Raw genomic sequence first — 279518 nt, 5'->3', positions numbered from 1 at the left:
CAATCACCTGTCAATTCTCCTTGACTTTTTCTGAGAGCAGTACTCTAACTATCCCCGACTCTGCAACTCTGCCCCAATCACTCTGCCTCAGAGGGGGAACAATTTTTCTTTTTTTTATTTTCCATAAAAATTACATGATGGAAGCAGACTGTGGGAAGAAAGTTCTAGGAGGTCAGGCCCAGTGAGTCAGATCCCCTTGGGGATCACAGGCAGCACCCAAATAGCCCTGGGAAGTCTGAGGGGAGAGGCTAGCCAGAGGTACAGGGCACCACCCACCTGCAGTACTCAGCAAAGGTCAGCACGTAGCACTTCTCTTCAATGCAGGCCACACTATTCTGGTCCTGATGTCTCGATGCAAAGACTTCATTCTGCAAAGGCTCAAGGGGAGGGAGGAGGAGGTTGGCTACCAGGGTGGGAAGCACCTAGCTCCAGGAGCAAGGCAGACATTAACCACTCTGCTGGGACTCCTGACCTGAGACAGACAACTCCAGCTAGTGCCCAGGAAGCTAGGGAGCTTCCCTGGAATTTCAGCCTAACTGCTCCTCATCAAGCAGCCCAAGGCATTCCTCCCAGGTCCTGTCCTACTCAGGAGCAGCCAAGTACCCGCTCCAGCCTCTGACTGACATCAGCCTCCCGACCCCCACCCCAGCCCAGGGGAGGAGAGGGGAATTGGTGTGCATTCTCCCATTTAGATGAAAAGTCCCAGAGAGGGGAAAAAAAGTAAAAGGGAGCCCAGACCGGGGGTGGAGCAACCCACACACGGCTTGGTAGATAGCAAGGGGTGTCAGTAGAGACTTTTCTCCCCTCCCTCTCCTGCTGCAGACAGTAAAGGTGTGCAGCTCCACCTCCCCTTTCCTGTCGCCAGGAAGACACAACTACTTGCTCCCATTCTGGCACCCTGCTCTTGGGGGCTCCCTTTCTGCCCCACCTTTCAAGACAAAGGTTACTATTCCCTTCAAAACATGAATTGGGGCAGTGTTGGGAAAAGAGGCTAAAACTCAGGCCTTTCCCCAGGTTCTCTGGTGTCCAAGGTAATGAGTCCAGGGACTTGAATGCCCAGGCTGCCCCACCCCCCCATACCACGTTCTCAGTGCCCCAGCCTCTCCCCCGCCAGGCAGCTCACCTCGTGCATGCTGGGACTGCGGCCTCCCTGTAAGTGCTCTGGTCTGTAATACCACAAGAGGCTCATCATCAGCTCTCCTAGGGGGGAAAGAGAAGCAATCAGGGCTTGAGCTGGCAGCTCCAGAGTTACTTAGATAGGCAGGCGGGCTGGCCACCTGCCCTGGAGGCTCATCCAACTTCAAAGCCTAGGCCAATTCTGCAGGCTCTGGCCACCCCTATCCCCTGCCTTGGGCCAAGTCTGGCAATTCAGTGGCCTAGAATGCTGTTAGGCATGGAGGAAGGAGGAGGAAAAGGCACTGACAGGTGAGGCAGGGTGACAGGCGCTCAGGCCCTGATGGCTGGAAAGGTTAATGAGCTGATCCAACCCAAGCACAAGGCCGTCTGCAGCCCTGAGCACCAGACAGACGCTGGCTTAGTGGAAGGCAGACTCTGCCAAGGACGCAGGACACTAGTGCCAGGTCCAATCAGGTACAAGGGGTACCTGATTCCGGGTTCTCCCAGAGGGCAGAGATCTTGGCCACATAAGGTGTGGACGTCTTTCGAGGGCCTGACTTGAGCAGGACAGTGTCCCGGACTCGGATCGTCTCTCCATGCCGCTCCACCGCCTGGTAGCTCTTTCGGATGGCTGGTTCCGGTTCATCCTGAGCAACAAACCAATGACACAAACAAGGCTTGTGGGGCCGCATTCAGCATGCGGAGGGAGTGACATCCTCTCTGTGCTCTCCTCAGGGCAGTCAAACCGCTGAGGATGGGAGACTGCCAAAGTGGTTTGCACTCTGGCCCCTCCTCCCTGAGCCTGGCTTTCAGGGGCAGGAAAGGGAATCCTCACCGTTGGAGAAAGGAAGAGAAATGGGAACAGGGGTAAGAAAGTGGCTCGAAACTTCTGGGCCTGCACTCCGACCACCACACCCACGACAGCCGGCTCTCGTGCTCCAAGCCCCCAGCACCGGGCAGGTCCTCAAGATTCCTAATGGGCAGTCTGGGCTTGACTCTTAAACCACCATGGTATAAGCAGCAAAGCCTTATCACAGGCAAATGACTTAATCTACTGCTAAGCCTGTTTCCTCGTCTGTGAAATGAGGGTAGTTCTAGGACCACGGGGTGTGTGCGTACCTCACGGGGCGGTGGTGATGATGAAAGCGGATAATGCATGTAAAGTGCTTAGTTCGGTTCTGGCACCTAAGACGTGCTAGATACATTTCAGTCTACATTCTTTTCATCATCCCAGATGTTCCTGTATCACCAATTTTCTCTGCCTATCCCAATTTCCCCTATACATACTTATCCAAAAAGCCTCCAGGGAAGTCCTCCACTTTATAATCCGGGATGAGATGTGAAGACACTTCAGGAGGCTTCCCTAAGAGTCGGTGACAGAGATGGCAGCCACCAGCTGTGACTGACTGTGCATTCCGTGACTCCCCAAGGCACAGGGCACAGGATCAGTACGGGTTGGGGGAGCAGGCCGGGCCAGTGTGATCAGTTCCTGGGGTACAACTGAGCTTGAACCCCTTGTCACTTCTCAGAGTGGCTAGAGCCAGGGGTTCCTGGGACCCAACTCACTGCAGGTCCTATGTCCCTAACCGCCACCCTCCCTTCTCCCCATCAGCTGAGAGCTGGCACTCACCAAGACATAGACGGCTTTCTCACAGGCAGCCCCAACGGGCACCCAGCCGTTAGTGCGGCGGCGGCGGCGGCGGCGTGGGCGTGGGCGCTGGACGCGAGGCTGCTTGGGGTGGCTGGGCCTGCGGGCAGCCTTGCTCCGCGCAGTGTGCCTACAGCTAGAGCCCGTGCGCAGACCTGACTTGGAGCCGCTAGGAGGCTTGGCGCTCTGAGGGCACGCGCGAGCTACCGTCTGGGGCTCCGAGGTGGGTGTCTGAAGATGGGGGACAGGCTCTGCTGCAGGTGGCACGCTGGGCACAGGGCATCCCAAGAGGGGGTGGGCAGGTGAGGCAGGGTGGCCGGCTTCTGGGAGAGGAAATTCCAGCTGGCCCAGGGACCTGCAGCCTTCTGGGAAAAGGAGAGAGGGAGGTCAGGGCAGGTAAGGATAAGCAGGGAACCCCCAGTCCCTCTGCTTTCAGGGCCTTCTTCTTTTAATTCTAAGCGTGAACCCAAAGGCCACTGAGGTGGCAGGTGGCGTCAGAGGCTGTTAAGGGAGATGATCAGTGACTGGCCAAGGGTTTTTCTTGACCTTGGAGACTGGCCCACAGACATCTCCATCTCCTCTTCTAGCCTGAAAGAAGGGGAAGTAATGGGAATGGCATCTCTAAGCTCTGACTTAATCTTCCTTCTCTAAGGTTTCCACCGTACTTAGGAGCAGGGGATCTGGAGTGAGACCAGGATATGAGTCCCAGATCTGCCACTTACCAGCTGTGTGACTTCAGGCAAGTCACTTTACCTTTCCGTGCCTTGCAACAGAAGTAGTAGTTGTGAGTATCATATAGTGTGTCCTAGGTGTTTTCCTATCAACATATTAATTCTTCACATCCTTACAACAACCCTATGAGGTAGGTACCATTTACCCCCATTTTACAATTAAGGAAACTGAGACACAGGGTGGTTACTGGTTTGTCCCACAGTCACGTGGCTGAAGAAGTGGGGAGAACATTTCAGTCTGGCTCCAGAGTCTGTGCTCAATTAACATGCCACATGGCCTCCCATATATAAAGCACTAAGAACAAGCGCCTGGCACATGGTGCTTACTGGTGTCCCAGGGCAAGGGGCTAGGGGTCTTGGGTCCCACAGTTTAAGTGACTAGACTTAGAGAGTGGTACGGAAGAAAAAGAAGAGCCTAGAAAGAAGCTTGTTCTCATTTCTTAGAGCTCCAACTCATGCGAGAACCTGAAACAACCAGTCTGGCCAGAGTCAACCAGTTTATAAAGTTGTTTTATGGACCCCTTCAAGAAGGGCTGTGCAGGGGAGGGGAGAGCCCTGAGAAGGCCTGGCCCCTCACTTCACCAGCAGCAGGGCAGACCTGCTGGCTAGCATGGCTCTGGTCACCTCACTTCCACCCAGGAGCCAGGAAGGGAGCCTGGAGAGGCATGTGAGGACACTCCTGCCAGTTTGGGGAAAGAGAGATCACTTAGGGATGTCTCAACAACTACAGCACGAGACTCTCAGGTGTCTGGATCTTGCCAAGAAGGTAGACACCAAAGCCCAGGCCCTGATGGCAGTCTGTCTGTTCTCAGAGTGTGCCCACCCGGTCTGTACCTAGCAAGGTGATTCTAAGTCTGAGCATTACTTCTCTTTCAAGGCCTGTATGGCCAGGACGAAGCTGTCCTATTGCAGCTGGTACCACCTACGGGGCCTGGTACCCACCACCCCTCCCGTGAATGCTGAACTCGGTTGGCATGCAGATGGTCTGGGTTCCCGGGAAGTAAGGAATTCTAGTTTTCCTCGAGGAAGGCAGAAGGACATGGGAAGAACTTGGCAAAAGTGCTAATTTCAGCATCTAACTTGCTACTCAGAGTCTAAGAATGGGCATCCTAGTGGAGAGGGAGGAGAGACACACCCTGCCCACTTCACCACCACAAAGCTACCTAACTGCCATGCCGAGAAACCTCCATAGACAGTGGGGACGGAGCAGGGCTGCTAAGAGCTAAACACGGGCCTCTTTCCTGGGAATCTCCTAGGCTGGGGGCACAAAACTAGAGGAATCCTCCCTTCTCAAAACCCCCGACTCTCCCACGCGGTAGACAGACGCCAGTGCGCCCCACCCTCCTGGGACACTGCTTCTCAGAGACTCCCTGGTGTACCCCACCTCCAGGAAGGCATACCTGCTGCAAAAGGCATTTTGTAGGGGCAGCCGCCACAGGTAGTGCCGATGTGGGTAAGAGACGGGGGCAACATTTCACAGATGCTGTAGCCATTCACTCCAGTATCCTCACTGGAGCAGTAGCGAGAACCCCATGGAGGGTGCTGGAAGTGGGTGCCCGTGGCGGGCACTGAGCTCGGGGCCAAGAGGAGCCCCGCGTTAGCTGCAGCCACTGGGGACAGCTTGTCCTCGGGGAGCACGGAGCAGGAGGGGTAGCCCCCACACCGCAGCCCGGCCTGGCTGCAGTACAGGTAGAAGCTGCCTAGCGCGGTGAGCTCAGGCCCACCACACAGGCCACTGTAGTCGGCGGGGTTGCCAGGCATCGGTAGCGGGGAGAGCTGGGGTGCGGGGAAAGAGGGCTGGTGCAGTTCCTGCTTGGGGGCAGGTGACTCCTCGCCTGGGCGCCCGGGCTCCGGCTTCAAGGCTGCTTGCCCACCCATCAGCAGGGGCAGGTGAGGGCGCAGCCCCAAGGGGCTCTCTAGAGCCTCGCTCAGGGGCTGGTAAGGTGGCTGGCTGGACGGCCCACGAGGGGTGGCAGATGGCCATGGCTCCTCGGGGTGTCCTTGCCAGCCGGGTGGGCCTGCAGCCTCCCCAGAGCCAGCCCCCTGCCGGGCCTTGGGATAGTTCTTGCCATTGACCTTGGCCCACTTTGGCCTCGGGGCCCTCAGTGCTGGTGGCTCAGTGGAGTGCCCATCTGCTTCTGGATGGGCACGAGGCGGCCGCAGGGGTAGCTCCCGCTCCTGGCTCAGCTTTAGGAAGGCAGCTGCATTCAGGCTGGCCAGTCTCTTGGGAGTTGGATCGCCATCTCGGCGGGCCCCTTCATCCGGTGCTGGCTCTGGGGACAGGTCCCGACTTCCTCCGAGGTCCCCCAGCCGGGGCCGCTTCTTGGAGGAGGCCCAGCCTCCAGTGGCCCGGTCACGGTCCCGGCTGCGGTGGGGGTCTCCCCCTCGGCTGCGGCGGGTGCCCATCAGGCTGCTGGTCTCTTCCCGCTCCAGCAGCAGGTTATTGAGGGCCTCAGCGTTGAGGGAGGCCAGGCGCCGCTTGCGGGGCTGGGGGAGGCCAGTGTCCTCACTGGATGGGGCCGGGCTAGGGGGCTTGGGCAGGTCGGGGGGCAGCTCATCAGCCTCATCTGCGCTCCGTGGACCAGCCACATTCTCCAGGCGGGTCAGCAGCACTTTGCAGGCCTTGGGCTTCTCGGGAATTAACGGGCGCTTCCGCAGTGGGTAGTTCTTGCGGCGCCCCATGAGGTGCCCTGGGCTCTCAGGAGGACCTGGCTCCACACCCTCTGCCCCCTGCTCCATACTGCTGCCTTCCATCTGCAGGGGCTCCTGGCGGCCCGTGGGGCCCGAACTCAGCATGGAAAGAGACTTCCTCCGAGTGTGTGTCATGGAGTACCTCCAAGCTGCAGGACATAAGGCAGGCAATGAGAGAAGCCTGCCCTGGCCTGCTTTCTCCCCCACTGCAGCCCATCCCGCATCCCCTGCAGTAACTCTGGCCTGCATCCCCTGCAGTAACTCTGGCCACTCACTCCATCTCCAGCTTGGATGTTCCCGGGACACCCCCGTCCAGAGTGCAAAGGTCTAGCGGGGTCAGGCTACCAGCAGCTGTGCAAGGACTGGCTGCCCCACTCTCCTCTGAACCAAGCCCCTGGGGACCCTATGGAGCAATGCAAACCCCAGAGCTGGAAGACAGAAGAAGCTGGGGGCAAAGCTCTCGGTTGTCTCCACCTGTTCTTCTCCCACTAGATACTCATCGTAGGACAGGAGGAGACTGTCCTGAGGACATGGATCCAGGATAGGGGCTTGGGTGGTGGGAGCCCACCAATTCCTTCAAAGACATTATCAGTCCCCTCCCCCTTCTCGAGGCTTCTGAGATTGGCCACAGGAGGATAAGGAGATGGACAGCGAGGAGCTGAGATGAGGAACCTGCCTGCTGGGCCGTGGAGGAGGCAAAGTCCACCTGTGAGGACACCTGCCTGGCACATACAGTAGGACAGCCATAACCTGGGTATTGCTGGAAAGCCCCCTCAAGAGTGAAGGCCTGGCTGTGAGGAGCCTGTGGGGGGAGGTCTCTGCCAGCCCGTGGAGCCAGCCCCACCTTAGTTCAGATTCCAAACGGCCCAGTGCCCGTGCCTGGGGGAGGGATGTCAGTAAGGCTGGGGCCAGCATTCCCAGGTAGGAAACCCAGGGACCACACTCTAGACCTGTGGTACAGCTTTAAAGGCCCACCAGCCACTAAGAGCTGGGAAAAGAAAGTACCAAATAGAAGAACTAACTCAGGCGACAAACCCAGGCAGCCCTGTTAGTCCTGCCTTATTCCTCAGGACTCCCTCCTTGTAGGCAAGATGCCAGGCAGGGGGCAGGATGGGGGTGAGTCACAGGAAACCCAGAGCTCCAGACAGAAAATGCCTGCGACCAGGCATCATCCCTTAACTTTGCTTAGCAGACACCCTCCCTACCTCCAACATACCTGGGCCCCCCGGGCACCCCCGTAAATGAAAAAGGCAGCAGGCTGTGTGCAGGAAGCTGGCACAGCCCAGGCAATGGAGAGCTGAGGGGCAGGGTCGGGGGGATGCACACTGCCGGCATCGGTGGTCAGAGACTACTATGCTGTTCACTCCCTACCTACACCCCAACAAAGCAAGATGCTGCTGAGTAAGGTGTCAGACGGAGCTCTGCCCTCCCCAGCACTCTGGGACCCCTCCTGCCCAGCAAGCTTTTCAGCTAGATTTCTCCGCTGCTATTGTTATTCACTCTCGCTCCACCAGAGGAGCTGGGAGCAGTCCCTGCAGGGCCAGGATTTAACCCTGAAAGTCCCAAGCCTGAGGACTCCCAGGGAATCCAGAGCCCTTCCAGTAGCTCCTGTGGCCTTGGGCCAGTGGCTGGGGTCACTGGGTACCCTCTACCCTCTCTCCAGAGACATGCCACTAGTTGAGAAAGAGTGCTCCAAAAACCAGGCTGAGGGCAGCAGGGGTGTCCCTCACCCCTGAGAAAGAACTTGGAAAACTGGAAAAGGGAGGCGGGGTGCCAGGCATTGCTCTGGCCACATGCGGGGACCTGCATACCCAGAGACTAGGCCCCAGGCAGGACAGAGAGTCACAGAGGCAAATCCATTCATTCCTGAAGCACAGACTGGAGTGCTCCTGAAAAACCTCAGGCATCTGCTAGGCTACCTAAGATGCTTTCTTTCTTCTAATCAGGGTGTCCACCCATCCCTGATTGCTCAGCACGCTTATTAGCCCTCAAAAGAATCCCAGTTGCTTATAACCCCAGGCCCTTCCCTCAAGGGCAGGGCACCCCTGTGCCAGAGGTGAAGGAGCAGGAACAAGGAGAAGCACATCTGTATTTCCTAGGGAAGCCTGCGCCCAGCCCTCCCCCACCCCCAAAGGGCCTGGAGAAGGAGGACAGTGAATAGACCACACAGTTGAGCAGGGGCCAAAGCCCCTCAACAGGCCCCAAGTTACCAGAGGAGTCGGGCCTGGGAATGGCCGGTGGCCAAGGCTGAGGTCACCTGGGCTTATGGCCTTTAAGGACATGGACACCAAGCAGAGTAAGGAGGAGTGGATGGGAAAGAGAAAGCGAACACAGGGAGGTGTTTCCAAGCCTGGCCAATGAAGAGCTCTTAGCAGACCATGGTCGTCCTTGGTCTGCCCTCGCTTTCCCCCACCCTCAATTTGCTGGTAGACTTGCTACATGGATGGATGGCCCAGGGATTCTGGGATACTTGGTCCCACTCAGTCTTTCCCTTGCAATATGAAAAAGATTCGGAGAAAAGCCTTCCACTTTCGGGAGTCTGTCCCCAGAACCTGGGAATTTGTTTCTGGCAGAGTATCTCACTCCTTCACCTCCCTCTTCGTCCCTCAGGGACACCCACTGTCCCTGAGGCTGATGATCCCAGGAAGCTTCTAAATCAAAGGGTGCAAGTCACATTTTCAAATCAAGCATATTGGGCCTCCTGCTAGCCTCCCTTGAATTTGCCAAATCCCATCACCCGCAGAACTCCTTGCTTTCACGTGGTGCCTAAGGCAGCAATGTCACTCACGCTCCTGAGGAGAGGCTGGGGACTCTGCTGCCTAGCGCACTGCACTCCAGGCTGAAGAGAGTCAGTGAGTCATGCTTTGAAGCCAGATGGACGTGTGAGAACTTCGGCAGCAGCTTTTCCCTGGGGTGGGGCTGGGTGGAGGGGCGCCCAGCCTGCCAGGGCCCCTCCAACCTGCAGGGGTGGCCCAGCTCAATGGGGGAAGAAGATCCCGGGAAAGCAGGAGGCTTGGTTCCCATTCCAGCTCTGCCAACCATCCTGCTGTCCTGTCCCTCCCACTTACACACCAGCTCAACCAGGAACTTTCTGCCACTACCAACAGACAAGAGTGCCCTGCTTCTCTCAGACTACCCTCCTCTTCTCTGGGAAGCCCTGTCCTCCCAGGGGCAGGTAGTTCAGGCACCCTCGGGAGAAGGTTCCTAGGAGGGACTCCCCAGGGCGTCTTAGAGCTCGCCTAGACCATGTCAAGCAAGCCCTCACTGAAGAAAACCAGTCTGAAGCACAGTGGCCGGCTGGTGGTCCTCCGAGCCAAAGACCCAATGAATCAAAAGTTGAATCCAAAATCACAAGCCTGACCAGGGCTGGGAGAAGTCATCTCCACAGAAATAGAAAAGGAGGGAGGCCTTGTCTTTTGCCCTCAAGCTGCAGCAGCACCTTATACGTAGCCCCCACGGCCCACCAGGGCAGGTGGAGGACACCCAAGGTACTGTGTGCCAGAGCAGGTCAAAGGCCTGGAGGAGATGGGCTGTGGGCACCAGAGGAGAAACGAGGGCAAGGGTGGGGGCCTGGATGAGCAGGTCGAAACCAGATCACTCCCCCAAGCAGAGGCTGCCCTGGGGCAGAAAGAGGCCCTCAGCCTTGGCCATGGCTCTCCCTAACTTACCCAGCTCTAGGCCACACCCACACCCCCATCATTAGGGGTTCAGGACCCAGGGCTCTGCCCCACTGCTCTTCCTGAAACCTCTCTTACCCACTGCACTTGAAATTATGCTTTTCAGGCTTTTTGGTTTATCTGTAATGGGAGGGAGTACTTGGGGTTGGGGGGGCGGTCTTAGGTAAGAGCAGACCAGGTGGTCCCCTGGGTGAGGGTCAGGAAGGGCCCTGACCCAAGCCACCTCCCTCCAATTACCCCTAAAGCCACACAGTAGGCACCGAGTTAAGTAAGCACTGCCCACTTCTGCAATCTCTCTTGGAATAAAATAACCCCCTCCGCCATCCCTCAACGGAATAATACTTTTTCACGAACACTGAGTTTCTTGACTCTGCTATCAGAGAAGAAAAGCAGGAAGAGCACAAAGGCAAGCTCCTGTTCTTTTAAATTTAGTTGATGTTACTTCATGGAAAAACAGAGAGGTGAAGCTCCTGAAATTCTTGTGATAAAGCCAGATAAAGATGCGGCTGGTATCTCTTGAACCCCCTAGAGCCGGTAAAATGGCAACAGCCAAAGCTTTAAGTCAGCCAGACCTGGATCCAGCTCTGGCCCTCATGAGCAACTTACCTAACTTTGCTGAACTTCAGATGCCTCATCTCAAAGAGACACATCAGAAAGAACTTTACTTAAGAGTGGTGGTGAGAATGACACTAGGGACCATGCAGGAGCCTAGCAGAGTAGGAACCGGGCAGGCCAACATCCTGGGGATCCCCCTCTTTCAGACCCACAGACAGTGGAGGGTGGCCTGCCCTCAGCCCTCGAATCCCCACATTAGGAGGAGTCCAGAGCCACCGGGAGTGGTGAGAAATCTGAAAACGCAGCCTGTACCTGACCCCTGCTCTGCTACCGTTCCATTGAAAACACCCGAGTGTCCACCCCGGGAAACGCAGCCGTGCCACCCTTATCCCACTCGGGACTCAGTCTGGGGTGAACTCTGGGGGGCTCGGTTTACAATGCAGCGAAGAGGGCAGGGGCAGAAACTGTATCCCACAGACCCTGAATAACAGCTCCACGCCTCCAAGAAACAAGAAAGGCGAGATCTTCAGATGCTAAAGGCCCAGGGGATGGGGTCAGAGGGCACTCGCTCTGCCTGCTGCTGCCATCTGACTGCAGCTTCAGTGCAGGCTCCCAGAGAGAGCAGAAGCCTTGGCTCCAGCAGCTCAGAGCTCAAGCCCCAGGGTACTGCCCCGAAGAGAGGGCCTCCCTGGTGCCCATTCAGCCTCACTTGCTGTGGGTACTCAATTTACTCTGCAGTCAGGCTGGGACCCTACAAACACCTGGGCAGGAAGCACGGCGCCTGACCAAAGGGAACTGGCCTGACCCGTCTGGATGCGGCTTGTTTTATAGACTGCCCTCGGGTCGTGGCCATCTGAGGAGCTGGGCCCGCCTGCCCCGGAGGCACCAAGCCTATCTCTGGCCTGTCGACCACCTGCTCCTCACACTTCACACTGGGGGCTCCCAGGAGCCCAGAGAGGCAGGAGCAGCAGTGCAGGGGAAGGCCCACCCCCACCCCACACAGGGTCCGGTGCAGCCACCGGCCCAGCCCCACAGCCAGGCCCCACCTTTGGCTACTCCTGTCCACGCTGAGCATCCCAGCGGGAGCGCCCAGACACACGCGCCCAGAGCTACACCTGAGCATCCAGAACCTCCACGTACTGCTGGCTCTGGACCCAAAGCCAGATATCACACCTCTTGTTAACATCTCTGTGGGGAGGGAGGGGACTCAGACTATGAAATGGACCTCTCCATTTTACATTAGAATTGCAATTAAGTACAGGAATATAGTAACAGTAGAGTTGGTGGAATCTCCTTCACCTTCTCACTGGAAACAGCCAGTCCCTAGTCTCAGGGCAAGGCCCTTCCTTGCAGGTAGGGGGGCTGAGAGTGAGGGAGACAAGACTTACCCCTGGGACCTGTAAGTCAATATATACACACAGACCCCTGAGTGAGGACAGTGGGCAGAGAACACTGTATTTTAGTCATACCACAGTGCTCTGCTCTAAGAAACTCAGCCCTGACAAATTAGAAGGTAATCACATGCAATACAAAACTAGTCTGTAGAGACTTCCTCTAAGGCACATGTCCCTACTGAAGGCAACCTACCTTCCCCCAGCTTCTTCCCAGTGCCCAGCTCCTGTGTGCACCAGGCAGACCTCTATGTGCAGGTGTCGGTCCAGCTAAGCCAGAGCACCCGTCGCTCACTCCCAGGCACACGGCACCTCCTGTGACCTTTGCTCATTCAGCCAACGTTTGCTGGCCCCTCGCCACAGCTCAGCAAGGCAAGACCCACACGGGGCTGGAAGCCACTTCGTGCCACTGCTAATCCGAAGTGGGTTTGGTCAATGGCTTGAACTGCTCTGAGCCTTGGTTTCCTTACCTACACAGCAGGGTTGTTACGAGGATCAAGTTAAATAGGAGTGTGTGTCAACTGCCTAGCAGAGTGCCTGGTATACAGCAGGCGCTCAACACAAGCTCATTCTTTCCCCATACATGTCAAGTATCACGCCAAGTGCTGAAGAAAAATGCAAAGCAGACTGAGGAACTGGAGCTTGGGCTGGTAGGAAGACAGAGGGCAAGACAGCGTGACAGGGCTGTGACTGAGGGCTCGGAGCTCGGTACAGAGAGCTTGGCTCCATGGCAGCTTCCCAGAGGGCACATTTGAGCCAGGACTTTCAGACTCTTACTGAGGGTCTACGATCTACTTCTTGCCAGGTGTACCAAGCCCAATGGGAAATGGGCAGCACTTTGAGAAATGTGCTTCCTAAACATTTGGAAAGGGCGGGAGACAAATGCAGCTTTCCCGACTCACCACCATTGGCTCCATACAGGATTACTCCAGGCTGGGGGACAGGGAGCGCCAGGCTAAGGCTCCCTCAGACCCTCCCACCCAGACTCCACAGTGCACAGACCAGGCCAGAAGCAAATCTCCTCCTGGAGCAGGACCCATTTGCTCCCGGCAGTTAAAGTGTGGAAAAAATAAAGCAGGAACAGGGACAGGGAACCTCAAGGCTCAGCAACAGGTCAACCAGGAGGAAACCTCGTGTACTGATGCACCGTTCTTCAAAAAACGCAACAGCTCACCAGCCTGCTCCGGGCACCTGCCCAGGAGTGGCAAAGGATATGTGCTGGTTCAACCACCAGGACACTCCAGGAACCAGTAACTTGGATTTCTAAGATGGCGTGCCAAGACTGGAGGTGCAATCTCTTGTCCTGAACACAAGAAACTGGCCAGCCAGGCCAACATGGGAGCTCTGCCCTTAGCCTCCCCAGCAAAGTGCTGATGTCCTGAATGAAACAGCCATGAGGAACAAGACCCAAGACCAGGGCTTCCCAATACTCCCACAGCACGAACAGAAACACAGGCAGCCAACCTGAATATCTCACGCCTAACCAATTAACTGTTTAGTAACACCCTCATTATGCAAGCTCTGCAGGGACAGGCAGGCTCTGCCTTCCTTACCAATAAATCTTATCCACAGGGCTTAGTAAGAGCTTACTGAACAAATGAAGATCTGGGTGCCCACCTGCTCCATCCCATATAACATTTCCACCCTAGACTGATGGCCCAACTTACAGCCCAGAGAAACTCTGACCTCCAAACTATCCCTCATCCCCAGGAGTCCACCTTGCCTCTTCAATATAATCTACAGTTCCACAGGCTACTTTAGGAATTCTCATATTACACAGCACAACCTTCTTCCACGACTGTCCTCTTTCTTCTCTCTCCCAACCTGCCTAGCTATCTCAGGAGACTATTCCTCTCGTTCCACTTACTTCTTACAGTCACCGTCACTCTCATTCATCCTTGCCACCCCCCACTCCCGGTGGCTGATACCATCTCACTCTAACGTGGAGAAAACAGAGAGGCAGAAGAACTTGCCCACACTCCCACACCATCGAGGGCAGAGGCGGGGTGGCTGGTGTCAGTCCCCAAGCCCACGCCCCAAACCGCAACACAGGACGGCTGCTGAGTCACAGACCAACATTCGAGATCAACTTGCATGTGCAATTCTGCTTCTCTGTGCTGTTTTAATTATTGGCATTAACACATTATTAGTTTTTCCTGATTTTTCACGACAAAAGAATTGAAAATGTACTACGATTAAGAGCCATCTATATACTGGCCAGGGAACATAAACATAATTTTACAAACTGTTTCTACAGAAAAGTCTCTCAAAGTTCCCAATATGCTCTTAGATGCACTTCTGAAACAAACCCATTTTATATCCTCGAAAGGGGTAAGGGCTGCAAAGACATGTTTTCTTGATTTTAACAGTCAATCCAGGAAAGGAGTCTACAGACTGCCCCCCCACCCCATGCATCTAACCACGTCTCGAATCAGATGAAATCTCCATCACGGACTGCAATGAAGACAGAAATTTGGTCATCACACTCCAAACAGCCATCTTAATATTTGAAGATGTATTACCTGACCTCTACGGCTACCTCTTTGGGCCAAATAAGTCCAAGTCCTTCCAATTTTCTCTGACGATTATCTCTTACAGTCATTTCATCTGTTTTACAATTCTTTTCTACACTTTGTCCCAACTGTGTGAACGCCTCCAGGGACACCCCTCACTACTGAGGAGGGCCTGCTGACCCTGACTATAGTGGAATCGTGACTCCATCTTCCATTCTGGCATACACATCAGGATATCCTGGCATCAAGCAACACCCTAATACCTTTGCTGTGGTATCTGCAAAGATGCTCTAAAAACTAATAATTCACCTCTAGGGAATTCCCTGGCAGTCCAGTGGTTAGGACTTGGCGCTTTCACTGCTGAGGCCCGGGTTCAATCCCTGGTAGGGCAACTAAGATCCCACAAGCTACAAGACACAGCCAAAAAAACAGTAATAATAATAATTCACCTCTAAACCACCTGGCCGGATGAGAATGTGATTAACAAACTGAATTTTCCCCAAACATTTAGACAGGCAGCTGCCGTTGAAGAAGGGCTACCCCTCTCCTCTGCAGGTAGGAAACTGAAAGAGCTGCATGTAAGGAGGGCTGGGGCCCAAACAGGCACTGAAGATGGAAGGGAAGTATGGGGTGGTAAGTACCACTCCAGGTGAGACCCTGGGGTCACAAGAGGCAGAGACACACCAGGTGTCTTAACACACCAGGTGTGTTAAAGCCCCCACCCCCATCCCGCAAACCTATTGGAACAGAAACATAAGAAAAAAGATGCAGACCTCAAGTTTCTGCCTGGCATTGATCCTGTTAACTAAGACCAGTCACTTGTCATTTTTTCATTCAGGTAACTTGGTTATGGTGCCTCAGAAATAAGCTCCTATTTCAAACCTCAGAGAGGCTGAGAGACAAACCCATTCTCTTATTCGTGGTGCCTGCAGAAGATCTCAAGGGCAATGTTATTATTATTGTTATTATTACTGGTGGGATGCTGAGACAGGTTAATAACAAACCATCTTTGCAGGTGTTTCCCACTGGGAAAAATGGAATCTGGATGAAAATGCTTCCCGGGACATCACACAAAGTCCTGGATGTGACTTTGCCCTGAGGCCTGCTCACCAAACCCACCACAGTTAGATCCCCAGCCGCTAGACCAAGTCACCTAGGGCAGGACACCAATACCTCCACTGCACCCCAGGGCCAGGCTAGTACTCAGCCACTCTGCAAAGCCAGCTCATTGGAGCCAAGGGCACTTGTCTGGCCCTGAGCAGAGCGCCTGCAGCCTCAGCCTCACGGCCACTGCTGCTGTTACTTCTCCCTATTAGCCGGTTTACTGCTCATTAGTGGCAGTACCAGGAGGTGAGCAGGGGAAACATAAAGGAGCTGAAATTCAAACCAGTCTATTTTACTACAGTTAGGTGTCTCCCCTAAAAACAGGCAGGATTTCATCATCCAGGACCTCCCTGTCCCCTTCTCCGGGGAGGTAGAAGCAGCCTGAAGGGTGAGGCGCTGCAGAATCTCAGAACCCAGGTGCCAGGAGCCTATGCTTCTAATCATCACAGGCTCTTGACTAAATGCTGTATTGTCCACCTTTTCAGGGTTAGCAGGCACTTCCAGCCATGAGGTGGCCCATCACGTCAAGGCCGGGGACCTGCAGAGCAGGAGCACTGGGGCTGCCCTCCGTGTCAAAGCACACTCTTCTTGTCCCTCCAAAGTCCCCAACACAATGGCAAGTTCACAAAGGAAGTGAGTTCTGCCAGACTATGCTAGCAAATTCCCATAAATACTGGGGCTGGGGTAGTATTGCTTATGTAAAATGCTTCCCCATTGAAAGATGCTGCTTTATTTACATTCTTCACAACCCATTCATAAAAAGGAGGCCCTTTAATGTTGGGGCTGTTCGTATAATGCTCCATAAACCCGGCAGCTTCAACTGGCGGCCTTAGTTCAACACAGGCAACTTCTCAACTCCAGAGACATTTTCCCCTTAAGCTTTTTTTTTTCTCTTTAATGACACCTTGCGACAGGGCGCTGAGGCCAGATGTTGCCGGAGCAAGGCCAAGAGGAGTAAGAACAGATAAAATGAAAACACACAAGTCCTCCTGAATGCTGGGACAGAGGTGGGGAGGAATGAAAATAAAGAAATCGAAAATCTCCACAGAACTCCAATGTGAACTCTGTATGCTGCGAGGCTTAATTCCTTCCAGGTTTACTGAAACTTCCTTTATGGATGTCAAAACGCTCCCCAACTTACACCTCTATGTACCAGAGACAGTGTGGAGGGGATTTTTTTTTTTTAACCCCAAAGGAAAAGATAGAAAAAGGCTCTTTTTGGTTTTTAATCTGCATTGTGGGTGAATTAAAAAAGCAGAAATTTTCTCTGCTTCTTTGTAAAAGTGTTCCAGGAGCTGCTAGATCCAAGAGGGGCACAATTTGCTTAGAGTGGAGCAACTCAGACCATCCTCAGAACGAGAGGAAGGGCCGTGTTCTAGGACACACAGCACAAACAGCCCAAGCAGCTGAGAAGAGAGGCCAGGAGATGCATTATGAGGTAACCTGTCTCCTACTACTGTAGAAGCAAGGAGGAGAGAAGTAGTGCGGATTTTTTTTTTTTAATTGACGGGGGAGCGGTCTGCATTGCCATGGCAACTGTGAGGGGTGGCATTCCTGCTTGGAAGGGAAATGCTGGTCCATTAATCATCAAACTGGGGCACAAAAGGGAGGTTTGGGGGAAAGGGGATGGATGCGGAATTTATTTTTTCAATGTCTAGACTCAAACCAGTCACCAGTCCTCTCTCCCATTTCTCCCATGGCCCAGGGTTGGTGGTAAACAAAAACGGAAGTTCCAAGAGAGCTGGGATCATAAGCTCTCCTTTCTGATGGGTCCAGTGTGGGACTGATGGTGCCTCCCATATCAGCGATGCCTCTATAAACAACTCCTCCAACATCAGTCCCCAAAGCCCTGTCCACACGCCAGACCCAGGAATCTTCCTTTTCTGTTCTCAGAACCGTGTTTTCTCCCCCATTTACACCCAGGATTGAGAAGGGATAAAACATATGGATTCATTTAGCACGGACAACAAGGAAAATTGCATAAGAGCAGCAAAGCCGGGTAGCGAGAATGGCCTGGTAAGGTAGGAGGAAAACAGGATTACAGTCCTTTTCCAATTCATGTCTATATGGTATCATGTGAGCAATCCACAGGACAGACACTTCACCAGCTGGAATATCAGAAGCAATCATTTGCTCCCCACGCTAAAGCACCCCAAATACACCCTATGTATATGCCTTAAAAAGGTCAGAAACCACTAAGAACTCCTATACTAGCATTTCTAGGGAAACAGAAGGGAACGTTTCCCTTCCGCTCCCACTCAACTAAGCAGCCAACTGCATTTATTCATTCAATAAAAACGATGTGCACAGCACTATACCAGAAATCCTAGAATACTCACACACACACAAAGGTTTAATACTCACACTGTCCTTGTCCTTAAGAAACTTCCAACTGACAAAAACACTCAAGAAGACACCATGTTATAAAATCCAGGGTCACAATCTCAGAGGCAAGCAACGCTGGCCTGGAGTGGTCTGAGATGAAGGATGAGAGTAGGGTTCAGGCAGGAGAAGAAGAAGGCAAGGGGCTCCTAACTGGGGACAACTGGCGAAATCAGCAGGAGCAAAGATGCAGGGAGATAAACATGCACAGCGCAGCATGGCTAGGGGAGAGCCTTAAGGGAGACTGTCTAGGATGAGACTGCAGGAAGAGGGGAGTCACTGCAAGTTTGTGGGTAGGGGAGTGACATGGGGAAAGGAGTGCTTTACAAAGAATGATCTACCAGCTGTGTACAGACTGGATCAGAAGGGCCAGAGGAAGCAGGAGGGACAGGGAGGTCATGATAACAACATAGGCCTGACATGGGAACAGCAGGGCAACAGAAAGGAAGAAAGGGAGGGAGATATAAAAAAGAGAGAAACTCTTCATTGGCTAAACTCTCCAGAGCAAACCCTCTTAAACACTTGATCTGACTGACATGAGTCTCCTGCCAGGTAAGAGCCTGTCAAAGAGGGAATTATTGTTTTGGCCATTCTCCTTTAGGTTCTGGTGGCCAGACAGGTCACCCCCTTCTGACTGCCACCAAAAGAAATCACATACATACTGGAGAGCCCCTCAGGAGACATAAAGACCTTGAGATGCTGCATCATCCTCTGGATCTTAGACATACAATTAAATTCTCTCAGAAAAACTTTAGTCTCCTGCATGAGGTAATACCTCCCTTTCCCACAAGCCTCAACTCCACCCAGGCTGGGGTCTAGACCCTCTTGGGGAGGGGGATGGAGGGTGGCTATGAATTAACTCCATGCTCAGACTAAGCAAGGGTGACAGGCGGTTTTCCCAAGGAGGGATTACAGTCAACCACAGCTGGGAGCAGCTCATAACCAAAACCTTCCTGGGGTGGGACCCAGATTTTATCAAATATATACATTCTAAACACCCTAAGTCTCCCTGTTTTTATGGTCCCAACTCTTCCATTAAGTATGGGATCACAGGAGAGGGCACAGGAGCTCTGAGTGGGTTTTTACATATGCAAAAACAGCATCCAGCTTAGAGCTGGTAACTGGTGGGGTCAGAAGCACTCATGGCTTAAGCCACTGGTTCCCAAATGTCCTCTACTTGGCCAAGGACAGTGGTGTTCCTCCAGGACATGTGGTCTCTCTGGGGTCCTTTTCTCCTTTTTGCAGAAGGCATGGGGGTGGAAAAGGTGGGAGGAAAGTCTCTCAGGTGATAGAAAGGAAACCTTTTTTATTTAATAATTAAATTCCTGCCTGGGTTTATAAACTCAGCTTCTTATTTCTCTATGTGAGTACCTTCTTTCACTAGTGCTGAAGGCAGTTGTCCATGGATTGCTGGAGCACTTCTGGGAGGTATTTCCTAGTCCCCAGTCCAACTGGTCTTCTGCCCTCTTAAGACTAATGACAATGGGCGACTGGGAGATGTCCCAGGTGGGATTAACCCTCTGCCTGTGGACAGAGTCTTCTTGCTGAAACCCCTCAGTCCTGGCAGGCTCTAGAGCTGCTCACCGGACTCTCTCCTGGTGAGTCCAGCAACCCGGTCGCCACCGGCCAGGCCCACCATGTGCACACCCCCACCTCTGTCCCTCTGCCCCACTGGGTCGACCCCACTCTTCCCAGAACAGCGAGGTGATCCGAGGCTGGAGCCGTGAGCCAGTGCCGCAGCTCCTCCCGGCGGTCGTCCCGGCCCCCGCAATCCCCAGGGCAGAGTCCGGCCCGGTCGCCCTCCCCTTGGGGTGGGTGGCTCGGACCCGCTCCCCTCCCCGACGCCACCACCTGCGCCCGCTCCGGCGCCGCCTTTGTCCGGCGCTTCGCCGCCAAGCGGGCCCCTCGGGCCCGACCTGACCCGGCCCCCGGCCCTGGAGGAGAGGCGGCGAGGCAGGCAGGGCCAGGCCCGGCCGCGAGCACTGGGTCCCGCTGTCACTTAGAGGCGGTCTGACAACTTCGATCCCCCGCCCCACCTCGGACTCGGCCGCTGCTCCGCACGGTCCCCGCCGGGCCTCCCGCGGCCCACACTCGCTTCTCGAACCGGTTCCCTTCCCTCTTCGGCGCCTCCCTTCCTTCCAGTCCGATCGGGTCTGGTCTACACTACCCCCCGCCCCGGTGTGGCCCCCATCCCCTGCCCCCCATCCAGCAATAACCGGTCAGCTCCCTGCGCGGGAGGGCGCCCCCCACCCTGTGCTGGCGATCCCGCGGCGCCGCCCCCAGCCGCGGCCCCTTGCCTCGGGGACCTCGATGGGGGGAGGGGGCACGGGGGGGCGGGGGCCTCGCCGCCCGCGCACTCGGAGGCGAGCCGGCTCTGCCTCGGCGGAGAAACGACCGGCGTCCTCCCGCCCTCCGCCGCCCGGGACGCCCGCGCCGCCGCCGCCCGGCCAAGCTGCCACACTGCGGCCCCCACCCACCCCGCCCCCGGCCTGCGAAGCGGGCGGCCCCCAGGGGCTGTCACCTCGAGGCGCTCCGCACTCCCCGATGGCGGGACCGTGGCGCCGGACCCGGGGGAGAGAGGCGGCACGAGCGAGCGGGCGGCCGCACCTGCTTCGCGTCGTCCGTCCGTTCGTCCGTCCCTTCCCGGGCTGGCGGGGGCGGCGGCGCGGCGCGCTCGGTGGGGCGCGCTGACGGGCGACCGGTCCTCTCCCCTTCACTCGTCTGCCTCCCTCGCTCGCTCCCTCCCGCTCGCTCGCCCCTTCCCCCATCCTCGACCGCGGCCCCTAGCTCACCGGGACGGCGGCGCGGACGGCGCGGCTCTGGGCTCCCGCAGGCCCCGGCCGGGCTGGAATCCGGCGGCTGGAACCCCCCGGGGGCGCTCAATTCCCGGGCTCCACGCTGCTGCGTCAGCGCCTCCTCCTGGGGGCCGGGGCCGGGCGGGCGGAGCGGGGGCCGCGGCCGGGCGGGGCCGTCGGGGGGGCGGGCGCGCCTGGCCGGGGCGGGCGGACGGCGGGGGCCGGACGGGCGGGGCAGGCAGCCGGACGGGCGGGCGGCGGGGGCCGGGCTCCGGGATCCGCTACGCCGCTCGCGGTTCCCCCACAAACTCCCCGAGAGCGGAGCCTCCGCCGCCCTCCTTCCTGCTTCCTCGTCCCCAGCCAATCAGCAGCGCGCCCCTCGGCCAGCTCCGCCAATCAGCCGCCCCGCCCTGCGCTGGCCCCGCCAGCCAATCCGGCCCTCGGCTCCCCCTCCCGGTCTCCAACCAATCAGAACCGTGGGTCGGTCGTCCCAACGCAGGGGGCAGCACGAGGCGGCCGCGGGAGGCGGTGCGGGGAGTGGTGGGGCCTGGGGGGAGGGGTACGATGCCAAGGGTGGTGGAGGGGGCGGTTTTCTTTGCCGGCTTCTTGGATTTTCTCCTCGTCTCCAGAACATGAGCCCGTATCCCATGGTGACCCGACCCTGGAGCCCCAATCCCCTAGCTGCTACCCGCGCCCCCCCCGAGAAATCTAATCTCACCCCCGCCCTGGCCGTCACCTCTCTACATCCCTCGTCCCCCTTCTCTCCAGCACCCAGTGCAGAGAACTGCGAGCCAAGGAACACCCCCACGCTCGCCAGCGGCTGCTGCCCCCAGGGCAAGGCTTCGGGAAGACCAGCCGAAAATCAAGCGAGGACAACCCCCCTTTCCTGCAGAAAGGGCCCCAGACTCCAACGAAAGGGCCCCGACTGCTGAGAAGCCCCTCCCGCCCTTGCCTCATCTTTCCGACTTCCCTGCCTGCCACGTCTCCTTTCCTTTCAAGCAAGGTCGGTCCTGGCTTGGTAACCCCTCACCCGCATCTCTTTTTCCTCTTTCTCCCCTTCACCTACCGCCCCCCACTCCAGCTCCTAATTCACCCTTCTCAGAAGCAGAGTGTGGAACCCTCATCCATTTCCAGCCGACAGCAGAGCCTGGTCTGTGAGTCCTTGACACCCACACACCCTCTTCCACCACCGCGGGGACCATCAGAGCTCTCCGGGGGAGGGAGGAGGGGGTGGGCAGCCTGACAGCCCAGGCTGGACTCCCTCTCTCGCGTCCCCAAGCCAGGATGGGACCAAGTGTGGACACTTACCTGGCTTCCCCCTAGTCACCGAATGCTGTGGCTCCGTCTCACACCCACAGACGTGCCTTTCCAAGCCCGAGCACGCTCGCGGGGTCAGCGGGGTGGGTGGGCACAGCAGGCTGAGGTCACCCGGAGGTGTGGGAGGTCCCTGTGAGGTGCGGGAAGGGGCTGCGTCTTCGGCACCTTGTATCGCCAGAGCCGGCAAAGGGCTTCACTTCAACATGCACTGGATGCGCACATAGTAGGTTCTTGAGAAATGCTGAGTCCAGCCTAGAACAAAGCCTCATTCCCAATTCAGGCGGGGGAGGGGAGCTTTGGGAAGTAAAAGGAGGAGCGGCAAAAAGGGTAGTGTCAAGTCACCAGAGCCTGGGAGCAGCCCAGGGAGGGGCTGAGTGGAGGAACACCTCTGGCAGAGAGAAGCACCCCCAGTGCTGGGGCTGCCTAGGCAAGAGGAGAAACCCAGCCTTGGAGTGTGGCTGAGGGACTCCTCCTGCACCACACATAATGCCTAGCCTTTCCTAGACCTTGAGACTCAGTACTTTAAGAAAATCAGGGCTGTGAGCCCCTATGGCTGGGAAATAGAACCCTAAAAGACGTTTTGCCATCTGCCTCTGGAGCTGTCAGTGGGGCCCAGACAGTCTTAGCTGTGTTGGGGGACATGTTTAAAGGAGAGGGTCACCCAGGAGGGTGTGAATGGAAGCTGAACACTAAGACTGTGGCACAGCAACTTCTCAAAGGGCCAGGGTCTCCTAAGACAACTGCCCCTACTTCTCCCACCTCCCACTCTTAGGGAAAGCAAAATCCCCAAACCTATAAAAGAACACTAAAGGATTTCTCCCCTCCCTGAGCCTCCCAGGACAAAGATTCCTAGCAGTACCCCACCACCATCAGGCCAGCCCTACCCCCACCTCACAAAATACCCCCTCCACCTGTCTGTCCCGTGAGCTGATGTCCCCCACCCCTCATCAAGAGACTGGTGGTAGAGGGTAACAGCAGAGGTGGCTGCTGGTGCTGAGCCATGCCGTCTGGCAGACTAGAGCCAAGGCAGAAGAGGGGAAGGGGCCCCTGTCAGCAGCCCAGCCTATGGTGACCTTGGCTTCATGCCCACTAATGGGCAGGGATTGAGGCCAAGAGGGTCAAAAAAGAAATGTACCTAGTCACAGGAAAAGGAGACCCAAAGGGCAGGAAGCCCGTGCTCGGCCTAGGAAGTGGTTGCAGGGTGAGGTTGGAGGACTGGACTTCTCCCCAACATCCAGGAGTGAAGATCCAATGGCCCTAGGCTGGGGGAGTGGGGAAAGAGTTGTCTTTATTTGGGGCCCTGGTGGGAGGAAAAAAAGGGAACATTGATTGGCGAGGAGGCAGAGTGGTCATGAGAGCTCATTCCAGCCTGCCCAGCAGCTGGAGGAATTCTACTCTCAGAGCATCCCCCATGTGGGTGGCTGTCTCCTTTGCCCCAAGAAGCTCTCACTATGGTTTGGAGAAGAGGCTGGCTGAAGGCACTTGATGTTCCTCCTATTCCAGCCCACTGATCTACCTCTGTTCCCCATCCATTTTGTTAGTGCCGGTCAATGAGCCAACAAAGAGACCAGAGGCTGCACACCCTGCCTGTTCCCCAAGGGACCTTTTGGTCTCTCTTCTTCACCCCACTTCCAGGGACCTCTTCACCTGGGCTTCCTTCCTTTCCAGTCCAGAGCCGATTCCAGGTGTGGAAGGGCTCCACCTCTTCCTCTAAACCTTTCCTGAATGAATGCTGCCCCCACCCCACTCCACCAAGGCAGCTGTGCCAACGCCTGGGGCCCTCACCTTTCCTCACCCTGGCACACCCAGTAGCCCAGAGGTCCCCCACTGAAAAGGATCTGCTGCTTCATCTGGAGAGAGGAATGGATTCATCAGGTCTCCAGAGCCACCCCTTCTCTGCCTCCAGGCAGGGGACTCTCTCTACCCAGTCGCCACCAGACCCATCAGGAAGGGTTAACTGCCTCAGAACGGGAGAGCAGAGAGAGAGAGAGAGATGCGGCTGAGAGAAAACACGCTGCACACCCCTCCCCCACCACGTACGACCAGACTGACAGCCGGGACAGACTGGCTGCTCCGTCATCTCCAGTCCAGCCGCCAGGCACCTCCCCCACTGCCCGCCGCAGTCCCTGCAGACCGCCTGCCCTCGGGTCCAGCCACCTGGCACAGGGCAGGGCACCACAGCGGGGAAGCGCAGTCCTTGCGGTGGTGGCGGTAACCACTTTCCCCTTCCTCCATTCCACGCCCTGGTCCTGTCTTTCCTGGGAGTGGGGCAGCTGTTCTCTTGCCCCCCCCCCCAAGAGTGCGTGAACTCTAGGTGTCAAGATCACTGACTGAGCTACCTGGTCCCTCATCCCCACTGGACAAACTGGAGGTCACGGTGCCTTGGGGCAGGGATACCAGGACACCAATTGAATGCGGCTGCAGCACTTGCCCCCCTCCCCCGTCGCAGGAAGGGGGGTGTTGGGGAATAAAGAAAGCTGGACTTTTATAGTCCTTTTATCTGACCCACTCCCTCTTAAAGGGATCGAAACCCCCTGCTTAAAGGGATCTCCAGAAATTATTTGCCCCCAGGCAAATCCAAGTGCAGCCGTCTGTTTGGTCTTTACCTGCTGGGGCCCCTTTCCCTAGGGATGGGGGAAGCAGAAGTGCTCTCCCTGTGACTCTGAGCTGGCGGGGCAAAGCCCCCTCCTGCCGCCAAGGAGCCAGCTGTTGAGCGCCCAGCACGGAACAGGACCTCTCTTTCCTCTAATGGCACCCACTGCCACAGGATGAGGGGGAGGTCAAGTTGAGGCAGGAGCCTGTGTGGGCCCAGTCTCTGCATAAGAGGGAACAAGGGGGGCTACGTGTACTCAGACCTTGGGGAACACATGTCCATGGCGCGGTGTCCAAAACCCCCATCTGTCCAGTGCTAGCCTCCAGATTGCTGGCCAGGGGAAGTCTTTGCAGGCTGCCTGCCTCCCCCCGACCCCCGAAAAAGCTGTTTCTGCGTTCTCCTTCCTTCTCACAACTCCCAATTCCCACCCTTCTTAGGGCCTCAGGCCTTCCCCTTGGGGTGCCCTCTCTGCCCCTTACCCAAGTTGCCTCCACCGAGGCCCCAACAACTGCAGACTAAACCCCATTTCAGGCTCTTTCCTGTCCTTGTCGTTGAGTCCCCGGAGTTCGCCTCACCCTCGTGGGCCCTCCAACCCCCCTCCCAGCCAAGAGGGTGGGGGATGGGCACACCTCGGCTCCCGGGAGCCCGGCGGAGCTGCATCCTCGCCCTCCTGCTAACGCGGCACCTCAGTCCTACCCGGCCCTTGCGGCCGCAGGGTTCGAGGAGGGTGGGTGTGAAGGGGGGAGGTGGTTACGAGGGCACTCCAGACCGAGAAGGAGAGTCGGAAGCAGGCTTCCAATGAAGCCACCCCTTCTGCCCCTCCTCCCTTCGCCCGTGGAGGGTCGAGGCTGCCGCCGGAGGGCTTCCCGGGCGCTTGGGAACCCGCCAAGGCCCCCACCCGTGCCACTCCCTGGAGGAGAGGCTCCCCCAAGGACCGGAGCTACGAGCCCTCCCCCCGCACCTCCCGCAGCTGCTGCAGCCTCCGGCTGAGGTCAGGCTCCACCTCCTTTCTCCGGAGGGAGAGCGCGAGGGTTGTTTGTTGTTGGGGTGTGAGAGGGAGAAGGTTCGAGATCACCTGGCCCAGTGGGCACCGGCCCCGGGAGCGGGAGCGGGGCCGGGTGGGCTGGGTTCGGCGGGAGCCGGCTGCAGAAGGTCGAGGACTCACCTCACCCACCCCCACCCGCTCCGGTTCTGCAAAAGCGGCCCCATCCGCCTCTCTAGTTCTTCCATCCAGCCGCCCACTCGCCCTTGCCCCCGCCCAGCTGTCCATCCTCGGAAGGATTCTGGAGGGGTCAGAATGCCCCCGGCCAAAGGGCCAGCCCTTGGGTTACCACGAGGAACCAGACTGGGGTTTTTTTGTTGTGGGTTTTTTGTTTTGTTTTTTTTTTTGCTCTCAAGAAGCTTCCAGTCGGGGGCTGGGATGTGTTCGGGGTAGAAGGACAAGTAGACAGAAAACAGCTTGACAAACATAACTTCTTGACAGGAACACGCAGTGGCTGCTGAGGAAGCCAAAGGAGGGGTGCCAAGGTCTGCCTCTGGTGTGGAGCTGGGGTGAGGTGCGAGAACGTTCGAGAAAGGGCTAAGCAGTGAGCAAAGTCTTTATGAAGGCGCAGGCATTCTCCACGCAGACCTGCCATCGGTAGGGGCAAAGTTAAGGACGCCCCGGGCAGGGGTCTTCGCTTGAGTAAAGGCGCAGAGCTGTGAAGTAGGCGGTGAGTCGGGAGTTGAGGCTGGAGCGGGACTGGAGCCACCCGGGTTTGTAAGCCCTGCCATGGGGCTTCATCCCAAGGTATCGCTCACGGAAGGCTCTTAAGGGGAAGGAAGGTCCTGGTCAGATCTGGGCGTGACAGAGATCTGGGGAGGCGAGTTGGGGGAGCAGAGGGGTATAGCTCATGCAGGGGGCCTGTTGCCCCTTGGTTTCCACCCAACGCTGGCTTCTCGGAGGGACGGTTTACCTCGGGTCTCCGCCCTTCCTTCCAGGTGGGTTGGGCAAAAAGGGTCTATCCTTAGGGAAGAGTCCCCTCTCAGCGCGGCTCCCACCGCCAAGTACGGGTTCTACCTTCTCTCTCCCCGGGGAAGGGATGAGGAGGGTCCAATTCCTCCGTCTCCTCCCTCGCCCCTTCTAAGCCGTCCTACCATTTCCTGGAGCAGTGGCAAGAAAGAAGTCGGCAAGCAGGGGGACCAGCTTTGCCCTCCAGGTGCTCTTTCTCTGCTCCACTTGGGACTGGAATTCTCAGGCAGTGAACATTGATGATTAAAAACCATATAGAGCTGGTTTCGTCTTCATCCCAATCCCAGGAGGCAGGCATGATCACTGTTGCCATTTCACAGGTTAGGAAACTGAGGCTTAGAACGGTTAATGCCTGTCCCAAGTCACACAGGTGAGACTTATATCCCAGCTTGCCTGACTCTCAGGTCAGGGTTGGATCCCCTGGACCCAGCCCACAGCCCTGATTTCTATGAGCCTGGACAGCCATGCCCCACTGTCTGCCCCTTTGGACCACGACCACTGTTGGTATTGCCAGGTCGAGTAGGACAGGGTGGGAACGTATCAGTGAAGCCTCATACGATCGCCCTGCACTTTCTAGCCTTTTCCCAGACACCTGGAAGCAAACTTTCCAGGGCTTTTCTTTGGGGTCTCCAGCACAGGTCATACCCATTCCTGTTTGTTCCTGGAGCTCCCTGGGCTCTCTGTCTCCGGAATCCTCATCCTCAGAGACTCAAGCCTGACTTCCTGGGAAGGTCTTCTGAAGCTCAGGTGAAGGTCTCCCAAAGCTTAGGTCCACCTCACTCCCTGATGTTCTGGACTCCCAGGGGTCCCACACTGCCTCCTGCTATGCCTTCCTGACCATCTCCTGCTTTGCCTGGGTCTCTGTGATGAGTCTATAAACCCTGGAAGACAGGACTGTGGCTTCAACTTCCTCTTTATGGTTTCCTGTGTGTCTCGCATATCCTTGGATCCAAGGAAGGATGGCATTATAGGTCCCTCAGAACCTAGCTCCAGGATAGCCCTCTACCTCTCCCCTTGAACAGATCCACTCAGGGGTCCCAATTTGGCAACCTCTGAGCAGAATTCAGCAGGCAGACAAGTTCTGTTTGACAAGCTTTTTTTCTCACAGGGCTTTCAAAAAAGATTAAAATTAGGAGTCAATGCTGAAATGTTTGGAAATTTAAAAGAAAAATCCAGATTTACAGTTTCTCTTGAAAAATCAGAAGATCTGGCTACCTTTGGCCCATGTTTCCACGTGCAACAGTTAGGCTGGTGCCAAGTAGCAAATGCCATCTTTACATGGCAGGCATGCTCCAGTGTGCCGTGGTTCCACCTTGCCCTCTTCCACCATTTATGTGTGTCTGACCCCTGAAGGTCTTCAGGTTTGTGATCCTTGCACTCTGGCCTCAGAGACACAGATGGGTGTCATGGTCCAGGCCTTTGGAGTGTCTGCCTCCCTGGGCCTTACTTGGAGATCCTCATTACATTCTCATAGCCTATTTCTCATAATACCTTTATTATTGTTTACTGAGCATGCTCCAAGATTCACGGGCCCAGGCTGCAGATGAAAAGGGAAATGAAATGTGGTCCAGAGTGTGTGGGCTCTTCTGGGTGACATGGTGTAATGCTTGGCAAATAGTAGGTGCCTAATAATGTTTGATGAGCTGAATAGTAAATGGTAAATGGCAACTGAATAAATAAATTAATGGAGTGGGGAGGATGGTTCCAAGAAACGCGAAACGTCTGTGATGATCTGGGTGTGGGTCGCTTGGGACCTCAGCTTCCTTGGGGTCACTGCTATCAAGACACTTGTCCACTCAGATATCAAAATAGGAGTATGTTAAGGGGATCCCTCCTTTGAGGAACCCAGGGGGCTATGGACTGGAAATCCAGGAGTGTACCCACTGTGATTCCTTGAACCCAGACCCGCAGACTCCTGGGACCATGAGGAAACCCAGATCTGGAATGGGCCATGTCTTCCAAAGCCAGGGGTCTTACAGAAGGCCTGGGCAGGCACTCAACACGCATTTCTTTCTTTAATCTTCAACAGCCCTTTTAGGTTAATATTATTCTTAAATTTACAAATGAATAAGGACACTGAGACCTGAAGAGTCTAAGTAACTGCTCAAGATCACACAGGCTTGGAGTGGTTCCTACCTTTGCTTTTTAAAATATGGCACTTAGGGCTTCCCTGGTGGCGCAATGCAGGGGACACGGGTTCAAGCCCTGGTCCGGGAAGATCCCACATGCCAGGAACAACTAAGCCCGTGTGCCACGCGCTCTTGAGACCGCGTGCCACAACTACTGAAACCCGTGTGCCTAGAGCCGGTGCTCCACAACAAGAGAAGCCGCTGCAATGAGAAGCCCACGCACCACAATGAGGAGTAGCCCCCACTCACCGCAACTAGAGAAAGCCCGCGTGCAGCAACGAAGACCCAACGCAGCCAATAAATAAATAAATAAAATGTAAAAACATAAATATGGCACTTAGCGTAAAGGGTTAACAGAGGTCTCACCCTTTGTAGGTCTAAAACCTTTGCTCTTTTCACATGTCATGTAGTGTAGTGGTTAAAGAATACAAGCTTTAGCCAGACTCCCCGAGTTGGAGTCCTGGCTCTATAGCTTCTTAAAACATGCAAAGTACTTAGAACAGTGTCTGACCCACAGCAAATGCCCTCAGAGCATTAGCAGTTATTAGTCTACTTCATCATGCCCCCATTCTGCCATGCCTGCAGTCTGCCCTGTTTCTGTATTGGTATTGGAATCCAGTCCTGCAAGCCCTGTTTACACCCCTGTCTCACACTGGAAGCCCCTACTACGTGGTGCCCGTGGCTGTATTCTGTCCACCCAGCTGCAGTGTGTCCCCCTCTGGCCTCAGTCAGGCTGGATGCCTCTCTTTGCTACGTCTGGGGGAGGAGCCAGCCTCTCTCCCCATGGCTTTCCCACTTCACCCTCCCAACACCGGGGCAGTCTCCATGACCCCAGCCATCTTCGTCTGAATTTGGAAAGATTTTCGGTGGCATCGCTAATCACATTCCCCAAGCCTCCATCTCCTACAGGCTTCTAGCCATAGCCACTGATCTCCCCAGTCTTCTGAAACCAAGAGCAGAGGCAGAGAGTCACTGGTGGCTCTTTGGCCGTCTTCCTTCAACCTCAATGAATGCACAGGAGCCCAAGATCAGCTTTTCCCAGCAGAGACACCCCCTGGAGAGGCCCCCAAACTAAAGTCTGGGCCACAAGTGCCATGCTAACCAACCACAGCGCCACTGACACCTGGCACTGTTCAGGCACCAGTGGACCTGAAAGGTGATGCTGATTACATTGCGTCTGACCTGGACAGCCACCCCTCCACCCATCAGAGGAGAGCCCCTCTGAAACTCAAGAACCCCCAGCCAAGAGTATATGACCCAGGCAAGACTGAGTCAGAGAATAAATAGCTGGTCAGGTGACACCAGGAGTCAGGCATGAGGTCTGACAAATCATTTCCCCTGATTTGGGAATATTATCCTAATTTTTAAAAATCTTACAAGGGGATTTGCAAAAATCATGATTGGTTATATGGGCAATGCTGCTTCTTTACTGAAATGCATATGGGGAAGTCAGCAATTTTGTTTTTCATTTGTTTCTCTCTGTCAGAGTGTGTTCTGTGGTGATAGATAACATTCCCGGAGAGATTCCATGAGCTCAGAACTGGGTTTATACACTTATACAAGAGTCCTTTATACACTCTCTTCTAATCTTCAGCCAGTCTTATGAAACAGGTAGCTATTATTCCCATTTTACTGACGAAGAAACTGAGGCAGAGAAGGGTTCGATCGCTTACCCAGAGTCACACAGCTAATAAGTAGAGGAGCCAGGATTCAGATCCCAGCCTTGTCACTTTTTTTTAACATAAATTTATTTATTTATTGGTTGAGTTTGGTCTTTGTTGCTGCGCGTGGGCTTTCTCTAGTTGCGGGGAGTGGGGGCTACTCTTCCTTGCGGTGCATGGGCTTCTCATTGTGGTGGCTTCTCTTGTTGCGGAGCACGGGCTCTAGGCACGCGGGCTTCAGTAGTTGTGGCTCACGGGCTCTAGAGCACAGGCTCAGTAGTTGTGGCGCGCGGGGTTAGTTGCTCTGCGGCATGTGGGATCTTCCCGGACCAGGGCTCGAACCCGTGTCCCCTGCGTTGGCAGGCAGATTCTCAACCACTGCCACCGGGGAAGCCCTCAGCCTTGTCACTTTTAGTTGTTCCTTCATCTCTTGTTCCTAAATGAGCTTCCCCAAACCTCCATTTCTGTGTTTTCCAAATGTCTGTTAGCAAGTAGTTTGGATTTTACACATGAAGTTGCTGTGAGCAACATTCATCTCACTATTAGATAGGGAAGCAAAATGTTTTGAGTGTATTTTCATATTTCTTTATAAAAAGAATATTCCTTTTGCAAACCCTCATCAAAAGTACCCTTTGCTTACCCTCTGCACTCATGTTGACACTGAAATAATGTGGTCTTTCAGGGACATCACATACACTTCAACCAACTTCCAACTACAGGCAAACCCAGCGCTCTCCCAGTGTTTCGATTTGGGGGTAAAGGCACCAGCCCTCACCCACTTTCCAAAGCCAGGAAACTGCGAGTCATCCTTGGCACCTCGCTCTCCCTCCTCAGCCACCACCCATATCTAATCCATCACCATAGCCTGACTGTCATTTACCTCCACTCCTCACACCTCCTCCCAACCCCAGCACAGCAGCCCCAGCACCTGCATCCGCCCTGTCCCACCCCATCCCCTCATCCCCACTCTGCAGCCTGTTCTCCACGCAGCAGCCAGAGGGATCTTCCCAAAACCCGATCACATTGCAACCTTCTCCTGCTTAAATCCTTCTATGGCTCCTGCTGGCTGTCAGGATAAAAATCCGAATATGGGACAGACCAGTGAGGCTGCCCTAGCTGGGAGGCTCCCTGATCCCTACCCAGCGCCACCGCCCCCCCCCCCCAATTGCACTCCCGAACCGGCAATACTCCCTCCCTCCCAAGCCAAGCCAGGCCAGCAAGGGTAAGGCCTGACACCCCAGGCTGGGGTGAAGACCCATGCCTGCACTGGGTCCTGCCGTTTCCCCACAGCTTGGCAGGGCGCCTGCGCACGGTAGTTCTCAGTAGCAATTACTGAATGATGAATGAATAAATGAATGACTGGCAAAGAAAGCAAGCCTTTGCCTGTGCTGCAGCGGCTCTGCAGTCTGCCTGCTTTGCCAGGTGGGCACAGCACTGGACCTTCCATATCCGCTTAGAAAACTACCTCCTGCTGCCACACCGCCTACCAGGCCCTGCTGCTATTTTTACTATAAAATTTTCTGACTTTAATTCAGTGACTAGATTACAACAGTTGTGGGTTCGACAGGGCAGACTTTGAAATCTGAAGACATAAAAGTTACGGTGCTGGCTTTGACAGTCCAGATGGCTTCTCCAAGAAGCTAGAATCTGTGGCCCCAGAACCCTGCTCTTTTAGCTGCTGCTAAAAAGATCGGAGAATTTAGTTCAAGGAGAAGCCTTGGGATTTCCCCTGTCCTCTTATACCCCTCCCCCTGCAAGTCCGCCCTGGATGTTTTAGTTAAATGTGATTTCATTTAAATAAGCTTGGTGAAGGGTGACAGGAGGACAGGTGGTCCCCTCTTGTAGCCCCCCAGGGAAGGCATTCATTATGCAAGTATTTAATGGTGGGTACCTCCGTTAAGCCAGGCTTAATGCTGGGGATTCAGCAGCAAACCAGACAGAGAATGTTTGGATGAGCGGTGCTCATGCTGGGTCTTAAAGAATGGATAACATTAGAACTGACTGGCGTGATTAAATGTCTATCAGTGTTTCACATCTATTTCCCCAACTAAACTGTAAGCTCCTTTGGCCCCATAACTGTTCCTCGCCTTTGAATCCTGGCGCCCCTCAATGCCGGTCATTCTTCACCAAGCTGGGGATTGGGGGCGGGGTGGAGAGGTGGGTCACTCAAGTGGGCTGTGTCTGGGGTACTCTAGCTGAGGGGCAGGAGGCTGGATAAGCTGGTCCATCCATTGACTGGCGGTGTGACTGGGTGGTGGACCCCAGGAAACCCTTGCATACTCTCTAGGTGCAGAGTGATGAAGTTTCTATGAGGCTGCAGGGAAATGAGTTGGGTGGCTTTTTCCTGGAGAGTGGGGCAGGCTGGGGTGGCAGGGAGTGGAGGGAAGGGACAGCTCAGAGAACCTTGTGGGGAAGAAAGAAGTCTGAGCCCACAGGAGTGGCCACGTGGGGTTCCCACCCTCAAGGCAGAGGGGAATGTGGAAGTTTAAGGAATGCAGAATATGGGATAGGGAAGTAGGGAAGGGTACACTACCTCAGAGCTAACACCGGGGAGCCTGTGTTTCTCTGACCCTTCTTTGGGGAAGGCTCACAGCCTTACTTACAGATTGTCCTGTTGCCTATTGACAGAAGGCTCCACGTACTCTGAGGCACCTCCGGGGCCTCTCCCAGGCTGAGGAGTCCAGGACATGAGTCTCTAGGCCACTTGGAAGTTTGGGTGATCAGGTGGGGAGAGCAGAAAAACTGCAGCATGAAACTTCGAAAGGCCCCTAGGGGGTCGGTGAATGGGGCTTAGGGGTGTGTGGGGCAGGGTTCCGGGCATCCTGCACAGGAGAAGACAAGGCAGGGCCCCACTCGCTTTCCAGTGTGGACTTCACCTTCCTTCACTCTGGAGCCAGGCAGCCTCCCAGGAAAGGAGGGGTACCCAGGACAGATGAAGATCCCAAAGGCCAACCTGCTTCCCATCTGCCCTCTTCTCAGCCTTGCGGGACCTACCGCAAGGTGTACTCTGTCCAGAGGCACCCAGGAGGCGGGGGCAGGGAGAGAGGTAGTGAGAGGGGCCGGGTCTGCATATCTGGGTGGTGATTCTTTTTTTATTTTATTTTGAAATTTTTTAATTTTTAACTTTTTATTATAAGAATTTTCGAACACAGAGGAGAATAATGCAATACACATCCATGTGCCCATTACAGAACTTCATCAATTGTCATCATTTTGCTAATCTTGCAGAAACAAGTTTTAATTATAATCAGAGATAAAACAGGATTCAAACTTCGTGGAAAAGAGTAAAATAGACTTTTTTTAGGTGGTGATTCTTTAGCTTGAACTGTTGCCAGCTCTGGACTTTGGAAGTAGTCTCAACATTGGAGAGCAGGTCCCTGCTCTCCCAGGTAACTGAAGTCATACAAAATTCCCATCCCTCCAGTCTTAATGAACAACTTTGCAATGGCCGCAACCCCACCCTTGCACTCTGGGCCAACAGCAGGAGTCTGGAAAGAAAGAAAGGGCTGGGTAGGCTGCAGGCCAGTTATGAAGGACATCGGGTCTCACCTCCCCAGCCTCTTCTCACTTCAGATTCCTCCTCCTCCGATTTTAGATCTTAATTCATCTCATAATAAATTTAAGTAAATAATTTTATTTCAGCAAGTAAAGGGACCTACTGTATACCCAACCTTGCCCAACCTGGCAGCATCAGGCAAGGTACTCAGGTATGGACTGAGACTCTGCTACTCCGTTCCCATAAATAGAACAAGCATTTGGGCTGGGCCCTGCGTTGCCCTGAAAATACTCAGCTTTGCAGAGGCTGCCTCTTGGAGCCCAGGCGGATGCGCCGGGGGGGACTCTCAAGGTGGGCCAGGCAGGCGGCCCCCAGTGCTGGGCTTATCTCCCTCTGGCAGCTGCGAGCTCACGCTCCTTGCCTCCGCTCCTGCGGCATGTCTAACAACCTGTCTCTTGGTGCGTGCAGCCGTGTACGTGTCTGTATGTGTGCACCCGTGTTTGCCCAGTGGGCACAGGGCACAGGTGTGTTTGGATGGAGATGTGCCTATCTCTGTGGTTCCCTGCGTAGCCCTAGTTTTCTCTTCTTTCTTCCCTCCGTCTATTGCTGGCAAAAGCAGCCCTCTGTACTTCTTCCACTGATCCCCTGTCCTCTGTGGGGGGAGGATACTGCCTGTGCTGAGATATCCCTGGGCTCGGAATATCGTTCCTCTCTCCAAGAAAACTCCCACTTACCTGTCTAGCCCATACTCTTCCATGTCTTCCAGGGCAAAGCTGTGTTGGGCTGCCTGGAAGAGTAAGTGGAAACAAAACTGTCCTTCTCTGAGGCTGGTCTATACTAACTCAGTGCTGGCCCAGCGCATGGTTCTCAGCTTGTCCATAATGGTTTTGTTGACTGTGGCTTATAGGCCTGGGCAGGGAAGCAGTGATGCACACTCTTTTTTTTTTTTTTTTTTTTTTTTTGCGGTACGTGGGCCTCTCACTGTTGTGGCCTCTCCCATTGCGGAGCAGAGGCTCCGGACGCACAGGCTCAGCGGCCATGGCTCACGGGCCCAGCCGCTCTGCGGCATATGGGATCTTCCCGGACCAGGGCACGAACCCGTGTCCCCTGCAACGGCAGGCGGACTCTCGACCACTGCGCCACCAGGGAAGCCCCACTTGCACACTCTTTTGTTGTCTGATTTTTCCCCCTTGCTGAAAAGAAGCTCGTGGGGCTGGCCCTGAGGCTGGCGTGCCACCTCTGCCCTGGGTCACTTCTGGTGGCATCATTCTAAAAAATATAGGCCACGCAACAACTTTGGAAAACAGTCTGGAATTACCTAGTAAACTTGATCATGTATACCCTACAACACAGAAATCCCATTTCTGGGAGTGTACCTGGAGACTTGCACACATAAACTGGGAGACACATATGGAATGTTTTAGAGTAGCCCCAAACTGGAACCAACCCAAATGTCCATCAACACGAAAATGGATACTTAAATTGTAGTATTTTCACAGAATGGAATACTATACAAGAAAAAAAGTAGGCAAATTAAAGCTCCACTCATTGACGTGAATGAATCTTTAAAAACTACGCAAAGATGAGCCAGAGAAGCAAGACACAGAAGAATATATTTAGTATGAGTACCATTGCACAAAGCTTAAACAGGTGATCGAAATAATAGTGTTTAGGGAGACACACAGAGGTAGGAAACTATAAAGAAATGCGGGGAGAGGATTATCACTAAATTCAGGGTCATGGTTCCTCTGGGGGGAACGTGTCAGTGAGGGGCACACAGGCTTCTAAGGTACTTGGAATGTTCTCTTCGTTGGCCTGGGTGCTGGGTACACAGGAGTTTGTGTTATTGTTTTTCACACTGCATACATGCATGTTATATACTTTTCTAAATATACTCTACGTTTTATACAAGAAAAAAAAGGATGGTGTGTGCCCCGACTCTGCCCTCTTTTTGTATCCAATCCCTGCACTTGTCCTCAGCTGGCAGAGAGGGGGCCAGGGTCCCTCATCACAGTTCCTTTCTGTTTCTGAGGGGGGCCAGAGGACTATGGGAGGTGAGGGCCTCCCCTCTGCAGCTGGGCCCCGCTACTCCAGAGTGGGAAGGCCTGGGGGAAGCAGGGCCAGGCAAGGCCGGCTGGCTCTGCTGTCTCTGCCAACTCTGAGGATTAGGCCAGGGCTCTGGCCCACCTGTTGTTTCACTCATTCAGCATGAACTTAGGCACTGAGCACTTACTGTGAGCACTGGGTGCTGTTGGGAGTGTTCAGATAAGTGAGAAATGGTCTTTGACCTCAAAGATCTGTACTGTATACAGAGGTAATCACGTATACAAGTAACTATGGTACCTGGAAAATGTGAGCTAAATATCACATGACCTCCCATCTGCACTTTCAATAAACATTTGTTGAACAGCTATTATGTGCCAGAAACTGTGCTGGATGGTGAGCATATAAAGGCAGTTCAGTCACAATCCTGACCCTTATGTTCTTAGCCTGGTGCATGGGAAACAGACACAGATGAGATAAAAACAACAGCGGGGGGCTTCCCTGGTGGTGCAGTGGTTGAGAGTCCGCCTGCTGATGCAGGGGACACGGGTTCATGCCCTGGTCCGGGAAGATCCCACATGCCGCGGAGCGGCTGGGCCCGTGAGCCATGGCCGCTGAGCCTGCACGTCCGGAGCCTGTGCTCCGCAATGGGAGAGGCCAAAACAGTGAGAGGCCCGCATACCACAAAAAAAATAAATAAATAAATAAACGACAGCGGAGAAAGCCCACTGATGCAAATATGCCCAGGGAGAAGCAAGAAGGGGCTCCACTCAGGATGGGTGAGATGGGGACAGACGAGTGGGAAAGGTTGGAGAAGGGAGGCCTTCCTGAAGGAAGCAGCCCCTGAACTGAGGCTTTAGGGATGAGGAAGCAAGAACAAGGTGAAGGGCTAAGACATCCTCCACAGAGGGATCAGCTGGGGCAAAGGCGCAGGGTAAGAAACAATGTCACGAGGACTGTTTGCAACCAGAACACAAGTACTCAGCAGGGATGCGGAGAGGAGCAGCCGGAGGGGAAGGCCAACGCAGATCAGGGTCATATTTGCCTTGCAAAACCTTAGATCTTATAGGTGTTGGGAGCCACCAAAGTATTTAGGGGCTTGATAGTTCACTCTGGCTCAGTATAGAGGAAGGGTTGAGGTGCGTGGATTGGAAGGAGGCAGGCAAGTTGTCAGGTTGTTGTGGATCCGAGAACTATTTTGACAGGCTAGCTGTGTCTGAGAGTCGGTGGGTGGGTGGGTGGAGGAGAGGCCAGCTTCACAAACAGCTCCCTGCCGAGTGACCAGGTGTGTCCCACAGGGCGCTGGAACTAGTGTGGCTCTGGGTTCTGGATATGAGGAGTGTGGGCAAAGGCAGCAACAGCCAGGAATGTGGAGGGGGCTCTGAACTCTCTGATTCCAGGACCCCCAGATGCTGGCCTGTGGACATGAGGCATGTAGTGGGCTTCTTATAAATTAAATGTGTGCACTTGAAAGATCCATCTGCAGTTAAATCAGTAAGTCGGCATATCACTTAAAGGCATGAAGTGAATTACCAAACGAAATCTCTTAAAGATTCAAAAGGAGTTTCATCCTGGAACTGGGCGTAGGGGAGGGTTTGCAGATTTGTTTTTTTTGTTGCTGTTGTTGATTTTAAACAAGCCTTTAAACTATCCTAGTTTAAAACCCATGCACATAAAACAAACACACACCCCTACCAGCAAAAAAAAATCCTGGCCTTTGTTCTGAATTTCTGTCCTTTCTACTTTTTAAATTGCTAAAAGTGGCCTTTCTTGTATGAAACGATACAGATGGAGAGTAGCCGGCTTTTCCCCCCGTTAATGTCCTCATTTGGCAGAAGAAAACGTCGCTGAGCCCTGTGCATCCTGAAATACAAGACTGCGAGCCTCCAGTCCAGAGCACCCTGCCTTTGCGGCGGGCGGCCGGCAGGGGTCAGGCGAGCTCCACGCAGGACCCACGGAACCGCGCCCGAGCCCGAGCTGGGGTCCGCCGCGAGTGCGGCGCCTCGGGGGAGGGGGACAGAGGGAGGACCCTGGACCCTGGACCTGTCCTAGGCTGGGGGTCGCGGCTAACGGTCCTGGGTTAGCCGGGCGGGGCGTGGACTGGGCGTCCGCCCCCAAATAAAAAAGAGGCGCCCTTTCTCAGCCCCAACGCCTAGCTGACGCCAGGGCTGGCTCCACGTCTGGGCGTTGCCGGTTCACCTAGCGTTTTTTCGGGTACCGTGGGCAACTCACCGGTCTTCAGGAAGCGGGCCCTGCGCAACCTTGTCTCCTGCACCGGGTTGTCGGGATAAAGGAGCTAATATGTCAGTATGAGACTTGAGAGGTCTATATAGGTGAGCGATTGTCATTACCAGGTTATATGGGTTTAGAATTAGGACTCAGGCCTCTGGAGGTGTGTCCTCTAGGCCCCAGATCAGCTGTTCTAAAAGGTTGCCTGTGCTTTATAATTACCCCTGGGGATGTGATTAGGTCTGGGGCCCATCCAGGAATCTGGGTTTTTTACAGGTTGCTAAATTCTGATAAAGGGTGTGCCCAGACCACACTTGGAAAACCATTCTCTTAGCTTCTGTTGCCATCCGACGGGGCAAACAGTAGGAGAACAAAGAATGGCATGGTAGTCAACAGGGGAGCTGGGCTGATAATGACCTGCCTAAAACTGGAGTGGAATGAGGCAGCCCCAGGAAGGAGTGGTGCTGGGAGCTGGTACTGCAGAGTTGCGCAATGCACATAACAACCCCAAATACCAAGAACCAGTGCCCCCTGCTCTCCCATCATTCATGACTCAGGCTACACTTTTGTGGCTTTATTTTATAACATTTCTGTTTCACATATAGCATTGGGAGAATAATCATCCTCCCCAAGTTGGTGGCAGAGCTCTGTTACCCACACCGACTGGATGAAGCATCCCATTCTGAACGTCTTCGGGCTGTTCGTTCCAGCTACACTTTATAACCAACAAGACCACCATTTTAGCCACATTCATCTCCAACGTAGTAGGGAGCAGGGTGGGGAAGTGAAGGGACAGGGCCACAAGCCCCTCAGGATAGGACTGGGCTGGGGCTGGTAAGGAGCTAGCTCCACCTGTCACAAGCATCAGGCTGGGAACAGCTCTTGGCTATAGGCCAGGACCGAAAGTCAGAACAGGCGCTGCTGGGCTGAGGGCCAAGAAAACCAGTTCTCTTTTAGGGAATTAGATGGGGTGGGACAACCCAAAACTGTCCCACTCTCGCTGTGCTCCATCCAGGCGGCCATGTAGTAGGGCCCCAGCCTGGCATTCCCAGAACCCCTATTTCTGCTGATCTGGATTCTAGCTCCAGTTCTGACCTTGGGAAAATCAAATTGTCTTGATCTTAAACATGGGGATGGTTTCCAGAAACTTACGAGCTTCCTTCTAGCTCCAAGACTCTTACCGCTCCCTCCTTTCTTTAAAAAATCACTGGGAGATCTGGAAAAGGGAGGTTGAGAACTCCTCTATCCTAAGGGCTGATTCCACCCCTGTGTCCCCTATCACCAATGAGCAGGCTGAAGGGCCAGAAGCAGGACCCGGACCAGCCACTCTCCAAGGACATAGGGCTGGAGCCAGACAGAAGGCAGTAGCAAGTAGACTGCTTCTCCCCCAAAACACCAGTTTAGAAGCAGATGGGTTTGCTTCACGAAATGTTTAATACAAAATGGCAGCAGCCACTGTGCAGTTGTAACAAAATTAGCCATAGGGTGTCCAGAGAAATGTATGCAGGCAGCCTTGGCTGGAGTTAAGCCAGCCAACCCAGGCCTGCTGCCCAGTCAGCTGTGGGCTGTCACATGGCCAGGACTGGACGGTGGCGGTGGCAGCGTTGTGCTGGAGGCATTGAGCCCCGTCCTTCACGAGCACGCTGACCTCTGCCCCACCGTGGACTCTGGGTGGCACAGGTGTTCTGAGATGCCTATTTCCAGACCTCTACCCCAGTGGTAGGATTTCAGCTTAAAGAATGAGGGATGGAGGGGTTGCTGCAGAGGGGGTGCCCACTCACAAGCTGCTGAGAGCTGATGCCTCTAGAAATTGGCAGAAACAGAGGCTAGGTTTGGGGGGTATTTTTCCCCAGAAAGAAAAGACGCTACCAAGTTCAAATGAAGGAGAGGGGCAACGCTTCTTGTGTACTTGAGCAGAGTTCCCTGGCAGAGGCTCACCAGGAAAAAAGGTGCCCACCCTGGGAGCGGGGGTGGGGCATCAGGCTTGAAGTTAGAGAGCAAGGGCGCAGAGTCACCAAAGCCCTCCCACTGAGCCCCAGAAAAGCCAGCATGCTTCCTGAGGAGTCCATGTTAAGCTGCTGCACACTTTCCCTGGGCCAGTGGGCAGGGCCTGCCTGGAGAAGAGCTGCCGCGTCTCTCCTTCCAGAGAAAGGCCTCTAGGTGCTGGGAAAGGGGATGAAGTGTCTTGGAGTTAGTGGAATTCTGCGTTGAAGGCTCTGCCGATGACTAGCCGCCTCACCTCACTGGTCCCAGCCCCGATCTCATACAGCTTGGCATCTCTCAGAAAGCGGCCCATGGGGAAGTCATTGATGTAGCCATTGCCACCTGCAGCCATGGTTTGGGCACAGAAGAAAGGACAACAGGAAAAGTGATGGGCAGTGGGCAAAGCGAGGAAAGCAAACAGAAGATCAAATACATAGAAATGGGCTAGGAGGAGAGACTGATTGAAGAGAAGCAGCAAAAGGTGATGAGAGGTTTCCCTGGTGGCGCAGTGGTTAAGAATCCGCCTGCCAATGCAGGGGACACGGGTTCGAGCCCTGGTCTGGGAAGATCCACATGCCACAGAGCAGCTAAGCCCATGCGCCACAACTACTGAGCCTGCGCTCTAGAGCCCATGAGCCACAACTACTGAGCCCGTGTGCTGCAACTAGTGAAGCCCATGCGCCTAGAGCCCGTGTTCTGCAACAAGAGAAGCCACCGCAATGAGAAACCTGCGCACTGCAACGAAGAGTAGCCCCCGCTCACCGCAACTAGAGAAAGCCCGCGCACAGCAACGAAGATCCAACACAGCCAAAAATAAATTAAAAAAAAAAAAAAAAGGTGGTGAGAGGGATGGGGTGGGGATTACCTAATTGTGGGGAGGGTGGACAGGAGGCCGGAAGTCCACTCAGAGTGCTGAGGATGCCAGGCAAAGGTAGGGGAGAACCACTGGCAAACATGGAGAAGGGGGACAAGAAACTACTGCATAGCACTTACTGGGGGCCAGGCCCAGAGAGGTGAAGTAATTTGCACAAGTCACAAAGCTGGTCAGTGGTAGAGCCAGGATTTGAACCTAGGCCGTCTGGCTCAAGCCTGTGCTCTCAACCACTATGCGGCATTGAAGTGAGGCTGTTCCACCTCTGAGGCGTCTCCTCTTCCCCACACCCCAGTGCCCATAGGACGAGGCTGGGAGGGTAAGAGGGGGGCACTACTGGAGACAGTAGCAACCTGTGGCCTCTGGCAGTTTTCTTCTTTGCTTTTCCATGTCCTCCCAGTAACTGGGGCAGGAGGAACCTAAGGGTGCAGCTCAGCTGAAGCACAGGGTGAGGAGTGGGGGCCGCTCACCCAAACACTGGATGCCGTCCAGGGCTACCTGTGTGGCGCACTCGGCTGAGTAAAGAATCACCCCAGCGCAGTCCTGTGGGAGGAGGTTCCGTGTCAGCAGGGCCCCCGCCGGGGCCACATGGAGGGGAGGGGGCCCAGCAGCCACCCCTGCCCCGGCGCGCTCTCCTCTGGGCCCAGCCCTTACCTTGGCAGTGCAGTAGCCCTCATCACAGGCCTTGGCGACATTGTAGACGTACTGCCGACAGGCCATGAGGCGGGTGTACATGTCTGCCATCTTCCCCTGCATCAACTGCACACAAAGGGAGCCCACAGGTCAGTGTGGTGGAGACACGCTCTTCTCAGAATCATTCCCTAGTTACCAAAAGTAGGTCAGCAGTAGCAACCTGACAGCCAGGAATGGGGACCCGGGGCACAGAGAGGAGGTGGTGGGACTTGCTTAGGATGACAGACATGGTAGCAGGTCTGGAGTTAAGGCCAGAGAGCAGCTGCTGCATCGTGGACCTGGCCCTCCACTCACACGACCCTCATTACCGACCGTCCCGCAGCCCAGAAAGTGTGACTCAACATGCTACTCCCTCCCCACAATCTGCTCCCTTCACCCTCCAATCCTACAATGCCTCATTCATTCATCTCAAACAGGAAGGGGGGTGACAGGAGATGAACTGCCTGACAGCTTTCAAAGCCAGGTAGCATGCTGAGGAAGCCTGCGCCCCAAGCATTCGCTCATTTTTTTGTTTTTTTGGCCACGCCACGAGGCTTGAGGCTTGCGGGATCTTAGTTCCCCCACCAGGGATCAAGCCTGGGCCCCCTGCAGTGGAAGCACGGAGTCCCAACCACTGGACCGCCAGGGCATTCCCTCAAACTCATTTTTTTTAAAAAATTTATTTATTATTTATTTTTGGCTGTGTCGGGTCTTTGTTGCTGCACATGGGCTTTCTCTAGTTGGGGCGAGCGGGTGCTACTCTACATTGTGGTGTGCGGGCTCCTCATTGCTGTGGCTTCTCTCGTTGCAGAGCACGGGCTCCAGGCACTGGGGTTTCAGTAGTTGTGGCACGCGGGCTTCAGCAGCTGTGGCTCATTGGCCCTAGAGCACAGGCTCAGCAGTTGTGGCGCACGGGCTTAGTTGCTCCACGGCATGTGGGATCTTCCCAGACCAGGGCTCGAACCCATGTCCCCTGCACTGGCAGGCGGATTCCCAACCACTGTGCCACCAGGGAAGTCCCTCAAACTCATTTTTTTGACGAAGGATAGTAAATGCCCACAGCAAGTGCCCTATTTGTTCATTTGTTAAAGAAAACCTGAACCCAACGAAAGAGTACATCTTAACAAAACCATTCCACTCACCTGGAAGTGGCCGATCTTCTGGCCAAAGGCTTCCCTCACGTGTAGGTAGGGAATAGCGTGGTCGAGGATGGCCTGCATGATCCTGCGGGAAGGAGAGAACGCTGGCGAGGGGCCTCGCTGTTACCCCATTGCTGGTTGGGGGGCAAATGCTAGTGTGGAAAGGCCTGGGGGGCAGCCCAGCAAGACAAGGAGCTGGCGTCCCAGGGAGGAGAAAAGGAGCGTGAGGACCCTTGTCAGCCCTGCTCAGTCACCGCGCTGACTGCCCGGCAGTCAGTGCCCCTTCCCCTGAGACCAGGCGGAGTGGCGGGACCCTTCGTAGATGGTTAGAGCTCAGGCGTCTTGCTTCACATCTGAGTAACTAAGCAGGGTGGCTCCTCAGGCCTTGTGTCTGTCACCCAGTGATACTTGCCTTCAGTGCAAAGAAAGTAAACGTGAGAGGAAAGGTAATTTTTTGTGTCCAGGAGATAAGGTACAGGCTCCCATCGGCCCCAAGGGGAGGGCTGCGGCCCCACCTGCTGAGGAGGCTACAAGAGCCCAGCTCCCCCCCCCCCCACCCCGAGCCTCACACTCACCCGAGGGGCCCACCGGCCAGCACCAGCCGCTCCAGGTCCAGCCCACTCATCAGCACGTAGACGCCCTTACTTCGATGGCCCAGGACGTTGGCAGCTGCAGGGAAAAGTGCTGGTCAGGGGCAAGGGGGCTGTCCACAGCCTCCTCGCTTTTAGAAAAGTTGCTGGGTTTAGTAACGTGGCTCTCTCACAAGGCATTAAAATATGTTACCTGACCTTCAACTAGGGCTCCAGGTGAGGAAAAGGATGGAGTTTACCACTTCCAGTCAGAAGTGGAGTTTGCTAGTGGGGACATGCTCCCCTCACCCTGCCCCCAACACACGCACCATCCCCAAGACCAGACACACAGGCCCAATCCTTAGATCCTCCCCTTCTCTTCTTGAGCTGCCTTGGGTGGGAAAGAAGAAAAGCTAGTTTGGTCTAGAAGTCATCCAACCTCTCCCAATTTTTCTTTTTAACACACTTGTGCCCATAAAGGAACCAGAGAATTACTCTTTCCCCCAGGTTGAGTCTGCTCTGGTTAATACTACCCTCCACCCTCCCCTGGGTGGTCCATGGAAGAGCCTGTCCAGGAGATGGGCCATTCGGTGCTGGTGACAGAAACTGCTGAGCACCTCCCCACCCAGGAAGCAAGGACACTGGATGGCCTGGGGAGGTGTGGGCAGGAAGCTGAGTGCAAAGAGTTGACACCACTGACCTGTCTTTAATGCTAGTGGAGTTTTTTCCTTGCCGACAAAGAAGGCTGTGCACTGATCGTCCCTCCCTAGATGCTCCTTATGACTAAAGCACACTTTTCTCAGGTGGCGGATCGTGGGGCAGAGGGATGATTTATGGCTGAGACACAGAACCATCCTAACTGGTGATCCAATCTGTGCCTTCCGTCTCATCAGCGCGTGACAGGCGTGCTGGTTCTCTCATGATGTGGCACACTTGCACTTACACTTCAGGGGAGAAATACCTATAAACTGAACTGCCTTCCCTTCACCGAGTCCAGCTTCCATCAGTTTATTTAGATGTTTTTTCTAGCATTGTTAATGAATACCTCACACAGGCTGTACAGGCAATTGTACATACAAGGACGTCTGAAGGACGTGAGTGGGTAAGGGCAGATCTTACCTTTCTACTCCAGATACTGGAATACCAGCCCCAGGCACAGTGTGTGGTCCACATAGGGAACACCACCCTTCCCTGAAGCCACAGTAGGGCATACAGCTGCAGGAGCTCTGGCCGGGAAGGACAGCTGTCCAGATTGAAACCAACACCTATGGGCCAGTGGGCAAGGGCACAGTGGCAGGCCCACTGTCTGGCCACGTACCATTGGTGAGCTAACAATGGTGAGGCTCTCCAAGCCCGAGATGGGCTTTCTCAGCGTGTGATGGGGTCAGGACAGGGGCTCCCTCGTTCTCAGAGACTCACCAGGAACCTCGCAGTCCTCAAAGATTAGCTCGCAGGTGTTAGAGCCCCTCATCCCCAGCTTGTCCAGCTTCTTGGAGGTGCTGAAGCCTGGCATACCCTTTATGGGAATAAAAGGTGGCCCTGATTACAGAGCAGTCCCCAAGGGGGCCAAGAAAAGGGAAACCCCTGGGAAGTAACCATCTTTCCATCCAGTCCCTGTATTTGCCTGATACACCAGCGTCTACTCACTCTGTATGCAACCACCCCATTTCTGGAGGCGCTGCCCTGACACTCCACCCCAGCCTCCCCTGCTGCTGGCTGCATTCTCCCCAGTTCTCGGGAGACCGGTTCTTTCCCAGTGAAATGCCAGATCCCCGGCGCCCTTCTGACCCTTCCTGGCTTTGGTTCCCTTCCTTGGGGGAAATCACTTCTTTTTTTTTTTTAAAGAATTTTTAAAATTTTAATTTATTTTTATTGGCTGTGTTGGGTCTTTGTTGCTGCGCACAGGCTTTCTCTAGTTGCGGCGAGGGGGGCTACTCTTTGTTGCGGTGCGTGGGCTTCTCATTGCTGTGGCTTCTCTTGTTGCAGAACACGGGCTCTAGGCGCGTGGGCTTCAGTAGTTGCAGCACGTGGGCTCAGTAGTTGTGGCTTGCGGGCTCTAGAGCGCAGGCTCAGTAGCTGTGGCACATGGGCTTAGTTGCTCTGCGGCATGTGGGATCTTCCCGGACCAGGGCTCAAGCCCGTGTCCCCTGCGTCGGCAGGCGGATTCTCAACCACTGTGCCACGAGGGAAGCCCCAGGAAATCACTTCTAAGACACTCTCCCCAGCCCACTCAATTCCTTTGCCACCTTGTTCCTCTGCCACCTGTACCTAATGGAGTCCCACCCAGGGTTCAACTCAACCACCTGTGTGCTCTGACCTGGACTAATCAGATGCAGAACGCGTTGGCATATGCCCATCAGAGCACTGCCAGGTGTTGCTTCCCTCTCCTCTAGGAGATGAGAGCAGCGTGACTCAACCTGGAGAGTTCCCATCTCAGCCACGCCCTTTGGGCTACTCACTTTTCTTGTCCTCCAGTCCCATTCCGAAACACTCTCTCCCTCTCCTTATGGAGGGTACTGCAAATCTTTAAAACACTCATTCACGAAACTCTCTACCAACTCCCCTGCCCCCATGGTCCCCCTGCCCTCCCAGGGGCCCTGGCCTCCTACTTCATGACCATTAGGCAGATGGTTCCTCCACCATCACCATCACCATCCCCCACCCGTGCCTCTTCTCCCTCAACTCACCATTGTGCTTTGCTCACTCTCTCTCATGCATCTCACTTTCTCCTTCTCCTATTTTCTTTTCTCTTTACCAAAAAATTTGCTCAGTTCTCTCCCATTCCTAAAAGCAAACTGAAACTCCCAACTTTTCATTCTAACTCCTGCTGTCTCCCTTGTGTTTTTACTGACAAGACTTGGAAGGTGCAGTCTCCGGTCTCCACCTGCATCCTCACTCATACCTTGGGCTCCCATGGCTGCTCTCTCCAAGTCCACCAGTGACACCCTGATTGTCAAAGCTGGTGGCCTCCCTTCAGTCCTCATCTTCCTGGACCTCCGGACAGCCCGGCTCTGTGGATGGCTCCACCGTCCTCAGACTTGACCCCTCCTCCCTGAATTCCACTTTTTGGCCACCCTCCTTTCAGTCTCCATTCCCGCCTCAGCCCCATCCCAGGAGGGAGCCTTGGCAGAGCACACAACCCTGATGGTCTTTGCAATCACCCGAAGGAGGTCATCTCTGGTGCCACTTTCAGGAGATAAAAGCCTCCCGCCATACACTCCCCTACACTCACCTTCTCCACAATGAAGGCTGTGATGCCCCGAGAAGCTGGCACAGCAGCCAGATCTGTCTTGGCATAGACAATAAGGACATCAGCATCAGGGCCATTGGTGATCCAGAATTTGTTGCCATTCAGGACATAGTGGTCTCCTAAGGATAGGAAGTTGGCTACTTGCATAAGCTGTATGGGCCTGTCTCAGCCAGTCAGTTCTCCAGACCTTCTGTTGACCAAAAAGCTGTCCAGCTGGCAAGTGCTTCTAGAAACCCAGCAGAGGCCACCTCCAGTCACTGCTCCCTCACCTCGAAGGTCTGTCCCTCTGCCCACTCCAGCTCTCAAATCAAGGGGATCCTCACCTTTCTTTTCTGCTTTCAGCTTCATGGAGACAACATCGGAGCCAGCATTTGTCTCACTCATGGCCAGGGCTCCGACGTATTCACCGCTGATCAGCTGCAAGGAAAACCCCAAAGGGCCTTGTTATGACTTCAGAAATACCCTACAGGGGCTCACTGATACCATGTCTTGCCTGGTCACATGACACCCCTTCCAACTTCTTTCAGATCCGGGCATAGGTAAAGTCCTAGAAGAGAAGCCCCATAGCCACAAGCCTGAAGCTTTCTCTTCTATGCCCATTCCCTTTGCAAGGGAAGCTAGTCCTAGGCTTTCATTTCTTAAAATGCCCAGTAAATGTTGTCCAGTGACTGACTCAGGGGTTCTGGCCCTATTTTTAATTTGTTTTTTGTCTGTGCCATGCGGCTTGAGAGTCCCCGACCAGGAATGGAACCCACGCCCCCTGCATTGGAAGCACGGAATCTTAACCACTGGACCACCAGGGAAGTTCCTATTTTTAATTTTTTTGATTGAAGTATTTTATTCTTTTTTTAGTGTCATATTTTAGTTTTTTATTTTCTTAATTTATTTTTGGCTGAGTTGGGCCTTCTTTGCTGCCCGGGATTTCTCTAGTTGCGGAGAACAGGGGCTACTCTTCGTTGCAGTGTGCGGGCTTCTCATTGCGGTGGCTTCTCTTGTTGTGGAGCACGGGCTCTAGGCACGCAGGCTTCAGTAGCTGTGGCTCGCGGGCTCTAGAGCGCAGGCTCAGTAGTTGTGGCGCACGGGCTTAGCTGCTCCACGGCACGTGGGAGCTTCTCGGACCAGGGCTCTAACCCGTGTCCCCTGCATTGACAGGCATATTCTTAACCACTGCACCACCAGGGAAGCCCTGACTGAAGTATTTTAAAACAAATCCCTGACCCCTTCCTACCCCTATCAGTTTCAGGGCAGCAGCATGCTACAGAAAGCAAGGCTGACCAGCCCTCCCCAATGGGGGAGAAGCCTCATGGCTGGTGGTTGCACCATGCGATCAGCGTGTTTCTCCATCCCCATTTCCTCACCTTGGGGAGGTACTTCTCCTTCTGGGCCTCGTTTCCATTACGAACAATTTGGTTGAGGCAGAGGTTGGAGTGGGCACCATAACTGAGACCCACTGCTCCAGAGACTCGGGATATCTCCTCCATCACCAGCACGTGTTCCAGGTAGCCCAGGCCAGAGCCACCATACTGAACTAGGGGTCGGGGTGGGGGGCGCAGGGGAGTGGAAAAGGCAGCCCGGTTAAATGAGGACACTGAGAGGAATCTTACATTTATTTGCAGTAGAGGAACACTCTTATAGCACCTATTCCAAGTTCCCTCTAGCAAGGTCAACAGGCGGATGCTGTGGACCCTGCTCGCAAGCTCACAGAATTGGTTTTGCCTGCTGCTGCCTCTGGTCAGCTGAGGCATGGTTCAGAAAACAGTCATTGCAACTCCTGCTTTATCCCAAACATCAAAATCAAAGAGGCTGGGTCACCTGGTGCCAGCCTCCCCTCCCTCCGCCCTGCTGTCTGGGTAAACCCTGGCAAGGCCCTCTGTGTATGTTCACTCTGACCAAGAAGTCAGGCTGGTCCTTGGCTCTAGGGAAGGGTTAGCCCCACCTGCACGACTCCAGGAAGGAAAGCCCACGGGCGGGTAACGTTAGAAACTGCTACCAGGACACCATGTGGAAACCAGAACTCATATCTGGCTTTTTTTTCAAGGTTGTCCCTGGATAGGGTTTTCATCTGATTCCTAACTGCCTCTTTCTTCCATTAACTAGCATCTGATTCAGAAGAATATTCTTTATGGGGGCTCATAAACCCCCAAGACACAATGGGAGAAAGAGTCTTGTTTGAGAGTTCCCAGCAACCTTCCCCCTACTATTGTACGTTAAGATAGTCTAAATTAATTTTTAAGTGGTTACCTCATTACTCATGATGTAACTTTGTACGATCAGCTTAAATCCCAGGAACTGTCTCCAAGTGGTGAGGGGAGGACGTAAGGAGAGAATACTGTGGTCCACCGCTACTCTAATGCCCACTGAACACAGGCCAAAGTAGGGTGGGCTGTCCAGGCTTTGGCTGGCGAGGCCATAGGCTCACCTCTTTACAAGGTACCGCAAGCCAGGACTGGCCTTTGCTCTAGAGGCCAACATCTGAGACAAAGCCCACCAGCTCCCTGCCCTCTCCCCCTGGAAACAAGTAGCAAGACCCACAGGGGACTCTGGACAGGCCCAGGGACAACCTGTTAAATACATCATCTGGCCACCTCACTGTGGAGGCTCAGACAGGCATCCCTCTCCCCTCTACCTCCGTCTGCTTCCAGATGAGCTCTAGGGCCCAGCTGTGGGCAGAGAACACAGGCGTCCCCCATAGGAACACACTGTCCTGAGTGGTACTGCCTCGATGCTACTGGTAGGGCAGAGCCTAGGGATTATGCGAGGCAGTAAGACTGAGGTACTCAGACCACTGCTTGATCTGGAGTTTTCTAAACTCCCCAGATCACCTGGGGGAACTTGTTAAGCATGCACTGGGTGACCCAAGTGAACCACACAGACCTAAATTCTTTGCCTTGTTAACATCACTGCCTAAAGACACAGAAGAGTTTACTCTTCTCTGGGTTGACAGTCACTGGGCACTTTCTCAGCTCCAAGTGGGAAGAGACTCTGGTTTCTCCGAGTATGATCTTTCTTCTCCTTTCCTGTTTCTTTTGGGAATGGTTTTAAAGGGCATGCAAGACAAGTTCTCTGTAGGGAAAGAAACCATACTCACCAGGGGCTGTGACACCCAAGACCCCCAGGTTCCCCAGCTGCTTCCAAAACTCCTGCCAACAGAATGGAGTGAGTATAGTGGGTTGTGAGAAAGCAGACAGTCACAGGGGCCTGGCATATCTGGAACAACAAGACCCAAGGGCTTCACAGAAAGGGGCTGCATTCTTAGGGGGCTTTCATTTACCAGAAGACTATGAGAGCTCTGCCAGGCAGCAGTACAATTCCCAAGCCATCCCCGCCCAGCTCCCAGTCTGCCCCCCGTGCCCCTCAGAGTGGGCCCCACTACTCACTCGCAGGTTCTTGAACTCATTGCTCCGATCAATCTCCTGGGCATGGGGTGCTAGATGCTCCTGAAGGAATTTAGCCATGGTCTGACGAAGCTAGAGGGAGAGATGTGGACAGATGCTGCTGAAACGGTACATAATTGCCCCTGAGGACAGCGTCTCCACTACTGAGGACACCTTCAGGGAAACGGGACACAAGTAGCCTCACCAAAGAGCATCAAACTGAAACCTAGAGGCCCCACCAGTTTATGCTTCCTCAGAGATGATCTTCCCCTCTCTTTCTGAAGATTATTTCTTTTTATTTATTTATTTATTTGGCTTTTATTTATTTATTAGGCTTTTATTTATTTAGATTATTTCTTTTATTTATTTATTTTTTTTATTTGGATTATTTCTTATTTATTTATTTGGCTGCGGCATAGGGGATTTTTTAGTTGTAGCCTGTGGGATCTAGTTCCCTGACCAGGGATCAAACCCGGGTCCCCTGCATTGGGAGTGCAGAGTCTTAACCACTGGACCACCAGGGAAGTCCCTGAAGATTATTTCTTAAATGTCACTCCCCTACATAAATCATTCCATGGCTTTCCACTGTCCTTAAAAGACAAACTCCTGGGCTTCCTTGGTGGCGCAATGGTTGAGAGTCCGCCTGCCGATTCAGGGGACACGGGTTCGTGCCCCGGTCCGGGAAGATCCCACATGCCATGGAGCGGCTACTGTGCGCCATGGCCGCTGAGTCTGCGCGTCCGGAGCCTGTGCTCTGCAATGGGAGAGGCCACAACAGTGAGAGGCCCGCGTTCCGCAAGAAAAAAAAAAAAGACAAACTCCTTATATATGTATATGTATAACTGAATCACTTTGTTGTACACCTGAAACTAACACATTGTAAATTAACTATGCTTTTTTTATTAACCATTTAAAAAAAATTAAGACAAACTCCTTACCCAGGACTGGAAGGCCCCGTGTGAGGTGACCCCTGCAGCCTATCCAACCTTCCCCAGTACCTTTCTCATCCCCCACTCACTGTGCTCCAGCCACGCCCCCTTCAGTTCCTGGCACGTGTCAGGCTCCTTTTTGTCCCTGAGCCTTTGGGTAAAAGGGATTATTCAAAAGAGATTAGAAACTCCTTTTGGCAGGAAAGTTTGAGAACTAGGATTGAACACTTTCTGCCTGAGGTGATTCAAAGCTCTGTCTGCTGACTGTAAATACAAGTGGACTTTGGGGTTCTGGGCAAGCTCAGGCACTTGCTTAGAGCCACAGGAGAATCACATTCCCCGGGAACTCCAAGCCAGTGTCCAAGTGAACAGTCTCCTTCCTCCAGGAATGGCTCTGGTTCAGCCCCATTCGTAACAACATCTTTCAAGTTTTTTTTCAACTTTGTGGTTTGACCCGATAGGTTGAAGAATTATATACACTGTGAATTTCAACTCCACCCCCAAGGTGTTTATTTGAAAGATTCCGTGGTGATGATTAACCAGGTTTGAGAACCACAGCCGTAGACAGTATTGAGGTGTAAGAAGACTTCAGACAGGTTGAGGGCCCTTTTGCCGCACGCGGGTAGTCCTGCCAATCCTCCACCAAAACACCCCCCGCCCCACCATCCCCGGTCTCCCAGGAGCGTTCCTATCCTCGACTCCTCGTCTAACTCCGGCAACCGGGCCTTGCTTCCGCCACAGAGGGGAGACTAGGGCCCGCGGCCGCCCCCGCGCTGGCGCTCCTACAGCCCCCGGATCACACGCCGCGGCTGGGTGGGCGCTGGGTAGAAGAGCGCCAGGGAGACCACCGAGCACGGAAAATGGGCCGGGAGGGGGGTCAGGCTCCCTACCTGCTTCTGCTCCTCGCTTAGCCCATTGATTGCATCGTCCACGGGCAACAGCGAGTTGGCCCGCTGGGTAATCAGGCCGGCGAGCGGCTGCAGTGGCGGCCGCGGCCTCCAGCTCGCCACGCGTCGACCCAGTATCCAAGCTACAGTCGCCATCTCGGCCTTGTCCTGGGAACCTGAGCCCCAGCAGCTGTGAGCGAGTCCTACGGCGCTCCACCAATCCCCGGCTTCGCTTCCGCCACCCAATCGGCGAGGGGGTGGGTCTCCAGCAGCCAATCACCCTCCACTGTCCGAGGAAGGCCGCGCTTCCCCCGGCCACGGCACCAGCCAATCAGCGGTGACCGCCTGCGGACCGACGCCCCGCGAGGCTGGTGTGCTTGCTGGGGGAGCTGGACCTGCAGGGGTCATGTCAAGTTTGGGTCTTTTTAAAGTGGACGAGTAGGAAGAGTGTCTTCTTTTTTGAGTTGAGGATAAGTATTCCCCCTGCGTTGAAAATAGCAGTCCCTACCTGCAAACATCTGTGGGAAAGCAAGTGTTAAAAAAGCAAAAGGAAAAGCCCCTAATGCCCCTTGCTTAGCAATACATTGTTAAAGCAAATCGGGGAAAAGAGCGCTTGCTCTAGGGTACACGTTGGTTATAACTCAGTGAATTTGCTTTATTATGTAACAAGGTTTGTTGAGTTTGATTGAGTTTTATGGGAAAGGGGTTGTTAAGGAGTTGCTGTCTTCCAAATTATTTAATGTACCTAAGAACAAGAGTCAGGACTTATTTTTAACAGGGGTGGGGTGATGGTGGACCGAACTCAGCTGCTCGGGTTCAGCTGCTTCCTGCTGGAAAGACAAGTGTTGGCTGGAAAGGACGGGTTGCTTTATTCAGAAGGCAACCTGGGGGGAAGGCAGAGTCGCGTCAAAGAACCAACTCTGAAGAGTCTGCTCCACCATGAAAGTTTTTAAAGGGAGAAAGGGGGGAAGCCATTCGCAGTTAATCATTTGGGGAGGGGGGATCAGAGTCTTCCTTATCTTCCACTAAGTGCAGACTTTCCTCTGATTGGTTGGTGGCGGGGTAACAAGGTGCTGTTTCAGGAATCTGGTGCTCAGCCTAAAGTTACCATCTTCCACCTAGGTGGGGCCTTAGTTCTAGCAGAAGAACTCAAAGATATTGTTAGGTATATTCCTGGTTTCTGGAGGAACCAGGACCCTGCTTTATTGTTGTACTATAGTTTCTTGACAGCTCCTCCTTTGTTTCTGCATTCCCTCTTTTTTCTATTTAGCAACTGTTTGAATCTGCCCTTTGGCACTCAGGGAAGGTCTAGGAGGCTGATGCCTCTTTCCTACAAACAATAAACGGGGACACAGAAAGGATTTGTACACAGGAGGGCCTCACAGGGTCCTGCTCCATTTCAGGGAGACAGGAAAGGAAGAATGGTATATGAGGGGAAAGAGGAGAGCTGATAGAATTCGGCTTCTATCCCCTTCCTTGCTTTGCTAATTTCCCTTTCTGTGGGGTGGTCAATGCCCTTGAAGAACTCATCTCAGGTAGTTTAGTGCCCTGAATCCAGGGACACCATTGCAATCCTGCTACTTAGATGTGGAACTTCGGGCAAGTTTCTTGGATCTTTTCAGACTCTGTTTCATCCTTTTATTTTTTTGGCCAAGCCGCCAGGGATTGAATCGGGCGCTCTGCAGTAAGAGTACACAGTCCTAACCACTGGACCACCAGGGAATTCCCGTTCATCATCTTTATTTATTTATTTTTAAATATTTATTTATTTAATTTTATTTTTGGCTGCATCGAGTCTTAGTTGTGGCACGCGGGATCTTTCGTTGTGGCCTTCGGGCTTCTCCCTGGTTGCAGCACTCGGGCTCCAGGGCGCGTGGGCTCTGTAGTTTGCAGCACGTGGGCTCTCTAGTTGAGGCACAAGCGGGCTTAGTTGCCCTGTGGGATGTGGGATCTTAGTTCCCCGACCAGGGATCAAACCGGAGTCCCCTACGTTGGAAGGAAGATTCTTAACCACTGGACCACAAGGGGAAGTCCCCCCTTTCATCATCTTTAAATGAAAACAATACTACCCATTGCAAGGAGGAATAAAGGAGATTACATATTTAATGACAACACTTGGTGTTCCTTCTTACAGTGCCCCATTCATTAGTCCAGGGTCTCAAACACAGCTAAGACAAAAGCCAGGCTCTGTCAGCTTGTCCAGACCAAAATGTTTTCTTCTTCAGCTCACTGCCTTTCATATCAAAGGTTCCCCCACCCCCAGGTGGAGATGATTTTCGGAATAACCTGATATAGATTGTGGGCAAGTTCTCTACATTTCTGACGACCTGCAGCCTTATGTTTGCGAAAATCTTCCATAGGCACCTTCCAATTTATCTCTTGGAGCCATTCCTTTGTTTTACTTTCAGGGACTAGTAAATGTACGAGCTGGTACAAGTTTGAATATCCAGGCTCATAAGTTCTTACTGTAAGATGAAATTGTTTAGCAAACCCCAAGGGATCCTGTGAACAATCTGGAAATTTCTTAGTTAAGGCCTTAAGTTCTGTCCTAGTCCAAGGGTGTATAGGTAAGAGCAGGTTTCTCCTTAAAGGGGGTGGCTATTACCTTAGGGCTGTCTTTATCCTTTCCCTTAGACTCAACAAGTTCTTCCTTTGAGATTAGAGGTGGAAGAGCAGAGAGGTCAGCATAGGGGAGCTCAGAAAGAAGAGGATACGAAGGAGCCAAAGGAGGAGAGAGAGGAGGAGAAGCAGTGATGACTTCTGAGGTCTTTTCTAATCTAGTCACCATTTCTGATAATTTCTGATTTGTCTCTCACAATGAAGCCATTTTATCATTCTCTCGTTTTGAGGCTTCCAGGTACCAATTAAAATGTCTCCATTCTAGCTGTTTGATCTTAAGCCGGCTTTTTCTAATTTAGTGTGCAAATAAAATTTACCAACTTAGGTAAGTTGAAAGTGCCCCATTTTGGCCATCTCAGGGACAAATGATTTTTGGTCAGACCTTCCCATGAAGTTAAACGCTTGCAAGTGTCAGTTTCATGGGTGTTATACATAAACCCAGCTGGGGTTCCCATAGGTGGCTATTCATCCGGGAGCTGTTTGGCCCGTGAGGCATGATTTCCCATTATTAATTTGGTAGTCTGGTTCAGGTATGAGATATGATCTGAACAATTTTCTGAGGACAGTGTGGTGGACTGGATGTGCACTGCTTCTGAGTCTAGCAGTCGGTTTGACTCTTATGTGTCTCGGTTTCTCCCTGTGACAATCTAAGACTGTCATGGGTGCGGGGAGTGCTAAGTTATCAGCTTCTGTTGCGCCCCACAGATAAGCAGCATTTACTTAATGGTCGTAGTGGGGTTCCCTTGTAGGACCACTGCACATAGTAAGGATTGATCCTCAGACACTTCTGCAAGGTCCTCAGTCACCTGAGGATGCCTTGTGGCCAGGAGCAAAATGTCCCTTTATTCTTCAGAGCTGAATAACTCAGTCTCTCATTTCACTAACAAAAAAGTTCTGTTAAGACCTGATATCAATTTACCCCTTTTTTTCCCTTGATTTAAGCCGAACTTAACAAAAACCAGCTACCTATGTTTCCCTGGACTTCCTGTCCAGATCCCCCTAGGACCCTGCCTAGGAAATTCCTACGTGCCCCTTAAGACAAGTAAAAACCAGCCCAAATAAAATTTTCAGGATCATCACCAAAACAACAAGATCTCAGGGGCTTCCCTGGTGGCGCAGTGGTTGAGAGTCCGCCTGCCGATGCGGGGGACACGGGTTCGTGCCCCGGTCCGGGAGGGTCCCACATGCCGCGGAGCGGCTGGGCCCGTGAGCCATGGCCGCTGAGCCTGCGCGTCCGGAGCCTGTGCTCCGCAGCGGGAGAGGCCACAACAGTGAGAGGCCCGCGTACCGCAAAATAAATAAATAAATACTAGCATATCATAACAAAAATTAAAAAAAAAAAAAAAAACCAAGATCTGGGTATTAGGAGAACTCACCAGAACACCTGAGAGATGCTGAGAAGCTGGTGAGGCTCAAAGTACCCATGCTGGTACTGAGTGCCGGTTTGAGGCATCTTCCAGGTGTCCTCTGGTGGCTGTCTCTGGTATCCTGCTGACTACACCAAGCATATTTCGATGAAAAATTAATCAATAGCCAATCTATGAAAGAAATGGAAAATTTTATTTGAGCCAAATCTGAGTACTGTAACCCTCAAATTTGTGTTCCAAGAACTGTTCTGCCTGTTAGAAGTCAAAACACAGTTACATAAGTTTTGTGAGACAGAGCCGTACATTAGATGACGTATCACTGACAGTTTACACAATCCAGATCGGCAAGTGCAAACTGATGGGTCGCTGTGACCCCTTTACAAGATCAGGAAGAAATGTCTTTTAAGGCGTTGCCTTGTTCCTGCTAGGAGGATGTTGCTGTTTATGGATGAGCAGGTACTTCTGCCAGCGGGGAAGGTTTTGTTGAGGCAAAATGCAGATACACAATGCACAGTAGAGGGGAGACAGGAGGCTAAAGGGCAGAGGAAATTTTTTTATATTTAAATTTTTCTTGTCTTGCCATAAAATGTGAATTTCATTTCACACACCTTATCAAAAATTGTTTGGGGAGAGTCATGAGGCAGGAAGCCAGATTATCCACAGATGAAAGAAGAAATCACAATGGAAATTAGAACATATTTTGAACAGAAAGACAATCAGAATAGGACATAGCAAAATTTGGGATGCTGCTACCTGGCCCTTAGAGGGACAATTTATAGTTGTAAATGCATATACTGGAAAAGATAAAAATTGAAATGGAATTACCTTATCTTCTATTTTAAGAACCTAGAAAAAGAACAGTAAATTAATGGGAATTCCCTGTGGTTAGGACTTTGCATTTCCACTGCTGGGGGCCCAGGTTTGATCCCCGGTCGGGGAACTAAGATTCTGCAAACCACGTTGCATGGCCAAAAACAAAATAACAAACTTGTTGTGATAATCATTTCATGATGTATGTAAGTCAAATCATTATGCTGTAAACCTTAAACTTATACACTGCTATGTCAGTTGTATCTCAATAAAACTGAAAGAAAAAAAGGTGCCCCATGACCTCCCGCCTGCCCAAGGAGTGGCTCAGGAACTAAGATCCTGCAAGCCATCTATCTTTCACACATCTTTCATTTTTTCTAAATCATTCATTATGGTGATTATCTGCTCAAAATGTATCAGTGATTCCTTATTGCCTAGATTCACGGTTCTCAGACTGTGAAAGGCATCCCTAGACAGCAAGCTCACTGGGATGCCACGGGATAAACTTCTGGGGGAATCACAGTGATACATGACATGTTAGACAACATGTGAAGTACTAGCCCAAAGTAGGTCAGTTTCAACATTAGGTCATGCTGTGTTCCTCTCAGTGTCAAACAGGATAGGAAGGTGGTAGTGTCCAATTTGATTCCAAGGCTTGAGAAATTAAACTGTGCCCCACATCCCATTAGTAAATAATTGTAGTTATTTAAAAATAAAAATATTTTCTTTAGATTTATTTGTATTATTTTTTCAAATACCTACTAAAAATAGAACTTCTAGGTATTTAGAACTTTTAGGTATTTCTTTTGGTGTGTCATAAAATATTGAGACACCAGGAGCATCATGAACTGAGAGAGTTTGTAAACTTCTGGCCCGGATGATAAAAATCCACACCTCCTAGCTTGCATTTAAGTTTCTTCAAAACGTCTAGTAGCACCATGTACTTTCCACTCCCATTATTCCCTGGCTCAAATCTTTCTCCAGTACTTGCCTGTTGTTTGACCTTGGGCAAATCCACTTCATTTCATTAACTAATTGCATTAATTAATTATATGGATTAATTTCGTATAATTTCTCTGAGCCTTTTTCTTTAGCTATAAAAAGGGTTAATAGTGCTTACCTTGTGTGACTGTAATGAGGATTACATGAGAATGAACATAAGGAGGAACACACATAAACATCACATGTGGCATATTGCAAGTGCTCGGTTAAGTGTCAGATATAATCCCCTCTCATCTTTTTTTTTTTAAAAATATCTTGGCCGGGCTTCCCTGGTGGCGCAGTGGTTGAGAGTCCGCCCGCCGATGCAGGGGACACGGGTTCGTGCCCCGGTCCGGGAAGATCCCACATGCCGCGGAGCAGCTGGGCCCGTGAACCATGGCCGCTGAGCCTGCACGTCCGGAGCCTGTGCTCCGCAAAAAAAAAAAAAAAAAAAAAATATCTTGGCCGTGCCACATGACCTGCGGGATCTTAGTTCCCTGACCAGGGATCGAACCCATGTCCCCTGCAGTGGAAGCACAGAGTCCTAACCACTGGACCACCAGGGAATTCCTCCCCTCTCATCTTGAACCTTCTGAAGAAGCCCAGTGTTCTTACTGAGTTCCTCAAGACTCATCTGGATAGCCCCTCAACTTTTTTTTTTTTCTTTAGTCTCTCATAATTTTATTTTCTCCTCGGAAGTTCTAACGATCCCCTCCTTGGGTTTGACTGATTTGCTAGAATGGCTCACGGACTCAGAGAAATATTTTATTTGCTAGATCTGGTTTATTAGAAAAGGATATAACTCAGGAACAGCCAGATGGAAGAGATGCATGGGGAAAGGGCGTGAAGCTTCCATGCCCTCTCTGAGTGCGCTACTGTCCCCAAATTCCATGTGTTCACCAACCTGGAAAGTTCTCAATCCTCTAGCTAGCCTCCCTAAATATTACTCTTCCTTCAACCCCAGTTTACCGCTTCGATCAAGCCTCCCCCAACCGAACTAGCTCAGAGTTAACTACTATAGCACACAACTATATCACACAACCCACTGTTTAGTAAACTATTGCCTTTGTTATTCAACTTGTATATCACCTGTGCAATGTTTCACCACATGTACTGTAAGCATTTCTGAGGTTAAGAATGTCATGCTACATTAAAGTTTCCTATAGCGTCTAGCAAAGTGGAGGGTGCAGATCACATTGGTTCATGTAATGCAGGAATTTACTGAGGCTGTAGATCAGAATAAGCACCACAACACCTCCACACGTACAAAAGGCAGATGGAGCAGCAGAGGTCAGAGGGAAGACAAGAAAAGGCAAGACTGCACAAACGCTGGCTGGTGGTGCAAAGCAGCACCGTGAGGTGAAGGCCCCTGTGAGGCCAGACCTTGAGCAAACAGGATCTCAACACTGGGCAAGATGAGTAATGGAGGAGTTGGGAGAGTTCCATTCTTAGGAGTTAACTAGGGAGGCATGACAGGGAGGAAAGGATCTCACAGCTGAGTTTCCCACCCTTTCCTTCCAAGAAGGAAGTAGAACTTTTGGGGGGACCAGAAATGCCAATTACAAATTCACTTGGGTAAAAATCTTTTAAACGATAAACATCCTGAAAATGGGTAGAAGAAAATATTCAGCCCTTGTCACCAGTGAGAATTATTTAACTGGGTTTCCCTATCAAAATATTTGGGACATAACCAACTGTGTGAATGTTGCATGTGTATGAAGGAAAAGAATTTTAGCCCTATAAGTTAGGGTGGGACGTTACCTGACTTGATTGGGTGGCTCTGGGCAGCCCCAATAATGCTGAAGAGTAGGGGGAGTTGCTGAAGAAATTGGGAGAGGTGCAGAAAAAAATGGGACATGGCCAAAGCCAAAGTGTGCCTAGTTTGACTATGAAATATGGCGGTGCCTTTGGTGGACTGGCGGTTGCAGGGCTGGGGTGTGGCTGCTGTGGACTTCAGTTGACTAAGGATCCAGGGGGCCAGGTCCAGGATTGGCCGTGCAAAGCAAGAGCAGAGATACACGCATACTTAGGAGTGCAGGCAGCTAGTGACACAAACCTGGTGGACGGAGTGTGGCACCCACTGCTACAAACAGGGACCACCACAGAAGACTAGTTAATGTTCCTGGAAGATGGGGTTGGGGGGTGTGGGGGGGGGCACTAGCTACAGAGCACCTAATGAGTGGAAGAAAAATATTCTGGGTGAAACTGGAGGCTTGAACTTGTTACCTAGATTAGTTCAATAGTATTCAGTGGATGTATTTAGGTTAAAAGGCTCTTTTCATTTGCCAGTGTTGCAGTCTGAATAGTTACAGAAATATTTATTTTAAAAGTAACACTTTATAAAAACAAAAACAGAACTGATTTAGATTAAAAGCTCCAAGGTGTATTGTTTCATAGGTGTTATTGCTATCTATATCTTCACCCCATTTATTAAACCATTTCAGGTAACTTCCAGTTCGTAAATTTACAGTGAGGTTATAGAGCCCAACCAGGATGGGACAGAATGCGTTCCAAGTTACGAGGGGACCGCAGGGCTCCTCACTGATGTCTCCCGTGAAGCACCTGTGCACCACTGTTTCTTCCCACACGTCTGAATGTGACCTTTTGGCTTCTCTGGCTGTGGCTGCTTTAGTCTCCTGATACTAATTCTGTGCTGCTCTGTTGCCTAGGAGGTTGATCCAAGCTTTCAGGCCCCCTCTGTTGTAGGCCTCAATTATGTATTGTGAGGTTCAGGAGAGCTGGCCAATCTGAAGGCTGGGAATGCTTGCTTAAAGGAGGAATTGCCATTCCAGCATAAACTGCAGAAACTGTTTTCATTCTGGGGATGGTGAGTCCTAGAAGGTCATGGCCAAGAAGCAGATGTCCTAAGGGGCTTCCTCTGAGAGTTCATCCCCAAGAGGGAGCCATGTGGCCACATGCTTTTTATCACATTTCTAATAGCTGCTCCATTTCCTCAAGGGCTGTTGTAAAATCATTTACTTGACTGTTACATAAGGTCTGTTGTTCTAGGAACTGGGCCCTCTCTTCTTCTTTTATCTTCAACGTTACCTTTAAGGCCTGCATGGAAAGACATTAAAAAAGACAAAAAACAAAAAACCACCAAACTCTGACTCACAGGAAAGACAATACCATAACCAGAACATTATGCTTCTGTTTGGGATACTGACAGACATTGTCTTTTCTATCTTAGGTTTGTTTATCTGTGTTGGTTTTAGGAATTGTCTCTCTCTACTACAGAGTCTGTTATCTCAACTGGAGCAATGAAATCCTCTAGGATTCCGTGTAGTATCCCATGGTTCATCCAAGCAATCCAAAGTGGTCCAGACCCAAGAATCGGGGTTTCCTATTACAGGTTTCCCTGAGATATCAAGTTTCTACAGCATGGATTTCACACAGGTGTCAACTGTCAACCTGGAGCCACCTAGCGTGTTGCACACTGCCTCATGCCCTGCAGATGTGAACATTTCTAAGAGTCTTTAGAACAGAAAATTAGTTGAAAAAAATGGTGAAATCAAATAAAGTCTTGGAATTTAGTTAATAGTAAGGCATCAATATTGGTTTCTTAGTATTGACAAATACAGCATGATAATGTAAGATGTTAATATTAGGGGAGTTGAATTCTCCATTATCTTTACAACTTTTCTGCAATCTAAAATTATTACAAAATAGTTTATTAAAAATGAATAAAGAGGGCTTCCCTGGTGGCGCAGTGGTTGGAAGTCCGCCTGCCGATGCAGGGGACACGGGTTCGTGCCCCGGTCTGGGAAGATCCCACATGCCGTGGAGCGGCTGGGCCCGTGAGCCATGGCCACTGAGCCTGCGCGTCCGGAGCCTGTGCTCCACAACGGGAGAGGCCACAACAGTGAGAGGCCCCCGTACCACAAAAAAAAAAAAAATGAATAAAGAGATAAATAAGAAAGAGCCCTCCACAGATCCACCTATTGTGGTAGGAAATGGTAATTTTGCCTTGCGGAGATGTCTGCCTCTCACCTGTAACTCCTCCATCTGCTTTTTGGCTGTTTCGTTAAAAAGCTTCAGTTCATCTTGCAAAGTTTCTAACAGCAGCTAAGAGAAAAGTACAAGGTAGTAACAAATCTTTATTGAAATGTGAGAACTTTCTTCATATAAACTAATCTCTTCATGGGAGTTGAATTAGATGATTGCTAATATCCCATCTGTTCAGTCACTGACTGAGTGTCCGCAAACGTGCTGGGCTCTCTCGTGGGCCTGGAAGAACTGAGTCCACAGCATGGACAGAGAACCCCACCTCCACGTGCTCTGTGCTACACAGGTAATATGAACGAAAGGCAGTAGCCACTAAAGGGGTGACAAATCGCCTGGCGGAGCTGAGGAAGGCTTCCATACCTAGGATTCTAGGATTCTAAGATGACAACTGATCTTCCTGGGGAATAGATCACAGAAGCTCAAAAGGCTTTAATTGCAAACGATTGCCCTCTACTTCAGGGAGGGAACCAAAGAGAAGACAGATTTAATTCAGGCTGGACCTTTGTAAGACACAGTTCTCAGCAAAGGAATAAGGGGAGAAATTTGGTAAAGCAAAGAATAGAGAAACCAGAAAGCTGTCTCTACGGTCCACCCTACTACGGGTTTTAAACTAGTACATTCTCAACTTAGACTCCCTCATATTTGTAAGCACAAAGTCACCTTCCAAGTAAAATATGCTACTTTGAGTACACATCCACCACCCTCTTCCACTACCCTGGATAACCGAAGGCTGCTTCGTGGGCTTTGCCGAGCACACGGCAGAGACCTGCTTAGATCTGCAGGGCCTCACGCTCACGGGGCCTTCGCCCACTCACACCCACACCCTCACCATCGAGTCCATGTGATCCGTGGTGGAGTCTTGCCGTGCCGCCAGGGTCTCACTGCCTAAAACCAGTAAATACAACAAAGTCAGCCTTGCCTAGGGAACTGCAACTTAAAAGAAAATTAAAATCCCTCCACAGGAGTATTCACGAGGGAAACTTCTCTAAGCATCTGAAAACACTCTCCCCTGAGTTTTCACCTTGGCAAGGTCACCCACGCCTGCCCTCCAGAGCTGAATTTTATCTCCCCTTCCTCTCTAGGTATGGATATGGCCAAAACTTCATCCTGATTTCTCCTCAGCTCAGCGGAAAATTTGTTCAAAAGAAATGTATAGGCTGTATTTTTTGGTTTCGTTAACAATACACAAAACTATTTTTAAAAGCTTTTCAGGCCTTAAAAAATTTTATTATTTTTGGTAAAAACAGTGCATACACGTAGGAAATTAAAATCATCCAAAAACGTATATGGTGACTATCAAGAATGTATCCTAAAATGCACAGGTTAATGGCAGCATTCAAAGTCAGCACTCCTTCATTCAAACAAGCCTGGGCTCCTTCCCGGGGCATTCTCAGGCTCCTCAATTCAGGCTCTCTTACAGTCCTGGGGTAACCCCTTCTTCCGCTTCCTCTCTGCGACAGACTCTGCCCTCTAGGGACAGGCTCAGAACAGGAATCACATTTTAAACACCGTGATTCTGCTAACTAGCCAGCTTTAGGAACCCTTTCAACAGTATTATCTCTCTCTCCACCTGTGAAGGTTACCTGTATGCTATATCCCTTGAAAGAAAGAAAATATTTCTGATGTATTTGCAAGATCATACCTGTCAGCACCAAACTAATGGTATAAAGTGTTCAGATAAGAAAGAGAGAATCCTCTCTGCACAACCATCTGAAACTCCACTGGGCAGGCAAAGTCAACATCACAACAGAACAGAGTGGAGCTCCCCCAAATCTTCAGGGCTTTGCTAGGCAACCCCTGCACTGACTGGGTCAGCTGACACCATGCCAGACCCCTGATGCACAGTCCAGAATCACCCAGGAAGGGGCACATGCACTGACTCCTTTGAAGGCAGTTGTGTGCCATCTCTTACCTGGGTTGAGGCCCTTGCTCTCCAAAATTGCCAGACAGCTGTCCTGAAACTTCTCCAGCAGCTCCACTTTTTGGGTCAAGTCCTTCAGCTCTCCCTGTAGGGGTGCCATACAGACAGGTAAGGCCTGCCCCATTCCTCAGGGGCAGCCACAGCGCAAGCCTGGCATCTTCTCCTGCGCTCAGGCACCTGGCGTGGTCCCTCAGGATTCCACATGCATCACCCAGTGCAGCTGATGGCAGGTCTGGTGGATCGCTTACCTGAGTTTCAATCAACTTCTGGTGCAACTGCTTGTTGACGGCCTCTAAGAGCTGGTTCTTATCCTTGAGCTCTTCCTCTGATTTCTCTTTACTCAGTGGCTTATAGCTGTAATGATAATCGTACTTAGATGAAGTGGTGGAGGGATTAAGAGTATGGGCTGGGCTTCCCTGGTGGCGCAGTGCTTGAGAGTCCGCCTGCCGATGCAGGGGACATGGGTTCGTGCCCTGGTCCCGAAGATCCCACATGCCACGGAGCGGCTGGGCCCATGAGCCATGGCCGCTGAGCCTGCGCGTCTGGAGCCTGTGCTCCGCAACGGGAGAGGCCTCAACAGTGAGAGGCCCGCGTACCACAAAAAAAAAAAAAAAAAGAGTATGGGCTATGGAGTCCGGTTGGTTTGAATCCTGGCATCATCACATAGTGGTATATGACTTTCAGGGAGTTGTGTAACCTCTCTGAGGCTGTTTCCTCATTTCTAGAATTAATACACACATTTCATAATATTACCATGAAGGATAAGAGAGAATACATGTACAATTCTTAGCACAGCTACTGACACAAAACTTTTAATAAGTAATAGCCATAGCCCAAGCAGTCTTGAGGGAAAAAAACTGAGCTGGAGGAATCAGACTCCCTGACTTCAGACTATAATACAAAGCTACAGTAATCAAGACAATACGGTACTGGCACAAAAACAGAAATATAGATCAATGGAACAGGATAGAAAGCCCAGAGATAAACCCACACACCTATGGTCAACTAATCTACGACAAAGGAGGCAAGGACATATAATGGAGAAAAGACAGTCTCTTCAGAAAGTGGTGCTGGGAAAACTGCACAGCTACATGTAAAAGAATGAAATTAGAACACTCCATAACACCATACACAAAAATCGACTCAAAATGTATTAGAGACCTAAATGTAAGACCGGACACTATAAAACTCTTAGAGGAAAACATAGGAAGAACACTCTTTGACATAAATCACAGCAAGATCTTTTTTGATCCACCTCCTAGAGTAATGGAAATAAAAACAAAAATAAACAAATGGGACCTAATGAAACTTAAAAGCTTTTGCAAAGCAAAGGAAACTACAAACAAGACGAAAAGACAACCTCAGAATGGGAGAAAATATGTGCAAACAAATCAACGGACAAAGGATTAATCTCCAAAATATATAAACAGCTCATGCAGCTCAATATCAAAAAAACAAACAACTCAATCAAAAAATGGGCAGAAGACCTAAATAGACATGTCTCCAAAGAAGACATACAGATGGCCAAGAAGCACATGAAAAGCTGCTCAACATCACTAATTATTAGAGAAATGCAAATCAAAACTACAATGAGGTATCACTTCACACCAGTCAGAATGGGCATCATCAGAAAATCTACAAACAACAAATGCTGGAGAGGGTGTGGAGAAAAGGGGACCCTCTTGCACTGTTGGTGGGAATGTAAATTGATACAGCCACTATGGAGAACAGTATGGAGGTTCCTTACAAAACTAAAAATAGAATTACCATATGACCCAGCAATCCCACTACTGGGTATATACCCAGAGAAAACCATAATTCAAAAAGACACATGCACCCCAGTGTTCAATGCAGCACTGTTTACAATAGCCAGGTCATGGAAGCAACCTAAATGCTCATCAACAGACGAATGGATAAAGAAGATGTGGTACATATATACAATGGAATATTACTCAGCCATAAAAAGGAACGAACTTGGGTCATTTGTAGAGACGTGGGTGGATCTAGAGACTGTCATACAGAGTGAATTAAGTCAAAAAGAGAGAAACAAATATTGTATATTAATGCATATATGTGGAACCTAGAAAAATGGTACCAGTTTGCAGGGCAGAAATAGAGACACAGATGTAGAGAACAAACGTATGGACACCAAGGGGGAAAAGTGGTGGTGGTGGTGGTGCTGTGATGAATTGGGAGATTGGGTTTGACATACATACACTAATATATATAAAATAGATAACTAATAAGAATCTGCTGTATAAAAAAATAAATAAAATGCAAAAAATCAAAAAAAGTAATAGCCATTATCATCATCAATATTAAGCCTTTTCAAAGTTCTGAGTCCTTGATAGTATTTTGTCTTCAGAACTTTTAAGTCATGCCCAAATAACAGATGTGGAATTAAAACCTATGTCTACAAACTTTTCAGGTCATGTTATTTCTGTCTGCAGGATTGCAAAATGTCCAAGCAAGTCTCAAGCAGAGAAAGATGGATCCTTCTCCAGAATTTCAACAGCAGCAGCAGCGGCAGCAGAACACTCATCTCGAACTCACTAACCACACGCAGGCTCTCCCATCCTGAGGGCTTCCCGCTCCTGCCGATGGGCCATAGCTAGGTTCGGGCAGTGGTCCTGGCATGGAGCCCCCAAACTCTTGTCTGGTACTCAAGATGGTAGCATCACTGATTCTTGCCCTGACAATGGTTCTCAAAATCGGCTGTGCCTCAGCCCTGAAAATCCCATCTAGATTTCTGGGGTGGCATCAGACTCCAACACAGTAAAACAAGTCCTGTGAGTGATTCTGATGTACAACCAGGATTGAGCTCCACTACCCTAAAACGGTGGCCAGGTTTCATCTACCCTGACGCTCACCTCTTCCTGATGTTCCTCCTGGTGGCAGTGTCTGTAGCTCTCAGCTGCCTAGAGAAGCAAAAACAAATCAGGATGTTAACTAGACTTACTGCGGTGATCATTTTGCAATATATACAAATATCAAATCATTATGTTGTACACCTGAAACTAACACAATGTTGTATGTCAACTATACCTCAATTAAAACAATAACAACAACAAAGAAATCAATCAGAGAATCACGGTACTGTTATTACTTTTTTTTTTTTTTTTGTATTTTTGGCCAGGCCGTGTGCAGCATGTGGGAGTTTAGTTCCCTGACCAGGGATTGAACCCCGTGCCCCCTGCAGTGGAAGCACAGAGTCTTAACCACTGGACTGCCAGGCAAATCCCAGACAGCACAAGCTTGAGAAGCTCTGAGGGCCCATGCACTTGTGTGTCAGCCCAGACGATTGAAAAGAGCTTATGAATAGGGCACAGGCTCCCCTCCTGACCACCTCAACAACCTGACAGACCTGCTTCGGCTCAAGACAGTGTGGCTACTTCATGTCAGCCTCACTCACACGGGAGCTGAACACCGGGTGGAGGGACACACATGCACACTACACTGGGCTGGACTGCTCAGAGCAGCAACCTAGGCTAACAACTAGGCCCCACCCGCCACGACTACCGCTTAAGGCTGGTTTGACTGCACTGCTGCTATTTGTACACTCAGAGCAAATGCTGAGAGAGGAAAGAATATCTCTTATTGTAACCCTGGCTGTGCCTCTTCTGACCTGATCAACACAGAGGGTTCTGACAAACAGGTCAGCAACGCTGCACTGCTATAGGCCACTGACTACAGGCCAATCCTTCAGATACCCTGTGCCCTCAAAAGCCCTAATTCTTGGTACTGAGCAATTTCTAGCCCAATGTTCTAATTGGATACCGATGCTCTGACTCTCACCCATTGTCTCGTCTTGGTTTGATGATTTTTGTAACATCATTTTCTGAATCTCCTAAGTGAGGTCGGGAAACATCGACTTCTTTGGACCTAACAGGTAATAGGCTCTTAGAAGTGGCTCGAGCTTGTGCATCTGCAAAGGAAAACAAGAGGGTGGAATCGCACGCATCATGACCCAACAGTGCAACTCTATAAATTCGGAAGAATAAGACCTCTAGACCAATTGGGAATAGAAACCAAAATTCTTTAAATGTGACAGTACAGTGTGTTTGAGGGTAGCCAAAAGCTTGCTGATACAGCAAACTGAATGGCCAGAGGGTATAGATGTGAAAGTGGAGATTCATACAGCAAAGAGGATGAGAGGCAGTGTGGCCGTCAGCAAGGCAGAACACAGCTGAGTCCTTCGTCACACAGCAGTTGAAAGGAACTATGTCGTTCAGCTCCTAAGCACTCTGCCCGCTCTCCTAAGGCTACACTCAAGCTGCTTCGAGTTTCGGCAGTTGCTTAGTTGTTTTGACGAGACTGGCTCCCTAACTAGTACTCTAAGAGACATCTTTGTGCCCCAGAATCTAGGAGAGTATCTGGCATATTAACAGAGGTTCAAAACCTACTTATTGAATAAATGAAACACGTCACAGTTTCATGAGTTATTTCACAGACCATCTCTAAACTAGCTCCTCTATTCTTCTTTCCCTCTTCCATGCTGACTGCCTTTACCACCAGCCCTTTTTTTTTTTTTTTTTTTGTGGTATGCGGGCCTCTCACTGTTGTGGCCTCTCCCGTTGCAGAGCAGAGGCTCCGGACGCGCAGGCTCAGTGGCCATGGCTTACGGGCCTAGCCACTCCTCGGCATGTGAGATCTTCCCGGACCGGGGCATAAACCCGTGTCCCCTGCATCGGCAGGCGGACTCTCAACCACTGCGCCACCAGGGAAGCCCCTACCACCAGCCCTTTTAAACTGTTTATCCATCGTTAAGTTTAGAGGCTCGTTAGGTTCCCTGTTTGGTATTCTGTTCCGATCCTGCTAGGCTACTGCCAGATAACCAGAGAAATGGCCCTGACATGACATTCTTCTTCACCAGAGGAGAGCATTTCCCCCCTAGCCCTTATGCCAGACCTCTACCACACAGCCTCTATCGAATCTTTCTACCACTTACATTCGATAGCAAATTCAAGTAACTTGTTCTGGAGTTAAGCACGCACCCCCAGCACATGCACAGGATTCTTCTAGTTTATACTAACTTTCACTTTGTTCATTGTAAAACGGCTCCTTTAAGCTTGACCTAAATTAAGAGCCATAACAATTAAATCAAGCTGAAGAAATGAGGTACAAAGCACTGGATCACAGGGATTAGGAAACTTTGTGTTTGATAAAGATTTATTTTGATGACTCTAGCTGCACAACAGTTTGGAATAAATATGATTTCTCAGGCTAACAAATTACTTCATTTATAGGTACACTCAATCGGCACTTACATCCTATTTTCCCCTCTTACCCACAAAACAAGTATTAAAAAGGTTCTTTCTGAGGTCTCTGTTGGAAGTAAAAGGTAACTTTGAGTGCATGAATTTACCTTCTCCTCTCTCAAGTATTAATAAGTTACACACAATAAGAAATCTATCTCATGCAAAAAGGTGTCCATAGCAAATTGATCAAAATTAACACTCTTCATTGACTGGAATTGGTTTCAATAACCCATATTTGTTAGATCCTAAGGACTGCATCATAGGAAAAATTTAGCAGGATTTAACAAAGACTATCTCCTTAAAATGAGAGACGCGAAGGAGGGAATTGGATGGCTGGTGTCAAGGAAGGGAAGACTTGTTTTTCACCGTATATCGTTTCCCCACTTTGGATATTTATTTATTTTGAATGTTACCTATTCAAAAAACTAAAAAACAACCAACCCATGCCTAAAATCTAAAATCCTGAGAGGCAGCCTAAAAATGTTAAACTATTGAAGTTACATATGATCATAAAGCTGGGACAAGGAAAAAAGCAAAGAGATGAAAACTTCCAACTTGGCTGGGGAGATGCCAGTCGCTCCCCACTGAACGAGAGACTGCTTTCTAAGGGAAAGGCAGCTAAGACCGGCTCCATTTCCTCCATCAACTCCTAGGTGTTGCTGATGCCAGAATTGCCACTCAGGTGTTCTGAAGCAACATAGGACAAACAGAACCCTTTGAAGCCTTTGAAGTAAAGCCTATTTACTTCAAAGGTCAATCCTGCTACTGCCCATCAGTCAACTGCATGGAGTCATCTGGGAAGGGATCTTAAATAGCTGCTTCAAAATCTCCTACCACAGGTTCTGATGTTTGAAGCCTATTCTGTGCTATAATCTCTAGATTAGGCAGCTCAGCAACTGCAGACATTAGGGGATGACTTTCAGCCGCAAGCCCAGTAACACAAAGCAAATGGCAAAGCAATCAAACACTGCTTTTATTTTATTTATTTATTTATTTATTTATTTAATTTTTTAGTTTTTGACCACGCAGGGCATCTTGTGGGATCTTAGTTCCCCGACCAGGGATGGAACCCAGGCCCTTGGCAGTGAAGGTGCGGAGTCCTAACCACTGAACCGCCAGGGAAGTCCCAATCATTACTTTTAACCATCTCTCTTCTCCCAAGATTCTCGAATACTAGTTAGGCCTGACCCTTCTCTCTCACTTCACTCAACAAATGTTTACTGAGAATGTACTATATAAGAGACACTGTGCCGTTACAAATGTGAACCAGACACAGTGTGAACCCTAGTGCTCCCTAAGTATCCTGCTTTTCATATGACTCTCTCCTCTTCTCCCTGACAATAAACCCAGTCCTTCCAGATAGCTCGTCTGGAAATAAAACAGGTAAATGTTTAAAAAGGGATTCCTACCTTAATGGGAATAATATTGTAGAATAATCAACAACTTAAATCTACTTGGTGAATGCAGCAGAGTTCGGTTTGGGGGAGCAGGGGTATGGGTCAAGTCTAAATTCCCACCACGTGGCCCTTCCCCTAACTCCCATCACAAGCCTAGACAGCCCGGTTCTAGGGGAGTTAGAGCAGGATGTCAGAGCCGATAGAACCCCCTCCCTTGCCGGAGCCCTCCACTCCCAGCCACCGATTTGATCCCCCATACTCCTGGCTTGACCACCCGGGGCCAGTTCGCAATGCCCGGGGGCAGGGGGGGCGTGGACACCCACCTGCGGACAGGCCGCTGCTCAGCACAGAGGGGGGCTGCAGGGTGTACACTGTCTTGACCACGCTGGTCATCGTAACGAGGCGGCACGGCTGGGGCCTGGAAGGTACAAGGCGAATGTTACCCAGGAGTGAGCCAGGGTGCCCGAGCCAGGCGGAGGGCCCCAGAAGAGCGCGACTCGGGAGAGAGAAAATTCTCCATTCTCAGCCCATCCCATCGGCCTCCCACATCCAGCCCAGTCTCCCGCCCCGGGAGAGCCGAACCCAGACGCCTGCTGCTCCTGCCCGCAGGCCTCGTCGCTCTGGTTCGAAAGATGCTCGGCAATAACTGCCGTACCGCAGACCGGGTCTGCCGCCCGGGTTTCAAACGGAAACTTCCGGTGGCCGGGCGGGAGGGCTGCGATGCGCTCTCTGTAGGCGGCCATGTTGTACGGAATGCACGGCCGTGGGCGACGCCTTCGGGGGCTGCCATGCTGTACGGAAGATCCGAATCGAGGCAAGAGCGCGAGCTTCCTGGCGGTGGATGTGGAATCCCCCAGGTCTGGGCGGGGGAGGGGAGTGATGCGCTTTGCCGGCCTAAACGGAGCTATGAGTCATTGGCGTCTTATTCCGGCCTTGGGACGCAAACGCGGTCACGTTTAGAGTCCATGTCACAATCTTTCTCTTTATTTGGTCTATGATTGTTAGGGATGGTGCATGATACCGGATAGCCAGGAACACAGAGAGGGATGGGCAGGAAACTACACGTTACAGGGTGGAGAGTGGCAGGTGAGGTTTGGAGAGGGTCTGTGAGCTGAAATACCTGCAACACCTACCCTCAGTCCTAACTTTAATAACACTTATCCAGAATTTAAGCGGAGATTCAAAGCTACTCCTAGGGAACAGGGCAGGGTTCTTAAGCAGTGCACTAATTCATTTCGCTCAACAAATATTTATTGAGCACCTGCTATGTGCCAGACCACAATTCTAAGTGGGCAGATGGGATGAGGGCAGCAAGTATCAACACTAACCTGGGTTCTGCCCTCTTGGAGTTTACAATCCAGGAAACAGCAAACAAATAGTCACACAAACTTGTCAACTGTATCTCAGTTAAGCTGGAAAAAACCCAAATAAATATATATTCATCAACTATAGTAAAACTATGAAGGGAAAGTACAATGTGCTATGAGAGAAAAGCAGGGAAACCTAGTTTAAATTGCAGAGTCATTTTTTTTTGGCTGCGTTGGGTCTTCGCTGCTGCACGTGGGCTTTCTCTAGTTGTAGCGAGTAGGGGCTACTCTTCCTTGAGGTGTGTGGGCTTCTCATTGCGGGGGCTTCTCTTGTTGTGGAGCACGGGCTCTAGGTGCGCGGGCTTCAGTAGTCATGGCATGCGGGCTCAGTAGTTGTAGCACACAGGCTTAGTTGCTCCGAGACATGTGGACCAGGGATCAAACCCGTGTCCCCTGCATTGGCAGGCAGATTCTTAACCACTGTGCCACCAGGGAAGTACCAGGGAAGACATCTTAAGTGATGTTTGACTGACAAAAATGAGTAGGAGTTAATCAGATGAGCAATGGGGAAGAGGAGAGCAATGCAAAATCCCAAGGTAGGAATGGGCTTTTCCTAGAGGGACTGAAAGATGGGAGGCGAATGGTACTGATAAAGCTGGAGAAATAAGTCAAATGGCATTCTTTGTAGGCCAAAGGTAAAGAGATTTGTAGTCCAAACGTAATGAGATTTTTTCTCTTTTTTTTAGATTTTTATTCTTAAGGGTAATTAGAAATCACTGAAGTATTAGAGCAGGAGAGTGTCATTCAATTTATATATATATATATATATATATATATATATATTGGCCACACTGCACAGCTTGTGTGATCTTAGTTCCCAACCAGGGATCGAACCCGAGGCCCTGGCAGTGGGAGCGCCAAGTCCTAACCACTGGACTGCCAGGAATTCCCCAATTTATATTTTAAAATGTTCACTCTGGCTACTCCAAGGAGAATGGATTGAAGGAGAGCAAGAGCAGAATTAGAGAGACAGTTGGGAGGCTACTCTCATCGTTCAAGTGAGAGATGATGGGGGCTTGGCCAGGATGGTGGTGGTGGTAGTGGAGATGGAAAGAGGCGGACACATTTAAGACAGCTTTTGAGGGCAGAATCTCAGGACTTAGTGCTAGACTGTATGTGGAGGAAGGAGGAATAAGGGGGAGGGAGATCTTAAGGATGACTCCCAGGCTTGAATAATTGTGTGGATAGAGTCATTATTTTGTGTTGGGGAGAGATTTAGATTTCAGTTCTGAACACGGCAAACCTGAAATGCCTTTGAGACATTCAAGTGGAGCTGTCAAGTAGGCAGTTGGAAATACAAGCCTTGAGCCCAGAGGAGAGTCTGGGTTGGAGATATACTCTTGGGAGTCATGGGTATACATATGTATTTAAAGCTATGATATTGGATGAGATCACCAGGGAAGAAGTGTACAGAGAGCCTTAGGACCAAGGACAGGGATGGCAGTACTTAGAAGCTGCAGTGATTAGAAGGTGCCAGCCAAGACATCTGATAAAGAGGTGTCAGAGAGGTGAGAAGAAAATAAAGAGGGGCTTCCCTGGTGGCGCAGTGGTTGAGAATCTGCCTGCTAATGCAGGGGACACGGGTTTGAGCCCTGGTCTGGGAGGATTCCACATGCCCCGGAGCGACTAGGCCCGTGAGCCACAACTACTGAGCCTGCGCGTCTGGAGCCTGTGCTCCGCAACGGGAGAGGCTGCGATAGTGAGAGGTCCGCGCACCACGATGAAGAGTGGCCCTCGCTTGCCACAACTAGAGAAAGCCCTCGCACAGAAACGAAGGCCCAACACAGCAAAAATAAATTAATTAGTTAATAAACTCCTACCCCCAACATCTTAAAAAAAATAATAAATAAATAAATAAAGGGTGGTGTCTTAGAAGCTAGGAAGAAGGAAGTGGTAAACTGCTGAAAAAGGGAGTGATAAACCATTGAAAATAACTGAAAGGGCAAGCAAGATGAGAATTTAAAAGAACCCATTTAATTTAGCAACAGAGAAGTCATTGGTGTGTACAAAATCCTGCAGTGAATAAACTCATGCATGTTTTCTCATACACACACAAAAGTCACTGTTGAGTATCAGAAGAGGAATTCTGGTGGAGAGGCTGGAGTGGAAGCCACACTGGAACAAATTGAAGAGTAAATGAGAGACGAGGAAGCAGAGATGGCAGATGCAGAAGAGTTTGTCTGTGAATGGAGTTAGAACAATTGGGCAATAACTGAAGGTGGGTTGTGGGGGTCAAGGAAGGGTTTTCTTGAAGATGTAGATAATAGTGGGTACATGTGCCTATGGGAGTGAGCCAGCTGAGAGGAAGAAAAGGACGCTTCAGAAGGGAGATGGGATGATCAAAAGAGCAAAGTCATAGAGAAAGAGGCAAGGGAGATGGTACCTAGGTAGCATTTTCAAACTCCTTTGTGCATGTACCCTCACAAAGAATATATTTTTAAAATGCACCCTCTTCATTTTTAGTTGATGCCTAAATTATTTCATAATTTTAAATAGTTGTAAAGGACCTATTTTCTGCTTGTTGTATATTGTGTATGCTCTTTATTCATTTCTAAACTTTTTTTTTTTCTCTTGGTGTTTCATTTTGGATAATATCTATTGCTATGTCTTCAAGTCCACTAATCCTTTTTTTTTTTCTAAAACGTCTAAACCGTTGATTCCATCCAGGGATTTTTCTTTTTTTTAATCAGACATTTTAGTTTTCATCTCTACAAATTCAATTTGGGTATTTAAAATATATATATATATATTTTTTCTAAGTCTCTACTTAGCTATGTGAACATATGGAATACAGTTATAATAATGTTTGTATGTTCTTGGCTTTGCTCTCTCAAGGACTTCCTCAAGCAGAGCATTCTCAAGTAGTCCTTTTATTTGTTTTTCAGAAAATACTGCAGAGGGAGATGCCAGAGTAGGAGTCAGAATGAAGGAAGGGTCAACTGGGAAAGCGGAGGTTGGGGAGGCGAACTTGCAGACCTAAGGCTCCTTCTTAGGCTGATGAATATGAGGAGAGGAAAATTATGAAGAAGGAAGCCTTGAAACTAATTCCCTTAAAACTATCTGTGCCCACCTACCTTCTAGAAAGTGTTCATGTCTCTGTGGGAATGCAAGCCCTAGTTGAAGGCCTCTCATGCAAAGTGTGTGAAGCCATTGCTGGGGCCATTACTGCTTCTTTCTTTGTAACAGAAGGGATGGGTTGAGAAGCCAGTAGGAGCACGGTAGGTGAGTTGGGGACTTGGTGCCTTGAAGGTGAGCACATTTCACTCTGATGCCTCCAGGTTTCCTCATGAATAATGAGTTTTTTGTCTACTGAAAGTCGGGGTGCAGGGAGGTGAAGGGCATCTGATGTCTGAAGCAGGTAGAGAAAGTATGAAATGATCATTGCAAAGAATGGAAACTAGTAACTGGAATGGAAGTAGCTAGGCAGGGCGGAGACTGCAGGTGAGGTTGGAGGTCATGGATTCAAATCTACGTCAGTCTGCCCAGCTGAGTGATATTCGTTAGCAATCCTGAAGCTCTTGTTTGATGTCTGTGAACTTGGTAAAATGTTGATCTTTTCCCTATGTTAAGGTCTAACATGAATAACCACACAGAGGCCTCATGATAACAAGTTTATCAAGGTCCTTCCCGGGCTCTTCAGTGCAAGGTGGCTTGGGACAGCCAGCCATTTACACAGCACACAGTGGCTTTCTTTTGTTTCTCATCTTCCCAGTGAATTGAGTTACAGCTTCTTCTCTTAAGCATAAACACCACTACACCTTGAGTTACTGTTGTCCCTGTGAACAAGGGTGAGGTTAGAAAGTGTAAGGAATGTCTGTTTTTCCCACCCCCAAGCAAATCTTTTTTTTTTTTTCAAGCAAATCTTGATGCATGGCATGGGTGCCAGAGAGCTTGTCATTGCCCACGTGTATTATCAAAGGCCAAGATAAGGCCACCATGGAAGAAAAGATCAGAAACTCTCCAATATGTCCTCTTTCCTGGTACCCCTCCCCCACCTCCCTGTCTTGTCATGCACTGGGAGAAGAAGGAGTTAGTTGGAGGAGCTGAGGGCATTTGGCTTATAAATCTCCTGTGAGATGTCTCTTTCAGAATCAGGCTCAAGCTGAGATATTGCCTAAATATCATGGTATGGGATGTGCCTGTAAAATCTAAGATTCTGCCGGTCAATTCAATCTCTAACATTGTCACCAGAGTGCCTCAGCCATGGAAAGATGGGTTTCCCCATAGTGACAAACTATTCCAAGTTACATTCTTAAAATATACGGTACACATACTCATGCTCTGGGTGTGAGTTCAAGGACCTGTGGCACAAATAGGAGAAATGACCTCAAGTCCCAAATGAGTGTTCATGCAGTGTCTCAGTGTTAAGAAAGCATTTCTTGAATGTTCCAGAGCCATCGTGAATGCTTTGACTGGTTTTCCCTTGCCTCACAGCATGCATCTAAGCCTCTCCCCACATGTGTCCAGGACCATACACTCACTGTAACCACCCATAATGATAATAATAGATCTGCTGAAACTCAAAGGAAATAGAAAGTGCTTCAAATCCCGCTTTCCGAAGTTGGGGCTAGAGAGGCGGGCGGGATTACCCACTGCTGTGGGAAGCCTGCTCTTCGTTCGGGCCACTCTGGGTGTGAGATGATGTTTTGGATTACCACTGGGTTCTTCCAGTCCTTTGGGCCCGCTGGTGTAAAGAACAAATCCAGTGGGTGTCTCGGCTGCTCTGACTCATCTGCCTTCCTGAAGGGTTGTGTGGCCACAGCCTGCCAGAAGGGGACCCTGCGGAGGGCCCTCAGTTGTGCCCAGATCCCTGATGCCCACCCCAGCCACCACTTCATGCTCTCTCGAACGTTTCACTGGTTGTGTTCAGGCCAGATTCCTGAAGCTCCAGTCCCAGACATCAACGTCTCCCCCTGCAAGACAAGAAAGAGGGCGCAGAGGAGCAGGTCCTTTTCGTCCAGGGCCCTGCTGCCTTCCTACAACACAGGGCAGAAGAGCCGCGGTGCGTCATTGAGAGACCACTAAGACGCTGGACTCGCTGTTGAGTCAAGGCCAGACTTCTGCTTGTGCTCAGTAAGTAGGGCTCACCTTGCCCTCCCTCTGGCTGATGGTCCCAGACGAGACCAGAGCTCTCTCAGCCTGGCTGTGTGATAACAGAAGGATATAGTCCATGGTGCAGAGAAGCCAGGCCAGAGAGGCTGAATTCTACTCGGACATGAAGAGAGAGAGGTCTCAGCGGACCTCCAGGGAGATGGTCCAAGTTAGTCCTAGTCACTGTCTCTCCTTCCTGGTGTCGGGAGTCAAATGGGTATCATTATCTTGCAAAGGAGCCGACATAACCGGTCATTTCTGCCCACGGTCTTCTGTCTCTTCCACAACGCCCATATTTTCATTGGGGTTCTGGCCTCACTTCTTATGGGTTACTCGGAGTGGGAGGTAGGGCTCAACAATATAGGAAAAAAAACCCAAACACCCCCTGATTTGCCTCCAGCTCTGCCACAGACTGTCTCTTTGGCCCTAGAAAAGTCCTTCCTCTCTGTGCTACTCATCCATAAAATGACCTGCATCAGTGGTTTCGCATCACATTCTTCAGAGCCACCAGGAGCTTGAGGGGTTCCCCAGGGTCCCCTGAGAGGCCCAGTAGAAAGGGAGGCTGACCTGGCTCTGTACTCCCCCACCCCCAGCACCCACCAGAGTGGCTGCTTTTCATCTGCTTTATATACTGTTTCCACACAAGGATTCTTTGAAGAAAGGATCCTGAGGCTCCAAAGTTTGAAAACTGCTGGAATAAATGATTGTTAAGGTCCCTTCCAGTTTGAGATACTTGGACTTCTAAAGCCCAGCTCAAGTCGTTCCTCCTCCAGGAAGCCTTCCTGGTTACCATTCCTGGGTACTTGAGCTCCAGCAATAGTCATGGTGACAGGCCTATGGCCCTCAGCATGTGCTGCATGCTACTATCAGTGACCCATCGATGCCCGCATGTGTGTGTGAGCTGTTTCCCCAGCTAGAGAGTGAGCTCCTTAGGGCAGATGTCTGATTTTCCCTCCTTGCCTCTGTCCCCATGTAGTGCCATAGGCAGAGTTGGTGTTCAGTAAACTTGCTGAAGCTCCAGGTGTCGTGAGCTCTCATGTGGGATAATACCTTCCAGAGAGACCTTTGCTTTGGGGAGGGGGCAGTCAGCCTTTGGTCTGCTGAGTGCCCCTAGAGAGACCTGTCCTTAGGAAGCTGGGACCTTGACCTGCAAAACAGCTTCAGACTTACACACTCCTAAAGAGGGCAGCCCTGAGTTCCTGCCTTAATTGAACTCTTCTCAGCCTCTACTGCCCTCAGTGCGTCTCCTGGCAGGGACTCTCCACACATTGTGGCCACTGAAGAGGCCTCCTCCTCTTGACCCTGAACCTGGGAATCAGAACAGCCAGGATGCCTTATGGATGGTAGGCTTCTCAGCTGGAGCTGGAGGGAAGCACGAGGGAGATGGGGAGGAACTCCAGGCTTGCTCAGAACGTAGCTCTTTCTGGAGATGGAGGCCTAAAGCGAGGAAGGAGGGGAGTTTACCGAGAGGCATCTGCGAAGGCAGGTTGTTAGAGATTGTCAGAGACCAAAGATCAAGACAGCCACAGGCCAACGTCCCTGGGGCAGGTAGACAGGAGGAGAGTGGCAGTTGTGGTGGAATGAGTCAGGAAGCCTGTTCTGCCATTTACTATCTACGCGACTTTGTGTAAATCACTTAATCTTACCTAGTCTCGATGTCTTTACCTGTAAACTGGCGGCAAAAGGACCTGACCAACTGTAGGCTAACCCATACAGAAGTGGTGAGATTCCCAGGACACGATGGGTGTAGAAGTGTTCTGCAAACTAAAAGATGCAGGACGTAAAGGATTCTTATTGTTGTCAACAGGGGAGAGGACCCTTCCATGTCAATGCAGCTCCCCATGAGGGACCGTCAGCAATTTAGGGGTGCTCAGAGGCCGACCATTCCTCCTCCTCCACTTCACTGCCAGCAGCCATCTCTGCCTGGTCTTGACAAATTCCTGGTCAGACTGAGGACTGTGAGGGACACAGGTAGTTAAGGACAGAGGGCCCAGCCCAATTCTGGCCCAGAGAGGATCCCCAAAGAGAAGGAAGTGTCCTGATAAAAAGCCTCTGAAAGGTGTGAGGTCCAGGAGGCTGCTGAGGCTTCCCAGGGCTCTTTTGGTTGGTGAGGTGCCCTGGCTGGGTCCCTTAGTCCCACTGACCTTCTTGTCACTTGGCATGGGGGCCAGGTCAGCCTCCCCTGATATACGGAGCTACGACTGTGGCCTTCCCCGTTCCAGAGGGTGGGTCCTGGTTGGCACTGTGGGGCAGACGAGCCCTGAGCAGGTCACTAGGAGAGCTTGGCGTTTCACTCCAAAGACCACCCCCCCGCACCCCCCACTGAATCCTCTAGATGTGGGGAGGAAGCAGAAGCCCCTACCAAGGCTGGATCATCTGGCAGGGTTCAAAATCCACAGCTGGAGAGTGAGACCCCTCCCCGCTGATGTGAGGAAACACCAACAGGCTCTAGCCTGCTGCTGCCCCTGCCTTGTCACCCCCGACAGGCTCTGGGCCCCAGTCCGGCCTCTCGGGGCCCCCCTCAGCTGCTGTAGCCTGAAGTGTGGGTGCTGGGCCTGCGCACCCAAACGTCTGGCAGATCCGGCTGGCTGTTGGGCAGCACCACAGGGCTGCCATCCCCTGGCCCGCCACGGCCCTTCCAGGATGAGCTGCTCTGGTGGGAGGCGGGCAGTGATGGGTCGTACACGGTCTCCCTCAGCGCCAGCCACAGCGTGTCCCGCTTCCCATTCAGCTGGCCCCGCTCAGGTACTGTTTGCTCAGTTTCATCCAGGTCCTCTGGAGAGGCACCCACGGAATCTGGCACACGGGCACTGGGCTCAGAGGTGCTTAGGCAGGTCTCGTCAGAGACACTGAGCCCCTCCAGGGTGCTGGCTGAGGAGCAGAGGCACTCAGGAGGCTCTGCGACCTGGGGCTTGGGCTTGGGGGAGTGGGCTGGGGCTTCTGGTGATGCCTGCACAGGCTCAGGCTTCTGCCCTTGGGAGTCCTGCCTGGCCCGGGTTTTGGGGCTGGGGCCAGCCTGCTTATAGGGGGAGGAGGTCTGCAGGGCTGGGCACTGGCTGAAGAGCGCCTGGTGGTCCAGGAACACCTCCCTTGGGGAGGTAGGGGCTGGTGGGAGCCGGGAGCAGCAGGGGCCATCATGCAGCTGTAGATCCTCAGAGAGCACTGAGGGCCGGTGGGACAGCTTGCTGGTGGCTGTACTAGTGTCAAAGCTGGGACTCCGGCGTCGTGCCAGGGGCTGTAACTCGTACTGCTCTGGACAGGACCCAGGCGCCCCTCCCACTGGCCCTGGTCGTTGGCGGCCTGCCTTCTCCCCTCCAGGCTCCCCAGTTCCGGCGTCCCATGGCAGGTGGGCACAAGGCCAGAGGATTTGTCCACAGTTCTTCTCTGGTCCAAAGAAACAGCAGAGAGATTGGAAGAAGAAGCTGGCGAAGCCGCAGCTGACGCACTTCACCATCATGAGGACGATGCCCAGCTTGCGATAGAGCAACACCGAGGCAGGCAGCATGAGCACACCGGCTGCAAACAGGGCTGCAGCCCCCACCGCCGTGGCGCAGCTGGTCTGGCGCAGCGAGAAGGCCACGCGGCTCAGGCGGTCAGGGTGTGGGCACAGGTGATAGGAGATGCAGTAGTTGACGGTGAAGTCGACCGAGAGGCCCACAGAGGCAGAGAGAAAGAGGGCCTCAGCAGTGTTGAGCTGCCACTCGAGCAGAACCAGGAGCCCCACCGTGAGCAGCACGGTGCCTGCCACGGCTGCCACAGAGAACAGGCTAAGTGGAACATTCCAGGTGCCCAGCAGCAGTGTGGCAAAGGCCAGCGCCAGGGCCAGGCCCAGCACCACAGCAGGCTCGGTGCTCAGGCTGTGCTGCAGGCTGTACAGCTCCAGACGGCTGGTGAACCAACCCCGGCGCAGGCCGGGGGGTGCCCTGCCCAGCTCTGCTGCCAGCCAGTAGCTGACCTCAGTGTAGAAGTGGTGGGCCTGGCTGTAGTCTGGACTATACTGGAAGTTGGTCTGGAACTGCAGGACCAGGGCAGCCAGGCCGCCCTGGGTATTGAAGCGGGCTCCCAGGTCCCGGGTGCTCTCGGGGCCTTGCTCCAGAGCCATCATCTTGAGGCAGTGCAGGAAAAGCTGGGGGGCCCAGGGGAAGCCCGAGTGGCCACAGCAGAGGCCAGGCCCCAGGCGGGCGCAACCGGGGCTCTCCATCCAGCGCCGGAGGGCCTCCACGAAGCACAGCGTGGGCCAGCCCTCTGGCTGGGCCCCAAAGAAGCTCTGATTCCGAGCTCCCTGGCAGAGTGCCAGCAGCCAGCGCTGCGCCTCAGGACCGCTGGCCGAGAAGGCAGGGTCACTCACCAGAGAGCTGTTGCTGCGAGGGTCCAGGGGATCGCCAGTGTCCACCGGCAGGATGCCCCACACCAAAACCACAGGCATGTGGCCGCCCTCACCCTGAGGCAGCCGCTCGAACAGAAACTGCTGACGGTACTCAGCGTCGAAGCGTTCGAAGGGGTGGCTGGGCCGGAAGACCTGGCCGCGGGGCGGCGGCAGCGTGGGCAGCCGCAGGCGGGGGCTGACGCCGGCGATGTAGGCGCCCCCCGCCGCCAGCGCGGCGAACCAGCAGATCCAGATGTAGCGGAACTTGATGACGCCGCAGGGCAGAAGGCGCTGGAAGAGCAGGCGCGAGGTGCTGGCGGCCGCCCTCCTTAGCCCACGGAGCCGCCGGTGCAGCGCCAGCGCCAGTCGCCGGGGCGCGCTGCCGCCCCACGGGCCGCGCGCCCGGGCCGCACAGCCGCGCGCTAGGTAGCGCTCGTGGAGCACCGCGGAGGAGGGCAGCCAGGCCAGCGTGAGCGCCAGGTGCGCCAGCACAGCCGTGCCCATGTAGAGCGCGAAGCAGCGGACGGCGGGGAGGCGGCTCAGGTAGCTGGCGTAGAAAGCCGCGCCCGTGGTGAGGCCCGAGACTAGCAGCAGGTAGCCGAAGTGGTGCATGGTGCGGCCCACGCGCTGCGCCAGCCCCCCGGAGGGCAGCTGGCTCTTGCTGAGGCGCCAGAGGTCGAAGAAGATGAGGGTGTGGTTGGCGCAGACGCTGCTCAGCAGGACAAGGGCCGCCAGATTGACGAAGGGGAAGTAGGCCATCCGGAAGGCCACTCGGTAAAGAAAAAAGGCAAGCAGCAGGGAGCCCAGCACCCCCAGTAGCACCATGAGTGTGAGGAAGAGGGAGCGCAGGTAGAGGGCGATGCTGAGGAAGATGGCGGCCAGGGCCAGCAAGGGGTACACCGTATCCTGGGCCAGGTAGTGCCTCAGCAGCTCCTGCTTGAGGCCCAGGTCCATGCCAGTGATGGATGTGTAGTTGTCGGAGAGCCCCCAGGGCACGGCTAGGCGGTCCAGGTAGATGCCCATCATGGAGGCACCCTTCGGGGTGGGCAGGAAGAGCAGGCTGTACTTGAGGGAGGGCACCTGGTAGTCAGCCGTCTGGGGACTCAGAAAGTCCCTGTCCAGCAGGAAGTGCAGGAGTTGGTAGACAGCACTGCTCCGGGAGCACTTGGTGGGAACCTGGGCACAGCGCGGGGGCTTGTCCTTACCGGGTCCCAGACAAGAGGGCACCAGGGCACCACGGTGATAGTAGAGGGCACAGGCCCGCAGCAGGGCCAGCGTGCGGGCTGTGTCGGCTTGAGTAGTGTCCAGGCAGGAGGAACGATTGGAGAGCACGGCCACATAGTTGCCCAGGGACCAACTGGGGCAGCACTCGTTGGCTGCTGTACGCTGGCACAGAGCCCCAAAGCTGGTATGGGAGCGGACCTATAGGACACACACAGCACGAGAGAGCTCAGGGGCAGTGCAGGGGCCCAGGTTTCCCCAGCGCTGTCCGAGGCCCTCTCACCTCCTTTCAGGCTGCAGGGCAGAGGCAGAGAGGTATCTTGACTGCCCAGCAAAACCTGACTGGTCAGGCCCAGGTTCCAGCAGCTACGTCTTGACTCTGTCAAAGAGGAGCCTCAGGAATGCGGCCCCAGGCCTCTGCCTGAGAGGTCTTGCCCTAAGGGCCCCAGCAGGTCACACACCCCAACTCTGCACTGCCTGAGACAGAAGTAGGAGTGGAAGTGGCAGCCACAGATGGAATGGGGCCAAGTGTCCAGGGAACTGGACAGGTGGGAAAAGTGGAGGCCAAAACATTCCAGGATCAGGGTCACTGCCAAACCCTAGCCCCCTATCTCTGTCCAGTGGTCTGCTTAAACCTTGTGAGGGATAGGGCTGTTTCTTTTTCAGACCTCATGCCTGTTTTTCTCTCCCACCCTGATGCTGACATTACAATAGCTGGTGTAGTTACAGAGAATGCTAGCCTGGGAATCAGAGGCCCTGTACTGCCATCAACTGGATGTATGGCGTTGGGCCTGAGATCATGGTGACAATAGTAACATTTATTGAGAGATCACTATTGTCAGTCATTATGCTATATTTTTTACAAATTCTACCTTGTTTCATTGTCACAACACCCCTATGAGGAAACTACCATTATTCCCATTTTATATATACAAAGACCGAGGCACCGAGAGGTTGAGAAATGTGTCTGAGGTCACACAGCCAAGGAGTATTAGAGCTGGCCTTGAATTCAGGCATCTGACTCCAGAGCACATGTTCTTTAAGCCTAGTGGTGTTCACACTGTTTTTAGTAGCGAAACTTTCTGCAGATGTTATAGCACATGGTTCTCCAGTTAGCATGACTGGATCTGCAGCGCTTGGGTTGATGGGGGCTGGGGGCCTTGGGCCGGGGCCTCCTCAACAGCTCTTGAGGCTCCTTTTCAGGACCTTTCGAAAATCCCCAGGCTCTGCAGGGTCTGTCTTCCAGCACCTGTGTCTTGGCTCTTCTGGAAACAGCTGACTCTTCTCTCCCTGCCAACCCAGAACCTCTCAGCAGGGTTGCAGTAATTTTCTAAGCAGGGAATGCTCTCTCCTAGTCCAGGCTGGGAGTCCTGGCTCAGCTGTATTTCCTTATGCTCAGGTCCCTGGTGTCCCTGGTTCCCCCACCCAGCCCCTGGCACCTCCCTAGCCAGCTCACCTGATCCTGTTCCATGCGACACATGGAATGGATGGCGTGCAGGTTCCACAGGCTGCCCGCTGAGGTGGACATGAACACCAGCTGTGCATAGCTCTTCTCTGCAACACACCGCCCACAGCTCACCCTTTGGCCCCAGGTCCTGGGCCCACCAAAGGGAAGATGCTTACCCAGGGCCATATGAGGTTTAGATTCCCAGGAGCCTGAAACCTGTGCCTGCCTGCCTGATCCTGGGCCTGCATCCCTCCCCTGTGGCACATCCCCATCCAGCTTGCCCCTACCTGGCTGGAGCACCTGAGACCTGCCTCATCCTCCCAGCTCTAACTCAAATTTCTTGGCTTGAAGGCTCCTTCCCCTTCTGTTTGCCCAAATTTGTTCTCCTGGGCCCTCCTGTTCTCGTAGGTGGGGAGGGGGTAACCACCATTAAAGCCAGGAACTGGCCAGGCTGCAGCTTACCAGGGGGGCCACAGAAGAAGCTCTCCTGCCCTCTGGCCTCCAGGGGCTCCACCATCCTCCGAGGCCGGACCATGCCCTCCTGGGCACTGCTCCAGGGTGTGGGGCTCAGAGTGGTATGGGGGTTTGAGCTGAGGCAGAGAGAAAATCTATGCCAGGCCCTCTGACTTGCCTTCGGCCGCTCTCTGGAGGCCTCGTTCTTTCCCCGGTTCCCCCCAGCAGTGGAAAGATGGGAACCCATTACCTGTTCAGCTCAAGGTCTGGAGAAAGGGAAAGCAGCTTCTTGGGGCCTGTGAGGGACTGCAGTGCTCTCCAGACCACTAGCTTGCGCCCAATGTCCGTGTCCCGAGGCTCAAAGCCCTGCAGGGAGGAGGGCAGAGAAGATCAGGCCGGCAGGAGGGGGAGTTCTCCTTCTCCCTTCTCGGCTCTGCCCCTTTGGGTCCCTGGAGCAGGGAAGGCTGGCCCGCCTGCCTGGATTGTTGGACACGAGGATCACCTCTATACCATCTCCCAGCTCTCTCTGGAGAGCCCATTGCTGCCTCCCCACTCCCAGCTGCGCCACTCCCATTTTCTGCCTCAGACTGAGCTGAGGTGGCCAGGCCTGGGGGCCCATCCCTCCCCTTGGTCCCTCACCAGTAAGGGCTTGGAGAAATCGGGTAGCTGGCCTCCCAGCAGTCCAGCCAGGGTGCAGAGGAGGATGACAGCCAGACACAGCAGCAGCACGGCCACTGGCCACTCAGCAATCAGCTGGGAATAGCTGGGAAAGAGGAAGAGATCCCACATGAATTAGCATTGGGTGTGATAGCAGGGAATGCGGGGGCTTAGAAGCTACCAACAAGGGATGGTGGGGCTAAACTGGGGACTGGCCTGGTGACCCCTAGGGCTCCAGAGAAGGGCCAGGCCTACCTCTTTGGCATCTGGAAGGCCCGTACCTGCCTGTGGAAGAGAAGGAAAGACACTTGCTTGCTAGAGTCCTCTTGTAGGGTGGGAGGTTGGGATGGGGGTGGAGGATAGAGGAAGATGGCATCAACCCTTTTAGGCTTTCCCACTCCCAAGCTCCAACGCTTCCTTCATCTTCCATCCAGGCTGCCTCCTCCATCAGACGCAGGGGACATCCTGGGCTGCCTCCTAGTGATGGAGTCCAGAGTCCGGGGGGGGGGGGTGTCGACCCCACTTTTAAGCCCTGCCCCACCTTCCAGGGCAGCTGGCAGGCTGCTGGACCCCTCCTTACCTGACGCTGACCACATGGTGCTGCACAGATGCCGGCTTCCAGGCCCCATCATGCTGTGAGGGGGCTGGGGAAGGGCTGAGGCTGGAGCCATGGGAGCACAGCGCTGCCCGGTCCCCAAGCCCTGGAAGGGAGCTGCCCCCCCGGTATTCCTGTGGTGCCCGGGGATAGGTAAAGTGGGCAGGGGCCAAGGGGCTGGATGGGCCCACAGGATGAAGGGTGGAAGTTCCTGGTGGGGGTCCCGAAGAACTGGAAGGGTCCTCAAGGGGGCAGCTGTGGAGGGCGCCGCTTCTCTCTGGGCTTGCCTCAGGGGCCACAGCCTTGCTCTGGGACCTGGGGAGAGAGGAGACAGGGAAAAAGGGGGTGGGAGACAGCGGTGGTCCACACCGTGCAGCAGCCTTGCTCAGTGAGCTGAGACGGACGGAGCTCAGGCTGTTCTATTCCTAGGCCTGGGGAGAGGCAAGGAGGGTGGAGGCTCTGGGTCTACACCCCCAGCCTACTTCTTGGGGTTCACTGTCTCATTCACTCATCTGCTAATGTACCTCAAAACACATATGATCTTATTTACTCCTTTAAAAACCATACCGGGGAAGTACTTTCTTTCTTTTATAGATTTGAAAACAGGTTCAGTGAGCCCTGAAGAGCTGGACCTTGAACCCAGTTCTGACTTGCAGACCTGTGCTCTTTCTGCTGTAGTTGTCTCTTCATCCTCTTGTCAGACGTTTATTGAGCACCTGCTGCACTTTTGTTCCCACCTTAGAGCCTTTGAGCTTTCTTTGCCCTCTGCTTGGGGTGTTCTTCCCCAGATAATTGCACGGCTCACACCATTACCTTCTTAGAGAAGCCCTCCCTGACTACCCTCTCTAAATAATCATCCACCAACTCCTATCCCCCTACCTACTCTATATTTCTTCCTAGCATTTTCCACAACTGGACGTTGTATTATATATTGTCATGTTTACTGCCTGTCTCTCCTATGGAACGTGAGCTCCGGGAGAGCAGGGCCTCGTGCATTTGTTCATCTGTGTCCCCAGTGCCTTGAGCAGCACCTTGCACACCGAAGGTGCCCCAGGGATGTTTGCTGAGTGAAGGCTGAGTGCTGGACGGGCTGCTAATAGTGATGCCAGGATGAATAAAGCCCAGTCCTTGTCCTCCAGGCACTCATGGTAGGTGGGCGATGTGCAGGGGCCACCATGTTGAGTGTTGTGAGAGGGGAAGTCACACAGGACTGAAGGCGCCCAGAGGAGGGCCCAACTTTGACAGGGGTGGGGGGGTCAGGGAAAGCTTTGCAGAGGCAACCACTTCCTTTTCACCAAGCCTGGGCCTTGGGGCAGGAGGTTTGCTCTGCAACAGTGTACACAGTTGGGAGAGGGAGTTGGGACCCCCAAGGAGCTTGCCAGGGAGGAGTCAGCAATAGATTCCTCTTTCCAAATTATGCATGAGGGCAGCACTCTGTGCATGGACCCAGCCCCACTCCTTGGGTGCAGGCAGAGGTGGAGTCCCACCCCAGGGGCAGGATTGCCAGACCTGGGGTAGGAGAAGATGGCCACAGAACAGAGTGCCTGAGGGCCATGGCGGGTTCCCAAGGGGTTCTGGGCCCTCCAGCGAGTCTCCTTTCTTCCATCCGCCTGCTACAACTTGCATAGCTCCCATGGGAGAGCCAGGTCTATGCCGAGCAAACCCTGGCTTCCAGTCTTGCCTGCTGCACTGCTGAAGGGGCCGTGGGCCAGAGTCCTGGCTGTGGTGGCACATGGACATTGCCCACAGAGGCTGGGTTCTGCCCAGAGACCAAGTAGAGGACCTGGAAAGAATAGGCAAGCTCCTCCTCTTCCTCCCAGAAGGCTGGATGGCAGACAGTCAGGGGGTGGGGTATAATTCTCATGCTTGGACTAAAATAGGGGAGCAGTGGAGGTGGGGTCCTGGCTCCATCATCCTTTAACTCTGGGGTCTTGGGAAAGACACACAATTCTTGGAGCATTGGCGTCCTTGTCTGCTGAGTGAGGGTACGATGATAACGCCTCCCTCTCAGGTTTAGTATGGGCATTAACTGAGGTAACACATGTGAGGTGCCTGGCGTGGAGCCTGGCATGTGGAAGACATTTACTTTCCTGCCTCTTCCCACACTCAGTGCTGCAGGGAGTGTGCAGTTTAAGAAGTATATTTATATTTACAATTCGACCTCTTTAGGCACCTCAGATAATATATCTCCATTTGAGAACTTCTCACACCTTGAGAATCTCACTACACATATAATTATAAGTACTTTTCTTTTTGTTATCCAGAAGCAGCATCAGAATTTGTTTCATGATTTAAACCACTGATTTTTTTTTCTTACTAACTCAACACTTAGAAAAATAGGAATTTGACTAAACTTGTTCTCAAGCAAGACCTCAGAATACCCCATAAAGTTAATGACACAGCAACCAGTGTCCTTGCAGATAAAATAGCTTATGGGCCCATCACCATGGGCCAAAGGGAAGCTGGAAAAATGACCGGGGTTCATGTGTATAAGTGTGGACATCTACTTCTTTAAGATTTTTATTCTGCAGGTCTTTTTTGAGCACCTGCCACATGCTGGGCACTGTGCTTGGCCTGGGTTGGATCCTGAAGGCATGAAGGTGACCCATTAGTCTTGGTCTCCCTCTTTAGAGCAGGGCCTGCTTTCCGCAGTCAGGAGGGTGGGGCAGCCAGGGTGCCTATTTCAGCTGCGCATGGTCTTAGAGCACTCACTGAGCTTTGGGCTTATCCTAGGAGCCAGGCCCCCACTTGGAGTGTCAGTTTCTTTTTCATTAAGGGAAGCCAGCACTCCAGGCCGTGCTGGCAGAGAACAGGAACTCCAGTTGTCCTTAACCAGTCTACCAAATCTCATAAGCCACCCCCTTCCTTAGCAGGCTCCTGTTCAAGGGGGATTCCAGCATCCACCATTGGTTTGCTTCTACTGGGGTGTCCCTTGCCCCAGCCCCTTCCTCTCAATCCCTTCTATCCCTCTCCAGGGACCTAGGATCAGCTGCTCCCAAATCTCACCCTTCATGACCGTGCCCATCATTGTGAATGTGGCAGAATTTGAAACTTTCCACATTCCGACTGCTGTAGAACCGGGAGTTTGTCTTGACCCTCCCAAGGAGAAGAGGCAAACTGTTCTCAGAATAAAAGCTTTCTCCTGCCAGCCGCTGCTGCCCTCTATTTTCGGAAGACCTAGTAATAGTTAAGCACCCCTCGCCTTGCCTCCCCGGGGGGCTTTCATTCTCACCCTCTCAGTTCCATGGCTCTGACTAGGATGAGCGATTTCCTGGGCCACCTGCCTGGGCCCACTGGTCTGTAAACTAAGTGATTGAGGCAGGCAGGTAGGTTAATGGAAAGTGATGACACAGGCCTCACTCATGGCCAAAGTCACAGCAGTCAGGGCCTGGCTAATAGTGCCCCAGACACCTCTCTTGGGAGCCCCGTGAGCGGAAAATGTACATGTGTATTAACCATGCCCCCAAGTCCACAGACACGTAGCCATATGGACATCCATGTGACCCTGCGGAGTGGCCAGGACAGATGAGGGAGCAATTCACGCCACTAGGAAAATAAAAAGGTAATTTTAAAAACACAAAGAATGGGGCTTCCCTGGTGGCGCAGTGGTTGAGAGTCCTCCTGCCGATGCAGGGGACATGGGTTCGTGCCCCGGCCTGGGAGGATCCCACATGCTGCGGAGCGCCTGGGCCCGTGAGCCATGGCCGCTGAGCCTGTGCGTCCAGAGCCTGTGCTCTGCAAGGGGAGAGGCCACAACAGTGAGAGGCCCGCGTATCCCAAAAATAAAAACAAAAATAAAACACCACAAAGAATGAACTATTTCAAATTGCCCTGTTGTCAATGCATTAGTAAAGGGGTGTGTGTGTGTGTGTGTGTGTATGTGTGTGTGCGCGCGCGCGCGCGCACGTGCTATCTTATTCACTCCCCAGAGTGCTACTTAGTTCAGCCGGAATGTATTTTTGTTTCTTGGATTGAAATGAATCCCTTTGCCTGATTTGTCCAGGGTCTCTGGGGAAGTGCAGAGAGGGGCCAGAGGTCTCAGGGAGTTGCTAGAAGAGAGCAAGTGATTCCTGTGCCCAAGTATGACCCACACGTGCAGGGGAAGTGAGCAGACCAGATAGGGCTGATCCTTGGCAAAATATCCAAGGTAGCAAATGACTCTCCAGTCCCTTCTAGGGATGCTCCTGGCCCCTGCCCTGTCCTGTCACTGTCTCTGCCTTGTCCATACTTGGCTTTTTGGTCAAGCCATAGTTCCAGGCAGCCCCCTGGTCCAGGGAACACATTAATCCTGTGTACCATCCTGTTGAAGAAAGTTCTGTGGCTTTCAGACTGAAACGTGGCTAAATCTACCCAGGCTGATGTGTCAACATAGTGGGAAGAAAACATTTCCCTCCACTTGTGGGGTCTCCTCTTCACTCAGGTACAGAATGCACATTTTAACTGGGGCAGTCTGAAGACAATGTGTCCACCTCTGCTTTTGCCCCCAAAGAATGCTTCCTATTTCAGTCCAGGCAGGAGAGAGAGGCGGTGTCATGTCAGGTGAGGGATTCTGGGGGCGGCAGACCAGGCAGGGCACAGAAATTGCACCATATTGCTACCTGGCTGGGCTGTTCCCTCACACATATGGTGGAGGAAGGGAAAGGAGAGGCACCAAGATCTGGGCCCGCAGCGGGAAGATGTTCCTTCCGTCCCGCCAGCCTGGTGCTCCTTCAGGGACGGTACTGACCGCAGCCTGAGCCTCAGAGCCTGCCCACGCAGCGCCTCAGAAGAGTGCAGGTGGCTGCCACACGTGGGGACTCGAGCCTACACGTGCGCAGCTGGCCATGTGGGGCAGACTGGAGACAGACGGTGATGGACAAAGACAGATCCTACCTAGCTTGGAGACCGGGTGTCTGCCCTCCCCCCAGGACACACCTTGGCGAGTCTCCCGTCTACAGTACACGCGCACCCTCGACCACATTGACTCGCTGGAACCCGGACTGAGGCTGCTGCAGGCTTGGGGCTTACAGAGAAGACGCGGGGGCAGGGCCTACAGGGAGGGGCTCTGGAGGCCGGAGGGGCTGGGGATACCGGGGCCTTAGAGGAAAGGTAGGAACAGTGGGTGGGGCAGGTCCTGGGGGCGGTGAGGGCTAAGCGGGCTGACAGTAGGGGGTATCGGGAGAGAGAAAATTGACCCGGCAGAATGAGGGCGTGGCCAGGGGGCAGGGAGTCTGGAGGCCCCAGAGGGGCTCTAGATGGGGCTGGGGACTGAATGGGACGACATATGGCGGCTACTGGGGATACCTGGGCCGGGGATTCTGGGAAGGTCTGCGAGCTGGGTCTGCGGAGCAGTCCGCCCCTACCTGTCCGGGGACCTGCCGTCTGGAGCCAAAGGCTCCCCCTCGGGCCGCTGCTCCCCTTCCAGACCCGGGCCGGGAGCCGGATCGTTGCTGCCGCTGCCGCTACCGCCGTCCATGCCCGTGGGCGGCGCCGCTGTCCGGGCGCTGGTGCTGAAGTAGTGGCGGCGGCGGCGGCGGCGGCGGCGGCGGCGGCGGCGGCGGCGGCGGCGGCGGCGGCGGCGGCGGCGGCGGCGGCGGCGGCGGCGGCGGCGGCGGCGGCGGCGGCGGCGGCGGCAGGGGGCGGCTCCTGCGCACGCGTCGACGCCAAGCGGGTCGATCGCTGGGCGGGGCCGATGAGGAGCCCAGCCAATGGGCGCGGCACCGGGGGGCGGGGACAGGGGCTTCCCGCCGCGCCGCTGCCCGAAGGCTCGCTGTCTTTAAGACCCCCGGGCTGGAGTTGTGGGCCCTTCTACTCAGGCCAGGTCTGAGAGCTGCTGTTAGGAGTCTGTGCAGTAGTTCGCACATCGGCCTTTCCTGGGGGGCATCCGTCTTCCCGTGAGGGACCAGGAAACGCGACCCCAGGCACCGTGTAAAGAGCCTCATAACTTGTAACACAGACTCTTCCAGCCCCAAAGAGGGAGCAGCTCCATGCCGGCACTTCACTGCTCCGGACGCTGAGGGGTTGAGAGGTTGGGCTACTTTTAGACTCACATTTGTCTCGGCTCCGCTCAGCGTCCCCCCTTTCCTTCCCAGTAAGGCTAGGCACCTGCTCAAGTTGGGTCTTCACGTTGGTCTGGACCTGGTTCTGTGCCCCTCAGTTGTGGAGCCTGGATTCTGTTATTGAAGTGCAGAGTATGGCCGGGGAGAGGGACAAGAGAGACACTCAGAGAAGCCCCAACTCTCTCTTATAACCACCCCACTTTAGCCTGGAAGGTACCCAGTAGCCACTCATTCCAGGGCGCTTGCTGCTTCCCCTGTTAGGGAATGGCTGTGAGAGAGGGGCGGTGTGATGGGCGGTGGAGAGGCCGGGCTAGAGGGCTGTTACCATAGCTCTAGAACAGATACGGGCCCTGTGAGAAGCCTGGGAGATGGGGAGCGGAGAGGATCCCAGACGTGGAACTTGGATGGGCAGAAGAGGTTTTACAGTAAGCAGACTCTCTGTGTGTGTGGTAGGTGCCTTGGCTGAAGCATGCGGCTGGGGGGAGAGTCAGAACCCAGGAGTGATTGGACTATGGGTATCCCTAAATTGTGTGCAAACCGTGTGCAAGGCATAGACCAGTAGGCATGAGGGTGGGAGAGTCTAGAGGTGTAGAAGTGGTGGCCCTGCCCTGAGTAGCTTAGTTTGGTGAGAGAGATAAAAAGCCAGCCCGTTAATTGATGCCAACTGGGTAGGGTGTGGTTGGGCCCATGTGATGGTCGATAGGAGCTGCAGAGGAGGGGGCAGTGTGCAAAGACAGAGAGGACCTCACTCATCCTAATGGGCTTTAGGGAAGCCTTCATGTTGATGGTGGAGCTTCAGCTGGCTTGGAAGGAAGGCATTCCTGACCTGGGGGTGAGGTGGAGGTGGTGGTGGGGAAACTGTGCAAAGTTTAAGAGGCTGGAAATTTCTATGTGTTTTCAGGGGATAGTGAGAAATAACATCTGGAGAGTTAGGGATCCATTGAAGGCTTCTGACCTGTAGGGTGAGGCATGTAAGATGGAACCTTGGAAGGCCCACCAGGTCTGGGTATATATGATGGGATGGATGTGATGAGACCATACTTGAGATTGAGACCCTTTGATGGGGGGTGGGGCAGAAGTGAAAACAAAAGGAGGGGTGACCTTATTCAACCGTATGCTATGGACACTACTGAGAATGCCTGACTGGGTGCCGATTTTCACAACTAGGGAACTCAGAGACCACTGGGCCCCCTGAGTGCCAGTTTGGATGTGAAGGAAGATAGGCTCTTTTAAGGTAGAACATGGCCTCCAGGAGGCTGTTTATTAGATCCAGAAGATTCTGGTTCAGGCCCCACGCCAGGTCATGCTCTCCATTCTTATGTCCTGTTTCTTCTGCTTCCTCAGTGATGTGGGCCAGTGGGGTGCCCACAGGGCCCTGGGGGGTGGCCCCGCATAGGACAGTGCCCTGGTTCAGGGTGGGAACCTGGAGGATGGTTGCCATGCCAGGGGGTGCCCACCACCATGGCAGTGCCCAGGGCCAGGGCCGTGACCATGCCCGCCACCATGGCAGGGCCCCTGTGGAAAGCCGGATGAACAATATTAGAGTCAGAGGTCAGTGCCAATCTTACCTGCAGTCAACTATCCCTCTCCCTTCCCCTTCCCCCTCTCCAGCCCCTACTCTAGGGGACTCAGGATTCCTGGGCACTAGCAGGGGCTCATTGTGGAGGTCGGGAGACAGGGATAGCAAATGACTGCTCCTAGCCCTGGGCCTTTTGCCTTGATGAAACCAGAGCACAGAGCAGACACAAGGGGAGGAACCTAGATCCATTGGGTTACATTCCTTTAGCTGAGATATGACTCCCAGTCTCTGGACCTCAGTTTATTTTATCTGCAATGAAGAAGCAGAATTATCTCATCTTCTCTCTTCCCTCACCCAGGAACCCATGCAGAGTGATTAGAGGTTTTGCCATGCTGACTACTTAGAAGTGAACGTGGGGCTGGGGGAGGCTACAGAGGAACACGGTGAGGGCCAGGGGCAAGGAGGAGACAGGAGGCAGGGTGAGGGGAGATGCGGGAGCCAAGGAGAAGGAGAGGCAGCTGGAGGGTGGGAGGAGACAAAGGTAGGAGGTGACAAGGTAAGGATGTGCGTGTCCTCTCTGTAGGTAGTGTGTGCAGGTACAAGGCTATGTGCTGCGTTTACATACACATAGCTATGTCTGTATACATGTGCATGGGTGGGCGCCTATACATGCCTGCTGTGTGCACAGATACATGTGTATGGGTGCATGTGCCTGGTTGAGTGTATGTGACAGTGGGAGTACATGTGAGCCCATGCCTGTCCCTGAGGAGGTGGCAGACTCAAGAAACCAGGAAGAATAGAAAGTAAAATCAAGGCTTTATCGCCTAAGCCAGAAGAGTCCTGGGAAAAGTGGTTTAACCTTCTGTCATGGCTGGAACCACTCCTGAGGCCCCAAGGCCAGAGAAGTCTCTTTGCCTCTTGCCACAGGCCTAGGGAAGAGTGGAGACGCTACCTTGCTTTTCTGGTGCTGGGCACAGGGGACCTGGGGCCCCGGGGGAGCAGGGCTGGGGCCCTACTCTGGGGGGTGGATAACTCCCCAGTCTGCTCCTGCCGCCTAGGGCCTGAAAACGGCTTATAACCAGTGGGGAAGAGGCAGGCTCCATGGTTAGGGGACTTTCCTGTGACCAAGTTAGGGCTGCCGCTGCCCCATCCAGGCTCAGTGATGCCTGGAAACTGCCACTTCCCACCCTGCTTGCCTCTTCTGTGACTCTTTTTGTGGTGGGGCCAGTTCCAGGCCTAGGAGCTGGGTCTGCTGGTGGTAGCCAGTGGGGGCTGGGGGAGGGGGAAGCAGGGAGGAGGGCAGGCAGCCTCCCTTCTCTGGCAGAGGCAGGTCACTGGGGCCCTGCAGTGTGGTTGGGATTTGGGAGCAAGCCAGCTATCCAGGGAGGCTGTGAATAGCCAGGAATGCAGAGAAGCATGGAACAGGAGGGGAAGCAGCAGGAGAGAGGATGGGCTGCCGGGGCAGGGAGGGGATGTGAGAAAAGGAGAGAGACAGATGGGAAAACAGGAAAGGAGCAGAGGAGAAGGCTGACGCCTGTAGGGGGTGAACTTGCGCTGTGATGCCCTGCCCCACCCCACCCATGGGGGCTGAGGCCTCCCTATTCTGCATCTGGGGGACATTGTGGTCGCTCCCTGAGGGTCTAGGAAGGGGCTGGAGGTCTGGGGGACGTGGCAGCGGGGAGGAAAAGGGGGAGACGGCTGGGGAACTTTCTATCCTTTGGACCTGTGGGAAAGGAAGGGAAAAGAAAGAAATAGCTTTGGTTATTTGGTTCTGCAGTAAGAATCCTGTCTTCCTCCTGGTGCTGATTTTGTGCCCACCTTCCACCCCCCTCCTCCAACAAGGCTCAAGAGCCAGCTGAGTTCTCCTGGGTGGGATGGGGCTAGTTAGGAAGTGTGGGTTCTTGTTCTCACTCTGTCAGCTGTCTGCCCTCCCAACCTCGGCCAAACTCCCTAACGCTAAGGGAGGCGTCTGCAGTGGAAACCCTGTTTCTTCTACTTCCACCTTCAGGCGGGCCCCACCCCGTCTCCCCCTCTGCCTCCTCCCCCCAGATCCCACTTTTCTCAGCCCAATCTCTGCTCAGATCCTCAGCTGTTTCTTGGCTCCTGCTTAATGACCTTCTGGTCCCAGCTCTTAGCCTTTGCTCATGTCTCCTGCCACTTGGCACTATCTCTTGCTTGACTCTGTGTCGCATTCCTGCAGGAAGTCTGCTTAGATTGGGCCGTCCTGCCTGCCCTCACTGCCCAGCTGCTGGCCCAGAGGGCTCATTCTTGCAGTAACCAATTTGAGTGGTCCTGGGTGTTCTGAAGTGCTCCCTCGGTGAGAATCGCCTCCTTGATGAGATGTATATTTCTTTTCTCTTTTTCTTTTGGCCGCATCACACAGCATGTGGAACTTCCCTGACCAGGGATGAAACCTGCACCGCCTGCAGGGGTAGTGCGAAATCTTAACCACTGGACCACCAGGGAACAGGAGGGGAAGCAGCCTGGTCTTTTGTTCCTTTTGAGGGGAGCCAATGGCACAGCTGCCAAGAGCTGTGTTCAAGGTTCCAGCCCCAGCCCCACCTCCAGGGCCTCACCCTGAGCATGACCCCTAATTCCCCAGAGCGCATGTGGACGCAGGAGGAGCCCCTCCCTGTTTTACTCCTGAGGTTGAAGATCTAGTGAGATGAAGGATGTGTGGGCATGCTTCTTAAACTGTAGAGTGTATTACAAAATTCAAGGGCTTGTTTTCATTTTGGAACCCTACCACCACACACACTCTCTCTCTCTCTCTCTCTCTCTCTCTCTCTCTCTCGGCTTGTGGTAGATGTGACTGACTGATTGCCCCTGCCTTCACCACCCTCCCCTTCCTTCTCTCTTCCTTCTTCCACCCTACAGCCTCCCGCTGCAGTACTTACCTGGCTCCATCTTTATGAGGCAAGCACAGGGGGTGACAAAAAGAACACCTGTGAGTCAACAGGTAAAGTTTAGTTTACTGTGATCTAAATCTCGGTCTCTCCTTCTTCTTCCCAAGGATGTACACACGTAGACCCTTCAAGGGATGAAAGGGATAAAATTGCTCCCTGTGGCTTAGCTTGGGACTCACTGTGGAGCTGGACACTGAGTAGGCGCCAGGCAAGGGTGTTGAGCGGATGCACTGGCTTCATTCATATGGTAGGTAGACAGAGACATGAGAGCATTATGCACCCCTGAACCCTACACCCTCACACGTGACCCACCAGATCCACCCCCAAACTCACAATCATGTATTAATTCATTTTTTAAAAAATAAATTTATTTGTTTTTGGCAGTGTTGGGCCTTCGTTGCTGCGCGCGGGCTTTCTCTAGTTGCGGCGAGCGGGGGCTACTCTTTGTTGCAGTGTGTGGGCTTCTCATTGCAGTGGCTTCTCTTGTTGCGGAGCACGGGCTCTAGGCGCGCGGGCTTCAGTAGTTGTGGTACGCGGGCTCTAGGGCACAGGCTCAGTAGTTGTGGCGTGTGGGCTTAGTTGCTCCGCGTCATGTGGGAGCTTCCTGGAATAGGGCTCGAACCCATGTCCCCTGCATTGGCAGACGGATTCTTAACCACTGTGCCACCAGGGAAGCTCCCTATTAATTCATTTCTACTAGGGTCAATTTCAATCATGTTAATTATTCATGTAGCATGCCTACCATGTGTCAGGTCACAGTACTCAGTCCCTAGAGACTCTTGTCCCTGTGTAGACGCCTGGCATAAAGGTGGGGAGGGAGACTTGGAGAGATCGGTGCACCCAGAGCAGGGAGGATGGGGTTGGTGGGTAGGGGCCTCTGGGGGATCCAGGGGATCCTAAGACCTTTACCCCCATGGCACAAGTGAATGGAAAACCTTCCTTGATCCAAGCTGCTTGTTCCTGTCTCCTCCCACCAGGACTGGAAGAGGACTTGGGGGCTGAGCCCATCTGTCGTTTGCCAATAAGTGTGCTCTCATAGGATGGAGCTTCTGAGGTGCCCTGGTGCCAAGGCTGGCCTTGTCTTGCTTGGGGCTGGTGCATAGGTCATAATGGACAACTCCAGAATGGACCCAGTGCAAATGTGGTGTATTAATTAATTTTTTTTCTGACCCGCAAATCAGAATATAATATGTGACATACAGACCAACTACGTGACATCTGGGCACTCTGGTACTCATATGGTTGCCGAACATAGAGGCACAAATGTTCACACACACACTTCTGTACTACAACAGCCGCAGCCCCTTGCAAGACAGGCCCCTAGCACTGTTTTTTTGTTTTTTTTAAAAAAATTATTTATTTATATCTTTGTTGCAGCATGTGGGATCTACTTCCCTGACCAGGGATCGAACCCAGGCCCCCTGCACTGGGAGCGTGGAGTCTTAACCACTGGACCACCAGGGAAGTCCCCCTGGCACCTTTTGAGCCACCCATTTTTGCTGGCTTTTACTTATGAAAGAAATGTTCAGCTGAGGTCAGCCTCTGAGCTATGCCATGGTCCTTCCTGTTACCTCCTTCTTCCCCTTAGTGAGTGATGAGTATGGAAGAGATCCATGGGACTAGGCTTGGGGAGGGAGTGGTAAAGACAACCTTAGGGCCAGCCAGGATCTGGCTTGGTAGAAAGAGAAAAGACAGGCCTTGGAAAGAAAACAATTCCATTAAAAAATGGGCAGAGGGGCTTCCCTGGTGGCATAGTGGTTAAGAATCTCCCTGCCCATGCAGGGGACACAGATTCGAGCCCTGATCCGGGAAGATCCCACATGCCGCGGAGCAACTAAGCCGGTTCACCACAACTACTGAGCCTGTGCTCTAGAGCCCGGGAGCCACAACTACTGAGCCCATGTGCCACCACTACTGAAGCCCGCGCACCTAAAGCCCATGCTCCACGACAAGAGAAGACGCCGCAATGAGAAGTCCACGCATGGCAACAAAGAGTACCCCCTGCTCGCCACAACTAGAGAAAGCCCTCGCGCAGCATTGAAGACCCAACGCAGCCAAAAATAAAGAAATTAATTAATTAATTTAAAAAAATGGGCAGAGAACCTGACATTTTTCCAAAGAAGACATACAGATGGCCAGCAGGTACGTGAAAAGGTGCTCAACATCAGTAATCATCATGGAAATGAAAACCAAAACCACAACGAGATATCACCTCACACCTGTTAGAATGGCTATCATCCAAAAGACAAGAAATAAGTGTTGGCGAGGATGTGGAGAAGAGGGAATGTGAATTGGTGCAGCCACTATGAAAAACAGTATGTTGGTTCCTCAAAAAATTAAAAATAGAACTGCCATATGATCCAGTAATTCCACTTCTGGGTATTTATCCAAAGAAAACAAAAACACTAATTTGAAAAGATATATGCACCCCCATGTTCATTGCAGCATTATTTACAATAGTCAAGACACGAAAACAGCCTAAGTGTCCATCAACAGATGAATGGATAAATAAAATGAGTATTATAAACAATGAATATTGTTTAGCCATATTGTTTGGCAACATTGTTTCAGCCTTAAGAATGAAATCTTGCTGTTTGTGACAACATGGGTGGACCTTGAGGGCATTATGTTGAGTGAAATAAGTCAGACAGAGAAAGACAAGTATCACATAATCTCACTTATATGTGGAACCTAAAAAAATTCCCCAAACAAAAAACCCCTCAAGCACACAGATACTGAGAACAGATGGGTGGTTGCCAGAGGCAGGGGGTGGGGCCTGGGTGAAATGGGCGGAGGGGGTTGGAAGGTATAAGCTGCTATACACCTGACACTAATCTAACCTTATCGTTAATTATACCTCAGTTAAAAAAAAAAAGACAGGCCTTGGACTGTCTCTCCCCAGTTCAGGCCAAGGTGCTTGAGGGGTAGGAGTTGGTGGCTCTGGAAGGGAACTAACACAATCTCCTGGACCCTCAGCTAAACCCCTGTGTCTGGCGCATCAGAGGCTGTAAATTCAATTCTAACTCAAGAAGAGAGCGCAGACCCAGGAGTGGGGTCAGGCACCTAGACACATAGCACACAGACCCACATTGCGTTTATGAAGAGACACGCACATGCGCGCGCGCGCACACGAATGACACCCACACAAAGAGACACAGAGGCACAGATACCAATTCAGTACACACACACACATACCCAGGGAGACCATGACCACACAGGCCCACAGCACTCACAGAGCCCACAGCCAGCGGAGCCAGACCCTGACCTGGGAGCGCAGAGCAGGGGGCAGGAGGCAGTCTGAGGCTCTGTTTGTCCTCAGGTGTATTTGTAAAGGATGGGGAGGGGCTGGGGTGGGCCAGGTGCACTGGGAGGTTCATGGGCTGAAGGTGTGGAGGACTGAGGGGGGCTGGGCTAATCTTTAACTGGGCAAAGAGCAGCTGGAAACAGGGTGTGTGTGGGGAGTGTGTGTGTGTGTAAGGGTGGAGTGGGTGGGAAGGAGCAGGGAAGAACCTGTTACCCCATCAGCCTGGTAACAAGGTGCCACAGAACCAAGGCAGGGGGCCTATACCCTGGCGAGGCTGTTTAGCACCCAGAGGGCCGTCTCTAAACACTCATGGAGCTCCTACTAAATGCCAGGCCCCAGGTGCTTCACACACTTAGTGAACCCACTGACGCATACAAAACAGTGAGATTATCACCTGCTTCCATGGGTGAAGGAGGAAACAGGGAGCCTAGTGGAGGGGCCTCTGGAATCTGTGCCCTGGGAACCAAGCCCCAGGCCTGAGTTCTCACATGTGCTGCCCCAGCTCAGGGAGCTCGCCTGGGAGTGGAAATTGAGTGATTCAGAAAAAAAACAAACTTGTGGTTACCAAAGTGGGGAGGGACAAATTAGGGGTATGGGGTTAACAGATTAAAAACTACTATATATAAAATAGATAAGGGGGCTTCCTGGTGGCGCAGTGGTTGAGAGTCCATCTGCCGATGCAGGGGACGCGGGTTCGTGCCCCGGTCCGGGAAGATCCCACATGCCGCGGAGCGGCTGGGCCCGTGAGCCATGGCCGCTGAGCCTGCGTGCCCGGAGCCTGTGCAACGGAAGAGGCTACAACAGTGAGAGGCCCGCGTACCACAAAAGAAAAAAAAAAAAGATAAGGAGCAAGGGTATACTGTATAGCGCGGGAATTATACTTATTATCTTGTGATAACCTATAATGGAATATAATCTGCAAAATACTGAAGCACTATGCTGTACACCTGAAACTAACATAATGTTGTAAATCAACTATACTTCAGTAAAAAAAATTTTTTTAAATAGAAGTGGGGATAAGATTAATAAATTTCCAGGACACTGAAAAAAGAAAAAAAAGAAAAGAAGAGGGAACTTTACGGTTGGAATGTCGACAAGCGGGAAGCAAGCCTGGGGTTTTGCAGTCCAGACCACCAGCTTGCTCTGTGCTCTGCAAGCGCCTGTGGCCCAGCCCAGCTGAATCCTCTGGCCTCTTGTTTGTGCCACACCCCTTGGCTTCCCTTAGGCCCCTGCAGACAGACCAGATGCCCCTGTTACAAGGCATCCCCTCTCTCCCTGCATCTTTCTTCTCCTGTATCCTGCTCCGTGGGACTATCTGTTCACCTTTGTATCCCCAGGGACTGGCCCTTAGCAGCTCTCCTGGCCCTCAGCAGGTGCCCAATAAAAATCTGGTGAATGAACGCAAGGTTGGAGTGTAGTTACTGTTGGGTAGTAACTGGTCTCCATTTCTGTGGTTTATATTTTGTTTATTTTTCTCTCTTTTTTACATGTTAAAAAAAATTATTTTCTGGAAGAAGGAGGAGGATTTTTCCCATGATGGCAGTCCCCTGGCTGACGTGAGCTCGTGATGCCCACCCCTGGGCTTACCGTGATGGGTGAAACCGAGGCCAGCTGACACTCCCACCCTCAACTAGGCGAAGGGGCTCGGAGGGGTCCTGTTTCGATCAAGGAGAACAAGCACCATGTGAAATCGAGAACATGCAGGAGGAGGAAGAGAAGTTAAAGCAGTTGCTCTCTCTAGGTTCTCCTATAAAAAGCCTGGTTGACCTCGATGTACCTGAACTGCTTTAAATTCATTTTTAAACAGTGACTTGCCGGAGAGAAGGGAAAACCTGGGTCTCACTAAGGTTTATACTTGAATGTAGTAACTTTGTTTGGAATAGCTAAAAACTGGGGAACTTCTCAAATGTCCATCAATATGTGAATGAATAAACAGATCATGGTGCATGCACTCCGTTGGATACGACAGTAAAAAGGAATGAACTATTGATATGCACAGAAACATAAGTGAACCTCAAAATAACTGCTGGTGAAGGAAGCAAGACATGAAGAATCCATACTACATAAGTGTCTATAAAATTCTAGAATGGTGTAAAATTCTAGAAAATGTGAACCAATTGATAATGACAGCAGATCAGTGGTTGCCCGGGGAAAGCATGGTGGGGGGGGCGCTGGAGGGAGACGTTAGAAAGGGACATGAGGAAAGTTTTGGGTTTCATGGATGTGTTCATTATCTTGATCGTGAGGATGTTTTCATGGGGTAAAAACACGGCAAAACTTATCAAATTGTACATTTTGTGCCATTTCTGGTATATCATTTTGGCCTCAATCAGAGCTGTAAAAACAGAAGCAACATAACTGCATCAGAAAACAATTTGGAAAATGGAGAGGAGGAAAATAGTGATTCTCCTTTATTTCCCTGGTGAGCAAGAAAGGAAAGTATTTGTGTGTCAGTTTCTTTTAAAATACCAATTATCTCACATAAGCTCTTGGGGATAGGTGTTATTATCTTCCTCTTTTTTATAGATTAGGAAAAGCCAGGATTCAGAGAAGTTAAGACACTTGCCTGAGGTCACCCAGCCAGCGTGTAATTAGTCCCAGTCGAGGACCATCTGAGTCTAGAGCCTGGACCCCTTCTCCACATTACGTTGTCTCTCTTTTCAGGAATGCATTTCTGAAAAATTCCCGCCTGCTTTGGTAACACTGTGGGCAAAGGACTTTGGTTTATGACTAGATGGGGAGTTATTAATCCATCATGTACATATTTGCTGTGAGCCTTAGGGGAGCTAGTGCACGGAGGGCAGGCGGAGGTTTACAAAGGCGCGGTGTCTGCAGAGCTCACACCTTTCAGCCCACGCTGCCTGAATGGTACTACCTGTGACCACCACGCCCTGCCCTCCCCAGCCCTCCCAGCCCCCCTCTTCCAGGAATCCTCCTTTTCCCTTTCCGGGACCCTGATGTCATGACCTGTTCACTCCCAGCCCCAGCCTTCGGCAGGAAGCTAAAAGGAGAGGCCTGTGGCTTCATGGACCCCCAAGGGGGAGAGGGGACTGCAGGGCTGAGGAGGGCAGTGGGGCCTCATGCTCTGGGCTCAAGGCTCAGTACCCTGGTTCTCTGCATCTCTGGAGTCAGGGTCTAGGCTCAGGATCTGCATCACTGCAGGCAGGCAGTAGGAGGTACGGAGGCCTTGGGCCGAGGAGGTAGACCCATCATTTTTCTTTTTTTAATTTTTATCGAAGTGTAGTTGATTTACAATGTTGTGTTAGTTTCAGGTGTACAGCAAAGTGAGTCAGTTATACATATACATATATCCACTCTTTTTAAGCTTCTTTTCCCATATAGGTCATTACAGAGTATTGAGTAGAGTTCCCTGTGCTATACAATAGGTCCTTATTAGTTATCTATTTTATATACAGTAGTGTGTATATGTCAATCCCAATCTCCCAATTTAGAGGTAGACCCATCTTGATGGGGTGGACAGAGAAGCGAGGACAGTCTGAGTGGTCTGGGTGGGGTGCAGCCTCCGGGAGGTGAGGAGGATGTCCACAGCAGTGGGTGGGCACACTGGAGTCAATTTGTTTTTTTTTTTAATGGATTAGTCTTGCTTAATAATGTCTTATTTATTTATTTATTTTTGGCTGGTTGGGTCTTCGTTGCTGCGCGCGGGCTTTCTCTAGTTGCAGCGAGCGGGGGCTACTCTTTGTTGGGTGCGTGGGCTTCTCACTGTGGTGGCTTCTCTTGTTGTGGAGCACAGGCTCTAGGTGCACAGGCTTCAGTAGTTGTGGCACGCGAGCTCAGTAGTTGTGGCTCACGGACTCTAGAGCTCAGGCTCAGTAGTTGTGGCACACGGGCTTAGTTGCTCCACGGCATGTGGGATCCTCCCGGACCAGGGCTCGAACCCGTGTCCCCTGCGTTGGCAGGAGGATTTGTAACTACTGTGCCACCAGGGAAGTCCTGGAATCAATTTATAGCAGAGCACGATGTTCCGTGGGATCCCTCTACCCAATCCTAAGATGTTGGGGGTGAGCAGAGCCTCGACCACGTGTGGGTCCCCTCTACCCTCTGGCACTGTGCCTTACAGATAGTAAGTGCTTACCGAGTGCTTTTGTTTATTGCCTGGCAGAGAGAGGTGGCCCTTCCCTGCCAGAAAGGCACACCAAGTGGAGAAGAAAGGCACTCTGGGAGGAAGGAGAGACATTTCTGGGCTCAGGGAGAGGAGAGGCTGAGGGCATCTCCAGAAGCGGTAGAGGCCATGGGTAGGGGGGGGCCTCAGGGAGCGTGTGGACTGATGGTGAAGGCCAAAAGGCAGGATGTCGGCCCTCTCTGTGACCCCCAATCCCTGTCAGTAGAGCCAGCAAGGCCCTTGCTCCTGGGCTGTCCTGGGGGGTGGGGTGGGGAAGGAGGTGGGACAGCCAGGCACTTTTGCAGGGTTTGGGGGGACAGGTTTCTCCTGGCAGAAGGGTAAAGGTGGGCGGCCTTGACCTGGGCTGGAGAGGGTGCTGCAGGGATGGGGCCGGTGCAGCGGGAGGCCCCCACCCGACCACGAGACTCTCGGGCAAGTCACTGACCCTGATCTCCAAAGAGAATCTAGTAACACTAGCCCTGGCTAATCCACAGATTTCAAAGCTTGATGAGATCAAATGACATCACATGTGTGAGGGCTTTGGCAGTGTTAGATGTAAGTGCAAGGTGTTATTATGATTATCAGTATTAGCACTGACGACCTATTTGTCTTCCTGGCCTCATCGTTCATCCCCTTACTCACAGTGGGATCTTCCTGAGGGACACATCTACATCTTTAGCCACTGGCATCACTCAGAGTATTTCACTCACAGGTGAAGATTCCCTCCCTGCCCCAGCCTCCTTTGCCATAAAGTGACCAGACATCCAGGTTTGCCTAGGAATGCGGGGACTTCTGGACACAGGACTTTCAGTGCTAAGATGGGCTCAGTTTCAGGCAAACCTGGACAACTGGTCACCCTACTTCCCTTCCACACCCTCAGGCTGCTTCCTCTTCCCTGTGATGACTGTGGTGTCCCAGGCATTTCAGCATGCTCTCTCTCACCCTGGTTGCCCTCTTCTGCCTTGAAGCCTCTAGGCTGGGTGATACTACCTCCAGAGACGGGACATCCACCCCCTGCCATTCCAAAGGCCAGCTCTCAGCAATCCCTCGGCCTTCTGTTGGGCTTCTGTCCTCTCCGCCCCTGAAAACTGTGCCAGACCTTTTCCCTATCCCTGGAGGGTGTGACCCCACCCACACCTCATCCCCATGAGAGGCCCCTGTGATGAGCTTCAAGATGGGGAGAGCCTGTCTGTCCCAAGCCAGCCTTCCAGCCTCTCTGCCTGCCTAGAGGAAGGAGCACCCTGGGCACCTGTAGGCAAGCCCGGCCTGCTCCCCACATCCATGAGGACCCCAGGCCTGAGTCCTAGATGCTGTCTTGGCTGCCCTGCCCCTCTCCCCCCACCCCCCATGCTGATGCTCTGAGGCCTCCTGAGGCTCTCCTGCTCACCCTTTCCTGGAAACTCCTCTTCCCTCTCTGGTACAGACCCCTCCCTCCACGATCTGGACTCAGCCTCCTCCCTGGCTTCCTAAACCACTGCATGGCCTTCTTAGCCCCTGCTATAAAACCTTCAGTGAGCCCCTCTGGACGGCTTTGTCCCCTCAGTCTGCCCTTCAGTGACCTACCTGGTCTGGTCTGCACTTTCCTAACTTAAGGGTCTCCTCTCTCTCTCTTTTTTAAAAAATTTATTTGGCTGCGTCGGGTCTTGGTTGTACTGCACGCGGGATCTTTGTTGTGGCATGTGGACTCTTAGTTGCGGCATGCAGGATCTAGTTCTCCGACCAGGGATCAAACCCAGGCCCCCTGCATTGGGAGCACGGAGTCTTACCCACAGTACCAGCAGGGAAGTCCCCTAACGTTTTCTTACTAGTAAGATGCCACTCCCGCTTCATGCAACACTCTCACTGCCATCCCCTTGCTGAGTCTTGCTCATCCCCCGCAAGGTTATCTCCTGGAAAATTGTAACAGGGAAGAGCCAAATGACTACATGTAGAATCTGCTTCTTTTACTTTAACCTTTGCTTTCCGCTGCTTTTGTTCAGTAAAAGGATATTGTGTAGGGCTTCCCTGGTGGCGCAGTGGTTGAGAGTCCGCCTGCCGATGCAGGGGACACGGGTTCGTGCCCCGGTCCGGGAGGATCCCACATGCCGCGGAGCGGCTGGGCCCGTGAGCCATGGCAGCTGAGCCTGTGCGTGCTCCGCAAAGGGAGAGGCCACAACAGTGAGAGGCCCGGGTACCGCAAAAAAAAAAAAAAAAAAAAAAAGGATATTGTGTATACATAATGGCCTGCCTCAGGGAACTCTGCCCCTCTGCCAGAATGTTAAACCAAGTGCCTTTTGTTCAGGCAAACATCCGGACCCGGTCCACCTGTGGATGGCTAAGAGAAAGAAGAAATTAACACTTAACACATCCCTTCCCGGAGGCTGGCCATTCCAGGGGATATTTGCAAAACGTCTGGCCTTTTTACTTTACTGCCTCTCTCCTCCCCCTCTGTGCTATAAAAGAAACTGGCATCCAAACCCCGATAAGATGGTTATTTTGAGACTTTAGTCTGCCATCTTCTCCGTCTGCTGGCTACACCTCGTCTCCGATTTATTGGCCTGTCCTGCGGCAAGCAGAACTCCTCAATTGATGAGTCTTTTGTCACCCTGGCCTCAGGCTTATGTGGCCTGGTATCGTCAGGTGCCTCTGAGGTGGAGCCTGGGTCTTCACTTTTTGTTCCCTCATTGACTGGACCGGGTGAAGTAGCTCAGGGGTTCGGTTCCACGTCAGGGTTCTCCTCCCACTGCCGGCCCGGAGCTGGAAAGCTTAGGATGCCCCAGCCCAGGGTGTGCCCTGTAGAACAGAACGGAGGAGGGGTTCCCCGAACCATCCTTCTGCCACCTGATGCTTCAAAGGACTTCGGCCCCACCCTGCTCTGGTATGTGTGTTCTTGGGAGCGGTAGGGCCCAGAACGTCCCTGGCATCTGGAGCCTGCCAAGAGCTTGTCCCTCTGGCCCTACCTCATGCACTCTGAGTCCTCCCTACCCAGGGCCAGGCCTGGCCTGACCTGAGAGGCCTGCACTAAACCTCTGGTCAGTAGGAATCATGACAGCAGTTTCTTGATCCAGGGAGGTGCTGAGAGTGAGGTGGCAGTGCTATGGGCCCAGCCGGCAGGCTGCCTGAGAGGGTGGGGGACCAGCCAGGGAAGAGACACGACCCGACCTGCGGCCCGGGACAACAGGCCCATCCCTGCGTAGAGAAAGGGAGGGCACACGGTGAAGTATCAGGAGAAACAGCGTTGTTGGGACAGCCAGGAAAAGAGCTGGTCAGGAGGCAGGTGCCCGGCTGCTAGGTTCATCTGAGCCACAAACAGGCTGAGCAGCCTAGGCAGAGGGGCGCTACCTCTCTGGTCTCATCACCAGTAAAATGAGGCTCTTACAACGCATGTGGCTTCTCCGGTCTGGCGGAGTTGGGAGGTGGGGGTTATGGAGACTTGTGGGCGGGGCGCTGGGAAGGGGAGGGGAGCAGAAGGGAGGGGAAGAGGGCCCCCCAACCAGGCTTTTGTAACCTTGCTGCCCCCTAGTGGTGACACAGAGTAACAGAGACATGGTCTCCCCGGGGGAACACAATGCTGGTCACACCCCGCCTTCCCTAGACAGGGAAAGGAAATTCACGGTTAGGGACTTTAGCGGACACCGCCTCCCTCAAGGCTGCGTGTGCTCTGGGTGGAGGGAAAGGCAGCCCCAGCCAATGCACAAGTACCCACAGCCATGCACAGGATGGCGTGGCTACCTCACTCCTGTATTCATTCTGCAAGCGCCGAGGGAGGCTCTGTAGTTTGCAGGGGCACTGGGCCAGGCCCTGGGGATTTAGAGCCCCTTGGCACACCATTCCTGCCCTCAGAGAGCCTCTGTCCAGGGGGGAGCAGACAGGCACATTAGAGACTCTGGGGAAAATAGGAGACTGCTCTGAGGCGTGACTGTTGTGTGAATAACACTTGGGAAGCACATGGCCGGCAACCGTGGGGCTGTCTGACTATTGGTTTCTCCTGGGCACGTGGCTCCAGCCTGCTGGGTCCGGAGGCCTTTGCCACTAGTTTAGGGGAGTCTTTCCCTGCAGGGCCTTCCAGCGATCTGGGTCGCCCTCCCTGCAGGAGAGCTGGATTTCTACATGTGCCTGCTGCTCCCCGCTGCTGTCCTGCCCCCACCCTGGCTGGGAACAGGCACAAGGGGGACAGCAGACCTTGCCTCGCTCCTACAGCCTCCTCTATCTACACCTGCCCTCCCCAAACCTGGTCTGGGGACCTGGGTTCCAAAGACAACAGAGAACATTAGGTCTCAGCTGCATCTCCCCCTCCCAGGCTGGTACTCTGCGGGCCTTCCAGCTCCAACCACACGGCATGGGACAGGTGACAGGGGGCCCAACTGCCACCCCACCAGGGCCCTGCCCTGACCTTCAGAGACTAGGCTGGAGCTCAGTAGGCAGCACGTGGAGAGGGTGGGAGAAGAAGCAAGTGTGTGTGTGTGTGTGTGTGTGTGTGTGTGTGTGTGTGTAGCCTGGGTGCGTCACCGTCACTGGGAATGTAGACGAGTCTGACTCAGTGGGAACATCCGGCATGAAAGGAAGAGAGAGCACAGTGGCATTTCCAAGCAGGATGGGAACTATGGGTGGTGGAGACTGGCCGTGGGGTCAGGGTTGCTGCTCCAAGGCCTGGAAAGAGGCTAAGCGTGGTGGGGAGGGGGGAGGGGAGGGGAGACAGGAAGGGGTAGTTCAAGGGGAGCAGAGGTTGGACCTCTGACTGCCTGGGCTGGTCTGGGTAGGAGAGAGGGCAGCAGGGCTTTCTGCTCTGGAGACAGAAGGGGACAAGTCATGCATGGAATTAGAGAAAGAGGCCTGGTCAATCAGGGATGAGGGGAAATGCAGGGACTTCCGACCTGCCCTTCAGGGCCTGGAGGTTGGGCATCTGTTACTACTGAACCAGACCCCAGGTGCTCCTGATACGGAGAGACCACCCCTGCTCCCAGAGGCACTAAGGGTGGGATTGCCAGGCAAGCTGCTACCCTGGGCAGAGACAGCGGCCTCAGATGCACCGGGAAGATCTGGGGAGAGACTTTCCCAGGAAACGTTGCTTCCTTTCTCGGGATCAGAGAGGCTGAAAGGGCCATCCCTGGAGAGCAAGGCCAGGAAAGGCCCAAGTTAGGAGCCAAGGAGGAAGGCTGTTGGCCAGCCCTGAGCTGTGGCAGCGCAGACCCTGAGGGATGCTCCCCACACCAAGGGGTGACCTGGACAGCTGAGCGTCCCAGGAGTAACTGTACTTGAAAATACAGGGAAGGGCTTCCCCGGTGGTGCAGTGGTTAAGAATCTGCCTGCTAATGCAGGGGACACGGGTTCGAGCCTTGGTCCGGCAAGATCCCCCATGCTGCGGAGCAACTAAGCCTGTGCGCCACAACTACTGAGCCTGAGCTCTAGAGCCCGCGAGCCACGACTACTGAAGCCCGTGTACCTAGAGCCCGTGTTCCGCGACAAAAGAAGCCACCGCAATGAGAAGTCTGTGCACCACAAAGAAGAGTAGCCCCCGCTCACCACCAACTAGAGAAAGCCGCGCGCAGCAACAAAGAGCCAACACAGCCAAAAATAAAAAATAGATGAAATAAATAAATATTTAAAAAAAAAATATATATATATATATAAAGAAAATACAGGGAAGACAATGTTGAACCTAAAGGAATGAATGACAAATGGTGTTATTTTAGGTATGTGGTAGTACTTGGTGGCCTAGGGGAGGGGAGCTTCTTAATCCCTTCGAATTACTTAAACCAGAATTGATGGGGAGAGTGAGAGGACAGGGGATGCTCATTTGAGTTGGGCCCCTTGGACCAGGGAGCACAATGGGCTGGGCTATAGGTCTTTCTCTACTAATGAGAGGGCCAGAGGGCTACTTGGCTGCCCATCTGTCTGCAGGCAGGCCCAGGCTAGGGTCCCACTGGAGCATAGGGCCCCCTGTGTAGACTCAACCCTCCAGGGAGAAGTCCCTGCCAGTCCGTCTGGGGATGCCGGGGCAGGGCAGGGAGAGGTGCTGGGCAGGGCCAGCTGGCTGCCGGGGCCCTGATCCTCGCCCTCTGAGGGTGGATGGTGAGGGCGGTGGCCACTGCGTTCCTGGCCGGGAGCCCAGAGGAGTCTTTTGTAATCACAACATGATCTCGTGTGCTGGGCGGTGAAGCCGGCAGGGAGAGGCCAGCAGAGGCCCGGCTCCGGTGGCTCCAGCTTCCCTCCTGCTCTGGCTCCCCCAGGGCTGCTCTGGAAATCTCTCGGTGCCTGCTGTTGCCATGCGCTCGGCTGTGAGTGGCACCTTGCCTTTGGCGGGGGGCTTCTTGGGGCTGGGACATCAGGCGGCCACACTCTGGGGGCAGCTGGGGGCAGCTGGGCCTGGGAGGAAGAGGGCCGTGCCTATGCCGGTGGGGGGCTGGGCAGGGGCATCAGCCACGACGGGGTCCCTGCAGCCGGAGAAGGAGGGACTCGGGGATCTCGGTGCTGAGGCAGTGTGCCCCGGGGGGGCTCCCCGGCTGGGCCTGCCCTCGGAGCTGGCTCTTTCCTGCCCCGACTGACCGTCGGCAGCTCAGGGCCTGGAGAGGCCGGGCCCGTGGGAGTGGCTCTTTCCCACAGGCTGGGCACAGTTTTGGGGTGTGGGGTCCAGGGCCTGGGAGCTGAGGACAGAGCAGGGGCCTCTCTTTTCACCATGGTTCTTGGCCTGGGAGCCAAACAGCACCCCCCTCGACCTCCTGAATACCCTGGCAACTTCCCAGTCACGGCAGGTTCCGCTGCCAGAGCCATTTATAACTCCCATTCCAGGCTCTGCTCTGCAGTGGAGCTCCCAGGAGAGCTGGGGGGAGGGGCAGCCACTGCTGGGAGCTGCAGGCCTGGGTATGAGGCCCCGGCCTGAGCCTCAGAGGTGGCAGGAAGATGGGCACAGAGGCCAGCGGGGTGGGGCTGGGGGGCCTTCCATGGGCCATCTCCCCACGTGACCCTCGCTCTGGGTCTGGAGTCTGCTCCTTGGGTGGTAAGAGTATGGTAGAGTGGGCGAATGTGAAAGTCGAGGAGCTGGTAAGGGATGGGCCCAGCAGTCAGGAGCTTGGGCCCCCTGGCCTCTGCAGGGGCCTCATGGGGCCGAGTCCCCAATGAGCAGGCAGGAGGAGAAGGATGCAGAGCTGGACAGGAGGATCGTTGCCCTTCGCAAGAAGAACCAGGCCTTACTGCGCAGGTACCAGGTGAGTGGGCTGTGATGGGCCGGGAGGACTGACTGGGTTGGCACTCCCTGTCCGATCTGCAGACCCTGAATAGTTGTCTCTCCCTGCAGGTTCTGGGCCTGGGACCAGGGTTAGGTTGGGTGCGTTCCATCTCAGGGGCTCTGTGAGGGTCCTGGGGACTCTGTGATGTAGTGCCTCTGCCCCCTGGTGTCCCACTGGTGTCTCTCTGTGTAGGCCTGTCGACATCTGTGTCTCTGTGCACTTGGGGGGCCATGGCCTGTGCTGACCCCGGGCCCTCCCACAGGAGATCCAGGAAGACCGTCGGCAGGCGGAGCAGGCGGGCATGGCTGGGACCACGCCGGAGCTCCTCCGTCCTGACGGCCTCACTGTCACCATCAGCCAGGTTCCTGGAGTAAGACCCACCCGGCAGACAGGGTGGGGTGGCAAGGAGGTGGAGGCCCAGCCCGTGCCAGGGGAGCACAGCTGCCCCCGCTCCTCTGCTTCTCCCGCTTACATTCTGGGGCATACCTACCAGCTCCCAACCTCATGCAGCCCAGGCCACTGCTGGCCCCCATACCCAAAGAGCCACAGCTGAAAGGTGACCAGATAGAAGCCTCTTCATGCCCTTTTCCAGCCCCAGAGCTCTGCACCCGTACCTCCAAGCACAGGCCGCTCGTAAACCCCAAACCCCAGGGGCACAGAGACGTGGGGCTGAATGCCAGGAACAGCGTCTGGGGGACAGAGCCTCATTGTCTGAGTGCTTTGGATTTCCCAGCTCAGAGATGATGGGCCACTGTGGAGTCTTGGGCCCCTGGGTGGCCCCAGGCCCGGATAACCTAATGCCACTGGTATGTGAACGCCTCGCAGCGTCAGCTCCTCTGTGGGCATTCCAGGGAGGGCCAGGGCTGGAACCCAGCCTGGGGAACCACCCAAAGGGCCCAAGCCCCAGCTTCTGTCCAGTGCTGTCTATGTGGCGTAACGGCACGGCCCCTCATTCTGCAGGGGAAGCGGGTGGTCAGCCGGAACTGGGCAAGGAGCGCCCTTGGACCTGGAGCAGCCAATGAGATGCTTGAGGATGAGGAGGCAGAGGCCCACGCGGGCGCCTTCCGCTTGGGGGAGCGGGTGGAGCTGGCTGTGATCATGGAAAACAAAGCCGAGGTGAGCAGTGCTGGTGGGGGGAGCCGGGCGCCAGGGAGGCAGCCTCTTCTTCTCTGGCTCTGCCACACTGCCCATCCGCACCTTCCCCAGGCCAAGCGGATCGTAAGTGAGAAGCCCACCAGAGCAAGGAGCCAGGGGGCAGAAGGGTCACCTGGAGGGGGCTTGGGCCGGAGCTCCTCCCTGCAGATGGCCATCGGCTCAGATCCTGCCTGGAAGGTAGCTCTTCAAGAGGGGCTGGGGACATGAATGTGGTGGTTCCCTTTCGGGGGAGGCATAGAAGCTGAGTCACATATGTCCCCCTTTGCGAGGACGTGGCCCAGGCAGGACCTGCAAGAATTTCCCACTCCTTCCTTTCTCTGGCCAGTCTCCACGTTGGGTGGGTCTTGCAGTGAGAGACAGTGTAAGCCAGAGGTGTGACCTAGCCCCTTACCCTACCTGGACATCTGGTAGCAAGCTGGGGGGGGGGTCTGGAGGTCTGTCGGGAGGGTGTAAGAGACTGGCCATGTGCCAGGTGTGACCTCTAGGTGGCAGCAGCCCCTAGTCTCGGCTCTCGCTCACAGCCGCTGGGTGCCTCTCCACCCTGCCTGCACCTGACCACACACCCCAGCGACAACTCTGTGGATAGATGCTGTTATTATCCCCATTTTACAGATGAGGAAATGACACACAGCTCTCTTAAGTAACTTGCCCCAAAGACACCGCTAACGCGTGGACGGAAACCGTGCCTATAGCAAACAACATGTTAGAGATGGAATGGATCTAATTTTTTTGGTGGGGCGACCTCAAGGCCTTGAGACAGGAAGGGGTTAGTAGATTCTGGATCCCCTTTCCAAGCTCAGGGCTCTTTCTGTTTCGACCCCATGGTGCTTTGTGTCTTCTCCCTGCAGGGTGTCCGGGAGCCCCAGAGTCCAGGCCTGGTCCCAGGCCCAGCTCCCCGCCGGCCAGTGGGGGGGCCCCTGGAGGTGGGCTGGGACTATGCCCAGTGGAAGCAGGAGCGAGAGCAGATCGACCTGGCCCGCCTGGCGCGGCACAGAGACGCACAGGGTGACTGGCGCCGCCCGTGGGACCTGGACAAGGCCAAGCCCACGTGGGTGGCAGGGCTGGGCCTCCTGCTGGGTCGACATGCTTGTGGGGCTGAGTTGGGCTAACTGTGGGTATCTCTTGGAGGGCTGCTGGGACCCTCCCCAGGGTGGTGAGGCTCTGCCTGCCCCTCTGTTCGGACCCTGGGCTCAGGGCTGTGTGTGGGCACTGCATTTCCCACCTTTCTCGGGCCCACCCTCTCCATGCTGTCCTTGGTTCCGTGGCTGGGCTTGGGGCTGGGACTGGGGCAGGAGGTGTCAGCCCACCGGCAGCCTTGTAGCCTCTGTGCTCCCTGCCAGCAGCCCACCTGACTCCCTCTCTCTGCAACGCAGGCCACAGGACTCCAGCAAGCCTTGGGAAGAGGGCCCGGCCAGGGTGGGCAGCACGAGGGGTGAGCCAACACCCACCCTTCCTGGATTTTTTCACCCCTTGCCCCCGCTTCCTCTCTGTTCCCTGTCTCTTGGTTTGCCACTTATTTTCAGAGCTGGAAGGAAGCATGGAAGGACATCTTCCTTCCTCTCCCTCCCTATCAGAGGAGGGCACCACTCCCCATCCTCCGAACCCACAGCCCCTGTCCTGGATTCTGACCCCAGAAGGTCTGGGGAGAAGGGCTTACCAGGAAGTCAGCGCTGGAGTCCTTTTGAGGTGTTGGTCCCTTGTGGGCGGCAGCTGCCCCTCGCCTGTTATTGGAACAGAACTCTGCGTCGCTGGCCCCTCATTTTACACACAAGGGAGCTCGAGGCTGGAGAGGCTCTGCCGGTCACCTAGTCAGGAGTGACACAGCGAGCGCAGGGACGCAGCTCCCCTGACCCCCAGGCCAGGGCTCTTTTTTGGGAGCCAGAACACTCACAGCTGGCGGCTTCCTGGTCCCGAAAGAACTGATGTTCCTGCTTTGGGTATTTTGTGACGCCCACCCTTTCCCCACTTCCTTTTTCCACTTAGGCCCCAGGGGCCACCGAAAGCTACAGCCCCCACCGTTTCCCCCTGATGGCAAAGGTGAGTTGGGACAGGAGGAGGAGCAGGTCCCATGGGCTGGTGGAGGAGCTGGGCTGCTATGGACCTCTTCTCTCTTGATTTGTGGACCATCTCTTGCAGGCGGTACTACTCGGGGTGGGCAAGCCAGCAGACCTTTGGTGGCGCTGGCCACGCACAGCAAAGCTCGGGGGACAGAGAGGCTGACTGGCAGGGCCCGCAGGTAACATGTGGCAGGGAGCAAAATCGAGGGAGGCATCAGGGCTCCCTGATTTCCTGGCCCTCCCCTGCCCCTGGGAGGTCAGGCCCAGCACTGGCCCAGGTGCCTGCTCCAGCCCCCGGGGCCTCTGCCTCTTGGCTGACTGCTGCCTTGTGGCAGGTTAATGAGATGCGGGGAGAGGCCATCAGCAAAGGCAGCAGCAGCAGCGAGAGCCTGGTGTCCAGGGAGGCTGGTGGTAATTACAGCAGTTACCTCCCCTGGGAAGTCAGGCGCGCCTTTCCCAGGCAGCGCAGGCCAGGACACGCATGGAGTCCCCACAGAACTCAAGGTGCTGCAGGCTTGGCCATAAACAGCAGTTGGGGACTTGCAACGGGGCTACGGTGGGCGGTGTTCAGAGGAAGTGGCTGGGTTTGGGGAGGAAGGTTGGGCTGGAAGGGAAGCATCCTGGAGCCTCGTTCTGGCTCTGAGGTTCCTCTGAGACCCTTGGGCTCTCGCTCCTCCCTGGAGGACATGGGCTGCTGGCTATGGAGCAGGTGACGTGAAGTGGGATGGGTAGTAGTGGGGCCTGCCATGTTCTGTGTTTCTGCAGGTGGGAAATGAAGGGAGGCAAGGAGGAGCTGGAGAGCCAGGAGGTGGGTACTTGGGCCTAGGATGGGGCGGGCTAGGGGCATGAGCCCTGAATTCACCAACCAGCAGAGCCGACCTCTTGTTGTCAGGGAAGCCCAAGCACCAGAAGGACTCCAGATGAGAAGGAACATGCACAAACTCCGAGCAGGATGGAGCCGGGCGGACCCATGAGTGTCCCAGCAACCAGCCCAGCTCCAGCATCAGCATCACCAGAGGAGCCAAAAGGGGAGTCAGGAGCTTCGACAGCCAGTCCTGAGCCTGGCTCTCCACGAAACACGGACTTGCTTCCCCTTGACCTCTCTCTAGGATGTGCCAGTAGCCCTGGGCCTGGGGAGAGCACGTGTGCACTCAGTCCAAGGCCTGGGACCCAGGAGAGCCCTGTGTCCTGGCTGGAGGGTCACGAGCAGCCCCTGGGGTGGACCGAGCCCCAGGCTGAGCCAGAAGCCCAGACTTGTTCTGGGCCCCCAAAAGAGGCAGGGCCCCTGGAACCCAGAGAAGACAGGCCTGGCAAGGCTGGGGCCCAGCAGGTCCTGGCACCTCGAAGCAGACCCCCCAGAGGAGGCAGCCAAAGGGCAAGGGGCGCAGGAGGTATGAGGCGCAGGACAGGGGGTCCTGCCCCTGCAAGAAGATGCTGAGCAAAGCTCTCGGGGGCAGGGGGCCGGGCTGGGGAGGGGAGGAGGGAAGACACCGTCAAAAATCTTTGAGCTCTGGGCACGCGCTGGCTGGCGGCTGTGGCAGCCTGGCCGAGCGGTTTGGCAGACTCTCCAGTGGGGTGACACTGTGAAGGCAACGAACCAACCCCTGCACCTCACGGGCACCCCCCCCCCCCCGTGCACGTGTGTGCTCTCACCTGCAGGTAGAGCCCCTGGCGTATCCCCACGCCACACCTGGTCTGTGAGGCTGGCAAGCCCTGCCCCAAGCCTACTGCTGCCCAGGCCACAAGCTCCCTGACCGTGGCGAGATGACAAGGCTTGGAAGCACTCAGCACCTGGCTCTCCTGGCTCCCATCACCCCCAGGGCCTGGCCTGCCTCTCCGGCTGCCGGCTCCTGGCTCCTCAGGTACAGACAGCCTCAGCAGCTGGCATGGCCAGCCCAGGCTCGGGCCCTTTCCTACACCCCTGCCTCGCACCCAGGTGAATCACAGTCCAACACTCACAGGATGGCCAACCTGGGGATCTCACAATCAGCTGGCGGCCTCCTGCCTTTCTCTGGGCCTCAGCCTCCTGGAAGAGGAGGCTGAGGCCCAGAGAAAGGGAGGCCACAGCCAGCAGGGACAGAGCTGGGGACAGAAGAGTAGAGCTCAGGTCTCTGTGAAAGGAAGGGTCTCTGGAGAGTCTCTGAAATGGGGCGGTGCGGGGGGAGGAAGGAGGGGCCAGCTTCCTCTCCCCACAGCAGGCGCAGAAGCCCGCCGTCAGGGACCTCGTCCCCCACCCCCAGGTCAGACATGGAGTGCGCCCTGAACGGGGGCAGAGGGAGCCTGCCACCCAGGGCCGTTTCCTGCCATCTCCAGCTTCCTCCTCCCACCGCCTCCCTGCCCAGTGTCATGCCAGAGCAAGGTCTCAGGCAGTGACCCAAGAGGCAGAGAAACAGCGACTCCAGCTAAGTATGACATCAGGACTTGTCTTTCCTACTTAGTCTCCTTTCCCGTCCCTCCCCTGAGGCCCACGTCTCCGCACAAGCTGTGGCTTCCTCTCAATTCAACAAACATTTCCTGAGCACCCACTACCAGCAATGCAGCTGGTGGGCGACGGTGACTTTGCCAGCAAGAGGGAGGGAAGAAACCCCTGCATCTGGCAGACCCAGGCTGCGCAGCAGGAGCCGTCCTTGGCTGTAGGTGCCCGACAGGGGCTGGGGATGGTAGTAGGAGCCCAGAGGGAACCATCCCGCCGCTGCTCGCAAAGGCAGGCACGTCTCCCTTTCTCATCGTGTGTACCCTTTGCTCCCAGTCCCCTGCTAGGATCTCCCCACGTGGCTCGGCCACGGCTGTTCCTCTCTGCTGAGGGTCCTGGGCCTCACCAGCCTCTCTGGGCTCTCTAGGGAGTGCCCGGATCATCCCCAGCATCTCTCCACTGTCAGTGAGGCCTAAACTGTGGCTCAACTGTGTGAAGGCTGGGCTTCCTCACTGGCTCTTGCTCCGCTCTCCACCCCCTCTATTGAGGAAGCATGAGGAGGGGGTGTCTTTTTGGCAGATCAGATTGTTTAGAGCAGTGCCTCTCCTACATTAAGGTGCAGAGTAATGCAGATTCTAACTCGGGAGGTCTGGGCTGGGCCCGGGAACTTGCATTTCTACTAGGCTCCGAGTGCCGCCTCTGCTGCTGCTTCCTGGACCACAGTGTGAGAGTAAGGGTTTGGACTAGAGTGTATGGAGGGCTAGGGGCAAGGACAGACTCTAGACTCTAAGGGCTGGCCGCTGGCTCTGTAGGGGATGGAGGCAGGCTGCCCCTGCCCGGTGGGGGCTTCCTGGCCTCAGAGTTGGGTGGGACACTGGCGCACTGGGTAGATGCTTGAGAGTGGGTGGTGTCAACTTCCTGTAGTGGGGAGTGAGAAAGCTGGTTGGGAACGGGATGAGGTGAAGGGGGTTGGAAGAGGTGAGGACTGATCAGAGGAATTTTGGAAAGGCTTGGGAACATTCTGTGCCTGAGGGAAGAAGACCCCTGTGAGATATGAAAAGGCAAGGGTGAAAGAGTCCAAGCTCAAGCTTTCCTTTTGCCTTCCAGTCACATGTGCGTGGCTTTGGAACATGGCACTGGCTCTGCAACTCACGACTCCCAAAGGATGGAGCTGGGGTAGAGCAGGTTCGGGCAGCCTCGAATTCAGATGTCTCCCAAATAATTGTGATCCAGAATTTGAATTCTAAGATTCACAAACTTCCCCCAGCCCCCAGTGCCCCCAAGTGTACAGATGTGCCTTCATTAAAGGGTCCGTGCCAAGGCATGTTTGACTATGGGATGGGGATGTAGAACTTGGGCAGAGCTCTGGTTGAGGCCTCACAGCAAGACCTAAGCAGGAGAGGAAGCCGGACAAAAGGGCTATGGAGAAATAGGGCTTCTCTCCCTTCTGGATGTTAGGAGAAAGGGATGTCATGGGAATGAGTCACTAGGGCTTGGAGAGAATGGAGTCTGGCACAGGACGTCTTCACTGCAGGAGGACTGTAGTGCAAGGCAAGCGTCACCGAACTTTTCTCAAAAAAGGGGAGCCCTTCTTCAGGAGCAATGAACCAGCAGCTCTGGGGGCCACCCCTCCTGCTCTAGGATGGAACCAGCTAAGGAACAGGAGGGAAGCGTAGACATCCCTCCACAAAGCTCGGGACCATGGAAGGCTGCTCTGTTTCCTTCTGGCTCCTTTGGTTAAAGGCCTGGCTGAGAGCCGTCTTCTTGGATTCCCTGCTCCTCTCCAACCAACAGACAAGACTGCTCCTCAAAGGTGGGAAGTTCTTCATGGGACGCGGCTTCAGGAGCCCAGGCACAGAGCTGGAGGAACTGACAAGGGAGAGTGCAGTGGGTAGTAGGGAGCCAGCAGGGAGATGACAGCTTTACCTAAGGCCTCAAAACAAGGAGGGCAGAAGAGGTGGAAAGCATCTCTGTCCTGGCCCATATCCCCTTACAGGGGGGAGCAGCAGACCACATTGTGTAACCACATTGTGTGATAGGCAGCATGGTTGAGGGGAACAAACATGGGCCTTGGAATCTGAGAGACTGAATCCGAATCCTAGGTCTGCCACCTGCTAGCTGGATGACTCTGGTCAATTTTAACATCTAAAAGCCTCAGTTTTCTTGCCTGCAAAATGGAGCTAGTAATACCTATGATGAAGGGTTGTTAAGAAGAAGATGAGAATATGCAAAATATACCTGGCACACCATAGGCACTCTATTCACAGGAGCACACAGAAGGCACTCAGTAAATATCTGTCAAATAAATAAAGTAGCTATTTGTTGTGATCTCTGTCTACTTGGTTTTCCATTTTTTCCATCGTCTTCTCTTTTAGTCTCATGGTCACTGGAGTCAATACACTCTCAGGGAAACAGGGATGGATTGTCCTAGCCTTCTAGGACAGTGAGCTGCTTTTAATCCCCCGGGGTAGTCTGGTTGAGTTAAAAGCATCATGAAGTGACTCTGCTCTTACAGGGAATGTTCTCTGCCCTCATCCACCCACTGGATCACAAGGATATCCTAAGCATTTCCCCCTGACTTTGCACACTGCCTCTTGCAGCTCAGAGTGTTTCCTCTTTTCTTCTGTTTACATCACAGCAATCTCAGGAACTCACTCCCCAGAAACAAACTCCTTTGTGGAGTTTGCTCCATGCCTCCCAAAGTTTTATCAGCCAAAGGAGCAGCATGCCGGTATTTTCTTATAATCAAGAGATGGGTAATTGGGGATCCCTGGAAGCAGGGGATCCCCAGCTATCTAACAAGTCCCAAGTTTGGAAGGTTTGACCACCAGTCAGCTCCACCCCAAACCCTAGCCTCAGGGACAGGAATAACAGGGAAAGATGGCACTGGACCCTGAAAAGAAAAAAGGAAATGGCAAAAATCCCACTTTGGACATGTCTTTTTATTTGGGGGACTAAATCAGGGGGGGTCAAGGGAGTAGGAGAAACTAAAGGCACCGCTTCACTTCTGCCTCTTAAGTCATTTATCAGTGTCCACAGACCCCGCAAGCGTCTCTTCCTGAGTGAGGGATATCAGGGCTTACGAGGAAGAGCTGACACAGGGTGACCACAGCCCCACCGAGGGGGAGAAGGCGAGGCTGGGGAAGGCAATGAGAGAAGCCACGTAAGGCACAGACCAAGGCTGCTTTCTCTCAGCAAGTCTGCCGGCCTACGTCACGGCCTTCCGTTAAGCATCCACTTGACGCCGGGGAAGTGAAATAGCACAGACCTGGCACCAGAAAGGACAAATGTGACACCCACTGCTCCTTTTAAGGACTGGCTGGAGGAGCTGCAGGCCCCAAGCCAGGAGGTGATGCAAACACATCAGTACCTTTGTGGGAGGGGGAGGGAGGACTCTTTCAGGCCTGCCTCCTTCTTTTTTTTTTTTTTTTTTTTTTTGCGGGCCTCTCACCGCTGTGGCCTCTCCCGTTGCGGAGCACAGGCTCCGGACGCGCAGGCCCAACGGCCATGGCTCACGGGCCCAGCCGCTCCGTGGCATTCGGGATCCTCCCAGACCGGGGCACGAACCCGTGTCCCCTGCATCGGCAGGCGGACTCTCAACCACTGCGCCACCAGGGAAGCCCCATTGTTGGCTATTCTTGAAGGTTGCAGGAGAGCTTGCCCAGGAGAGCTTGTTAAGAAGGAGGCAGGGGATTCCCTGGTGGCGCAGTGGTTGAGAGTCCGCCTGCCGAGGCAGGGGACATGGGTTCGTGCCCCGGTCCGGGAGGATCCCACATGCCGCAGAGCGGCTGGGCCCGTGAGCCATGGCTGCTGAGCCTGCGCGTCCGGAGCCTCCGCAACGGGAGAGGCCACAACAGTGAGAGGCCCGCGTACCGGAAAAAAAAAAAAAGGAATAACCAACAATGAAGGCTTTTTAAACTCTAGGGACACAGTGTTTCCTCTTCCCTCAGCAGGGCAGCTGGCTTCAACCAAGAAAGAGGGTCAAAAGTCACCTTTGGATAACCATCTGTTCAAACCGTAATACCCTAACCCCAAGTTACTGAATCAGAGGGAAAGGCTGGGCCAGTGCTTTTCACATTCCAGCGTGCATCCGACACCCGCAAGGCTGGTTAACACAGTGCAGAGCTCCTCCTCCTGAATTTCTCATTCGGTCGGTATGGGATGGGGCCTCAGACATGGCGTTTCTAACAAGTTCCCAGGTCATGCTGATGCTGATGGTCTGGGCACTGGTGTAATGTTTACTCCCTGCCCCTTCACATTCCTTTCCATGCATCATTTTTGCCCAAAGGGACAGTCCCTCCCTTGAAAATATATTAATTACCTCATGTGAATATACTGTTCTTTTATTCCCAAGATCTCGAAGCCCTGTCACACCTATTAGCTCCATTTGCTCTCATGAATTCCCATTTGGTTAGGAGGAAAGAGAGAGGTCACGGGCGATAACCCATGCCATCGTTGAGTCCGTAGGCTGCCTGGCTTCCAGTTCAGGGGTCCCTCCGAAGAGCACACTGCCTCCCCAACCCAGATCCTCGTGGTATGTGAGCTGCCTACAGCTCAGAGACTGGCTGCCGTGACTCAGCACTGCCCAGACTACTAGCAGGGAGCTGAAGGGACAGGTGGCCTCCAGGGCAAGGTGGGAGGAGACCTCAACTCATCCTCTGAACATGGAGGTAGCAGAGAGAGGTAGAGGTAAAAGGAAATCCTTGGTAACCAGCAACTGCTTTTTTGGACAAGTTGGTTTGGGGACTTTTGAGGCTCACTTCATATACTGTAGGCAATAAATAAATAGTTCTTGAAATAATGGTAGTGGTTTACAGAAAATGTTCTAAGGAAGGTTAGAATCTTACTGCTGATTAACTGATGAGCTATTGTAAAAACAGATTACTGAAGTTAAGGAAACAGGAAAGTAACAAGGGTAGATTCTTGTTAGCATGACTGTAAATTCCTTGAGGGCAAGAACTGTATGGTAATTTTCTGGTCCCATAGGAGCAGCTTAACAAATGTTTATAGAATGGAATGCGGCACAGGGAAGCTGGTTTGGCTCTGGTGCTCCTTACTGACCAGGTGGCTCAAGGACACTGTGTGCCACTGGGAGCCATGGCTGTTTCTGCGCTTAGGACAGACAGCCTGGTAGAGCCTGGGAGTGTGGTTAAAAAAAAGATTTCGTCTTTGTATTTTTAAATTAGCTACTGGAGGGAACAAAGAGCATAACACAGGTTTTCTGGCAGCAGAAACCTACATGTTATGTCAGCAAGTAAAACAGATGCGACCCAAAAACTGTTGATAGAGCAGATATTTTTATAGCTCAAATTGGCCACAGGGCCAGGACAAAGGGGACAATGAATGGGTTACATATTCTCTGTTGCCTCCTTGAAGCACCACATGGAATACAGCTGTGGACTCCTGGCGCCTGGCAAGAACAGGCAGGCCAAGCCCAAGCCCCGCAACCTGGCAGTGAAGAAACCGCAGCCAGAACGGCCAGTGCAGCTGTGATCTAGCAATTCACCTCCCTGAACCAAGATTCTCGCCTGTGGCTACACAAGTGGATCATGACAGTGACACCACGATGACTCTAGGGCCAATGCTATCCAACGCAGTGATGAACCAGGTGATCAACAGTGCCAGGCACTGAGCTTTGTGCTGGTCCTCTGAAACGACCAAGGCCACTGTGGTCCCTCCCTCCATCCAGGGAGAACAACAAAATGTACAGCTGTGGCCCTTTTGTTACTGCATTGCAATTCCAGAAATACCACCATTCTCTGCAGACAGGAAGGGGAGGGCAATTATTATCCCTTTTAAATAGCTGTGGTAGCCCTAAAGCTCGGGACGTGACCTTTCAGTTCCCCTTAAAGAAACATGTAGAAACAAGTAGATGCTCTCCACTCAGCATTTCAAAACAGGATATAAATACTCAACGAAAGAACACACTATCTTAGGATTCCCTAGTGAAAACCAAAAAACAAGGTAGACAGAAAAAATTCCAAAGCTGTGGTATCATATGTGTAGAAATCTCGAGCTGTTAGGAAGAAAAATATTTCTTATGCCGGAAACTTCACAGAAACACTTCCTCAGCACAGTGGGGGAAAGAAATGATACCCACACAAGCCCAGTCTAAATGGCTTAGCAAACTCCTCACCCCTCACCCTCCAGAACTACGCTTTCAAAAGAGGATTATTTCATCAAATGCAGGCTGTCGAGAAATAAACGCACACAGTCACTTCTAACATAAACACCTAGAAATGATCCAGGTAGTCCCAGTGCAAAGCAGTTAAAGGAAAATAATCCCCCTTTACCCAGACCTCTCCTTCCCAGCTCAAAACCTGATGGACAATTTTGCAGCTAATTTCTAACCCTTGAAAATAAGGCTATTCCAACCGCTGCTCCCTGCCACCAGGCCCTGTTCCGGTGGAACAGTGACCTTCGCACTGGCCAGCAGGCTCCTGCTGCACACACACACTGCTGTATGTGCCCAACGTGTGAAGCCGTGTGCAACTGCAGAAGCCACATGTCCCCGTCTACAGAAAGGAGGGGCTGGCTTGAAGAACTTTGGAAACTCACTCCCCTCCTGCTCTGCCTTACCAAGCCCTCTCACAGAAAGCCATTGTGTAGGCTCAAGAGGGAAATAAAAGAAGGGTGGACTTTTTCCATGCTCCCCTGCGGACCACAAGGTGATGGAAAAGCACAGCAGCCACCCCCCAACAGCTCCTGAGAAGTACAGGCCTCAGGGGGCCCCACCGACACTGGCTTCTCACTCGGGTTCGCACTGGGCAACGTTGTCTAATAATGAGCTGAGCTCAATTGCTTGCTGTGTATTTTGCAGCACAACTAATCCCTTATATTTGTGCTTTCCACCCACATGTCTTTTATTGTTTGCTCTAGGGAAGAAAAAGCCTCACCTTTGAAGCAACCTACACCTTCTCTCTGCCCCGCGGCTCTCTCACCTCCTCCACTGTAGACAAAGCTCTGTCCAACCACTGCAGACACATCCACTTGTCTCCCCCAGTATTAGCACTTCTTGGGCTTTCTGGGGGCCAGTGGTTTAAAGGCGAGAACAGCGATGCTATATGGCGGCTGACCCTCACCTCAGCTCAGCTCTCAGCCAGCTCAATGTTTATAATAATTCTCAATCTGTGTGCTTACTGGTCCCTCAGCTCCCTCAGCTGGGCAGCTGCTCAGAGTCCTTTAAAGGCAGAACTTTTCCCAACCGTTTTAAGGTTGGCAAAAGGTAGCTGAGCTAGATATCACTGTTCTTCCAACCCCGTGATTGCTTCCCGAATAAGATGGATTCCTGCCACCCTTCAATTTGGTCAAACCATCAGGCACAGAGAACGTTAGAGCAATTGCTTTTTCCTCTTACACCTTATTCATTACCACCCGTCCACCACACCTTAGACTATTACCTCTACTCCTTCCCCAAGAAGCATGAAAAGAGAAATGATCGACTTACACAGGCTGACGTAGAGTTCTTAGAATGTATTTTTGTTCACCTGAAAAATAAAACTTTTAAAAAATATACAGGACTTTTTGAGTACAGGTATATCTTAAATGGCTGGATTATAAATAATGTCTCTGGTCACACTCACAGCTAGAGCTGGAGCTAATGTCCCAATTCCAGTGAAGGCGTTAGAGAGTCAGGAGACCGACCAGCAGCTGGACCCACGAGTGGTTTCTCTAGACTCTGATCCATCCCAACGTGGATTAAACAGTCCAGAATGCAGGGGTCAGGATGGGGACAGGGGATTGGACTCCCAGATGTTCTCTTGCAAGTTCAAAGGATTCTTGGAATAAGAGATCGATTTACAAATTATTAAAATATAGGACTAAAAATTCACACAGTAAATATAAATTACAGGCTATTATTTAAGTTATAAAGTGGCATTTTATGTTTCTTCCCCCAGGCCCTCACCAAAAATTTAAAAAGGCCTCAGGGCTTCCTAATGACTGAAGTGCTCAGAAATCTCCTTCAACCAAGACACCTTGGGGGTGCAACCAGCCTGCCCCTATAGGCTATGATAGCTTAGCTGCTATTACCTTGCCCACACCAGGACATGGCTTAAAGCAAGACTGCTGTCCTGTAAACTTGGATCAGAGCTAACTGGAGTGTAAGCCAGAAAACAGGAGAGACAAATTGTTTCAGGACTCAGGTGGATAAGTTGTTGTTGTTGTCATTGTTTTAAAGTGCCTCATTTCCCAAAAAGGAAACACGAAAGGGTTTGATATCTTGTCACTACCCACACTCAACTGCCTAAAAGCAAGTGGCGGAAGGAAACGGAATCCAAATTGAGGATGTATAATTCTTGCTGCCCCAGAGCTAGCTCTACATATGTCATTTCACTCGATGTTTCTCATCTCAATAAAAGTACAGGCTGCATATAAGTAGAGCTTATCAGGAGAGGTAAAGACAAGCCAATTTAACCTTCCTATGGCTGGTCTATTATCTGGCTATCCAAACACAATCCTGAGGTTGAAGCCCACCTTTCGGCCTTTTGCGTTCCACAGTACAACTCATAACCAGAGGGTGTGCTCAAAGCTCTGGTTTCACAACGGATTTCGTCCTAATCACAGGGCTACACTGTCACTACAGGCTCAGGGAAGAGGGAAGGTGAAGGTGATTACTGGAACAAGACCAGATCTTATAGAGCAGGGAAAAAAAAAAAACACTCGTGAGCCACTCTACTTACAAAAGCTTGCTCTTCCTAAAAGAACTCTGTGAGAAGGCCAAGGGGTGAAGCACAGAGGCATTGCTTTTTCCCTTCCTTCTTCCCTGGCCCATATCCAGATACTTAGGGCTGCAACAGAAAGCCTCTTAGGTGGGGTGACTAAGGTGGGAAGAGGAGAGCAGGGGAGCAGTACATTCCCCACCCTCCCTGAACTCCTTCTACTTCTCCAAAGGTCTTCCATTGTCCTTTCAACAAGTTTAAGAATGATTATACTTTCGTCTTGTCTAACCCTAATGTGTCATAAATCTATCTTTCTGAAACAGGAGGGGGAAAAGGGGAAAGAGTGGGTAATGAAAAAAGTGTTTGTGCCCTTCTGGCTAGCTGCACTTTGGGGGCCAGCAAATAGCCCTTGCTTAGCCCCATCCATCAGTCAGTAGCTACCCAGGGTGTAGGAGGATACATGTAGTTATATGTAATTATAGCTTCTAGTGCATATGTCAACAACTATATACAGGGATCTATAAATTAAATGCATCTGTGGCCACTGCAACTAGGTTGACGTACCTGAGCTCCACTACTTTTGGTGCCCTCCTCCTTGCGAGAGCTTCGGCTTATTAAAGAAGAGCCCCTACAGCTCCCTCCTTCCCCTGAGTCTTGGGGGAAAGCCCGAGTCACCCCTCCACGTAAGATACCGAAGAGCTAGCGGCGCAGAAGGGTTCGGTGCTGGGATCTCCCCACCGCTCCCCCCATCCCCCTTATGGCTCAGGGCCCTGGCGCAGCACGGTCCTAGGAAGACAAAACACCGAACCCCCGGAGAATCGTGGTCCCTTGGCTGAAGATCCGACTTCAGGCCCCTCGCCCCTGCGGCGAGCGCGCGATCGTCGGGGGAAGGGAGGCGTTCACTCCCGCGGGGGTCACTCCCGCGGGCTCCCCGCCCGGTCCTGCTGCAAAGTCCTGCCTCCGGGCTTGGGGAGGATGGTTTCCGGCCACCCCTGGCACGGAGGGGTTCAACGACTCCCGGGCGCCGCCACCGCTTCCTTCTCGTCCTCCTCGGCCCCCTGGGGCTGCTCCAGCGGCCCGGCCAGGGGTCTGTCGGCAGAAGGCTCAGGAGACACGGGCCGCGCCGCCTGCAGCGGGGGCGCGTCGCGCGGCGCCTCGCGGCGGGACGACCCCGTGGTGTTGGGCCCCGCCGCAGCCGCCGCCCCTGAAGTCCCGGACGGGCCGGTGGCGTTGGAGCCGCCGGGGGGCGGGCCGGCGGCTCCTCCCGAGGTCCCGGCGCCCACCGGCTGCCAGATGAGGCTGTAGTAGACGGCGAGCACGATGGCGGCCAGCGACACCGAGAGCACGTAAGCGAACACGGTGGCGAGTCGAACCCACTTCTTGTTGGTCTTGGCCGCCATCTTCGCCTTCTTGTCCCCGGTGTAGGTGGCCGGCTTGCCCCGCTCGGCCGGGGCCGCGTCGCGCTCCTTCATGGGAGGGCCCCGGCCTTTGCCCCGGTGCTCCACGGCCCCGGCTGGAGGGGGCCTGGCGGCCTGCAAGGACTGGGCAAGGGGCGGCCCGGTGCCCTCGGTTCCCGGCCACTCGGCTCTCCGCCGCCGCTCCTCACGCCGCCAGCCCGCAGCCCGCCACCGTGTCGCTGCAGCCGCCGCCGGGGCCTGGACCAGTCACCGCCGCCAGCGCCGCCGCCGCCGCCGGCCCGTCAGCTGCTTCCCCGCCGCCGCCACAGCCACAGCCGCCACAGTCGCCCGGCTCCGAGTCCCCATCCGCCGCTGCCGCCGCCTGCCCGGCCGCCGGCCGCCCGGTCTCCAGTGGCCGCGCGGACAGCGCTCTCTTCTCCTGCCCGGCTCCCCCGCCTCTCGCGCCGGCAACAAGGGGCGGGAGAGGGCGCTGCTGGGGGCTGCCTCTTAAAAGGGCGACGGCGGGGTCCGGAAGTACCGCACGGGGAGGCGGTCTGCAGGCGGGCGCCGCGAGCCCCGCCGGGACGCCCCGTTAAGAGAGAGTTAACGGAGGCTGGCTCTTAAAAGGGCAACGTCGCCGCAGCCCCTTACGGGCTGGCGCGGCGACGGTGGGAGCCCGGGGCGCTTCTTTAAAAGGGGAACGGCACCGTTTGGGGCGGAGTGGTGAACTGGAATGGGGGCGGGGAGGGGCGGTCGGAGCGCAGAGCTGTCAACTCTGGCGCCTCCCCTCTGTGTCCAGACTGTCCGAAGTGACAGGTGGTATAGCAGCAACGGCTTCCGCTCCCAGGCCCCAGGCCTCAGTTTACCCCCAGAAGTGGGAGTGATTTCACGTTGGTGCTCTCGACTCGCGCCCCGTTCCACGTACCCGCCGGGCGGGGCTTTCAGACCCCTTTACACCTAGCGAGTCTGGACCATGTCGTCTGGCGTAGGCAGCCAAGGAAGCTGGAGCGTGCACTGTGGTTACAGCTGGTCGCGCCCTTTCCCAGCCCTCACCCCCCACCCGCCGCCAGATCCCGCCTGTGCTTCAGGCTCTCCCGATTCTCTGTCCTCGGAGATCCCCGAGTCGGCTGCCCAGACCTTCCAGAGCTTTCGGGACAGTACAAGTGCTGAGCTGTTTCTCCTCCCACCTTAGTCCTGAAGTTTGCAACAGGTCCCAGGTCCCGCTTTGGGGGGATTCCGACTCCCGGGTTTGGGCTTGATTCATGGACTCAAGAGGCTGCCCTTGAACCGGTGGAGCGGCTTACAGTACAGGGCTTTTGCCTTCTCTGATCCTCTCCGGGTCTCAGAGCCTGGGCGGCTGTTGCCCTGCCATCCTTCCCAAGTGAGGCTTGTCATCCCTCGTTTAGGTGCTGACGAACTCCTCCAAGCTCGGACTCTCAGTAGCCGCTTACCCTGTGCCTTCCCCCTCCTTCAGCCCTCCTCTCTTTTGGCTTCTCTCCTCCCCATTCCCTGTCTATGAGGTTTTCTAGAATTTCTGGTTCTCTCCTCCTTGAGTTCTACTTCCTGTGTTCCCACAGCTGGGTGTGTGGACCTCCTGGGTATCTCAGTGGGTGTGGGAGACTGCCTTGGTGGGGGGGAGAGAGCCCAATTAGGTCGATCCTAATTGGGTTCTGTGGGCGAACCACCCCTCCTGACTCCTGGCTTCAGACTCTGTGGGGCTGGACCATCTCTGCCTTTTCCATTTCCCCTCCTCCACAGGAACTCTTAGCTTCCAGACACCATGCCCCCTGATGAAGAAGCCCCACCCCATCACTGCTGCCCTGCCTCCCCCACTGCACAGAAGTCAAGTGGCTACCAGAGCTGAGTGTGTTGATCAGGGCTGGAACTCCAGGCCCATAGCCCAGCCCCTGACTCCTGAAGCTCAGGTGCGAGTCTGCCACTAGCAATGGCCAACTGGATGCTTATTTCCAAGAACAGGCTGCCTTTTTACTTTCTGAGAGATTTTAAGGACATTGAAAGTTTGGAGTGCTTATTGCCTTCTGGAGTCTGATGGGGAAAAGACAACCACTCCTTCCCCAACCTGCTGCCAGGGTGGCCAGAGCCTGTCTAGCAGGGCGACCTGTTAAGTCAAAATCCCTGAATTGCCTCTGGATGTTGAACTCTCTCTCCACCTTACTCTCTGGCCTTCCTGGCAGGACCGATCATACCAGCTGTACCAAGGTGAATTATTCTTAAAAGATTACAGGTGAGGCCAACCCAAAGCCTCCTTCCACCTGCTTCCTTGAATGCACTCTGAATTTCTTCTGTTGCAAATTAAACTTCTTTCTTCTTGCTTGGCTCCCAGCGGAGTAGGAAAACAGCCTGTCACTTTTTTCAATACTGAAGAATAGATATACTTGAAGCCCCTATTCAATTCCTCTCACCCTATTCTTCTCCACACTTAACAGTGCCAGATTCTTTAACCTGTCATCAATAAGCCGTATTTATTATCTGGATTTACATAGTGTCTTTTACCCTAGGAACTCAAAATGCTTTCAGATATAATTGAGGCTGTTCTCCCTGGTGCCTGAGCCATTAAGAAACCATTAGTGTATTCCTGTTGCAGGCAACTAAACGGCCCCCTGGTGGCCTGAAAGTGAATGTGCTTCTCTAAGTGCCTCTCCGGGACTAAGGGTAGGCAGAGTCAGAGCAGAGAATCAAGGCAGCTTGGGGATAGAATGGGCCCAAAAGGTCCTCTTTTGTAAATACCCTCATGGACCCTAGAACCTTCCCCACAGCATCCCTATGGAGCACTCTCCAGCGTTAGCTAAAAGACCCTCCATGTTGGTGTACGTTATTGTCTGCTCCCTAAGGCAGCCCTTTCAGGCTTCGGAAAGTTCTGACCAATTGTAACAGCAGCAGTTCTGACCAATTGTAACAGCATCCACACCTTTATTATGTGCTAGGCACCATGCTAAGCACTTACATTCCTTGTCTCATTTGTCTTACAACAATCTATAAGGTAGTTACTATTTATCTTCATTTTAGAGATGAAGAAATTGCCTCAAAAAAGTTCAGTAGGGCTTCCCTGGTGGCGCAGTGGTTGAGAGTCCGCCTGCCGATGCAGGGGACGCGGGTTCGTGCCTTGGTCCGTGCCCACATGCCGCGGAGCGGCTAGGCCCGTGAGCCATGGCCGCTGAGGCTGTGCGTCCGGAGCCTGTGCTCCGCAACGGGAGAGACCACACAGTGAGAGGCCCGCGTACCGCAAAAAAAAAAAAAAAAAAAAAAAAGTTCAGTAACTTGCCCAAGGTCACATAGCTAGATAGAATTCAAACCTGAGTCTTTATGACTCTAGAGCATTAGATACCGATCCCTGTTCTACTCTGCCTCACTGGCAGAGCTGAACTTTGTCTCTGTAGTGGATATTGGGAATACCACGCACATCACCCTCAGGATGGAGGTTCTCATTCCTCCAGCTGCTAGGAATGTTGGCTACTAATGGCTCACAGCTTGCCACTGTCCCTGAGAATTGCCCTCAGGCACCAAAGGAAGCTGTAACTCTCTCTTGGCCTACAAGACCAATAAATAGGGCCAAGTTGCAACACAACCCAGCCAGAGATGTGCAGGGTTCCTGCTAGGGAAGGAGGAGGGCTCTATCCCCAAGGAGCTGCGGAAGTAGCCAGTATGTACTGGCAGGAGCAGGAGAGGATGTATTGGCTGGATCGAGGGGGAGGTGAATACTAAGTTGAATGAGGGGGAGTTTATTGATATGGGAACACTCTCCCATGAAACAGGATTTAACATCCTGACAAGGATCCTGGGAGACAGGCTCACCAAGTGAAATGGAAATGCCAGAAGTACCATGGCAGAAGATGGAAGAAGGGTTCAAAACGCTCAGAGAAGTGGGCATGCTCTAGTGGGTATTCTATGTAAGATCAGAAACCCACTTAAGTTCTGCAGGAAGTCCCAGAGGATACTCTGGTTATCAAAGCCAAGAGGAGTGCATTGGTGAGAAGCTGAGTTTTGGCTATCCTACGCAGGCCAGGGCTGACAGCAAGAGGCCAAAACAGAACTGGCTCCCTAATAGCAATGGGGATGTTAGGACTGCAAAATGATAGAAGCCAGAGACTGGCATACTATTGTAATAAGCAGCAAGTCGCAGTGTCAGTGGGAGGGTCCTGACAGTAGAGCTATGCAGATGGTTAAAAGGTCATAGCACCTCTGGGGCAAATTAGTGGGAAGAGTGCCTTTTTTTTCACATTTTCGCAAGTCACTTAAATGTGGCTTTATAGACAACAGCTGGATCCTCATATCTGCTTTGGGTGGCAATATGTTGTTTTGGTTAAAATATGTGAAGAAAATCCAGCCTCATGAATATATGTATTAACAGTTGGAAAAGAGAGGAGCATTTTAATAGACTTTTCAGCTAACTGTGGGCATTTTCCTTTGATACTACACCAAAATTCAACAAGGAGTATTTTCTTAAATGGTAGTTGTAATGTAGAATATGAAACTATGTCAGTGAACTTTTTGTACTCAATCATATTAAAATCTATTGATCTACCTTGCATTCTGAACAGCTCTTCTACCTATGCATGATTTTGTAACATCCTTTGGTCATTTGGAAAATACTGGTTCATTGAATTATACAGATCTTTCAAATATTGATACAATTCATTATACAATACTAAAAATCGTATTTGTTAGTATCATCAGGAAAAGTTTTAAGTATTGGGAATCTGTCAAGTTCATGATAGTGCATACAAGTTTCCTAAAATTCTAATTTTCATTTGAAAGCTCAAATTGTATCATTGGCAAAAAATACTATCAGTTGCTTTCCTCAAAGTCACAGGCCTACTTGGTTTGAATCTGAGAAAATACCTGCCAGATAACCAAGTCTGAATGACCATAGTTTACCTGTCAGTTATTTTGTCGAGTGAAAAAAAATGGCTAGTTTAGCTCATACTCAATTGCACAATTGCTTTTTCTTGAGAGAACCATTATATTTCTGGGTGCAGTACGGTACTTTCTAATTAATTACAGAGAGTATTAAAAAGACATGTTTTTAAGGGTTATGATTTAATAAAATTTAACAAATTTTAAATTTTGTTAAATTCATTAAGGACATTCTTAAGTGAAACTGACTCCTCCCTTTCTTCCTCCCTCCCTTCCTCCCTTTGTTCCTTCCTTCCTTCCTACCTTCCTGCCTTCCTGCCTTCCTGCCTTCCCGCCTTCCCCTTTCCTCCCTCTCTCTGTCCTGTCTTTCTTTTTTCTTTTTCCTTCCTTCTTTTTTTACAATGAACTACCAGAACAGTTTAGTGCCATGGCCTTGGTTTGATAAGGTGCCAGAAATTTTATCCAACATTGTGTTTGCACCATCAGTGCAAATGTCAACACAGTTTAAAAGGCATATAATGTCTTAGTATTACTATGCAAAGATTTGACATTGTGAAATACCTGAAATGGTCTCAGGGCCCCCCAGCGATCTGCAGACCACACACAGAATTGCTGAGCTGTACAATGAAAAGAAATCAGGAATGAAAGATCAGGAGGTTGGTGACAGTTGCTCAAATAAAAAGTCACGATACCTTGTCTGGTTTCCAGACCTGACTCAATTTTCAGATCTAGAACACTTTTTTTTTTTAATTTACTTACTTTATTTTTATGTATTTTTGGCTGCGTTGGGTCTTTATTGCTGTGCATGAGCTTTCTCTAGTTGCAGCGAGTGGGGGCTACTCTTTTTTTTTTGCGGTACGCGGGCCTCTCACTGTTGTGGCCTCTCCCGTTGCGGAGCACAGGCTCAGGACGCGCAGGCTCAGCAGCCATGGCTCACGGGCCCAGCCGCTCCGCGGCATGTGGGATCTTCCCGGACCGGGGCACGAACCTGTGTCCCCTGCATCAGCAGGCGGACTCTCAACCACTGCGCCACCAGGGAAGCCCCGGGGGCTACTCTTCATTGCGGTGTGCTGGCTTCTCATTATGGTGGCTTCTCTTGCTGTGGAGCACGGGCTCTAGGCACATGGGCTTCAGCAGTTGTGGCACGCAGGCTCAGTAGTTGTGGCTCATGGGCTGTAGAGCACAGGCTCAGTAGTTGTGGTGCACGGGCTTAGTTGCTCCGCGGCATGTGGAATCTTCCCGGACCAGGGCTCAAACCCGTGTCCCCTGCACTGGCAAGTGGCAGATCCAGAACCCTTTGACTGAAGGAGAGGTTGGGTCTCCAGGAGGAAGGCTTCCGTAATACTATGGCAATACAGTAATGATTTTCTACTCCTTCCCCAAAGGGACCTATGGCCATTTACTTGGGTAACTGTACATTGGGGAAAGTGGAATAGCCAAACATTTTAAGGTCATGCCGTGTCTGAGTTGACACTGATATCTGGAGACCTGACTCATCATCATGGCTGCCTGGTCGAGTGGCCCTACATAAAAATATGTACAGGCTCATGGGCTGTAGAAAACGGCTTGATGAGTTGGTTAGAGGCCTAGAAAGGGAAACAGTGGGAAATTGGGAAGAAGAAGAGGCATGTGGATGTATCTACGGGAGTGGATACAAAGTGTGAAGATCTATACATTGCATGTTAATGTCCACCCGAGAGCGTCCACCATGGAGGAGAGGCTAAATAGCCACGTAGATAGAATGACTTGGCCAGTTGACATTAGCCAGCCTCTGTCATCTACCACTTGTGCTGGCCCAACTGGCACATGGAAAAGTGGTCATGTTGCCACAGATGGAGGCTACACATAGGCATATAGTGTATGGCGGCAGGGGTGCACCCAGCAGAATGGGCTCCCGCTCACCAAGGCTGCCAAATCTCCAACCTACCAACATCTGATGGTACTTGGTAACAAGGTGACTACATTGCACCTGTTCTAATCGGGAAGGCTCGATGATTCATCTTGACTTGAATCAGCATGTATTCTGGACGGCTTTTTCTTTCCTGCTAAAGGCCTCAACCAGCACCACTCTCTGAGAGCTTAAAGAGTGTTTGATTCACAGATATGGGATCTCACATAACATTACGTCAGACCAAAAGTCCCACTTTACAGCAAAAGAATGGGCACACGGTCGTAGAATCTTCTGGGCCTATCACATTCATCGCTATCCACTGGTGAATAGAGCTGATAGAGTGAAAGAAAAGCCTTTCAAAGGTGCAGCTGAAGCACTGTTTTAGAGATGATGGGACACCGTGCTCCAGGATGAAGTATGTACCCTATTCAATAACTATAATATGGTGCTATGGACCAACAGGTAGAATATAAAAGCCTAATAAACAAGGGGTTGAAGTAGGAATAACCCCACTCACCATCTCTCCCAGTGATCCTCTGGGGGGAACTCATGGTTCCTATTCCTACAGTTCTAGGATCTCTGGGTTTAGAGAATCTAGTTCCCAGAGGTGGAACACTTCCACGAGGGCACAGAAAAAGGATCCCATCAACTTTAAGTGTGGCTGCTTCCTGCCTTTTAGATTCCTTGTACCAAGACACCAGCAGGCAAAAAAAAAAAAAAAAAAAAAAAGAGTCGCTTCCTGCCAGGGGTACTTGACCCTGATCCTTGGGAAGAGATAGGGCTGCTGCTATATAATGGGGTCAGGGAAGATGTTTGGCACCCAGGCGATCCTCTAGGGTGTCTCTTGGTACTCCCTTGCCCAATTTTGATAGTAAGTGGACAAATTCAGCAGCATGGCTTGAAAAGGGCATGGTGGTTAGGAGCTCAGACTCCTTGGGGAATGAGGATCTGAGTCACCCCACCAGGTGAGCCACCTAGACCAGGAGAGGTATAAACTGAAGGTAAAGAGAATCTAGAATGGGTAATGGAGGGATGCTGAATATCAGTGTGACACCAAGACAAGCTTCAGTAGTGAGGGCTAAGTTCAACCTACTTACCTTCCTATAAGTTTCTCAGAGGAAACAATCACTAGAATTCTGGAGGGGCTATTCCCAGGCAGAGGGTGCTTACCATATGATGCAAAGAGTTCCAGGCTGTGCAAAGGGGGTACTGTCATGGTTGCTATGGTGCACCACCCAGATCCTGCCTCTGGGACCAAGCAGCTTATCCCCAAGTTGCTAGGAGTATTGGCTGCTGAACGCTCACAGCTGAGTCTCTCCCTGGGCATTTCCGTCAGCTTTCAAAGGGAGCTGCCTTGCCTGACTTCATGAGGGATAATCTGCCTAGTCAATGTTGCTGGGTGGGGGTGGGGCGTTCAACTTCAGTTGGGGCAGCTCTGAAGTGTCATCCCAACCCCCGAGCTCCCTGTGGAGGCGTCCTTTGTTGTGACTGCATCCTTGATCAATTTCTTCCTCTGCTCAGTCTTGATTCCTTCACTCCCTCAGATGTGTTGTTTCTGAGAGCACTTCCCAATAAACTTCCCACAAGAAGCAAATCTCTGTTTCATAACGTTTCATGAGAAACCTGACCTAAGACAGTCACCTCAGTCACCTAAGATTCCAACCTTTAGGACCCACGTGAACAAGTCTCATCCATTTGAAGGTGGACCGCCGGACCACCTTTATGTCCATGCTGTGGTTCCCTCCACCAGCCCTCACAGAATGTCAGGTGCATCCTACATCCTGGCCACCTTCCACCAAATGCCCTCCAGCTTGTGCGTTTCCCCATGATAAAGCCACCGAGACCGAAGTCCCCGAGTGCATTAGATGTGGTCTGACACGCCAAGAATGAGAATGCGACTGACTCCTCCTTGGTTCTAGAGCCCTGGCTGCACACTGGAACCAAGACTGAAGCTCTTTGGAAATCCAAACACCTCACTTCCTTCCCCTCTCCCCACCCACCCATCCCAGGTCCTGAATCACAGGGTCTGGGAACAGCAAGGAGCATCCAGTGTTACCAGAGCTTCCCAGGCGATTCTGATTGATATCAAGATGGACAGTCACTGGGCTCAGTACTCCGCTTTAATTCAGCAGCCTAAGAGTCTGTCCGTTTCTTTGGCAGCCTTCTCGTTTGACTCACATGAAGCTGGCTGTCGGTGAAAACCCTCAGTTTTATTCACACATGCTTCTGCTAAGCCGCTACTTCCCCACCCTGTCCTTGTACAGTCGGTGCCTTGGAGCCAAGCCCGGATCTCTCAGTTAAGCCCTGTTCATTTTACCTTGTGAAGTTCAGGCTGTTGCTCCAGCAGGTTAGGATGTTTTGGGATCCTGAGTCTGTCTCTCAACACCTCCCCTATCCTCACTGGCTTCCTGCTATTCACAAAGTTGAGGGGCCGGTTCACTGTGGCTTTGCCCTGGTCCTGATAAACAGATGGACCAGGACGGGAGTAAGGAGGGAAGCGATCAATCAATTCTGAGGGCACTCCTTATGTGCAATGCACCATGCCCACCTGGAGAAGGATGTTGTCTAACTTATTTCCATCACACTTATGAAAATGGGTCCATTTCACAGACAGATAAACAGAGGCAGAGAAGACGAGTAATGTGTCCAAGAACACCCGGTAGGGGGAAGAGCCGATCCTTTTCCTGCCATCTTCAGCTCTCATCTCTAGGTTTGTCATCTCTCAGAGAAAGTGACAAGGCTGGTCCTTCTGATGGGACAGAGATTTTTAGAGCTGGAAGGAATCTTGGAAATGATCAAAAACTTAACAGATCAGGGAGCTCAGGTAACTTGCCAAGATCTCACAGCTAAACTTTGCTCTGGTTGAGAGTAAAATCTAGGTCTCTTGAGGACGGATCCAGTGTTCCCCTAGTTACACCTCCAGGTAAGTTTGATCCAAAATGATACTTCAAAGGGAAACACATATGGGACTGATTCTTTTCCACTTCTAAGTCCAGGATGGTTCCTTCTATGATTCTAGGAGGGGTTGGCATGGGAGGACAGGCAACGTCTTCCTCCTGGGTTTCTGCAGAGAACTCTTGATCGCCTGTCCTTTTCCCCTAAGGGATTACAGCCTCAGCACCTGCTACCCAGCCTTGTCCTTGCCTGCATTCACACTCAGCTCTCAGCATGCAGAGGGTGGCTGGATCTGGAGCTGCAGCTGAACATACAGCCGGACTGATGGACACCTCCTGGTCTTCACTGTCACGCCCGCCTCATCAGCTGTGATGGTGTGGAGGTGGTGGGAGGTTGGCGTTTGCCCGTGATGTGACTTCACGAGTTCAGGCTGCTTGGGGGACAGCCTGCTTCAGGAGCACCCCTAGTTCAGCCTGCCCTGGGAAGGTGGGTCCAGGCCCTGATCCACACAAACTGCTGGAAAAAACCCCACAAAAAACCCAAAGAGCAAGTCAGTGAAGATAGTTGTGGAAAGAATAGCAATATACACCAAGGAGGAAGTAATAAGAAACTGCTTTTCTCCTGTCAGCGTCTGCTAACAAGTAATAATAATATTGAGCTCATGTGCAGGCTGGGTATTAAGTACTTTACATCCATTATAGTATTTAATTCTTATAGAGTCCTGTGAGGCATAATTATCCCCATCTTACAGGTAAGAAAGTTGAGGCATGGGACCGTTACAAGATAAACCAGCTAGTAAGTGGCTGGGTTCATAGAGTAGTGAGCCCAGCCTGGCTCCCTGTGCCCGACTAGGAAACAGATCTTTGAGGATGCAACATCTGAGCCAACCTTCATTCCAGAAGTAAACTAGCCACTGGCCTAAGACACTCAACAGGCCTCCGGGCTTCTGAACCCCACTGCTGGCATCAGGTAAGAAACCCACCTCATTTGACTCTCTTGTTTGTCTGGTAACTGGGCCACCCAAAGATCTGAGTTCAACTTCCACCGCTAAACTTCTCTGATGAACAGGTTGAGAAACCAAAAAGCAAGAGGTGCCAAGTGAGCAAGTGACTTCGGGACCTGCCCCCGGGGCTCCAGGCCACCAGTATCTCCCTGGGAGACAGCACGACCTTCTTGGCCCAAAGCTCGGACATGCCAAACTCTCCAGCATACCCATCTTCACAACTGATCCAGACCCAGCGGCAACTTCCCTAAGGGTCTGCCTTCGGGGTTCCCAGCCTTTCCCCAGGAGGCACGTGCTCTCCAGTGCGCCCAGCAGGGGGCATCCTCTCCCTTCACCTTCTGCCTCGGGGGTGGGGGGGGGGAATGAGATTGGCAGACTATCTGAGGCGCCCTCTTTTCAGCTCAGCCCAGGAGCCAGTCTCCCAAACTGTGTGTTCATGTGATCTCTCTGATTTTCTCTGTATCCAGTCTACCATTATTTACACAATATTTTTGTCAATTCACATTTAAAAAAACCTAAATGTATTTTTAAAAGAAAAATATCCCTGTTGGATGAAGGTTTTCCCAGCTCCCTTTGCTTGGATTTCTTGCATTCTGAGGGCTGCTTTGCAGGATGTGGGCAGGCGAGGACAGACGAAGCTACAGTTGGGGGTCTCAAGAACAGGGTCCAGGCAGTGTCATCACTGGGTAAAGATGGGTGAGGCTTTATTCTGTGGATTCAGAGCCTCAAACTTCAAAGCCGGAGACAGAAAGGGTAAAAGAGTAAAGAGCCCTGAAATCCTTGCCTTCCTTGTGGCGCCCCCAATCCTGTGAAATGAGAGCGCCTCCACCTACCCCATCCCCATGCCGAGGGAGAGAGAGGGGATTGTCTTTCCAGGCCCAAAGTAGAGAGAAGGCTGCAGGGTGGACCAGAGGGAGGAATTGGGTACAGGAGCAGGGCCGGCTGCAGGTGACAGGTGCAGGGGCTTTGGGAAGGGACAGGGATTTCCCTTGCAAAATGCATTCAAACAGACAGAGAGGGAACCTGATCCCAGGAAGGGAATCGGAAGAGCAGGAGATGCCAGAGGGGCCCCCAGAGGGGTCCAAGGCTGGAGGGATGAGGGAGGAGAGATGAGAGACAGCAGGGCTTGGAGGGAGGGGAGGGCGGCTGAGTCCTGAGGGCACAGGGCATGGCAGCATGGAGGATTCCCAAGCTGTTTCCACAGGTTCAGTCAGGCCTTGCTCCAGGATCCACCCCAGTGGTCTTAGAATCATTTTTCCAGGGCTTATTTTTGTGCTAGGAACCCCCTCAGCTCCAACCCCTAGAGGCCCCCATCCTCCTGCCTTGGGTCGGACTGGCCATCAGAGGCAGTTCTAGGGCCTGGGTGAGGGTCCCGTTGTTGTCAGGGGGTGGCACAAATGTCCACGGTGGGACCTGGAACAGAAAGCCGGGCCCTGAGAGGGGAAGGAAGTCCGGGGCAGAGCTCTCGGCTCCCCCAGCTGGGTTAAGAAGGGTGATGAGAGCAGATAAGGCAAGAGGAAGTGGGCTGGGCTGGACTGGGCTGTGACTGAGCTCCCGGGCCGGGCCCTGGGCCGGAGCAGAGTTAGGGCCATAAGTCCTGAGCAGCACTGCAAGCTGAGGCCCCTGCGAGCAGCCCTCCTGCCCCAAGCATTCTCTCCCACAGGCCCCGGCACAGGGCAGAGGAGGGAGCCTGGCAGGACAGCAAGGTGGAGGCTGGTGGCTGAGGGGTGCTTGAAGCAGCGGTGTGTGGAGTGGCGGCTGGTCAGTGAGGTTTCAGGCCTCGTCCAGGTCCGGAAGGCCAAGAGGAGGGAGTCACGTGTGACGCGGGTGAGGGGCGCGATTGCCTCACTTGCACCTCATTTTCATGGGGAGGAAGCACCGAAAAGGAGGGGCTGGGTGTTCAGCAAACTTTGCTTATTCAAAATGCTCAGTCCCAGCTGGACCCTGCTTCTCCCTCAACTCCCACCTCCAGGGTGGTCCCAGGCTCCTCGGCCTCTGAGAGTGACCCCTGTGCTCCAGACCCCACCTCTGTGGGGGTCCCTTCCCCTCGTGAGCTCCTTGCTCGCACCCCTCAGTGTCCACCTGGGCAGCAGTATCCCCAGCTGGCCCCTTCCCACATCTGACCAGGGATGACCCCTGGGACGGAGAGGCCCCTGCTCGGGGCGGCCAGGCCTCGGGACCTGCTTCTTGAGCAGCACAGAGAAGGAAGCCCTGAGCAGGAAGTGCTGAGGCACCGGGTGAGGGCGGGGGGCTTTGCGGAGGGGAGCCCGGCCTCCCTGGGCAGGAGCAGTGACCACAGCCCCCCACTGCGGGCGGGCGGGATGAGGTTGATTTGAAAGGCAGATGGGCCTCTGGCCGAAGCATTCAGCTCTGCACCCAGCTACTGCCCCCCGCGGGCTGTAAGAGCGCCCAGACTTCCGGACTAGCTGGGGCGGGTGCCATGTGAGCCCAGCTAGTCTCCCCCCAGCCCCGCCCGCCCTCCTTCCTCCCCTCTGCGCGCTGTGCCTGCCCAGCCTCTCCTAAGACGGACGCTTGGCACTATGTCTCTGCTTAACCCTGTCCTGCAACCCCCCGGGGTGAAGGCCTATCTGAGCCAAGGGGAGCGCTTCATCAGATGGGATGATGTGAGTGGGGCTGGGCGGAGGGCTGCAGGGGTGGCGGCCGCCCTGCTTGGGGCTTTGCCGGGGTGGGGGGGGGGCTGGCTTGGTTTATGTCTGCCAGGACTCAGGCGCCTGTGTTGCTTGGCCAGGCAGCTGACACAACTACACAGATAAACAAACCTGGGCGGGAGGGTGTGTGCCCCCAGCCTGTGTCCCTGGGCTGCTGGGGCTAAGGCTCTGTCTGGATGTGGGAAGACGATGGCTGCCTGGGTGGTCATAGGAGGAAATTTCTCTGGGTCTGGGTCTGTCTTTCCCCAAAGCCCCCAAGAAGAGAAGGGTGTGTTGCTCCCGGTCTGGGCAGTGGGAGGAAAGGTGTCCCAGAGCTGAGGCAGGGCCAGCAGCAGAGGTGAGCCAGGCCCCTACTCCCAGCACAGACAGCCCATTCCAGCCCCAGACGGACGCCTGGACTGGAATCCTCACCCCTCCCCACCTGGCCCCGGCCCTGTCCCTGGGATGCCCTGCTCTCCCCCAGCTGCTGTGAGGTGGCCACGAAAGGCTCCTGGACCCCAAGGGAGAACTGGAGGCTCTCCTCCCAGGGGCCTGGGAGGGAACGGATAGACTTCTGCTTCCGCCAGCTGCTCTCGGCCTGGCTCCCTGACGCCGGCCCGTCTGCAGGGAAGGGGAAACCACACTTTGCCCTGCACCTCTGTCTCCACTGTGTCTGCTGCTCCCCAAACTGGGCCTGCTTCCCAGCCTCTGGTCCTCCCGGAGCCTGAAGATGTGTGTGTTGCCATAGGCCAGGGATTCTCCTGGGCGGGTGAGAGGAACAACTTGGGGCCCCTCCTTCAGGGAGGTAAGACTGCTGGGCTGGCCCAGCGTGAGAGTCAGCACTGGCTGCTCCCAGGAAGGGAACCTGAAGTTTCTGGACTGGCTGCGGGGGGGAGGAAGGGCCCTTAGGGCTGGTTCCTCCTCCTTACAGGTGGGATGAGGGGGCTCTGAGTCTGTGAGTTAAGGCTCTCAGGCCTTTGGGGCTGGGCTAGGCTGAGTAATCTGGTTGCCATGGCTATGGGAGCGGGCCTGTGGTGAGAGACTTTCTGCTTCCCCACGAGTGGTGTGGTCACTGCGGCATGGTGGAGCCACGTCCCAGGAGCCTGTGGAATGAGGGAAGTGGCTCAGAATGAAAAGTGAAGCGGCCTCTCTCCCTTCCTCTGGGAAGTGCGTGTAACCTGACTGGGCAGAGGGTCATCAGGGATGGGGACGTGCTATGTGGCCTTCTCTGCAAGCCAGCATCCGTGTACCTGGCAGGCCCGCTGCCCTCCCCAAGGCAGGGCACTGCAGGGTCCTGGATCCTGCCTCCCACGAGCAGGAACCTTCCCCGTCACGGGGCACACGCACCTGCCAGACGAGGCTCTGCTCTCAGACTGCCTTTGGCCCTGTAGGCAGATGACCTGGGTACTGGATAAGCACAATGTACAGGATGTAATCAAATCCCAGCTCACTGTCGTGTCCCACAGCCCGTTGCCAATGTATTCTGTGGGAGAAGCTCCCCTATGACGCATGGAAGGAAACTGAGCCCGTCATGAGACGTTCCATTTTCTCCTGGGGAATAGACAAGCCTAGGACACTTTTCCTCACAAAGCCCAGTCTACCTTCAGAAACTAGTTATAACTCAAAACTCCAGTCTTAATTTAGAATGACATCTTCTGCCCCACCTCCAAGAATGGTTTCAGGTGGGCTGCAGGCCCTGCGGAAAGGCCTGTGGGAGGATTCCCTGATCTTCCTCTATGCCCACCAGGGGTGGGGTACAGTGAGGAAGGAGGGAAAGAGGTACCAAAGTTCTTCACGGAGCAGTTGCTATCACGAAGTGGGCCTGGCGGAAGTGTAAGGCTTCTTCTTTCTCTCAGGCGCATATTTGAGGGTCCTTAGGAGACCCTCCCCCTGAGCTGGGGAATCCCTTACTCAGGGTCCTCCTGCCATCTCTGTTTCAGGAGCTCACTTCAAATTACTTCTTTAGCCCCGGAGAATCCAGTTACCACCCTCAGCTTCCTGCACCTTCGGCTTTGCCCCTTTCTCCCACAGGCCCACTCTGGACCCAGAAAATACTCACGGGTTCACTGCCCCACAGACTCCGGGGGTTCGGGCTCACCTAGCACACCAGCATCTCTCTCACCCGCTCAGTTTCCTGGGCAGGAGTCAGACCCCAGTTTGTCATGCACCACAACGGCAGGGGTGACGACAGCTCTCCAAGTGCGAGCTTAAGGTGAGGGGTCAGGTACCCCAACCCTCCCTTCGGGGAAGGAAGGGAAGGGAGCTCACAACACAGCTTTCTCCAAAATTAGGTTCCTCACACAGTATTCTCTTTTCCCCCATATCCTAACTGCCCCTAATCTGGGAACCTTTTTCTGGGCCATTTCCTTTGTAAATTCTGCATTTGGTCTGGTCTGGTGTGCAGTCAACTACCATGCCTTGTGGGAAACTTCGATTTTAGTATCTTGTTATTTGTGCCTACAAAGACCCTTAAAATAAAAGGTAGGCTGTGTGCTCTGTGAGTGGAGCAGGAACGCAGAAGCGAGTTCATTTTTCGTTCACCTGCTCCTTCGGCAAACATGGCGCATGCAGCTCACGGTCTAGTACAGGCTCGTTTCCCGGGAGTCCGTGAGCCCCTTGGGGATTTCCTGGAGGGGCTTCCAGGTCTGAGAACCAGCCTCCGCCCTGTTGTTGCAGCATGCTTCAGGAAAGGCTCTGCAGAAGCTAGTCTTTGATGGTATTTTAGGCAAGAGGGGCTGGGTGCTGAGGCTGGGAGGTGGGAAGGCACTTGGGACAGCTGGGGGGTGGGGCGGTGGGGTTCATGGATGGAAGGGCTGGGCAGGCAGGAAGCTTAGGCAGCTCTGTGGGAGTTGGGCTCTCAGCTCTCCTGGGGGTAGCGTGGAGTCTTGGTGAGGGACATTCTACCTCTTTGGCTGAGCTGTGGCCCTTGAAAATAGGGTGAGGTGGGGGCCAAGACCCTGCTTGGGGTCTAGAGGGAGATCTTCTATTTGGGATTTAGAGGGGAAACCCTCTTCTCCTCCAGAAATGCCATCTCCAATCCTCTACCCCTCCCCACCCCTGGTTCAGAGCTTTTAAGGCTTACACCCAGGCCTTAGCTCTGGAGAACAAAAAGAAATGCCTGCAGATCCCTGGGATGGCCACCTCCTAGGCAGATGGTGAGCTCTGAAACCCCTGGCCCGGGCCACGAAAGCTCGGCCTGAAGTCTCAGAGCAGGGAGCTGACTCCTTCTCTCTGCAGGAAACAACAATAGCCTCCCCGGTTATCCTCCGTGTGGATCCCAAGGGCTACTACTTGTACTGGACGTATCAGAATAAGGTGAGGCAGCCCCTACCTACCGTGGCCCTGAGCTCCCGCTGTTCCATTGAGTCCAAGCAGCCTCTCGATGACACAGGGGTGGAGGTGTGGATGCCAGGAGTATAGAATGACTGGGAAGGGTGGCTCTGGGGGCATCTCCTGTGGGCAGGGGCTCTCTGCTTTGGGAGGGAGCATGCAGTCACTCCGACCATGGCTGCCTTGGGCCCAGATGCTTCAGCTTTCGCATCCCTTGGAGAGAGAGAGAGAGAAAGGAATTAGAGCTACTGCTGAAGGCTGATTCCCTGCCTGTGGTTCTGGGTAAACTTGAGGCCTCAGAGAGATCAGAGAAGGTCCTCGGCACCTGGGCGGAAGGAAGGGAGGGGGAACATGGGGAGAGTCCAGGATGGTGGAGGGGAGGCTGGAGGTCACAGCTCCCAAGTAACTCCAGCGGCCAGGGGAGGAGTGGCCAGAGAGGAAGGGAGGAGGGTCAGCATGAGGAAGGAGAGCCCGATCGCTGAGGAGGGAAGGCTGGGGTCTGGGAAGCCCCACAGTCTTGGCATCTAGAGAAGGCAGCTGGCCAAGATGTGAAGGGGTGTGAAGCTCCCTCCTCGCTGCCCTTCATTCTTGACCTGAGGTCTTTGTCCGCATCCTGTCTTTGCTCCTACCAGGAGATGGAGTTTCTGGATATCACCAGCATCCGGGACACCCGCTTTGGGAAGTTTGCCAAGATGCCCAAGGTAAGTGGGCCCAGTAGCAGCCCAGGATCAGCACGGCCACCAGCTCCACGGGGCTGGGGCAGGAGTCCCTGTGGGGGCAGGGAGCCTGATCCCTGGAGCCAGGGAAGGGTCCGTGGGCTGAGCAGAGGGTCTCTCCCTGAGCTGAGCAAGGGGCTTTGGTATCAGGGCACAGTGGATGGAGATGTTGCGTGGCCAGCTACTGCCCCTAGAGCACCCCAGGCTGTCTGGGAGGTGTTGCTTGCATCCTCTCCCCCTCCACCCCGACTGCTTTGCCTATATTTGCCTAATGCTGGTAGGAAAATTGGAGGAAGGGATTGGTGGAAAGCAGGATTCCCTGAGACTGGGGACTAAGAATCTGTCTTCAAATGAAAAATGGCAAACAAAATACACAGAACTCCCAGGCCCCAAAGTCTTGGTTAATCTCTTCCTGTGGGCCTCTCCCTCCCGTGGCTCCTAAGATGGGCATGGATGGGATGCCACCCCCGTGGGCCAGATTTCAAGTGGCTGAGAGGGAAAGACAGGGAGAGCCACAGTGGGCAGGGACGGGGGCACACACCTCTGATCCTAACCTTGTCACGACCTGCTACAGAGCCAGAAGCTCCGGGATGTCTTCAACATGGACTTTCCTGACAACAACTTCCTGCTGAAGACGCTCACTGTGGTGTCTGGCCCCGACATGGTGGACCTCACCTTCCATAACTTCGTCTCCTACAAAGAGAACGTGGGCAAGGTGCACCGGGGGCGCCTGGCCTGGGGCTGGGCACCTGGGACAGCCTGAGAGACGGGCCTGGGCCACGGCGTGGGGCGGCACCTTTGTGGTTGGGGGCCTGACTGCTGTGCCCTGGGGTCCTGCAGGACTGGGCTGAAGATGTCCTGGCTCTGGCCAAGCACCCGCTGATGGCCAACGCCTCCCGCAGCACCTTCCTGGACAAGAGGTAAGTGCCTGCCTGCCTGGCCTGAGCGCGTGGGGCTAAGGGTGTCAGCCCGGGCCTTGACGGGCTGCCCTCTGCCCACCAGCCTGGTGAAACTCAAGATGCAGCTCAACCCTGAAGGAAAGATTCCTGTGAAGAAGTGAGTCTCCCCTCCTCCCTCCCCACATGTCCTCTGAGCTCCCCAAGGCCTTCCCTCTCCAGGCCTGACCCCTCTCTTGGCCTGGTGCTTTTCTCTGCTTCTTCAGTTTTTTCCAGATGTTTCCTGCTGACCGCAAGCGGGTGGAAGCTGCCCTCAGCGCCTGCCACCTCCCAAAAGGCAAGGTGAGTGGTTGCCCCCACTCCAGCCCACGCCCAGCATTCTCCTTCTCATCTGAGTTGCCTTGGACTAGAGGGCACCCTGGGCAGGCCTGGTGGGGATGGGGAGGGCAGGAATGACAGTTCAGTCCCAGCCAACAGCCCGAAAAGTCAGTTCACTCTAAAGCCACCGGTTCCTGATACAAGGCACAGTGACAGAACCAGGGCAGGGGGTTGAGGTGCCCGGGTTCAGAGCAGGTTGGTCTATACCCCTTCAGTTCCAATAGGAAAACATTTTTCCTTTCTTTTTACTCAAGTAATTTTTAATTACAAGTCGTATGCGGGGTCACCCCATGAGATGCCTTATGTGACTTACAAAAAGGAGCCCTCTGGGCAGATGCAGCCCTGAGCCAGGGTTCCTGCCTGGCGGGGGTAGATCTCAGGCCCCTGTCCTCCCTTGGCCAGTGCCTTTGTGGATTCCACGGAGTCTTTTCTCCTGGTAAGAATTTGGAATGTTATAAATAAATAAAACTAAGGCCTCATGGATCACTTGTCCACGTGAATCTCAGAAGGAATACTTCCCCCACACTCAACTCTATGGAGCTGGTGACCCCTCGGTGCAATGAGTCACAGGGGATGCAAGCTTGGGGTTGGGGAGAGGGTGGGAATGGGCTCCTGCTGAGGGCACAACTTGGGCTGTCACATCCACCCTCCTTTTCTCCTGCCTCCCGAGTTCCCACCTTGGCTAAGTCCTCCTCATTTATCAGCTCTCCTGCATCCCGGCAGGAGCCGTTGAGCCATCTCTGCTTGCAGCTGATGGGTCCAAGATTCGGTCTAGCTATCCTGCTCAGAGCCTCTGCTCCAAACTAAGACTGATGTTGGCTTTCCAGAATGACCCTGGAAAACATTTGATGGGTTTTTCTGGAATGGAATGCAAAGGCACAGAAACCCCGAATGCCACCAAATCTACTTTCTGTTTCTGTTTCTATGGATTTGTCTCTTCCGGACATTTCTTGTAAATGGAGTCATACAATATGATGTCAGCCTTCATTCATTTAGCACAGTGTTTTCAAGCTTCATCCATGTTGTATCATGTATCAGTAGTTCATTCCTTTTTTATTGTGGAATGCTATTCCATTGTGTGGATATACCACATTTTGTTTAACTGTTCAACAGTTGATGGACATTTGGGTTGTTTCCACTTTGGGGCTATTATGAATAATGCTGCTATGAACGATTCTGTCCGGACGTATGTTTTCAAGTCACTTGAGGACATAGCTAGGGGTGGAATTCTTCTGTCATATTGTAACCGTATACTTAACATTTTGAGGAAATTCCACACTGTTTTCCAAAATGACTATACCATTTTACAATCCCACCAGCGTTGTATGAGGGTTCCAATTTCTCCACATCTTCATCAACACCTGTTATTGTCTGTCTTCTTTTTCTTCTTTTTACTTTAGTCATCCTGTGAGTGCGATGTGGTATCTCATTGTGGTTTTATGTTATTTATTCATTTATTTTGGCCACGCCACCTGCCTTGCGGGATCTTAGTCCCCCAACAAGGGATCAGACCCGTGCCCCCTGCAGTGGAAGTTCAGAGTCCTAACCACTGGACCGCCAGGGAATTCCCCTCATTGTGGGTTTGATTTGCATTTCCCTAAGGACTAATGATGCTGAGCATCTCTTCATGTGCTGATTGGTCATTTGCATATCGCCTTTGGAGAGATATCTATTCAAGTTCATTGCCCATCGTTCAGTTGGGTTTTCTTTTAGTGTGAAGTCGTCTACTACTGGATATCTGATTTGCAAATATTTTCTCCCATTCTTTTTACTTTATTGACAGTATCCTTTGGAACACCAACATTTTTAATTTGGATGAAGTCCAATCTGTCTATTTTTTGTTATCGTTCCTTGTGCTTTTTGGTGTCTCCAACTGTTGTTGTTGAATTGTCTATTTCTCCTTTCAGTTTTGTCAGTTTTGCTTCGTGCATCTTGGGGTTCCGTTGTTAGGTGCATTGTTTGTATGCAAATTGCTCCTTTTTGAAAATTTATCCTCCATTAAAAAGAAAAAGATAGCCCACAGCTCTGGCAAACAGCGTAAAGTAGCTTGCTTCTGAGCTCTTTTCTTCCCAGTTCTGGTCATTCTTAGTTTGAATCCTGTCCCAGCCAAGAGATTAGCCAGTATCAATCCAGGGGCAAAGCAAACCAGCTAAGATGCTCTCTGCTCAGCAACCAGGGCCTTGAAAAGTGGGGGCTTAGGGTGCCCCTGATGCTCTTCTGTCTGCCCTGAGCCCTCCCTCTCCCCAAGCCGCCTCGCGCAGGGCTGGGCCTAGTCTGTGGTTCTTAGTGCTGGAAGGTGGGGGCAGGAGTCATCAGGTGACTCTCTATCCCCCCAGAATGATGCCATCAATCCCGAGGACTTCCCAGAATCCGTCTACAAGAGTTTCCTCATGAGCCTTTGTCCTCGGCCAGAAATAGATGAGATCTTCACTTCCTAGTGAGCTTCTTGGGTTGGGCTGGTCTTGGGGAAGGGGTGGTGGCTAAAATTCCCACCTGCCATGCTGACAATTAGGTAGCGTCGCTGGAGAAGGGGGTTGTCCCAGCTGCCACCACACACACCCCCGCCCCCAGCCCAGGGGATATAGAGGAGACCTGTGCTCCTCTCTTTGGCCTGCAGCCACTCCAAGGCCAAACCCTACATGACTAAGGAGCACCTGGCCAAATTCATCAACCAGAAACAGCGCGACTCCAGGCTCAACTCCCTGCTGTTCCCGCTTGCGCGGCCTGACCAGGTGCAGGGCCTCATCGACAAGTACGAGCCCAGAGGCATCAACGTGCAGAGGGGTGAGGACTAAGGGAACTTCTGACCCTCCATGGTCCTGGCAGCTGGGCTGCTGCCCTGACAACCACCCCTGTCCCCCAGGCCAGCTGTCCCCCGAGGGCATGGTATGGTTACTCTGCGGGCCAGAGAACAGCGTGCTGGCCCAGGACAAGTTGCTGCTGCACCACGACATGACGCAGCCGCTCAACCATTACTTCATCAACTCCTCCCACAACACCTACCTGACAGGTGGGCCCTGGCGACCTCACCGCCAGCCTCTCCTTTTACGGGGGCTGTTCCTGCTCCCTGAATCCCCTGCAGGGGTTGCCCACGGGCTGCCCACGACGGAGTGGGGCGGGGCAGAGCTGGACTGCCCTTGAGTGAAGTCCCCGCCCCTCGCCCCTCCTCTGGCTCAGCTGGCCAGTTCTCAGGCCTCTCCTCCGCCGAGATGTACCGCCAGGTGCTGCTGGCGGGCTGCCGCTGCGTGGAGCTGGACTGCTGGAAGGGGAAGCCCCCTGACGAGGAGCCCATTATCACCCACGGCTTCACCATGACCACAGACATCTATTTCAAGGCGAGACTCGTCATGTGGAGGCTGGTGGCAGTGGCACTAGGGGAGGGCCCTGGGCCATGAGCTTTTTGGGGTTGGGGGGAGTGAGGCCAGAGAGGAGGGATGGCTGGGAGGCCTTGGACCAGTGTGGGTACTAGAGAGGACCAGAAGAGACACAGGGCCAAGAGTGGCCCTCCAATTCTACGTGTGTGTTGAAACTGGGGAGTGGGGAAGGATGCCGTTGAGGGAGGCGAAGCCTGGAGGCACAGCACTGACCTCCCCATGGGGTCCCCTTCTCCTCCAGGAAGCAATTGAAGCTATTGCAGAAAGTGCCTTTAAGACCTCCCCTTATCCGGTCATCCTGTCGTTTGAAAACCACGTGGACTCGTGCGTATCCAGGCCATCCAGCCTCATTCTCTACCCTGTCCCCATCTCCCGCCTGCAGCTGCCCTCCCCACAACTGTCTCCAGCCTCTAGCCATGCCTTCTGGCTCTCTCCCGGGTCTCAACACAATCTCCTTGGGACCCCAGGCTCTCCTGCCTGTGTCCCTGCCTCCCCAACATCTTGAGCCCCTGATCTGGGTCATCAGGGGGCACAAAAAGATGGACAAGAGGGTGGAGTGGAGCTGCTGAAGCACACCCACTTCTGCTCCCTGCAGACCCCGCCAACAGGCTAAGATGGCCGAGTACTGCCGAACGATATTTGGGGATATGCTGCTCACAGAGCCACTGGAAAAGTTCCCAGTGAGTGGACTTCACTGTGGGGCATCTGGGTCTGAGGGCTGGGGAGCCAGGGCAGGGTGCCAGATTAACGAGGCAGATGTCCCCAGAGGATGCTGGGGTTTATTTGGGAGGACGTGGGGCTAGGGTCCTACCATCTACCACGTGTCAGGCACTATGCTGGGCTTGGGGGGTATGTCAGTAGCAGAGGGGCAGTCCCAGCCTTCAGATCACTTACCCTCTAGTCAGGAGGCAGACAGGTAACCAGGCCATTACAACCAGTGGCTTCTATGAGAGCACCTGAGGCTCCAGATCTGGTCTTGAGGATCAGGGAAGGCTTCCTGGAGGAGGTGATGGCTAAGCTGAAACCTGAGGGAAAGAATGGATTTATCCTGGTGAGAGTGGGGAAGGGTGTTCTAGGCAGGCTGAGTACTTGAGAAAAGATCACTGAGGAGCTGGGATAAGTTGGGTCAGGCAGGGGTTTAGCGCACGAGGTGGGAGTGATGAGAGGAGAGGCTGGAGAGTTAGGCCGGGGGCAGCTGGAGCGTAGCTTGCCATGCGGGAGCTTGGGCTACTCCCTGAAGGTGAGGAGATAGTGCTGAGGACCCTGTCTCCTCTCCCACAGCTGAAACCAGGCATCCCCCTGCCCAGCCCTGAGGATCTCCGAGGCAAGATCCTCATCAAGAACAAGAAGAACCAGTTTGCTGGTCCCCCAGCCCCCAGCCAGGAGCCGGGTGGGGAGGCTGAGGGGAGCGGCCCACCCAATGTCCCTGTGGGTGAGGACACAGGTGAGGCGGCCTGGGAGGAGTGGGGGTGGCCTAGGAGGAGCATCTGGAATGGGAGAGAGGGGCTGGGACTGGAGGGGAGAGCCAGCCTGGTGCTGGGGTCTCCCCCGCCCCCAGTGCTGATGGAGCTGTATGTGGCAGCGTGGGCTGGTGAGGAAGGGGCTGAGCTGGAGGAGGAGGAGGTGGAAGAGGAAGAGGAGGAGTCGGGAAACCTGGATGAAGAAGGGATGAAGAAGATGCAGTCAGATGAGGTGTGTGGGGAGCCCCGAGGCCCTTCTGCCAGCTCCACTGCAGAGCCCTCCAGGCGGGGGTGTGGGACCGGGCCCCTGGGCTCTGAGCTGGCCTCTTCCCCATCCTCCCCCCTTCTCCCTAGGGCACAGCGGGCCTGGAGGTGACGGCTTACAAGGAGATGTCCAGCCTAGTCAATTACGTCCAACCCACCAAGTTCATCTCCTTCGAGTCCTCTGCCCGTGAGTTAGCATGCGGTGGTGGTAAGCTGGAAGTTAGGCTAGATTCGGGAGAAGGCCCTTAGGAAGCGTGTCCTGACGCCAGAGCAGCCTGATGGGTGGGGGTGAGAGTGAGGCGGGTCCTCCCTCTCCTTGGGCTGGGGGCCCTGTTTATAAATACCCAGCAGAGGAGCCAGGCAGAGGCATGTTTAAGTGGCAGTGGCTCCCAGTGTCCCATCACTGTACTGAGAACTTGGCACCAAGCAGAATGCTCTGGAGTGTGTCGGTGACAGGCAGGTCATTTACCAAGGGCCACCTCGGCCGGGCGGCCTGGGGCTCCTCCAGCTTCCTTCTGTGGCTGCCTGGGCATGAGAACTCCTGGGAGGGGGAGGAAGGCAAAGAAACCAGCCAGCGCACATCTGCCCCTTGTTCCCTTCCCTTTCTGAGCGTGTCCACGCTGTTTACCTTTATCTTCTCTGGACATGCACGCGATGAGTTCCTCTCACCCTCTGTGCACAGCCCCAACACGAACACCTTTTTCTGCATGCACTCTGCAGCACTGGCTCATCATCCCTGAAGCCCCAGCCTGCACCCCCTCCTGTGCACCACCCTTGCTGTGTGCCTCTCACCCCTGCACCCTGTTCCCTGTGCATCACAGCGTGTTCCTGACCCCCCGGGCTCATCGCTGCGTGTTTCCCACACCCTCTGCGTCCACCCAGGGCATGTACCCCACTTTTTAGGACTCTGGCACGCAACCCCATCCCTGTGCGTATGTATCCACTGTGCGTACCCTTTACCTCCAGCACACACTGCTACCCACACAGATCTGCATATTCCCCACCCCGGGGGTGGCCCCTCAACCCTCAGCCCTCGGTGGAAACGCTAGGTTGGAGGCATCTCTGTGCTGGAGGGAGCCGCGCCACAGGGGAGGGCAAGTCTGTGGGAGGGGACAGGCTGACGCGGACTCTCCTTCCTCTTTCTCCCCTACACAGAGAAGAACCGAAGTTATGTCATTTCCTCCTTCACGGAGCTCAAGGCTTACGACCTGCTCTCCAAGTCCTCAGTGCAGTTTGTGGAGTATCCTTGAGACCTCACTAGCCAGGGTCCCTGGTGGGGTGGAGGGAAGGGGGAGGCCTGGGACGGGGCTCGCAGGGGGTCTGTGGGTCTTCCCGGTGCTTTGCTGGCTCCTATACCCTGCGGCAGCTACAACAAGCGTCAGATGAGCCGCATCTACCCCAAGGGCACCCGCATGGACTCCTCCAACTACATGCCCCAGATGTTCTGGAATGCTGGTTGCCAGATGGTTGCCCTCAACTTCCAGACGATGGGTGAGGGCATGCTCAGGCCCTTAAGAACCTTCCCCTGCCCCTCCCACCTTTACCCCTTCCCTGGGGAGGGGGGGGTCTTTGGAACAGACCTGGGGGCAGGGGGGCTGATGTTCATTTAGGCTCTGGGCGCATGTGCATGTGTGTGAGCGTTTAGTGCATCAGCTCATGCCTATGGGACTGCACGTATACGAGTATGTCTGTGATGATGCCAGGGTGCTGGCATGGGTTCTGGCTGCTCGGCCCGAGTGGGTCTGTGGGAACACCTGCTCCACTGGCCTCAACTCCCACTGTGAGCTTGAGGTCCGGTTGTGGCTTTGCTCCTGCTGACTCCAGGTTGCGGGCCCTTCCTGAGAGATGAGACCCTAAGGAACCGGGCTGGGACATGAGAAACCCTCATCCTCACGGTCCACCCAACCTCCCCATTTGCGAGACGGGAAAGGCTGGGAAATGTGGAAAGAGAGGCTGCGTGCAGACCCAGAGCCGGGCCGCCCTTCCTGAGTGCCCTTGTGCCCCCCAGACCTGCCCATGCAGCAGAACATGGCGCTCTTTGAGTTCAACGGGCAGAGTGGCTACCTCCTCAAGCATGAGTTCATGCGCCGGTTGGACAAGCAGTTCAACCCCTTCTCGGTGGACCGCATCGACGTGGTGGTAGCCACCACCCTTTCCATTACGGCAAGGCCCTGAGGTGGACAAGTGGCCGGGAGGGCTGGGGTCTTGAGGAGAAAGACACAGGAGCCCCACTCCTCCATTCCCAACCCCCTCCCCTGATATCCCGAAAACTTCAGCCCCAGCCAGTTCGTGAAGTAGCAAGTTGCCTTGGAAACTGCCTCCTCCTCAGCACTGGAGGCTGCCTCTTGGTCCCCATGGAAACCAAGGGGAAGGGCTGAGGCTGGGGTGGGGGAGGGGAAAAGAGTGGGGCAGCAGGAGCCCCAGGCCCCGGGCCGGGGGGGCGGGGGGGGGGGAGGGCCCTGTTCCTTCCTCGCTGGGGAGGGAGGTGGGGAGGCCCACACCTCTTCCCTAAATGCTGGAAGCACCCTGGGTGCCAGAGCTTAGCTGTAACCCTTAAGCCACACAGCCTCTACTCTGTGGCCAGAATTGAATGGGGCTCTTCACAGTACCCAAGAATGGATGTTTCAGCTAGGGGGGCTGGAGGCCCTCAGTTCTGGGGAATGGCCTGGGTGGGGGAGCTGATGCTTGTCTCCCATGGGCCCCAACCTCCAGGTGATCTCTGGGCAGTTCCTGTCAGAACGCAGTGTGCGCACCTATGTGGAAGTGGAGCTGTTTGGCCTTCCTGGGGACCCCAAGAGGCGCTATCGCACCAAGCTGTCACCCAGTACCAATTCCATCAATCCTGTCTGGAAGGAGGAGCCCTTTGTCTTTGAAAAGGTGGGGTGGCTAGATCAGGGCAGGGGCTGGGATCTGTCCCTAGTTCTTGGTCTCTACTTGTAGAAGAGAAAATACATAAAGGGATTTCCTCGATCCTCCTCCTCTTCCCACCCCTCATCTGTGCCCTCCTTAGTTTCAAGAGTCCAAAAACCAAGTTTACAGAAACTTACTTTGTGGGCAAGTTTTGTATGCGTGTGTACATGTGTGTAGGTGCATGCTTGTCCATGTTACGATTAGAGGCAGAAATGTGAACTCCCAGACCAGGGTGCAGGGACCCAAGGAATCACGGGGCCTTTTGCTCCCATTGGATACTTGTTGACAAAGCTTCCAAGGGCTGTCTGCACCAGGCCCCCTGGAGCCCTGGGCTGCATATCCAGCTCTCTGCCCTGTGTGGACCAGCCATGACCTGAGCTGTTAGGATGTCTATGTGTGTGGCTTAGAGTGGGCCCTCTGTCCTCACCAGATCCAGTAAAGCCTGCCATGTTCTCACACTGACCCTAGATTTCTGGAATCAGGGAAGGGGGGCAGCTTGGCCACTCTCTCCCCTCTCCAGCTTGTCCTGTCCTGAACTCTCCCCAGATCTTGATGCCTGAGCTGGCCTCCCTCAGGGTGGCTGTGATGGAGGACGGCAACAAGTTTCTTGGACACCGCATCATCCCCATCAATGCCCTGAATTCTGGTAAGGATAGGGGTTCTTCTTTGCTGTTCCCAGTGGGTCTGAGACCAAGACCAGCATCAGGATCCCGTCCAGAGTGTGGGGCAGCTTCAGGGAGGTGGCCTTATCATTTTATCAGCCTGGGAAAGTGGGGCAGGAACAGTACCTCTCCAGGAAACTGACAGAGGTGGGGACTCTGCCCACCCAACACAATGTCTCTAATTCTCTGAAACTACTGGGGCAGTTTCCCAAGTAGCTGACACTTATTGGGCACTTAAAATGCTTTACAGGTTTATAACACTTTCTCACTTAATCCTAACAGTAACCACATGAGGTAGAACCAGACTAAAGCCAGAAGTGTCGAGCACTGGGCTGCTGGTGAGCAGTGCTGGGCAGCAGTGGGCTCTGGCTCACCGGCCACCCGGTCATGTCCCACAGGATACCACCACCTGTGCCTGCACAGCGAGAGCAACATGCCGCTCACCATGCCTGCACTCTTTGTCTTCCTGGAGATGAAGGACTATGTACCTGACACCTGGGCAGGTGGGAGGCCCCTGGAATGTTGGAAGCCCCAGGGCGTCCATCCCCCCTCCTCTCTCCGCAAGCCAGCCTCCAGAGGGGGGCAGGACAGGGTAGTCTGGCGTAGGTGAGGCTGGGGGAGGCTCCCAGGTACATCTCCTTATCAGGCCCATCATGTCCCTGTGCACCCAGATCTCACGGTGGCCCTCGCCAATCCCATCAAGTTCTTCAGTGCTCATGATAAGAAGTCTGTGAAGCTCAAGGAAGCCATGGGAGGCCTGCCTGAGGTCTGTGTTGTCAGGTCCACTGCCAGGGGCCCCCATGAGCTGCACCTTCTCTGTGGGAAGATGAGGGAGGGGGCAGAGTCCAGGGCTCAGGGAGAGAGACACCTTCCTAACACGCTCTCCCTACACAGAATCCCTTCCCTCTCGGGAGTCCAGTTGCCCGCCAGGTCAATGGGGCATCAGCTTTACCGAGCAACGGGTCAGCAGGTACGCACTGCGGGGTCCCCGCACCTACCGGAAGGGTCTCGATCTCTCCGCTGCACCGGTAGGCACATCCCAGACGGGCGGCAGTTCTCTATAAAAACAAAAACAAAAACAACCCCGAAAACTTTCACCTGGGGAGGGAACGGCTGCATGTGAAGCCTCGGGCTGGGCAGCGCGCAGCAGGGGGCCCACACCGCCAGCCCCGGGAGGCGCGGGAGCGGCCGAGCCGAGGGCACCGGAGAGCCTCTCCTTTGGTTCTTGCAGCAGCCCAGGCCAAGGCCAGGGAGGAGGCCACGAAAGACGCTGCGGGTAAGGCCTGCTGAGACCGAGTCACGTTGGGGTCGAGCCCGGGGAGGGTCCGGGACTCGGGGTTGGGGGCGGTTCCCGGGGGGCGCGCGCCTCACGCCTGCCCCAGCAGAGCCGCGGACCGCTAGCCTGGAGGAGCTGCGGGAGCTGAAGAGCGTCGTGAAGCTGCAGCGGCGGCACGAGAAGGAGCTGCGGGAGCTGGAGCGGCGCGGCGCGCGGCGCTGGGAGGAGCTGCTGCAGAGGGGCGCGGCGCAGCGGGCCGAGCTCCGGCCGCCGGGCGCTGGGGGCGGCGGCGAGGGCCGGGGCCGCAAGCTCGGCCCGGGGAAAGGCTCCCGCAAAAACAGGTAAGGGCGGCGGAGGCATCCTGCCCCCCGCGGCTCGGGCGCGGGCGGCCCGGGGCTCACGGCTTGTCCCCACATGGCCTCCGCAGGACCCCGCCGGGCGAGGACCCCGCCGGGTCGGCGCCGGCCGAAGGCCCCGAGGGCGCGGGCGCGCATCTGCGAGAGCTGAGGGACAGGCTGGAGCTGGAGCTGCTGCAGCAGGGCGAGGAGCAGTGCGAGTGTGTCCGGAGGTGCAGGGCGCAGCAAGTGGCCGAGGTGCCAGCGTCGGGGAGGGGAGGGAGCGAGGGCCCGATCGACCCCACACCCTCTGCACAGCCAAGGGCATCTCCTCGGTCTTAGCTTAGCCGGTCCTTCCTCTCCCTCAGCAAATGACCAAGATGATGGAGCTGGCCAGAGAGAAACAGGCTGCAGAGCTGAAGACCCTCAAGGAGACTTTGGAGACGTAAGACTGCCTCCCTTCTACGCCTGACTCTTACCTCCCAGGAGGGCCCAAGCCGCAGGAAGCATCTTCCTGATGCCTGTTTCTCTGCAGTGACACCAAAGAGGTGAAGAAAAAGCTGGAGGCCAAGAGGCTGGATCGGATCCAGGCCATGATGAAGGTCACCACAGACAAGATGGCTCAGGAGAGGTGAGCCCTGGAGGGGAGGCGCAGGACTCAAACTCCAGGCCCAGTGCTGAGCAAGAACCACACTGGGTGGGAAGGGGCCTTCCTACGAGTGGGTCCTGACTTGCTTCCCAGAGATGTGCCTGTCTCCTGGTGCTGGAAAGTTAATTCTACTTCCGTCACCTCTGATCAGAGAATGTCCTCCCTAGGCAAAACACAGATGCCACCACTATTTGAGGAAAGAGGAGAATTTAAGGGAAAATCAAGTGTGTAAAGAGGGAGGTGAAACCTTGGGAGAGCTGATTCCCACCTACACTTTCCCATGCATGCCTTGAAGAACAGTGCGTTTCAGTGAGGAAGCCCTTCCCTCAAAGGGCCCCCAGGGCTCCCAATATCTCCTTAGATCCTCCTTGGGTCCCCATGCTTACCTCTCTGGCTGGTTCCCAGACCAGACATAGATGCATGCCAGCCACAGAGGGTTCTACGATGGAGTTCTCATGTTGCCTACACCCTGTGGAGAATTTGTCTCATCCAGCTCTTCCCGGGGGCCTCCTGCCCTCTCTGAAACTCTGATCACCCCAACAGGTTGAAGAGAGAGATTAACAACTCCCACATCCAGGAGGTGGTGCAGGTCCTCAAGCAGGTGTGTAAGAGCTGTGCCCTTCCCAAACACACTCTCTCTCTCTGAGGGAAGGAGTGGCCCCAAGGCCTTTACTTTGCCCTTAGGAGATGCACTGTTTGGAGTGGCCCACCAGCTAGGGATCGGGGGGGGGGGGGGGGGGGGGAGAGGCAGTAGAGGGGAGGGGCTTCCCTTAGGCCATCCAGGGTTCTGACCTTTGTGCAGAGGTTGGGATACCAGCCTAAAGGAGTCTGTCTTTGGCCAGCTGCCCTCGATGGAAATGATATGGGCCAGCTGGCCAAGGGGAGGTGGGATTGGGGTGGGTGGGTGAGAGGGAGCAAGGGAGCTTCCAGAGTTAGGCTTCCAGGGAGTCAGAAGAGGAAGGAAAGCCCTGTGGAGAATGGCCCTAAAGCTCCCTGGGGATTACTAACAACAGTAACAGAGCTGCCAGCTCCTGAGTCCTGACCTTGTGCAGGCACTAAGCCGGGTGCTTCACGTGAACTGTCTCATATAATCCTTCACAATCCAGCAAGACAGGTACTATTATCCTCATTTTACAAATTAAAAAACAAAACAAAACAAAAAACCCAACTTTTCAAAGGTTAAGGAATTTGTCCAAAGGCTCCCAGCTCGTTGACTGGGATTGTAGCTGGATTTCACCCCAGACTGCCTGCCTATGCTGTCCTGATTCTCTGTCTCTCACTCCTGCCCAGATGACGGAGAACCTGGAGAGGCACCAGGAGAAGCTGGAAGAGAAGCAGGCAGCCTGCCTGGAACAGATCCGGGAGATGGAAAACCAGGTGACGGGGGGGGGGGGACCACTACCCTGGCCCACAGCAGAGCTGGCCTGGCTCCAGGGTGTAAAGGGACCCAGCTCCGGGGAGCTGCGAGTCAAGAGGTGGGTGGCCGTGGGGGACTTGCCCCTCTCCAGGGGGTCAGGGCTCTGATTCCCAGGGAATCATGAGGCAGCTCTGCAGATCTCTTTGCTTGGTTGGTATTCCCTCTCCTGAAAGACCCCCTGATGGGCTCCACTACCCCCACCTCCCACCCTGATCTCCTGGGAGGTCTGAACAAACCAGGCATCTCCTGGTTCCACTGTTCAGGCGAGGAAGAGTGGGCAGGTGGCCCATCCTGAGCCAGAGGGTGGTCCTTGCTGTCCTCACAGTTCCAGCAGGAGGCGCTGGCACAGTACGAGGCCAAGATGAAGGGCCTGGAGGTGGAAGTGAAGGAGTCGGTGAGGACCTGCCTCAGGGCCTGCTTGCCCTCTGCGGAGGAGGACAAGCCTGAGAGGCCCTGCAGGGTCTCCAGGGAGCTGTGTGAGCAGGATGCACTCACAGAGAAGACAGACGCCGAGGAGACCCCCCTCTGATGCCCCCATGCCCTTGGGACGTTCTGCAAGGACATTCACCCTTCTCTGGGACGTGAGTCCATTCCCCCTCGAGGAAAGGGCCCCAGCACCGTGAAGCTGTGGGAAGCTGGAGCTCCCTTGGACACTGGAGCCCCTTTCTCAACAGCCAGGCTAAGTAGGAGGCAGGAAGCAGGCCAGCTGGGGCCCATCTGGGGTCTGAGGTCCTCTCCGTCCAACACCCTGCCCCTCCTGCTTCCGCTTCCCCTCTGAACAAGCGTCTGTCACATGTTTGTTGAGGGCAAAAGAATATGAACTTGGAGGCATGAAATGGGGCCCTGGCCCCACTCTTCATTTCCTAGTGTGCCACTCTAGACTCAGTTTCCTCACCTGGAGGGTTAGGCCTGGCCACCTGGAACCTCTACTCCATCACCTGTAGTTCAAGCAGGTCCAAATTCCAAACTCTCCTGCCATAAGGCGGGCAGCTCACCCTGGCTTCTAGGCCCCATCTCGGGCTTGCCCTGAGTTGGCCTCATTGTCAGCTCCCTGATACAGAGTCCAGCACTTCCTTCCAGCTCCCTGGGGACAGCTGCTCCCAGGATCCCAGGCTAAGGTGCCTTCCCTGCCTCCTGCCTTTGGGGGATGGTAGGCTGATGTGGAAAAGCTGCCTCAGCTGTGTGGCCCTCAGGCCACTGAGACAACTGGGGCTGGGGGTGAGGGGAGAAGGACGGCCTTTTGTGCACTCTCCCACCCAGAGCCCAGCCACCACTTTTCCTAGGCCTGGGGGGTACTTCCCAGCATGTGCCCCAGCTCAGGCTGTCCTGACAAGGTCAGCACCATTTTCTCTCCTGACTTTATGAGGTTTATTTATTTTTCTCTTTCTTACTCCTACTAAAGAACCCTGTCTCAAGATTTCCTGCCTAAGCCTGGCCTCTGTTCTACAGCTAAGAAAGGCGGGTGGGGATGGGCAGGGCTTCCCAGGTGGCGCAGTGGTTAAGAATCCACCTGCCAATGCAGGGGACACGGGTATGAGCCTTGGTCCGGGAAGATCCCACATGCCGCGGAGCAGCTAAGCCCGTGCGCCACAACTACTGAGCCTGTGCTCTAGATCCCGCGAGTGACAACTACTGAAGCCTGAGCACCTACAGCCTGTGCTCTGCAACAAGAGAAGCCACTGCAATGAGAAGCCCGCGCACCGCAACTAGAGAAAGCCCGCGCGCAGCAACGAAGACCTAACGCAGCCAAAAATAAATAAAAGAAATGGGGAGCGGCAGCGGAGTAGAGTGCCCCCCAAATGAAGTGGGCTGGGGAAAAAATCCATGAGAATTGACCTGGGCATGAGGTCCCTTCTAGAGCTCAGTGGAATGGCCCTGCCTCTGGGCTTGAAGAGGATTCACTTCCCCATCTGCCGGCCCTGATGCCACAACCACTGGAAAATGATGTCACCCTTCTGTTCCACTCCTCACCAGATGTGGCCCTTCCTTGTCTCCACCCTCAGGGCTGGAGCAGAAGAGCCTCCTGCAGAGGTGCCCCCCACCCTCTTGGGGAGTCGCAAGCTGTCAGGCCACCTGGGCCCCTTTAGGCAGACTTAGCCCGGTCGCATTCTCAGGCTCCTGTGGCCGTTATGGTTGACCCAGACACAGGCTGTAGAGAGGCCTCTGAGCAGCTATTCACTGCACCTATTGACATAGTCCCAAATCGCAAATGAAAACAGACACTGGCTTTGGAGAGGCAGGGTGGGTGTTGATTCTGGGCTGTTTTCTTATCAGAGAGTTATAGCAAATGCCATTAGCCCCTCCCCCCATCCCTCTGGGGGCTTGATCTATGTGATGCTAGCAGTCCCTGGCTGCAGGGTGAGGCTAGGGGGCCTGCGCATTCAGAGGAGTAAGGCCTGTCATTAGTCAGCCTGCATACACACTGGAGACAGCGGAGGGCGGGACACCGACACCCCAGGGCAGTGCCCTGTCTTCAGCACTCCAGCTGAGCACTCAGCTGCCCCATCTCCTCCCCAACGCAGGGGTAGAACCTCACAGGGATGAGGATCCAGGCCTAGAGGAACTCACTGACCTGGGCATGGGGCATAAGCCGGAACCAGTGCCAAATAGGGCCCACTGGGCAGTCCCCAGCTTTGACCAATGACCGCTCAGGGGAAGAAGACTGCCTTCTCTGCCCCTCAGTCAGGCCGGGCAGAGTCTCTAGGCCTCCAGTCTGGGGCTGAGAAGCCCAGGAATGGGGAAGGGGATGCAATCCTCCCTCCTGGAGAGGCCTCTGCACAGCAGGCTGGGGGCTTCCCAGGAGGGCAGGGCAAATACCCACCTCCCTGCTTTCTGTCCTCTGGAAAAAGGGCAGGGTGCCCCTGGGAAAATGCCACAGTCCTTGGGCCCTGGACGTGAATTTATCTCTGGCCTCAGGGGATGTGCAGAGGAAGAACTGATGCCGTCCCTCACTGGCTTCCACTCCTGCTGCAGATCTGTGGGGCTGGGGCCAGCTTCCCTATCCACTTGGCATGCCTCAGTTTCACCTTTTGCATCAAGAGAAGGGTCCCTACCCCCTTCCCAATCCCACTGCTGACTCAGACGCCAGAGTCCCCTGCTGACTCACACCCCCCCCCCCCAGCTCTCTGGATCTCCCAGCCACGTGCCACCAGGCCCAACCCTGCTGAGCTGGTGCAACGTGACAGGGTGAGGGGGCTGGTGACACTTGAGGAAGAAAGAAGGGGGCCTGGGAAGGGGGGCAGCTGCAGACAGAGTGACAGACTGCAGGCCTGAGCCGCCTCTGGGAGGAAGCCCTTTTGCCAGCCTGGGGCCTGCAAGGGGGAGGCTCAGCAGGTGGGAGGGAAGGAGAGTGTGGCGTGCCTGCCTGCCTGCCCCCTGCCTGCCTCAGCTCCATCGCCTGTCAGCCTTCAGCTCCCTAAGCGACAGCTTCTAATTCCGGCTGTTGGTGCCTCGATGCTCCTCAGCAGAGTCTCAGCTTTTTTTCATCGTTGCTATTTCTTTTCTGCTCAGAACATGCTGAGCCCACTGGGAAGTCAGAGCAAAGGCTTTAGGGCATGAGACGTGGCACTGCCCCCCCCATCCCACCTCAGGCCTGGCTGGGTTGGTAGTACCAGCTGGGGCAATGGAACGGCCGCTCCTTCCAGAGAGTACCCAGCACAGCACACTCTGACGGGCCAGGGTGAGGCCCTGATTCAGCTCCTCTTCTTCCCTGGCACTCTCTCCATCCACCACAGAGAAAAAGGACAAAAATGAGGCTGAGCTGGCTCAGGGAGGAGGGGCAGGGCTCTTTGGGACCAGTGCCCCTTCTGTGTTCCTGCTGCTTCTCTCCTCCACCTGGGGGTGTCACTGCCTGGATTGTTGGGCTGGCCTGCCACACAGATTCCTGGGATACCCCCTTCCCTAACCCTGGAAACAGAGAAAGAAGAGAAGAAAGCAATTCTCTTCATGCTGCAGAAAAGGGAAATTGAGTCATGAAGAGAAGAAAACCTTTCTTCTGCTACCTGAGTAAACAGGGGGAGCATTCCTGCGTCCTTACTAGGCTTGACGAGTCTATTCCTACTCCAGGTGGGGCCCGCAGGTCTGTGGGTGGGATTGGGCTTTCTGCACTCTGAATAACTGTGCAGCTCTTTCCCTGACACTCCTTAGCTTGCTGTTGTTTGCAGCAGGCAGGGTTGGTGTTCTTGGCTTCCTTTTGCAGAAGAGAGTATGCAGGCCTGGAGCCACACTGCTAGTAAACGCCTTCAAGCTGGGACTTTGCTGTCAAATGCCCTTTCTGTGACACCATGAGAGAAAAGTGGCAGATCTCAGAGTAGGGGGATTAAAAAATGCAAAAAGTCAGAAGAGGGGCGCTTCACGGTGTGCACAGGCATACATCACGTGCTCCGCCCAGGAGAGAGGGAAGTGGGAGTCCCTGCTTCACGGCTGGCCCCGATGCCATGTGGGCATCTCTGAAGCCTGGGAGCTGGAGAGAGGTGAGAAGCTCAGGGTGCAGAGCTATGTGCCCACTTTGCCACTCCCCCATCTGGGCCCACGGGCTTTTCCCGCAGGCAAATCCTCTCCTTGCCCATACCCTTCCCCAAGCAGAGCCTGCTGCGAAGCTTCTGGTCACTGCTTTGCCCAGGCTGAAGACATCTTTATTCTTCCCTTAATTTCCTGTCTTTCATATAAAGGGACCCCTTAAAGCAGCCCTCAGCACTAAAGGTGTTTTTCCTGCTTACGTGCCCTTGCTTCTTAGCAGCCAGCTCCCACACATCCTTGAAGACCATCTCAGAAGCCCTATTCTCAGAAGACTCTAGAGTCTGCCTTTCCCCACATTTTCTCCTCCAGGGACTGTCTCCGTTTTGTATTTAACATACGTATTCAGCCCCTAGGCGACAAACTCGACTTTTTATGTCCCGATCTTGTTTTCCCGCTTGAGAGGGGAGGTTTCTTCCATCCAGAACCGAATTTCCGCCTCTGTATTTCCCACGGCTGGGAACACACAATACCTAGCTCACAAAAAGTCTCAGTAAATTCTGTAGTCGATACCTGACTCACTTCTTTTTTCACAAATATCCATTCCAACCCTACGCACTTTCCCACCCTCTGCAGCTCTTAGGTGCTCTGACTCCCCTCCTCCGAGGCCTGCTCCTCCCCGCCCCCCCCCAGGGCGGAGCAGCGGGCCGGAGGGAGAGGGGATTCGGTAGTTTTCTCACACTCTGTTGACTCGTGCTCTCTTCTTATCTCGGAAGGGTTCAGCTAGTGGTCAAGGTCAGAGCCCTGTGGTCTGGGGGTGGTTTTGTGCTCAAGAGGGAGATGGGGACCCTGGGGGAGGTTTGCATGTCCCTCGCTCTTTCCGGGGTGGCGATGGGTCCTGAAACAGCGGGGAGGCGGCGCCGAGGAGTTGCTAACGCGGCTGCAGTACTCCCGGATCTTAAGGCGCCCGCTCCAGTCGCCGCGTCTCCGCACCGCCAGCTTCTCAGCCGCCGGGAGCTGGCAGGCGGGCGCGTTGTCTCGGTTGGAGACGTCCGAGATACGAGAGCGCACTCCCCCACCGCCACCCCCGCGCCGAATCAGCGTGTGCGGGAGGAACAATTGTGTGTGCGTGCGTGATTCGCTACACTTCCAGTGGCGGTTCCCAGCCAGACTGAGGGCCCCCAACCCCGCGCAGCGTAGGTACTACCCCCCCCCCCGATTTGGGGAGTGATTTACTCCCCGCCCGCCTTTCGCCACCACCCCCAGTGCGCTTATGGTCCAGTTCTGCCCTCATGGGGTCCCACTTCCTTCCAGCCGCACCGATGGGGGCAGCCCTCGTCTTCTTCGACGGGCTCAGGGTCCCGCCAGTTTCTATGGAGCCCCGGGCACCGACTCCGGTGGGGGCGGAGGGTGGGGAGAGAAGACTGTGACTTTGGGATTGGCCCGGTCGGGTGCATGTGGCCCCCTGCGAGCAGCCCCCGCCCCGCCCCCGCTGCCGCAGCCCCAGGGAAGCGCGGAGGAGAAGCTGCTCCCCGACGTCGTGGCCCACCGAGAGGTGGGTGAAGGTCAGGGGCGGTCTCCGCCGCCCCGTCAGTTTCGGCCCTGACGGCTCAGCCCGCTTCCTGAGTAGCCATTGCCATGCAGACCCCCGAGACTATAAAACCAGGTATCCATGCGGGCGGCGACTCCCGCGCCGCCAAGCCCCCCAAGTAAGGAGCAAGCGCCCTGGCGTGGCCCGGCCCCCGCGAGAGGGGAGGAGGCGGAGGAGCGGCGCCGGGAGATTGAGGAGCGGCGCGCCCCGCCAGGGCTAGAGGCAGGCGCGCACGGCGGGCGCCACCGTCTCAGCAGGGGAGCGGTGCTGCCCCGGGTGTGGGTGAGTGGCGCGGCTCCCAGCCACGACGGACTGAGGGGCGCCGGACACTGGGAAAGCAGCGGGAGAGTCAGGAGGGGCCCGAGCTTCGGCTCCCGTCGTCTTGTGGCGGGCCAGGCGCGGAGCCCGGAGTAGCGAGCAACCTACACCATCAGGCGGGAAGCCCAGGGAAGGAGCAGCGAGACGCCGGGCGTGCGGCCCAGGAGCGGCGGGGCAGCTGGAGGACAGAGTGGGAACCTCAGGATCCTCGGCCGCAGGCGCCCACGCGCGGAGGGAGCCATACCCGAGCGTCGGCGGGGGCCGGAGCCCGGTGGGGCTCAGAAACAGGGGCGCCCCCGTGCGGAGCTGCCGGGCCGCCTGGGCGCGGCGGCCGAGGCCATGCTCAAGCCCAAGGACCTGTGCCCCCGAGCGGGTACGCGTACCTTCCTGGAGGCCATGCAGGCGGGCAAAGTGCACCTGGCCCGCTTTGTGCTGGATGCGCTGGACCGCAGCATCATCGACTGCCGCGCGGAGCAGGGCCGCACGCCGCTCATGGTGGCCGTGAGCTTGCCAGACCCCGCGCTGCGCGCGCGCTTTGTGCGACTACTGCTGGAGCAGGGTGCAGCAGTGAACCTGCGGGACGAGCGCGGCCGCACGGCGCTCAGCCTGGCGTGCGAGCGCGGCCACCTGGACGCCGTGCAACTGCTGGTGCAGTTCAGCGGCGACCCCGAGGCGGCCGACTCGGCGGGCAATAGCCCGGTGATGTGGGCGGCAGCGTGCGGCCACGGGGCGGTGCTCGAGTTCCTGGTGCGCTCTTTCCGCCGCCTCGGCCTGCGCCTCGACCGCACCAACCGGGCGGGCCACACGGCGTTGCAACTGGCCGCCGCCCGCGGCCACGGGACCTGTGTGCAGGCCCTCACCGGGCCCTGGGGCCGCGCAGCCGCCGCCGCCGCCGCCGCGGCTCGGGGCTCCAACTCCGACAGCCCCCCTGGCCGTCCGGCTCCCGCGCCCAGCCCGGAGCGCCGAAGACCCAGTCCCCGCCGCCTACCGCGGCCGCTTCTGGCGCGCTTTGCTCGAGCGGCCGGCGGCCATGGTCACGGCGGCGAGGCTGGCTCAGGGGGTAAGGGCTTCGGTCGGCACCGGGTGCAGGGCAGCGAGCGGCCGGAGCTGGGCCGGAGCATGAGCCTGGCGTTGGGTGCCGTGACCGAGGAGGAGGCGGCTCGACTGCGGGCGGGAGCCCTGATGGCACAACCACACTCGCCTCAGTCTTCAGGCGTTGGGCGGTGGCGTTCGCAGGAGGTGCTGGAGGGAGCGCCCCCAACCTTAGTGCAAGCCCCTGTCGGCCTTAGCCCCCACCCCGAGGGCGGCCCCGGCTCTGGCCGCTCGGGTTTGCGCCGACGCTCTACAGCTCCAGACATCCCCAGCCTGGTCGGGGAAGCACCTGGGCCCGAGAGCGGCTCAGAATTAGAGCCCAACGCTCTGCCCCATTCGGTGCCTGGGCCTCAGCCTTGGCAGGCGGGCACGGAGGCCGTGGTGCTGCACGCTCAGCAGTAAACAGCCTCGAGGCCGAGCCCTGCTCCCCCCACCTTCCCCTCTCTGCTCCACTGGGATTTCTTTTTCCCAGGTCCCTCACCTTCCTGGCAGTTTCCCACCCCCAGATCCTAGCACCTGTCCCTGCTGCCAAGGTGAGAGCTCCCTCAGCCCTCTCTCGGAAACGTACCCCTATCTTATTTCTTTTTTGTGCTTGTTGGTATTCCTTGCCCGAGTCGCTCACCTTTGCTAAAGGCCTGCCGTTCCAGTCCCGGAGGCGAGGAGTAGAAGACTGGATCCGTAGGCTACAGCTTTCCAGCTGGACCCCCTTCCCTGAGCGCTAAGGCGCACTCCCGCGTCTTTCAGGCTCCTGCCGGGTTTCCTTCCCCTTGCCGGGTTTTCCCACACCCTAGTCAGCCAGCCAGGCAGAAGAGTTGTCCTGTAGAACAAAGGCCTAGCCTCCCCACCCCCCCACTCCCCCTCCCCCACCCCTCAACCCCTGCCCCCCCTACCCCAGTGTTGCTGACAGTAGTGCCCCACATGACCTAAGTATCCCTTCCCCTTGTGCTGGAGTGATGGAGAAGGGGAGCCTGGAGATGGGCCTCGGAGCCTTTCTGAACGGGAGGGAAGGAGTCTGGAGGTTACATTTTTAGGGGGAGAAACTCCTGCCTCAAGACATTGAAAGCATAGTTTGGGGGTGGGAGGAATGCTAGTTGTCCCTTGAACCAGCTTCTTCTGCCTCAGCCGGAGGCAGACCCAAGATTCAACTTCATCGACAATGTGGGGTCATTCCCCCCATCCCGCTCACGCGCCCCCCTCGCCCCCCCTTGCCCAGCCCAGCTCTGGGCTCTTGAGCCTGTTTCCTCTCACTCTCAGAGGCCTGAAATGGAAAGGACTTAGCACTTCCCCCGCCCCCACCGCCTCGCAGCTCCCGGTCTTGCACGTGGGTGCTCCCGCAGGGGGGAACGGTTGCGAAGGCTTTGATTAATTGTATTTCTTCCAATCCTCAAAGAACTCGTGTTTTGAGTCTTTGTATGTGAAGCAGAAAGCAGCGGGTCTGATCCGAGGCTTAAGAACCTGACAATGTCTCTTTAAATAGAAGCTCCGCGAGGGGGATAATTGACTGAAGTGTTTGCCACGTTAAAGGCGGCGGCGCGCGGGAGTCTGAAGCCCACACGAACGGCAGGTCCGGGTTTAAATTATATCAAACTCCTTTGAGAGCTGGAAGAGGGCTGTTAAACGGTTCCTGCTTCTCTCTGGGCCGTTAATAGAGGGCAGGGTGGATAATGGATGCTAGAGCTCGAGACCAAGGACCCCTGCCTCTGTCCCAAAGCGTGGGATGCAGGCCCGGCTCAGCTTCAGTACTGGGCAGATTAGTGAGTCAGAGGCAATTGCGGAGAGGTGGTTAAAGGCCCTTTCCTAGCCCGGGCCTTCGTCCCCATCCCTCCCCGCCCCCGCCCTCATCTTTGTGCCGGCCTAGCGAGAAGGGTCTGGAGGGTCTGGCGAATCGCGTGCCCTAGGATCCTGCTGAAGCGCCAGCACACGAACCTGTGTGCCCAGCCCGTGGGGTGGCAGCACGTGGGGAGTTTTTTGTGAACCCCGAAGGTTGAGCGTGCAGCCCTTCAGCTGCCGGCCGTGGGGTCTTTTCAAGACGTCGATCTATTCATCTTTGCAGAACGGAAGGTTTCTCACCAATAACTCTAGGGGAACTGCCCAGAGCGAGAATGACCTGTGATGAGAAATTGGGCCCGGGGTGAGGGATGGGTGATCAGGGTCCGGCCTCGTGTAAGTGTCAGACACCTCCCCAGTGCTTCCACCGCTCCGGGGTCCGCGAGGCCGCGAGGGCCCAGACACTGGACGTGATCTCTGGTGCCCCCTGGTGGCAAAGTTGCGCTCTCGCTGCGCCCAGGCTCGGAGTTCAGCCTTGTGGTTTTATTTGGAGCCACCGCTGTGTACTTCTCCCTCCCTGTGCACTTACCCATGGAATCCTCTTCCTCTTGTAGTGTATTAAATCCGGATACTTGAAGTCATTTCACAGCAGTGAAGTGAGGGACAATGAACAAAAAACTCGCATTTGGAGTAGCAGGAGGCCAGACCCTTTACTTAGGACACCAAGATCTTCCAGCTTAAGGCTCCATATAGAGAGCTCCTGCTGTCTTCTGAGAAACTGGAGCTTCCAACCCGTCCCTTACGATTTCTGAACCTTGAGACCTGCTGATTATGCACTGTTTTCTTCTGATGTGATTTGCTTTCGTTTCTGGGGTGTTTTGCCCTTCCCCCATTTTTCTCTCCCCACATATCTGCCTCTCCTCAGTCCCACTGTCTGGGTGGCGGCTGAACTGAAAAGTTCTGAAAAACGCCTGAAAAGCCAGAAGGAGAGAATCTGGGGTGGGATGGGTGGTAATTGGACGCCCCAAGTGCAAACTCCTTTTTTCTGATCCTTGCTTGTTCACTTATCCTTTTCCAACTGTGTTTAATTTTTATGAAGTTTACTTTTAATGGTGTAAGAATACAAGTATTTTGGCTTCTTCAGAATACCACATTGAAGACATGGGTCTGGGTTGCACATTGTGTTGAAGGTGCTGTCATGTTTCAAGTGTTGCCGACATGGGGATTTCTGGTTGAACGTCACCTTGGGCCCTTTATTGGATAAACAAACAACTATGAGGGCTTCTCTCTGGAATTGCCAAGGGTTTGGCGGTTGAAAGTGATGTTTCTAAAAAACCACAGCAGATCTTTCCTGTCTGAACTGAATTGTGTGTTTGACTGCCTTGCTGTTCTTGCAGATTTCTTACCAGGCCCAGCTCTGTGCAGAACTTAGATGTTTCACCACATTTCGCTATCCTGAACTTCCCCTTATTGTCAGCCCCAAGGCATTGAGGCTGGGGTCCCCTCGAGCTCAATCTGGTTTAGAAGAGACTGTTCTAAACATTTTGTTTTTCCAATTCTTGTTGCTTTCGTCATTGTGAAGTCACCTGTGCCACTGGAGCTGGTACTCTCGGGTCAAGCTCAGAACCGGTCTGTGTGTGAGGCTAAATGACATACGCACATGCTTTTGGAATGACACTGTGCAGTGGAAGGACTCTTAGAGCTCAAAAGAATAGTTAATAAATCCAGTGTTATTCAGTTGCAAGAACTGGCCTCTTTTTGCCTTGCCAACCACTCGTGACCGTGGGCTTCGGTTGGGAGGTAGGTTCCGCCTTCCCTCAGCCTCCATCTCTGCCCAGCCCACTGTGGCTGCTTCCTGGAGGTAAGACTCAGGTGCTGCTTCTGGCTGAGCTGGTGGGACAGGGGCCCTTAGACCAGGGCAGCTGTCTAGGTGGGGAACTGTGGGGAGGAGGTCTGCAGGACTCCTTGCTCCTGGGTAGAAGGTTTCAGTGACCCTGACAGAGAGGGGGTAGAATGAGACCTCAGGAAGTAAGTGCTGGAATCAGTGTCAGAGCTGGAAGTTTAAAGACCCAGGTTTCCTGATTTCCAGTTGCGCTCTTTCACAGCTCCTAACGGTCACTCTCTGTTGTGAGAACTGAAGCAGAGACTGCTTTCTCACTGGAAGCAGTTCCAGGCCACTTCCTATGGACAGTTTGAGGGGAGCAGCCTCTGACTTTCTGGGGAGGTGGCGTGGGGGAAGCAAACGGGGGAAGGGAGATGCTGCTGCAGAAAGTGGCCGTCAGCCCTGGTGGCTGCCCCAGAGCCCCTGTGGCACCAGCAAGCACAGCCCACGGCCCTGGCTTTCCGGGTTGGGTTCCTCTCCTCTGGGAAGGAGCCCTGTCTATTTCTCAGCTCTTCCAGTCCCGAGGGCCTTTCACTTCCTGTTTCCCTTCTTCTCTGCCCTCATTTCAGGCCCACATGCCACCAGGGAGTAGGATTTTCTGCGGATCAGAATGACCGTCGGGGGGCTCACAGCAGGGAGGAGGGAGGGCCACCCTGGACACCCACTACAGCGTGTCCAGTTTGAAGACAGCCTGGCTCTATTCCCAGGGACGACAGGAAGGCCAGAGGTTTTGAACACTCCGTTTAATTTAAAACAGGCACAAGTGCAAACAATTCACAAAAGGGACAATGCTTTTGTTTTTAAAACTCTGACCCTTAAAAAAAGTCCTTGCAATTTTTTTTTTTTTTTTTTTTTTTTTTTTTTTGCCCCAAAGCAGGCCACTAGGGATAGAGGAATCTAAAAATATTATCTAGATAGGGTCCAGACACCTGGAGTTCTTCCCTGGGATTCCCTGTCTCACAACAGCCCTGAAGGTGGGGAGGGGAGGGGGACAAGGAGACAGGTGTCTGAGGAGGCAGCTAGGGGCACGTGGTTCGCACAAATGGGCTGCCCATTCCAGTGACATGATGGAATTGGGAGCTGGTTCACCTCTCCCAGACCGGGATTTTGAAAACAGGTCCCCCAAGCACACAAAAGAAGAATGGGTCCCCGATGACCTGGTTGTTGAGATGAAGCTCACAGGTAAAACAAGTTTGTTCCCTCACCATTCTGGTCCCTGGCTCTCAGATCCCACAGTACAGGAGAAACTCAGAAACCGGCCAGGCCCCCAGGATGTGTTCGACTCAATACAGACCTCTTCGCTGGTCAGGCAGAACCCCGGGACTTAAGAGGTGGGAAACCGGGCCAAGGAAGCAGGTCACCTTCAGAGCAGAGTTTAGTGGGAGAGAAGATGGAGAAGCCTAACCGAAGACAGTCGTGGGTGACCTTCCTCCACACCACACACACACACACACACACACACGTGTGTGCGCACCCGCATCCTGTGAAGTGAGACCACTTTACCACCAGCTGCCTTCTTCCTCTTTCACCCAGAAAATTCCCCTCCCCATCACGGCCTCCGAGCAGGCTGTTCACAGTTGGGCACGGGCTGTGCAGGGAGTGTGTTGTCAGCTCAGGTGGGTCGGGAAGCAGGTGCAGGTGGGACTGTGCCTTCAGGAAGTCAGACACAAGGGAGGAAGATGGAGTCAGGCAATAAACACCTTCCAGACCCCAGGATTTGGAATTGGAGCTGAGAACAGCAAGTATCCTGATGAAGACAGGCAGTCTGCCTCTTGGGTGACCTGGGATGCTTGTGTCCTACTACTTTAAAAAAAAAAAACCTCAGCAGCCTTTTCTGCTGTGTTGGCCACAGTGGCCAGAAGCACTGGTCTCCATGTTTCATAGAAATATCCCTGTGCAGATAACAAAGGGTCATCCTGCAGAAGAGGTCTCCATCATCCCAGAGGCAACTGGGGACTCTTGGGAGGGAAAGTGACTGAGGGGCAGGTCCGGCCTGGCCCAGTGGGCTGAGGGGCAGGAGGGCAGGGTCGGGGCTTCACATTCAATCTTTGGAGAGAATACTGAGAGAATGAGGCAGGCAGCCAGGCCCTGTTGGCAAGTTGGTGGCCCAGTGTCCCCTGCCTGTGGGCACAGGTGGCAGGCGCACTCTGGGGCTGGGCTCAGCAGGCGGAGGTCTGCTTGCGGTAGAGCTGGATCAAGGGCACCAGGCACTCGGGCAGCCCCGTCTGCAGCAGGAAGGGGTGGTCCAGGAGTTCCTGGGCCGTGGCTCTCTCCTGGGGGTCTCGCACCAGCATCTGTTCCAGGAAGTCTCGCAGCACTGGGGAGACCTGTGGAGGCAGGGCAGTGAGAGGAAGCCACGGTTTGCAGCCACTTTGGGGTGACCCAATCTGCCTGGCCCCACTGTCATTTGAAAGTCTTAAATTCTCGCTTCTTACTTCCTGGTTCCTCCCAGGCTCAGTACTTTCTGGACTATCAGGTAGGTAAAGAAAGTCAGCATCAGTCCGGGAAAGGTGGCCTGTTCACCTATAGTGGGTGCTGGTGAGCAATGGAATTAGGATACCAGGAGAGCTGGGGAGCTGGGCTCCAAATACAGCCCAGGCACCACGCTGCTTCTCAGGGCGCTCAGTGTTCAGGCTCTGTGGAAAGGGGCACGGGATTGGTACCCAGTGATCCAGTCCTGGGTCTGTCCCTAATCTCCAGCAAGTTGTACATTTCTCTAGAGCTCAGTTTTGTCATCTGTAAAATGGGCTAATGATAAAATGTGCTTTCCCTGTCTGCTACATAGGTCTTTAGTGAAGATAAAAAAAAGAGGTCAGCGAGGAAGGAGTGTTTTGAAAAATAGAAAAGAACAAAGTGGGACCTGAAAAAGGAAGATTCCTTTATTTCTCTAAGCCTTAGAGTCTAAGTCAAGGGCTTACCCTGGTTCATTTTGAGTCAATATTTTGGGATAAGGCTGTCTTAGGCTGTAATGGAAGGCTGCATCCTCTGGGGAATTAGCCAGTTAGAAATATCTGCTAGTCTAGGGGGTCAGGAGTGCGGGTTCCAAGGACCAGCTGTCTCAGAAAGTGTTTCCTGTCTCTCCTCGCATCCAGCAGGGCTACGGAACTATTTCGTATTTAGAGACTGAGCTTCAACCCTCTGGGACATTTCTCACTCTGGCCACCAGATGGCAGTGCCACTCTGCAGCCCTGTGCTGAGCTGGCTACCAGCAGGGGGTGCCCACAAGTAAGGACTGTGGGTTTGGGTGGATTTGCCAGAAAAGCGTTACATACCACACACACACACACACACACACACACACACACACACACACACACACACACACACACACACACACACACACACACACACACACACACACACACACACACACACACACACACACACACACACACACACGTTTTAAGGGAAAAGCTGGCTCAGATGTGGTTAGGATGTACATTGATGGAGGGCAAGCCAATTCTCTGTGATGGAGACTGGGAACACTGTATGCCTTGGCATGCCTCCCCTGACAGATGGGGTAGAGGCGTTACTGCTCAGTTAACTTCTCTAGATTCTTTCCCAGGGCATCAGGGACTCCCGCTGGCCTTGCTTTCCCTTCTTTCAGGCTCCTGTCAGTTGTCCGCAGGTGGAAACTTGTTGGAGTGACCACGGGAGTTTGTGACTAGGCTCCACACCAAGGTGCGGGATTTGTGTGGAGAAAGACGAGCCTCTTCTGGGAGCCCGGGCCCTCTGGTTTCTGTGGGAGGGAGAGGCTGGGCCTCACAGCCCGGACTCTGATCCCTGAAGCCTCAGGAAGAATGGGGCCTGCAGGGTCACACCCTGTGTACCGACTGACCTTGTGAGAGTTCTTCAGCTTGGGTGGGGGGCTGTCCCGGAGCCTCTTCATGGCTTGCACTGGGGAGTCACTGAAGTAGGGTGGCTCTCCATCTACCATCTCAATCACCATGATGCCCAGAGACCAGATATCCACCTGCAGGAGGAGAATGTCCCTGACTCCACTGGCCAGAGTCTGGCCCCTTGGTAGCAACATGCTGCAGGGGGAGGGGAGCAGCTGGTCCCAGGTTTCCTTGGTGAGTCGGCCCCCTTCCTGGTCACCTTCCCTGTGGTCAGTTACCACCTGCGTGAGTGACCACTGACTGCAGGGACACAGCTGTCAGCCACTCTCTTAGAAAGGCCACCACACATGGGGAAGCCCGGCCATACCCCAACCTGCCCTTGCGCTTGGGGGAGAGCATTCTGGGGACCAGTTTGTGGCAGCAAAGTCACAGGCCAGAGAAGATCCAACCAAGAGTGGGAAGGGGGCAGTGGACGTTGGGGTAGGGTATTGACTAAGTGGGAACCCGACAACCGGGGCTATTCGGGGTGGGGGGCTCTGGAGGAGACCACAAGTAGAAGAGCTATGTGTCCCCAAGCCTCTTCTGGGAGGGCTGGGTGGTGGAGGGAGCCGTTACCTCAGTCGCATACAGACACCTGCAGATCACTTCGGGAGCCATCCAGTAGGGGGTTCCCACCAGGGACTTCCTCTTAGGGACATCTTTGCTGATCTGTGCACAGAATCCGAAGTCCGAGAGTTTCACCTGGGGTTGGGGTGAGAGGGAGAAAGGGGAGTGATGGTGAACTAGGGAGGAGGAGCCGTGAAGTGGTGTCGTGGGTGCGCCAGGGTGGGAAGGGCCCTACCCTGCCATCGAGGGTCAGCAGTATGGAGTCGCTCTTGATGTCCCGGTGGATGACACCCTGGGCATGCAGGTAAGCCAGGGCCTGCAGCACGGCCTCGCACACGGTGGCAATCTGCTCCTCATTCAGCCTGGACGGGGAAGGCAGAGCCATCAGCAGAAGAGCATGTTAGCTTTGGCGGGGCTGCAGGGAAGACGGGTTGGGCAGAGTAGGTGCCCCTGGTACGGGGCCCCACAGCTCCTGGACGATGTGTGTGGGAGCCCAGTCAGGCCAGAGCCCTGGTGGAAACGGGCCTGGGCCTAGGCTGGAGCCCTCGTGTCTTCCCCACTGCCCTGAGACCCCTGGGTCTGTTAACCCGAACAGATGGGGGTGGGCAGGGTGGCTCGGGACCACGTGCCGGGCACCCCAATCATCTGGGCCTGAGGCTGCCTAACATCCCTGCCAGGGCAGTGGCGGGAGCAGCCAGCGCTGGGTCCCAGCCCTCCCAGCTGCCCACCTGACTTGGGAGATGATGTCCGTGAGGGCCCCGCCCTGCAGGAACTCCATAAGCACCCACAGCTCCTCGCCCACCAGGTAGCTCTTGTACATCTCCACCACGTTGAGGTGCTGGTAGTCCCGCATGATCACCACCTGGGGGCAGGAGGGGACGCCTGAGTGCCGGGCACCCTCCCCACTGCCCCTGCTTGCAGACGTCCAGCCTGCCTCCACCATCACTGCCCGTCCCAAATGCCCCGCCACGCCCTCTCCTCCCACCTCATTAAAGAGCAGCTCCCTGCGCTGCTGCTTCCTGAGGTCCATCATCTTGACGGCCACCTGGCGGCCCGAGTGCTTCTCCCGGGCCAGGCAGACGATGCCCGTGGAGCCCTCGCCAATCTTCATGTAGCTGTCCAGCAGTAGCCGGGGGTCACCCTGGTCCACCACCATCCTGAGTGCAGCCTTGAACTGCTCGTGTGTCACAACGCCCGTTTCCTCACCAGCCAGGGCACCCTTGGCCACTGCGGGGTCCTGGGGCAGGTGAAGGTTGCTGGTGCTGATCTGGGCATGCCAGGTGCGGGGGGAGCCCGCCGGGGAAGACCGTCCTGGAGGGGGGCCGGCAGCTGGGGCTGTGCGGAGGGACTTCTGGGGGCTGCTGGTATCTGAGGTGGCCAGAGGGCTGAAGGTCCCCACGGGCTGGTCTGAGGGCAAGGACTGGGCCTTGGCCACCAGGCTTGGGGGGAGGTCTTTCTGCAGCGGTCTGAAAGAGGCGTTGGGCTGCAAGGAGAAAGGAAGAAACAGAAAGGGGTTTGGCTGTGGGAGCATTTAGAGTACCCTTCCCAGAGGCAGGGGGTGGCTGCCGTGACCTCTGGACACTGGCAGGGTTGGGCAGAGCCGGGATGGGCATCAGACTCATGTGGGAGGTGCCGCAAGCAAAGATTTTCAAATGGAGCTGAAGCCAAACCATAGTCCTGCTTGAGAAGTCAACCCCCAGTGTTCCCAGGTGAGCAGACAAAACAACAGCTCTTTATATCCACACTGTCCTTCCTGCGAAGACAAAGCCGAGTCCCTGGGGTGTCCTGGGCCGGTATTTCTTCCTTGGGTGACTGACAGCCAGACCCCAGGGAGGCCACCAGGAGGCAATCTGGGTCAGAGGCGTTCACGACCGTGGCTACCCTACCCAAGGGCCCATGCGGGCAGAAGAGGCCCTGGGCGTAGGGGCAGGGGCTGCAGCGAGGCAGCTGTGACTGACTCCCAGGACACACGGCTGCCGTCTAATAGTCCCGATTGTTCCTGACAACGGGGAGTCTGCGTGTCTGTGCGGTGAGATTAAGTCCCCAACAGAGGACCACAGAGCCATGTTACCATCTTGAGGGGTCCTCAGGTGTCTCCTGGGCTGGGGATCTGGTGCTACAGAGATCTGGAATCAGGAGGGTAGGTCCAGCCAAACCCAAGCCTTGGGGCCAGGGGTGAGGGGGTTTCCTCAGGGCTCCCCAGAGGAGCTCCTCCACTAGCCACATGGAACTCCTGGCTGATGACCCCCCAAGAAGGAAGAGAAGACAGGGGGCCTATCTTTCTGGTCTCTGGCAGGGAGGGAGGGAAATGGAATCGAGCAGCAGGCTGGGCCCCCAGTGAGTCTTGCTCAGGCCCAGCCTTCTGGGCAGCCCCAGCAGGAAAGGGTCCCATCCCTGGGTGTCCCCAAGGAGCTGGCGAAGTGCAGCAGGACCCTTCCCAGGGATTGTGTATGCTTAAAAGGGCCACCTGGAGACGGCCATATGCGACCTAACGGGGGACACCTGAGGAGCTGCAGAGGGGCCTTCCCGGAACATCTCAGAGCCCATCTCATAGGCGGTTGTCTAGGTGCCCAGAGGGTGCTGGTCTTCATCCTCAAAACTGAATCAGTTTCCAGGGAATCTACTCAAGCACTCAGCTTGGGCTGGGCTGCTTGAATCTGGGCCTTGGGCGCTACCAGGCTCAGCCAGGGCCTTTACAACCTCTTCAGCACCCCTCCCACCTAGACTTCAGGGCTCTCATCCCAGTCCCTGGCCTTGCCTTGTATCAGGCATGTGCACGGTGCCTCTTCTGGCGACAGCCACGCTGTGGGGCTCTGCCACCCCCAGCCCCGCAGGCGCACTGAGTGTGCTCCAGCCTCTGCCAGGCCGTGCCTGACTCGTGCTCAGCCCTCGAGGTGAAGGAGCCAGGTAAACCTCCCGGGACTGCCGTGACTACTCCACCCCCGCCCGGCAAGCACACGTGTGCAGTAAATGGATTGTCCCCGCCAGCACCAGCACCCGACCTCACCCCCCTTTCCCTACTCTGTTGTGGCGGAGCAGTGGGAACTCCAGACTGGGGGGTCAGGACCTGGGTTCCAGTCCTGCTCCGCTCTGACTTGGGATGAATCTTAGGCCATTCCCCTTCTCTGAGCCCCAGTCTCCTCTGTGAAGGCACGGTGATCTGGGGAGCTGGATAAAATGCAGATTCCCTGGCCTTGGTAACGGCTTCAGCAGGTCCCTAGAGCAGGGACTCCGCAGTTTAACAAGGCCCGTGGCTTTGGATGTGAGAGGAACCTTGGCCCACAATTTGAGCAGCTCTGCAATTCCATGGCCTTGGGGAGCCTGTGGGAGGGCTGGGACTCGGGGTGGAGGGAGCACGGCCACCACAAAGGCTGTGAGGCCACAACCAGGAGCAGAAGGACCATGAGATGTCACCCGGTAGCAGCCTCCAAGGCTCTGTGAAAAGGCTGCCCGCTGGCCTGTGAGGCACGGACCTAACACAGAAAATGTGCTCTCTGAGCATCTGTGTGGGGCTGGGCAGAGACTGGGGATCCGAAAAGCTCCTAAAGCTGCTCCTGAGATTGCTCTCACGGCCCCTGACCTCTCTCCACTCTGGATTTCTAAGGAAGGCGGTAAAACCGTTTCCCTCTCCTTCTGGCCTCCCGGCCTCCCGCATGAGCTCTCTGCTCTGAGGATGAGTGGACACGGGAGGGTGGGGACAAGTCAGGCAGAGGGGCTGAGGAGGTGGGTTCGCTTCCCCCCCTGCTGTCGAGGCCCCTGTGGAGACCCTGCCGCAGGTGCTGGCTGAGCTCAGGGGCCGAGGAGGCAGCAGGTGGATGGAAGCAGCAGACGGATCTGGGGGAGGCGGCCAGCTCTGACGTGGCCTGGGACATGGGACATAGGACACGGGGGTGGTCGGGCCAGGATTGGTCTTCACCTCAGCAGGGTCTGGTCCCAAGTGTCCCTTTGTGGCCCTTGCTGCCTGTCTCCACAAGGAGGGAGATTTTACTTAACGTAACCACAAGAAAGGACCAGATGAAACGTGTTAAACCGCTCCAAGAAAGGGAAAGGGGGACAAAAGGTGGAATCAATTGTTAGGGGCTCTGGATTAATTCTGGAGTTACTTGTGTGACTGAGGCCTCTTCTTGCGCAGGAAGCCACTAGAAAGAAGAGTTGTACATGGAGTTACAATGATGCCTCATGTTCCCTTCCCAGGCTAAGAAGACAGGGCCAGGCTCTCCAGCTGTGGGCTCAGGGGGCTGTTCTGTTAGTGCCGCCCAGGCAGAGGCCATTTCATAATATTTAAGAAATACTGGAGCCATTTTATTGAGGGCTTACCACTTTGACAAGGGCCTTAAATGCATTATCTCATTTAATTCTCATAGCCCTGTGGACTGTTTTATTAGCCCATGGGTAATATTATTATCTAAATTGGTAGATGAGGAAACAGGCTCAGAGAGGTTAAGTAACTTGCCTAGAGTCACTAAGCCGTAAGGGACAAGGTCAGACTTCAGCCCTGGTCAGCTTAACCTCTGATCCCTATGCAGTGGTCCTATTGGGGGTCCTTGGCATGTAACCGAGTACATGGTACACAGTAGGTGCTCAACCAAGGTTTGCTGATTGTTGAGGTCTTTCTGACGAGGCCTTTCTGCCGCTAGGTGGGACCACTTCTAAATCTCCCAAGCTCCTAACTGTCTTACCTCTTTGGCCTCTCTGTCCCCACTTGAGGTCTCCTGTTGCTCTTTAGCCAAAGCGAGTGAGTGCAGGCCAAGCTGCCTGGGGCTGAGTACAAGAGCTCTAGGGTCACAGACCCTCCTGCAGCCACACCTGACACGCTGTGGCTATTGGTGGCCTGCCCTCCCAGGGCACTAGTGCATGGACTGCTGCTTTAGGAGTTGCTGTGAGTGTCCAGGGCCAACCTCTGGGATGTGCTGAGTGCAGAGGGCTGGCTGCTGGCTTGGTCTGGGTTCCCAGGGCCCAGGCCTTGGGGGAGGAGGAGGAAACTGAATGCTTCCCAACCATATGGTAATTTGCTGAGAGCAGTGGTTCTCAACTGGGGGTGATTTTTTTTTCCCTCAAGGAACATTTGGCAATGTCTGGAGGGATCTGGGGTTGTCCCCTCTGAGGGGTGCTACTAGCATCTAGTGCATAGAGGCGAGAGATGCTTCTAAATATCCTTCAACACCCAGAAGAGCCCCTGCAATACTGATCCAAACGTCAATAGTACAGGGTTGAGAAGCCCTGGCCCAGAGCGGTTGTGGGGCGGTCTCGGCCCCGCCTTTTGGAGGCCTGGCTTGAGAACATCCATCTAGAAAGGTGTGCCCAGGGGGCCAAGAAGGAAACCACTCCCCTGGATTTGGAACTGTGGTGTTTCTGAGCCCCGGATGAGCACCACCTGCTTCCTCAGGGGCAGGGGAGACCTCGTACAGCCCGCAGCAGTGGCCCACAGTAGGTGCTTTGTGGCTGTGCGGGGATGGGGGCGGTTGGCCTGCCCCCTGCTGTGGGGTGCTGGCAGGAGCCCAGGACCATGCATACCAGTTTTGACACCCCCTTTCTCCAAATCCCTGAAACCACCCCCCCACCCCAGCAGGACTCTCGAAGTGCACTTCCTGGCAGGGTGCACTGTCCTGCTCCCACCTTAGTTTTCTGGGGAATGTCTCCCCAGGGGTACAGCCTTCCAGAGACCCCTCGGCTCATCTGCTCCTCCCTGAAGCCCCCGCCCCGCAGGGGATCCCAGCCTACCGTCCTTTGTCCCAGTGGGGACTGGAGGGCACAAAGCCCAGAACCTTCCCTGGGTGCCTTGGGCTGGCAGTGACCTATATGGGGTTGAGGGTCCAGGCCACCCCTCAACTCCCCACCACCCCTCCACAATTGGGCTGGACACACTGACGCCATCCCGGGAGGGGGGACTCCATTACTCATGCCGCTGTCAGTGGTGGTTTCTTAGGTGAGACTTAACAACCCTTGTGCTGCAGCCTAAGCTCATTTCTGCCTGACCCTCAGGGAGGAGCTAAAAGATGCCTTCACGGAAAAGCCTTCCCTCCCACCTTCGGCTGACTCATTCGCGACACCAGGGGGTTGTCCCACGCTCTCTGAGTCAGTCTTCTCATCTGCCAAATGGGAAAGGATGTCACTGTCACCACGGACAGGATGTCACAGGGCACGTAAGAAGCAAAAATTCTCGGCCTGCCCAAAGATGTCACCATTAGGGCTCCCTTCACTGTTTCCTTTTTTACAAGAAAAATATGTGCATTTGAGGCTGTCACACGCCAAAAGTCAGCTCTCCTGTTGCTCCCAGACCCAGGCAAATTCAATCCTCTAGCTTTTCATATGACACACAGTATGAGAATAAATAACTACAGGAATGTCACACAAAGCAAGAACTACTAGAAAAAGGGAAGGAAGGAAGGAAGGAAGGAAGGGAGGGAGGGAGGAAGGGAGGGAGGGAGGGAAGAATCCTCACTAGAGAAGGGGTAACATAAACCTCTGGGAGAAGCAGCACAGAGAGGCTGTGTATGACCTCAGGCGAGCACTGGGACAAGCTGGGGGTCCAGGCAGAAAAAAGATCAGAAAAGGGAGCCAGAGAGACCCTGTCCCCCCTCCCCGCCCCCCGAGGCTGGAGCCTGGGTGGGGTCGCTGGGCACTGGGGGCAGGGGAGGGTCTGGGCTTGTGGTTAAAGGTGCTGCTTTTTCAGGGGTGCCTGCCTCCCCGTGTGGTCCGCCTAGATACACCCCAGAGGGCAGGAATGTCAGCTGAGGCGTACCACAGCCCCGCAGAGGCCCCCGGAAAATGACCTGGCTTGCAACATCTGACTCACACGTGCCAAGCCTTCGGAGCGCTAGGGCTCAGCTGGTTCAGGGTAGAATCCTCAGCTGACGATCTGTTTACCTCACGCTTTCCCCAGTCCGACCGTGTAGGTGGGGAAGGCCGGGCAGGGCCTGTGTCCCCAGTGGATGCTGCCGGGCCAGGCCCCCTGCCCTGTCGAGAGTGGCCCCGGCGGAGGCCGCGACCTGACCTACCTTGCTCTGTGGTGGAGGGCCTGGCTTGCTGCTGCTTGGAGGGGCGGCGGCAGGAGCGGACAGGAACATGCTTCGGAACAGCCTGCGCTTCAGGCTGCTCTCCGGGGTCTTGGGGCTGGGGCTGCCCTCCCCCCCTGGCCTGCCTGCAGCCGAGCCCACCAGGCAGGACTGTGGCCGGGCCTCCTCAGAGCCATGCCCGGCAGTCTTGGGCCCCCGCCTGCCCGCAGCCGTGGAGGCCGAGGTGCTAGTTGGGGAGCTCTGCAGGCAGCGCTGCGGGGCGCCCTGGAACTCGGTGGGGCCCAGGGACTGTGCCTTGGTGGCCAGCCCACTGGGCAGGACCCGCGGGCTCTGTGGCTCGGGCCATGGCACATGCCTGCGCCCTGCTGGTGCGGCCCCGTTGCAGCTGAGGTAGAGGCCATGGGGGTCCCTGTGCTCAGACTGGGGGCTCTGCAAGTACATGTCCGAGTTGGCGGCCCACTGCTCATCCCCTAGCAGCCCCAGGGACTGTGCCCGCCGCCGGCTGGTGGGGCTGCGGCCGCGCAGGGTGTTGGAGCTGATGACTGACAACTTCTGGATATCGTTGAGCAGCCCCGAGATGTAGCCGTCCATGGGCGCCGCGCTGCCCCGCACCACTGTCTGCAGGGGAGGGGGAAGAGCGTGGTGAGCCTCCTGTCATGGCAGGGAGGGGGCGCTGGGCGGGGACCAGGTCAGAGAGCCTCCCTGGGGGGCCTTGGGGAGGAGCACCATGGACCTCCCTTGCTGTGTTATCCATCTATTCTTAATTTTTCAGCCCCTACCCAGGGCCCACGGTGGGCCAGCCCTGTGCTGGCGGACGGATACAGGGAGAAGCCTCATTTTCACCGGCCCACAGTCTAGCAGGGCAGACAGGTGAGTAGCCATGGCGTTCAATCCAGCGTGCCTGATGGTGCCGGCAGCTGAGCTTCGGGAGCTGGGGAGACTGCAGGCCCTGCCTCGGGCCCGCTGCCGTTCTCCAGCTCTGTCTGTGTGTGGCCTTCCAGGGGACATGCACCAGTCCAGGGCTCTCCTCCACACATAATGGCTTTGTGGCCTCCAAACCCTGACAGGGCCCTGACCCCAACCCCTATCAGGCTCTTGCATCAACCCCTCCTGACCCACACAACTTAATCCCCTGGGTCTGTGACAGCCCCCAGCCCCACAGGGGCTGCAGGTCCAAATTTTGCATGGGACATACTTAAAGATTATTTGTTATCTGAAACTCACATTGTATTGGGCATCCTGTATTTTTATTTGCTAAATCTGGCAACCCTACCACCCTGTGGAGAGGGACTCCCCAGGATCCTCCTCCCTGGGTCACCCAGGGAGAGAACGAGAGGCTGATTAGCAGGGAATGAAGACATCCTGGCTAACTGATAGCTGATAAATCAGGTGGTTCTTCAGGTGCCTGTGTGGTCTTGCCAGCAGCCCTCTGTGAAGGGGGATGGTCTGAATCCTCCCCCACCGCCATCCCTGATGCCCGCCTCACCTTCATGGGCTGGAGCTGCACCCGGGTGATGCGTGAAGGGTCCACCACGGGCTTGGGTCGCCGCAGTGTGTCCAGGATGTTCTGCCATTGTGGGGGGAGGCCCACGAACTTGCCTTCTTTGGGGTCGAAGGAGGTGTGGACACGGTGCTGGAAATTCTGTGGGGCCGAGATCTCAGGGCGTTTCTTTTTTTTCTTGCGGAACATGGTGCCTGCATGGGGAGGGTCAGACTGAGTTCCAGAGGGGGCTTCACAGGAGCCTGGCCCCGGGAAGGACAGGTGGCCGCAGTGGGTACTGGGGCCCCAGACTCCCTCCCCCACTTCAACCCCCTGCACCGGCCCACCTCTCAGGCCTACTCCCTCAGGGAAATGGCTAGCTCCCCGCAGAGCAGTCCCAGAAGCAGCAAAAGCCCCATAAATAAGCCAACACAGACTACAAAGGAGGAAAAGAGGTGTCTGTCTTCTCATCTGCGCTAAGTCCCCTGCTGAGGAGGCAGACCCGGGGGGTGTGTATTTATAAGATCCAAAGCCCATGACAAATAACATTCCACCGTCGAAGAATTAAAAGGGGGGTGGGGAAGAGGGAGGAAAGCTGACAAACTCATTTTATGAAGTATGATCTTGATTCTTAAACCAGATAAGAATAGTACAAGGAAGCCCCCTGGTGGCACAGTGGTTAAGAATCTGCCTGCCAATGCAGGGGACATGGGTTTGATCCCTGGCCCGGGAAGATCCCACATGCCGCGGAGCAACTAAGCCCGTGCGCCACAGCTACTGAGCCTGCGCTCTAGAGTCCGCGAGCAACAACTACTGAAGCCTGCGCACCTAGAGCCCGTGCTCTGCAACAAGAGAAGCCGCTGCAATGAGAAGCCCGCGCACTGCAACAGAGTAGCCCCCGCTTGCCGCAACTAGAGAAAGCCCGCGCACAGCAACGAAGACCCAACGCAGCCAAAAATAAATAAATTTAGAAAAATAGTAAAAGGAAAGGAAAATTTGAACCAATTTCAATTCTGAACGTAAATGAAAATCCTAAACACAATTAGCAAATTGAATCCAATTTTTCGTTAAAGGGTTTTTTTTTGTTTGTTTGTTTGTTTCTTTTATAACACAGTCAACTCGGGTTTGTCCCAGGATGGTTCAAAACCAAAAACTGCTAATGTGACATACAACTTCATAAAAAGTCAAGCTGCGGATTCAGAGACATGGTGCCCCATCAGGGACCAAACTAAAAGGGCCCTTATGGTCCCCAGGTGCTCGGCCCTAATTCTGGAAAGGCCCTGAACTAAGGGCACTGCTGGGGTGGGTGAGGGCAGCTATCTTAGGGGAAAAGCTCTCCAGGAAGAGAGAGCCCACCTCCCTCTGGGTCCCCTTCTCTCTGGTCTCAGAACTCTGATTGTACAAAACATCACCTGCAGTCAAATCTCCATCCCTTGCCTTGCTGGTTTGGGTTTGCCTTAGGCCCTATTAAGCTCTAACAACAGCTCTGAGTGACACCAGCATGCAGATCTGAGAGAGGGAGACTGGAGACCCAGGAGGCAAAGTGACTCTTAAAGTGCTGCTCTGGCCTCACCTTCAGGGAGCCCTGGGCTGGGACCACATGGAAGACAGGGTTGGGGGTACCCACTAGAATGCTATTGTATTTGAAGTGGCTCAGAATAGCTCAGTGCATTTGTGTGGGGCGATGGGTGCTAAGGACACTCAGTGGGCTCTTGTGTCAGCTGGAAAAGTCACTTCTAGGTTTGTTTCAACAAGACATGTGTGTTTCTTGAATTGAATGCTTGGATCATTCATCTATCTACAGAACTGGATAGATCTGTGCCATGGCACTCTCTTTTTTTTCCTGCTCCAGAGGGAGAATTTTCCTGGTCACATTCACAGGTTCTGGAGCAGGTCACAGATCTGGGAGGCGGCTGGTGCCACTCGGGAAGGCAGGGGGCTCAAACAGCCAAGTCTCTCCACTAGGCATCCACCAAGCATGAATCAATCTGAATCCATGTCATACCTCTTGGAATGGCAGCCACTTTTGGGGACCTTGAGGTTCAGGAAATCTACCAAACATTCCCACCAGGCAAAGCCACATGTGCAGGAGCCCCAAGGACCAAGGACTTTGGAATGAAATATAACTGTTTGAGTTACAGGTGAGTTGCAGGGAGTCTTCCACTAATTTGGGGAGACTTTGAGCGAGCTACCTTAATGATTTGAGCCTCAGTGTTCTTCATCTATAGAATGGGGTTAATAAAAAATAATGCACAGAGTTTAGGGAGTGTTAAGTGAGCGAATTCCCAGGAAAAAGGGGCTGTTTCTCTTGCTATGTTACCTCTCCGTGCATCCTGTCTCTCAGCTCAGGTCCCTGCAGACATCAGAACATGAGCAGATCCAAGCCTGGGAGTGATGCCCAACTCCTGTCCTCTCGGAGTCACCTGGCAGTGGTCATGCCTGATTTCTTGTTCTGGGGCCCTCGTCACCGCTCCACGACATAGACTCTTCATGGCTTGGTAAAGCCTGACCTCCTCCCTGTAGTCTTTGGCTACAGAAGAGTCTCAGTTCTGCAATTCTGTCCTGACAGACCCTCTATCTCTGGATTAGCTCAGCTGATGGTTTCACTCTCCTCCCCACTCTGTAAACCCTTCTGGAGGTGTAGGGACACAGCCTAGAGTTGCAAAACAGGTGGCTAATACTTCCCTCTCTCCCCACCAGAACATCCCTGGCCCCAACTCCCCAGCCGCACCCAAAGGCCCAGCGTTTGCTGCAGGAATGCACGGGGAAAGCATCTTTTTTGTTTTTGTTTTTTTTTCGTTTTTTTGTTTTTGGCTGTACCGCAGCATGCGGGATCTTAGTTCCCCGACCAGGGATCAGTGGAACCCTCGCCCCCTGCAGTGGAAGCATGGAATCTTAACCATTGGACTGCCAGGGAAGTTCCTGCAAAGCATCTTTAGCAAATGGTCTACATGACTCTGGGATGCCCCTCCTGAGTCCACCCTAACAGCAATTCCAGAATAAGTTCTTCCCACAGGCAGCAGGAAGGGCCTGAGGAGAAAGAAGGACAGTGCAGAGTCCTAGGATCCAGGGGTTACAGGGGAGGTAGGGAGCTGACAGAAGCAATGAACTGAGCTCAGCCTTTGGGGGAGGGGGAGTAGAGATTTAGAAATCAGAGCCAGCCACTTAGCTAGCGGGAAATCCACACCTAAAGGGAGGCTGCCAGGACGCCCAAAACCATGGTGAGGCCAACACTGCCTGGGACAATATGACTGTGTACATAGAAAAATCTACATACAAACTTCTGGGATTAAATGTGAATTTTAGAAGTCCCCAATTCAAGGTCAATATAAAAAAAATTGTATTCTTGCATACCAGCAACAAACAAATAGAAAATGAAATTTAAAAAAAGATGTTGTGGTACAATGGGAAATAGACGTTTGGTCTTTGTACACCCCACACCCTGCCCCCTATTCCTGGCACAGAGCTCTTAAACCTCTTGGAATCCCCAGAGTGACAAGAGTGTCGGAACTTTCAGCCTCCCCATTCCCACCTCTGGGGAGGGAAGAGGGGCTGGAGATTGAGTTAATCATCAATAACCAATGATTTAATCAATTGTGCCTACTTAATGAAACCTCCATAAAAACCCCTCAGAGATAGGATTCAGGGCTGGTGCACGCCTCAGGGTCCTGAGAGGGCGACGCGTCTGGGGAGGGCATGGAAGCTCTGCACCCTTCCCCCATACCCTGCCCTAGGCGTTATGCATCTCTTCCATGTGGCTGTTCCTAAGTTGCATCTTAATGAACTGGTAACAGTCAAGTGCCTTCCTGACTTCCACCAGCCGTCCTAGCAAATTATCAGATGTGAGGAGGGGGTCGTGGGAACCTCAATTATTAGCCAGCTGGTCAGAGGTACGGGGACCGGGGCCTTGGAACCTGAGTCCCAAGTGGGGGGCAGTTTGTGGGGCTGAGCCTGAGGAGTCTGTGCTAATCCAGTTAGTTAGTGTCAGAATCAAACTGAATTGTTGAACACCCGGTTGGTGTCAGAGAATTGGATAAATGATCTCAGGAGGAGAAAAACCCTCTCATTTGCTGTCAGAAGTGTTATTAGGGAAAAACCCCTCAGACACCCTTTCCCACTTTACATGAAAAATATCAGATACCTAGGAATAAATCTAATCAAAGATGCGCAAGGTCTCTACGTTGAAAAATATCAAACGTTAAAGATGATAAAGAATGTTCATAGATTGGAAGCCTCAATATTATAAAGATATCAATTATTCCCCAATTAACCTACAGAGTTATTGCAATCAAAATCCCAGCATACGTCTTTTGGTAGAAATTGACAAACTGATTCTAAAATGTACAGAGAAACATAAAGAATCAGGAAGAGTCAAATCAATCTTGAAGAACAAAGTTGGAGGGTTACACTACTAGATACCAAGATTTATTATAAAGCCACCACAATTAATACAGTGTGAAATTGGCACAAAGACTGATGAGTAGGCCAGTGGAACAGAAGAGAGAATCTAGAAATAGACCCACTCGCGTAAGGTCACTTAATTTATGACAAGGTGACACTGCAGTATGGTAGGGAACAGATGATCTTTTCCATAAATGTAGGTGAAGCCATTAGATATCCATATGAAAAAAAAAAGGAGTCTGGAAAAATGAATTCATATCCTATCCCCAAACTAACTGGAGCTAAATGTGAAAGGTAAAAATAATAAAGCTGGTGGGAGTGATGGTGGGGGGCAGGAGAGAGGGTAACCCCTGGTCTGGCCATCCCCTGCCCCAGGTCTGGTGTGAGTGACTATGGTGAGCCCGAATTTGATGGGCTTTCCTGGAGCCCCTGACCTGCTGGGGCCCAAACCCATCCACACCCATGGGTCCCGAGGACAAATTAAACTATCAAGGTTTTCTCTGTCCAAAGCAGGCCTAGGTTAGGAGTAGGAAATTCTTTCTAAAGATTTCACCTAGACTAATTTGTAAATGCAGTATGAATATAATGAATATTTGAAGGAAATACAGCAAAGTATTCATTGTTGTTGTGTCTGACTGGTGGGGTTCCAGGTGACTTCCTCCTACCCCATCTTTCTACTCTTCTGAACATTCCTTAAAGATGATGGGCTGCCTTTCTAAAGAAAACAAAATATTTTTAAAGAAAGAGAAGAGTGATCCACGAGCACTGAGTTTCCTAAGAGATACTCACCCGCTTAAGTATCCGATGTTGCCAGGTCACTGGGTGTCAATCACCTGAGACCCAAGCATCCCTGCATCTCTCCAGCTCCATGTCCTGGACATACACACGAATGCCCAGAGAGGGGCCCTCACTTGCCATTCCTAGGTCTCCATCTTTCACCCAGTTTCCCGCCTTCTGACAAGCCCAAGGACCTCGGGGCTGAGGGAGAGGGGGTGCTGAGTCAGCCGTGAGGTTAAATCACATCAGGCCATGCCCGCCTTTAAAACTGCCATCCGAGAAGCACCACCTCTTTGCATCCACACTCCACTCACCTAGTGAAAGAGCTTTCCCTAAAGAAGGTACTCTGGAGGAGGAAGGAGGATGCTGTTCCTTCAGAGAGCCAGTCCCTGCCTTTCCTTCTGCCTAGCCTGACAGAAATGATGTGGGCCTTGGCCACTGAAGTAGAAATGGGCAGAGGCAGGGCGCCAGCTCTGGCTCAGGGGGACCTCTGCTTCCCGAGTCCCTCCAGTGCCGTGGGGGGAGGTGCTGAGGAGTCTTTCTCAGGCTGGGATGCACCTTTACGACCCAGGAATGCTTTGAACATTCCTCTTCTGAGAATGGCCGAGGACATCACCTTCCAGCCAGCAGGCTGGCCCATGACTGGACCAGAGAAGGATGCCCATCACTGGGGAGGAGAGGGGAGGGGAGGGGAGGGGAGGGGAGAGCCCTGCCCCAACCAGCTTTAGAAGAAAGCCCCCCCCACCCCCACCCCCCCACCCCCACCCCGCGGCCCAGCTCCTGCTGAGGCTGCTTCCTCCAGCCAGAGCCTGGCAGATGGGGCAGGTCAGTTCCTGGCAGAGGCTTCTGGAGGAAATGCTGTCACACCCAGTAAAACTGAGGGTGGAGGTGGTGGGAGAGTTCAGGGAGCCACAGGCCTGGGGTCACTGAGGGGTGGGACTATCATATCAGAGGAGCAGGAGACTCCAGAGAGAAAGGGAAGTAACTTTTCTTGAGCTACATGCTACCTGCTAGGCCCTTTCCAAGCACCAACTAATTTAATCCTCACAACAAGCCTGGGAGGTAGGAGCTATTATTATTATCCACAAATCCAGATGAGGCTCAGGGAGGCTGAATAACTTACCCAGGGTCACAGAACCAGGAAATGACCGAGTTGGTGTTTAAACCCAGATCTGGTTCCAAAGCCCTGCTCCGTCCACCATGCCCACTCAGAGGGACTCGGGCTATTGTTAATCTCCTTCCCAGGGGTCTCTGTGAACAGGAAGGGGGCTGGGCAGTCTGTGTAGAAGGGGATGGGCCCGGGCCAGCTCCCTCAATCAAGATTACTAGGTTCTTTCCTGGGCTGATCTGTGAGTCAGAGGCCAAGGGAGACTGGCGCTGTCTTGACTTGCAGTCTGACCCTTACTTTGTTTGGAACCAGGGCTTGTCTGTCTGTTTTTTTTTGCCCTGCAGTGGTGGTGGTGGGGTGTTCTAAGGAGCTCGCCTTGGCAGCTGTGATGTCAGGGCCTGGCACACATGGAAAGAGCCGCAGAAACAGCAGGAGGGTATTTTCTCCAGCACAGGTCCACGTCCCCTCAGTAGGGTCTCAGCCTCAAGTCAGGCAACCGGCAGGCCTGTGCTAGTGTCCCACCGTACCATGGGGTCTGGGTGGTGAGGGCCCCCAGACCAGGCACTGTGGCTCAGCTGGTCCAGGGTGTACAACAGGGACAGCAGATAGCTGTGCTGGGTGGGTCACCCCCTCAAACTGCTTTTCCTCTTGGGGAGGAGACATCCGTCCGCCAGGGCCTGGGGCTCCAGGGCCACCAAGCTGTTGGTTCCCCAGCCAGAACCATGGAGAAATGAGTCTGCACTTAAACCTCAAACCAGAGCACAGACTTTCCAGTGAGCACTGCCATTTGAGGCAGACCCTTGGAAGTGAAACCGCCTGTTATAGATGTGCTCCAGGACTTTCAGAAGTCCTCCTGGGAATCAACTTTGGGGCCCATCTTGGGCCAGCATCAAGTGTTTTCCTAACCTGTGGCCTCTGCTTTTCACCAGAAGAGCTGGTGTCCAACGAGGTTGCCTTGCCGCCTAGATCCGGCTTCCAGTGAGTTTTGGCTGTTCCCACACATCGAATTCCTTTCAAGGAAAGGACACTCGGCCCACTGAAGGGATTCACAAGAACGCCCTACAGGCTGGGAAGGTGGTTTCCAGACAGCAAGTCTGAAGGAGCTTGCAGCCACTCTGAGGGGAGGAGGATTTGGTCGGCTGTGTGAGTTCTGGGATGTAAACTGTCTGTTAGGATGAGGCTGGTGGGATTCCCCTCCATTTCCAGACGAGTGGGAAGAGAGAAGGCAGCTGCACCTGGGGCCCTGCTCCCTATGAGGGCCAGAGAGTGAGAGTGGGGTGCATGCCTATGCCCCCCTTGAGGGAGGCACCGTCGGCTTGTCAGGGCTGAGTGCGGGCTCAGCGTGGACCTGGGGCGCGGCGTTCCTGAGTTCCGCTTGTGATCCTGGCCCACTCTTCCTTTCTAAGCCTCAGCGTTTCCGGGGCCAACAGGGGCATGGACTTATTCACTTCTGCCAGCGTCTCCAGGTACAGTGAGGAAAGAAACAGCATCTGTCCTAGTTGGAGGGGCTGTTTTGGGTATTTTTTGTAATTGTCACTCAGGGAGTGCCTAGTATAAGCACCAGGCTCTGGGCTGAGCATTTCACGCACAGAATCCTCGCTGCAAGCCGGGGAGGTGGGCCTATGACTGTACCCATTATGCAGATGAGAAAACCCTTGTTCAGAGAGATTAAGTGATTGGCCCAAGTGGAGCAGCAAAGAAGGGGAAGACCCCTGTTAGTCTGATCCAGATGTGAACAAGGCTGCAGTTAGCTGTCACCTTCCACCACCCCAGCCTGTCATTCTCAGACCCACGCAAGACGCTCTGTGACATCGAGATAGAGGTAAGCCCCTGAGTCCTAGAGCACTTACAAAGGTACCCCCACTACTGCCACCATCCAGTCACAGAGGGGCTGATGGAGGACCCTGCCACCTCCAGAGCTGGGCCCTTCCACCCCGAGGTCTGCTGCCCAACCTCTTCATAACGCCCTTTGGGAACTGACATCCCACACCTTTCCGTGAAAAGGAATGTGCCTCGAAGGCCCCTGGTTGAGAATATCCTGGACAGAAGCCAGTCTTTCATTGGAATATTCTCATCAGCCAGGAAGATCTTTCTCAAATTTTAGTTTCTGGAGTTAGTTTAAATATGAAATTATATTATTCATTCACTTATTTGATAAAATAATTTGCTGTGCATCTGCTCTGCTCCAGGCTCTGGGGACCATGGTGAACAAAACAAAATCCTTGCTCTCGTGCAGTTTAGCTGGCTTTTCCAAATAGATGTTGCCAGACCCCATCCTGACCTGCACCACCCACCTGTGGGACTTACTGATGGGGTATGGCCTCCCCTTCGCCCCTGCCCAATTTTCAATCCCTCGGTGGCATTCCCGACAGGAGCTGGTCCACGCCCTTCTCACCTTGCTCCAATGAATTCAGTGATGGGGGGCTCCTCCCCCTTTCGGAGGCCCCTGCCCTCTGTCTCTCTGTCCCCTCACAGCTCATCCTTCATGTGGGGCTGAGCTCTGTCCTCCCTCAGCTTCCACCAGGGGTCCAGGCCTGCCATCTGCCCTCTTCACGTGACATGAGAGGTGGCACCCCAGCACTCTTCCTGTCCCCTAGAAATATACCAGGGGAAGGGCCTGAAGAGAATTTCATTTGCTCTTCTGCCCAGTTGTCCCCTGTAGGGTGGATGGGGCCTAGACCCAGGCTGTGGCCCTTACTGCCACTGCCCACAGGCACTATTTAAGACCTTCCCAGGGCCGCTGTGTGGAAGTGTGGAGCATCCCCGGGATGTAGAGCAGTACCCTGAGGTCCTTCTGACGCACTCGAGTGGCCCAGAGAGAAGCTGAGTGTGCAGGGCCGGGGGCACTGTGCACAGAACACGCCAAAATGTCCGGGCTCCCCACCCTTGTTGTCATTCCCACACTACAGGTCCCAGTGAATCCCCAGGGGAAAGATAATGGGGCTGTTGTTGAAAAGAATATGATAATAAGTCTCGTTCAATCACTTGTGTCAACACTCCAGCTGAATGAGAGGCCGAAGAGCTAGGCTGGCCAGCCAGGGAAGGTCAATGTTGACTCAGGCCTGCCTTTTGGGCCCAGCTCCAGCCTGCAAGTGCTGTGCTGCCGCCGCCCGGCAGCGGCTCAAGCCAGAGCAGCCCTCTGACCTCTGTTCACTGTACTTGGAATCCTAACCGCTTCCCCAGTCCGCAGCACTGGGGTTTCCTGGGCATGGCATAATCTCCAAGGGAGGAGTGAAGACTGGGAGAGCTGCAGGCCAGCCACCTCTTCACTACCCCAGATTTTCTTTTTTTTTTTCTTTTCTTTTGCGGTACGCGGGCCTCTCACTGTTGTGGCCTCTCCCATTGCAGAGCAGAGGCTCTGGACGCGCAGGCTCAGCGGCCATGGCTCACGGGCCCAGCCGCTCCGCGGCATGTGGGATCTTCCCGGACCGGGGCACGAACCCGCGTACCCTGCATCGGCAGGTGGACTCCCAACCACTGCGCCACCAGGGAAGCCTACCCCAGATTTTCAACAGCTTCCACATATAGAGGCTCGAGACCTCATCACAGAGCCCTCAGTGCCTAGCCAGAAAGAATCTCCAGAGTCCCCAAGTCACAGGATTAAGTCCCCTAGTCACAAAAAGATTATGTTTTCACAGCCCTTAACCTTCTGTATCACTATATTGTTCCCCTCCTCACTCCAAGTTCACAATACTGCAGTGACATGGGTCAAACCTGTTTTACTGGGTGCGTTTTAAGAATGGCAAGTGACTGGGGAGAGGAAGGAGGAGCTGAGAAAGGGAAGCTACACATACACGTGTATAAAGTGCCTCGCATGTGTCAGACACTGTACTAGGCGCTTTTCATTACTGCATTTAATGGTCACGACTCTACGAGGTAGGTTTTATGAGCTTAATTTTACAGGTGAAGAAACTGAGGTTGAGAGAGAAGTAATTGTCTGATATGGTGAGTGTGCAGCTGGGAATCAAATCCAAGCTCCAAGCTCTTGCACCATGCCTAGCGCACCCAGAGAAGTCAAATGACCTGCCCCAGGTCACACAACTACTCTGGGCAGAGATAGGACTGGAAGCCTCAAGCCAGAGTCTCTCTCTCTGCCCCAGGCTGCACAGGTGGTAACAGTGTGTCCAGGGTCACCTATGGACAGATGAAGCTGTGTGATGTGTCCAGAGCACGCTGCTGTTTCTGCTTCCAAAGTGGGATTCCCTTCCAGAAATGGCCCCTTCTCTGGGGCCACCTTACTACCCACCCTGCACAGACCCTCTGCCGTTACTTTATTCCCATTGTTTTGCTCTAATGTCCTCCACAATCTCTTGCCACACAGCCAGACCATTCTCAAAGTTCTCCCAGAGAGGAGGGCTCGGGGAGCTTAACCTTTCCCAAAACTGGAGGCTAGGCAGATAGCCTCCTGCTGGGGCTGTTCTCCTTTATCAGTTATCATTGTGACTTCTCACAACTGCCCTATGAGGAAGGCATGATCACCCCCATGTTATAGATAAGGACATTAAAGTTGGGAGAGAAGTAAAGAAACTTGCTTAAGGAATCAAAGGCAAAATGTCAGAATTCGAACCCAGCTCTTTCTGGTTCCAAATGTGTTCTCTACCCCTGTCCTATATATGGCCTGAGGAGAGCTCGTACCAGAATGGGGCAAGATACAGAAAACGCAGACTACACCCTGGGAACTCCTCATGTCTTAGCCCTTGGTGCTCCCAGCAGCATCTCCCTCCCGGGGTGGATGCCACTCACTGGGTGTGGGCAAAGCTGGAGAGATTTTAGCAGGTTGGGCAGCTGGGGAATGAGCTGACGGCAGGCTGGGATCTGCCCAGCAGCACCTCTGGCTGGGGCTGCCTCCTGGTCTGCTCAGCACGGACGCTGGGCCCGCTCCTGCCCTTCCTGTTTGGGAGCCTCTTTCCGAAACAAGAATTTAGTGCACTGGCCTTGGTGACACTGCCTCGCCCCTGACCGGCAGCGGACGGGAGGACAGGCGGAGGCTAGGCCAGGAGCCAGGGCGGGGCATTTGAAGCCGTGCGCGCCTCCAGTGGGCCGAGGCGGGTGAAGTAACCAGGCACATCCACTAAGCACTGAGAAATGGCACCTAGTAGGGACCACTGCCTAACAGTACCGAGAACGGGGCAGCCCAGGAGGGCCACCTGCCCGCCCACTGTCCCGGCCTGTCCTTCACGGAGGTCCCGAGAGGCCCCTGGACACCCTCTCAGGGCTACTCACCTCCGGGCCGCCTTCCCTGCCTCCTCTTTCTCCGGACTCCTCACTCTTCAGTGGGCAGAGTTCTCAGGCACCGAGGAGAGGGAACTGGGGACCTTCGCGGGCCGGTCCTCCGAGGCCTGGGTGGAAACAGGTCAGAAATTCATTGTGGCCGATGTAGTAAGTGTCCCCGCGGATTTCGCGACTGGCCGGAATCCAGAGCATTGGGAACCCGCCCCCCCACCCCCGGCCGCCCGCCTCCGGCTGAGCCACCTTCTCAGGTGCGAGCGAGCAGCGGAGGCGGCGGGCTCCCCGCAGGGCGCACGGGGACGAGGGGACAGCGGGCTCAGCGCGTCCGGCCACTCTGCTCTCCTAGCTCCGACCCAGCGCGGCCACCGGCCCCGCCTCGGCCGCTCGAGTGAGGCGCCCTCTGGGACGAAGCCCCCCGCCAGCCTGGGCGCGAGGGCCGGGCGCCCACGCGGAGCGAGGTCCGCTGCCGGCGCCGCCGACTCCCCTCGGCCCGCGCCGGCGGCCCCGCACTTCGGGGAATTAACACCCGAGAACCGGGAGCCGCGCGTGAGGGGAGGCCTGTTCCCCGCCCCGGCCCCTACCCGGGCAGGGCTTGCAGCACCCCGGTGGTCGGGGCACCCACCTGCCGAGCGGGAAGCGCCCGGAGCTCTGGGAGAGGCCGCGGGAGCCCGGCCCGCCCTCCGCCGGGAGGCGCCGGGAACGACGGGGGGAGGCCGCGCTTACATGTTTGTGCAGCGCCGGCTTCACCTGCCGCGAGTTTGATTTCGGGGTGTGGCCTCAGGTAGGACGCTGCGAACGCAGAGCCCGGGAAAAGCCGCCGAGGGGCGCAGGGGCCGCGGCCAGGAGCCTCCCTGCCCGAGGGGCACCCCCTTTCTCAACCCTTTCCCCCTACCCGCTCGGCTCCGGCTCCCGCCGGCCCTTTGCCTTCCGGTGCTGGCCCCAGCCGCCCGCTGTGACGTACACGTGGCCCCTCGGACCCTGGGCTGCGGCCTAGAGGCCTGACCTGGACTGTCCGCCGAGCGTCTCTGTGTAATTAGCTCCTTAATTTGCACTGCCGACGCACACTCGGGCGGCGCGTCCCGCCCGCCCACCCTGGAGAGCCCGGCTGGAATCCTGAAACCTACCACCTTGGCCTGTCCTGTCCCATCGCGCGACAAGGCCCTACGGCTGTCTTGGGTTAGCCCCCTTGTGCAGGCAGAAAAGTGGGATTTAAAGAGATTCCAATGCCCTTGTCAGACCCTGATCAGTACTGAGAGCCCTCGGGCCTCAGGATTGTAAGGGACCTCTAGGAAAAGAAAGCTTCCAGGAGCCCTGCACCCGCAAACAGAGGATAAGGCACGGTTCCAGAGTCAGCATCTCCTAGCTGTCCCCAGCAGTGTCCTGGCCTAGGGTTAGGATGGCTGTCCCAAGTGGCTCACTCTGGGCTGCCCTTTGCCCTGCTTCTGGATTGGAGGGTGGTTTCTCCTGTGTTTATATGTTGTGGAGGAGGGCAGGGGCCATCTGTCTCTTCCCCAAACAAGGAAGTGGGAAGACTTCCAGGTCCCCAGGGAGGGCTGTGTCCACCCGAGTGCTGAGGGGAGTCTGGCATGGAAATTCAGTATATCTAGACCTCAGATGGCTGCCCCGAAGGAGGAAGTGGAGGAATTTCTGTCATTGTTGGTCACCTCAAACTTTAGGTACTGAGGTCACTATTGCCATGTATTGTTTTTATTCACTGATTCTTTAGACATATCAGTGCAATTTATGGATAAAGAATTTGCATTATAGGCTCAATTGCTTATGCACAGTTTACTCTAGGCTCCCACCAAACAGAGCTGAGGTGGCCAGTGGGAATTCACTACCCCAAACAGGCCTGCACCCTGTCTGGCTGCATCCAAAGCCCTGATGTCCTCAGCTTCCCGGGGAAGGCATGGTGATGCCAGGTGGAGACGCGCTGGCTATGGGAAGGAGGTTGTGCTGGGTTGGGGGTTGGGTATGGGAATTGGCTGCTGAGGATTTGAAATGAACCAAGAACCAAAGCTAGAATGAAATGCATTACTTTATTGAACCTAGAATCAACACCCTCAATTATTTTTTACCGACACACATGAATTATTTCCTTTCGATACAAATACCTTATATACCAAAACCACGGCTCCAAGCAGTACTTTTGAACTGTTACACTACAATAAAGTGTGAACATTAGAATATTATCAGAAATGAACTGGTATTTAATTTGGTTTAATTCAGGCTTGGGTATCCCAAAAAGGCTACACACCCAGTCCCCTCCTTACCCCAAAGGGAGAGAGTCTAGGGTACCTTGGGGGCCTCTCACCTTTGAGAGCTGCAATGACATTTGGTGCCTTGAGAGAGACAGGACTCCCAAATAAGACTGACCGAGGAGGTAATGAATCCCCCATCCCTGAACGTATTCAAGAAGCAGATAACTGTCAGTCAGATATGCTAGAGAAAAGGTTCCCATAGTGGATACCAGACTAGAGTAGGGGGCCTCTTGGGTGCATCACAACCCCACATTTCTGCCCTTCCAGGTGGGTCTACGGCGGGTCGGCTGCAGAGGGTTGGATGACCGTCTGCATATTGGAATGGCTGGGATGTGCAGAATGGGTCCTGAGTGATTAATTTCTGTGTGTGACTCTCCCCCCACCCCCATCTCCATCTTCTTCTGATCCACACCCAACTCGGCCCTGCCCAGGAGGAGGGGGCAGAACAGTTCAGGAAGTGGCAGGGACAGTCTAGAGACAGCTTCTCCTCCAGCATCCACATGCCTCCTTCTGGCCTATTCCCAGGTTGCCGTGCCAAGCGCAGGGAGAGGGACCAGGCACACCCTCCTTTGAAGAGCCTTGGCAGCTGGCATAGGCCTTCTGGTCAAGGGCGTTGTCCACGCACTGCCTTTGCACAAATTGGGCAGGAGTGCTGGACAGGGGCACTGAGAAGTGGCATTTCACTGTGGGCAATGGCGCTCGGAGCTCTGCCAGCTCTGGGGCATTGGTCAACCAGCCTGGTCTGGGAGGCTGTCAGGGAGGGCACATGGGCAGGGCAAGCACTGCCTGGCTCTCAGCCTGTGGCTCTTGGGGCCTGTTGTAACATCTGAGTACCTACAGCCAGGGCTGAGAACCCGGGGTAGGGCCAAAGAGGAAAGATACAGATCAACTTGTGGTTTAGAAACACAAACACATTATCCTTTCCTGGCACCTTTCTGCTCTGTGACTTGAAAAGCTTCCTCAGCGTCCTTTCTCTGGATGACTGCCCTTCTCTAATAATAGTAATAATAATGCCTGCCGATTACTGAATGCTTCAGGTGGGCCAGGCCCCATGCTAAGCTATTTACATGTGTCATCACTCAAGTCTTTACAACCACCCTGGGACAGAAGTACTATACTGTTATTATTCTCATTTTACAGATGAGGAAAGAGATGAGGCTCAGACTGGTTAAGGAATCAGCTCAGGGTCTTATAGCTTTTGAGCGGTGGAGCCGGAATTTCAACCCAAGGGTATCTGTCCCCAGTCCGTTCTCTTAACTCTGTCCTGCTCAGAGGTTCCCGGTGCCAGGGACTGTCTGATATGACTTGACCGTGTGGGGTCAGGTCCCTGGGAGCAGCTGGTGGGGGAGGTGCTGGTAATTTGCCTCTTTGTGCCAACTCTGCCTGCCACCCAGGACGGGTATGTCATGTGACACAGAGAAGTCGGGAGGTGGGGTGGGGATATCCCTCCTCCATTTCTGATGAGGGCATGAGGATGCCCACATGGCCCTGGGTATGAGGGGCAGAGGGGGGCCTCAGTTTCCACCACCCTCTCACTGAGTCATGAGCCAGCACCCTGCCTGAAGTCCCTGAATCAAGCCATCTGTCCTTCACAGACCCAGAATGGGCCAGGCGCCATCAGGCCCACATGCAGTCACTGCTGGGGAAGTGGGGCTGCACACCTGCTTGCTACCTGCTTGGAGGAGCCCCTTGGGGCCTGGGCTCCAGGGCGGTAGATGCCCACTCACCCTGAGCCCCCAGCCCTAGGAGAGAGGCACTCTTTGGAGCAGATCCCTTCCTCCCCCTCTCTTTTGGGCTGTCCCACACCTGTCCCTTCCTGCTCTTGGGGTGGCCTGGGCCAGTGCCCCTCACCCTGATGGGACCATCCATCTCTCTGCTGCTGGGGCTGGGAGGCAGTGCGAACCTCTCAAGTTCTGGGAGCGTGAATTGAGAAAGTTGAGGCTGCTAAGCCCTTGGGGTCCTTAGGCAGGAAGGAGGTAGAATCTAGCTGCAGAGACCGTGGGTTCCTGCAGGACTGGAGCCCTTCTGCCTTTCTAGACTTCCAGCGTGTCTCAGCCTTAGCTTCTTGATGTGTATAGCGGGGGAGAGGGTGCCCCTCTCCTTTGGGAAGGTGGTGGAATGATGAGGTCTAGAGCACTGGGGTACAGGGGCCCCAAGGACCAGCACCCCCAAACAGGGTGAGAGTTCTTGGCCCTCGGCCCTCACAGCTGCTGAAGGGACCAAGGAGGAAACTCCCCTCCCCCACGCCATGCGTGCACACAGCTGCCACAGGGAGCAATGGAGTCCGGTTTAGTGTGCCATGGGGGCAGAGTCCCAGGGTTCTTCCAGGAGAACTTGCTATTAAATCAACGCAACAGGTCTATCCACTCCAGATCCTGGAGAGAGAACCCCAGCTCCAGCTGGCAGCACCATCTGGGCCCAGTTAGGTGTTCGGGGAAAGTCCACTGGACTCTCCTGCCTGGCCGCCGGACAGATGTGTCCCTCTGCCACCCTGAACTTCAGCAGAAGGAAATGACCACACCCAGAAGCCTCCAGCCTCTTTCTGCCTTTTTCTCAAGTGTATATATGTACTAGGCTTCCTGTGCCAATGAGAATATATAGGCCTGTCTCCCCTAAATGAAAACTGACACTGGCGGCTGAACTTGCCTGATAGTTCCAAAGGGATCTGGTGACCTGGGGTGAGCCACCCAGATGCAGAAGCCACTGTCTACCCAGCTCAAGGAGCTAAAGCAGGGGCAGGGCAAGCTGTGGCACCCTTCCCGGGTGCATGGGGGCATGAGCTACGCTGGGGAGGGTGGCAACAGAAGGAGCTACCTCTGTGCTAAGGACACTCATTTTAGAGACATGATGAATTCCTTTAATATCTTCTCACTATGATCGCTTCGCAGCCCCTGCTCTTAATGGGCTCCAGAGTTCCATCCAACTGTCTGTTGCTGGCAATTCAGCTCTCTGGCTGGCATTTCTGCTGGCAGAACTGACCGCTGGGAAGCTTCCTGAATGGATGCCCTTCATCGTCCTTTCCTCTCTGCTCTGAGCCTCCAGCAGCTGCCCCCAGTCTAAGGCCAGGGCAGGGTTGCGACTGGCACCCACGCCCTGGAGCCCAGGGCCTGACTTTCAGGAAGGACAGGTGAGTTGGGGGAGTGGAAGGCTTGTGCCAGACCAGGTAAGAGCCCCAGCCAGAGTCCAGGGAAGGAAAGAGTCTCAGGAAGCATGATGTTGGCTGCCCAAGCCCCATCCACAATCATCTGGGGGGAACAACTTAGCTCTAAATGCACGAAGTTCACAGGCTCTGGGCCACGTGGCCTCATGGGAACTTGCTGCAGAGCTTGTGGAACTCCACCTTCTGCGTCTGCCCTGGGTTAGAAGGCATGACCTAACTACCACTTGGCTGGGCTGGGCTCTGCTTAAAGGGTCCTAGGGTAGCGGGTGGGGCAGGCAGCTACTGCCATCCTTTCTCAGGGTCTTTCCTTCTTTAATCTCTGGACCACACCTTGACTGCCCTGGGGTGGGCCTGTGGGAACTTCATGTGAACCCTGAGGCAAAGGGTCCTGGTGTGCACTGCCCCGCCCTCCCCAGTGGCTCTTGCTGGGATGATGGACCATCTGAGGCAGCCCCTCCTCCTGTCTGACCGTCCTGTCCTCTACAGAAGCCCTGCATATGCTTGCTAACTGCCTGGCCTTGCATTCTTGCCCCTGGGTCTGGCTCCACCCTTTCCCAGGGTCCGAGACCTCTACCTTTCTCCACCTTGCCTGACCCCTGACACCCCATCTTCCAACAAACCCCACTATAGTGGAATATAAAAGACTTCTTGTCCAGCTCGTGCCTGGGGTCAGGGAGACAAATGACAGACAACAGGCCACCTGCTTCTGGGATCTGACCTCTGATGGTGGGTGTTTAAATTCCTGCCTGGGGTCATGGTATATAACTGGTGAAAAGACCACCTGAGGTAAAAGGTCTCCTGTGTTCCTCCCGCTCAGGGTCTGCCCCAGAATCTCTTTCATCCCTAGATACTACTATCATTACCCCCTCCTTTGGCTTAAGACATTAACAGGCTTCTGTTTAAAATGTAAAATGCTTCCTGGGACAAGAAATTGAGTCTATCCATTTACAAATTAGCTGGATCTGTTTATCAGAGAGTGGGCGGGTCCCAGGAGTGGGCCGGGCCTCTTCTTGGGGGGCGCTGGTGAATAAGCGTGGGCTGAGCTGGGGCTCCAGGTCCATCGAGATGCAGGGGCTCGGGGTGGGCAGGAGGCACAGAGGAGTAAGGGGACCTGTCCTCCTACTGTGTTAGGCCAGGCCGCCTCTCTCAAGCCATCCTGTTACCTGGCAGCTCTCACCTGTCCCTGCTTGGGGGTGCGTTTGCTAATACTGCTGATGGAAAGGCAACCTAGACTGGGAGGCGAGGACCTCCAGGCCTGAAGCTGACTCTGTCACCAGTTAGTTCTGTGATCTTAGGACCCCACTTACCTTCTCTGGGTTCTGTTTCCCTCTATGAAATTATGAAGGCTGCATTAAACATTCTTTGGGCCTCCCTTTGGCTTGAATGTACTACAGCAGTCCAAGGCGGCTAGCTCCTTTCTGGGGCAGCCCTTTTCCTCCTCTGCGCTCCTCCCCACTGACCCGAGACCGTGCTCTGGATGCACAGTTGGTCCCCGGCTCCCTGCACTCTCTGTGCCTTCTTGCACAATTCCATATGGAGCCTCATTCGAAGCCGGAAGAAAGAAAATGGAGGCTGGAGGCCCCATGCCAGGACTGAACCAGAGAACCTGTCCTCCCGGTTTTAACCCCGCTGCCACCGCTGCAGCACTCAGGAGCCTCAGGGGCTGGGTGGACAGGCAAGCAGCAGGGGCCTTGAGCAAGGTGACTGGTTCATTGCTATTTGCCCTGGGGTGAGTGGGCTGGGTTCCGGGTGCACGGGGGTCAGAGACCAGAACAACGAACGAACCAGCTGACCTGAGCTTCCTGGGCCTGCTTCTCTGAGCACGCAGAGGCCGCCCCCAGGTCCTGGGCAGCCTGAGTGCCTGGCCTGAGCAGGTGCGGAGCAGCTCCAGCTCAGACAGACCCAGGCCCCACTGAGTCCACGGGACAGAGAACACAGCCCTGACTTCACCCCGTTAGCCAGAGGCCCGGGGCCCAAGTGCTTGGCAAACTCAGGCAAACCAGAGCCAGGCTGAAAGGTGCCAGTGTTTGCTGACTGAGGCAGCACTTCGAGGGGGAAAGTTTAACCACAGAGAAACCACAGGTGTAAAAAAAAAAGGTCATCACTGTCCCCCTGTAAAGTCTCTGCACTGCCTGGTGGGTCAGAGTGAGGTTTTATAGAAAATGCTGACCAGTGTTAAGTGTCCTTTTGCTGGGGCTGATGTGGCCCCTTGCAGTTGCGAGGGAATGGTCCCTGCCTCCATGCTAATTCTCCCCAGGGTATGAAAGTCTGTCCTGTTCAGCTTTCCTTTCCACTGCTCTGTTGAAGCCTGTAAGTTCCCCCGGGGCAAGGGCTCCAGCACTCCACCCCAGTATCCCCCATCCTGCCACCGGTGTTTGGTACTTCGTAGTCAGGCCATAGCTCTTTCCTGCCTGCAAGCGACTGAGCCAGAACAAGGTGCCAGTGGCCACCACCTAGTGCTGCCTAGAGCCCACACCCTGCCCAGAAAAGCCAAGTCCCCCTTTATCCCACACCTCACACCTCTCACCTTAGCCCCCAGTGGGCCCTCGGGCTGAGCTTGGAAGGGGCAGCTTCCCAGGACCAGTCGGCCTGTTCACCCCGGGCAGGAGGGTCAGCCCTGCTTCAGGAAGTTGAGAGCTCTTCCGAAGCTTCCATTTTCCATGCTCTACTCCAACCTGTTGGCTACTCCACTTCTTTTAGGGACAGGCTGCAGAAGGCCTGCTAATGAGGTTTGCTAGCAGCCTTCCTACTGCCCGAGTCTCCTTCCCACTCAGGTGTGGAATGCATCCTACAGGAAGGGCTCCACTTCCAGCCACAGGTCAGCTTCCCATGAGTCCTTCCTGCCTTCTGCGCCCAGGACACAGTGCACAGAGGCGCCTCTGGGGCCGTTTCGGTGAGGAATGAGGTCTCTCAGCGTCTCCGCCTCCGCCCAGCCCGGCCCTCCCACCAAGGCGGTAGGTATAAGAAAGCCGTCGTCCTGAGTCCTCCCTGAGCTTTTCCTCTCCTCCTGGCCTCTGCCTTCCGCTCCCTCCTGGGCCGGCCAGCTGCCACCCTGCTGGCCTGCTGTTTGTCCGGTGCTCCCCAGCCTCTGCCACTCTGTCCCCACCTGGGCACCAGTTGCTGCTCAGCTCTGCATACACGGGGCACCGCCAGGCTTGGAGTGGCCTTTCTCCAGGAGCTGGGAATACGCCCAAAGCTGGTAACCCCACGGCTAGTAAATACTCCCATTTTCCTCTTCCTGGAGCCAGGTATGGGGATTAATTGAGTGGGAGACACTTGGGTTCATCCTGACTCTGGTCCCATGGGCTCTTCCAGGACAGGGGGCATTCCTGGTCATTCTTGGGAATTATGCACAGAGTGGGTTTGCCATGGCCGGAGGCCCCAGACCTGCCTGCATATTTCTCTGTGCCTGGTACATCCCAGGGGGCTCCGCTCACCAAGAATGTCTGTCCTTGGGGGACCGAACTGTCCATGCGGCCACCATACTCTCCTCTTGCGGCCACTCTCAGGTGCACAGAGCTTTCCACACAAATCAGGGGCTCCCAGAAAGCTTGCTCCTGGTGCCGACCCCTCTTGACTAGGCACCCTGGTCACCAGGGCTCCCAGGTTTGTCACTCCTGAGCTGCAGAGAGGACCCCTTGCTTGGCCCAAAGGCCTTATTCTCAGCTAGATGAGCTTCTGTGGGGCCGAGTCCCAGGCGCACCGGGGCCCATGCAGCCCAGAGCTCATCTTCTACTTCAGGAACCCGGTTCCCACCAAAACCGCTCAGGGAAAGACCCCAAGCAGGACCCCCCGACCTTGGTGTGTGATGCCAGGGAAAGAGCAAACTACACTGTATGAGCCTTGCTTCTTGGTGGGGCCCCAGTGCTTTAGAAACCCGAGCTCACTGGGCCTGACGTCCCCGGAGCCAACCAGGTCCTTAACACTGCAGGGGAGTCTGAGGTCTGTGAGGAAACACGGTGCTCTCAGCCAGGCAGCCCCCTGAATCCGGCCTGAGGCTGAGTTTCAGAGTCAGAGTCTGTGCCAAGTCAAGCTCAGCACAGGGGCGTGACTTGGATCCCGGGACCCAGCGGATGCTCCATAAATATCTGTGGGATGCACGCATGGGGGGAGTGTCCCAGAGGCGGTGGGGCCTCCTGGAGGGGCGTCCTGGTGGCACTGGCACGGCCCAGCAGGAAGGGGAGTTAAAGGCAGGAATAGCAGAAGTAAGCATATCTCTCCCTGGCCAGGGAGCCAGAGGCCAGCTTGGAAGGGGGTGCTTCAAAATCCATCTGGGAAGGGAGTGGCAGTTTGGGCGGGGTGTGGGGCTCCTTAGCCCAGGAACCCACAGCTGCCCGCCCTGTCCCAGATGGTGGGCAACCTGGACACCTTGGCACCCCACCCCGCCAGGGAGGCCCGCGCCGCCGTGGCAGCAGGGACCTTACCTTGGCCGTCCTCTGGGCCCCGAGCTCCCTGCTGCAGGCCAGTGCTTGCCTCTAGCCCAGGAAGCGGCACTCCCTTCGGGCAAAAAAGAAAAAAAGGAACAGAAAAAGAAAACCTCAGTGCTTTTCTCGCCCAGCCGCTTCTCCCGAAGGCTCCTGGTTGGTGTCGTCTTGCCTCTGTGGGCACATAGCCTTCTCCCTCTAGCAGCTTACTCACTGGTGTGGAGGCGGGGAACCCACACCAGAGCACGTCCTGTGGGGTCAGGGGTCCGGGGCGCTGGCTTGAGCACCAGCCTGATCAGTGGCCCTGCTGTGTCCTGAGTATGGGGGAGCAGAGCCCTGGGCAGCATCCTTCCCAGGGATGCACCCGTGAGAGCTCGGCGGAGGACACACGTAGCTGCTGATGGGCACTGCACCGAGAGGGACAGAATTGCTGGTAGGAAGCTGTTTTCTTAGTGCCTTAGTGATTAGGGCTGTCAGAAGAGGAGGCAGCCCAAGCACCATCCGGTGCCCCCGGCGGGTTGGCTTCCATCCTTGGACCACCCCCTACCCTGGCACCCTGCCGTATCTCTGTCCCGTGGACTCAGTGGGGCCTGGGTCTGTCGGAGCTGGAGCTGCTCCGCACCTGCTCAGGCCAGGCACCTGGTGTCCTTTTCCACAGCACCCATCTTGGGGCCTGGGCGGGCCCAGCATCAGTCAGGATGAACTGCTGCTAAATCCCTCATCCCCAGTCTCTGCCAGCTCCCCTGCGGCCCGCTCTCACACACACACCTGCTCCTCTCACACACACATGGGGCCGCACCCGGCGCACAGCCACCTACCTGCCCAGGCCAGCCTAAGCCAATCCAGCCTCGTTCTCCAAATGCCACTCGGACCCTAGGAGCTGCTCATTTACAGAAATATCCCTTAGGAGGTGAGTTCAAAGCCAGCCCGGAGGACGCCAGTCAGCATGGACCAGACTCCCCTTCTCCCGACACCTCCAGAGGACAGGCAGCCTCATCACCATATCTGCCGTTGCACTTTGCCGGCTGACATCTCTCCCCGGCCCCTCAGGCCCCCACAGCGTCTTCCATATCCTTAGCGGGTGGCGGCAGACTCGTGGCAGGTCCCATCTTCCTTGGAGCCCCAGGTAGGGAGGGGAGAGCTAGAAGGGGCGGGACTCAGGTGCAGCTCCAAGTTTCCAGTTCCCAAAATAATCAGATGCAAAAGGGAAGGAAGAAACCTCCAGGCCAGCGGTGACTCAGTGCCCGTGGGCCGGCTTAATCACCTGGATGGCTGCTCCTGGCTCCTGGCACATCAGGCAGGGAGCGATGTCCTTCCCCCTGCTGCCGGCAGCAGGCTGTCAAAGGGAGCATGGCCAAGGAGCCCCAGCTGGCCCAGGGCTCCTGGCAAGCGGCACTGGCGGGCTCTGGCCTCCACCCCAGCCACGCACGCCTCCCCCACGGAACACCTCGGCTCACTTTGGGATTTCTCCATTAAATCCTCAGGCATCAACCCGCTCTCGTTTGGGGCGCCGAGCTGCTTCAACGTTGCTTGGCAATTTTGATATCGTTGGAGGTTGCCATGGGGAGGAGGGTGATGTCATTGACACAAAAAGCCCACTGAATTTACAAATCAGCTGGGGCTGGAGCTATTTATAAAAACACGTTTTTTTCTGCCTTCCTTTACTGAGGGGGAGGTGGGGGGAAGGGCTGCCTGCCCAGCTCAGTGCAAGCCTCCCTCAGCCCCTGGGAAGCCAGACCTCCCAGGCTCCCCACTCCCAGAGATGTAGGATTCAGAATTCGGGGTTGGGACCTGGCTGCCCAGCCACAGCTGGCTGAGCTTGCCTTTAGGGGTCTCGGCTGGTTTTGCTGTGAAGGGTGAGACAGCGGCACGCAGGGGGTGGCGGGCAGCATGGGCATCGGCTTCCGGGGTCGGCAGGGACCCTTTGTTTCCCAGACCCTGATCAGAAACAGGGGCCTTTGCAGGTGAGAACTTGAGCTCCCCAGGGGCCAGGCAGAGCTCAGCCTTCTACAGTGCCCTCCCGGTCCCTGGACCCACCTGTCCCCTCACTGGCTCCTTTTCTTCTCCCAGTGCCCAAGCCCAGTCTCGGCCCCTGCTCCTCTCCCCTACACTTGCCCACACTCCCGCTGGAACACCATCCTCTCCATGGCTTTGACCGTCAACCTGGAAATGCTCACTCCAGAGCCCAAGTCACAGCTGCCCCAGTGGAGGCACCACCCTGACCCGCCAGTTCCCGCCTCAGTGCCCACTGCTGCTGAAGATGGAAACCCACCGTTCCCCTTGACGCTTCTCACCCCCCAGCCCAAGGCGGCACTAAGCTCTTCGCGTTAATTTTGAAAACTCTTTCATGGATTTTCTTCCATAGGGAAACAACGTGGTATTTGGTTAAAAGCCCAGGTTCTGAGTTTTTCCTCCTGAGTTCACATCCCAGCTTTACCGTTCATCAGCTGAGTGACCTTTAGCGTGTTATTTAATCACCTGGACCTCAATTTCCTCATCCATAAAATGGGGATGATTTCACCTGCCTACAGGGTTGTGGGAAATAAATGAACGAAGCTCCTGGCATAGGAACTGCTCATCCTGAGAGCTCAGAAAACATCAATGTTCTCAGCTTTCAGCTTCATGGCTGTGCTCGTTTTGTCACTCATTCTTATCCACGCACCAAACAGCAGCAGGTCCATCTTCCAAACCATGACTCCAGTCACCTCCCATGTAACAGTCTCAGGCTGCACACACAGACATTTTGATTGAGCTGCACAGCATTGGACCATGTGGCATTAATCATAAAAACTCAGTTAGGTTTTCTAATGACCAGCCATCTTGAGCAGGAAAGGGATTTTTTGACAGCCATCAGGTAACTAACTCCCAGCACTGATAAGTCTGGAGAATCAAGTCCAGGACAGAAGCCGGGCAGCCCTGAGGTCTCTGGCCATCGGAACTAACTCCAGAGTCTCCACGCTTCCCCCACCTGGACGGAAGGTGCTCCCACCACGCGCTCCACCTGATGCCCCTTGGCACCTGGTCCAAGAGCAGGGGGAGTCTGGTTGGAGGCTCAGGTCACGTGTCCACCTCTGGCCTGGCAGAGGGGAGGGTAGCCTGGTCAAATGTTCCCATTACCCACATGAGGTGGGGAAGAAGATTAGGGTGCTGGAGGCCAAAAACCAGCCAAGGGTCGCCATGGGTCTTGGCTACATTTTCTCATCCTCTAAAATTCCTGAGCATGATAATCTATCATTGTCGATTCTGTTAGTCTTGTCTTCAGGGACTTCTGAAAGCTGATGCCTGCACAGGCTGGAACTTGTTCCTCTACCATCATGTTGCATGGCTTCCTGATTTGGTGAGGACACCTGCCAACCTAGATCCCTTTCCTCACAGGTTGTAGAAAAGGGGGATCTGCCAGCCAATGGAAGAAATCCTGCAAAGGCTTGGCTGCCTGTTGTAGAAGGCAGTTGGCCAGACGCCTGTGTTCTTGGGCCAGTGGTATGCCCTGTGCCCTTCCTTATCCCAGCAGAGTCACCTCTGCTAATCCCAGCAGGCTGCATTCTCGAGGGCAGGAAACCCAGCATGGTGCCCGGTATATAGTAGATGCCTTTGCAAACTTTGTTGAATGAGTGAATGCATGAAGCGGTTCTGTGCTCTGGTCACCCTTACTTGGAATACAGTGAATCATGGCTGAAAGGAATTCTAGAATCATCAGCCCTGCCCCGCCTTCTGCAGGTGAGAAAACTGCAGCCCCCAGAGATTAAGTGACTCAGCAAAGCCACAGAGGAAATTAGAGGCAGAGTCGGGACTGCAACTCTGCTTTCCTCCTCACAGGCCCGTTGTTCCCTTTGCGGCCCATGCAGCCCGTTCTAGGTCAAGCCCCGAGTGTGACGTATCTGTAATTTAGTCCAAGGCAGCAGCAGTGCTGTCACTGAGGGCATTTCTGCCTTTTACTCTTGGCTCCCAGGAAGTGGCAGCATGTGAATCAGCCAAAATGGTGTTTTTACAATAAAGTCTTTCACTTTACTCTCCATTTTGCTTTTGAAAATAGAGATATACCTAAAGCCTCAAAAGCAACTTGCCTCCTCTGTACCATTTTGGTGAGTCAGGTTCCGTTGGACTGACTGCTTACACCGAAATGTCCCACCGCATGGCTTTAAGCAAATCGTCTGGGGATGGGTTTGGAAAGGCCCTCTAACAGCGACGTCCTCACATTTTCGTAGATGCATGCTTCCCCAGCTTTCCTTAAGAATGACAAGTTTCAGAAACAAAGTCTAGGGTTCCAGCGTGTGGGAAAAATGCCTTTTTACTGCCAACTTTTTCTCGATCTTTAGATTCTTCCCCACACTTCCCGCCCCCCCTTGTGCTGTGTGTATAGAGGGTGCTTCACACGGGCCTTTCTGACGGCTGTGTGGGCCTGTCACCGCCTGCCCACACTCGTCAGCATCTCTCGCCGCAGGGCCAGAGAGGGAGGAACAGGTCTGCCTGCCTTCACCCCCTACCATCCCAAGCTGGGGCAGGCTCCAGAAGGGAAGGGCTGGTATTAAGGGGCAGGTATTGTCACTGGGGCCTGTGTCCTGCGTTCCAGGGCTGGTATTACCTCAGAGGTGCCCCTCAGCCCTGGGCCTCCAGGTAAGAGGCAGGGGCCCCACCTTCAAGAGGTTTTCCCAAATGGCTTCCCACAGGGCAGGTGGGGTTCCCAGGGAGCAGATGCCTCCAGAGAACCCGCCCACCCTCCAAGGTGGTGGTAGCAAAAGGGAGAGTGACCAATCGAGTCCTGGGGGTGGTCCTCAGTGGGAAGGAAGCGTCGGGGCCTTGTCAGATGTTTGGGCCCCTTCTGTGCCTCTCCTCCTGCCCTGCTCCTTCTCCCTCCTGTGGGTGTGGAGGGGGCAGGGAGGCCAGGGTAATCGGGTATTCTGGTAGCGGGGCAAGGTGTGTGGAAGACTCCTGGCAGAGGGCCGAGAGTGTGACTGGCAGAATTCTCTCCACCACACTCCATGGAGTAGGAGAGCCTGCCGGGCTGCGTATTAGGGAATTTCTCCAGGAACTCTTCTTCAACAAAAGCAAATTGGAAAAGCCCAGGAGTTACTACTGCTGCCGGCCAACGGCCTTGCTGCCCTGCCACTGTCCCTCTGGCTTTGATCAGAAGGCCCAACGCTGGCCCTCTGCCTAGAAGCAAAGAGGGAATGACGAGGCCTTCCGGTAGCCCAGGTTGGGCTGCGGAACCTGCCTGTACGCTGATGGGCAGGGGAGGTGGGGAGGAAGCCAAGGGGCCGCGGCATAGACTGAGGGAAGTCAGGGATTGTTCCCTGAGAAGCTGGTCTAGCGTCCCCCATGCTTCCACCCCACAGTGCCCCGGCTTCTGGGGCAACTGGGGGAAGCAAGAAGAAAGGGTAATAGGGTCGTGGCCAACGGGGAGATAGACCCAGAGAAGATGGCAGTGTTAGCAGATGGCCTGGGAAGCAGAAGGTGGGCACCACTTCGTATGGTCTTCCCTTCTTGCTTGTCCCTTCTTACTTGCTGGAAGAAACCCAACTTATTTGGATGTATACTCTTCTCCTTCCTGTGTGCTCAGGGAAGGGCCCCTCCCCAGCACCAGCCCTAGGGGTGAATCTTGATTAGTTTAAACCAGTCTTGCTAATTCCCTTCCTTTTGCCAGGGATTGGTTTAGGCCCTAGGCATGTGACAACTGAGACAGGAGTGCAAGTTTGCTGGGAGTTTTTGGGAAAAATTTCCTTGTGCTGCTCCAAGTTGTAGAGCTTGCTGTGGTAGCCAACTGGGTTCTAGAAGGGGACCCAGCCTGAGGACAAAAGCCAACATGCTGAGGATGGCAGAATAGGTGGAAACAACATGGGTCTTCCATGAATTGCTGGGTTCAGGCTGTTATGCGAGATAACAGATATTCTTACCTTTTACGCTAGTTTCGATTTTCTGATTTTTGCAGCTGAAAACTACCCGATACAGACCAGCTCCAATCCCTGCCATGCCCTGATGGCTCCCAGGACACCCTAACCCATGCTGACCCTCACTTCTTCAGTGTCCTAACATATCTGCTCCATCTGCCTTACCTTGAGATTCCTTTGACTTACTTGTCTCGATATTCTCTTGGCTTTTAACCTGTAATATCCTGTTCTGCTAACTAAATTATAAACTCCCTGAAGGGAGAGAGCATGTCTTACATTTCTTTATATCCTTCATGGTGCCTGTCATTAAATGTGGAGCGCCAGTAGAGTTTAAAAACATTCATTGGCTAAACATCTTTGCCACATTCCAAGAGATTACTTGCTGTCCTGAAGGGGGTAAATGAACATTTATCAACAGAGTAAAACAGGAGTCGACAGGTTGCAGCTGAAGGCCTGAGTGAATAAGAATGTCAGGCATCTCCATTGTAGCTTAGATTCCACGACGATGGATTACACCAGCTCAGCTGCCTCCTGTGCCCAGCTCTGGGTTGGCTGTTGGGCAGACAGAGCCAAATCCACTGCTTGCCAGGAGCCATGAAATTTTCATGTTTAGCAACTATACTGTGTTATTAATTCTCACAACAGCCCTTTGGGGTAGAAGCCTCAGCACTAATTTATAGATGGCAGATTGACCTGCCCTGATCAAGAAGCCAGTATGGGGCTTCCCTGGTGGCACAGTGGTTGAGAGTCCGCCTGCTGATGCAGGGGACATGGGTTCGTGCCCTGGTCCGGGAAGATCCCACATGCCGCGGAGTGGCTGGGCCCGTGAGCCATGGCCGCTGAGCCTGCGCGTCCGGAGCCTGTGCTCTGCCAACGGGAGAGGCCACAACAGTGAGAGGCCCGTGTACCGCAAAAAAAAAAAAAAAAAAAGCCAGCATGGAGCAGAACTGGGGTTGGAGCCCAGGTTTTCCAGTTCATGAATCGGATTTATAGGGCTTCCTATTTTCTGCCTTTCCTTTTTCCTACTAAGCAAGTGGTCACTTTTTATCCATTGGCTCAGGAGAGGGATGTAGCAGAGGGTAATACAGAAATAGTTCTGAAAGCCTAAGCTCTAGCAGCAAGAGTCTCAGGAAGAGACTAAATGTCTTGGCCTTAAATGGGGTGAGTAGACCCTGCTCCCTAAGTCAGAAAGTGCTTCCCCTGGTGGGGGAGAGGAGTGAGATACATCTGCAGGTGGCTAGAGGGAAGGGATCTGCATCTTGCTTCCCACTAATGTGGGCAGCAAGACCTGCCTGTTACATACTGTCAGAGCAAACAGGACCAGAGGTAGCATTTAAGATTCCTGTGCTCTGAAAATGGCACAGAAGCAGCAGAGAGCTGTGAGCCAGAGACCACCTTCGGACCGAAACAGCCTTGTGGGCTGATGACGGGACTAGACGGATCTTCCTGATAGCTTGGTACCTGGCTTATCTTGAGTCTGTCTTCTTAAAGTACAAACACTTGGTTCCCTGAAGGTCACTCCCAGTAGAAACTCATTTCCCCTTTAGATTAGATAACACCATGTTTCTTTCACCTACCTTTATTATATTATAGATTTAGCTGTACTCTGTACTTAAATTAATTCAAAAGACAGTAAGGCTCCAATCTAGCTGGGATTCTAATCTACTCGAGAGGTTTCTAGAGAACTTTAGACCACATTAGAACTAAATCAATACAAACATCTACAAGCACCTGTACTAAAAGCTTTATTTAGTTCTCAAAACTTTGTAAAGTAGGCACTCGGGTTATCCTCATTTCATAGAGGACAATACTGGCTTAGAGAGGATAAGTAACTTGTTCATTGTCACACAGCCAGGATTCAAACCCAGGCATTCTGGCTGTAGAGGCAGCATCTCTAACCATGTTATTAGCATTCGGTTTGGCACCACAGGCAAGGGGCCATCTCAATACTGAGGAGGTTCTAGCAGGCCCTGGGCTTGTGAAGTTGACCCCCTATAATGTGAGCACCACATGCAAGATGTAACTAGAGTGTAAGAAGACACAGTTCCTGTCCCACAGAGCTCAACTGAATTAGAGAGGTAAGGCATGTACATGTACCTGTCCAAGGCAACTGATGATACAATGCAGGCAGGTGCTATGGGGCTGCCCTAGTGGCCTACACCACTGGTCCACAAGCTAGGTAGGGTTCTGGATGTGCCTGCTTGGGTGAGTCCTGAGCAAGTGGCTTCCTTATCTGTTCAGTGACAGAGTAGTTCATCAGGAAGGTCTCTCCCAGCAATGCTAGTTAACGTCTGTCTGCTCTGCCTAGCTCCTATTTCTGTCTGCCTGATCCCCTAGATTCACTGGGACTCCTTGACTTGCTGTACCACACATGTACGCACCCTTAGCTGTCTCATTTCCTGGAAGGAGCCAGTCTCACTGAACCTTCATGTGTCATCCTTGTCAATATCTTTATCACTTTATTCTAGCATTACCAGTTTATTTTTCACTTTTGTTTTAAAATGCAAACGCAAATGTATGTTCGTCTTTTTGTTCACAGATTTTAATGGGTATTTGTTTTTATGAAATGCCACCCTCACTTTGTTACTTGCAGGACTGAAGCAATTAAATAAAACGCATCATATGACCAGGCCAGTAAGATTAGACTACTTTGAAACTGCAGCATACACTGACTCACGTAACTGTTTCGAGTGAATGTGAGGCTGAATTATACACACACGGAAAATAAAGTACACACTTTGATGGAATAAACATACCTGTGAAAATAACATTTAATTTTGAAAAGAGTAAACAGTACAATGAAGTGTATCCTGATGTAAGGTCAGCAGTCGATTACAAGAGAAGGTTAAAGAAACATACACAAAGTGACACACTAGAAATGAAAGTGAGATTATGATTCCAGGCATATCTACAGCCTTTCCCCCCTCACCAAGACTCTAATACAGCTAGTTTTTGAACTTGTGGCCACTATTTTCCAACATTTTAATTCACTACTTATTTTTTTAACTCACTACGTATTTAATTCACTACTAATTTCTAGGACTATATAAAATTAATAGACACACAGTCCTTTGCTCACAAGGGGTTTGAGAACTAGCAGTGTGACTGGGCAACCACTGCTCCCCATGGAGAAGCCAATTTGAATTTAGTGGACAACACTGCTAGGCAGCTGAATATCTGCTGCAGGAGCCTCTAAAGAGCAAGACTACTGGAAGTAGTACGCTTTGACGGGAAAAACGTATGTTTATAGACATTTAGCCTGAGTTCATCATTGTTTGTTCCTTTCTTAATCATACAATGTCAGTTTGTGGAAACTCAAGTTTTTATACGAGAGCCATAAAATGTATTTTGTTTTGAAAAAAGTCAAGTTTTATGTAATTCAATCCCTTATTCACAGACACAGGAAGTTGTAACAGTAGGAAGATAATTTTAGAAAGCGCACCTTGAATAGAAACATTATAAAACATTTGAACATGTATGAATTTTTAGCATACTAAAAATAGAAGTTTAGATATATTATCTTCAATAATTTAAAACTGTTTTCATGCTCTCATTTTAATTCCAAATTAATCTTGCTTTTATATTTGGATGATAAAGTCTCCCAAATTTCCCACTATAAAAACACCTAACACATATTAGGCGTTTTGTTTTTTTAATGTAGAGAAGGGAAAAGATGACAAAACCATAGCCCATAATTTCTTAGCCTAGATTATCCCATAGACATAAAAAAAAGTGATCAGAATGTTCAAAATGCTCAGAAATGCACAAATTGAAAAGTAAAAGCCTTTATTCGTTCCCCTCTCTACTCTACTCTCCTCAAAGGCAACCACTTTTTCCCCTCAGCTTTTTTTTTTTTTTTTAAACATAAGCTGAAATGTCTGGAATCAACTTTCAAAGCCTAACTCTACAGGCTCATGCCAGATTGGAAGATTGGGCGCCAATCTTCTTGGCACCAATGCCAAGGCATCCCTGCCATCTACAGAAATCGTCTGACTTCACCTCTGCATTAGTTCCAGGACTCCTCTTTCCGCAGGGTCTGTCACATGGATTATCCCTCTGGGACTAATGAGCCTTGGAAGCAGGGAGGACAACTGTTACAAACAGTGCTTTATCTTTGAGCATCTGTGCCAATGCTTCTTTAAGATAAACTCTTAGGAAAAATTTCTCAGCTGAAGGGAATGAATATTTAAATTAAATAAACATTGCCAAATCACCTCCTAATAGTGTGCCAATTTGCACTCCCACTAATAACATGAGTACTTATTTCCCCTCACCCTCACAAACACAATTTTCAACCATTTACTATCTGAATGATGAAAATTTCAGGCTTATTTTGCATTTTATTTAATTAGGAATGAGAGTGAACAACTCACATGCTGGCCATCAAAATGTTTTTAGTGGACTGTTCATGCCCTTTGTCTATTTCTACTGGTTTTCAATTTTTTAAGCGAGTTCTTTGTACCTTAGGTAAAATAGTGCTTTGACAGTGCTCTAGGCACTGGGGTTAAAACAAGAAACAAAGTAAATCCCTGCCCTTAAGGAGCTTAAATTCTAGTAGTGGGATACAGGGGAGAAGAACAAAAAAAAAAAATATATATATGCTATGGAAAAAACAGGTGATAGGTGCTATGGAAAAAATAAAGCAGGGTAAAGAGGGATAGAGAGTAACAGCAGAACATCAGTGTGTGTATGGGATGCTATTTTGTACAGAATAGCCAGGGAAGGCCTCTGATAAGGTGGAGATCTGAGAGGACATCTGAAGGGGAGTAGGGAGTAATCCATGTGAAGTTATGGGAAAGAACATTCCAGGCAGAAGAAACAAAGCAAAAAGTTCATAAAGAGGGAAACTAGTTGGCATGTTTAAGGAACAGAAAGGAGGTAGGCAGGCTACAGTGGAGTGAGCAAGGAAAAGAGGAGTCAGGGAAGAGGTGAGGGAATAGCAGGGTTAGACCTGGTAGGGTTTTGCAGGCTGTGAGAAGTCTTCCGATTTTGTGCTGTGTGAGATGGGAAGCCATTGGAGGGTTCTGATTTGACTGGAGGTGGGCAGGGGAAGCAGAGAGACTAGTTATGAGACCTTGAGATAATGCAAGTGAAAAATGATGCAAACGTGTGGCAAGTAATTTTTCCTAGTTTGTGTTTAGGGGTTTTTTTTTGGGGGGGGAGGGGAGAGACAGGTGACTATGTTAGGTTTTATTTTTTTTATCTATTATAGTAATAAATAGCAATCTTCCTGGATAAATCTTGGTGTTATGTCACAGACAAAAAATTACAAAGTCATCTACTATTTTATATTTTCAGTTTTTTACATTAACATTTTTGATCTAAATTTTTTTTTGCAGGTAAGCTGTGAAACAGGAAAGACCACTGCATATGGCTGTGCAATTTATTTACAAGGGTACCAGGTTGAGAGGGTAAGTACGGACTGAAATCCAGTCAAGCTACGGTGCACAGGGAGGTACTAAATCCACTAGAGGAAGGGGACTTCTAATTTGCACAAAGGTGCTGTATGAACTAGTGGTGGCGCTGGTGATAGAGTTCAAACTCTAATCCATTATTTCAACACTAGTTTTCTGAAATGCCACCTTTATCCTATTAAATATTCATAGCTTCTTGTGTCTTTGGTGGAAACAAGAACCTCATTAAGGTCGGAAGTTTGCCATATTAAAAATTTTTTTAAAAACGCATCTTCCTCACTAGGGAAATCTTACTTTTATGAGCCAGACTGGAAGTGAATTTGGTATAAGAGTTGGTGCAGCCGGAGGAAGAATTCCTGTTTTCCAAATGCAACAGACAAGAAGCATTTCTTTGCTGTCTTTGCTTAAAGATTTTAGCCTGAACACGAGTCATTTCAAAGTGCTTTGTGCTAACCCTCTGAAAGGCTTTCTTATCTACCTTGAGATAATAGCCCAACTAACAGTCTAAAGTCCTAATGCTAAAGGAAATCTTTTTATTTCCAGATTCAGGTTTGGCATCAGTTAGAGCACTCTGACTTGGGTGGAAGGTTTCTTGTACAGCTGCCACAGGGGGATGAGGGTTCTAACAGTGGTAGAAGATTAGTGGATGTACACTTTGTGAATGGTGAGGCGCTATATATTCCATGGTCTCTTTTCAAACAAAAGTGAAGATCCTGTCTTTTCAGCTATGTTCTTTTTCTCAGGTCTATCGTTAGGCTATTTCTGCCTTAGTGAGACAAGAAATAAGAACCATTTGAAGCTTCAGCCAACAAATAGAGGCTTCCGCTTCCTTCTCCCAAGACAAACAACATAAAATATAAGGAAAACGGAAATGTGCCTGCTTTGTGGTTTTATGCTCAGGCAAAGAGAAAACAAAGACATCATAGGTCCTAACTGGTCAGGTATTATTTTCTCCCCTCTACGAAGAAAGGTCAGGATTGGAGGGGATGGGGAAAGGAGGAAGAGGTAGCAAAATAGTTGCAAGTTCTCTAATAAATTAGCTTCCTTAGATTTTCCTCCCTCTCCTCAGACTGGACTTTCAGAATCAAAGCTTTATCCATAAAGCACTGGTTTGTCAGTCTTGCTGTCAAGGTTGCTGAAAAATTCACTAGATGGTAGCTAAGCCTATGTTGAGAAAGAATCTAAATTTACCATCCAGCCTCAAATGACTTTATGTGTCAAAGAGGTGGATTGAGAAATGAGGAGAGGAGAGCAGAGCAGAGGGGTAGATGGGTTCGATTACATAAAAGATACAGATATATAATTTCATATCCTTAGTTGTATAAGAAGCAAACATGAAAATGTTTGAAAAATCATATTTTGGTTAAGAGCAAAAAATTTCTAAGTTGATTATCCTTCAGAGCCAAGTCATGTTTCAGTGCTTCAACTATATATGCTTAAATATTTTTAGCTGAGATATACTTAGAATCTTCTGCTTTCCAGCAATCTTAGAGCAGTAACAGTGACAACTAGAGTGAAAAAAAAAAAATCAGGCACCAGCATAGAGGCACATTTGATAATTTTGATATTTAGATATGAAATAGTTAATTTTCATTGCCCTTTTCTACCAATTTCCTTCCCTATACCCAAGACCTGGTGTAATTCATGCTTCTGTTTAGCAGTCTAATACTTCATTTAGACCTATTCTCTCCCAAATGATTCCATGCTTCAAAGTCATCTTTTTATTCTAAAATTCTGCCTCTTCAAATCTTCCAAACAACAAAATCTCCTTCTATTCCTTCATTAACCGTGCCCCCACCAAGTCATTTTGCATGTAACAGAATGGTAATTATTCCATTTCTGAAAGGTTGCTAAAGCCCATTCAAAACCTTTTCTTTTCTAACTCGCACAGCCCTAATCAAGAGACCGAGCAGCAGCACTGCTAGATTATATAAGTAGACCAAGGGGCTTGGTGGATAAAAAATGAAAACATTAAAATATAATAAAAACAAACAATTTTGCCCCTTGAAATTTAAGAAAATTTGGCCTTGTGTAAACCATTTTATCTGCTTTTCAATCTAGACCATTTAGTGGAAGGTCAGGAACACCTAAAGGAATGGTTGGCTATTCTGTCTCGTTACGATCCTATCATAACAGTTCCAAGTCTAGAATATATACATTTCCATGGTAAAGTAGCGCCTGTCTGCAAAATCAGGCCATTTATTACCTTAGTTAGCAAAAAGTAGATGAGATGTTAGAAGCACAAATTTAACAAATACTATTTTATTATTTACAAAATACATAGTGATTATAAGGGCACAGGTCACAAATTACAAACGGGAAAAGTACAGAGAAAAGTTGAGACAAATGCATTAAATGACAACAAGGTACCCATTAACGTGGAATCCATTTAGAATAAAACAGTTCTTTGTTAAAGTTAGACAAGGCCAAGAGGCGGTACCTTGTTGAGTAGAAAATGCCAGTTACCTAGAAATATACTTCTACCAAAAAGCAGAAAAGTGTTAGTAGTGTACCTAAATTAAGTCATAGCATATACAGGTCCAGTGTTCCACAGTACCACCATCGGTTTTAGGCAGGAATCTGCGAGAGACTTGACTGCCCATCTTGCTGGAAGAGGAAAGCCCCAGGACTGATTAACTTCCCTACCTTCCATAAAGCTTTGTTCAGGTGACTTTGGAATGTGGCGTCAAACACCCCATTCATTTCTGCTGCAAGTTCCCTCAGAACAGACACTGTGGACTCATCACTGGCATTCAGAATCCGCACAAAGAATTTATTCCACAGTTCACCACCTTTTAGCCTAAAAATATATAAAACCATTTTCATCAAGATTAGGCATATAGGAGTTAGAATTCTTTCTGTGTTTAACTCACTGGTACATTTATGCACCAACATGATTTAAGGTAATACCTAACTCTAGGGTTAGAGATCATTCAAGTAGTGTCCTTTGAAAACCCAAGGTCAAACTACAAAAAAAAAAAGAAAAAAGAAAAAAGACTACCATAGTGGGAAGAGCCATAATATAATGCACATAAAGGGAAAGAAAATCTTTCATCTGAATCTATAAATTTCCTCCACGTACTAAGATGCAGCATTTCTCTTCTACAAATAGAAGAAAGACGAAATTTGTCTCCTCTCTTCTAACTTTTCTAAAGTCTAGGTCATTAGAAAGACTACAGCTTCCTCTCTCCCCCCGCCCAGGGGTTTATTACCTTCACAACCTTCTCAGAAACCTAAGCTCAAGTGAAGTAACTACTGCTTAAGTCTATGATGTTTGCACCTTTTTTTTTTTAAAGATCAGAGAAGCTTCTATTATTGTAAAAGGCAAGGCTGTTAGGAAACCCCACCTGACCCCACTTGCTTCTGTTTGTGTAAGACCCACCTAGGACCATAACCAACTGGAGATAACCTGAATCTATCCTATATGCCTTACATTATATTTCAAACCTATTTTGAAAGTACATGTTAGAGACAAATAAGATTGGCCAAATTCTGAATTAAATAAAGAAAAAAATACAATTCAATTGTTGGCAGGGGAAAATGGAGGTGAAGGGGTGTTAAATTTTCAACACTGATTTTTCTTTTCTTTAAGTGATAGATTGGTAAGCTTATTCTGCGAAGTTAATAGCTATGATAAGGTAAGGGAGAACATGGGATATTTAATAAGTATTATGAGCAGGCCTGAGGGAGTACTAAGGTTCTGAGACCAAGCAGCTGTTATTAAGAGAGCATTTACTTCCTCACCAAGGAGATTCAGTTCTCTGCTTTGGTTTCACCCATTCATTAAATAAATAATAGCCTAAAATTAGTATGTAATTTAGAAATTTAGCTTTCTTCAAGAGATGCTTATTAACTTTTGACAAAAGCTATTAAAAACGGCCATAAGACTAACACCAATTGATTAGAAAATTATTCTCATAAAATGTTTCTATTAAGCCTTCTAAATTGAGAGGCTTCCATACTCTAGTCACGGTTTATATGTCTATGATACATCTGGGTCCAGAATGATGTCCTGAAGTCCGAATAGCTAGATTCCCATTTTTAATGAACAATTCCTTTGTCCTGCACAAGGTGCTCCACTGATACTCTAATGAAAACTGGTTAAAATTAATGAAATCATGGCATTTGGACTATGAAACCAAGGCTGTCAAAGCAGAGAGCACCCAAGATAAAGAGAACATTATTTGGACAGGCAAAGACCCTGAAACCACCAATACTTACTCAGAAATATTTTGGCTAAGTCTCCAGAGGGACCCATCCCAGAAGACCTGCAGGTGTGCCTTGAACAATAGTAAATGTGCTAAATCTGCTATACCAAACAGATCTACCTGAAATCACAAAAAGCACCATCAGCTACAATCATTCTCTGCTATTGTCATGGCAATTTATTTATGTAGGAAGTTGACAGGTATCATAGTGCTTAGCTAAGTTTATTTTATGACATACATTTTAGTAGACTGTTCCTTATCCTTACAGTAAAGAGAGAAACTCCCCAAAGAAGTGATCAGTAGAGCCAACTCTAGGAATTATCCTAGAACAAAAGATGACAAATAGGGCTTCCCTGGTGGCGCAGTGGTTGAGAGTCTGCCTGCCGATGCAGCGGACACGGGTTCGTGCCCCGGTCCGGGAAGATCCCACATGCCGCGGAACGGCTGGGCCCATGAGCCATGGCCGCTGAGCCTGCGCGTCCAGAGCCTGTGCTCCGCAACGGGAGAGGCCACAACAGTGAGAGGCCCACGTACCACAAAAAAAAAAAAAAAAGAAGACAAATATATCTGGACTGCCAAATTCAAATTTGTACACCTACTAAATTTGCATGGACTCTAGCTGTGATCTAAATGGGTTCTACATGACTAGTTCAGGGCTATGCTACATATTCAGTCAGCAAAATGCCATATATCCAGAGCTGAGTCAGAAGGGATTTCTGCATATAATGCCACCATATAAAACACTTTATATTTCTCCTAATGTCTTTTTATATACATCATTGCATTTAATCCTCACAAGAATTCTGATGTAAACAGAGCTGATTATTATCTTTATTTTACAGAGAAGATCACAGAAAATGATTTACAAAAGACAAGACAGATAACTGGTAGAAATGGCCCTGACACTTAGGTTACTGAGTTAGTCATGTGTCTGCACGTGTATGTGTAAATTCTTCAGTATTGTGACAGAAAAATGGTACATTTTGCTTGACTTGGTGATATCTGAAAACTAGGTCATCTGTTCCAGGAGAGACAATATCAGTAAACACTAGCTTTCCTGGCTTATCTAGGTAAGAAAGAAATTAAGAAGCCCTCTCCACATTTGCTCAAGCTTGTTTTACACTTACCTGGTAGGGAGAAGAACAGTTAGCCAGGATCTTTTGTCCTTCCAGGATCTGTACAGTCCGAAAGCCGCTGAGGTTAAAAACATCTAGCTGTGCCCTAAGGTCAACACTGTAGGAAAAGTCCACTATCTTCAAAGCTTGATCGTTCTTATTACAATCATAGGGATCGTGGATTCTAAGCCCAGATGTAAGAGAAGGAGATAATAAAAATAGGCCATGAAAGAAACTGCATAGCTGGTCTTTAAAAAAAAAAAGAAGAAAGAAAAAAAAGGAGGTACTGCAGGTGTGCCTTAGCTATGCCAATAGCTCCCTCCAGTGGTTAGTTATGAAAATGCACCTGTAAGAGCAGTGGCAGTATCCACCCAACTGGGGACCGTTAAGATGAGTTTAGTGACCCAAGCTATATCTAAGCCATTGTGCATGGCCACCACAGAACATTTATCAAGTTTCCATATTATATAAACTAAATACTGGAAGTAGACTGCAGGCCTCTGTCTTGCACTGAACATATTGACATATATAACAGCAATGATTTATACACTGACAAGAATTATGATGGAGGAAATTAAAGCTTTGATAGATGTCACAGTCTTTCTTGTTTACTGTTAGATTAGGCTTTCCGAGTGTCATTCAGATCCCTCCTTCCCAGAGTTTAACTGAAAACAACATAAGGCTGTTTTTTGGTAAAGTGATACCTTTACAAAATACTGTAAACCATCCTGTTTATATTAAATTAATACCATACTGTCTTCCTCTTATATGTGATTCCAATCCTGTTTCCTTACAAAAAAAAAAAAAAGAGAGAAAAGAACTTTATAGCACTAATTCACTATTGATTTTCCTCAGGCTTATCTATTCCGTGTAATAAAGCTATTCTCCAAAGAGATATAGGAACTATTTATGTGAGGAAAAAATGGATTATTTTTGTGTTCCTTCTGTTTCTCTGCTTTCTCAGTTGGTGTTTTCAAATCCCGGATGGATATCAGTGGCAGGTCTTATATTCCTAAATATAGGCTTTGATTAATCCTATCACATATACCTCCACAGCACAGAATGATCTATTTTACTTTAAAATTTATGATTCCTTACTACAACTTGTTTTTGGCCATCATAAAACTATAATTCCCAAATGTTTTCAAAACTTGGGAGAGGTAGGAAAAATGTTTCTGAGAATAATAAAAAGAAGCAGGAAGGTCTCCTAGCTCTCTAATCATCCATTCACTGTTACCCTGGGCAAGACATTCCACTTTTTTGGATCTCATTTTACACACACACACACACAATGTAGAAACTGCATTAAATGATTTCAAAAGGCTCTTTCACACAGACATAGAGAATAGACTTGAGGATATGGGGAGGGGGAAGGGTAAGCTGGGATGAAGTGAGAGAGTAACATTGACATATATACACTACCAAATGTAAAATAGATAGCTAGTGGGAAGCAGCCGCATAGCACAGGGAGATCAGCTCACAGCTTTGTGACCACCTAGAGGAGTGGGATAAGGAGGGTGGGAGGGAGATGCAAGAGGGAGGGGATATGGGGATATATGTATACATGTAGCTGATTCACTTTGTTATACAGCAGAAACTAACACAACATTGTAAAGCAATTATACTCCAATAGAGATGTTAAAAAAAAAAAGGCTCTTTCAATTCCTTGTGCATCTATATGAAATTTCCTATCAAATTTGAAAAGTTGTGACAAAGTAAAAGGCAATGTCCCTTCAACACTATGTGGTTTCCTGGAGTCCTCTAGTGACTGAGAGAAGGATATTTGAATACACAGCATACAAATGCCTAATCCCAAAAAGGCTTAGAAAATCTCTTTGCTTACAATTTCCATGAAAAGTCCTGAGAACTCTAGCACTATCCTCTGAAATTTCAGTGCTGTGAAATAGAATGAAAATAAAAACTATACCAGGGGTTCTCACATTTGGAAACATATGGGGAGATATTTGGTGATCACAATGGCTGGGGGATTGTAACTTGTGTTTGGGTGAGAGGTAGTTACGGGGAAATAAGATATAAAACATCCTGACATGCTTGGACCAGACCTGCACAAAGAATTATCTCATCCAAAGTACCTATGGTGCCCTGGATGAGAAATGCTGCTGTATTATGCCTGGGGAAGCCTTTAGGACTCTGCCATCTCAGGAAAGAAGGTAGGATGCTCTAGTTTTTTTGGTTATAACTGCAGAAATACATTGAAGGTTCTTTTAATTTCCATGCCAACTATGATTTAGAGTCTAATTCAGTTTCTTCTTACAGAATAAGTAGTCAGGAGAAATGTAAAGAATGATTCCAGCTTTTAGTGTACACGAATGACCTCAGAGAGAAAGTTAACTGTTTACCCAAGTCACAGGCTTGGGGCAGACAAAGCATCTTTAAACCAGACTGCTTCACTCAAATACCAAGAGATCAATGCCCATTATTAGACAGGTGTGTTGGTCCTCTAGTCCTTTCCATAAAACAAAAATTGTTGAGCATCTTTGCCTTGTTTATGCCTCAATGTTGTCTGTATTTTCTCAGTTCTTAGTATTTGGGCTTCATTTCTTATTTCCTGCTCTGCGCTCACCCCTTGAACCTGATGGCTAAACTGGATGTAATGTGAACACTAAGCCCCTTTTCTTGGCATGGTTTGCATTTGCACTCTGGTTTTACCTACTTCTCTTGGCAATTACCTCAATTTGGTGTGACTTAAGCTTTGGCCTTTGAAACTGAGCAGTGCCTCAGTGTTGCTAGCATCCTTGCTAGCTCCGCACTGGTCCCACACAAAGAAAGACTAGACAATCTACTTCACATTTCCCCAAATATTCACATTTTACATCTCTTCTTGACAGGAATCATCACGATGGAGTCGTTAATTCTTTTTTTCTGGATTTTTTCATCAACGTGTTTTTTTTGGTTGAATTCTTTTAAACTATTCCCAGTGACTATTGACTTTTAGGTAGCAAATATTCTCTTAACGTACTGTGTTCATTAATATGGCATTTATCAAAAGGCAAAAGAGAATGGCAACTATCCATGTTTTACGACAAAGCTGACAGAATTATGAGAGAATGAAAAGGACCAACCTGTTTCTAAGAATCAGACTCCTTGGACTCAAGTCACCATGGACTATTTCTGCTTTGTGTAGTTTCTCCATCATTGTCAAGAGGTTACAAATAATCAACACTATCATTTCATGGGTAATAAATTCACTGTATTGAAGAAGATCCTGGAAATAGAAGGACAGAAAACTATTTCTTAATTTGGGGTGACTTATACTCAATACCTTGCTTACCACTGCCCTGTACTCTTCCTTGTTGTTCTCTATTAGAATGTCGGCTCCTTTGTAGGTTGGGTTTTTGTCCCATTTTTAATAATGCTGCTCTCCAATTAGATTGTTTATAAGGATTTAATGAAATAATGGATGAAGAGCATCAAGGGTGAGCCTGGCCCATAAAAGGTACTCTATAAATGGTAGTTTTAAAATACCATCATTCCAATCATTTTGGAGAATTTGTATTACCATCAAAATTGCAGCAAAACCATCACTATGTTGTACACCTGAAACTAATATAACATTGTCTATCAACTATACTTCAATTTAAAAAGAGATGAGAAATAAAAAACTCGGAAACACTAAACTAAAAAAAGGCAGTAAAACTTTCTTAAGAACATTCCAAAGAATAAAATGATATATTGTGGGGAGTTCCCTGGTGGCCTAGTGGTTAGGATTCTGGGCTCTCACTGCCAAGGGCCTGGGTTCAATCCCTGGTTGGGGTACTGAGATCCCGCAAGCCGTGTGGTGTGGCCAAAAAAGATATATTGTGTTTGGGTTCCAAAAATGATCCAGGGGGAAAATATAGATAGAACAAGAGTGGCAAAAATAGACCTCTGGTTTCCATTCCTCACATAAGGAGCTTGGAAGTTACTACTGTCCTAACATGTAAAAAGCTGAGCCAACTGAAAAATCAACAACTCCTTTAGGATCTGTAAGCATAGGGGGGCCCCACATTTTTGTGAACTTTACCTCCAGGAGCCAGACCAGGTTCTCACAGTAAATATCACAGAAAAATTCCCCTAGTGCTTCCAGCAGCGGGAGGGGGAAAAAGAACCATTTGAAATAGGCCACAGCACTCTGTTCTTTTTAACAAGGCCTGCCTTCAGGGGAAACTAGTTAACCAGAGCCTAACCTGCTGGGGCATTTTCAGAGCCTACCTGACCTGGGGAAGGGAAATACACAATTCCAGCCCACTCCAGCCATCTTGTCCTACCTAAGCCGGGTGGTGGCGGGTATGGGGGTAGGAAACTGAGAAACTTGTGAAGTTCACAGTCCAAAGGCATAGGCTCGCTGCAAAAGACGATGAATCATAGCACTGTACAACACCTTCCCTCCCCTTACACCTCATCATCATATTACTAAAGGCCTATTTACAGTAGCTCCTTTTACCCAGTACATCATGCCTGGCTATCAAGAAAAAATTACAAGGCATACCAAAAAGCAAAAAATGCAATTTGAACAAGGATCAAAATCAGACATGGCAGGGATGTTGGAATTACCAGACCAGGAATTTAAAACAAAAGTGGACATGAGCTGGTGATGGTCACAGTTAGATGACCAGGTCATTACACAATTCTGTCTATTTTTATATGTTTGAAAATTGACATAATAAAAAGTTAAAGGAGGTTTTTGGTCAAAATAACTTGGAAAAAGAAAACAATGCTTTAAACTCATAATTTAATTGGTCTATTTCTAGAAGATTAACAGGAATTCTGTACTAAATTCCTTTGCTAAATGGAGCACAAATCTCTCTACTTGAGGACTTTAAATGATATGTTTTCATATTATTGCAAACCTGAAGGGTGAAGCAGTTTATATATTGGTGCCAAACAATACAGCCATCTTGGTATTGATAACAGATATACAAATTATCACACTCCTCATTTAAACGTTCCTTTAACTTGAAGTTGATATAAAAGTCCCATGGGACAGGTTGGGAAGATACCTGTAAGAAAATATATTTTAAAAATAAGAGTCATTAGAATCTATGGTTATAGTTGGCAGAATGAAAACATTCCCTCCAGCCCTTCCTATATCCCAACAGAAATAATAGTAATGGGATATTTTAAAAGGTAGAAATCTATAATAAAGGATGGAGCAGCAGGAAATTCTGAAAGCTGGAAAGAGAATAATAAGAGGTAACAATCCACTTAACAGACCCAAGAAAGCTGATTCTAGCAGTGGAGAAAGCTGAAAGCAACCATATTTATACTACAAGACCATCTCCCTATAATATAAAACTGGTGGCACTAATTACCTATGGAAGTAAGGGTGAAGGTGGAGCTAAACCAGGGGTGGTTGAACTCTGTAAAGAGAACATCAGTCCCCAGACTCCCCTCCTGCTCCTGTAGCCCAGCCTAGCCCTGCCTCTCTCTCATTCTTGAAGACCAGAAGTTTATTCCTAGAGAATATAAAACAGAAGGGCTCTGGACTAGAGGACACCATGCATTGTTGAGGGTGGGAATACCATATGGAGAAGAGGAAAAAGTTTATTATATGTCAAATGTTAGGATGCATCTTCCTGCCCCTCTACTCTCCAGACTAACTTCCCCATGCAGCTTTCAGGAGGCTAGCAGCCAGGATTACATGCTCTAGGCAGGAAACCAGAAGTTTTCTCTAAGGAATCTGATAAGCTCAAAAGACCCAAAGATTTAGGATTTTCCAACAAAATGGCCAAGTGAGATCACTGTACAGTGAAGTCTACAGCTGTCAAGGTCCCACCATATAACAGAGATTTCAACTGGCTTTCTAGCATCCCACACTTAAATATGAAGAGACAGCCAAAGACTTGAAGAAAGCCTCTAATATGAAAGACAGAGATCAAAACAGACAAAAGGAAACAGATGATGCAGGGAGAAAAAAAAAATTAAAGTATCATTAATATACTCAGAGAGATAAGGAATATTTTATCTTTGAAACGAAGAACAGAATGCTACAAAGAAAGAACATTAAATACATGATAAAAGAAATGAAAAACCCAGTAAAAAGACTGAAAATAAAGTTGACAAAACATTCAGAAAGTAAAGCAAAAAGACAAAGAGAAAATAGGAGAAAAAAAGATAAGGTTTTTAAAGAATCTGTCCAGGAGACCCCAAATCCTAATAAAAGGAATTCTAGAATAAGTGAACAGAAAAGACTGGGGGGAAGAAATAATTTTTTCTTTGAAGATAATTTCTCAGAACTGAAGGAGTCTCCAGATTGAAATGGCCATCAAGTGCCTAGCATATGGGTGAAAATACACTTTCACCAAAGCATGTAATTGTGAAATTTCAGAATGCTGGGGACAAACGTAAGATCCTACAAGGATCCAGAGAGAGGGGGAAAAAAAAATCACACAGAGAATGGCAAAAGATTTTAAAAGCAAGGTTAGAAGCCAAAAGCTAATGGAGCTTATCTTCAAAATTCTAAAGAAAAAAAGTTTTGAACCTAGAATTCTAATATCCAGCCAACCTACCAATCAAATAAAGATGTGGAATAAGAAATTTTTTGACATGCAAGGTTTCAAAAAATTTACATCCTATGCATCCTTTCTCAGGAAGCTACTAAAATATGAGGACTTAAACCAAGAAAGAAAAAGAAAATGGGATCCAACGTAACTAGGCATTCAATATAAAAAAGAGGTCATGTGAATCCCTGGAATGATGGTGAATGGAAATTTCAAGGTAATGTAGTGTGTGTGTGTGTGTGTACGTGTGTGTGTGTGTGTGTGTGTACGTGTCAAGCCTAGAATGTAACTTGTCCAGATTGGAGTGAGCCAAAAAATTTCAGATGTCCTCAAAAAGATAAAATTGATGTAACACCTGACATGTTTGGACACATTGAGAGATTTATACAATACCCTCTCATTTTTTTTTTTTTTTTGTGGTACGCGGGCCTCTCACTGCTGTGGCCTCTCCCGTCGCGGAGCACAGGCTCTGGACGCGCAGGCTCAGAGGCCATGGCTCACAGGCCCAGCTGCTCCGCGGCATGTGGGATCCTCCCGGACTGGGGCACGAACCCGCGTTCCCTGCATTGGCAGGCGGACTCTCAACAAATGCGCCACCAGGGAAGCCCTACCCTCTCATTTTTGATATCTCATCTTGGCATATAATGGTGAGTGATTTCTTTATGCATCACTGACTTTCCTATAAGGAAGCTTATAGACTATGAGAAGGATCTTATGGTACCATGGGGTCACAGTTACTGCTTCAACCAACATTATTTACAAAGAAATTGAAATGACAGAGACTCAGTCCCACCTTTATTATGGTTAACTCTGCAGAGTTTCTTGGCGTCACCCAGAATAATTTGTAGTCTTCACATATCAGGTATTGTTGTTTAATGCAATAATCCTCATTATCTGTTGAGAAGGTTTGATTCCATTTCAAAATCACTGTGAATATATATAGCCCCCTAGCTTTTACTTCCTGGCTTAAGGGTTAAAGGCACTCACTTTATATTTGCCAGTTAGTAGCATCTAGAATACTTTTCAAAATCATTTGTTAAAAACTGAAAGAGGGGATAAAAAAATTGAAAGAGGGGAAGACAGAATTCCATTGTTACTGGGACATGAACTTATCAATGTGTCAACTCCTATAATGTTGTTTCTTACATTCTAGAAATATTGATTGTACTTAAGCATCAAATTCAAGTACAAATAATCACTTATTTGTATACTGTCATACACAAAAGGACATGCATTCAACGATACTTACCTAATTCAATTTCCTTCTCTATTTCTAAATTAGGCATTGGTTTATCTTCTACAAAAAACTCTGTAGAGGTACTCAGCTCTGGTAGGGATTTTAGCAGCTGTCTGCGATACTGTGAACACCAGGGTGACTGAGTAGGGCTGTCTGCGGGAAAAAAAATGTTCAAAAAAAATTATTCCAAAACTTAAAATGGGTATTATAACAGAGGAGGGGGAAAAAAAAACCATGATTGCATGATCAATACTGCTAACCTAACAAGACTCATCTATCTCAGGTCTTTATGATACCGAATTCAGTTAGTACTCACCTATTCTAGAGATTTCACAATTTATGGCAACTTTTCTAGAGAAGAAATACTTATACCTCAGTTTGCTCTGATAAATAAGTGTTCACTGGACATGGATATAGATATTTGTTTACAAATGGTATATATGAACCTACCTGCAGTCTCACTAGTGAGCTCCAGTTTCTCAGGAATTTGAAGACATTTGATGGAGGAGGTGCTTGTAACTGAGGCAGAAGATCCAGAGAACCCAGAGGAGTGTGTGGCTTCACCGCTGTCTTCAATAATTGGGCTGAAAGAACCACAGATCAGTCAATCCTCAAGGGGGTAATTTATATCAACTTATCTTTATTATACTTTTATTTGCTATTCAATAGCCTCAATTTTAAAGTCCATTATTTTCCTGAAAAAAAAAAAGATTCATAATCAGAATCTAGGTAACTTTATCTACTCTGGTTGAAAATCAACGCCAAGCATTAAATTTATGTTTTATTAACCTAATCTATAGGAAATGCCTTCTACGTCTATTCTAAACTGATTGAGAAAAACTAAGACACTAACTTCCTTCCTCTTTATCCTTTCTTTGGACTTTTTAACTCTTCAATAAGCAAAGGTCAAGAAAGAAAAAGCGAAATTATTCAAGGTGAATACATGCTAGAAAATGTGAAAAAAGTTTGAAAATACAGTTTTAAAAGTACAAAATGGCAAATTAAAGAATATTCCTGGGCTTCCCTGGTGGCGCAGTGGTTAAGAATCCGCCTGCCAATGCAGGGGACACGGGTTTGAACCCTGGTCCGGGAAGATCCCACATGCCGCGGAGCAACTAAGTCCGTGCGCCACAACTACTGAGCCTGCAAGCCACAACTACTGAGCCCACATGCCACAACTACTGAAGCCCGTCCTGGAGCCCATGCTCCACAACAAGAGAAGCCACTGCAATAAGAAGCCACGTACCACAATGAAGAGTACCCCCACTCGCCACAACTAGAGAAAGCCCGCACACAGCAATGAAGACCCAAGGCAGCCAAAAATAAATAAATAAAATAAAATTTATAAAAAAGCAGCTTGCTCCTTAAAAAAAACACAAAAAACTATTCCTAAAACTGGAATAAGTTTGTTTAAATCAGGTGGCTTTTAAATATAGAGAGATCACAAGGCTTAGTCCCTGGCTCTCTATGCCATTCCCCCCCTCTTCTTTATTCATTTCCACCTCTCTATCAAAAGATATTTTAAATAACATGTCTCCAGTGGAGCCAACATGGCTACCAGGAGGACGAGAAATTCGTGTCTTCTCAAAACTAGGGCACCTACCAGGCACTGGTGGGGGACCACAGACATCTCAGGGGACGGGAGAAACCCCCAGCCACCAGGTAGGATGTGAGGTGTGGGGGGAGTGAAGGAGGAAGAGAAATGGAGGGGGACCGGACTGGCACCCCTGAGGGGCAGCTGGGGGAGGGTAAGGGATCCACCCCGAAAGGGGGAAACTGGGGAATCATTAGGAGGGCAGAGGATCAAAAGGGAGCATGGCCATGTTTCCACTGCCCACTTGGACCCCCAGGAACCTGCTGAGATCCTGGGCCTGATCCTCTCCCCACTGAGGCCCTCTCCAGACGCACGGGTCCTGAGGGAGTGGGAGGGAGGGAAGGGGGAGCAAAAGTAAAGGTTGGACTTCAGGGACCAACACCCCTGAGGGGTGTCTGGGGGAGGAGGAGTCCCTACACCCAGCAGGACCCACCCATGGTTAGGGGTCCAGTGGCCCAGTGGGGGGCGGGTGCGGGAGACCCTGGCAGAGACCATGGGGGAGGGGCATGAAGAAACGGAAGGTAACACGGCCAGTGCCTTCCCTGTCCACTTAGGCACTGGGAAGCCTGTTGGGGTCCAGGGCCTAATCCTCTGCCCTCAGAGCCTCCCTCCTGCCCCGGAGAGCCCAAGCCCTGCCCCTACACCCTCACTCAGGGCTCTACCTCCAAACTCCCGAATGCCACACTCTAGAGGTCTTTCTTTCCACGTGCTGCCTACCCCCCTCTGTGCAGGTCCTAAGCAGAGGCCCCGCCCCATGCTTGAACGTCACCCCCATGCCCTAGGTCCCGCCCCACCCTAAACCCCATCCCCGCCTAAACTCCTCCCCCAGAGTCAAGGCTTTTTTTCTTTTCTTTTCTTCTCTTTTAGATTGGGTTCTGTTTTACCTTGTTGATTCACTGCTGTTGATTCTTTTGTATTTTTATTTTTCTTAATAAACCTTTTATTATTCTAATTTTATTTTTTACACTTTATTAGTGATCTCTCCTTTTGGCTTCTTTCCCACCCCACCCCCCTTTTTTTCCTTTTTTTTCTGCTGCGGTTTTATTTTACCTTGTTGCAGTTGCTTCAATTAGTTTACTTTTCCTAATATATTTTTTATCTTTCTAATTTTATTTTGTTTTTTATTCTTTGATACTGTACTGCCCAGTTTTCTCTTTCTTTCTTCCTTTTTTTTTTATCCTGCCACAAAGCTTGCGGGATCTTGGTTCCCAGGCTGGAGGTCGGGCCTGAGCTCCTGTGATGGGAGCTCCGAGTCCAAACCACTGGACTAACAGAGAACCTCAGACTCCAGGGAATATCAATCGGAGTGAGGCCTCCTGGAGGTCCTCATCTCAGCACCAACACCTGGATATATCCAACTGCCTGCAAACTCCAGTGCTGGACGCCTCAGGCCAAACGACCAGTAAGACAGGAATACAACACCACCCATCAAAAAAAAAAAAAGAAAAAGAAAAAGGACAAAAAAACTTGTTACAGACGAAGGAGCAAGGTAAAAACCTACAAGACCAAATTAATGAAGACGAAATAGGCAACCTACTGGAAAACGAATTCAGAATAATGATAGTAAAGATGATCCAAAACCTCGGCAACAGCATGGAGAAAATACAAGAAACATTTAACAAGGATCTAGAAGAACTAAAGAGCAAACAGTGATGAACAACACAATTACTGAAATTAAAAATACTCTAGAAGGAATCAATAACAGAATAACTGAGACAGAAGAATGGGTAAGTGAGCTGGAAGATAAAATGGTGGAAATAACTGCCAGGGAGCAGAATAAAGAAAAAAGAATGGAGCTTCCCTGGTGGCGCAGTGGTTGAGAGTCCGCCTGCCGATGCAGGGGATGCGGGTTCATGCCCTGGTCCGGGAAGATCCCACATGCCGCGGAGTGGCTGGGCCCGTGAGCCATGGCCGCTGAGCCTGCGCGTCTGGAGCCTGTGCTCCGCAACGGGAGAGGCCATAACAGTGAGAGGCCCTCGTACCAAAAAAAAAAAAAAAAAAAAGAATGAAAGAATTGAGGACATTCTCAGAGACTCTGGGACAACATTAAACACACCAACATTCGAATTATAGGGGTCCCAGAAGAAGAAGAGGAAAAGATAGGCTCTGAGAAAATATTTGAAGAGATTATAGTTGAAAACTTCCCTATCATGGGAAAGGAAATAGTCAATCAAGTCCAGGAAGCACAGAGAGTACCATATAGGATAAACCCAAAGAGAAACACGCCGAGACATATATTAATCAAACTATCAAAAATTAAATAAAAAGAAAAAATACTGAAAGCAGCAAGGGAAAAGCAACAAATAACATATAAAGGAATCCCCATAGGTTAACAGCTGATTTTTCAGCAGAAACTCTGCAAGCCAGAAGCGAGTGGCAGGATATATTTAAAGTGATAAAAGGGAAAAACCTACAACCAAGGTTACTCTACCCAGCAAGGACCTCATTCAGATTTGACAGAGAATTTAAAACATTTACAAACAAGCAAAAGTTAAGAGAATTCAGCACCACCAAACCAGCTTTACAACAAATGCTAAAGGAACTTCTTTAGGCAGGAAATGCAAGAGAAGGAAAAGACCTACAATAACAAACCCAACAATTAAGAAAATGGTAATAGGAAGATACATATCGATAATTACCTTAAATGTAAATGGTTTAAATGCTCCAACCAAAAGACACAGACTGGCTGAATGGATACAAAAACAAGACCCGTACATATGCTGCCTACAAGAGACCCACTTCAGACCTAGGGACTCATACAGACTGAAAGTGAGGGGATGGAAAAAGATATTCCATGCAAATGGAAATCAGAAGAAAGCTGGAGTAGCAATTTTCATATCAGACAAAATAGACTTTAAAATAAAGACTATTACAAGAGACAAAGAAGGACACTACATAATGATCAAGGGATCAATCTAAGAAGAAGCTATAACAATTGTAAATATTTATGCACCCAACATAGGAGCACCTCAATACAGAAGGCAAATGCTAACAGCCATAAAAGGGGAAATCGACAGTAACACAACAGTAGGGGACATTAACACCCCACTTTCACCCATGGACAGATCATCCAAAATGAAAATAAATAAGGAAACACAAGCTTTAAATGACACATTAAACAAGATGGACTTAATTGATATTTATAGGACATGCCATCCAAAAACAACAGAATACACTTTCTTCTCAAGTGCTCATGGAACATTCTCCAGGATAGGCTATATCCTGGGTCACAAATCAAGCCTTGGTAAATTTAAGAAAACTGAAATCATTATCAGGTATCTTTTCCGACCACAACGCTATGAGACTAGATATCAATTACAGGAAAAAATCTGTAACAAATAAAAACACATGGAGGCTAAACAATATGCTACTAAATAACCAAGAGATCACTGAAGAAATCAAAGAGGAAATCAAAAAATACCTAGAAACACAAGACAATGAAAACAAGATGACCCAAAACCTATGGGATGCAGCAAAAGCAGTTCTAAGAGGGAAGTTTATAGCAATACAATCCTACCTCAAGAAACAAGAAAAATCTCAAATAAACAACCTAACCTTACACCTAAAGCAATTAGAGAAAGAAGAGCCAAAAGACCCCAAAGTTAGCAGAAGGAAAGAAATCATAAAGGCCAGATCAGAAATAAACAAAAAAGAAATGAAAGAAACAATAGGAAAGATTAATAAAACTAAAAGCTGGTTCTTTGAGAAGATAAACAAAATCGATAAACCATTAGCCAGACTCATCAAGAAAAAAAGGGAGAAGACTCAAATCAATAGAATTAGAAATGAAAAAGAAGTAACAACTGACACTGCAGAAATACAAAGGATCATGAGAGATTACTACAAGCAACTATATGCCAATAAAATGGACAACCTGGAAGAAATGGACAAATTCTTAGAAAAGCACAACCTCCTGAGACTGAACCAGGAAGAAATAGGAAATATAAACAGACCAATCACAAGCACTGAAATTGAAACTGTGATTTAAAATCTTCCAACAAACAAAAGCCCAGGACCAGATGGCTTCACAGGCGAATTCTATCAAACATTTAGAGAAGAGCTAACACCTATCCTTCTCAAACTCTTCCAAAATATAGCAGAGGGAGGAACACTCCCAAACTCATTCTATGAGGCCACCAGCACCCTGATACCAAAATCAGACAAAGATGACACAAAAAATGAAAATTACAGGCCAATATCTCTGATGAACATAGATGCAACATCCTCAACAAAATACTAGCAAACAGAATCCAATAGCACATTAGAAGGATCATACACCATGATCAAGTGGGGTTTATCCCAGGAATGCAAGGATTCTTCAATATATGCAAATCAATCAATGTGATACACCATATTAACAAATTGAAGGAGAAAAACCATATGATAATCTCAACAGATGCAGAAAAAGCTTTTGACAAAATTCCACACCCACTTATGATAAAAACTCTCCAGAAAGTAGGCACAGAGGGAACCTACCTCTACACAAAAGGCCATATATGACAAACCCACAGCCAACATCGTCCTCAATGATGAAAAACTGAAACCATTTCCACTAAGATCAGGAACAAGACAAGGCTGCCCACTCTCACCACTATTATTCAACATAGTTTTGGAAGTTTTAGCCACAGCAATCAGAGAAGACCAAGAAATAACAGGAATCCAAATGGGAAAAGAAGTAAAATTGTCACTGTTTGCAGATGACATGATACTATACATAGAGAATCCTAAAGATGCTACCAGAAAACGACTAGAGCTAATCAATGAATTTGGTAGAGTAGCATGATACAAAATTAATGCACCGAAATCTCTTGCATTCCTATACACTAATGATGAAAACTCTGAAAGAGAAATTAAGGAAACACTCCTATTTACTACTGCAACAAAAAGAATAAAATACCTAGGAATAAACCTACCTAAGGAGACAAAGACCTGTATGCAGAAAACTATAAGACACTGATGAAAGAAATTAAAGATGATACAAACAGATGGAGAGATATACTATGTTCTTGGATTGGAAGAATCAACTTTGTGAAAATGACTATACTACCCAAAGCAATCTACAGATTCAATGTAATCCCTATCAAACTACCAATGGCATTTTTCACAGAACTAGAACAAAAAATTTCACAATTTGTACAGAAACACAAAAGACCCCAAATAGCCAAAACAATCTTGCAAAAGAAAAACAGAGCTGGAGGAATCAGGCTCCCTGACTTCAGACTATACTACAAAGCTACAGTAATCAAGACAGTATGGTACTGGCACAAAAACAGAAATATAGATCAATGGAACAGGACAAAAAGCCCAGAGATAAACCCACGCACACATGGTCACCTTATCTTTGCTTTGGGTAGTATAGTCATTTTCACAAAGTTGATTCTTCCAATCCAAGAACATAGGAGGCAGGAATGTAGAATGGAGAAAAGACAGCCTCTTTAATAAGTGGTGCTGGGAAAACTGGACAGCTACATGTAAAAGAATGAAATTAGAACACTCCCTAACACCATACAGAAAAATAAACTCAAAATGGATTAAAGACCTAAATGTAAGGCCAGATACTATAAAACTCACAGAGGAAAACATAGGCAGAACACTCTATGACATAAATCACAGAAAGATCCTTTTTGACCCACCTCCTAGAGAAATGGAAATAAAAACAAAAATAAACAAATGGGACCTAATGAAACTTAAAAGCTTTTGTACAGCAAAGGAAACCATAAACAAGATGAAAAGACAACCCTCAGAATGGGAGAAAATAATTGTAAATGAAACACCTGACAAAAGATTAATCTCCAAAATATACGAGCAGCTCATGTAGCTCAATATCAAAAACACAAACAACCCAATCCAAAGATGGGCAGAAGACCTAAACAGACATTTCTCCAAAGAAGATATACAGATTGCCAAAAAACACATGAAAGAATGCTCAACATCACTAATCATTAGAGAAATGCAAATCAAAACTACAGTGAGGTATCACCTCACACCAGTCAGAATGGCTATCATCAAAATACCTACAAACAATAAATGCTGGACAGGGTGTGGAGAAAAGGGAACCCTCTTGCACTGTTGGTGTCAATGTAAATTGATACAGCCACTATGGAGAACAGTATGGAGCTTCCTTTAAAAGCTAAAACTAGAATTCCTATATGACCCAGCAATCCCACTACTGGGCATATACCCTGAGAAAACCATAATTCAAAAAGAGTCATGTACCACAATGTTCAATGAAGCACTATTTACAATAGCCAGGACATGGAAGCAACCTAAGTGTCCAATGACAGATGAATGGATAAAGAAGATGTGGCACATATATACAATGGAATATTACTCAGCCATAAAAAGAAATGAAACTGAGTTATTTGTAGTGAGGTGGATGGACCTAGAGTCTGTCATACAAAGTGATACAAGTCAGAAAGAGAAAAATAGATGCTGTACGCTAACATATATATATGGAATCTAAAAGAAAAAAAAAAGGTTCTGATGAACCTAGGGGCAGGACACGAACAAAGCCACAGATGTGGAGAGTGGACTTGGGGACATGGAGAAGGGGAAGGGTGGGCTGGGACGAGGTGGGAGAGTAGCACTGACACGAATACACTACCAAATGTAAAATAGATAGCTAGTGGGAAGCAGCTTCATGGCACAGGGAGATCAGCTCAGTGCTTTGCGACCACCTGGAGTGGTGGGATGGGGAGGGTGGGAGGGAGACGCAGGAGGGAGGGGATATGGGGATATATGTGTGCATGTAGCTGAGTCACTTTGTTGTACAGCAGAAACTAACACAACACTGTAAAGCAATTATACTCCAATAAAGATGTTAAAGAAAACCAAAAACATGTCTCTAATTGCCTATTTGAAATTAGCATCAACCTACTCTACCATTATTTTAACCTTAATATTAAAGGAAAAATAAATGCCTCGTCTCTACCAATCAGGTACACTTTGCTGAGTTTTCTCAAAGATACCATATCCGGCAAAATTTACTTTTAACCCTTAGAATCAAATCAGATACTAAATCCCATTAACACTTTATCTGGAGGAGCCCAGCTGTCAGGTAAAGCACTTAGCACAGTACCCAGCAGGTCGTAAAAGCTTCATAATTGATTGCTATAACTGACAAGCACACACAGAATAAGAAAGCCCTCAAACAACCTGATTTGTACAACCTATAATCACCAGTCACCTCAGCTTCTTGATGCTGAGAGTTGGATTGTAGATAGTGCCACAAGCAGTTTGCTGGTCCTCAGAAGTCTTCACATCTAGGTCCTCTTCCTGCAACAGTCTCTCAGGATCAGAAGGGAGATCCTTCAAGGATATTATCTCATGAAAAGGAGTGGATGCAAAACGAGCTGCTCTAGCGAAGTCACAAGTGTCTTCTGGGTTAGGACAAATAGTTACATTCCTGAAACCTGTGATAATAGCATCCTCACTCAAGGGCTCAATTCCTGTAAATTCATCCTGAAAAACCACAAAAAACTTAGCTCAAACATTTCAGTGAGCATATGAATGGCCTATCTTTTTTAGTGAAAGAGATACATATTAGATAAGTGATTTTTAACACAGGGTGCAAAAGCATCATATCAGAATCTCTAGAGAAAGACAAATTTAAAAAGCACATCATTACATTTGAGGAAAAAGGTTTTGTATTATGAAAACAGCAAATTATATATCATCAAAAAATACACTGTGAGGATTCTCCATACAAAGGAAAAATACTGGACAATGTTTTTTTCCCAACCAATTTCACCTAGGAACTAGAGGACTAATGCTATTTTTCTTCTGGCTTTGGCCTAGAATGTGTTCCAATAATCTGCTATCCTCCTAGCTTTTAAGTCTTTTTCTTTGACAAATGTTTAATTTCTATTTTATTTCTTAAAGGTAATTCATGATCATGGTAGAAAATATGGGAAAAAAAGTATAAAATAATGGAAAACATTTAAAATACGCCTTTGTCGCCATAAAAAAAATACACCTTTGTCTTTAAAAGTAATACAGGTATATAGTTTTAAAAAGTCAACTAGTTTAAAAGGATATATAGTGAAAAAGTCTCCTTTCCACACTTGATTCCCCCTGACGTCTCCACTCCAGTTACTACTCCCCAGAGGCAACTGCTATGACCATATACATCTGGTAGGATACATGCACAAGCATATTCTATGCATTTAAAAAAGAGGTTTTAAAACAAGTGAAATTATAGCATCTATGCTAGTCTATATTATTCCTTCTCATTATATTTTTTAGTATATTTTCTGTGCTATTAAAAATTCTTTAGAAACATGATGGTAACATTGTGGGTTTATCAGAAGTTGACCTAATGTTTTAGGTTATCCCCTGTTTTTCACTGTCATAAAACTATTTTAAATATTCTTGTAGATTTAAATCTTTAAGAATATGTTAACTTTCTTAGGAATAATTCATAAAAGTAGAACTATCAGGTCAAAAAGGTAATTGAACACTAAGTGTCTTTATACATACCGCCCTCAGAGGGATTGTACCATTTTATACATTTACCTGAAGTACACAAAAGTGCCTATTTCATTTAACCCTTATAGATACTAGATATTAATTTTCTAAATCATTACCAATATGATATATACTCTGAATTTCTGACTCAACATTATTTAGTAGAGGTGAGACACATCTAGAAGAAACAATAAGTGAAACTAAAAAATTGTAAGATTAGAGTAAAAATAGATGTCTGCAGTCTAAGAATACATTTTATGAAATTCTACTTATGGCCCTATTAGTTTAGACACTTTAAATTTTTTTTTTTGGTAGGGGAAAGAATCCTGGTAGGTACCTATTAACAAAATTCAAGTAAGAGCTTTAAGACAAAAAAACTAGATTGAGACTTACCCCTTTAATAATTTAGTCCATCCTTGAACAGCTGAACCTAGAACCACTACCTCCAAATCTAGCCTATCCATCTATTCTCTGGTGGTATTCTCCAGAACACAGTATGTAAAACTTACTCTTCTACATCATTATCTTTTCATAGCAGTCAGTGGACTACCTATATTAGAATTACCTGGGAAACTATTTAAAACAAATAAAAATACATGCTTGGGTTTTATCCCTGGAAATTCCAATTCAGTATAGTTGGAATGGGGCCTGACCACCTTTAGTCATAAATGGCTCCCGAGGTTCCTCTGGGTTGCTGGAAATTTTCTGTATCTTGACATGGGTGAAGACCGCACAGATATTCACATATATAAAAATTAATATTTGTGCAGTTTATGAATATAAAATATACCTCAATAAATAAGTAAACAAAAACATGTTTGAGTCATTCCCTAGGATGTGGAGAATATACTGTTTTAAATCAGTGTTTTAAATCACTGTAGCTACTGATCATGTCTCCCCTTAAAAGTCTTCAGATTAAACATACTCAGTTCCCTTCAATCTCAAGACAAGTTTCCAGATGCTGGTTTAAGACTTCAATGAAATGTCACTGATAAAGTTTATTTACTTTGTCTTGAATATCTACACAGGGTCTTTTTTTATCCTAAGTATTATCATGTCACTAGTCCACAGTGATTAAAATAAAACATTACTACAAAAAAAAAAGGTTCGTTCACATAACTCTTTCATTGCCAATGTTTCATAAACATTTTATAAGATCCTTGGCTTTCAAGGCAGTGATTTTTCCCCCACTTTAAAAAACTGAGATATAATTAACATACCCAAAACTTCACCCTTTAAAAGTGTGCATTTCAGTGGTTTTTAGTATATTCATAGGGCTTTGCAACCATCACCATCTAACTCCAGAACATCTTCATCACCTCAAAAAGAAACACCATATCCATTTGTAGTCACTTTCCAACCCACTCTCTCCCTAATCCCCTGGAAATCCCTAATCTACTTTCTGTCTTTATGGATTTGCCTATTCTGGACATTTCACATAAATGGAATCATACAATATGTGTTCTTTTGTGTGTGGCTTCATTTTAGCAGTGTTTTCAAGGTTCATTCATGTTGTAAGATATATCAGTACTTCATTCCTTCTTATGGCTGAATAATATTCCATTGTATGGATACACAACGTTTTGTTTATCCATGCATCAGTTGACGAACACTGGGCTGTTTCCAGTTTTTGGCTATTATGAAAAATGCTGCTATGAACATTCATGTAAAGCTTTTTGTGTGAAGATATGTTTTAAATTCTTTTGGATATATACCTAGGAGGGAATTGCTGGATCATATGGTAACTCTATGTTCAACATTTTGAAGAACTGCCAAACTGTTTTCCAAAGAGGATGCATCATTTCACATTCTCACCAGCAGAGTATGAGGGTTCTAGTTACTTCCCATCCTCACCAACACTTGTTGTCTTTTTGATTATAGCCATCCTAGAGCATGTGTGCAACATTTCACTGTGGTTTTGATTTTCATTCTCTGATAACAGATGGTTTTGAGCGTCTTTTCATGTGCTTATTTCAAGCCAATAATTTTCATTTTAACCCTAAACTTTTGTGAGAATTGAATGAAACTATCCACTAGTCCATTTATATAAACTTAGGGATATTGCTCCTTACACAAACATCTGGAGATACATCCTCATTTGAGGTGATGCTTTCTGAAGTTTTGAGAACTGCAAGGGGCCTTCGTTGGGCTAAAACCCGTGGGGGATCTGCAGAAGGACTGGAAAAAGACATATTTCATTCAGCAATTTTTCTCTTAACATAGATAACAGTAACCCCCTGTTTCATCCTCATTTATAATAATAGAAAACTTTTAATTGTCGAAACAAAACAAAACCAAAAAACCCCTCAAACCTGATAGTCTTTTTTTCTGAAAGAAGAAATTCATCAAAAATGGAGAAAGGTACACTGGAACCTATAGAAAGAGAGACTAAATTTACACTCTTAAGAGTAAATGCCCTACTCTTCAAGACAACTAGGTCAATTAACATTTTTGCTGTTTGAAAGCATAAAGACAATTTTGTTTATCTTTTATAATAAATAATTTCAAATATATAAAAGTAGACGTCATTTAATAACAATTACCTAAACATGGATGATCTTGTGTCATCTTTATTTCCCACTACTACTCCCCCAAACCTAACCCAATTCTGGATTATTTTGAAGCAAATACAAAACACCGTATCATTGCATATGTAAATATTTTAGTACATATTTCTTAAAGAGATAGTCTCTTTTTAAAAAGCATAATCTCAAAACATGATCATACCTATAGAATTAACAATTTCTGTATTCAAATATCCAGTCAGAGGTTTCACATTTTACCAAAACTTTCTAGAAAGTTTGAATTAGGAATGCAAAGTAGATTCATACACTGTGACTAGTTGAAATGCCTCTTAAATTGCTTTTATTTTATAGGGTTTTTGTTTTTGCTATTAATTTTTTATTTTAGAAACTGGGTTGTTTGCCCCATAATGTTGGATTTTTGGCCAATTATATTGTTTCACATGTTCTTCTATGCTTTGCATTTCCTATAAATTAATGGTTAGAATTAGAGGTTTAATCAGATTCTACTGAATTTTTTTAACTACTTATAGATGGATATTCATGTTTCTACCACTTTTAACATGTTTCTGAAAAGACAACAAATTTGAATATAAAATAGCTTTAGTTTTAAGCTTTCCCCCTCATTCTTCCAAAAAACCACTTTCCACTCTTGGCTGCTGGGTACTACTGATATGCTTAGCTAGAGTACACTAACTAAAGTGGAAGATTATTTTGTAGTTAGTATAAATTTAAATTACATTTAAACCAAATATTTTAAAGCAATGAGTTATTTTATAAAAATATTCTTTCAAATGTCTAACATATCTTGAATCATATGCTTATAACTGAATTCCATGATTCAAATATAACAGTACCTTAGTCCCTCTCTCTGCTTTCTTTCAAATCCTTTTACCACAATCAAGAAAAGTATTTACACTTATTACATAATGCCTTTGTATCAGTAAGTTCTTCATGAGATTGTCAAATAAAACTCACTTTTAGAATGAGGCTGTTCTTGCCAAATGTTTTCTGCAAGTGAAGTTTCCCTGTGAAGAAATTTGTTTTAAAACATGTGCTTAGTACCCACAGAAAGAATTATTTAATCCTTAAAAGTCCAAGAGGTCTTTTTATTAAATATAATCTTCTTCACTCTAAGATAAAGAAAATATTCTAGTACCATTAAACCAAATTCTTTAAGATAGAACCTTCAGTCATTAAAATTGTCATAGAATTATATTTGATAACAGATGTTAAGTTACATTAACAGTATAAGCAGATTACAAAATGGTAAGCTTTCATTTTTATAAAACAAAACCAAAACAACAAATAAGAATATACCAATGTTAATACTAGTCATCTCTTGGTAGTAGAAATGGGTGGTATTATCATTTAAAAAATTAGTTGGTTGTTTTTATAAGAAACATGTATTTTTTTTAATGGAAAAAAGCCAGCACCCAGACCTCCCTCATCAGCATCAAAGCTTATGTTGTGACAAAGACTTGGAAAAATCATGTCTCAATACTATAAAAGTTAAGGAGACTTCAAGTCACTGGAGAGTCAAAGGTCAGTTCTAGATGCCCTCCTATAAGTACCATCCCTCCCACCAATGCGGTCCTACCTGGCACAAGAGTTTACTGGGCAAACAGAATTGCATAGAGCCATTCCTGGTATTTCCTGAGACTCTGAAACAATTCGCAGTTCAGCTGTCTCCTTTGTAGACATCTTCTCTTCTTGCTATTTGCATTAAATAAACAAAATCAATGTGTCCCTACTATATAGAAAATGCTACCTATTCTCAAGTTTTAGTGCCAAAATTAACTTTACTATACTCTTCCCCTAGACATATATTAACCATATAAAATGTCTGTACCACAAAAGTTCTTCCCAATAATTTATGTTCCCAGTATAAACTGGTACTGTTGTACTCAACTGAGTAGTGGCACGGAAATACACACTAAATTTCTTTAGCTAATCTCATTTTAATGGAACATAACTAGAATAAAAATCTAAAGTAAGAAGTAACAGAATAGTGATTTAGAGTATAACTAAGAAGTCAATAGTCAATAAATTGCATCACTTATATGCCACAAATTCCATTTGAAGTCACCTGTTAAAATTACTTTCCTGCTCAACTTTACTGATACTAATAGCAAAGAAACTATCAGAAACTGAGTGGGTCTGACAGGACTTTTTACTTTCTATATTTTTATATTGTTTAAATTTGTTTCAATAAGCATTAGTTGTATGTATTGAAAAAGAGAATGACCTGATCACTTGCTCTTTCTTGCTGAGTAGTTTGGATTTCTTTTAGCTTCTTCTCCATCTCTTCAATTTGCTTCTGCATTTCTGCTCTCTTCTCTGCACTGGTCAGTAGCTCAGCTAGAAACAGTGAAGTTGGCTGAGGCATGACTCCTCATAGCAATTTATCCTGTCAAAAACTGTCTTTGGGGCTCATGTCCTCAACGTATGTTAATATTACAGATGAGAATGATACAAATGGAGCAAAGCCCTCAACTTGAGGTCTAGGTCTCTATTATTATTATTATTTTTTTTTTGCAGTACACGGGCCTCTCACTGTTGTGGCCTCTCCCGTTGTGGAGCACAGGCTCTGGATGCGCAGGCTCAGCGGCCATGGCTCACGGGCCCAGCCGCTCCGCGGCATGTGGGATCTTCCCGCACCAGGGCACGAACCCGTGTCCCCTGCATCGGCAGGCGGACTCTCAACCACTGCGCCACCAGGGAAGCCCCAAGGTCTCTATTATTTATTCAGTCAATAAAAAATAGAATATCTATTATGTGCCAAGCACAACTTTAAGAATTTACGTTTTAGTGGTACATAATACAAAGTCCTTGGTCATGTGATGCTAACGTTCAATTTGGGACAAACACAGAAATTAACAAGAAAAATCAGTTTTAAAAATAAAACTAAATAGGTGATGTGAGAATGTGTCACTGGGTAGGGGGATGGAGGTCAGGGGCTACTTAAGACCAGAGATCAGGGAAGATCATCTAAGAAAGTTACATTAGAAAGCTGTAACCTGGATGACAAGGGGCCAGTCATATAAAGATCTGGGGAAAGATTTTAGGCCAAAGGACTAGCTGGCACAAAGGCCCTAATGCAGGAACAAGATTATTGTGTTCAAGGATCCAAAAGAAGGCCAACATGGTTGTAGCACAGATAGAGGGAGCAAAGTAAAAGATGAGGTTGGAGAGGTAGGCAACGGCCAGATCACGTAGGGGTAAAGACACTGTACTGCATTCTAAGACAATGAAAAAACACTGGAGAATTTTAAATAAAGGAGTGACATGATCTGACTTCTTTTTTTTTGTGTGTGGTACGCGGGCCTCTCACTGTTGTGGCCTCTCCTGTTGCGGAGCACAGGCTCCGGACGCGCAGGCTCAACGGCCATGGCTCACGGGCCCAGCCGCTCCGTGGCATGTGGGATCTTCCCGGACCGGGGCACGAACCCGTGTCCCCTGCATCGGCAGGCGGACTCTCAACCACTGTGCCACCAGGGAAGCCCATGATCTCACTTTTTAAAAAAGATAATTTGCTGTGAATAAAATGGACTGTGTTAAGGCCAGAATGAGGGCAGAAAGTCTAATCGCAGTAGTCCAGCTAAAAGACTGTGGTTTCGATAGAGGTAATAATGGGAATGGTGATAAATAAAAGATTTATGAAATTTCTTGGTGGTAAAGTTGATAGGCTTATTCATTAGATGTGGGGGAATGGTAAAGAAAGAGGGATCAGAGATGACTTCTGGACTTTTTTTGGCTTGAACTAACTGCGTGCATGGGGATGCCTTTTATTGAGATAGGGAAGCCTGTGGTACATTTGCATATTGGGGTGTGGTTTGTGACAGAAATCACTAACTTTGTTTTTCTTTAAAGTATTTATTTGGCTGCACCAGGTCTTAGTTGCAGCATGCAGGATCTTCCTTGCGGCATGCGGGATCTTTTAGTTGAGGTATGTAGGATATTTAGTTGCGGCATGCAAACTCTTAGTTGCAGCACGTGGGATCTAGTTCCCTGACCAGAGATTGGACCAGGGCCCGCTGCATTGGGAGTGCAAAGTGTTAGTCACTGGACCACCAGGGAAGTCCCAGTAACTATTTTTGGTTAGGTTGACTTTAAAATGTCTATTAGGATAGCCAAGAGATGCAGGCAACTAAATGTGAGTCTGCGGTTCAGGTGAAATGTCAGGGATGGGGATATGAATTTGAGAGTCCATGGCTTGAAAACAGTATTTAATCTATTACCTAAAGATAGCTGTTGAAAGAAAAGATAATTGGGATACTTCAGAACTCTCCCCTGGGCCTCAAGAAGAGGTCCTGAATGAGAAGAACAGGAGTAAAGGAAACTGAATGGGAATACACATCAAGGAAGAAGCCAAGAGAAGCATTTCATATAGTATTTCATCAACTGTGCCAAATGAAGCCAAGAGGTCAATAAAGATCAGGACTGAGAAAGAGCCATAAGATTTGGCAAAAAGGAGGTTTCTGGTCACCGTGATCACTGGAATAGAAGGGATGCTTGAGGAAATAATAGGCAGCAAAAGATGATTACAATTCCCCCCAAATTTTGCTGTGAAAGAGAGTATAAAAACGGGGTAGTAGCTAGAGAAGAATATGAGGATAATGGAGATTTTTTCTTTTCCTTTTTTTTTAAAGAATGGGGACATTAGAGTATATATGTATAAATTAGTGAGAATGGTTTAGTAAAAAGGGAAAATACTGGAAGGGGAAGAAAAAAGGGCCACTCCTTTGATAAGAACAGAGAAACATTAATTTTTTAAAAAATTTATTTATTTATTTATTTACTGGCCATGTTGGGTCTTCATTGCTGCCCACGGGCTTTCTTTAGTTGTGAGTGGGGCTACTCTTCGTTGGGGTGCACAGACTTCTCATTGCGGTGGCTTCTCTTGTTGCGAAGCATGGGCTCTAGGGGCGCAGGCTCAGTAGTTGTGGCACACGGGCTCAGCTGCTCCGTGGCATGTGGGATCTTCCCAGACCGGGGCTCGAACCCGTGTCCCCTGCATTGGCAGGCAGATTCTTAACCACTGCACCACCAGGGAAGCCCCAGGGAAACGTTAATTTTAACAGAAAGAATGAGTGTATAGGTACAGACTGCAGATATGGTAGATTTGGTGGAAGAAAATGGTGTTACCATTACATTCCTTCTATTTTCTCAATGAAATTAGAAACGAGATTATAGGTGAGGAGGGACAGGGATGCAGATTTGAAAATATGAAAGAAAATTAAATTAGTTGTTTAGCAGAAAGAAGAAATTCACCTACCAGGAAATTAGAATGATTGTTAGGCACTGGTAAATGCTCATTTGAGATTTGTGGTCAAGAATTTAAAATGACTGGACAGCTACATGTAAAAGAATGAAATTAGAACACTCCCTAACACTATACACAAAAATAAACTCAAAATGGATTAAAGACCTAAATGTAAGACTGGACCGTATAAAACTCTTAGAGGAAAACATAGGAAGAACACTCTTTGACATAAATCACAGCAAGATCCTTTTTGACCCACTTCCTAGAGAAATGGAAATAAAAACAAAAATAAACAAATGGGACCTAAGGAAACTTAAAAGCTTTTGCACAGCAAAAGAAATCATAAGCAAGACGAAAAGACAACCCTCAGAATGGGAAAAAATATTTGCAAACGAAGCAATTGACAAATGATTAATGTCCAAAATATATAAACAGCTCATGCAGCTCAATATCAAAAAAACAAACAACCCAATCAAAAAATGAGTGGAAGACCTACATAGACATTTCTCCAAAGAAGACATACAGATGGCCAAGAGGCACATGAAAAGATGCTCAACATCACTAATTATTAGAGAAATGCAGATCAAAACTACAATGAAGTATCACTTCACACCGGTTAGAATGGGCATCATCAGAAAATCTACAAACAATAAATGCTGGAGAGGGTGTGGAGAAAAGGGAACCCTCCTGCACTGTTGGTGGGAATGTAAACTGATACAGCCACTATGGGGAACAGTATGGAGGTTCCTTAAAAAACTAAAAATAGAACTACCATATGACCCAGCAATCCCACTACTGGGCATATACCCAGAAAAAACCGTAATTCAAAAAGACACACGCACCCCAATGTTCATTGCAGCACTATTTACAATAGTCAGGTGATGGAAGCAACCTAAATGTCCATCAACAGATGAATGGATAAAGAAGATGTGGTACAGGCTTCCCTGGTGGCATAGTGGTTAAGAATCCGCCTGCCAATGCAGGGGACACAGGTTCAAGTCCTGGTCCAGGAAGATCGCACATGCCGCAGAGCAGCTAAGCCCATGTGCCACAGCTACTGAGCCTGTGCTCTAGAGCCTGCGAGCCACAACTATTGAAGCCCGTGTGCCTAGAGCCTGTGCTCCGCAACAAGAGAAGCCCGCGCACCACAACGAGAAGCCCGGGCACCACAACAAAGAGTAGCCCCTGCTCGCTGCAACTAGAGAAAGCCCGCGCACAGCAACGAAGACCCAATGCAGCCAAAAATAAATAAATTTATATATTAAAAAAAAAGATGTGGTATATATATACAATGGAATATTACTCAGCCATAAAAAGGAACAAAATTGGGTCATTTGTAGAGATATGGATGGAACTAGAGACTGTCATACAGAGTGAAGTAAGTCAGAAAGAGGAAAACAAATATGGTATATATTTGCATATATGTAGAATATATGTGCATATATTTCCACATATATGTGGAATCTGGGAAAATGGTACAGATGAACTGGTTTGCAAGGCAGAAATAGAGACACAGATGCAGGGAACAAACGTATGGCTACCAAGGGCGGAAAGTGTGGGGTGGGATGAACTGGGAGATTGGGATTGACATATATACACTAATATGTATAAAATAGATAACTAACAAGAACCTGCTGTATAGCACAGGGAACTCCACTTCGCTGTACAGTAGAAACCAATACAACATTGTAAAACAACTATACCCCCCCCACAAAAAAAAGAATTTAAAATGAGACCGATGCACACAGTTGCATTTTTCTCCAGCTACATTTAAACTATCAATACTTGGATGCAGGTACAGAGTGTGAGCAGAGAGCTGGATTTAAGCAGGGTTGAGGTTCTGCCAGGTGAATACAGTATAGTGGATCATGTAGGGAGTAGAAAGTAAGATATGAGCCAGGTGCTTAGTCAGTTAATGAGTGACAGGGAGTGACTAAAAAGTCTGAGGTGAGAACACTAAGGAGGTTGAAGAGGCAGAAAAAAAAAAATTGGAAGACATGAATCCGAAAGAAGCTTTTTGAAGGAGGATGGGGAATATGGTTTGGAAGTAGCAATGGTAAGAAAGGATAACAGCCTTGTCTTTAGGCCCAACCTGTGGCTTCCTCATTTCTCATATCCCTACCTGAGAGTGAAAGTCTGCAACAATCTTTGAAGCTAATTTTCAGTATAAGAAGAAACCTCTTTCTTATAGGCATAAGGATTTATAAGAGTACAAACTAGCTTCAGAGACAAGTTTAGGAAATGAGTATTAAAATATCCTCAAAGGTCAATACTTTTTTTAACTACTCAAATCCCAACTAACCCTAGCTCAGGTCCTTCTTTGGCTAGTTGAGAATAAAATGTACTATTTTACCGGTATATACTTGGCATAGCTAGAGCCTTCCCTTTAGGAAGCAGTAGTTTTAATCTAAGTACCTAGTTCCTTTCCCAGCTCATATTTGGCTACTTTGCTAGCCTACTTCTTTGTTGTGGTGGTTCCCACTTTGAAAAGCTTTACACAACCAGCTCCTTGCTTTTTAACCATTCCCTGTCTCCTACCTAGACACGTAGATTCCATTTTTCAATGTATTATTTGAGCCCAGAGCACTTCTGTCAACCTTGGAAGGCACCAGTTGATGTAACAAATAGGGCAATTCCAAACGTACAGTCTGCTTTACAGACGTTTGCTTCTAACTTGTCACCTGGAACTCTGAAATATATTTTTCTCAAACAAATTACAAGTGATGGTTAAGTTTCCCAGCTAGCCTTATGAATGCCACGTCTCCTTAAGTGAGCTGAGCTGCAATAGTAGGTTACTCTGGATGCCTGTGTTTAAAAAAAAAAAAAAATTTCTTCTTTCTTGGTATAGATCCTAGTCAAAATGTCTAAATGAATGAAATTTATTTCTGGACTCTCCCTTACCTCCCTTTCTGTACTCTCGTGCATCTTCTAATGCCTTAAGCTCCAAATGCTATACTTCCCTACTTTCAGCCTATTCTGCACACCTCTTGCCCCCAAGTACTTCTAGGCTTCAGAATCAGAACCACTTCCCACTTCCCCCAAATTCCCAGTTTTTCAATTTATAGTGAAGCTTCCCTTAACTTAGAAAGAACATAATGTCTTTACTAATCAGTACACATCACTATCATCTAAATGAGTGAGTATGTTAACCTAAATAAGCCCTGGGAGAAATTTCGGCTGAAGTATCAAAAGTAAAGTGAAATATTTAGGAAATGTTAGGAAAAGCACTCTGTCTGCCGATTGCAGGGAAATTATGAATTGGTCATGCAGTTCCTTTACTTTTGAACACAAACTTAGTTGCTTAATATTTTTCCTCAGGGGTTTCATGGAAAGCAACAATGGAAATTCAGCCTAAATGGAGAAACATAGAAACCACAGAAGCATCACATAAAGGTACTCACAATGGGGTAATTTTCCTCAGACTTAACATATCAACTCAATCTTCCTACAACTAAGTTATTTTTACAAACTTGAACTAGATCAATACACATACCTTCTCTTCGCTCTTTTAATTTCTTCCGGAAAACCTCAGCCCGGATCTCCTCAAAGGAGAACTCCCCCACTCCTGCATAAATCTTCTCCTTACAATACATCATTTTCTCTTTCTTCTCCTCAGACTCTTGCTGAAGGCTCTGAACTCTTTGCAGGAGATCTCCTTCTTCCTTTCCAGGCTTTCTTGTGCTTAGAATGTGGTTTATACTGGGTTCAATTTTACATGGTGTCCTAAAAGAAGCAAGATAATTATTATTCACCATACAGATCAAATGAGTTATTTCTTACGTTTTGACAGAACACAGGGACAATGTCAGTAGTGAGGCTATATGTGAGTGATTCCAAAAAAACAAAAACAAAAAAGACTGAGAAAACAGGCTAAAAATAATTTACATGGTCCATCAACAATTATGTTCTGAGTACTACTATGATGAAGAAAGAAATTAGGTGTAAGTTAGGTTCATCATATAGCTTTTATTAGTTATAGGTAAAAATAAATCTGAATACCATATCTTTTTTTTAAAGGAGGTAATATTTTTATTAAAAAAATTGTTTTTATTGACGTATAGTTGATTTGTGTTCGTTTCAGATGTACAGCAAAGTGATTCACTTATACATATATATATATATATATATATATACTTATAGATATATTCTTTTTCAGATTCTTTTCCCTTATAGGTTATTACAAAATATTGAGTATAGTTCCCTGTGCTATACAGTAGGTCCTTGTTGGTTATCTATTTTACATATAGTAGTGTGTATATGTTAATCCCAACCTCCTAACTTATCTCTCCCCTCATCTTTCCCCTTTGGTAACCATAAGTTTATTTTCTATGTCTGTGGAAATATCTAAATCAAAGCCAGTGTATGAAATGAAGTTAACTTATGCAATACAGCCCATTTTCCATTGTTTAGCACCCCAAAGAATTAGAGTTAGGAATATAGCATTTAGGGAACTGATGATGTGAAATTCAATGTTCTCAGCTGAGGGGGAAGAATGAGAGTGGTAATATAGGTTTGAAAAGAATGAAGCATAAAGTACCTCAATCGGGATAGGGCAGATGTTCTCAATCTGGACAATGGATCAGAATCACTTATGTATCTTTTATTTTCTTATGTACCTTTTTACAACTAAAGATACCTGGTCTTCACCTCAGATACACTGGATCAGAACCTTGAATGGCCCAAGCATCTACATGCTTAAAAGCCTTCCTCAACTGATAAAAGACTCTATGAAAATCCCACACAAACATCATACCTAGCATATACGAAGGGTTATAGCTTAGTTATGAGGAAACTCTTGCCATGGGGTGCAAAATACGACCTAATATTAGAACTCCACAATGTTACATATTAGACTGAATCTCAGACTGCCTGTTTATTTAATCATCATCTATCATATTTTTTCTTTTAAACAGAAATGCCAAGGGTTAGGAAGAAAAAGACATCCAGAAAGAAAAAGCAGGTTACGAGGAAAAACTGCCATAATTTCTCATTACTGTCAATAACAAAGGTAGAACACCTCATTTAAATCACAGTGACTGTCTTTGACTACAGCAATGTAAATATAAACCTATTGAGTTTATTCCTTAATAATACCAACAAATAGTCTTTTAGCCCTAACATACTCAAAAAAATATAGATGTAAAGGAAATAAAACTTTGGTTTACCTTCATCCCCACAAAGAAGAAAATGCCTTTGGGAACTAGGATAGGTGCCCCTGCCCACTCTTCATAATTCCCACCTCAAAATATCTGGAAACCAAACTCACATAACTGGCTGTTGTGCAGTCTCTTCCACATATGGAGTAAAACTGGGAAGCACAGAGGGTACAGCTGTCATAGAAGCTGCATTGCCACGAGGCTGGCGATGAAGAAGAAAACTAAAATTACCATGGTTTTACATTCTGACACAACATATGCCGACCATGCCTAATTATTCAAGAGGAATTAAGAGAGATGCTAAAAATACTCATCTACTCTAACTCTGAAGTCTTTGTTATGTCAGCAAATAAACTGGATCTAAGAGTCCTTACCCTGTATTCCAAAGGCCTGCCTGTGTTCCAAGGGCCAGCTTGCAGCTCATTCTCTTTGGCCCTGGACACAGGAGGTGCTATCCATGGCTGCCCTGTAGGCCTAGATGACTCCGCTCTAGAAGGTTCATCAGCATTTTCATCAAAAACAGTAATTCTAGAATTACTTTGCATCTGTTGAAGAACTGGATTTTGGAGTCCTCTGTTGTGCCTTGGAGCTAAGAGAAAAATATTAAAACTCCATGTAAAATCTTTAATTATCAATTTAGATGCCCAAGAAGGTATACCTAATTCTTTCCCAAATCAAGGAGATTACTTCTACTACCACACAATCATAGATTTTTTTAAATAATAATTTTAAAAACCTTAATGGATCAAATTAGTAATTTTTAAGTCCATTCTGTATGTTACTTATACCCTACCTCTTTTCCCTCACCTGTAATCTTTTATGCATAGATATCCAAGAAACAAATTCTACATCTTCCTTCAGTCATCATTCTAACATTGCCTAATTTTACCAGACTAACCTAATCTTAATCTTCATTTTTCAGTTTAAAACTTTCCCTCAATGGAAATCAGCTGAAATGTACTGAATCTAGAAAAAACAAATTAGCCCACTTATTAGTGGTATTCTCTTTAGTGGGGCTGCTTATTAGAATCAAGCTTCATCATGATCTGGATGAAATATTCTTTAAGACTATATTCCTTATACCCTAATTCTCAGATCTCCAAGGAACATTCTGAGTATTAATTTTTATTTATTCTTGGCAGCGTTGGGTCTTTGTTGCTGCACACGGACTTCTCATTGCAGTGGCTTCTCTTATTGGGGAGCACGGGCTCCAGGGCGCACAGGCTTCAATGGTTGTGGCGCACAGGCTCTAGAGCGCAGGCTCAGTAGTTGTGGTGCATGGGCTTAGCTACTCTGCGGCATGTGGGATCTTCCCAGACCAGGGCTCAAACCCATGTCCCCTGCATTGGCAGGCAGATTCTTAACCACTGTGCCACCAGGGAAGTCCCCATTCTGAGTATTAAAAGTTGATATCAGGAAAGGGATAAGAGATCTTTCAAAAATCTGGTCTACATGTCTAACTGCTATAAATTTGGTTAATAATTATTTATCTTTGTACCTTCCACTCAATTTTGCTGTAAACCTAAATTTCCCTAAAAAATAGTGAATTTTTAAAAAAGCTATTACTGATCATCTTTAGGTATACAAAGACAGCCCAATTTCTGACCCCTCAAAAGCTGAAGACCAAGTTAAAACATTCTTTGAGGATTTGGTACATGTAAGCTTTACTTTGATAATACTTGCTATATTATTGCATATATTCTTTCAACTAACAACTAAAACTGAGAAACTCTAGATGCTCCCTGTATATTAGGTTAGGTTTTTTTCTCTCTCTCTCTTTTTCTTTTGCATTTTCTTAATTAAGAGACAAAATGCTGACATATTTTAGTGTTACTGCACACTGTGATCTCAGTTCTCCTTAGACTTTTCTTTTTTGCCACCTAGTACTCAGAACAGAAGGACAATGTCCACATATATATTTATACATGTTCTCCTTACATAATTTGCCTACCACCTGAGACGAAGAGCTTCCCATAACAACACTTAACAAACTTACCCTTGAGAGCACCTCCTACACGGCTGATTGGAGCTCTTGCTGTCTTCTTCCCTTTGCTTTTTAGTTCAGCCAATGTGCTTCGTTGTGGTTCAGAAGATCCAAAAACTTCCTCCTCCTCTTCTTTCTCAAGTGCCAACAGAGTTTGCCGAGACACTCGAGCTTGGAATTGTCTGAAGTAAGAGAATGGACAATTAACATTTGGTGGGATGAACACTACTCACCAGATTCAAATTTCTTAATTTGTTAAATAAACAAGGGCGAAAAGTGGGATAAGGGAAGAAATATATACAAATAGCCAAAAGAAAGTGTTTAATCTCTCAGGAATAAAGAAAGCCACCTTGAAATCAGAAAAGGTTTTGGCTAGAATGATTTAGCTCCCCCTCTGTATGTCCAAACTTGACCAATTAAAAATACTCTGAAGAGCACGAGTAAGTTGATCTCAGGATCAGATCAGGATGTCTAAGATTAAGATCATAGAATTTATTAAGATGAGACTTTCCCACCAACTTTTTAAACTCACGAAATAGTTGAAAGAGTAAATGAGCACCGATATACCCTTTACCTAGATTCACTAATTGTTAACATCTTGCCACGTCTATTTTTATCGCTGCATGTCTTTCTCTCTCTACATAGAATCCCCACCCTACCCCCTACCCCACCATTTTTCCTGAATCAGATGAAATGAAGTTGCATCCAACAGGACATTTTACTTTAGTAAAGCTGGCAGAAGTTTGAAGTCTAAAATTCCTGTGCTGCTGCCCAAGTTTCAAGCATTATCAAAAGGGTGAAAAAACTGAATAAACTGCGAACGCTGGCCAAGATGGAACAAGCTCATGATAGCTTCTCTCTCTCTCACTGATTAGAATTAAAAACGTTAGACAAAATACAAAAAAGCAACTGAGATCTCTGAAATGTAAACAAAAGCAAGTGGACTGTGGAGAGGAGTCAAACTTGAAGAAACAACCCACACAGGGCTGCTTCCTGGTTTCTTTTTTTTTTCCCCTTCATCTCTTTTCCTCACTTTGAATTGTTACACTGGTGGTGTGGGAAGCTAAAACTCCTGGAGAAACCTCATCTTTCTGGCCAGAGGACTGGGAAAACAGGACTCTGAGGGCCAATGAGTATGGGAGAAACATTGGAGAGGATGAGCTGAAGAAAGGGATCTCCTAATTCTATACATAAATTGGCACAAGCTCTGGACTCACCCCTGAGCTATGCATACACAGGGCAGACCCAAAGCAGCAGAGAAAAGGCTTTGAGAATTGAACTATAGTATACACCACTGCCCAAGTCCTAGACTAACCCCAGAGCAACAGACACATGGGATAGACCCAAAGGTCTTTGGAAAATTGAACTGACACTGGAACCAATACCCACATAAGATGAAAAAGAAATTATGATATCTGAAGGTTAGTTACCTAGTAAGACAAAAACATCAACATTCTCCAGAGAACATCAACCAACAGGACCTAGAGTCGAATAATTCAGGATAAATGTCCAGGATATCATCCAAAATTAAGTCACACACGAAGAACTGGGAAAATGTGACCGATTCTCAAAGGAAAAAAAAAATCAACAGATACAAACATCAAATGACCCAGGTGTTAGAGTTTTCAGACAGAGATTTTAAAGCAGCTATTATAATGATGCTCCATAAGATAAAGGTAAAAACATTTGAAATGAGTGGAAAGATAGTTCTCAGCAGACACACAGAAAGTATGAAAAAGAATCAAATGGAAATTTTAGACCTGAAAAACACAGTATCCGAAATAAAAAATTTACTGTATATACTCATTATCAGAATGGAGAAGACTGAGAAAAGAGTAAATGAACCTGAAAACAAATAAATAAAAATTGGCCACCCTAAAGAACAGAAAGAATAAAGGTTAAATTTTTTTTTTAATGAACAGAGCTTCAGGGACCTGTGGGACAATATCAGAAAGTCTAACATATGCATAACTGAAGTCCCAGAAGAAAAGGTATAGACACGTTTTGCTTTTGTTTTTTTTTTGTGGTACGCGGGCCTCTCACTGTTGTGACCTCTCCCATTGCGGAGCACAGGCTATGGACGCGCAGGCTCAGCGGCCATGGCTCACGGGCCCAGCCGCTCCGCGGCATGTGGGATCCTCCCGGACCAGGGCACAAACCTGTGTCCCCTGCATCGGCAGGCGGACTCTCAACCACTGCGCCACCAGGGAAGCCCTAGACACATATTTTTAAAATAATGGCTGAAAACTTTTCAAATTTTGTGAAAGGCATGCATTTACAAATTCAAAAAGTGCAGTAATCCCCAAATGGATTAAACATAAAGGTAATCACACCTAGACACATCATGATCAAACTGCTGAAAAGCAATGTTGAAGAAAGAAACCTTAAATATACCCAGAGAAAATCAACACACTACAAAAAATGGGGAAGAACGATTCAAATGACTACAGGTTTCCCATCAGAAGTCATGGAGTCCAGAAGACAGAAACATGTTAAAAGAACTGTTACCCAGAATTCTATATCCAGTGAAAATATCCTTCAGGAATGAAGATGAATAAAGACATTCTCAGATGAAAACAAAACTAAGATAATTTTTAGGCAAAAGACTCACTCTAAATGAATGGCTAAAAAAACCCCTCACTGGGCTGAAAGGAAATGATACCAGAGGAGAACCTGGAATTTCAGGAATAAAGAAAGAACAAAAATGGTAAATATAAAAGATTATTTTTCTCCTAAGTTCTTTAAAATATGTATGGCTGATGAAAGCAAAAATTATAACATTGTCTGATGGGGTTTTCTTCTTTTTTTAAAAAATTTATTTATTTTTGGCTGTGTTGGGTCTTTGTTGCTGCGCATGGGCTTTCTCTACTTGCAGTGAGCGGGGACTACTCTTCCTTGCGGTGTGCAGGCTTCTCATTGCGGTGGCTTCTCTTGTGGTGGAGCACAGGCTCTAGGTGCGCGGGCTTCAGCAGCTGTGGCACGTGGGCTCAGTAGTTGCGGCTCACGGGCTCTAGAGTGCAGGCTCTACAGAGCAGGCTCAGCAGCTGTGGCTCACAGGCTTAGCTGCTCCGGGGCATGTGGGACCTTTGTGGACCAGGGATCGAACCTGTGTCCCCTGCATTGGCAGGCAGATTCTTAACCACTGTGCCACCATGTAAGTCCCGGATGGGGTTTTTAATGTATGTAAATATAATACATACAACCAGTACATCAAAAAAGTCGGGAAGATAAAGAACCCATATGGTTATAAAGCTTTTATATTTTACTTGAAGTGGTAAAATATTAACTCTAAGGAGACTGTGAAAGGTTAGATATATGTATAATATACCCTAGAGCAACCACTAAAAAAGTAACAGACAAAAAGCCAATAAAATAAATTTAAATGAAATTAAAAAAAAATTCAAATAATCCAAAAGAAGACAGGAGGAAAGGGGCAACAGACGAACAAAAGACAGAGAACAAACTGAAAACAAATAATAACAGATCTAAATCCCCCAAAATTGATAATTCCATTAAAATGTTCTAAGTATACCGCATAAAAGATACTGCAAGAACTGAGAAAAACACAACACCCAACTCTTTAGCGTGTAAGAACCACTTTAAATATAAAGACATTGACAGGTTAAAAGCAAAAGGAGCAACCTGATTAAAAAATGGGCAGAAGACCTGAAAAGGCTTGTTTCCAAAGAGGAAACGCAGATGGCCAGAAGGCACATGAAAAGATGCTTAACATCACTAATCATCAGGGAAATGAAAATCAAAACCACAATGAGGTATCACCTCACACCTGTCAGAATGGCTATCATCAAAAAGAACACAAATCACAAATGTTGGCAAGGATGTGGAGAAAAGGGAACCCTTGTACACTGTTGTAGGAATGTAAATTGCTGCGGCCATTATGGAAAAGAGCTCCATGGAGGTTTCTCAAAAAACTAAAAACAGAACTACCATATGACCCAGCAATTCCAATCCTGGGTATATATCCAAAAAAAACCAAAAACACTAATTTGCAAAGATAAATGCACTCCAGCGTTCAGAATAGTGTTATTTTCAATTGCCAAGATACGGAAGCAACCTAAGTGTCCACCAACAGATGAATGGATAAACAAGATGTGGTATACATATACAGTGGAATACTACTCAGTCATAAAAAAGAATGAAATCTTGTCATTTGCAACAACATGGATGAACTTGGAGGGGATTATGCAAAGTGAAATAAGTCAGAGGCAGAGACAAATACTGTATGATATCACTTATATGTGGCATCTAAGAAATACAACAAACTAGTGAATAAAATAAAAAAGAAACAGACTCAAAGATATAGAGAACTAGTGGTTACCAGTGGGGAGAGGGAAGGGGGAGGGGCAACATAGGGGTAGGGAATTGGAAGGTACAAACTATTAGGTATAAAATAACCTACAAGGACATATTATACAACACAGGGAATACAGCCAATATTTTATAATAACTATAAATGGAGTATAACCTTTAAAAATTGTGGATCACTATATTGTACGCCTGTTACTTTTACAATACTGTACATCAACTATACTTCAACAAAAAAAAGAACTCCCTTTGTTAAAAAGAAAAAAGTAAAAGGGAATCCACACAAAAACCTGTAATGTGAATGTTTACAGCAGCATTATTTCATAATTGCCAAAAAATAAAAACCTAAATGCCCAATAACTGAAGAATGGATCAACAAAATGTGGTATGTCCATAGAATGACATATTATTCAACAATAAAAAGGAATGAAATACTGATATATGCCACACTATGTTCATCTATGATGAACCCTGAAAACATGCTAAGTGAAAGAAGCTAGTCACAAAAGACCACATAATGTAGGATTCCATTTACATGCAATGTCCAGAAGAGGCAAATGCAGAGAGAGAAAGCAGATTAGTGGTTGCCTGGAACTGGGGTGAGTGGGAATGGGGAGTGACTGCTAATAAGTATGGAATTCATTTTGGGGTGTTAAAAATGTTGTAAAATTAGATTGTGGCAATGGCTGCACAACTCTAAAACTGTTAAAAAAAAAAAAAAGTAAAGAAAGGAAAAACATGTACCGTGCAAACTAAAGAAAGTTGGACTGCCTATATCAATATCAGATTAAGCTGACTTCAGAACGAGTATGATCAGGGATAAAGATGAACATTATATAATGATAAAGGGATCAATTCTAAATGTGTATAAACCTAACAACAGAACTTCAAAATATATGTAGCAAGACTGATATGAGCTCAAAGAAGAAACATAAATTCACAATAAAAGAGGGAATTCCCTGGTAGTCCAGTGGTTAGGATTCTGCACTCTCATTGGTGAGGGCCCAGGTTCAATCCCTGGTCGGGGAACTAAGATCTCACAAGCCACGCAGCAAGAAAAACGAACAAACAACCAAACAAACAAAACACAATAAAAGAAACTTCGAAATTCCTCTCTCAGTAACTGATAGAGCAAGTAGACAGAAAATCAGCAAGGATACAGAAGACTAGAACAGATTACCAATCAACTTAACCTAAATGACATTTACAGAACATTTTACTCCAAAACAGCAGAAAAGACATATTTTTCAGGTATACACAAAACATTCACTATGATAGACCATATTCTGGGCCATAAAATGAACCTTAATAAATTCAAAAGAATTGAAATCATACAAATTATGTTCTCTGATCATAATGGAATTAAACTAGAAATCAGTTAACAGGGAGATATCTGAAAAATCTCCGAACATGTCCTAATTAAACAATACACTTCTATATAACCCATGGATCAAAAGGAAGACATAAAGAAAATTAAAAAATATTTTGAACTGAATGAAAATGAAAATATAATATTATATCAAAATTTGTGGGATACGGCTAAAGCAGTGCTTAGACAGACATTTTTTATATTAGAAAAGAAAATTCTAGAAATCAGTGCTCTAAGTGTCACCTTAAATTAGAAAAAGAAGGGCAAGTTAAACCCAAAGCAAGCACAGAGAAGGAAATAATAAAGAGCAGAATTTAATAAAATTAAGAGCAGAATATCAATTAAGAGAAAAATCAATGGAACCAAAAGCTGATTCCCTAAAAAGATCAAGAGAAATCAATAAACTTCTACCCAGACTGACAGGAAAAAGAGAAGACCAATATCAGGACTATCAATATGAAAAACAAAAGAAGGGGGGTTACTACATAACCTACAGACATTAAAAGGATAATAAAGGAATACTATGAACAATTCTATGTCCATAAACTCATCACTTGGATGAAATGGACCAATTCCTTGAAAGACAAAAACTACCAAAGCCCACTAAGAGAAATCAAAGATCTAAATAAATGGAGAAATATACCTTGTTCATGTACAATATTCATCAAAATCCCAGGAAGCTGATTCTAGAATTTATACACAGAGTCAAAGGAACTAGAAGACTTAAAAAGAACAGTTAGAAGACTCATATTACCTGATTTCCAGACTTACTATAAAACTTCAGCAATCTAGATAGTGTGATATATACCAATGATAGACACAGAGATCAACAGAACAAAACAGAGTAACAGAGATAAACCTATACAAATATGATCACTTGCTTTTTGACAAAGATGCAAGTAATTCAATGGAGAAAGTCTTTTCAACAAGTGGCACAGGAATAAATGGAGGCTCATATGCAAAATAAAAAAAAAACAGCCTTGATATCTTCTACAAAAATTAACTCAAAATGGATCACAGATTTAAATGTAAAAAGTAAACTATAAAACTTTGGGATAAAAACATAGGCGTGACCTCTGTGACCTTCAGCTAGATGGAATTCTTAGATATACCAAAAGCACGATCCATACAAGAAATAATTGTAAGTTAAACTTCTTCAAAATTAAAAACTTTGTTCTATAAAAAACACTCCCAGACTTAAGCTAGGAGAAAAGACTTACAAATCACTCATCTGACAAAAGGCTTGTATTCAGCATATATAAAGAACTCTTACAACTCAAATGCATTGTGCTAAATGAAAGCAGCCAGAATCAAGACTATATACTGTATGATTCCATTTATATGACATTATGGAAAAGGCAAAACTATGGGGCTGGAGAACACATCAGTGGTTGCTAGAGATTGGGATTGTGAGTAGGTGTTGACAACAAAGGGATAACGTGAGGGAATTCTATGGAGTGATGAAATTATTCTATATCTTGATTATGGTAATGGTTACATGTCTCTACTCACTTGTGAAAATGTATAGAACTGTACACCAGAGTACATTTTACAGAATGTTAAATGGAAAATATTTAAATATGTCTTTTAAAAAACTGAATAGTAATGAAGTTAACTTGCCAATCCATAGAGAGCACTTTATTCAGATGCAAAACGACTGTTATTAGTTTTAACCAGTTAAGACAAGCTCCAGAGAAGCAGTTTACCGGTGCTGGGACTGCAGTCTTTCCAGTGGTTCAGCCTTCTGTTGAATCCCTTCCTGAAATATCACATCTGCTCTCTTAAAGTTTTCTCTAGCTTCATATTCTTCAGCCCATGAGATATAGAATTGAGCAAGTGAAATGCCAATTCCTTGGTTATGTAAATAACTGTACATATCCAAAGGTTCATTGCATAAATGCCCCTGTAACAAATGAAAAGCATTAGCAGTTAACCAATTTCTCTTCACTTACTGAGTGTCTATTATGTGCCAAACAATCACTGGAGATACTATATGTAGTTTCTGCACTGAAAAAAATATATCTATTATAATACAATGTTATAAGGAATATATTGGGAGGACCTAAAACATAGACAAAAGAGATTAATTTGTAAGAAAAAGAGATAGGGAGGAAAGACTTTAAGAAGGTATGACATTTGAGTGTGGCACTTAAGGAAGAATAGACTTACATAAGGTAGACAATGGAAAACGAAGGGCATTCTAGGCAGAGAAAATAGCATAAGCAAAGACACTGAAGACTAGAAATTTGTAGGGGTGTAGGCAAGACAGGAGTTTGGAAAAAAAGGTCTGAACAGTCTTGAAAGTCAAGCTAATCAATTTTAAATATACTTGATAGTCAATGTTATATGTGTTGGGGTAGGAGAGCTATAAGCAAAGAAATGACATGGTCAAATCTATATTTTAGAAGGGACCTTATAAGACCAGTTACAATGTAGATAATTCTAGTAGCAAGAAGGGGAGGAGAGAGGGATCACTAAAAATCCCACACCACTAACAGTTTTATGTATTTTCTTCAGTCTTTGTTTTTCCCTTAGGGAAAAAAAGGAACATGTATCACTTTAACCAGGATAAAAGGATTTTTGTCATTTTACAGTTTTAATCATAATTAAATGTTTTTATTCCATTTGATAGTGCATCATTCATTTTTCCATACGGCTACTTACTCTTCATTATTATTTTTAAATGGGTGAAAAATGTTCCATGTAGTAGATCTCCCATCATTTAATTATTCTCCTATTTTTTTGATAAACCACTTCTAATTTTGCCTAATATAAATAATTGTATAATAAATATCCTTAAGCATACTGCCTTTCACAATTTACATTATTCCCTTAAATTCCTATAAGTAGAACTATGTTAAAAAGTAAATTGCTTTCTAAGACGGTTTTACAAATTTAAAATGTTAGCAGTTATTCCCAAATGTAATTTCACAGATAATACTTATTTTTAAAAGTTTCTCCTTTCATATAGAAAGTAGCATTTTAGTGTTCTAGTTAGGAGTTCTTTTACTACTGCGGAGGATAACATTTTCTCCTGTTCATTTACCATCTGTCTTCCTCAAAAAAGTAAACTCCACGAAGGCAGAAAACATTGCTATCTACTATATTCAGGTCCCTACCCAGGGTCTGGTAGAAAAAGCCTGAAAAAATGAAATGCTCCATTTATATCTTTGACAAAAACAATTAGTATTTTATACTTTAATTTTGCAGTAATTTAGTAAATGCAGTTTTTCTGCTTATCCGAATTAGAGATGTTTTCCCATATGTGATGGTGTTTCAAGCAAAGTTATAATTCTCAATGCGTTATCAGTATAAGATCCAGTCCTCGATATCTATTACTACATAAATAAAGCTTAAAATCGACTGCACTTCGTTAACGGCTTTCTGAATAGCTGTGGTACAGCATGGGATAGCCAATACATATCAGGTTATTCCAGACTGCTGAATGAGATCACTTAAGAAATAACATAAATATCAATAAAAGGATAAGATGGTGAGATTAATAGATTCAAAAGTTAAACATACCTTTTTGGTAACCTTAAAAAGCCAAATTAAAACAATTTTACACTTTTAACTAAAAATACTGGATATTTTCTAAGAACAAATATTTCCTTAGCTAGATTGTAGTTATCCTTTATAAAAATAACTGGGGCTTTCCTGGTGGCCAATGAAGGAGACACGGGTTCGAGCCCTGGTCCGGGAAGATCCCACATGCCGCAGAGCAACTAAGCCCGTGTGCCACAACTACTGAGCCTGCGTGCCACAACTACTGAAGCCCACGCACCTAGAGCCCGTGCTCCACAGCAAGAGAAGCCATCACAATGAGAAGCCAGAGCGCTGCAACGAAGAGTAGCCCTCGCTGGCCGCAAGTAGAGAAAGCTGGCGTGCAGCAACGAAGACCCAACACAGCCAAAAATAAAAATAAATAAAATAAAATAAATTTAAAAAAAAACAAAAAAAACCTCTGACTGCAGAAATCTTTCTGCAAATCAAAAGAGTAGTGTGAGAAACCCACCTTTACTCCTCTTGACTAAGAAAGACAGCAAAATAGTTTCATATGGACCTTATTTTCCAGGTGCAAAGTTTAAATTACTGCTGATCACTCTAGAGCTGATAATTTGAATTTGACGGTTATCTAGACCAGTCCTTCTCAGATTACCTGTGGTGAAGGAGACAGGTGTGTGTGTGTGTGTGTGTGTGTGTGTGTGTGTGTGTGTTTAAGTTTCCATTCCATTGCTGATTTTTTTTTCCATTGCATTCATCTATTGGTGTATCATAAATTACTACAAATTTAGTAGCATAAAACAATTCAAGTTTACTGTCTTACAGTTTTTTGAGTCAGGATCAGTTGGGTTCCCCGTTCAAGGTTTCACCACATTGAAATCAAGGTACTGACTGATATTTTTTAAAAATACAATAAAAAGAGAAGTTACCAGAAAAATGAGGATGTGCTTAGATGTTGTGCCAATGCTAAACTGTTAACAAAATTTCTAAATGCTTACTCTCAATTTTTGTACTTATCTTGAACAGTCTACAGACCATTCTTTCAGGAGTACTGGTTTAGACTATGTCTTTTACTCTACGATAATCACTGCTTTTCAGTCCAAGCACCAGGTTAACACAAGTGAACAGAGAAATTATTCCAATTGTTACTTTTAATAGCTCCAACTAAATATAGTCACAGAAACCTGGGATTAAAAGTCACTTTAGAGGTTTATTTAGTTCAACCTTCTAATAAATCACACATAAGAATATTATATAGAATAGAATGAAGAACAAAATCCATTAGTATACCACCAGAAACCACAGTCTCCATACTAACAAATCTGTTTAGAATTCTTTCTGTGCCATCCTTTGTTATAAATTCCAACTACTATCCCTAAGGTAATTTCACCAACTTGTATAAGGATGCCAAGATATGTCAAATGTCCTGCAGAAATCAAGATAATGATATCTTCAGGATTCACCTAACTTCCTGTATTAGTAACTATTTGAAGTTTAAGTTAAGTCCTCCCCAAGAGATATATTTTAGCCAGAAATCTTATTAATTTCCAGTGTTAGTATTTTATCATATTACAATGGTTGTAAATATTCTGTTATTTAGAATTATCTAATTACTTATTTTTAATAAATTTTTAAAAATGTATTTTTAATTTTTAAATATATTTTACTTAAAATTTTTAGTAAAAATTATTAGATATCCAATATCTAATTCTATCATCTAAAATTCTATTCTAAATATTTATCACTTGCTTTTTTTCTAATCTCTTTTAGGATAAAAGCAATGAAATTAATGTCTAAGAAACCCTGGCCATAATTTTTACAAAGACATTTTCATAAAAAAATCCTCAAGAGTGTTCTTAAAAGAACTACATGTCAAGTAAGATAGTACAAAGTGGTCAGGTCAATATTTTTAATTGTAGCAACATACTAGGTGAAAGAAACCCAAAGACAGATGAAAAATAAACATCACTTTTTTTTTATGGTGAAGATTCAAAAGCTGGGAGAAAGGGATACCAGAATCACCTACAAAAGCTTTTCCCCAAACAATTGTACTACTGCCATGTGTTGGCTCCTACACATCCTCCCCCAGTACAGTTGCATGGCCCAATGATGTTTAAAATCAATAAATAACCCACTCCTACAGAGAAATAAGACAGGCCTTATGATCACTTTTAAAGGGATAAAAAAACCTTATAGTAAAATCCACCTCTAAAGTAGAAACAATTTAACAAATATTGAATATTTATTAAATGTTTAGTATCTACTGAACAGCTCAGTTTTTTGGTGTACAAGATACCTCTAGAGAAAATCTCTTGGTTTAATATTTTAAACTCAGATGGCACTTGAGAAAGACTTACCAGCTTAAGCCAGAGACTAAGAAATCGAGGATCATTATAATATCGTTTTTCTCCTTGTAGTGCTTCTACAGCTCTTTCTAATAATGTTGACATATTACTCTCCTTCCCGCCCTGAGGATAGTTCTGCTCTGTCCAGTTAATATACCTGAATGAGAAGAGAGGAAAAGAATATTTTTCAAGTTTAACATTATCTTGCTCCAAGACCCATTCTGGACTTTTTAAAGCAGAAATATCTAATATACTGATATATTTACCAGTATATTTAGAGGTCCTCAATGACATGCCCTAAGCCTGTATACCTCAAACTTTTCCAAATATTGCTAACATATACCTGTGGGAAATAATGGGGATGGTGATAGACAGGTATAGCTCACAGTCACACCTCAGGAAGATACACTATGATTATTTTGCTTATCTGTGTCTGCAAAACATCCAGTTTGAGATGCATGGCCATAAGGACTCACCTGTTAAGTTTCTATGGTCCTTGTTAAATAAAAAGACTCACCTATCCCAAACATCCAGAGGGTCATTTCCAGCATAAAATCGAATTTCAGATTCAAATTCCCTGAAATTTAAACAGAAAATGTGAGCATAAGCAATAGTGATAAAAGCCAAATGAACAAGTATCACCTTCATTTTTATTCATTATTAAGTGTTTAATATCAACCTATATAACTGCACTGGAGTTTGAGGGCTTATTAAACAGAAAGAAAAAGAATAGAAACAATCAGGATTCTGCCTGATAATATAACAGAAGAAATAAAATATACAGAAATTAGAGAAATTCCAAGACAACATATAGAAAAGAAGTATTACACAGCAGTTTAAATCTCCCTAGGTTCCAATGCAGCTCCAGTAATCACTAGCTGAGTAACATTAGAAAAGCTATTTAAACTGTTTTCAGTTTCCTCATCTATAAAATGGGGATAATAATACTATCTATCTTATTAGGTTGACTAGTCTTAAGTGTAGTGTTTAGACATAGTAAGTACTCAATAAATGGCAGCTATTATTTTATATGTATCTGATAGCACTGAAAAAAAACTAAACACACACACATACAGATATATATAGAAATAAGAATCTTAAAGAAAAATTCCATGGGTAACATTAGTCAGAGAAGAATTAAACCACATATAAATTGGAGGAATGCTTCAGAGAAAGTGTGAAATATGACTTTGTAAAGAGCTGGGAAAGCAGAGGGCTAAGACTAAGTTAAGACTGACCAGTTAGAATAGAGGGGAAGTATTGGGTAATAAACCACAATTTAGATAAATGCTTAATCAATAAAAACTGTATAAGGGGCTTCCCTGGTGGCACAGTGGTTGAGGGTCTGCCTGCCGATGCAGGGGACTCGGGTTCGTGCCCCGGTCCGGGAGGATCCCACATGCTGCGGAGCGGTTGGGCCCGCAAGCCATGGCCGCTGAGCCTGCGCGTCCGGGGCAAAAAAAAAAAAAAAAAGAAAAAAAAAACTGTATAACGGGTTATGTTTGACATAAAGAATAGTCCCTGACACAAAGGAATTTATGCCCTAATAAGAAAGACAATACATAAATGAAAAATTAATAATACAGAGCAGTATATTACAATTGCCAAGAATGGATAGTAAAGGCTTTATGAAGTCAAAAGGAGGTATCATAGAAGCAATCTTAGAAGGTGGGACTCTGAAGGAACCACAAGATTTGAAAGAAAAAGGGAATTTTCCAAGAGAGAGGGAAATCAGTATTGAATAAAATTGTCAAAAGGGGACAGTTAACCCAGAGGGAATTAAGCTATAACATAAAGTCAGTATTGGGAATAAATGGAGGTATCTGGAGAGGTAAGAAGGGAATGCTTTAAATGTAAATTTAAAGAGTTTGGATTCTACCTGTTCAAGCCACTAGTGGTTCTTCAATTGGAGAGTATCTTGAATATGGTAAGTAAAGATTTCAAAAAGACTAATCAGGTAACACTGAGACAGGCTGGGACCTGGGACCCTTTGCCGCAGTGCTGGCACCTGGACAAAAGTCTCCTTGTGCAACAGAATACAAAGAAACTATAAGGGACTAAAAATAACTGTGTACATTTGCAGTTGGGGCAAATTATGAACAATAAGATCCAAAAAGACCCAAAACCCACCACTTCTGAGGTTTCAGGAACAAAAGCAGAGTACTGCTAATGATCCCTGCACACAGCACCACCAAGGGGGTGGGCAGATCACCCAAGTCACCCCTCTGGCCCAACCCTTGGACCCACTCCTATCCTCACCCCATTTAAGAAACCAGCTCGCCCCAGCTCAGGGGAACCTGTTATTTGCTCCCTGCAGCACGAGTCCCAATAAAGCCTTGCCTGAATTTCTGGTCTGGCCCCTTATCAATTTCTATTGATTAAAGAGTCCAAGAACCCTGGGTGGTAACAACACTATAAGAAAAGGAAAAATTAGAAAAGTGTACACAATTATGTAGCTAAGGTGACACAATTATGTACACTACTGATAAAAATCAGCAATCTTGGGCTTCCCTGGTGGCGCAGAGGTTGAGAGTCCGCCTGCCAATGCAGGGGACGCGGGTTCGTGCACCAGTCTGGGAAGATCCCACATGCCGCGGAGCGGCTGGGCCCGTGAGCCATGGCCGCTGAGCCTGCGGGTCCGGAGCCTGTGCTCCACAGCAGGAGACGTCACAGCAGTGAGAGGCCCGCGTACCACCAAAAAAAAAAAAAAAAAAATCAGCAATCTTCCAAATTTATCTATGGATTCAATGCAGTCTAACCCAAATCCCAGCAGTCTCTTTTCTAGAAACTGACAAGATGATTTTAAAATTTGGGAAGGCAAAGGACCAAGAATAGCCAAAACAATTTTGAAAAAGAACAACAAGAGTTGGAGAACTCACGCTACCTGATTCTAGTCTTTACTATATAAAGCTAATCAAGACAATATATAATTGGTGAAAAGAAAGACAATTAGATCAACGGAACAGAATAGAGAGCTCAGAAATGATCCACACATATACAGTCAAATGATTTTTGACAAGAGCCCCAAAGCAATTCAATGGGGAAAGAAAAAAATAATCTGTTCAACAAATGGAGGCAGAACAACTAGATATTCACGTGGGGGTGGGGGTGGGGGTGGATGCAGAAGACCTTTTACTCCAACCTCACACCATACTCAAGGATAAATTTAAACATAAAAGCTAAAACAATAAAGTTAGAAGAAATCACAGGAGAATATCTTTGCACCTTTGGGGCAGGAAAAGATTTCCTAGAGAAGATACAAAACGCACTAAAAGAAAGAACTAATTAATTAAACTTCATCAAAATTAAAAACTTCTGGACTTCCCTGGTGGCACAGTGGTTAAGAATCCACCTGCCAATGCAGGGGACACGAGTACGAGCTCTGCTCTGGGAAGATTCCACTTGCTGCGGAGCAACAAAGCCCCTGCGCCACAACTACTGAGCCTGTGCTCTAGAGCTCGCGAGCCACAACTACTGAGCCCGCGCGCCTAGAGCCCGTGCTCCGCAACAAGAGAGGCCACTGCAATGAGAAGCCCACGCATCTCAACGAAGAGTAGTCCCCGCTCTCCGCAACTAGAGAAAGTCTGCATGCAGCAACAAAGACCAAATGCAGCCCCCCAAAAAAAAAAATTAAAAACTTCTGCTTGTCATATGTTACTGACACAAAAACAGAAATATAGATCAATGGAACAGGATAGAAAGCCCAGAGATAAACCCACGCACCTATGGTCAACTAATCTATGACAAAGGAAGCACAATGGGGAAAAGAATATACAATGGGGAAAAGACAGTCTCTTCAATAAGTGGTGCTGGGAAAAGTGGACAGCTACAGGTAAAAGAATGAAATTACAATACTCCCTAACACCATACACAAAAATAAACTCAAAATGGATTAGAGACCTAAATGTAAGACTGGACACTATAAAACTCTTAGAGGAAAACATAGGAAGAACACTCTTTTGACATAAATCACAGCAAGATCTTTTTTGATCCACCTCCTAGAGTAATGGAAATAAAAACAAAAATAAACAAATGGGACCTAATGAAACTTAAAAGCTTTTGCAAAGCAAAGGAAACTACAAACAAGATGAAAAGACAACCCTCAGAATGGGAAAAAATATTTGCAAACGAATCAACGGACAAAGGATTAATCCCCAAAATATATAAACAGCTCATGCCGCTCAATATTAAAAAAACAAACAACCCAATCCAAAACTGGGCAGAAGACCTAAATAGACATTTCTCCAAAGAAGATATACAGATGGCCAAGAAGCACATGAAAAGCTGCTCAACATCACTAATTATTAGAGAAATGCAGATCAAAACTACAATGAGGTATCACCTCACACCAGTCAGAATGGGCATCATCAGAAAATCTACAAACAGTAAATGCTAGAGAGGGTGTGGAGAAAAGGGAACCCTCCTGCACTGTTGGTAGGAATGTAAATTGATCCAGCCACTATGGAGAACAGTATGAAGGTTCCTTAAAAAACTAAAAATAGAACTACCATATGACCCAGCAATCCCACTACTGGGCATATACCCAGAGAAAACCATAATTCAAAAAGACACATGCACCCCAATGTTCATTGCAGCACTATTTACAATAGTCAGGTCATGATAGCAACCTAAATGCCCATCAACAGACGAATGGATAAAGAAGATGTGGTACATATATACAATGGAATATTACTCAGCCAGAAAAAGGAACAAAATTGGGTCATTTGTAGAGGCATGGATGGATCTAGACACTGTCATACAGAGTGAAGTAAGTCAGAAAGAGAAAAACAAATATCGTATATTAACACATATATGTGGAACCTAGTAAAATGGTACAGATGAATCGGTTTGCAAGGCAGAAATAGAGACACAGGTGTAGAGAACAAACGTATGGACACCAAAGGGGAAAGTGGTGGTGGGGATGGTGGGATGAGATTGGGATGGACATATATACACTAATATGTATGAAATGGATAACTAATAAGAACCTGCTGTATAAATAAAATTCAAAAATAAAACAAAAACAAAAAACTTTTGCTTGTCAAAAAATACCACCAAGAAAATAAGATAGCCATGGACTGGGAGAAAATATTTGTAACACATATATTAGATAAGGGATTTGTATACAGACTATATAAAGAACTCCTGCAATCCAATTTTAAAACTAGGCCAAATATCTAAACAAATGCACCACAAAATAAGATATATAAAAGGCCAACAAGCAAGTGAAAAAGTGCTCACCATCATTAGTCACCTGGGAGATAGGAAGCAAAACCATAATGAGATACTATTATACACCCACCAGAATGGTTAAAATGAAAATAAATCACCCCATCAAATATGGGAGTGGATTTGGAGCAAATAAATTCTCATACATGGCTGATAGGAGTGTAAAATGTTACAACCTCCTTGGAAAACCAGCAGTGTCTTAAAAAATTAAACATACATTTATTCTATGACCTAGCAATTCTATTCTGAGAGAAATGAAAATCTATGTCCACAGAAAGCCTTATGCAAGAATGCCCATAGCAGCTTTATTCATAAAGCACATAATTGGAAAGAATCTACTTGTCCATCAACTGAATGGATAAACAAATGGAATACTACTCAGTAATAAAAAGGAAAAATCTACTGATACATGCAACATGAAAAAGGCTAAAAAACATACTGAAAGAACTGTAGGATTCCATTTATATAAAATTCTAGAATAAACAAAATAACCTATGGTGATAGAAATCTAATCACTGGTTGCTTCATGAGGGAGAGGAAGATTGATTGGGAAGGGGCATGAGAGAACTTTCTGAGGTAATAAAAATGTTCTGTGTCTTGAAATGTCTTAAAACTAACTAAAAATCTGAGCATTTCACTGCATGTAAATTATACTTTAAAAATAAAAATCACATGGGCTTCCCTGGTGGCTCAGTGGTTGGGAGTCCGCCTGCCGATGCAGGGGACACGGGTTCGTGCCCTGGTCCAGGAAGATCTCACATGCCGCGGAGCAGCTGCGCGCGTGAGCCATAGCCGCTGAGCCTGTGCGTCCGGAGCCTGTGCTCCACAACGGGAGAGGCCACAACAGTGAGAGGCCCGCGTACCGCAAAAAATAAATAAATAAATAAAAATTTAAAACCACAAATCCTTAGTAATTGACTAAATAAAATTAGAGTGAGAGGGCAGTGAGGTAAGATCATTCAGATGAGTTTTGGTACCATTAATCAAAATGGAGTAGAAAAAGATAGGTCATTTATGAGAGAAAAGATTCAGTATTTAATATATTAGTGAAACATTTATCTAATTATATGTTATAGGTAGATAAAAAGACATTTATCGATAGAAGGCAAGTAAGAGATGTAAATAGTAGTTAAACAATCCTGGAAAATTTGAATATGGAATGAGAACGGAGGACAAAGAACAGAGACTTAGATAAAATGCAGTAGGAAGCCAACAAGAAAAAAGGAAGAGTTAGTGACGTGGAAAAACTAGCACAACGTCACAGAACCAAGAAGCTTTAAGAATAGAACACCATCTGCGAAACAAAGCCATAAAATTCAATGCTTTTAAAGATCCAAAGAGATGAACAAGGATATTCATCACATTCTATCAAAGTTATGATAATTTGGGGACTTCCCTGGCCATCCTGTGGTTAAGACTCCGCGCTTATACTGCAGGGGTTGTGGGGTGGATCCCTGGTCGGGGAACTAACATACTGCATGCCATGTGGCACGTCCAAAAAATTAATAAAATAAATAAAGTATGTATAAAAAATGATAATTTGCCTATAATATCAGAATTTTGTCACGAGACTGAAGGTAGAAACTGATACTTTACTTTTTTGAAAAAAGTATATTTATCAAAACATTTGTCAGAGGAGAGCAAGTTCCATAGGTCCATTTGAATAATGTAGTGGTATTTTTCAGCTTTTCATTATCCTGAGTTTGTTAAATTCAGTTTCTCTGAGGTTTACATTTTCTTTGGAGACCACTATTTCTTTCTGGCACATTCTCGAAAATACTTTCCTAGAAAGTTAATAATTGAGTACACATAAAAGATAGCAGATTCACTCTCCCTCAGTATTCAGAATCCAAAGAAGCAATTTCATTAACTGATTACTCTCAGAGTTCATTCTGTTTAGGGATCCAGAATGACATAATACTTTTGTGAAATACTGTAAAATGATACTTGCTTTACTTATCAGTTCCCCCTGTTTGAGAAATATTTCTATTGATACAAGAGTTTGGCTGCTCCACAATGAAATGAAATCCCATAGCTCTTGTTCTTAAGTGCACTTGAGGAGATCTTTAGATAGCTGTTGTGTGATGAGAAAGCAGGAGAGGAACAGAGTCTCATCCTACCAGCTTTTGAAGAGTAGTTTAGTACTCCTCATGCCATACTGCACGGGTCCACACCCACATTACCTACCAAACTGGGGATAAATGATGACAGGTTGAGCCCCAACCATTCTACATACCGTTTCTGTTGCTGAAGAGTAGTGTTACAGGCAGATTCTTGCTGTGCCAGTGCTCCCTGAAGTGTGGACATGATCCGCCCCTGCCTTAAAGGTTGGACATTTTCTTTACTCAGCTCCCATTCATCTCCCTCCAAGGACATGACTTCACTGCGAAGAGGGAAACAAAAGTAAATCTCATACCAACACTGAGTTATTATAACACTAGATTATTGTAAATGTTTTCAGAAAAGTGATCATGATCTGTGGGTTGAATATAGTGGGTTGGCACATTAGTAGTGTTATTATACTCCTAAGCTTCTGAGCCTTTCTGTGACCTGGTTTCCAAGTTTACGGCTGTACTATTGCCTAATGGAAGAGAGAACATGGCTAGGGTATTGTGAACAATATTATAAGAAGAAAGTTTATGGCAGGAAAAAAAAAAGGGAAAAAAGTATTATAAATTTGGCAAAGTAGACAAAAAGCAGTTCGATGCCTACAACTGAATGCATCATCTAGTTTAATTTAAAATTAGCAACGTGTTTATCAGACTAACACCCCATGTTTCAACTGATGACTTAAAACTGAAGTTTATGTATACAGGTAGCCAAGAGCAGAAGCAGACAAAAATACAGTTTACTGGTCACAAATGGCTACCCCAATTCTACCAATTCTATGGGGGGAATCCCCAAAAGGTTTTTGGAGGTAATCACTACAAAGGGTATGTACTCTGAACTTCAGAGCTCTGCAATGGTCAAAGAGAAGCTTACTTCTGGCTGAGAGACACTATTTCTGGGTTTAAAACAGATAGGCACTATTCTTCAAAACAAAGTGAAAGTTATGTGAGACCTCAGTCTAGATGAGAGCTGAAAACTTCCTTCAAGAAAGTAAACTGTAAGTGATTAATAATAATTTAGGTTGTAACTACTCATATCTTTTTAACTATTTTGTGTGAATCCTGTAAATGTAAGGGCCATGTCATTTATTTTTATTTTCTCATGCTCTAATATAGGATCTAACACTAGTTAGCACTGAATAAATATTTCCTAAGTTCATCTAAATTTCTTCTCCTGCTTTTAAAATAGCAATTAAACTATTTCTTTTTTTTTTTTTTTTTTTTTTTTTTGTGGTATGCGGGCCTCTCACTGCTGTGGCTTCTCCCGTTGCGGAGCACAGGCTCCGGATGTGCAGGCTCAGCGGCCACGGCTCACGGGCCCAGCCACTCCGCAGCATGTGGGATCTTCCCGGACCGGGGCACGAACCCGTGTCCCCTGCATCGGCAGGCAGACTCTCAACCACTGCACCACCAGGGAAGCCCATTATCTCTATTAAATAGTATCCAAAACTGAGCTGGATTGCTTCCTCCATCCCTCCTCCTCCTCCTCTTGCCTCCTCAAAGACCTGGTCCTTCCCTCATCTCAAATAAACGGCAATTTCATTTTTCCAGTTGCTCAAGTCAAAATTCTTAATGCTAACCTTGACACTCCACTCACCCACCACCCACCCCGCCAGTCACTCAGCGAGTCCTGTAGGTTCTACCTTCAAAACATATCCAGAAATTAATCTCTTCTCACCATCTCCACTGTCTCCAGCCTGGCTCAGGCCACCATCTTCTCTTGCCTGGAATATTTCAATAACCTCTAAACCGGTCTCCCTGCTTCCACCCTTTTCTACCTTTAGTCTTTCCAATACTGCAGCCAAAGTGATCCCATTTAAACACATGTCAGATCATGTCTCTCCTCTGCTCAAAACCTTCCAATAACTTTCAACTACAGAGTAAAAGCCAAGTCCTTACAATGCCTGCATCCTCACCTTTTTTACTTCGCTTCCTTTTACTCTGGTTCATTCTGCTCCAGATACTGGCCCAGTGCGCCTTCCTCCCGCAACTCTCACCCACCAGCCTTTGTACTTCCCCGCCCCCGCCCCCAGATCTATGCAGGACTAGCTCTTGAGTTTCCTTCAAGTCTTGACCCAAATGACACCTTCTCAGTGAGGCCCTCTGTTCAAAACTATCGAAAATTGCACCCCCCAAATGTTTTATTTATTTTTTTAGTACCGACCACCATCTAACTTTTAGCTTATTTATCTTGTTTATTGTCTGTTGCCCCTACCCTCATCCCACCCCAGAACTTAAGCTTCAGGAGGGTAGGAGTAAGAGCTTATATATGTATAAATAAGGAAGAGCAGCCAGCATGCAGACAAGGGCTTTTTAGATTTCTAACTGTGCTACTAGCTTAATGCTAGCACCTACCATGTGCTGAGCACTTACTTGGAGGCAGTTACTTTACAGCTACTCTGAATTCTCCCAGAACCCGGCGTGGTAGCGTTAACAGCAGCGTTTTCCATATTAAGACGTGTCCAAGGTCAAAGAGCTAGCAAACGTCTGGGCTGAGATACCAACACAGAACACACGACAAATTCCAAGCTCTTTGGACCCCTGGCGTCCCACAGCCTCCTTGGCTTTGAAGCTGGATGCAGCATGATTCTCACGCGCCCTCACCGCACTGAGGTCGGTGCTAACCCTGCTCTGCGCTTTCACCTCCACCGCTTGCGTCCGACTCCAGCAGGGAGGAGGATCCGGCCGAGCCTGCTCTTCTCCTGACCGTGCCGGTGCTCTCCTGGGCTGCTCTGAGCGAAGCCTCTGTCACCTGCCAGGCACCCTCGGAGCTCGCAGGCCCAGCTCCCGGCCGCCCTTCTCCGGTACCTACCTCGGCGCACCCCTTTCCTTCTGCATCGCCGCCATCCTGCATTCCCGGCTCAGGGCCTCGTCCTGCCGAGGGCCTTTCTTCAGGGCCGCAGACCGCCTGGGCGTCCTTCTGCAACCTGCCCTTCGACGTACTGAAGCGACCGGAGGGCGCTCCCGAAAAAACGACGCACCTGACTCCCTCGCGAACCAGCCACCTCAAGCCCTCAGGTCCAGCCGCCAAGTTTCAAATTTAACGGTCCCGCGCCGACAACGTGCTACGCCCCTCCGCTCCTCCGCGCTCGCGCCTCCCACCCAAGGAATTCTGGGAGTTGTAGTTTATCCCAGGTTTAGTCCACGCTGTCGCCGTGCATAGTGGGAGTGGTAGTTTCCGGGGGACTGTGGCTGTCCAGGTGCTGCAGAGTTAGGCGGTGTAAATTCTCTCTAGGTGCTCTCTGCGTCCAGGCTCTAGAGCTAATCTTTGAGCCTAGCGAGGGACATTTTAAGCACCAGGATTCTCTGATGTCATGAGCATAGTGAGATATCTTTGAGTGCTTGCGCTTGGCCTGCCTTTTTTCTGGGGTGGCTGGCCAGGCTATGACCACCCCTCTGCCCCAAGTCTCACACATGTTCTGAGCTCTTAGGGCGGCTCTGACCCAGCTGTTTCCTGCCCCACGCTTGAACTGAGAAAAGCCGGATTCTAGTTCTGTAAGAATCGTACCAAATGTGCAACCTTAGGCAAGCCACATAATCTCTCTGACCTTTGATTTTCCTCCTCTATAATGCGGTGATATTGCGTTGCTTTCTCTGCTGCACAGTCCCAGACAGAAAATGCAGCTATTCCACAGCTCCCTAGGTTTTACCTCTTTTCCCCTTCAGCAGACCAACCTCCACTGTTCTGATTTCCTAAGGAAGAAACTATGGTAGCCTCAGATGTAGCTGGGAAGCTGAACAAGCCCAGCTACACTGGAGTCCTGAAAGGCTCTCTAGACCCTTAATAGCTAAAGCACACTATGAATCTCTGAGGGAGGGGGTGTACTCCATCTTCTAATGCTGCTCTAACAAACTACCATAAACTTAGCAGCTTAAAACATCACAAATTTATTACTTTGCAATTTGGTAAGTCAGAAATTAGACTCGAGTTTCACACTAAACAAGGTGTTGGCAGGACTTTGTTTCTGGAAGCCCTTCAGGAGAATTTGTTTCTTTTTTTCCAGTTTTTAGAAACATTCATGGGTATTCCTTAGCTTGTGGCCCCCATCCTCCATCTTCAAAGCCAACAGCATAGCATCTCTCTGACCCAGTGACTGTCATCACATCTCTTTCCCTGACCACAGTCAGGAAAATCTCTCTGCTTTGAAGGACTCATGTAATTATATTGGGCCCATCCATATAAACTGTCTCAGGGTCCTGAACCTTAATCACACCTGCTAAGTTTCTTTCGTCATGTAAGTTGACATATTCACAGGTTCCGTGGATTAGGAATGCACGTCTTTGGGGGCCATTATTCTGCCTGCCACAGGGAGTGCTAAAATATGTTGGCATCTCTAAACTTATTTGACCATAAACCTTTTCACACATCTTTCAGAACAGATTTGGAGCTCTTTGTGTTTTAACAGTAGGTCCCAGGAGAAGAAAATTCATAATGGAATAAATCTTAATGGTGGAATTTCAGGTACAGTGGGAACTGGTAGCTGTTGGGGACTCTCATTTTCACCCATTTATATGCAAAGCCATACCTATGGGCATCAGTGGCTGTTAGAGGGATTTAGGTGTCAAAATCTATGATCTCTTGCTTGGTCTTGTGGAGATGTGTGTGTTCTTGATTGTCAAAGGCTGATTTTCCCCAACTTTGCCTTCATGGGTTATGCAAAGTCCTACTTTAGCAGGCTAAACGCTACAAAGATGAAAACCTCTGGGTCTCCAGGGAACCCTTGGACGAACTGCTTGTTTACTGTGCAACCACAGGAAGAGAGAGGGACTATCTGGGGGTGGGAGGAAGGTCAAGAGAGACCGAATGAGGGTGTGTGTGTTCAGGGCCTGAAGGAGACCACATCTGGCAAAGCAGCATCACCAAGCTGGCCTTTACCCCAGCAACAGATCAGCCAATCAGAGCAGCAGCTGCGTCTTTTATTTACCAGTGATGAGGTAGAAGAACCAATGAGAAGGAGGCATAATAATCCAAACCATCTTGTGTTGCCAAGAGGAAGGGAGGTGAAGGGTGAAAAGATGCATTAGCCCCAAGGCTGGAGGCTACTGGCTGCTGCCTAGTTGCATCTCACAGTAGCTGTTATTACAGGGTATTAGGGAATCTCCTAGGAGCTGGGTCTCTCTCCAGTTCCATGGAAACTTCTTTCTGAACTCTGTTTTTGCTTTTCTGCAGAACCACCCTACTTTTCATGGGTCTTCTCAAATCATTGGAAATTGCCTGACCCAGAATTTCCACACTGATATATGTAAAAAATATACATACTGAACAAGAAGATATCAGTTATCAACTTTTCTGCATCTGGCAGAAAAGGACCAAAAGGTCAGAATGGACCACAAGCAGAGAACAGAAGCAGTCATATGGCAGGGCTGTTAAGATGCAAGTTAAGATGTAGAGCTAAATAAGCTATGTTGCTAATAAGAAGTACAAAATTAGGCTCTTTTGCCCTGGAATTAGCCTGACCAGAGTTTTGTGCTCCAGGAAGGTCTTGGAGAATCTAGAAGTTTCCCAAATATTCATCCTTGTGCTCAATTTGCACATGAGCTGATTCAACCTCAAGGAAGTAAAGTGTCGATGAGAGTCAGCTATTAAGGAAGAACAGAGTAGGATCTGAATACTGCCAGCTTCTTACTTCCAACCCAGTACTCTGGGCGCCACAAACCTAAGCTCTAAATTAAGGGATTCAACCTTAATTTATGTTTAATTCATTCAACCCAAGTTTAATAAACGTCAGCTTCTGGGTGCCAAATTCTGGGGGAGGAAACCAGCATCATACGGAGTGGGAGCCTCCACTTACCCTAACATGTTAGATATTTCCAGAAAACAGTGGGTGGGGCCCCTGGCAGGCAATTTTGTGTGCTTTTGAGGAATAAGAACAGTGGAACCGCGGACTTGGGGAGAACTGGAATGGGGAGGGCCACTTGATATCTGTCTTGAGCAGCGACCCTTCCTTGGCCTGGCCCCAAGGACCCCTGGCCTCGTAGAGAGAGGGCTGGTAGGCAAAGGCTGTAGAAGTTGGTACTGTGTGATGCTGGGCTCCACCAGCACTGTCTTCATGCCCAGGTGCCAAGGGTACAGCCCAGCTCCAGCATCTCAAGTTCTGGCCGTTCTGAGAACACTGGGAGGCCACTCCTGGACCCGGTCATCAGCACCCTCACAGCAGGATGCAGCAGAGGGGACAGACCCTCCAGTGGCCTCAGAGGTAGAGGCCATCAGCCAGGAAGCTAGAGCAGGAAAGGAAGAGCATGGCAGATACTGGGTGGTTGCAGTGGGGAATGGACTGGTTTGTGAGAGCCAGAGCTCTGGAAAACACCCAGATGACCTGGGGGAGGCTTTGAAAGGGAGGCTGATTCAGGGCTGCATGTATAGTTGTTCAATTTATGCCACACCCAAGAGTGCCTGGCCAGAGGCATGAATGGAGACACTTTTTCCTGCTTCATTCGCTCAGAGTAGGCACCTTAAAAAATTCATCTGCCCAGAGGGGCCTCCTTTTCCTAATTCACACAAAGCACTGTGTGTGCTAGCCATGACCCTGGGCCTGGAGATCCTATGGAAGAGCCAGTGGAATTTTCATTACTCATGTTCACGTGGCTGCATAACATTGAGGCTTGAGGAATGAGTTATGTACTGGTCTGTCCTTATTCGAGGAGGTATTGATACCATGACAGGGGGACAACACCTGGGATGGCACTTGGCAGAGCCAACCAATATGGGAAACTGACAGGAGGATGGAGTGTGTAGGCGTGGGTACCCCACCTCCCATGGCTTGTACACCTGGCAAGCTTCCTCGCTCCCTCTCTCAGATGTTGCCTCCTGGGACCTGGTGCAGACTGTGGAAAGTTTGCTTCTGACATTCTGAGGGGCCCAGCTGTGGGAGACATTCTGCGGATCTGGGCTATGCGCTGCTTTTCCAAGAAATGGTCAGAGGTCAGAGGCCCCCAGGCTGAGACAGGATGAGATGAGTGGAAACAACTTAGTTTGGGAGCCAAGCATGGAAATGTTTGGACTGTACAGTGAGAAGTGGCCATGGCTAGATGTGAGGTGATTCAGAGAATTAAGTGAGGTGACAAGCGATCTGGCCTCTGCTGCCACCTCCACCTTTTCCCCTGAAAGCTGTCCTTTTTTGGTCCTTGCTTGGAGGTGTGGGTCCTCTCAGGACTGGTCAACATTCTTCCTTTCTTAAAACAATTCTGAGACTGAGGGCCAGTGGGAAACCTGAATTTGGGCCACTTCTAGAGCAATGTTAGAGGAACTCTTCACATTTCAGAATCCCAGGTTCACTCCTGGGCTTGAACATGCCAGTGATAAGAACCCCAGGCTCTTGAGCCAGATCACAACCACACAAGCTTCCTTTCTCCACAGAGGTCTTCAGGACATGTTGCCTCTGGGAAGTTGCAATGTCTTTCTTGCAACACAGGCTCCCAAACTGAAGGAGGGAGCAGAGAATCCAGGGACAGGCAGAGTTAGAAAAACATCATCTCTTAACAGCTAAAGACAAATGTGACAGCTAAAGACAATCTGATCCTCTTTCTGATTTTCTATCCAGCCCCTTTATAAGGAGTTAGAGAAGGCAGTGGGCATGCCAAGAAAAGTGGCAGGGACGTTTGCCAGCTGTGATTTCACCAGGGGACCTGTGATATTTGAAAGGCCGGCTTCTGCCAATTGGAAGACGTGTGTCTGGAACAGACAGACCCTGGGCATATATTACCTATGGTGGCTGTCATGGGGAGGACCCCGCTTCACAGTCAGGTATGAGAGAGGCTCAGGCCTCCCATCTGTGGGTGGCAGTTTCTTCCTCAACTGCCAACAGATATTGGACCTGCTGGCTCCTCCGAGCAGCCAAAGGTTCTGCGTTCCTCCGTGTGTCCCTCGGAGTGTAAGAGCCATGAGACAGGGTGTGGCAGTTCTGGCTCTTCATTGAATTCCCAGGACCTGGCCCAAGGCAGGTGCTCAATCAACACTGGTTGACTGACTGACTGACAGAAGCAAACAAAAGAGAAGAGTTTTTTTTTGTTTGTATGTGTGTTTGTTTTAACATCTTTATCGGAGTATAATTGCTTTACAATGGTGTGTTAGTTTCTGCTGTATAACAGAGTGAATCAGCTATACATATACATATATCCTCATATCTCCTCCCTCTTGTGTCTCCCTCTCACCCTCCCTATCCCACCCCTTTAGGTGGTCACAAAGCACCGAGCTGATCTCCCTGTGCTACGGGGCTGCTTCCCACTAGCTATCTATTTTACATTTGGTGGTGTATATATGTCCATGCCACTCTCTCACTTCCTCTCAGCTTACCCTTCCCCCTCCCCACATCTTCAAGTCCATTCTCTACTTCTGTGGCATGACCTTGGTAGACCAAGTACTCCAGGATGTCCTTCATTCACTCAACAAACACTTTATAAATATTTCATGTCAGGTGCTGTACCTGACAGGTATGGACACATTTTCATGTAAATATGAAAAATAGCACAAGTCCTATGGTTGAAAAAACAATCTATAGCATGGCAGCTTATGAGCTAAAACCCAGCATGTGCCTAGAGTTAGGGGAACTCAAAAGAGGATATAGTTCCTTCCTCTGCTGAGGGGCTGGGAGAAGGGGAGGTCAGAAAGAACTCCCCGAGAGGGGTGTTGGAAAATGAGTAGGAGATACTGGAAGGAGAGGAAGTGGCTTCTAGGCAGAAGGAACAGCACAGCTAATGTGCCTCCCTGAGAAAGAGAGAGCGTGCAGGTGTCTGAGGGGCCTGCAGGTAGTCATAATGGGAGGAGCTTAGGAGGGGTGTGCGGACCTGGCTGAGGATGCCCTCACTCACTGCACCTGG

At 50.5% G+C, this 279518-nt stretch overlaps 10 protein-coding genes and 2 long non-coding RNA genes across 63 annotated transcripts in view; 4 read left to right on the top strand and 8 right to left on the bottom strand.

Annotated features, from left to right (window-relative positions):
* The window catches only part of BAHD1 (bromo adjacent homology domain containing 1), a 24678-nt gene extending 2479 nt beyond the window's left edge, over positions 1-22199 (bottom strand). The window contains exons 1-6 of one of the 8 annotated variants that reach the window (XM_067743177.1): positions 21912-22199; positions 4896-6335; positions 2747-3129; positions 1604-1763; positions 1124-1200; positions 277-377 (exon numbers count right to left, since the gene is read on the bottom strand). In XM_067743177.1, the coding sequence (XP_067599278.1) occupies positions 277-377; positions 1124-1200; positions 1604-1763; positions 2747-3129; positions 4896-6321 (2147 nt within the window). In that variant the 5' untranslated portion in view covers positions 6322-6335; positions 21912-22199. Of the gene's footprint in view, positions 1-276; positions 378-1123; positions 1201-1603; positions 1764-2746; positions 3130-4895; positions 6336-19179; positions 19591-20329; positions 20354-20415; positions 20512-20600; positions 20936-21696; positions 21805-21911 lie in introns of those variants that run through there. The other 7 variants (XM_067743167.1, XM_067743191.1, XM_067743186.1 and 4 more) reach the window with 7 other exon arrangements.
* Positions 22200-39497: 17298 nt separating this feature from the next.
* IVD (isovaleryl-CoA dehydrogenase) lies at positions 39498-51966 on the bottom strand. Of its 3 annotated transcripts, XM_067743115.1 has the most exons (13): positions 51760-51966; positions 49944-50033; positions 49655-49706; positions 47925-48094; positions 46890-46983; positions 46549-46685; positions 44736-44832; positions 43323-43416; positions 42751-42832; positions 41591-41695; positions 41407-41479; positions 40931-41010; positions 40269-40407 (listed from the first exon to the last, which is right to left on the bottom strand). In XM_067743115.1, exons 1-12 carry the CDS (start codon positions 51910-51912, stop codon positions 40970-40972), a joined length of 1188 nt encoding a protein of 395 aa, XP_067599216.1. In that variant the 5' UTR covers positions 51913-51966; the 3' UTR covers positions 40269-40407; positions 40931-40969. The 3 variants fall into 3 exon arrangements, with proteins under 3 accessions (XP_067599205.1, XP_067599227.1, XP_067599216.1); XM_067743104.1 differs by lacking the exon at positions 40931-41010 and having other exon boundaries at positions 39498-40407; positions 51760-51965; XM_067743126.1 differs by lacking the exon at positions 40931-41010 and having other exon boundaries at positions 39498-40407; positions 41435-41479; positions 51760-51965.
* A 7858-nt stretch (positions 51967-59824) lies between these two features.
* KNSTRN (kinetochore localized astrin (SPAG5) binding protein) lies at positions 59825-70919 on the bottom strand. The gene is given in 10 exon segments (XM_067743088.1): positions 59825-60590; positions 61524-61598; positions 62368-62423; positions 63451-63544; positions 63708-63813; positions 66330-66377; positions 67255-67384; positions 70438-70532; positions 70697-70826; positions 70829-70919. Coding segments are annotated over 10 exon segments (942 nt in total). The 5' UTR covers positions 70905-70919; the 3' UTR covers positions 59825-60458.
* A 2514-nt stretch (positions 70920-73433) lies between these two features.
* DISP2 (dispatched RND transporter family member 2) lies at positions 73434-90845 on the bottom strand. 2 transcript variants are annotated; one of them, XR_010944829.1, is made up of 9 exons: positions 90654-90845; positions 85297-85626; positions 84972-85001; positions 84699-84822; positions 84310-84425; positions 84069-84196; positions 83616-83713; positions 76137-82360; positions 73434-75257 (listed from the first exon to the last, which is right to left on the bottom strand). XR_010944829.1 is itself a non-coding variant. In XM_067743071.1 (8 exons), the coding sequence occupies exons 1-8, from the start codon at positions 90764-90766 to the stop codon at positions 79094-79096; spliced, it is 4206 nt and encodes a 1401-aa protein (XP_067599172.1). In that variant the 5' UTR covers positions 90767-90845; the 3' UTR covers positions 74022-79093. The 2 variants fall into 2 exon arrangements, 1 of the variants encoding a protein (XP_067599172.1); XM_067743071.1 differs by having other exon boundaries at positions 74022-82360.
* An 18454-nt stretch (positions 90846-109299) lies between these two features.
* Positions 109300-118359, top strand: CCDC9B (coiled-coil domain containing 9B). 26 transcript variants are annotated; one of them, XR_010944806.1, is made up of 14 exons: positions 109300-109458; positions 110272-110385; positions 110669-110815; positions 111367-111522; positions 111613-111738; positions 112410-112609; positions 112935-112993; positions 113545-113598; positions 113698-113797; positions 113954-114122; positions 114384-114426; positions 114491-116024; positions 116648-116761; positions 117139-118359. XR_010944806.1 is itself a non-coding variant. In XM_067742992.1 (12 exons), exons 1-12 carry the CDS (start codon positions 109447-109449, stop codon positions 115054-115056), a joined length of 1698 nt encoding a protein of 565 aa, XP_067599093.1. In that variant the 5' UTR covers positions 109300-109446; the 3' UTR covers positions 115057-118359. The 26 variants fall into 26 exon arrangements, 10 of the variants coding, with proteins under 10 accessions (XP_067599093.1, XP_067599074.1, XP_067599017.1 ...); XR_010944802.1 differs by having other exon boundaries at positions 114491-116251; XR_010944800.1 differs by having other exon boundaries at positions 114491-116326.
* Positions 118360-123489: 5130 nt separating this feature from the next.
* On the bottom strand, positions 123490-126792 carry INAFM2 (InaF motif containing 2). Its single transcript, XM_067742902.1, has one exon. The coding sequence runs from the start codon at positions 126161-126163 to the stop codon at positions 125699-125701; it is 465 nt and encodes a 154-aa protein (XP_067599003.1). The 5' UTR covers positions 126164-126792; the 3' UTR covers positions 123490-125698.
* Positions 126793-134864: 8072 nt separating this feature from the next.
* On the bottom strand, positions 134865-154860 carry LOC137227310 (uncharacterized). Its single transcript, XR_010944782.1, has 5 exons — positions 154389-154860; positions 148989-149119; positions 144001-144139; positions 142736-142943; positions 134865-136265 (listed from the first exon to the last, which is right to left on the bottom strand). It is a non-coding gene; the product is annotated as an uncharacterized lncRNA (long non-coding RNA).
* PLCB2 (phospholipase C beta 2) lies at positions 138268-158484 on the top strand. Of its 5 annotated transcripts, XM_067742726.1 has the most exons (33): positions 139261-139376; positions 141432-141612; positions 142638-142715; positions 143363-143431; positions 144021-144161; positions 144287-144366; positions 144449-144502; positions 144609-144684; positions 147057-147157; positions 147338-147504; positions 147584-147730; positions 147898-148055; positions 148336-148418; positions 148690-148774; positions 149376-149538; positions 149677-149786; positions 149909-150005; positions 150974-151058; positions 151185-151309; positions 151827-151981; positions 152531-152695; positions 153275-153374; positions 153789-153893; positions 154062-154156; positions 154285-154360; positions 154622-154666; positions 154773-155007; positions 155094-155259; positions 155370-155446; positions 155537-155632; positions 156194-156251; positions 156941-157027; positions 157393-158484. In XM_067742726.1, exons 4-33 carry the CDS (start codon positions 143366-143368, stop codon positions 157594-157596), a joined length of 3402 nt encoding a protein of 1133 aa, XP_067598827.1. In that variant the 5' UTR covers positions 139261-139376; positions 141432-141612; positions 142638-142715; positions 143363-143365; the 3' UTR covers positions 157597-158484. The 5 variants fall into 5 exon arrangements, 4 of the variants coding, with proteins under 4 accessions (XP_067598837.1, XP_067598818.1, XP_067598808.1 ...); XM_067742736.1 differs by lacking the exons at positions 139261-139376; positions 141432-141612 and adding an exon at positions 138268-138579; XM_067742717.1 differs by lacking the exon at positions 141432-141612 and having other exon boundaries at positions 139232-139376; positions 154776-155007.
* Positions 158485-163043: 4559 nt separating this feature from the next.
* ANKRD63 (ankyrin repeat domain 63) lies at positions 163044-168037 on the top strand. The gene has a single exon (XM_067742868.1). The coding sequence runs from the start codon at positions 163771-163773 to the stop codon at positions 164923-164925; it is 1155 nt and encodes a 384-aa protein (XP_067598969.1). The 5' UTR covers positions 163044-163770; the 3' UTR covers positions 164926-168037.
* An 863-nt stretch (positions 168038-168900) lies between these two features.
* Positions 168901-204000, bottom strand: PAK6 (p21 (RAC1) activated kinase 6). Of its 10 annotated transcripts, XM_067742837.1 has the most exons (12): positions 203292-204000; positions 202474-202546; positions 192623-192738; positions 183434-183643; positions 181120-181328; positions 179616-180251; positions 173603-174100; positions 173346-173479; positions 172853-172979; positions 172627-172752; positions 172011-172145; positions 168901-170499 (listed from the first exon to the last, which is right to left on the bottom strand). In XM_067742837.1, the coding sequence occupies exons 5-12, from the start codon at positions 181321-181323 to the stop codon at positions 170332-170334; spliced, it is 2028 nt and encodes a 675-aa protein (XP_067598938.1). In that variant the 5' UTR covers positions 181324-181328; positions 183434-183643; positions 192623-192738; positions 202474-202546; positions 203292-204000; the 3' UTR covers positions 168901-170331. The 10 variants fall into 10 exon arrangements, with proteins under 10 accessions (XP_067598938.1, XP_067598878.1, XP_067598896.1 ...); XM_067742777.1 differs by lacking the exon at positions 183434-183643 and having other exon boundaries at positions 203292-203999; XM_067742795.1 differs by lacking the exons at positions 183434-183643; positions 203292-204000 and adding an exon at positions 202688-203045.
* On the top strand, positions 202708-222441 carry LOC137227314 (uncharacterized). Of its 2 annotated transcripts, none has more exons than XR_010944785.1 (3): positions 202708-202906; positions 213698-213769; positions 221945-222441. It is a non-coding gene; the product is annotated as an uncharacterized lncRNA (long non-coding RNA). The 2 variants fall into 2 exon arrangements; XR_010944786.1 differs by lacking the exon at positions 202708-202906 and adding an exon at positions 207005-207087.
* BUB1B (BUB1 mitotic checkpoint serine/threonine kinase B) lies at positions 211112-273773 on the bottom strand. 3 transcript variants are annotated; one of them, XM_067742762.1, is made up of 24 exons: positions 273514-273773; positions 270830-270976; positions 263882-263941; positions 263377-263521; positions 259222-259418; positions 251833-252002; positions 250211-250425; positions 249947-250038; positions 248174-248403; positions 241663-241775; positions 241015-241130; positions 240393-240442; positions 239205-239265; positions 238965-239070; positions 235613-235887; positions 227283-227416; positions 226845-226985; positions 226389-226489; positions 223946-224095; positions 222179-222321; positions 219108-219279; positions 217994-218100; positions 216419-216572; positions 211112-215280 (listed from the first exon to the last, which is right to left on the bottom strand). In XM_067742762.1, the coding sequence occupies exons 1-24, from the start codon at positions 273546-273548 to the stop codon at positions 215260-215262; spliced, it is 3135 nt and encodes a 1044-aa protein (XP_067598863.1). In that variant the 5' UTR covers positions 273549-273773; the 3' UTR covers positions 211112-215259. The 3 variants fall into 3 exon arrangements, with proteins under 3 accessions (XP_067598863.1, XP_067598854.1, XP_067598871.1); XM_067742753.1 differs by lacking the exon at positions 211112-215280 and having other exon boundaries at positions 215291-216572; XM_067742770.1 differs by lacking the exons at positions 211112-215280; positions 223946-224095 and having other exon boundaries at positions 215291-216572.
* Between the last annotated feature and the right edge of the window lie 5745 nt (positions 273774-279518).

This window comes from Pseudorca crassidens, chromosome 1, assembly GCF_039906515.1.
Source record: "Pseudorca crassidens isolate mPseCra1 chromosome 1, mPseCra1.hap1, whole genome shotgun sequence".
NCBI classification, from domain to species: Eukaryota; Metazoa; Chordata; class Mammalia; order Artiodactyla; family Delphinidae; genus Pseudorca; species Pseudorca crassidens.
This window is presented reverse-complemented; position numbering and strand designations above follow the sequence as displayed.

Bases quoted from the DNA above. Each gene is read 5' to 3' on its own strand.
- IVD (XM_067743104.1), bottom strand. From the start codon at position 51,912: ATGGCGACTGTAGCTTGGATACTGGGTCGACGCGTGGCGAGCTGGAGG. The intron at 46,686-46,889 runs GTGAGGATCCCC...TCCTATCCTTAG, and splicing joins GCTGAAAGCAGAAAAGAAAG to GAGACCACTATGTCCTGAAT. The intron at 42,833-43,322 runs GTGAGTGTGAGG...TCCTTCCCGCAG, and splicing joins CTGGCCGGTGGGCCCCTCGG to GATCATGCAGGCCATCCTCG.
- DISP2 (XM_067743071.1), bottom strand. From the start codon at position 90,766: ATGGACGGCGGTAGCGGCAGCGGCAGCAACGATCCGGCTCCCGGCCCG. The intron at 84,197-84,309 runs GTAATGGGTTCC...TCTCTGCCTCAG, and splicing joins CCAGACCTTGAGCTGAACAG to CTCAAACCCCCATACCACTC. The intron at 83,714-84,068 runs GTAAGCTGCAGC...GGTGTGTTGCAG, and splicing joins CTTCTTCTGTGGCCCCCCTG to AGAAGAGCTATGCACAGCTG.
- CCDC9B (XM_067742916.1), top strand. The intron at 114,123-114,383 runs GTGCTGCAGGCT...GTGTTTCTGCAG, and splicing joins GAGTCCCCACAGAACTCAAG to GTGGGAAATGAAGGGAGGCA. The intron at 114,427-114,490 runs GTGGGTACTTGG...ACCAACCAGCAG, and splicing joins AGGAGCTGGAGAGCCAGGAG to AGCCGACCTCTTGTTGTCAG.
- INAFM2 (XM_067742902.1), bottom strand. From the start codon at position 126,163: ATGAAGGAGCGCGACGCGGCCCCGGCCGAGCGGGGCAAGCCGGCCACC.
- PLCB2 (XM_067742707.1), top strand. From the start codon at position 139,293: ATGTCTCTGCTTAACCCTGTCCTGCAACCCCCCGGGGTGAAGGCCTAT. The intron at 151,059-151,184 runs GTATCCTTGAGA...ACCCTGCGGCAG, and splicing joins TCCTCAGTGCAGTTTGTGGA to CTACAACAAGCGTCAGATGA. The intron at 155,447-155,536 runs GTAAGACTGCCT...GTTTCTCTGCAG, and splicing joins CTCAAGGAGACTTTGGAGAC to TGACACCAAAGAGGTGAAGA.
- ANKRD63 (XM_067742868.1), top strand. From the start codon at position 163,771: ATGCTCAAGCCCAAGGACCTGTGCCCCCGAGCGGGTACGCGTACCTTC.
- PAK6 (XM_067742837.1), bottom strand. From the start codon at position 181,323: ATGTTCCGCAAGAAAAAAAAGAAACGCCCTGAGATCTCGGCCCCACAG. The intron at 180,252-181,119 runs GTGAGGCGGGCA...CCTCCCCTGCAG, and splicing joins TGCAGCTCCAGCCCATGAAG to ACAGTGGTGCGGGGCAGCGC. The intron at 172,980-173,345 runs GTGGGCAGCTGG...TTCCCCGTCCAG, and splicing joins GACATCATCTCCCAAGTCAG to GCTGAATGAGGAGCAGATTG.
- BUB1B (XM_067742753.1), bottom strand. From the start codon at position 273,548: ATGGCGGCGATGCAGAAGGAAAGGGGTGCGCCGAG. The intron at 263,942-270,829 runs GTATGTAGAATG...TTTAAATTTCAG, and splicing joins ACTCTTCAGCAACAGAAACG to GGAATTTGAATCTGAAATTC. The intron at 250,426-251,832 runs GTAAGTTTGTTA...TTTTTCTCTTAG, and splicing joins TGTAGGAGGTGCTCTCAAGG to CTCCAAGGCACAACAGAGGA.